The 253,073-nt window shown below is 44.3% G+C and overlaps 2 protein-coding genes across 2 annotated transcripts in view; one reads left to right on the forward strand and one right to left on the reverse strand.

Annotated features, from left to right (window-relative positions):
* Positions 1–2,189: 2,189 nt before the first annotated feature.
* On the forward strand, positions 2,190–217,710 carry LOC134932422 (store-operated calcium entry regulator STIMATE-like). Its single transcript, XM_063926816.1, has 8 exons — positions 2,190–2,888; positions 90,377–90,425; positions 91,584–91,679; positions 114,564–114,685; positions 185,151–185,263; positions 190,636–190,719; positions 202,320–202,445; positions 216,687–217,710. The coding sequence occupies exons 1-8, from the start codon at positions 2,702–2,704 to the stop codon at positions 216,723–216,725; spliced, it is 816 nt and encodes a 271-aa protein (XP_063782886.1). The 5' UTR covers positions 2,190–2,701; the 3' UTR covers positions 216,726–217,710.
* A 25,853-nt stretch (positions 217,711–243,563) lies between these two features.
* Positions 243,564–253,073, reverse strand: part of ITIH5 (inter-alpha-trypsin inhibitor heavy chain 5) — a 152,521-nt gene continuing 143,011 nt past the window's right edge. Inside the window, exons 10-14 of the mRNA XM_063926817.1 lie at positions 252,816–253,073; positions 252,414–252,467; positions 250,782–250,898; positions 249,018–249,395; positions 243,564–246,001 (exon numbers count right to left, since the gene is read on the reverse strand). The exon at positions 252,816–253,073 is cut by the window's right edge and continues 296 nt beyond it. Of these exons, the coding sequence (XP_063782887.1) occupies positions 245,748–246,001; positions 249,018–249,395; positions 250,782–250,898; positions 252,414–252,467; positions 252,816–253,073 (1,061 nt within the window). The 3' untranslated portion in view covers positions 243,564–245,747. The remainder of the gene's footprint in view (positions 246,002–249,017; positions 249,396–250,781; positions 250,899–252,413; positions 252,468–252,815) is intronic.

Raw genomic sequence — 253,073 nt, forward strand, 5'->3', positions numbered from 1 at the left:
ATGGGGCGCGTAATGTAGTGGGGTGTCTAGCTAGGCGTGTAAATGTAGACGGGCAGCGGGGTGACTAGGGGGGATGGAGGCGGCGTCTAACTTTGGAAGGGTATCGTGGGGAATAGCGGGTGGGGGGAGGGTGTCAGCGTTGCAGATGTGCAACCGGGTGCCCAGGTGTGCTGACAGACATGGGTGGGGTGTTTCTTAAAGGGTGTGACTGTGCTACCAGAGCGGGGAGCAGTGCCAGGGCGTTGTGTTACTTGTAGTGCCACGGTGAAACATGGGGCGCGTAATGTAGTGGGGTGTCTAGCTAGGCGTGTAAATGTAGACGGGCAGCGGGGTGACTAGGGGGGATGGAGGCGGCGTCTAACTTTGGAAGGGTATCGTGGGGAATAGCGGGGGGGGGAGGGTGTTGCAGATGTGCAGCAGGTCAGGGTATTGTGTAGGTGGTGGATGTAAGGGCTAGGCAGGGATAGCGCTGTAGAGTGTTTTTCTATACTTGGCCTATTTATATGTCGATATATTAAATGTAGTGTCGGTCTATGGTTTGTCGATCTTCAGTAAGTCGATGTATTTGTTTGTCGAACAATTACATGTCGATCTATGTGTGGTCGGTCTATGGTTTGTCGATCTTATGTATGTCGATGTATTTGTTTGACGAACAATTTCATGTCGATCGATAAATTGTCGGTCTATGGTATGTCGATCTTCTGTATGTCGATGTATTTGTTTGTCGAACAATTACTTGTCAATCTAAGGTTTGTCGATCTTCAGTAAGTCGATGTATTTGTTTGTCGCACAATTACATGTCGATCTATGTTTTGTCTGTCTATGGTTGGTCGATCTTCAGTAGGTCGATGCATTTGTTTGTAGAACAATTACATGTCGATGATTTGTTGGTCGACCTGACGTTGTTTCGATGTTGTGCGTGATCGATCATTTGTGTGTCGATGTTTTGTTTATCGAGTATACGTATTGTCGATGTTCAGTGTTTGTCGATGTAGTGTGTGCCGATGTTAGTGTGATGTCGATCTTGTGTTTGTAGATGTTCGAACACTGTCGATGTAGATGTTGTCTATGTTGCGTGGTCGATGTTCGCATTGTCGATCAAGCGTCTGCCGATCCATCGACCGGATACCATCGATGATAGAGAGATTGGATCCACCAGCACACTTGAGCATTGCCCAGATATGCAAACTGGATGTTGTGAAGTCCACCACATGGTAGGGCACAAGGGGAATGCTTAAACTGATATATGCATATTTTTGAGAATTTGTGAGGAATTTCAGCAACACATGAACTGTATGCACCTCTGCATCAGGCCCTATGTGACCTCTGCATCAGGCCCTATGTGACCTCTGCATCAGGCCCTATGTGACCTCTGCATCAGGCCCTATGTGACCTCTGCATCAGGCCCTATGTGACCTCTGCATCAGGCCCTATGTGACCTCTGCATCAGGCCCTATGTGACCTCTCCATCAGGCCCTATGTGACCTCTCCATCAGGCCCTATGTGACCTCTGCATCAGGCCCTATGCCAAGTTGTCCCCTGCTCTTACAATAAACTCTTTAACCACTCAACTGGCATGGTCAGATCACATGTGACCACATCGCTCCAGGGTGTCCACCAGTTTTTGACAAGGAGATTCGTTTTGCAGATGTGCATAATTTAATATTTAAATATAAAAAAAATACTTTTTAAACTATATTAAATAAAAAAAATACTAAAACAATGTTATGGATGCTTTTGAAGGTAAAAATCGTTAGTTAAGTGGTTAATGCATACTTATCTATGTATAGCGTGGCGGTAATGACTGTCACATATGTGGCAGTATGATACCGTGTGTGTCATCTTACATGGAACGTTTATTTTAAGACTTCAATTTTACCCATCATTCATGCACTTCTTAGCAAGGGTTTAGGTCATACATGAAACTGGGCAGGTGTATTGGCAGGGACAGATGTACTGTTTGATAAAACTCTGATTGGAATCTCACAAGAAGATAAGGAAAGTGAATAGCATACCTCCCAACATGACCCTCTCCAGGAGAGACAGAATGCTCTGCTTCTGGACTTTTCTATTGATTTAAGATTGCCGACACCTGTTTTGCACATGTTAATGAATAAGAAAGGTGTGTTACCACAGGTGATGGCAATCATAAAGTAAAAGGGAAGTCCAGGGGCAGAGCATTCTGTCCATCCTGGAAAGGGTCATGCTGGGAAGTATGGGAAAGGTTCAGCTTTTGATGCTCTTAGTTTAGGCTACTTTCAAATGTTTCCTTACAGGGTGAATTCTGGGATTATAAGAGGGTCGGTCTAATCTGTTCTGTATGACCATAGGTAATGCGAGGGGGAGGAGCGGAGACTGGAGAGGAAAGGGGAAAGGGTGGAGAAGCTGAACAGTGCTTGCAGCAGTAGGAATCTAGTCACTAGCTGTTTTGCAGACTGCAAAACCAAAGAGAATCATACAGGGACTTTCCTTCTTTTGCCAATAACTTTGGCTTCTAAAATTTGATTGCATTGTTTTACCCAAAAGGAGTTTACAAGGGAAAATACAGGGATTTTGGAGATCTGACCAGGAAAAACAGGTCATACCAGAGGATTCTGAGGTTTAAACGTGGAAACTGCTGAGAAGTGAAGGAGAACGTTACATCCTCTCCCAGCCTTAGTTTGCATGGAGCTGTAATGTCGGGATAACTCTGCCCCTCTTCATGGGAGTTGTATTCACGATGGGTCCCTCAAAAAGCAACAGTCGGAGGATCCTCCAGCAAGTGGTCACTAATGCGACTGAGCTGGTGAAAGCCATCCCGCAGGGCTGTGATAATGGGGCACTCACTGATCGCTTTGGGGTTCTCATCCAAATGGTGCTAGCTGCAGCAGCGTTCAGCTGTCTCATGTGTAAGTACAAAATATTTCTCACTGTAAGTGTACACAAACCATGCTGTATTCTCTGCACTCTATCATATATATATTACATGTACCTTATGTACTAATTCATTTATCATGTGCAACTTTCCCTGGGCTCTGCTAACAGCTGGCTGTGCAGCAATTTATGTGATCACTGTTTACCTGTATCTTCCTGATTACAAGGATTTCCCATGCCCTTTGGCAACCCATAGGAGGTCATTCCGAGTTGATCGCTAGGTGCATTCGTTCGCTGTGCAGCGATGATGCAAAAAAAGGTCACTTCTGCATATGCAGTGCAATGTGCACGCGCAACGTACTATTACAACGAACAATGTAGTTTCACACAGGGTCTAGCGAAACATTTCAGTCGTACTGGTTGCCGCAGAGTGATTGACATGAAGTGGGTGTTTCTTGGTGTCAACTGACCGATATCAGGGAGTGTTCTGAAAAACGCAGGCGTGCCAGGAAAAACGCAGGCGTGGCTGGGCGAACGCAGGGAGTTTTTGTGACGTCAAAACAGGAACTGAACAGTCTGAAGTGATCGCAAGCGCTGAGCAGGTTTAGAGCTACTGTGAAACTGCACAGAAAAACTTTGTAGCCGCTCTGCAATCCTTTCGTTCACACTTCTGCTAAGCTAAAATACACTCCCAGTGGGCAGCGGCATAGCGTTTGCACGGCTGCTAAAAACTGATAGCGAGCGAACAACTCGGAATGACCACCATTGTCTGCTACCTAGGCTTAGCATAATATTCCTTTAAACCGGGACACTCCTGAATTACATTTTTGTGGTGTGGCTGATTATAACCAGGTGAAATGCAGGCTTGAAGTCAGCCAGCCACAGAACTTATGTAATTCATGAGTGACCCCGTTTAAAGGACTAATATGGTAAGCCTACCGCTAACCAAGCACAGTCGCAACATGTCAGTCTCTTCACTGTGGAGCACATGCACAATACTACAGAATACATACTATATCCCGGTGGTTGGATGTCGGCAGCCAGGGCCTAACCCTAACACCTGCTTGTGCCTAGCCCTATCCCGTATCCCAGTACTCGCTTTCGTGATGTCGGCTGTCATTGATCCGGGGGCCGGTCTCCTGAGTGGTGTCGGGATTTAGGCGTCAGTTACTTGACCGCCAGAATCTCAACAGCCCAGTACTACTCATAGGATATGTACATGATTCTTCAACCTGAGGTTGTATAGCTGCTGCTGAACAACAACTGCCAGTGGAGTGCACCCTGCCAGCTTCCACCTCACCCACTCCTCTCCCATTTAAATCTCTGACCTTATCTCCCTTTACACTCCCACTTGTCCTCTTCGCTCTGCTAATGCACGCCGCCTCTCCTGCCGACTGATTACTTTCTCCCACTCCTACCTTCAAGATTTCTCACATGCTGCTCCCTTTCTCTGAAATTCCCTACCTCTCCCGCTCTCTACAAAACTTCCAACGGGCTCTCACGACCCACTTCTTCATCAAACCCAGCCAAATCTCATCCTAACCCTCTGTTCCATGCTCTCTGACTACCCCATCTGTGTCACCCTGTCTGTCTGACCATCCTATTTAGAATGTAAGCTCTCACAAGCAGGGACCTCAATCCTCGTGCTTATCCTTCTTCTCTTACTAAAACATCCTTCACGGCACCTGCAGTTTTCTGCCACCCTGATACTTTTGTCAGTGTTTATTTACGCTGTACTTGTCCTATATTGTCTTTAACTGTAAGTCACTATTGTCCTGCTTTGATTTTTCATTAATGTACTCTGTAATTGGGTGCTGCAGATCCTTTGTTGTGCATTATTATTATTATTATTATTATTATTATTATTATTATTATTAACACTAGTGTGGGGTATTTCCCAGTTCATCAAATGAGTAAATACATTATTTTCAGAATGTAATTGCAAGAAAAGGACACAGGCCCTCATTCCGAGTTGTTCACTCGTTGCCGAGTTTCGCTATATTGCGATTAGTCGCTTACTGCGCATGCGCAATGTTCGCAGTGCGTCTGCGCCAAGTAAATTTGCTAAAAAGTTATGTATTTTACTCACGGCATAACGAGGATTTTTCATCGTTCTGGTGATCGGAGTGTGATTGACAGGAAGTGGGTGTTTCTGGGCGGAAACTGCCTGTTTTATGAGTGTGTGCGGAAAAACGCTGCAGTTTCTGGGAAAAATGCGGGAGTAGCTGGAGAAACGGGGGAGTGCCTGGGCGAACGCTGGGTGTCTTTGTGACGTCAAACCAGGAACGAAACTGACTGAACTGATCGCAGTGGCAGAGTAAGTGTCGAGCTACTCAGAAACTGCAAAGAAATTTCTATTTGCAATTATGCGAATCTTTCGTTCGCAATTCTGCAAAGCTAAGATACACTCCCAGATGGCAGCGGCTTAGCGTGTGCAATGCTGCTAAAAGCAACTAGCGAGCGAACAACTCGAAATGAGGGCCACAGTGTTCAGATGGAATCCATTCTTGCTGCCCTGCTTCTTAATTTGGAAAGGAGTCCCAGGTTGCTGTTCGGCTTCCTCTCTCGGAGATTAGTATCTTTGTGTGCATGTGTATATCCCAGTTCGTGCATGCGTACTGACACCGCTGAGTCAGAATCTATAGTATTAAGGGAGTAATTCAGAGTTGATCACAGCAGCAAACTTTTTAGCAGTTGGGCAAAACCATGTGCACTGCAGGGGAGGCAGATATAACATGTGCAGAGTTAGATTTGGGTGGGTCATTTTGTTTCTGTGCAGGGTAAATACTGGCTGCTTTATTTTTAAACTGCAATTTAGATTTCAGTTTGAACACACCCCACCCAAATCTAACTCTCTCTGCACATTTTATATCTGCCCCCCCGCCCCCCCCCCTCGCACTACACATAGGCCCTCATTCCGAGCTGATCGCTAGCTGCTGTTGTTCGCTGCGTATCGATCATTTAAAAAAATGGCTAGACTAAGCATGCATATGGGCCGCGATGCGCAAGCTCGGCGTACGGGTACATTGTTTTGCACTGGTTCTAGCAACGATTCCATTTGCTCAGCCGATCGCAAGGAGATTGACAGGAAGTGGAAGTTTATGGGTGTCAACTGACCGTTTTCTGGGAGTGTTTGGAAAAACGCAGGCGTGTCCAGGCGTTTGCAGGGCAGGTATCTGACATCAATTCTGGGACCTTCGTCGCAGCAATCATTGCACAGAATAAGTAACTACAGGGCTGGTCTTGTTTTACACAATGTTTTTGTGCCGCTCGGCTACACAGGCGTTCGCACTCTTGCAAAGCGAAAATACACTCCCCCCATGGGCGGCGACTATGTGTTTGCACGGCTGCTAAAAGTAGCTAGCGAGTGATCAACTTGGAATGAGGGCCATGGTTTTGCCCATCTGCTAACAAATTTACTGCTGTGATCAATTCTGAATTAGGCCCAAAGTGTTACTGATGTGGTAGAAGGGGTGATAGGGATTGTTGAATCCGCTGTCCTGTATACTGGAGCAATGTTGAATGCTATGGTTTTTAGTATCCAATACTGCTACTGGGAGCGAGTTGGATAATAATACCCCTTTCAGACCACATAACCGGGTCGCACCTGGGATTTGTTCCCGAGTTGTTCCCAGGTGTGACCCTGCGGAGACCCTTCCAGAATGAAAGCCTGTCCCAGCTTATTGCCGGGTAGATAACATCACCACTGACGTGTACCCGTTCACACTGCACCATGAGCTGGGTTGAATACGTGTTCTACCCTGCTTGCTACCAGAGTTTAAATACTGGACCCCAGTTATTTCAACTGGGTCCTTTCTGGCTGCACTGCAACCCGGGTTGCTGCGTGTTCACATGCAATAACCTGGGTCATTGCTCTCTGTCTGTAAGGGGTAAAAATTAGCACTAGGGATACATGTTATCACATATGTGTAACCTTGTAATAATAGAAATTAGTTTCTGATGTGCATTATGAGTCTGCTGGATTTTCTTTCCTTCAGTTAATTTGTTTGATAAGGACTTTGGCTAAAATTGACCGATTTTGTCATACATGCAGGTCTGGTAACAGCAGGGTACAAGGGGGATACTTGTACCGGGCCCTATGTTCTGTTCTGAAGGACCTCAACCACTTATGGGGCCACCAGCCCATCAATATAGAGAGACTGGGTCTAAGAATATTTTATTAAATACCCTTGCTGCCTGATGCAGCAATTCAAACAAACTCCACTAACCCACCTGCTTACCCCATAGTGTAGTATCTTGGGAGAACCACCAATGTGCAGCGCAGGTGTGTGAGTGTACTGTACATGGGCAGACTAGATGGGCCAAGTGGTTCCTGTCTGCCATCAAATTTTGTGTGTGAGTAAGCTGCTTACAGCATCAGATCTGTGGACACAGTGATTCAGAAGCACTAGACACCCACGCAGGGAGACTGACATACAGTAGCATGCCTCAATGTGCTGTGACCCCTTTACACTCTTGTGCGCATGCATGCTTTCCTTTTCCTGAAAATCACAAACTTTCTGCAATCCGTGGCATTATTAGCACTCCTGTTTCCATGTGATTTATTGTGCTTGGAGTAAAATGGCTCATTTACACACCTTTTTAAAATATTGGTTATTTCCAAAACAAAACGAATGTTTTAATTATCTCTGATAACTTCTTTAAATAAATAAATATTATCATTGCTTGTTGTTACTCTATTGTTTCAAGGCTAAACTGAATAGTAGGAGTAATGTATGACCTCTATGCATACAGAAATGTTCTTTATCAGTAAGACTACTTTGTACGCACAAGCAACTTTATGGTATTCCTATTTATGGTGACTACAAGTTGGGATATATTATTAATAGTTTGTATTATAATCAGTTACATTGTGAATGTAGTCACAAGATGAACATTAGTAGGCTGCAGTGTATATGGAAGTTATCCAGCAGCCAGGTGGCTAATGCAATGAACAGTTGAATGTTTTTGCAGTGTGCAGTAATGTTGCTGTTTAGTTGTCTGGTCAGTGACAGGATTGACAGATATTTGCCATTATAAGCTCTCATCATATTTGGATCTGTCCTTCTTATGAACAACTGGCCCTAGTGACTGAGTACCTGAGGGGGCGATAGGCAGATAAGAGGCATTCCTAATTAAATATGGGAAAGACCGACTGCTCCGCTTCATATGGTGATTGCAGTAGGTCGGATGGTGTATAAAAATGAAAGTGGCAAAGAAGGCACATTTACAGGAGTAGGCAAATAACTTGAGATTACTTGGCTACTCTCCTGGAAAGTCTGGGAAACTCCCGGGAGAGTAGGTCAGTAACTGCATCATGCCCCCTTGCTATACAATGCCAGAGGGCAGTTCTGAAAGGGCTTGGCCAAAAACCTTCTACTATACAGTATATGGTGTTTATTAGTGATGAGCGGGTTCGGTTCCTCGGAATCCGAACCCGCCCGAACTTCACCTTTTTTTTTTACACGGGTCCGAGCGACTCGGATCCTCCCGCCTTGCTCGGTTAACCCGAGCGCGCCCGAACGTCATCATCCCGCTGTCGGATTCTCGCGAGACTCGGATTCTATATAAGGAGCTGCGCGTCGCCGCCATTTTCACACGTGCATTGAGATTGATGGGGAGAGGACGTGGCTGGCGTCCTCTCCGTAATAGAAAAGACTAAGTCTAAGAGTGACATTGTTATAATTGTGGGGAGGATTGGGGACGGGGAGCAGCTGTTAGGGAGTACAGTGCAGGGTTTTGATTATACCACCAGTGATTTTAATCCTTTGTTTCTCTGCCTGAAAAAAACGCTCCACCATATCTGTGGCTGTGCTCACTCAGTGTGCTGCACTGCTGCATGATATATCTGTGCTGAGTGCACTGCTCTGCTCACACTGCCTAATTGTGGGGACTGGGGAGCAGTTATAGCAGGAGTACAGTGCACAGTTTTGCTGACAGTGACCACCAGTCCAGTATACGTTTGTCTGCCTGAAAAACACTGTGGTGTTTTTTTTTTTTTTTCCCTTTCTTCATGCTAGTTTGTTTAGCAGTCTGCTGACAGTGTCCACCAGGTCCGTTATACAGTATAATATATATATATATATATATATATATATATATATATATATATATATATATACAGCAGTACGGTAGGCCACGGCTGTACCCAGAGCCGGATTAAGGCTATGGGGGGCCCGGGGCACTTCAAATGGCGGGGCCCCTAACAAGGAGGCAGGAAAATTTATATATATATATATATATATATATATATATATATATATATATATATATATATATATATATATATATATATACTGTATACACACACATGCATATACAGTATATGTGTGTGTATATATAATATATATACGGGATGTAGTTAGGTGACCGGCGGTCAGGAGACCACTGGTCACAATACCGACGCCAGGATCCTGACCCCTAACAATCCCGATAGTCGGCATGCCGACTAACAGGGACTATTCCTGTGTCCATGACAACCATAGAGTGGGAATAGAACCTGTGGTGAGCGCAGCACACCACCGAGCCCGCAGTGTGGCCTCCCCGGCCAACTCCAAGCCAGGATCCCACGTCAGTATGGTGACCAGCGGTCTCCTGACCACATCCCGTATGTATGTGTGTGTGTGTGTGTGTGTGTGTGTGTGTGTGTATGTATGTATGTATATATATATATATATATATATATATATATATATACACACACACACACACAATGCCAACACGCTAATAGTTCCAATTTAACAACATGACAGCATGGTAAATAAAACAACAACAAAAAACCCCAATACAGCCAGCTTACATGTTTTCTCTGCAGCTGGCAGACACAGCTCATGACACAGGAGAGTGACAGCTCGCTCCGCCACACACCCTCCGCTGGTTCCACACTCTGCAGCCTGCCGGCCAGCCAATGACTGGGCCACAGGCTGCACATTAACACACGATTGGACAGCTGAGCCGTCGCTCAGCTGTCCTGTACTTCTAAGCAGCGGCAGCGCTGTTAGGTTGCCAGGGCAACCTATAGGGAGCCGCTGAGAGCGCAGCGCCTTTACACATGATTGGACAGCTGAGCCGTCGCTCAGCTGTCCTGTACTTCTATCCGGCGCCGGCGCCGCTGCTGTTAGGTTGCCAAGGCAACCTACAGTATAGGGAGCCGCTGGGAGCGCAGCGTGGAGGTCCAAACTGTGTGCGGGTGCTGGGGGGCCCTTTTAAAATGGGGGCCCGGGGTACTTAACCCCTGGGGCCCCCCCTTAATCCGGCTCTGGCTGTACCTACCTCTGTGTCGTCAGTGCACTCGTCGTCCATAAGTATAAGTAATACTATACTATCCATCCATCTACATTGTATACCTGTGGTGTTTTTTTCTTTCTTTCTTCATACTCGTTTAGCAGTCTGCTGACAGTGTCCACCAGGTCCGTTATACAGTATAAAATATATATATATATAATATATGCAGCAGTACGGTAGGCCACGGCTGTACCTACCTCTGTGTCGTCCATAAGTATAAGTAATAATAGTATACTATCCATCCATCTACATTGTATACCTGTGGTGGATTTTAGTTGTGCGCAAAATATGGGGAACAAAAATGTGGAGGTTAAAAAAATAGGGAAAGATCAAGATCCACTTCCACCTCGTGCTGAAGCTGCTGCCACTAGTCATGGCCGAGACGATGAAATGCCATCAACGTCGTCTGCCAAGGCCGATGCCCAATGTCATAGTACAGAGCATGTAAAATCCAAAACACAAAAGATCAGTAAAAAAATTACCCAAAAATCAAAATTAAAAGCGTCTGAGGAGAAGCGTAAACTTGCCAATATGCCATTTACGACACGGAGTGGCAAGGAACGGCTGAGGCCCTGGCCTATGTTCATGGCTAGTGGTTCAGCTTCACATGAGGATGGAAGCACTCATCCTCTCGCTAGAAAAAAGAAAAGACTTGCGGCAAAAGCACAGCAAAGAACTGTGCGTTCTTCGAAATCACAAATCCCAAAGGAGAGTCCAATTGTGTCGGTTGCGATGACCTTCCCAACACTGGACGGGAAGAGCTTGCGCCTTTCACCATTTGCACCATTGCAAGTGTTGAAAGGAGCACCCGCAGTCCAGTTCCTGATAGTGAAATTGAAGATGTCAGTGTTGAAGTACACCAGGATGAGGATATGGGTGTTGCTGGCGCTGGGGAGGAAATTGACAAGGAGGATTCTGATGGTGAGGTGGTTTGTTTAAGTCAGGCACCCGGGGAGACACCTGTTGTCCGTGGGAGGAATATGGCCATTGACATGCCTGGTGAAAATACCAAAAAAATCAGCTCTTCAGTGTGGAAGTATTTCAACAGAAATGCGGACAACAGGTGTCAAGCCGTGTGTTGCCTTTGTCAAGCTGTAATAAGTAGGGGTAAGGACGTTTACCACCTCGGAACATCCTCCCTTATACGTCACCTGCAGCGCATTCATAATAAGTCAGTGACAAGTTCAAAAACTTTGGGCGACAGCGGAAGCAGTCCACTGACCAGTAAATACCTTCCTCTTGTAACCAAGCTCGCGCAAACCACACCACCAACTCCCTCAGTGTCAATTTCCTCCTTACCCAGGAAAGCCAATAGTCCTGCAGGCCATGTCACTGGCAAGTCTGACGAGTCCTCTCCTGCCTGGGATTCCTCCGATGCATCCTTGAGTGTAATGCCTACTGCTGCTGGTGCTGCTGTTGTTGCTGCTGGGTGTCGATTGTCATCCCAGAGGGGAAGTCGGAAGACCACTTGTACTACTTCCAGTAAGCAATTGACTGTCCAACAGTCCTTTGCGAGGAAGATGAAATATCACAGCAGTCATCCTGTTGCAAAGCGGATAACTGAGGCCTTGACAACTATGTTGGTGTTAGACGTGCGTCCGGTATCCGCCGTTAGTTCACAGGGAACTAGACAATTTCTTGAGGTAGTGTGCCCCCGTTACCAAATACCATCTAGGTTCCACTTCTCTAGGCAGGCGATACCGAGAATGTACACGGACGTCAGAAAAAGACTCACCAGTGTCCTAAAAAATGCAGTTGTACCCAATGTCCACTTAACCACGGACAAGTGGAGCAGGGCAGACTCAGGACTACATGACTGTGACAGCCCACTGGGTAGATGTATTGCCTCCCGCTGCAAGAACAGCAGCGGCGGCACCAGTAGCAGCATCTCGCAAACTCATTCCTAGGCAGGCTACGCTTTGTATCACCGCTTTCCAGAATACGCACACAGCTGAAAACCTCTTACGGCAACTGAGGAAGATCATCGCAGAATGGCTTACCCCAATTGGACTCTCCTGGGGATTTGTGGCATCGGACAACGCCAGCAATATTGTGCGTGCATTACATCTGGGCAAATTCCAGCACGTCCCATGTTTTGCACATACCTTGAATTTGGTGGTGCAGAATTATTTAAAAAACGACAGGGGCGTGCAAGAGATGCTGTCGGTGGCCAGACGAATTGCAGGCCACTTTCGGCGTACAGGCACCGCGTACAGAAGACTGGAGCACCACCAAAAAAACCTGAACCTGCCCTGCCATCATCTGAAGCAAGAGGTGGTAACGAGGTGGAATTCAACCCTCCTATATGCTTCAGAGGATGGAGGAGCAGCAAAAGGCCATTCAAGCCTATACATCTGGCCACGATATAGGCAAAGGAGGTGGAATGCACCTGTCTCAAGCGCAGTGGAGAATGATTTCAACGTTGTGCAAGGTTCTGCAGCCCTTTGAACTTGCCACACGTGAAGTCAGTTCAGACACTGCCAGCCTGAGTCAGGTCATTCCCCTCATCAGTCTTTTGCAGAAGAAGCTGGAGGCATTGAAGGAGGAGCTAAAACAGAGCGATTCCGCTAGGCATGTGGGACTTGTGGATGGAGCCCTTCATTCGCTTAACCAGGATTCACGGGTGGTCAATCTGTTGAAATCAGAGCACTACATTTTGGCCACCGTGCTCGATCCTAGATTTAAAACCTACGTTGGATCTCTCTTTCCAGCAGACACAAGTCTGCAGGGGTTCAAAGAACTGCTGGTAAGAAAATTGTCAAGTCAAGCGGAACGCGACCTGTCAACATCTCCTCCTTCACATTCTCCCGCAACTGGGGGTGCGAGGAAAAGGCTACGAATTCCGAGCCCACCCGCTGGCGGTGATGCAGGGCAGTCTGGAGCGACTGCTGATGCTGACATCTGGTCCGGACTGAAGGACCTGCCAACGATTACTGACATGTCGTCTACTGTCGCTGCATATGATTCTCTCACCATTGAAAGAATGGTGCAGGATTATTTGAGTGACCGCATCCAAGTAGGCACGTCAGACAGTCCGTACGTATACTGGCAGGAAAAAGAGGCAATTTGGAGGCCCTTGCAGAAACTGGCTTTATTTTACCTAAGTTGCCCACCCTCCAGTGTGTACTCCAAAAGAGTGTTTAGTGCAGCCGCTCACCTTGTCAGCAATCGGCGTACGAGGTTACTTCCAGAAAATGTGGAGAAGATGATGTTCATCAAAATGAATTATAATCAATTCCTCCGTGGAGACATTCACCAGCAATTGCCTCCAGAAAGTACACGGGGACCTGAGATGGTGGATTCCAGTGGGGACGAATTAATAATCTGTGAGGAGGGGGATGTACACAGTGAAAGGGGTGAGGAATCGGAGGATGATGATGAGGTGGACATCTTGCCTCCTGTAGAGCCAGTTTGTGCAAGGAGAGATTGATTGCTTCTTTTTTGGTGGGGGCCCAAACCAACCAGTCATTTCAGTCACAGTCGTGTGGCAGACCCTGTCGCTGAAATGATGGGTTGGTTAAAGTGTGCATGTCCTGTTTATACAACATAAGGGTGGGTGGGAGGGCCCAAGGACAATTCCATCTTGCACCTCTTTTTTCTTTAATTTATCTTTGCATCATGTGATGTTTGGGGAGTATTTTTTGGAAGGGCCATCCTGCGTGACACTGCAGTGCCACTCCTAGATGGGCCAGGTGTTTGTGTCGGCCACTAGGGTCGCTTAGCTTACTCACACAGCTACCTCATTGCTCCTCTTTTTTTTCTTCTTTGCGTCATGTGCTGTTTGGGGAGTATTTTTTGGAAGGGCCATCCAGCGTGACACTGCAGTGCCACTCCTAGATGGGCCAGGTGTTTGTGTCGGCCACTAGGGTCGCTTAGCTTACTCACACAGCTACCTCATTGCGCCTCTTTTTTTTCTTCTTTGCGTCATGTGCTGTTTGGGGAGTATTTTTTGGAAGGGCCATCCTGCCTGACACTGCAGTGCCACTCCTAGATGGGCCAGGTGTTTGTGTCGGCCACTAGGGTCGCTTAGCTTACTCACACAGCTGCCTCATTGCGCCTCTTTTTTTTTTCTTCTTTGCGTCATGTGCTGTTTGGGGAGTATTTTTTGGAAGGGCCATCCTGCGTGACACTGCAGTGCCACTCCTAGATGGGCCAGGTGTTTGTGTCGGCCACTAGGGTCGCTTAGCTTAGCCATCCAGCGACCTCTGTGCAAATTTTAGGACTAAAAATAATATTGTGAGGTGTTCAGAATAGACTGAAAATGAGTGTAAATTATGGTTATTGAGGTTAATAATACTATGGGATCAAAATGACCCCCAAATTCAATGATTTAAGCTGTTTTTTTTAGGGTTTTTTGAAAAAAACACCCGAATCCAAAACACACCCGAATCCGACAAAAAAAATTCGGTGAGGTTTTGGCAAAACGCGTTCGAACCCAAAACACGGCGGCGGAACCGAACCCAAAACCAAAACACAAAACCCGAAAAATGTCCGGTGCACATCACTAGTGTTTATACAGGGTGTCTGAAAAGTTACTGTGCACTGAATTTAGTAATGTAATAATGCAGCAATAATTTGAATGGGATTTACAATGATGCTCTACGTGGAAGCAGTGGCATCACTACAGGGGTACCGGCTGCACTCGGGTGTCACCCGCTGACTCGTCTTCTGTGACAGGAGCTGGGTGCTGCACTGTAACATTACATGCAGCGCTCTTGTCACAGTGTAGGAGCCGGCACTGCATACATTCTCCGGAGGCAGCACAGCAACTCTGGGACCTCCCGCCGTGACGAAAATAGGGGTTCAACTGTAAAACCATGCCCCTTCCCTTTGGGGGTAATGCTGCTTTTTCAACGGTGCATACTGTATCTGATGCCATCTGACTTATGTCTGTGGGGAGAATTGAAGGGAAAGGTGTATGCAGGTAATCCGCATTCACTTCAGGAGCTACAGGCTGCAATTACTACCAACATCCAACAAATCGCACCACCTACCCTGGAGAAAGTATTCGCCTACATGCAGAAGTGTGTGCAGACACGCATGGACATTGATGGAGCCCATTTTCAACATCTCCTGTAGAAACCAGTTTGACATGGTAAGTATTGCTTTCAGTGCACAGTAACTTTTCAGACACCATTGGGGTCTATTCATGAAGCAATGAAAACCGTGAAGAAACAGACCAGTGGAGAAGTTGCCCATGGCAACCAATCAGCATCTCCCTTACATTTTATACAATGTACTTGATAAAGGCTTCCCTCAAAGCTGATTGGTTGCCATGGGCAGTTTCTCCACTGGTCCTTTTCTCCACTCTTTTCACTGCTTCATGAATAGACCCCATTGTACTTTTCTGTTTCCTTTTAATATAATATAGCAACATACACTTTTAACTATGTTTAACTGAAACAGTTTAAATGATAGCCTTGATTTTTAATCCTGTTCATATATAGGTATTTTCTTTAACTGTGCTTCCTTTTCATATAAAACTTACCCTGTCTTTTAATGGCATCTTTGCTTTTTTTTCTGTTGGAATTTTCATTTAACCCTTTCGCTGCTAAGGTGTGTGTTTTTTAGCCTTTTGCTGATGCCACTTTTCGAAGTTCATGCTTGTCAAATTCCAACCTCAATACCATTACATTAATTATAGCTTGGTGATTTCTGAAAATGGCACTAATATTTTTCTACAAATCAAATCAAATTTAGCACCGTAAAGTTAACCAAAAGCGTTGTTGTTGTTATTACAAAGAAATACTTTGGGGTACATTTACTAAGATTCGTATTTTCCAAATTCATGTCAAAGTTCAATCACGAATGACATCGACAGTGTAAAATTGCAACTTTTTGAATTGATTACGATGGATTTACTAAGCTGTCGTATTCGGGTTTTTCTTTTGTTCCGATGTCGATGTCATTCGTGGTTTTTTACCTATTTTTACGGCAGTGATTAGCAAAACACTGCCGACTTTTTTTACAATCAATCTCGGCCGGATCTGTGTGATCCGTGCTGGGGTTTTTTTTTTTTTTTTATTAAACACTGTAAAATCATTAAAAAAATTGCGTGGGGTCCCCCCTCCTAAGCATAACCAGCCTCGGGCTCTTTGAGCCGATCCTGGTTGCAAAAATATGGGGGAAAAAATGACAGGGGTTCCCCCATATTTAAGCAACCAGCATCGGGCTCTGCGCCTGGTCCTGGTCCCAAAAATACGGGGGACAAAAAGAGTAGGGGTCCCCTGTATTTTTAAAACCAGCACCGGGCTCCACTAGCTGGACAGATAATGCCACAGCCGGGGGTCACTTTTATATAGTGCCCTGCGGCCGTGGCATCAAAAATCCAACTAGTCACCCCTGGCCGGGGTACCCTGGGGGAGTGGGGACCCCTTCAATCAAGGGGTCCCCCCCCCCCCCAGCCACCCAAGGGCCAGGGGTGAAGCCCGAGGCTGTCCCCCCCCATCCAATGGGCTGCGGATGGGGGGGCTGATAGCCTTTGTTGTAAAAGAAAAGATATTGTTTTTAGTAGCAGTACTACAAGTCCCAGCAAGCCTCCCCCGCATGCTGGTACTTGGAGAACCACAAGTACCAGCATGCGGCGGAAAAACTGGCCCGCTGGTACCTGTAGTACTACTACTAAAAAAATACCCAAAAAAAGACAAGACACACACACCGTGAAAGTATAATTTTATTACATACATACACACATACACACATACATACATACTTACCTTAAGTTCCCACGCAGGTCGGTCCTCTTCTCCAGTAGAATCCAAGGGGTACCTGTTGAAGAAATTATACTCACGAGATCCAGGGGTCCAGGCTCCTCGGCAAATCCAGGGTTAATCCACGTACTTGAAAAAATTAAAAAAACGGTGTCCCGACCACGAACTGAAAGGGGCCCATGTTTGCACATGGGTCACCTTTCCACGAATGCCAGAAACCCACTTTGACTTCTGTCTAAGTGGGTTTCTTCAGCCAATCAGGGAGCGCCACGTTGTAGCACTCTCCTGATCAGCTGTGTGCTCTTGTCCTCACTGACAGGCAGCACACGGCAGTGTTACAATGTAGCGCCTATGCGCTACATTGTAACCAATGCTGGGAACTTTCTGCTCAGCGGTGACGTCACTTTAGGTCAACCGCAGGGCAGAAAGTTCCCATCATTGGTTACAATGGAGCGCATAGGCGCTACATTGTAACACTGCCGTGTGCTGCCTGTCACTCCGTACAGGAGCACACAGCCGATCAGGAGAGTGCTACAACGTGGCACTCCCTGATTGGCTGAAGAAACCCACTTAGACATCAGTCAGAGTGGGTTTCTGGCATTCGTGGAAAGGAGTCCCATGTGAAAACATGGGGCCCCTTTCAGTTCGTGGCTCGGCTTTCCGTTTTCTTATTTTATGCAAGTACGTGGATTACCCCTGGATTTCCCGAGGAGCCTGGACCCCTGGATCTCGTGAGTATAATTTCTTCAACAGGTACCCCTTGGATTCTACTGGAGAAGAGGACCGACCTGCGTGGGAACTTAAGGTAAGTATGTATGTATGTGTGTATGTATGTAATAAAATTATACTTTCACGGTGTGTGTGTCTTGTCTTTTTTTGGGTATTTTTTTAGTAGTAGTACTACAGGTACCAGCGGGCCCGTTTTTCCGCCGCATGCTGGTACTTGTGGTTCTCCAAGTACCAGCATGCGGGGGAGGCTTGCTGGGACTTGTAGTACTGCTACTAAAAACAATATCTTTTCTTTTACAACAAAGGCTATCAGCCCCCCCATCCGCAGCCCATTGGATGGGGGGGGACAGCCTCGGGCTTCACCCCTGGCCCTTGGGTGGCTGGGGGGGGACCCCTTGATTGAAGGGGTCCCCACTCCCCCAGGGTACCCCGGACAGGGGTGACTAGTTGGATTTTTGATGCCACGGCCGCAGGGCACTATATAAAAGTGACCCCCGGCTGTGGCATTATCTGTCCAGCTAGTGGAGCCCGGTGCTGGTTTTAAAAATATGGGGGACCCCTACTCCTTTTTGTCCCCCGTATTTTTGGGACCAGGACCAGGCGCAGAGCCCGATGCTGGTTGCTTAAATATGGGGGAACCCCTGTCATTTTTCCCCCCATATTTTTGCAACCAGGATCGGCTCAAAGAGCCCGAGGCTGGTTATGCTTAGGAGGGGGGACCCCACGCAATTTTTTTTGACAAAATAAGCACTTTCCCACCCCTTCCCATTGATATACATGCACGGATCTCATGGATCCGTGCATGCCTATCCAATCACGAATAAAAAAAAAAGTCTGTTTTTTTTTTTAGCACTTTTTTACGAGTTGTAATTTTTCACGGCAGTGTTTGTTCTTTTTTTGCTTTGCACTTCTTAGTAAATGACCGAGATTCATACTTAAACAGCCGCGTTTTGACCGATGGTGTATTCATTCGTAATTTTTTACCTGAACTTGCAAAAAATTACGAATGCCCTCATCACTGCCGTGATTAGTGCTTAGTAAATTACCGAGATGACACTTTGATGAAAAAACGGCATCTCGGTCAAAATCGGGAGCTTAGTAAATTTCCCCCTTTGTATGCTTTGTTTCTACTTTAATCCACCATTCCAAAATGGCAAACAGCAGGTGTGTACACACTAGCCAATATTTTAAACGATTTCGCTCAAACTATGGGGGTCATTCTGAGCTGTTCGCTCGTTGCCGGTTTTCTCTATGCTGCGATTTGTTGCAAAATGCGCATGTGCAAGGCACGCAGGGCGCATGCGCTTAGTTATTTAACTAAAAACTTAGTAGATTTGCTGTGGATTCTGTGGCGCTTTTCAGTCGCACTGCTGATCGGTGAGTGATTGACAGGAAAGGGGCGTTTCTGGGTGGTAACTGAGCGTTTTCCGGGAGTGTGCTAAAAAACGCAGGCATGTCAGGGAAAAACGTGGGAGTCTCTGGAGAAACGGGGGAGTGTCTGGCCGAACGCAGGGCGTGTTTGTGACGTCAAAACAGGAACTAAACGGACTGAGATGATCGCAATCTGTGAGTAGGTCTGGAGCTACTCAGAAAATGCAAAGAATTATTTATTAGCAGTTCTTCTAATCTTTCGTTCGCTATTCTGCTAAGCTAAGATACACTCCCAGAGGACAGTGGCCTAGCGTGTGCAATGCTGCTAAAAGCAGCTAGCGAACGAACAACTCGGAATGAGGGCCAATATCATTCATCAACCCTTCTGAGCGATATAGTTTGTAATATCATCTAGCAAACAAACGATGAACGATTGGTCATTATCGACCCCCTCTGTCGTCTGTACATTCAGCTCAATTTGGACTTATCGTACAAAACTGCATTTACGGTCCAGCGGTAGCATGATGTCACTGAACGATATCGTTAGCGATATTGTACAGTGTGTATGCATTATATCAGCCACCCAGGAGCGTAAGAAAAACACTAGGCAGTACGGATGGAGTAATGGTTAGCATTACTGCCTCACAGCACTGAGGTCATGGGTTTGATTCCCACCATGGCTGTGTGGCGTTTGCATATTGTCCCTGTACTTACGTGGGTTTCCTCTAGAGATGTGCGGCGGGCACTTTTTTGTGTTTTGGTTTTGGATCTGGATCCTCGCTCGTGTTTTGGATCTGGATTGGTTTTACCAAAACCACCCTTTCGGGTTTTGGATCTGGATGATTTTTTATAAAAACAGCTAAAATCACAGAATGTGGGGGTAATTTTGATCCTACGTTATTATTAATCTCAATAACATTCATTTCCAGTCTATTCTGAACGGGATCGGTATGAAATCCCGCCAATCATAATCCCGACGGTCTATATACCGACACCCATTGACCGATGGTCGAAATCCCGACAAGGTCTAAATACCGACACGGACTAAATACCGACATGTAAAATACCGACAAGGTCTAAATACCGACATGTAAAATGCCGACAGGTCGAAATACCGACATGCATTTTTTGATGTTTTTTTGTGTGTATGTCGACATAAATCAACATGGACACCATATAAAGTGTACCGCGTCCCCTCGCATGGCTCGCTGCGCTCGCCATGCTTCGGGCACGGTGCCTCGCTGCGCTCGGCACACTATTATATTCCCCCTCCAGGTCCACTGGGACGGTAAAGTATGAACAAGTCGGTTTTAATGAAAAAAATCATGAAAAACTTGTGTCGGTATTTCAACCTGTCGGTATTTAGACCTTGTCGGTATTTTACATGTCGGTATTTAGTCCGTGTCGGTATTTAGACCTTGTCGGGATTTAGACCATCGGTCAATGGGTGTCGGTATATAGTCCCTCGGGATTATGATTGGAGGTAAAGTGACTGCATCCCTTCTGAACACCTCACAATATTGTTTTTAGGCCAAAAGGTTGCACCGAGGTCGCTGGATGACTAAGCTAAGTGACAAAAGTGGGTGGCACAAACACCTGGCCCATCTAGGAGTGGCACTGCAGTGGCAGACAGGATGGTAGTTTTAAAAACTATGCCCCAAAGAGCACATCATGCAAAGAAAAAAATAAGAGGTGCAAGATGGAATTGTCCTTGGGCCCTCCCACACACCCACCCTTATGTTGTATAAAAAGGACATGCACACTTTAACAAACCCATCATTTCAGTGACGGGGTCTGCCACGCTGAAATGATTGGTTTGTTTGGGCCCCCACCAAAAAAGAAGCAATTCATCTCTCTTTGTACAGACTGGCTCTACAGAGGCAATATGTCATCCTCATCCTCCGATTCCTCACCCCTTTCAGTGTGTACCTCCTCCTCTCCTCTTCCTCTTCCCACTGGAATCCACCATCACAGGTCCCTGTGTACTTTCTGAAGGCAATTGCTGGTAAATGTCTTCCTGGAGGAATTTATCATTCATTTTGATGAACATAATGTTCTCCACATTTTCTGGAAGTAACCTCCAAGCCGATCGCTGACAAGGTTACCGGCTGCACTAAACACTCTTTCGGAGTACACACTGGAGGGGAGGCAACTTAGGTAAAATAAAGCCAGTTTGTGCAAGGGCCTCCAAATTGCCTCTCTTTCCTGCCAGTATACCTACGGACTGTCTGACATGCCTACTTGGATGCTGTCACCCATATAATCCTCCACCATTCTTTCAATTGTGACAGCATCATATGCAGTGACAATAGACATGTCAGTAATCATTGGCAGGTCCTTTAGTCCGGACCAGATATCAGCACTCACTCCTGACTGCCCTGCATCACCGCCAGCGGGTGGGCTCGGAAATTTTATCCTTTTCCTCGCAGCCCCAGTTGTGGGAGAAAAGGAAGGAGAGGCTGTGGATGGGTCACGTTCCGCTTGAGTTGACAGTTTTCTCACCAGCAGGTATTTGAACCTCTGCAGACTTGTGTCTGCCGGAAAGAGAGATACAACGTAGGCTTTAAACCTAGGATCGAGCACGTGGCCAAAATGTTTTGCTCTGATTTCAACATATTGACCACCCTTGAATGAAGGGCTCCATCCACAAGTTCCACATACTTAGCGGAATCGCTCCATCTTAGCTCCTTCAATTTCTCCTGCTGCTTCTGCAAAAGCCTGATGAGGGGAATGACCTGTCTCAAGCTGGCAGTGTCTGAACTGACTTCACGTGTGGCAAGTTGGAAGGGTTGGAGAGCCTTGCACAAGACTGAAATCATTCTCCACTGCGCTTGAGTCAGGTGCATTCCCCCTCCTTTGCCTATATCGTAGGTGGATGTAAAGGCTTGAATGGCCTTTTGCTGCTCCTCCATCCTCTGAAGCATATAGAGTGTTGAATTCCACCTCGTTACCACCTCTTGCTTCAGGTGATGGCAGGGCAGGTTCAGGAGTGTTTGATGGTGCTCCAGTCTTTGGCACGCATTGGCTGAATGCCGAAAGTAGGCTGCAATTTTTCGGGCCACTGACAGCATCTCCTGCACACCTCTGTCAAATTTTCAAAAAATTCTGCACCACCAAATGAATTGTATATGCAAAACAAGAGACGTGCTGGAATTTGCCCAGATGTAATGCACGCACAATGGGGGTCATTCAGAGTTGATCGCTCACTGCCGATTTCGCAGCACAGCGATCAGGTAAAAAAACGTCAAAACTGCGTATGCACTGCAATGTGCAGGCGTGTCATATGGGTACAAAGAGGATCAGTGCTGGGTGATGGGTTTAGCGAAGATTCCATTCGCACAGCCGAACGCAAGGTGATTGTCCGAAAGAGGGCGTTTATGGGTGTCAACTGACCATTTTCTGGGAGCGTTTGGGAAAATGCAGGCGTGTCCAGGCATTTGCTGGGCGGGTGTCTGACGTCAATTCCGACACCAAATAGACTGTAGTGATCGCAAAGGCTGAGTAAGTCCAGAGCTACTCTGAAACTGCACAAAATGTTTTTGCTGTGCTCGGCTGCAAAGGTGTTCGCACACTTGCAAAGTGAAAATACACTCCCCCCGTGGGCGGCGGCTATGCGTTTGCACGGCTGCTAAAAGTAGCTAGCGAACAACTCGAAATGATTCCCCCCATATTGGTGGTGTTGTCCGATATCGCAAATCCCCAGGAGAGTCTAAGTGGGGTAAGCCATTGTGTGTTGATGTACCTCAGTTTCTGTAAGAGGTTGTCAGCGGTATGGCTCTTATGGAAACTGGTGATACACAGCGTAGCCTGCCTAGGAACGAGCTGGCGTTTGTGAGATGCTGCTACTGGTGCCGCTACTGTTGTTGCTGCGGGAGGCAATACATCTACCCAGTGGGCTGTCGCAGTTATGTAGTCCTTAGTTTGCCCTGACCACTTGTTGACATGTCGATGGTTAAGTGGACACTGGGTACAACCGCATTTTTGAGGACACTTTTCTTAATGTCCCTGTACAGTCCGTTAATCGCTTTCCCAGTGAAGTGGAATCTAGATGGGATTTGGTACCGGGGAGACACTACCTCCATCAATTGTCTAAATCCCATTGCACCAATGGCGGATACCAGATGCACGTCTAACACCAACATAGCTGTCAAGGCCTCAGTTATCCGGTTTGCAACAGGATGACTGCTGTCATATTTCATCTTCCTTGCAAAGGACTGTTGGACAGTCACTTGCTTAGTTGAAGTAGTACAAGTGGTCTTCCGACTTCCCCTCTGGGATGACGATCAACTCCCAGCAGCAACAGCAGTGGCAGCAGCAACAGTAAGTGTACCACTCAAGGATCCTCCGTAGGAATCCTGGTTAGGAGAGGACTCGTCAGTCATGCCAGTGACATGGCCTGCAGGACTACTGACGTTCCTGACTGCGGAGGAAATTAACGTTGAGGGAGTTTGTGGTGTGGCTTGCAGGAGCTGGGTACAAGAGGAAGAAGGGATTTAGATGTCGGTGGACTGCTTATGCTCTTACCCAAAGTTTCTGAACTTAACAATGACTTCTGATGAATGTGCAGCAGGTGACGTATAAGGGGAGATGTTCCTAGGTGGTTAACGTCCTTACCCCTACTTATTATGGATTGACAAAGGCAACACACGGCTTGACACCTGTTGTCCGGATTGGTGGAGAAATAATTCCACACTGAAGAGGTGTCTTTTTTTGGTATTTTGCCCAGGCATGACATTAGGCTTTCTCAACCCATGGACAACAACTGTCTCCCCTGGTGCCTGATTTAAACAAACCACATCACCATCAGAATCCTCCTTGTCAACTTCCTCCTCAGCTCCAGTAACACCCATATCCTCATCCTGGTGTACTACAACAGTGACATCTTCAATTGGAATATCCGAAACTGGACTGTGGGTGCTCCTTTCAGCACTTGCAGAGGGCGTGCAAATGGTGGAAGGAGCCACCTCTTCCCTTCCAGTGTTGGGAAGGTCAGGCATCGCAACCGTCGACACACTTGGACTCTCCTTGGGGATTTGTGATACCATCTTAGGAACGCACAGTGGTTTTCTGTCCTTTTGCCAGCTTAACTCTAATAATTTTTCTAGCGGGAGGATGAGGGCTTCCATTGTCGGGTGAAGCTGAACCACTAGTCGTGAACATAGTCCAGGGCCTTGGCCGTTCCTTACGTTTCTCCTCAGACCATTTAAATTTAATTTTTGGGGTCATTTTACTGAACTTTGGCTTTTTGGATTTTACATTCCTTCTACTATGACATTGGGCATCAGCCTTGGCTGATGACGTTGATGGCATTTCATTGTCTATGTCATGACGAGTGGCAGCAGCTTCAGCACTAGGAGGAAGTGGTTCTTGATCTTTCCCTAGTTTATCCTCCAAATTTTTGTTCTCCATTATTTTTCTGGAGTTATATAACAATATGCGGTACAGGAGAGCACACCTCTACACCACACAGGGCAAACCCTGTAAAAATTATTTAGATTAAATATTAATAACCCCTTTTATTTGGAGTAAATAATAAACAGCACAGGACAGCACCACTGGACTGGATTTATATGGCAGTGCCACTGGACTAATATGGCAGTACCACTGGACTGGACTTATATGGCAGTGCCACTGGATTTATACGGCAGTACCACTGGACTGGACTTATGCGGCAGTACCACACCACTGACAACCTCTTACAAAAACTGAGGTACATCGCACAATGGCTTACACCACTTAGACTCTCCTGGGGATGTGTGATATCGGACAACGCCACCAATATGGGGGGGGTCATTCCGAGTTGTTCGCTAGCTACTTTTGGCAGCCGTGCAAACGCATAGCCGCCGCCCACAGGGGGAGTGTATTTTTGCTTTGCAAGTGCAGTGGTCCCTATCAGAGCCTGTTAATTGCTCTACCCAGCCAGATATTTCGGATTTTCCTGAGGGTATACTCCAAAAGGTAGGACTCTACCCTTTTGGTATAGACTGGCAGCTTGTCTCTACTATGCCCAGAAACCAGAGATACCCACCCTTTAGCAGCTGGTCCCTGCTCCAGGTCCACATGCCTGGTATGCAGTTTTATATTTTTGTCTGTGGATTGCTTTGGGTCCTGAACTTTAATCCCCAAGTACCTCCTGAAAGGTGGGACTCTCTAGTCTTTTATCCCATTGAAAGCTAAGGAATCTATTTCCAGGAACTGAAGATATCTGCAGTCAAGCAAGCTGCCCTCCCAATGAGAAATTATGAATATTAAGCCCACTCCACTACTCGCCCCTCCCCTGCATATTAAACACCCCCTTCCACCCTGGAAGTCATGTACCAGGGCACCTTCAATCAGCCCAATGCCCCATTCTACAGTTTAGTTTTCTCCCTCCTGACCCATCTCCCACCATCTGTGCAGTAAAGGAGTAATTAGCCGGTATTTCTGCTCCAAGTCCTACATGCTAAGCGGAAGATAGAACACCCCCTACCGACCAATGGGATACCAAAGCTGCCGCTGATGGCAACCTCCACCCCTACTGCTGGAGGATGGGTAGGGGCCCCAGTGCATTGCTTTGCCCAGGGGCCTACATGGCTGTTAAGATGGCCTTGATAGGGGTAGAGTTGCCCATAGTAAACAATTGGCTTCTACCTATTACTTTATAGAATGTACTTGATAAATTGCAACTAGAAGCTGATTTGTTGATAATGGGCAACTTCTCCACTTTTCCACTGTTTAAAAAGCTTGATACATCTCTCCCATCATCTGTCTAGATCCCCTCCAGCCCCCTGTGCTCCTCCTCAGACTGGTGTTTCAACTCCACCACTACACTTGCTCTCGCACCACAAATACAGAGGGAAAGGTCTGGAGGAGTAACCTGTCCAATACAGGTAATACTTCATAAACTAGCATGGAGAATGATAAAATAAGTTTGTAAGAGAGCATACATGAACATGTAAAAGAGAAACTACAACTACCACCTTCTGTTCCTGCTACGGCTCCCCAAGTTATTCTCAGCTTGCAGATGTTGCTATACTCCATGATGACGTGTTACTGAGTTTTGAGTAACTCTACTTATAGAGATAAAGCTATTTGGTGTCCTTCTGGACACCTGATTATGTCCACATAAACAGACTGTGCTTAATTAAATTATTTTGTCATGTTCCCTCTGAGGCTCTGTGCTGTCTAATAAATTAGTTATGATGGTGATCTCATAAAGTGTTTTTCCTGCAGGAGGGATTTTATTTTTTGTAAGAATCAGAGCAGCTTAACCCACATTGCCCTTAGAGTCAACATAATTTTACATTGTTTAGATGGCCCTGACATCCTAGTTGTGTTATTTTTTTTAAACATGTTAGACATGCTATTATATGTCAATATTGGTACTAAAATCAACACAAAATTGTATATACTTCCTTTTCAATGACCCAGACATAGATCTAGCATCTAATAAGTTACACATTTGGTATACCAGGATCTGGTCAGGATCCAGACGGTTGTGATCCCGCCTGTCGAAATAGCGGCGGCATCCCAACAAAGAGTACCATTTCTGCACCAGAATCCCGACTGTCAGTATCCCGAACGAGTGTGGACCGAACCGCCAGCCAAGTAAGCCGCCGGAAAGTCGGGGGAGGTTAGGATTAGGCTGCAGGGAAGGGAGGGTTAGGGTTAGCCTGTGGAGAGGTGGATTAGGTTTAAGCTGTGAGAAGGGCTCCTTTAGGCAGGGACGTAACTACGTGTGTGCCAGGTGTGCCTGGCACACAGCTCAGTCGCCCTGAGGGCGCAACAGCCAGCGGCATGTAATGAGTCAAATTGACTCATTACATGCCGCCTCTGCTGTGGGCCGTGCACTGCGCTGGAGAGGAGAGAGCAGCGCCGGCAGCGGAGAAAGAAAAGAGGTGGAGGGAGGGGGACTGGAGTCGCAGCAACGCTATGTAATTGGTAGTAGCGCCGCTGCAGCAGCTCCCGGTGCTGCTGTGAATGCTGGGATGCGGTTCCTCCATCCCAGAATTCACAGCGGCGCCGGGCACAGCACGAGGAGCCTGACTGCCAGCGGGGAGATGGTAAGTATCTTTTTCTCTCTTTCTCTATCCTTTCTGCCGCAAAGCGTAAAAAGGGGGACACCATCTGCCGTAATGTGTAAAAAGGGGGACACCGTCTGCCGTAATGTGTAAAAAGGGGGACTGGCTGCCACAATGTGTAAAAAGGAGGATGCTGGCTGCCGCAATGTGTAAAAAGGAGGACGCTGTCTGCCGCAATGTGTAAAAAGGAGTACTCTGTCTGCCGTAATGTGTAAAAAGGGGGACGCTGTCTGCCGTAATGTGTAATAAGGGGGACGCTGTCTGCCGTAATGTGTAAAAAGGGGGACGCTGTCTGCCGTAATGTGTAAAAAGGGAACACGGTCTGCTGTAATGTGTAAAAAAGGGGACGCTGTCTGCCGTATTGTGTAAAAAGGGCACGCTATCTGCCGTAATGTGTAAAAAAGGGGATGCTGTCTGCCGTAATGTGTAAAAAGAAGAATCTGTCTGCTGTAATGTGAAAAAGGGGCACTACCTGGTGTAGTGGCGCTACTGTGCAGTGTAATTTGAATAATGGAGACTACTGTGCACCATTGTATGAATTGGTATTATGTTGTGGCCACACCCCTTTCCCATGAAGACACGCCCCTATATTTTTGCGCACGTCTACGGTTTCCGTTAAGGGGGGGCGCTGATGCCATTTCTTGCACACAGCGCTAAAATGTCTAGTTACGGCACTGCCTTTAGGGTTAGTCTGCGGTGAGAGGGAGGCTTAAGGTTAGGGGGACATTGGGGTAAGGTAAGTATACTTACCTTTTCCATTTCAGCATCCGGACAGCCGGTATTTCCTCCCGAACGCAGTATACCTATACTAGTGTTCAGGCTAGCACCCTGCATCTTTCACAACCCACGCAGTTCCTCTTTCCTGCCTGTGGGTCACTCTCTGCTCTGGTGGTTCTAGCATTCTCTGGTCTGTATCTCCATGCTGCCCTACAGATTAGAGTGTGTTAGAAGCACCAAAGCAGAGAATGACACCCCAGGCAGGAAAGAGGAACTGCACAGTTCAAGTAGAACACTACTATACGCCCATTTTTTTTTTTTTTTTTTTTGTGACCCCAGGTCATACACAACAATAAGTAGCCACTTAGGTGGGAGGCAGGTAGGGTGAGTAACTAATATCTGTCTTCCAGCAGTGAAGATGCACAGTGGCTGCTGTGGTGCGCTTTTCAACCAAACTACTCTGCAAAACTCTCTCTAAAAAATGTACTGATGATCATGGGGCATTATCCATTCTCCCTTTAATAGACTCTGATTTGTGAAATGTGGCATCACTCAACAGATGTTTAATCGCTTCCACACCAACTACTGCACTGCGCACTACTTTTTAGTGTTTCGTTAATATCAAAATTATAGGATTTATGTATATAATTGTTAGTGGTTTAGCTTTTATCTATTATCTAGGAAAGGGTCTCTTAAAAAAGAGTAAAATTAGTGTGTTAAGTTACAGCTGAAGTACAATTGTATAGGATAGAGCCTTGGGTTGATGGTTCAGGACCAAATCTAATTATTTATGGTCAAAGTGATGGGCAAAACCAGTGCTAGTGGCTAACAATCATAAAACGTGGGCCATCAGAAGCACAACTGTACACCACCACATAACTGAACCAAAGGGTAATAGGTAGGCACAATTTACCTAATTACTAAATTACCTAATTTTCCCCAATTTTTTTTTATCCTAAAACATATTTTATCCTAGGGGTGCCATAAAAAAATGCTGACACTTTAGGGTGCCTTGATTCAAGATAGTTTGGGAACCACTGGGATAGAGGGTTGCAGCCAGGAAAAAACGGTATTTTAAATTGAGCTCAAATACAGGATGGTGGAATTCTGGAATATTTAGATCCTCAGCATGAATTGTTTCAAATGTGAATGGAGTTATCAGTGTTTTTCAACACAGACCCCAAAAAGTATAGTTGTAATACACAATAGTGTGTTCTGTGTGCAGTATATAATTTTCTTACACGTGCAGTAATTGCACTCACCTTTCATAGGTGACAAGTATGCCTTGAACAGTATTGCATCAATGTCTGCCGATGGTTGTTTTAACCCCTTAAGTGGCATGCCTGGAAAATCTTGGGGGCCAGCTGCACTGGGGAGACTGGCTATCCTGGAAGATTTCAGAGGCATGCCTCAGCTCCTCCCTCGTACTCCACTCAGGGGTGGAGTTTCACGGAATGATGCACTTGTCATTCCACAAAACTCCCCCCACCTCGAGCGGAGTAGGGGAAGAGGGATTTCAGTGCTGGTGGGCTAGCGCCCGCTAGTGACTACACACCCCCTTGGCATAGAGCATTCTCCTTGACAACGAGCATGAATCCCAGAGCGTGAAACCCCTGGAAACAAGCATGACACCCAGCATATGAAACCCCTGGCAACAGGCATGACACCCAGCCAGGGTTGGCTGGTTTAAACCAAATGTTTTTTTGTTTTAAGAAAAGCCACTCTTTTTTATCATGCTGTTAGTACAGACATGGTGCCGTGGCTTAGTAAGAAAAAAAAAAAAGCCTATCGTACTAAAAAAAAAAAAAGTGTTTTTATTCAAAATGTTTAATACTGGTGACATGCCCGATGCTTATGCTTAACTCCTTCTTGTGTGTGTGTGTGTGTGTGTGTGTGTGTGTGTGTGTGTGTGTGTTCTCTGAAAAGTGCTTTCGCATTTTCCATTTTGTATAACTATTCAGATTGATTTAATTAGAATAAGTAAGACTAATGCTTAACATGAAGTTATTTGTTTTACTTTTAAGTTCATCTATGAGTGTACTATGTACGTATTAATATGTTTAGTCCATCTACATATATTCAGATGTAATAGAAATAATAAGCTGTAAAAAAATTGGTTTTATTGATATATGTAAAATAAATCAAATCAAAGCCTTAACACATTATTAATGTTAGAAAACATTAAAATATGATTGATCGAGTTTTCTAATACAAGATTCAATTTTTTTTCCATTAAAACATACAAATAAAAAATACTATAAAAAAAAAAAAAGTTTTTTCCAACCCTGCACCCAGCGCATGAAACCCCTGGCAACGAACAGGTAATTCATTTTCAAACCAACCCTGGGAGGTGTGACATCATAGAAAAAAAAAGTCACTACTTAAGGGGTTAATAGTTTAGCATTTTTCTGTTGATAATTTTAAAATATCAGTAAAAGCCTACAATGACCAGCAGCTTTGACAGACAATCCTCTCCTTAGTAAATCTACCCCATCCATACATAATAAGGTAACACAAACATTTCTACATGCTTTTATAAATCCGTCATATAAATGTCATTTGACTTAAAGTGATCTACCAGCGTTCTAGAAATACTGTGCTTATATATTTAGTTTTGATTTAAGTGTGCTAGAAATACAAAGTAGCGTTTATTTTTTATGTTCCCCAGGCAGTTACGCTGTTAACATGATTATTGTTCTGCTGATGTAGGAGATCTGGCTTTAGTTTGTTTTTGAAACTTCAAAAGAGATGTGTGTGAATGTGGTCATTATTTCAGTCTCCCGAAGTATCACATGGTTCCATACAAAATTGAATCGTTCAGGAAACCGTCCAGTTAAAATTAAGCCTCTAAAGCTGGTTTCATTGTTTTGTTGTATAATTTGATCATCTAGATCTAAATTTTGGTATATAACTTCCAATCTGTGAAATGAATTTACAGACCTGGTGACTTTGGGGTGATAACTACTCGCTTAATAAAGCGTCCTCAACATTTTTTACAAAGAAATATAGAAGAGCCCTACGGAAGCTAAATATATAATACAGTATTCAGTTATCTCTCACTACTAATGATTATTTTCCAGTATAGCTCCTACAAGTTCACTGCTTTAGTTGCTAAACTTGTTAGGGCACATGTAAATACAGTTCATACCATATGCCAGGTGGCATTTATTCCTACAAATTTAGGCACTTTGGCCCTCATTCAGTAGATATCTCAGAAGTCCAGTGCACCTGTGCGATCATTCAGAGTGCAATTGCATCCCAGAAGGATGCGATCACGCTATGATTGACAGTGGTGGCCATCGACGCAGTGTTGCGGGGGCGTGGTCCAGACAGTTTTCGGGGGTGGCTGCGTGACATCACATGCATCCTTTGTGACACGAAAAATGGTGGCGGTCTTCCTGCATACACAGCCTAGCTGCGTATGCAGGGGATCATCCCTAATTCCTGCCTCAGTGATGTGATCGCAATTGTTCTGCGATCACATCGCTGGCCGCCGATTAGCATGCTGGGTGACCCCCAACATGTGATAGAAGTAGTAGCAGATTCCACTATTTAGCAGAATCTGCTACTGAATAGGATCCTTTGTTCTATTTAAGAAATCTAATAAGGTGTTGTCTATACTACTCACAGTGGTAAGCAAATCCGAGTTTACATCATATTAACTCAACACCTTCGGTGTGCTTCTGCTTTTTGTGATTTGTTCTCCTATTCACACTCACAGTCCCCATTTGCCATAAGTTCCATTTGTTTTGAGAAATATTCCAGTTCTTATTTTCTGGGGCAAAAGATGTAGCAGCCTCCAGTGCTACTGTGAAGAAAACTCCTTTTTTTTTCCATAAGTTGTAATGCAGATTTAAATGACTCTAATGGCTTATTTATCATTAATCACATATTCATTGTTATCTGGATGTGATATAAGCACGTGCCTGTGATGTGCTCAGTGTGATGCCAGGGCTCCTTCCTGTGCATGCATGATGCCGCTGACCACGCAAACGCAAAGGTTCCGGGGTAACATTCTCCCAGCTAATTATGCTATGTGTAGCTCATAGGCTACTGCGGGCTAACATCATTTTCAGATGGAGTTAGCTGCAGGGGGCCGATCTCCAGAGCTTGGTAAATCGGTCAGCAGCGCATCCACCATGGAAACCTATGGGGTCTGCAGCTGCCGGCAGCAATAAAGGGATTGCAGCAGAGCACACCTTCTATGTGAATGTAACTGGCTGCCTTCGTCTGCGATCCGCCCTGGATGTACAGTATAGTGGACTCTACAGACACTATTGTGTGGTGTAATGGGAGTAACGGACACAATTGTGTGGTGTAGTGGGAATAACGGACACAATTGTGTGGGGTAGTGGGAATAACGGACACTATTGCATGGTGTAGTGGGAATAACGGACACTATTGTGTGGTGTAGTGGGAATAACGGACACTATTGTGTGGTGTAATGGGAATAATGGACACTATTGTGTGGTGTAGTGGGAATAACGGACACTATTGTGTGGTGTAGTGGGAATAACGGACACTATTGTGTGGTGTAGTGGGAATAATGGACACCATTGCATGGTGTAGTGGGAATAACGGACACTATTGTGTGATGTAATGGGAGTAACGGACACTATTGTGTAATGGGAGTAACGGACACTATTGTGTGGTGTAGTGGGAATAACGGACACAATTGTGTGGTGTAGTGGGAATAACGGACACAATTGTGTGGTGTAGTGGGAATAACGGACACTATCGTGTGGTGTAGTGGGAATAATGGACACTATTGCATGGTGTAATGGGAATAACGGACACTACTGTGTGGTGGGAATAACGGACACTACTGCGTGGGAATTGATACTCCACACCCCTTCCCTATGAAGCCATGGTCCCTTTTTGAATATAGAAAAGAGGGCGCCAATGTTCACACGTGTGCGGTAAGGCGCCCTTTAATTCTTTGTTTGTGTCTTCACCCTCAAAAGTAGTGATTTAGCACAAATCTGGTGTTACAGATATTTACGTACAACTCCACTTTCAGATAGCCATGGGAGTTATGTTCCCGCAGTTGGTGTAAATGGAAGAACCAATTATAAACCATAATCCTCATTATTGGTCATTGCACTCATTGATGAAAGGCATCCTAGTTTAGATGATTTTTCCATCCTACCTAGGAGTACTAATTTAAAAATCTGCATCATACGGTTTGTACTAAATTGCTGCACTTTGGGGTTTATCGTCACTGACAAACTTGAAGTACTTTCATTCATTAATGATTAAACAAGTAACATCCAGCGTCTGATTGCACGGGGGTTAAGGGCAAAGCTGCTGCAGCAGAAAGTGGCATTTGCCCACCCCACAAGAAATACTAAGAAAAGGAGAAATGCTGCACTGCTGTGTCCTGTTAAGAAACAAACGTAAGGGGTGTGTGTCTAACCCTTAAAATATTTTTATAGTCCTAATAATCACAATGATCCATGCAACAGCACTAATGGTAAAAACTTCATGTGGCCACATATAATAGTATAATAAAATACAAATTATCAGTCACAAGATACAGTAAAGACTTTTTTCATTTAGTAATATGCGTTTGCAGAGTTCCAAGTGCATAAAGCACATCTGTCCAGGAGATAAAAACAAGTCTAGTATGGTACCATGTATACACGTTGTTATGACCACCAGCAGAGTAACAGCTGTGTGCAGCATGGACAGTAGCTAGACTGGCTGAACTGTCATATTAGACACACGTCTGGTAGACACCATGTTCATTTAGACTGTCAGCTGCTCCACTGTAGCACGTTGGTCAGCCCTCGTGCACCTTCGTAGCAGACGTTCACATCTCACATTAATGGCACATGGTGCAACACCGTTTTCACGTTGGTTATTTGCAGTGGTGCCATTTGTCCAGTCACGATACACTTCACCATAGCAGCACGCGAACAGTTCACAAACTGCGCTGTTTCAGAAATACTGCCACACTTGCCCCAAAAGCCGATAATCATCCCTTTGTGCAACGCTGATAAATCACCCCTTTTACCCATGACAGCAAAGAGTGATATGTATGCAGATGGCCTATCGCACACCTCCTATACCCACCAAGCCAGCGCATGACACGTGATGTACCTCATGGGCTACGCTCTGCCAATGTTAAATGTAGGAGTTGGTCATAATAATGTGCCTCGACCGTGTATAAATCCAGTATCTGTGATAGATGGGACCAACGAGTGTAACATAACTAAGTTTATCCAGCCGCACTGAATATGGATCATCGTTGTCACCCTACCCTGGCACCCCTACCTCAGTTTGTCTCTGTTACTTTTCCACTGTCTCTCTTCATTATGTGCTCATGCCCCCTGTCTCTTTCATCTCTGCCCCACTCCTTCCTGCCTCTTTTATCCGTCCCCTTCTCCCTTGCCTCCATTTCACCTGTCCCCCTACTCTTGCCCCTCTCACATCTTTCAAGACCTAATACCTTCCCCCTCCTCCCACAGGGAGGGGCATGTGAGTTGGGAAGTGGGTACAAATGTAAGGGGGCCTGCAAGTGTTTGGGATTAATCCCAGGGGGGCCGTAAGTGGATGGAGGGTGTTGGCCTCAGGCACTGGCTGGGGATAGGCAAAGCTGTGGTTGCGTAGAGTCGGGTAGCCAGTGAGAGCTCTGAGGAGAGGGAGCAGGCAGGGCCTTCCTGTAGCTCTATACCGAGTCTTTGCTAGACCAACAGATACAACAATATATAATAGATACACACATACGCTACCAGACAAAAGTTTTAGAACAGCTCAAATTTTTCAGTACTATTGAATTTAAACAATTCAAGTCCAGTGAAGAACCTGAAATGATACAAAGGTAATCTGCTAGGGATTAAAAAAAAGTTTAGTTTTAGAGTTCTAAAAAAATGACCTTTTTTCAGGGAATAATTAATGTGTTAAGAATTTACAACTGTTCTGAAGAAAAGGAAAATAGGCTTGTCTGGACTATGAAGCGCCACAAGTAGGCTGCTAAGTCTGGAATGAAGTCTTATGGACTGAAGCATAAAATTTGAAATCTTTGGTTCATTACTCAGGATTTTTGTATGCCGTCCAGTAAGCATAATGATGGTTCACCAATCTGTGGGGATTATTTACGAAACAGCATCTTGAAAAAGACCAAACTTTTACAAGGGCAATGCTTTTAATAGCAAATATCACGTCTTGCTATTAAAAGCATTGCCCTTCAAAGTTTTGGGCTTAAATATGCTGTGAAATTACACCTTTTACAAATTTAACCACTTGCCTGGCATGGTCGCATCAGAAGGGACCACACCAGCAAGTACTTTATCTGACCTGGTTGCACAGGATGCGACCAGGCAGATAAACAAACAGTGTTTGTAGCTGCAGGAAAGAGAGACTTCCCTCTGCTGCTACTTCCAGTCCCTCTGCATTCCTGCACCTTCCCCCAGTGTTTGGCGATCAATGCTGAATTGTAAAACTGTGGGAAATATAAAACACTCCCCACCCCCCACCCCCACGTGTACCTGGCAGCTTTATCCATTGTTAAAATGAAAGCCGCAATGTTTCCGAAGTTCCAATGGTGCCGACAGATGCTCCGATGTTTGGGGGGGCGACTACTTTTTTTTTTTTTTACAAATAATATTATTATTATTTATTTATTATTATTATTATTATTATTATTATTATTATTATTATTATTATTATTATATATTTTTCTTTATAACTTAAATCATTTTGGATAAGGTTAAATTCATGTTCTTCTCCTAATCTCCTAAACCCCCCCTCCCCCCCCCCCCCCCAACAGTTTTTTGGGGAAAAACATCAGTTAAGTGGTTAATAAATTCCTGTGACCCAAACTGTCAAACATGGAGAAAAAAAAAGTGTGATGGCCTGGGGCACTGTTGCTGGGTCAGCACCATACTATACTCTCTTCTCTGCTTAGTTGTTCATCAATATAATGAGCCAATATATTTCATTAGGCTAAGTTAGAACTACCATAGAAGAAAATAACAAGTTGGTAAACTTAATCATGAAATGGCCAGCACAAACTCCAGAAATAAACCCCATCGAGCTGGTTTGGGATGAACCTACAAGTACGACACAGTTGAGGAAATTTCTGCAACATTGAGGTTGAAAATTTCCTGAAAACTATTTTAAGGTTCATAATAGAAACAATGACTCAAGTATGAACAGTGGTTATACCTGCAAAAGGGGCTACTTTAATGAGTCAAAACTGAGAGAAAATTTTGTAGAACAAAATGATTCTGATTCCTTTCTTCTTTTCATTTTTTAAGCTTCATTTTCAGAGTACCTGGAGACATTAAGCAGCGTAAATTTCAATAAAATCTGTAAAAATAGGGAAGTTCTCATACTTTTATTTTTTTATTTTTTTTATTGGTGGAATATATATATATATATATATATATATATATATATATATATATATATATATATATATATATATATATATATATTTGTGACAAGATCACTAGTGTAAGGCAAGTATATTTGCCCCAGGTTTCTTACCTGTGTGTTTTAAAGCCCCAGGAATATAATGTTGGTTGTGCGGAATGTAAGCTTGCGAGCAGGGCCCTCCTACCTCTGTCTGCTTTTACCCAGTTTTGTTATATTAATATTGTTCTAATTGTAAAGCGCAATGGAATATGCTGCGCTATGTAAGAAACTGTTAAATAAATAATACATAGTGCTTTTGTTAAGAACTGGATAAGGTTCCTGGGATTGGATGTGAGAAGAGAGAGCGGGTTCTCCATCCATTTAGACCCACTTTGGGTCTTTCGGCTTTTAGCCTCACAGAAGGCTAATTGGGGCTTTCATCTGTATGGGTGTGTTAAAAGGGCTGTCAGCCTGTTCATTGCTGTCCCGTACTGCCTGTGGAAAGAGGAAAGACTAGAGTTTCTCCGAGAGAGAAACCTGCTGTGGAAAACTTGTGAGCTGTGCCTGGTAAATGTCTCCCTGGGTTTTTTTTTTTTGCGAATTGGGATTATCGTGTGTTTAGCTACTGCCAGCTAATTTTTATTTCAGTTTTACTACACAATAAAACTGGTTGAGGCCAGTTGCACTAAACCAACAGACTTGTGTGAGCTCTTAGCTGCTGCACACTGTCATCTACCCCAGGAGATGGTACCAGTTCCAAAAAGTTTCAATAATGATGACACTTGCCACAATTGCAGAATTAGCCAATCACATTTTAATAACTCACAGATGACATGGGTCGATGTATCGGTCCAATTAGGACCTTTGCCAAGATTTCTCCATTTCTGGGGCTGTTGCAGAGCCATGTAAATTGGCTGAAAGAGACCAACACATAATATAGAGTTAGCACAATACATTACAGTGTTAAACAAAAAACAGGAAAAATAAAAATAATAAGAAAAAAATCTATATAAGAATAGGCTGCTCCTCACCTCTATGGTAGAAATTCAAGAGTTTTGCGTGCAGGTGGCCACTAGATGATGCCCAATGGAACAATTCAACTGCTGCTCCATTTGGGCAGCATAGTAGCAGTGGCCGACATTACTGTTATGATGTCCAGTCATTTTGATGGGCTGGTAATTAGCAGTACGTAATGATCACCAATAGTGAGTACACTATGTAATGCTCATACTACTGCAAAAATAACAAAAACATAAAATCAGTGCTCGAATTGGTGTCACCTAGTGCCTGGTCATTTTTAAAAGAAATATTGTAAGGATTATTCTCATTTAATATTTAAGGGATTAGGGTAACCAACATGCAGATCCATTTCTCTTTGTGTTTACGTAGAAGAACTTCTCTATTGCCACCTCTGCTAGGTTTAGGAGTATTATTTGTATATTGTATACTGTATATTAGTCCAATCTGTAATCAATACTCCAGCAAGTAGGTATTGGAAAAACCAACACACCAAACTTTGAGTTTCAACTCAACAAAAGTATGTATTGTAAAGCAAGCATCATTCCCACAGCGGCATGAAAAAAGTGTACTTGGCAACCTAGAATAGAGCAGAGGTAATGCCCGACAGCTGTTTCGATGATGGCTTGCACCTTCCTCATGGGCTTTATATCAAAACTGGCGAATAAAAAACTGCTTTTACCAACAGTCAGCAGATTTTCAGCCAATAGAGCAGCCAAACAAGACAAAGGTCCCATATGAGAATGTGAGGTCAAAATAAAAGGGAAGATACCATACAAAAGGATGACCTCAAACTTTCCTCTCATCTAGATATTTAAAACCTGCAATTTTTTGGAGTGAATCTTCTAGGATGTCCACTCAACCAGAATGGGGTCCTATAAAAAGGTAACCTACCTTCAAATCACAATTGCATAACGTTTATACTTGATATTTCTGGAGAATGATTGATCAGGAGGTCATGGAAGGTGCAAATAGTAATTACATGTACAACCAATTTTCAAACTTCTCTAAAAGTGAACATCGAGCTTTAATTGCACTTAGCAAGGACATGTCTATTTTCTGAATGACTATACAGGTTGAGTATCCCTTATCCAAAATTCAAAATCCCACATTTTTGGTTACCCTACTGAGAAAATGACACGTATACATACATATTATATATCTATATAATATATCTATACACATACACACACACACACACACTAAATAATATATATGTAATTTTCTCAGTAGGGGACCCAAAAATGTGGTATTTTGGATAAGGGATACTCAACCTGTACTACTTTATTGATTAAATTCTAACAATTGCAAGATTTACCATCATCCATTCTGCTGTGTACTATTGACGTTGGCAGTTTATAAACAAGCATTCCACATGATGAAGGACTTCAGACTATGGCTCAGTACATAGCCATCAACATCAATCATAAAAGACCAGAAGTTGCTTATTTTCTTTTTAGTATCTTCTAAATCTTACCCTCACCAGAAATTGCTTTTTCCAACAGTTACAAGGATGTGCCATAGGATCAAACATGGCTCCATCCCTGGCAAACATATTCATGTTTGACATTGAAATTTTTTTTGATAATAAAACATCTTCTTAACCCTAAATTGTTTTAGACCTTTTACTTTATACCAATTATGATATGTTGATCTTCTGGTGTGGCACAGCAGAAAAAAATTCCTCTACCATGTTTTCAATCAATTTGATGCATTATTCCACAGGTTCTCAAACTCTGTCCTCAGGACCCCACATGGTGCATGTTTTGCAGGTCTCCTCACAGAATCGCAAGTGACACAATTAACTCCACCTGTGGACCTTTTAAAATGTGTCGCTGATTAATTAATACACCTGTGCACCTGCTGGGTTACCTGCAAAACATGCACTGTGTGGGGTTCTGAGGACCAAGTTTGAGAACCACTGCATTATTCTATCAAATGTTATGTTTTGAATGCAGTTCTTCTACCATAGATTACTTGGATGTACAGTCCAATTGCAGTGGTAATACCTTACAAACAAACTCATACAATAAACATTTAGCTAAAAATATCTTTCTGCATACAACTAGCCATCATCAGATGGCATTAAAGAAAGGTTTACCTGTTGTCACAATTCCTCCATATTAGAAGAATTGTAACTGACAAATAGGCAAATGAACGTGATGCTCAACAAATTGGGTGTATTAATATGAAAAAGCGCTTGGAATGCACAAGATCTGTATAAAAGCATACAAATTATATGGGAGAAAGGGTGTGCTTCAGTGTATTCACCAGCAGCTGCTTTGGGAGTGAGAGCAAGGCCAAATTTTTTTATATTGAGAGATGACAACAAATTTCAAGCTAGGGGTTATCAACTAAATGATCTCTCAGAAGCAAGATGTAACGCTATGTAAATTCAAGAGAGCCTCTATTTTTAAAATAAAAAAAACACCCTTGAACAACAGAAGAAATGGTATTTATTAACACAATCACCACTATGAGCCAGATCATTATTAATACTAATAATTATAATTTAGAAAGTGCTCTTTCTCCCATAGGACTCGAGGTGTTTTACAGACCTCAAAAACATAGCAAACGATAGAGTATTTAGAATTTCAACAATTCAAAAAACCACGCAGAAATTAAAAAGGGAAATTCTAGAGATTGGCAATTCTAGAGCCTGGCATAAGTGGTCCCAGTGGTAATCCTCGCTGTTCCAGAAGCCTGGTTCCTACAAGCAGTACTGGTCCCAGTGTGGTTCCCTGAAGCATAACTGGTTCCTGGCGTTAAATTTATTTCCAGCCTGGGTCCAGTAACCTACTCATTTAGCTTATGAGCATACGTCCTCTCCGCTTCCTGTACTCCAGCCCCCCTAGCAAACTTTACCACACTAGCCCAAGCTGTGAGAAAACACTGCATACATTCACAGGAGATCTGTGGTTAGTTCTCCCATATGTCTGAAACAACCTCCCTACCGAGTTACTTCAAAAACTATGTGCAAGTGTATATAGAAAAATGAATGCTGTTTTGAAGGCACCAGATGGTCACATCAAATATTGATTTGATTTAGATTTCTGTTCATTCACTTTACATTCTGTTAATTGATAAAAAAATAAACTATCAACACTTCTACTTTTTGAAAGCATTCTTACTTTTGCAGCATTTTTTCCACACCTGCTTAAAACGTTTGCACAGTACAGTATATAATGTTGACAAAATATAAAATAAAATTGTTGCAATACTTCAGTGCACCACTAGATGTCCATGGTGTGCTGCTTTCCGTTATGTACAGGTCCTTTTGGTATAGGACAGCAGTTTTTTTTTCTGGAGTTTGCTCATACGTAGTATAATAATGCAGTGCAAATAAATGCAATATGTGGCAAAGACAGAATACTTTTCCCATATCTACTTAGAATAAATTGGTGCAATGACAGAAAATTGAAAACAAAACTGAATTGGCGACTTGGTGATGCGTGCTGCCCTACACTGCCACAACATCTTCTCAAGGTTTCCCTGGTAAACCTGCACAAAATCCTGTGGTTTTCTGCCACTTGACACTTATTTCAGTGTCATCTGCTGATGTAGCTGTGTTTATTTACCCTGTACTTGTCCTATATTGTCTTCAACTGTAAGTCGCTGTTTTCCTGTTTTGATTATTTATGTACTCTGTAATTGGTTGCTGCAGAACCTTTGTGGCGCCATATAAATAAAGGATGACACCTAAAGTTTCCTGCCATACTCCTTTCGTACCCTTAGTCCCTGCTGCCATAGATTACGGCTGCTATTAGGCCATGGTCAATATATCACCTGGGCACAGCTCCGAACTCTACATCCCTGTCTCTGGTAACATCATTAACAGATATGTTACCAGGACAAATCCTTTTTTTTTTTTTTTAAAGGCCACATCATACCTCCTAACATGTTGTGTCCAACACTTCTGACATGCTTGACCACCACCCGTCCTATTCTCTCTTTTCTGGAGAGCACTGTGTTAATTTTTGCAGATGATACCAAACTGTATAAGGTTATTCAGAGGGAGATGCTGAGTCTCTTCAGAACGACTTATTTAAACTGGAAACATGGGCAGCAAAATGGAGAATGAGGTTCAGTATAGACAAATGTAAGGTGGTAATACACTTTGATAGCAAGAACAAAAATACTACCTACATACTAAATGGGGAAAAAACACTGTACTGGAAAAAAGATTTAGGTGTTCACATAGATAACAAAGTGAGCAGTAGTACCCAAAGTAGGAATGCAGCAAAAAAGCCAACAAGGTATTAACATGCATAAAGCTGGGAATTGACACGAGATGAGCGTGTTATACTCCCATTATATAAATCACTAGTGAGGCCACATCTTGAATACTGTGCACAATTATGGGCACTGTATTACAAAAGGATATCCTGGAACTGGAAAAAGTTCAGTGATGGGCAACAATTAAGGGGATGGAGACGCTAGAATATGAGGTAAAGGCTTGCTAGGCATGTTTACACTGGAAAAAAAGATTAAGAGGGGACATGATTAACATTTACAAATATATAAGGGGTCAAAATCTGAGCTAGCAGGAGACTTGTTTTTGGTAATATCAAAAAGGACACATGGACAACCGCATAGGATGGAGGAGAGGAGATTTCGCACACTGAGACGGAAAGGTTTCTTCACTGTAAGGACAATACGTATTTGTTATTCCCTGCCCGAGAGAGTAGTAATGGCAGACTCATTCATTACTTTTAAGAATGGCCTAGATAAATTCCTAATGGATATGGATATACAGGGTTATGGTGGGTAAATCCATGCATTATAGTATTAAAATAAAATAAACAAAAAGGCTAAACATTCACAACAGTTAAATTAGTCTTAAAAATATTATAGTGTAGGAGATCACTAACAGGTTGAACCCGATGGACGAATTGTCTTTTTTCAACCTTAGAAACTATGTCCCTCATTCCGAGTTGATCGCTCACTAGCTACTTTTTGCAGCCGTGCAAATGCATAGTCACCACCCACAGAGGAGTATATTTTAGCTTTGCAAGTGTGCAAAGGCATGTGGAGCCGAGCGGGACGAAAAAGTTTTTTGCAGTTTCTGAGTAGCTCTGGACTTACTCAGCCCTTGCGATCACTTCAGTCTTTTTGGTCCCGGAATTGACGTCAGACACCCGCCCTGCAAATGCCTGGACACGTCTGCATTTTTCCAAACACACTCAGAAAATGGTCAGTTGCCACCCACAAACGCCCTCTTCCTGTCAATCTCCTTGCGATCAGCTGTGCGAATGGATTCTTCGTTAAATCCATCACCCAGCTACGATCCCCATTTATACCTGTACAAAGCGCGTGTGCATTGCAGTGCATGCGCAGTAGTAACCTGATCGCTGTGCTGCAAAAAATGGCAGCGAGCGAACAACTCAGAGTGACCTCCCCCCATGTTACTATGTTATCAATAACGCACATCTATTCAACTTGTATAATACTTACTTTTCTAGTTTTTCACATGATTATCCCTGTTATTTAGTAAATGTAACTCACAGGGGAAATGATAATTGATTTCTCTACGAGTTACATTGCTGGAGATATTGGAGGAGTCATTAAACACGCATACCAGAGCTGTTTCAGTGCTATGTCTTTTCTTGAATCCTGATTGGAATGGATCATAAATATCATGGGTTGTCAGACTGGTTTCTAGTTGAGTTGCAGCCACTTTCTCAATAACTTTTCCTAGAAAAGCCTGTGGTTGGTCATGCAGTCTGGATCTAAATGCGGTTTTTCAAGAAGAGTCCTAACAATTGGTTCCTTTAGTGTTTCAGGAAAAATGCCTGTCTGCAAAGAGCATTGAACTATTTTTGACAATACAGGGCCAATTATGTCCATATACTAGAGGTTCTCAAATGCGGTCCTCAAGAAACCCCAATGGTCCAGGTTTTAAGTATATCCATGGCTCAGCAAAGATAGTTAAATCAAATTGAGGTATTAAATAAATCACCTGTGATCAAGCATGGATATACTTAAAACCTGGACCATTATGGTGGCTTGAGGACCACGTTTGAGAATGTCTGCTATATACCCTACTAAAAGCTTGGTTGAAGCAGGATCCAGATCACAATTTCAGCAATCTCTTTACATCCATTGGGTCAAAAGTGGTCCATGAAGACAGGTGAATTAGATAAGCAGGCTTGGTAGTTTGTCATTCCTTTGGCACTGTAGAGATTCCAGTCCGGATGGTGGATACTTTCTCTGCAAAGACGTTTGCAAACTTGATGCATTTTGCCTGAAAGAGGGTTTTATCAGGCTTCTGGCATGCTGGCTTGCAAAGCTTCTCCAGTATACGGAAAAGCTGATTTGTGGATTGATATTCTTCATTATGCTTTTATTAGTTTTACCTTTATCCTCTACCAGGTAAGTCTTCCGCCATAATTTTTTAAGTCTATGCCCACTTTTCTTGAGCTCATTAACACTGTTCATTATACAGGGATGCTATAAAAGAAACATACTTTCAACCATTTATATAAACCAAAGTATTATTAATGTACTCAAAATACTTACATGGATATGTAGTTAATGTCTGTAAATTTCTATGACTAAAGGTGGGTACACACTGGAAAGATATATCTGCAGATCAATTGATCTGCAGATATATCTATGGACGGATCGGGCAGTGTGCAGTGCATACACACTACCCGATCCGTTGGGGACTGACGTCATGAACTGGGCGGGCGTGTACTCACGCCCGCCCAGTTCAGCTGTCAATCACCGCCGTCCGCCGCAGCATGTGTACGGGCGGTCGGCCGACTGCCGTACACACAGGGACGTGCCAATATATCGGTAGATATATTGGCCTTCGGCTGTGCTGCGGGACTGACGCAATACGTCTGTGAATGACTGAGTTCACAAACGTATCGGCCGTACACACTGGCCGATGGACCCGCGATATATCGGCTGTTCAAGAGAACGGCCGATATAACGGCCAGTGTGTACGGGCCTTAAGTTACTTATTCTATGTGTGAGCCTTTTGTCACACAACATATATAAATACAAATAATCCAATTTATTCCAAATACACTTGTCCCTCTGACACAGGTGGCATTGCAAAACTTTTTTCTTTGCATAAACAACCAGTGTTTGTAAATGTCTTGTCCATCTGCGATTGGAACTGCTAACTAGGTGGGGGGGTTCCAATATTGTGTTCATAATGCCACTGTACAACAGTAACAGTTTGTTTTAGCTAATTCTAGCACACAGCCTTCTTTACTATCGTAGCAGCCATTTTGCTTATATGACGCAAAAGGTCACTCATGCAATGCTGACGTCACCTACAGCTGCAGTTGTAAAAACTTTCATCCATGCTGTGATTTTTTTTTTCTCGTTCCTCCACTTCCTGTAAGTGTAAACGATCTGAAGCAACGTATGGGCTTCATTCAGACCTGATCGCTGCAGCAAATTTGTTAGCAAATGGGCAAAACCATGTGCACAGCAGGGGGGGCAGATATGTACAGAGAGAGTTATATTTGGGTGGGGTGTGTTCATACTGAAATCTAAATTGTATTGTAAAAATAAAGCAGGCCGTATTTACCCTGCACAGAAACAATATAACCCACCCAAATCTAATGGGTCCTACACACTGGGCAATAATACTGAAAGATATGAACGATCTCATTCATTAATGAACAAGATACCGTTCATATCTTTCAGTGTGGAGGCACCAGCAATGAACGATGTGCGGCCCCGTGCTTGTTCATTGCTGGTGCCCCGTCGCTTGTGCATGCAGGCCAATATGGACAGGATCGTCCATATTTGCCTGAACTGCTATGGAGCCGGGTGACGGGGGGAGTGAAGAAACTTCACTACCCCCGTCACTGCCCCCCCCACCCCCCGTATCTGCCGTCAGGCAGCTCGGCGGTGGGTCAGGTTATGTGTAGGGCCCATAACTCTCTCTGCACATGTTATATCTGCCTCTTCCCCCCCCAAAATAAATAAATAAATAAATAAATGTTCACATGGTTTTGCTGCGGGAGGCTCACATTTTTTGTGGTAGCCCCCCGCACCCCCGGAAGAGTAGGCAGGTCTCCCGCATCCTGCTCGCATCCTAGTGATGCAGGCAGGATGGAAAGCTACTCTCCCATGTTCGTGAGTCCGTGGAGTGGGGAGGGGGTTAAAATGACACGAATCACGTAATTTTAGCCTCGCCCTCTTCCCGTGGACCCGCGAATTGTGGTGTTTTCCGGATGAGGGGCGGGGCTTGCTGATGTCACAGCCCGGCTCCACCCCCTGAAGTCTCCTGGAGAGGAGAAATTCAAAGTAGGCAAGTATGGGCTAACCTCTGCACACCACTGATTTCCAGCAGCCACCTATGGTATTAGGGAGTCGATTAATTTATCATTTTAAGGACTCGGATGTATGTACTTCTATATATCTAGTACCTAGGTTTAGTAACCCACATTAAAACAAATAAATATATAGTAACATAGTATCTAAGGTTTAAAAAAGACAATTGTCCATTGAGTTCAACCTATTGGTGGTCTCCTATGCAGTTTTCTTTTAGGACTAATTTTGCCTCATGCTGATGTCAGCCGTTTTGTTTTAATGACAGCCGCTGTGTTTTAATAACTAGGGTGCACGACTAAGCACCATAACCCTGAATATCCTTATCCATTAGGAATTTATCTAACCCATTCTTAAAGGTGTTGACGGAGTCCGCCGTTACTACTTCCTCAGGCAGGGAATTCTAAACATGTATTGTCCTTACTTTGAAAAAACCTTTTCGCCGCAGCCGCGTTGTGCGGAATCTCGTCTCCTCTCCACGTGTCCTCTGAGCTGATCTTATCAAAACAGGTCCCGTGCAAGCTATGTGTAGTGTCCCCTTATATATTTGTAGATGTTGATCATGTTCCCTCTTCGTCTCCTCTTTTCCAGTGTAAACATGCCTAGCCTTGCAAGCCTTTCCTCGTATTCCTGCGTCTCCATTCCCTTAATTAGTTTGGTCGCCTGCCTCTGAACCTTTTCAAGCTCCAGGATATCCTTTATGTAGTTTGGTGCCCAAAATTGTACACAGTATTCTAGATGTGGCCTCTCTAGTGATTTATATAATGGGAGTATAATACTCTCGTCCCTTGCATAAATTCCCCGTTTTAGTCATGCTAGTATCTTATTAGCCTTATTTGCTGCAATCCTACTTTGGGTACTGCTGCTTAGTTTGCTATCTATGTGAACACCCAAGTCTTTTTCCAGTACAGAATCCCCTAATATTACCCCATTTAGTATGTAGGTGTTTTGTTCTTGCTACCACAATGCATTACCTTACACTTGTTGGTATTGAATCTCATTCTCCATTTAGCTGCTCATGCGTCTAGTTTACAAAGTCGTTCTGAAGAGACTTGGCATCCCCCTCCGTATTTATAACCTTACACAATTTTGTATCATCTGCAAAGATTTACACCATGCTCTCTAGACCTACTGTTAGGTCGTTAATAAAATGTTAAACAATAGTGGTCCTAGTACAGACCCTTGTAGCACACCACTTAGCACTTCAGTCCGATTTGAAAATGATCCATTAATCACAACCCGCTGCTCCCTATTATCTAACCAATTTCTGACCCAAGTGCATATTGTGATCCCTAGCCCTATTTCTTGTAGCTTACAGGTAAGTCGCATGTGTGGTACTGTGTCGAAAGCTTTGGCAAAGTCTAAAAAGATTATATCCACCTCCTTACCCTAATCAAGGTTCGCACTTACTGTTCCATAAAAGCCAAGTAAGTTAGTTTGACATGATCTATCTTTGACAAATCCATGTTGGTTCTTTTTAATGACCTTATTGGCTTCAAGGAACTTTTGAATACTATCCCTTAGAATACCTTCCAATACTTTCCCCACTATAGATGTAAGACTAACTGGTCTATAATTACCCGGTTCGGCTTTGCTACCCTTTTTGAATATTGGCACTACCTCCGCTATATGCCAGTCCTTGGGAATCATACCTGATATAACTGATTCTTTGAAAATCAAAAATAGTGGTCTTCCTAGTTCAGAATGAAGCTCCATAAGAACCCTTGGGTGAATTCCATCAGGACCAGGTGACTAATCTTTAAATTTTTTGATCAGTCACAGACTACCTCCTCACTTAAATAAGCATTTAGCAGTGAAACATTATCTTTGTTGAGATTGTGTGTTAGACCCTGCATTTGGTCTTCTCTGGTAAATACAGTTTAAAAAAACTCATTTAGTTTGTTTGCTATATCAGCATAATTTTTGATTAAGACTCCCAACTTGTCTTTTAAAGGGCCTATACTCCCCTTCTTTAATCTCTTGCTGTTGATGTATTTAATAAAAAAAATTGGGATTTGCTTTGCTTTCCTTTGCTACTAGTTTTTCAGTTTCTACCTTAGCCGCTCTAATTTATTTTTTGCATATTTTGTTACAATCCTTATAATGCTGAAATGACTCCGCATTCCCTTCAGATTTGTATTTTTTTTGAATGCTCAACTTTTTTTGCCCATTAGTTCCTTTATCTTTTTGTTAAGCTACATTGGTTTGGGATTTTTATTCTTTATTTTGCTGCTTGTGGGAATACATTTGCGAGTATTTTTAACTAGTAGTGATTTTAATACATCCCATTTCTCTGTAGTATTTTTTTCTTGAAACAGAATCTCCCATTCAATGTCCCTTTAAAGCTTCCCTCATCATGGCAAAATTGGCTTTGCTAAAGTGTAGAGTCCTAGTTAAGCCAGTATAGGACTGCTTATGAAAACTGATATTGAATGTGACCATATTGTGGTCTCTGTTTCCTATGGGCTCCCCTACTACAATATTTGAAACAATTCCCCATTGTTTGTTAATACCAGGTCTAGAATTGCATTACCTAGTTGGTTCCTCGATTAATTGAACTAAGTGTGTTTAAAAACATGTTACCCCTAGCACTATCACATGAATAATTTTTCCAGTTTATCTCTGGATAGTTAAAATCTCCCATCACTACTATGTCTCCTACTCCTGATGCTCTTTTTTTCAGTAACAATTCCTCATCAGACGCATTAATACCAGGCGGCCTGTAGCATAACCCCAATACTAACTTTTTTTCCCTTTACCCCCGCATGCTATTTCTACCCATAACGTCTCAACAGTATTTACAGTCCCCTCTTGAATATCTTCCCGTATATCGGGTTTTAAAAATGGCTTTACGTAAAGACATACCCCTCCACCCCATTTATTTAGTCTGTCTCTTCTGAACAGCGTATAAGCCTCTAGATTGACTGTCCAGTCAAGAGATTCATCCCACTAGGTTTCAGTAATGCCTATAATATCTTACTGTTTGCTTGCTGCAAGGATTTCTAGTTCCCCCTTTTTACCTGTGAGGCTTCTGGCGTTTACATACATACAATTTAGATAAGTATTTCCCCTTGTGCTAGGGACATCATTCTCTTCATGCCGCAACGATGACCCATAATCGTCGTTAGTTAGTGTTATGCTAAAACCTTTTTTAATACCCATGTTAGTACCCTTGCCGGCTGCTCTTTCCCTCCCCCATACTCCACCCCCATTTCATTCACTAACGCCATCCCTGGTATTCTTACTGGATGACCCGTAGTTTCTTGCTAAACCCTCCCCCGAGGAACCAAGTTTAAAATCTCCTCCAACCTTCTAACCATCCTTCACCCCAGCACCGCTGCCCCCTCCTCATTCAGGTGCAATCCATCATGACAAAAAAGATGGCGCCTGACTGAGAAGTCCGCCCAGTGTTCCAGGAACACAAACCCCTCTTTCCTGCACCAATCCCTAAGGCACACATTTACCTCCCTAATCTCCCTCTGCCTCCCTGGACTAGCGCATGACACGGGTAATTTTTCAGAGAATATTATCTTAGGCAAGAAACTTAAGGCAAGGACATCTAAGTCCCTATAGTCTTTCTTAAGGACATCCCACCTACCACTAACTTTGTCATTGGTGCCAATGTGCACCAAGACCTCCAGGTCATTCCCAGCCCCTCCCATCAATCTATCTACCTGGTCTGCGATGTGCCGCACCCGAGCACCCAGGAGACAAGACTGTATGGTGATCATGGTCCCAGTAGCAGATTGCCCTATCTGTCTTCCTGATAATGGAATCCCCTACCACCACAGTCTGACTAGGTACCTCGCTATCTTTTTTTTTTTTTTTTTTTTTTTTTTTCCCCTCAACTGTGCCAGAGGGCCCGCTCCTCTGGTTGCTAGAGGGAACAATCTCCTCCGGCACCATCATTTCCTCACTACCATCCACCGAATCCCCGTCCAATCTGGCGAATATATCGATCTATCATCTCAAAAGATAAAATACACCATGCGCTTAATCATTTAGCAGCCAACATCTATTGTATGCTGGCAGCAAGAAACTGTTCTTTTTGAACTCCACAGACAATCCTTTGTCATAAAATATATATTTACAACATGAAGGATCTTTAATGGCAATCCGCTGCTCCTCTTTTCTCCCTGAACCCACCAGGATTTATGGATATGTATAAAGAGATGAACAAGAGGGCGCACTATTGTGCATGGAAACATCTTTTTATTTAAATACACAGAGCCAAATAAAGTACAATGCTAGTACCTATAACAATAGCTCTGTGGGCTTAAAACCACATGGTATAGACATGAAACATCATCTCGGTTTGGCATCTAATTTACCACCTGCTCCCGCTGGAGGTCCTTGACCATATTCGGCTTATCAGTACCCGACAGCACATGGGAGCCGGGGGCCGCAGGAGATGGAGAGGAAGAGACACTGATTGAGGACCGCGTCAGCACACCACGCCCCAACCGGGTTAGTCAGAGACTTCGTCAAAAGGCTGGTGCTGCTGATGCTATGAGAGCTTTTTATACACTGAATAATCAATTACCAATATAATACATACATATGAAATAATAAATATAGATACAAGTGTAAGAAACGGAGATCATTATAAACATACATATGGAATACAGCTGGCTAGAGAACAATAGTACATTCAAATTATACCAGAAACAAGCCCATTTATTCCTTAAATAGTGAATGAATGACAGATGACATTATTTAAACCCCATTTGGTTATACCATAGACCTGCCACACAGCAGACCGAAGAGATACATTAGTATCTACAAAGGATTAATGAATAGAAACATTTTAGCAAGTTTTTCAAAAGCATATACTGACTCACTCACAGAGAAAAGTTATTCTATGAAGGGAGTTATTTCATAACCTTCATTTAGTCCCTTTGGATGTAATGTACCGAGTGTAATTATCCAAAAGGTTTCTCTCTTAATTAATTGTTTGTCTCTATTACCACCCATTGTTAATGATGGAACAGATTCAATTCCCATGCATTTTAACCCCACGCATCGCTATCGCGGGTCGTTCACTTCACCCGCTGGGTGAAGTGAGCAGGCCCCCCGTCTCCCCCTGCACGCTCAGCTGAGTGGCGGGAGAGATGTGTGCTGAGCGGTTCACTCAGCACACATCTCTCCCGCATCGGCCCGTCTATATGGGCCTTTAGCCTTCCTAAAGATAACGTCAGTTTGCTCAGATAGATGACTACCAAGAACTGGGTCCATTTTAAGTATATGCCAGTTCTTTTTGAGTATGGTCTTCACCAATTTTACTGAACTAGTATATTGGGTCACAAAAGGACAAAAGAACTTCTTTAATTCTTTTGTGGGAGCTTCATTCTTATTCTTATATACCAACAATTCCGATCTATCTCTATTTCTTGCCCTTAGTCTGGAATCCTTAACAATATCAATTGGATAACCTCTATCATGAAATCCATTAGTATATATTTCTGACTGTTTATCAAACATTTCAATGCTCGTACAATTCCTCCTAAGTCTTGCGAACTATGAATAAGGAATATTACGTTTCCACTGTGCAAGATGACAACTACTGAACTCCAAATAACTATTACTATCAGTGGGTTTGAAATATGTATAGGTTTGGATATTTTTATCATCTTTGAAATGTTCAGTATCAAACATCAAGTCTAAAAACTCAATTTTGTTACCCCCAAGTTTAAATGTAAATTTAAGATTTATATATATAGTGACATTTATAGTGTCCATAAACCCATTAAATTGCTGGTCATCACCATCCCACACTATCGATATGTTATCTATGAAACGTTTATACACAATCACATATTTGCTTAAATCCTCTGTGAGGCTATTATTTCCCCACTCCCCCATATAAATATTGTCGAGACTTGGTGCACAAACTGTGCCCATCGCTGTGCCATATACCTGAATGTACCATTCATCAAGGAACTGAAAATAATTATGTTCAAGAACAAATATCAAACAATCACAAATAAAATCAATTTTCATGATAGATACAGTATTGTCAGATTAAAGTACCTTTCTCACCACTAATATACCCATATCATGCGGGATGACAGTATACAAAGCTTATACATCGATAGTACACCAATTATAGGTGTATTTCCATTCTAATTCATTCATAATTTGTAAAATATGGGTGGATTCCCTAATGTATGAATTAAGATTTGATATATATTTCTTAATATTTATATACACAAACTCCGAAATTCGACAGGTTTGTGACCCATTTCCAGCCACAATTGGACGTCCTGGGGCATGGGGACTATTCTTGCAACTTTTTATCATTTGCCAAAGTTGCAGAAGTATAGTTATAGTTATAAGTATAGTATAGAATATTAAATCTATTGTATCCAAGAGTAAACTTAGTATGCCTGTTAGAGATAGGAAAGATAAGAACTTTCTTCAACCTTTAAAAGGTTTTTTCCCATGTGGATCGTATAAAATGTGTCAATATAGAGAGAAAACAAAGACCTTTGTTAGTGATGATAAAATTAATGATTGATAGTTTTATTAACTGCACCTCTGTCTATGTTGTATATCTCCTAATCTGTCCTTGCGGGCAAAAATATGTAGGGAAAACGAAGAGATTGCTGAAAATCAGATTACTTGAACATTATAGAAATAATAAGCATGGTTTTCTAAATTACAGTGTGTCCCGTCATTTCAAACAATGTCATAACAGTAACCCTGAAGGGTTAAAATGCATGGGAATTGAATCTGTTCCACCACTAACAAAGGGTGGTAATAGAGACAAATGATTAATTAAAAGAGAAACCTTTTGGATAATTACACTCGGTACATTACATCCACAGGGACTAAATGAAGGTTATGAAATAACTCCCTTCATAGAATAACTTTTCTCTGTGAGTGAGTCAGTATATGCTTTTGAAAAACTTGCTAAAATGTTTCTATTCATTAATCCTTTGTAGATACTAATGTATCTCTTCGGTCTGCTGTGAGGCAGGTCTATGGTATAACCAAATGGGGTTTAAATAATGTTATCTGTCATTCATTCACTATTTAAGGAATAAATGGGCTTGTTTCTGGTATAATTTGAATGTACTATTGTTCTCTAGCCAGCTGTATTCCATATGTATGTTTTATAATGATCTCCGTTTCTTGTACTTGTATGTATATTTATTATTTCATATGTATGTATTATATTGGTAATTGATTATTCAGTGTATAAAAAGGTCTCCTAGCGTCAGCAGCACCAGCCTCCTGACGAAGTCTCTGACTAAACCGGTTGGGGCATGGTGTGCTGACGCGGTCCTCAATCAGTGTCTCTTCCTCTCCGTCTCCTGTGGCCCCCGGCTCCCGGCTCTGGTGTGCTGTCAGCTAGTGATAAGCTGCATGTGGTCAAGGACCTCCAGCGGGCGCAGGCGGTAAATTAGATGCCAAACCAAGATTATTTTTTTTATGTCTATATCATGTGGTTTTAAGCCCACAGAGCTATTGTTATACAGTAGGTACTAGCATTGTACTTTATTTGGCTCTGTGTTTTTAAATAAAAAAGACGTTTTCATGCATGATAGAGCGCCCTCTTGTTCATCTTTTTATACAGATTAAAAAAATAAATAAATATATATATATATATATATATATATATATATATATATATATGTGTGTGTGTGTGTATATATATATATATATATATATATATATATATGTATGTATGATACACAGTAGATATACAGTATGTGCACATGTTAGTTATACATAGATATTACAAAGTGCACTTCTTAGATATATATCTGTGTGCAAATATTAGATGAATGCTAAACAAAATGAATAAAGATTTGATTAAAAACTTTGCTAAAAATGATACATTAATCCATTATGTACATTAGACAAATACGAATGAAAAGTAAAATATTGGGCTACTGTGAAAACATAAAGCAAAAGCTTTTTAAGTTCACAAGGCACACAATCCTGGATGACTAAGGTTATATGTACATTGACATGGAAAACATTTGTTACACAATGCTGTAGGCCAAACTAAATGCTTACAGTGCAGTTTTACAAAAGTATCAAAAAGTAATCTGAAAATACTACTGTTACAGAAAAGTGATTGTCCGTTTCATGAAATGTCCAGTTTTTGCCAGAAAAAGTAAAGGTCTGGTGGCAGAGAGAACATATGTAAGCAGTATGTCATTGTCTATAATGGTGGGTACACATGACCCCCACTGCCCCCAGTACATACAGCCAAATCTGACTATATCGTCAGATGCGGCATAACATCACTGTGCGATATTGCGTGTGATATCGCATAGTGTGTGTGCACTGTCGTTGGCCCAGCCTGGGAGGGGAAAAACTATGCAATGTTGCTCATAGAGCGTATCACATAGTGTGTATCCACCATAACTGTCATGACGCAAGTAGTAGAGCTATGTTACAAAATACATGTTGTGTGTATTACATACATATATATACAATCAACAAGATATCAGTGCATTTCTAATAAAATACAATGAACGATCACTAATAAGATCTGTGAGAATAGCAGCTCCTCCTGTGTGATTCTTGCCAGCAGCGGTTCTATGAAATGAACATAAAGCATACTTGCCTACTCTCCCGGAAGCTGCGGGAGGCTCACATTTTTTTGGGTAGCCCCCCGCATCCCCGGAAGAGTAGGCAGGTCTCCCGCATCCCGCTCGCACCCTAATGATGCGGGCAGGATGAAGAGATGAACTCCAATATACGCGAGTCCGTTGGGTGGGGAAGGGGTTAAAATGACGCAAATCACGTCTTTAGGCCTGACCCCTTAGCGCAAACCCGAGAATTGCTGCGGTTCCCGATGTGGGGGCGGGTCTTAATGATGTTATAGCCCGCCCCCTGAAGTCTCCTGCAGTGTCTCCTCTCCAGGCTTCTCCCGGAGAGGAGGTGATTAAAGTCGGCAAGTATGACATAAAGCAATGAGACCGGAAAGCACTCATAGTGTAGTACATTAAACACCAATTGTTGAATGTAAATAATAAGTATTGTGTGTACTTCTAAAAGCATATAGATGAGTTTATCTGAGTATGATTCCACTCAAACTTACTAGAAATCTGGATACTGGGGCAGATGTATTAAGCCTGGAGAAGTGATAAAACAGTGATAAGCGTAAGGTGCTAACGAACCAGCCGATCATTATGGGTTTGAAAAATGATAGTTAGGAGCTGACTGGCTGGTGCATTATCACCTTCCACTTATCACTTCTCCGGGCTTAATACATCTGCCCCATAATCCACTCCTAGGACACCGTTTCCATCACTTTGAATGATCTACAAATCCAGAATAAGGCCAGCACCAAACAAACAAAAGAGACTTATGGTGTAGTAATCTTAAATTTTATGTATGAAAAAGTGTAATTAAAAATACGTACTGTATAAATACTTGATATAAAGCATATCAACAAGTGTAAGAAACCCAAATCCTATGGAAGAGATGGTCCAACCTCTACAGACAGCATTCAGGTGAGTGGGAGCACTCGATGGCAGTTTTTCTTCTTAGGTGACGGTGTCCAAAGAAATGAACATGAACATCCAACGCATTTAGTCGAAAACCAGTTTCTTCAGGGATATAATTTTATTTATATTTTTATACTTAACATAAAAACCCAGCATAACATGTTCTTTCTCTATTTACTAAATCTACTTTTACAACACCTATTTAAGAACTTGATGCTTTAAACTGTTTTTCCATGTATCTTCTATTTCAGTTGTAGTTGGCGCTGTCTCTGTAGTGGCTGGGTGAAGTCTCTCTTGCTCTCTAGTATCTCCTTACCTGCAGAGGTAATCCATATTTCAGCAAATATGCAAAGCTAGTACTAGTCAAGTCTTTAGTGTTTTCAGTGCAGGGAGATCAATGAGTGATGAAATGCGATTGTGTAGCTTCCACTGCAATTATTTGTTATTATAAAATGGTGGTATTTACTGCAAGTTTTTAATATTATAAAATTAATACTTTTTAATGAATTTGTGCCTATTTATTAACTTCAATTAGTACTACAGATCAATTATTATAACTGTTACTGTTGTGTATGTGGGTGATTCAGAGATGGACGATAATAGCATTGCTGCTGCAACTTTGGATACAGCAGTGATGCTAAAATATGCTAATGCCACAGGTGGCTTCTGAGGAGAAATCTAATGCCTAGTGCTAGCATTGCAGCATCAGATCACAATTACGTCCATCGGCAATCTGAGTAAGCCTAAGGCTACTCAGATTGGTTGCCTCATCAGCACTGCTGGGGACAATCGGAAGACTCGGACACTGGCCTCGGCACTACATGAGAACAGAGGAAATACATCCCTGTTTTGGGGAATTCTACTTGGCACCACCCCGCAGCCTGTTTACCACGCTCCGATATAGTGTGAGATGTGTGTGATATCGCATGGCCCATTCTACACATGCACAGAATGTGCAGGCTTCCACCATCAAAGTTGTATAGATCAAATTTGTGTACAACTTTAAATCAGGCCCTATACAGTATTTGTCTCTGGTTTTCTGTTAAGATGGGACTGTCTTGCTCAGGACCTCTCCAGAACTCCAAACATTCAAAGTTTATTCTATGGTTAGGTTTTTTTTTTTTAAAGAAATGGTTACTCCACATTCTATTGTGATGTAGCTGCTAAACATGTGACCCCCTTCAGTTACCCCATTATAAGAACTTAAAACACTTAATCAGTCCTACTCCTAGATATTTACTCTCTACCATAATGATATGATTAATTTTTGGGTGTTTTTATATATGTATTTTTCTTTTAGCACAACTATTTCTGTGTATAGTTACTTTGATGGCCTCACTACCTTCCGCTTCAACAAAGGAGCCAACATTTAGAATAAGAAAAAAAAATGTAATGTACTGTACTGTCTACTGCTAGGCATTTGCATGTGAACATATTACAGATGGTAGAATGTAAGTCATCCTTGGTACACTACACTGAAGTGCCTAAAATCATGGGAGCCTAGTAATGTGTCGTAACCCCTCTAGGCCAGCCAAGTGCAGCATCTTGATGTGCCATTTGTCTGGACTCTCCAGAATGCCTTGAACCAAACCTGGACAATTTGGCACAATGCTGCTGGAATATTGCATCATTGTGGTGGACATGAAGTCTATAAAGGGCAACAAATGGTAATCAAACAATGCAACATCATGGTTACCTATTAAGGACATTTTCTGGCAGACCAGCGGACCCAACCCATGCCACATGAACACACCCCACACCTTTGTGGAATGGCCACCAACCTGCATGATTCCTTGATCATTAAGTACTCATGGTCAACCTCTGCGCTGTCTATGGTGGATGGTAATGCTTTCCATGAGGTATTCCTGGTACAGATGTGACACCACAGATTGAGGAATGTTGAATGTCTGCAGAAGTTTGGAAATGGAATGTCCCTATCATCAAGCACCCACTGTCATGCCATGTTCAAACGCTGATCATTTATGTTATCTTGCTATGAGCAGCCTAGCCAGTGTTCAGACTGACTCACAAAATGTCAAATTACAACAGATGCGTTTGCAAGATGCCACAGTACTGTGGAGCCACCAATACCCTTATATACTGCTATCCCATGACTTTATGCACCTCAGAGTCCTCCATGAGGGGTTCACTAAACTTATCTATAATTTGATATATTTGCAATTTCAACAATCTTTAACAAATTTTAACGTACAAAACAAGGTAAGTTCATCGCAGTTGCCCTAAGGTGCTCTCAGCTGGTCATCAGGCACTGGAGCCAGCAGTGAATTGACAGGGATCCAACTACACTGTGTGATAATGGCCAGTGGGTCATGGTCAGACTCATGAGATTCAGCCATCTGCAGCATGCAGAATCATCATTGACCAGCGAGTCCCATCCTACAGTCCAGCAGTAGGTGTACCATTGTTTACTACTGTGCAGGCTAATCGATACCAGGCAGAGGCCATCCTGTCCCCTATTGCAGATGTTAGCATGGCCCTTGGACAGAGCCAATTAACTCTGCAGCAGCAGCGGGTGCACTGCAGAGCTCCATTGCAAGAACAGCAGTCACACTTGGATCCTGCTTAGACCCACACAGGTGCTGCTGTACATGCAGGTGCCTCTTCATGGCTTAGAGCCCAGAGGCAGGTGTCTCCATTGCCTATGAAAGTTCTGCCCCTGCTATAAAACCTACTTAGCAGGGGGGCGTGGCTTGGACGCCATAGTGAGAGGCTGCATGAAGTGAGAGCTCCGTACTCTCAATAAACTAAATAGGGTCTATAACTATCAAGCTCCTTCATTAACGCCTCCTACACTACCCCTCTCCCTTGGGGAACGATCACTGCAGGGTTTGAGCGGGTCCGCGGAATCAGGGAGCCCGTTTTCGGGCTCTTGCGGGTTGCGGCCTGCCCTCACCTTTCAGGCCGGGGACTGCGGTGGCCGGGGCCCCCGAGGCTGGATCTGACATCTCTGCGGATCGCTGTGGAGCTCCGGAGGGGGTGAGGACTGGAGAGCACGGCGACTTCTGACTAGTTGCGGCGGCTCGCGCTGGACCTCGTAGCGCATGAGGACCGGACGGTGGTGCCATCTGTAAGGCCACGCGGCACCTCGACTCTACCCTGCCTGGAGCGGCGCCATGTCCTGCTGCCTGTCTCCCTCCCTACCGCACCATGCGTTGACGGGCGGGCTGCGGCGGACACCCACGCGGTTGGAGTTTCTGCACTCCGTAGCCGCCTGCCGCTAGCAGATCCCCCTGCCGCCGGATCCTCTGGTCTCCTGTCTCCTCTGCCGGGCGGGTGGGCGCGGCTCTCCGGGTCTGCTTACGGATACTGGGGGAGAGTGGACCCGCTGCCACCACTGACTTACTGGGCTGCTGCCGATCTCCCTCAGCCCTGCTGTTCACTCTCATGCCCTGGGGCAGCTGCTGGGTGGGAGTGCTGACGGCACTTACTGTCTATGCGGCTGCTGATCGAAATCCCCTCTTGCCTGCAGCTCCACCAGCGTTCCTAATTGCGGCATTAGTCTGATGAGCCACATAGCTTGTGCATGACCTCACTCAACACAATACTAAAAAATTAAATAAAGGCTGGGGTGTGTGGCTTAATGGCTGACTGGACAAATAGCAGCCTGAGAGAGTACCTAAAAAACCTGCTTTTGGAGGATTCCAGGGGGTGGATTTGAGCCTCCACCTGCCCCCTTGGCCCCCTCAAGTGCTGAATTTGGTGTCTGAGGAGGTCCACAGAGCCAGGGGACACGCTACCCGTGTCCCTGCAGGTTGCGGCCTAACCTCCGGACGGAGACCGCGTCCTCAAGTTGCTCCCTGGGCCTGCTGAAGATCTGTGGCTGGCGCGGAGACCCATAGCCCTGCTCAACACCCACCTGGAGGCAGGAATCATCCAGGGCCATACGTCTGAGGCCGGCTGCTGGGGATACCGGCCTCACGATCCTCCGGCGGCTGGTCACTGAGCCCCTGGATCGGCCGGAGCGGACACTGCTGAGACGCGCACAGTGTCAAGTGCCCCCTCCGGTGGTCACTGTTACCCAATGCTGCAGTATACTCTCTTCGTTATAGCTACCTACTCACTCTGGCCCTGATACTCCTTGTGGGCGCAATGGTCTCTGGATGAATAATATATCATGGCTGGCCTGACCGCCTCATAACTCACCTGTGTCAATTACCTCCCCCTACCTCGCCACTCCCTTCCCCTCTCTATTGCAACTTTACTGAAGAAGGTAGACCTCTCCCCTACTGGCCCTCATTATGTCCCCAAGGAACAAGAAGGCCCCTCAGGCTCCCACAAACTTCTTCGGCAGCAAGGCTAAGGGTTCCCAGAACTTGGCGCACTCCCCGGAGTCTCCTTCATCCCCACGTTCTTCAGAATTTAGGTATTGACCCTCAGATACAGGCAGTAATGTCTGGCCTCCTGGAGGGCGTGCAAACAGCCTTCAAACAGGAATTGTCCAGTGCTGTTTTGAAATTTAAAAGGGAGATTGCCTCGCTTGGACACCGTACAGATACTTTGGAGACGAAGACCGATGATTTATGTCGCTCACAACTGCGTCTAGACCAGAGGTTCTCAAACTCTGTCCTCGGGAGCCCACACAGTGCATGTTTTGCAGGTAACCCAGCAGGTGCACAGGTGTATTAATAACTCACTGACACATTTTAAAAGGTCCACAGGTGGAGCTAATTATTTCACTTGCGATTCTGTGAGGAGACCTGCAAAACATGCACTGTGTGGGCGCCCGAGGACCGAGTTTGAGAACCTCTGGTCTAGACCATGAGCTCTCGAGGCTCCACACTGAAGTTGAGACGCTGAAGGAGCACCAGGAAGACCAAGAGAACCAGTCCCGTCGCAATAACTTGCGAATACGTAACGTGGCGGAGTCAGTCCAGAGCTCTACGTTGCCCTCCTTCTTGAAAGATCTTTTCCAGCACTTGGCCCTGGACTTATCTGATGAAGACTGCCTTTTTGACAGAGCGCATAGAGCCTTGCGGTCCAAACCTTCCACAACACAACCTCCTCGGGACATTATAGCCTGTCTTCATTATTTCCACTCGAAGGAAAAAATAAATGCTTCTGTCCGGGACTCCTCCGACATAACCTTCGGGGTATGCAATTGCAAATTTACCAGGACTTGGCGCCCTCGACTATTAGAAACGATGGGACCTTCAACCGATTACTAGGCTTCTACACCAACACCAAATCCGATACCGCTGGGGATTCCCCTTCCAGTTGCAGCTTACTTTAAATGGCATCAACTACGCTATTAAGACCCTGGCACAAGGGCAAGAATTGCTTCACAAGCTTGATCTTCTCCCGGAATCTACGTCCTCTTCTGTCGACCCAGCTGCTTTGCCAAAACCTCAATGATCCTGCCCGCCACAGCCGGACTGGTCAAGTATGTCTCGCCATAGGGATGGTGATGATGCCCCCCCCTGATCTCCCGCCCTCCTTCCTTCTTTTGATTTCACTGTGCCTTTGCATTTATTTGCTGGAAATCCCCCCTGGACTGGATTGGCCATCCTTTGCTCTCCAGATCTCCTTCGTTCCTTACTAGAGGTTGATTTGATATTTTGTGCATAATGTTCTATATACCTTGACAATAGTGGTTTTTGTTTTTGTTTTGTTTTTGTTTTTTTTTATTTTTTTTTATTTTATTTTTTTACTACTAGGGGACCTCCGCGGAGTTGGTTGATTCGGTCCCAGTTCCGTGGACCCCCTTGGTATACCTCAGGTACTCTGTACAATAGTTCTTCAGAGGCTCCAACTGTTACATCTGTCATTATACACTGTGCCTATATGTTCTTTGTTACACAATGTTGTTTAGCAGTTTGGTCCTACGCAACTTATTCTGATATATGGACCATATGTGATTACGTTATTCCCTTTTGATGTCCCCCTCCCATCACCCTCCCATCACCCTCTGCCCGAGTGGGCTTTTTCTCCTCTCTTCTTGCTTTTCTCTGCTTTCCTTCTGTGGCCGTCTTTTCCCCCCCCATTCTCTCTACTCTCTTGGTCCCTGTGGTGGGTTCCGGGTAGCCCTTTCACTTGCTCTTTTATTCTTTTATGGCCAGTTTGGCCCTGGAGGGCCTTTGTTTTTGCATCCCCTTTTTCATGATCTTAAATGAGATACTGCTCTTTAGGCCACCATGCCCCTAAAGATATTATCCATTAATGTAAACGGCCTCAACTCCCCAAAAAAACGGACGGTGCTCCTGGGCGCTTGTAGACGTGAGAAAGCGGATGTAGTTTTTCTCCAAGAAACTCACCTTACGGGCTCCCACACCCAACTCCGTGGCAGGCAATTTGCGCAGACTTTTTTTGCTTCAGCGGATTGTAAAAAACGTGGGGTTGCAATCTTAATTAATCGCCATATTCCATTTATACATACCAAAACTATAGCGGATTCAGATGGTCGGTATTTGATGGTTATTGGTACCCTCCGCTCTGAAGTCTTAACACTTATCTCTGTCTATGCTCCTAACCAAGATCAACCCCAATTTTTTCACTCCCTCTTTCATCACATTGGCAGGGTTGCACAGGGTCCCATTGTATTGGGTGGGGATTTTAACACTATTCTTGACCCACTATTAGATAGGACTGGTCCCCCACTAGCCTCTAGAGCTTCACGCACGCTTGCAACCTCCCTTAAATTTCATGACCTACGGGACTCGTGGCGTCTGTCACTCTGTTGCCAGAGATTATACTCGCTACTCAGCCCCACACCAACACTACACCCGGATCGATTATATTACACATCTCGTCCTCCATTGCTTCTAGAATCGCTGACGCAGGAATAACCCCCTTCACTTGGACTGATCATTCCGGTGTTTATGTTCTTATCGATCTATATCATTCTGCACACGCTGCTCGCAAATGGAGATTTGACGAATCACTGTTGCTTAACCCGTCAGTTTCCGCGGAAATACAACTGGCGATAGAACAATATTTTACGGAGAATAACACACCTGATGTCTCTTCTGGTATAATATGGGAGGCTCATAAGGCCACCTTCAGGGGTCTTCTTATGGCACGGACCTCCTCGCTTCGCAAAAAAGCAACACAAGAGATACACTTATTAAAATCTCAAATAGCTACCTTGGCCACCCAGCATAAGCGAACTCCCTGCCCTGCTTTACTTACGCAAATTACTAATTTACAAGGCCAACTGAATGCGCTTTTGTCTCGTTGTGCGGCCCTCACTCTTCGAAAGTTAAATCATAAATTTTACGACAAAGCGGACAAACTAGATTCCCTACTGGCGAACAAATTGTGACGTAAACAAGCGAATAGCGCAATTGACAAACTGTATTCCCGAACTTTGAATGATTTTACTTATGACCCTAAACATATGGTCGAAGAGTTTAGGGACTATTATAGCTCTCTTTATAACTTGACGACTCCGGTGCACTCCCCCTCCCTCGACCCAGAGAAGTTACGTTCCTACCTGTCCTCGACCCCACTGCCAAACATTTCCACAGCTCAATTAGACACCCTGAATCAGGATATCTCAGTAGATGAGATGTTAACAGCCATGAAATCCATGCGGTCCTCCGCTGCTCCCGGCCCTGACTGTTTCACGGCGCAATATTATAAACACTTTGCTAAAATATTAGCCCCTCACCTTACTGTCCTTTTTAACCAGATCTTAGGGGGCGCATCCTTTGCTCCAGCAACTACCCAAGCCGATATTGTGGTGATCCCTAAACCTGACAGAGACCCCACCCAGTGCGGCAATTATAGGCCTATCTCATTGCTAAATGTTGATCTTAAAATCTATGCTAAAATTCTGGCTCTGAGACTGGCCCCCTCCTTACTGAACTGGTACATCCCGATCAGGTTGGATTTATCCCTGTCCGACAGGCCTCTGATAACACCAGGAGGGCCATTGATATTATCCACTCTATCCATCAGCGAAAATCCCCTTCCCTGTTATGAGCCTTGGATGCGGAGAAGGCACTTTGATCGCATTTCGTGGCCTTTCGCCTTCTCTGTTCTCCAACGCATGGGCTTTTCCGGTAAGTTTTATGATGGTGTCTCTGCTTTATATCGCAACCCCTCGGCGCGGGTCTCTGTCAATGGGATCACCTCCCCAAGTTTTGAGATATCTAATGGTACCAGGCAAGGATGTCCACTCTCGCCCTTGATTTTTGCCCTTGTTATGGAACCTTTAGCGGCTAGGGTTCGTCTCAACCCGAATATTAAAGGGATTCAAATTGGCCAAACAGAACACAAAATTGCACTTTACGCTGACGATGTATTAATTTCCCTTACTAAACCAGCATCGTCACTTCCTCCTCTCCAATCTGAGATAGACCTTTACTCGCAATACTCAGGTTACAAGATTAATACTACTAAGACAGAAGTACTCGATTTTTATATTACCCTCGCGTCTAGGACACAACTTGAATCGACATTCCCATTCTCCTTGCAAAACTGAAAACTTAAATATCTAGGTATTTACTTAACCCACAGACACCATCAACTCTTTCAAGCGAATTTACCACGACTTTTGGACCAATTTCGCTCGGATCTTCAAACTTGGTCTTCTTCTTTTTTTTTTTCAATATTAATTTTTATTATTTGCGGGTAAACAAAGCAATTGGGAAAGGGATACAGAAACAGAAAAATGAGGGGGGAGGGGTAGGGGGGGGTACACACTACAGCCTGTATTGTACAATATAACACAAAGGATATTATACACAACACTTGTACAAAGTAGTTTGGGTAATGCGAGTAAATAACATGATATCAAAGCCTGCCTACAAATCCCATACTAAATATATATCTAAATATCAGGAGGGGGTTTGGGGTTCGATGTTCGACAATGCCAAAAGGCTGACCATGAATACCATCTGAGCAGTGGGGACGTCGGGGAGGAGGCATAGACCACTCCCGCGGTCTCGAATTTGTAGTGCGACTGTACGGCCATTTCTATTGCAGAGATATGAGGGACCTCGGTGGAGAGCCAAAGTCGAGCTATTAGAAGTTTTGTTGAAAGGAGGATATGGCCCAATATGTAACAATCCGCTGATGACAGGTCCCCATAGTATAAATGTAAGTGGGCCACTTGTGGGTGAGGGGATATATGGCGGTCGAGCACTGATTCTATGAGATGGAAGACTGCTGTCCACAGCGGGACGAGTACCGGGCAACCCCAGAAAACATGCATTAAAGTACCGACCATACCGCAGTTCCGCCAGCACATTTTGGACGTGGTGGATTGCATCGCATGGAGGCGGGATGGGGTGAAATACAGGCGGTGGAGGAGTTTATATGATAGTTCCATGTGTGATATGCATTTAGAGACTGTGTAGCAGGATTTATATATCTCATCCCATTCCTCCTCCGAGATTGAACAGCGTAGATCTGCCTCCCATTTCATCTGGAAGGGGGCTTTCTGTAGTGGTTGGGGAGTATTGATGTAATTATACCATCTGGTGATACCACCACTGCCTCCTCCGGTTTCCAGGAACTTTTGAACAAGTTTAGGCAAGGAGGGAGGGGGGACAGCGAGCTTCGAGACTCCCTGAAGCCAGTGTCTTAGCTGTAAATATTTATAAAATTCCCCATGTGGTAACAGGAAATTGTCTTGGATCTGGGTAAAAGAGATTAGGGCGTCATGCGCCATTATATCCTGTAAAGACCGAATTCCCCGTGATATCCAGTAGTCTAGTTTCAGGTCAGGAATCAAGGAGGCTACTCCCGTCAAAGACATGGCCGTGGTTGGGAGAGTTATGTTGTTCCCACTTCGTACTATCTCTGACCAAGCTTTCCTAGTAGATTGGACAGAAAGGGATCTATTGGTTAGTATCATGCCCTCCGTTTTAGGGAGTAGCAGTACGTCAGTCAGGGGTAGTGGGGCTATAAGATCTTGTTCTAGGTGTACCCACGCTTTGTCCGTGGGTTGAGTATACCATGCTCCTATCTGAGCTAGTCGGCAAGCCAGTTGATATGAATGCAGATCTGGATATGCCAAGCCCCCGTCGCGCCTGGGTCGAGTCATGGTTTTCCTTGCTAACCGTGGTTTCCTGCCTTTCCAGACATAAGAGTTAAATAACGCGTTAAATTTGGATAGTATGGAATTGGGTACGATAAGGGGAATGGTCCGGAACAGGTACATAAGTCTTGGCAGAATCGTCATTTTCAGTGCCGCTATTCTCCCCAGCCATGATACATGCTGCATCATCCAATCTGAGATTAGAGTTATGGATTTGCGCAAGAGTGGGGGGAAGTTAACGGATATCAGGTCGTCTACTTTCTTGGTGATGTGGATTCCCAGATATTTGAGGCTTCTATCCTGCCAGGAATATGTGTAGGTGGCCTTCAGATCGATCAAGAGAGGGGGTGGAAAGTTAATGGGAAGTGCCTCTGTCTTCGTGTTAAGTTTATAGTAGGAAACTGCTGAATAATCGGACAAAAGTGTGTGCAGCGCTCTCAGGGAAGAGGAGGGGCTAGTGAGTGTCAATAGGACATCGTCTGCGAAAAGACAAATCTTATGGGAGCGTCCCAAGAGTTCCGCGCCCTTAATCAACGGTGAGTTACGAATTTTCTCGGCCAATGGTTCCATTGCCATTGCAAAAACCAGTGGGGATAGGGGACACCCTTGTCGAGTGCCGTTTGTAATAGGAAAAGGAGATGAGAGTAGACCGTTCACACACACACTTGCCGAAGGGATAGAGTATTAGGCCATAATGGATGATAAAACTCTACCCGTAAGGCCAAACTTTCTAAGGGTCGCTTGCAGGTATCCCCAGTGAAGGCGGTCAAACGCCTTCTCCGCGTCTAGTGAAAGCAATAACAAAGGAGATTCTGATGTGGAGAGGGCGTCTAAAATATTTACCACCCGCCCAGTGTTGTCAGGGGATTGTCTGCCGGGGACGAAGCCCACCTGGTCCCTGTGGATGATAGAAGGAAGTAAAGGGTTGAGCCTGTTAGCCACCATCTTCGCATAAATTTTCAAATCGGTATTTAATAAAGCTATGGGGCGGTAGTTAGGCATCATGGCCGAGTTCTTTCCCGGTTTAGGGAAAGCTACTACGCGGGCTTCTAGCATCTCCCCAGGGAAGTTCCCTAGGGAGGAGGTGTGATTAAATACTCCATCTAGCACAGGGACCAGAGTGTCCTTGAAACATTTGTAAAAATTGTTTATAAACCCGTCAGGGCCTGGAGCCTTGTCTTTTGGGAGTGAGTCTATGGCTTGAGTGATTTCCTTCTGGGACCATTGTTGGTTTAGGGTCTGCAAAGTATCTGGGTTAATGGAGGGGAGATTGACATCGTTCAAAAAGGCTGCAATAGTGGCTGGTGTAGGTTGTGGGGTAGAAGTATCGTCTTTTAAGTTGTATAGGGAGGAGTAATATGTAGCAAAGGAGTTAGCTATGTCTGATGGGTCGGTTAACTTGATGTTATTTGAGTTGATAATGTATTTCACCCTCTCTTTAGCTGTTTTCCCCCGCAGTTTGCGAGCTAGCATTCTACCCGCCCTATCTCCTTGCATATAAAACTTCTGCCGTAGGCGGAAAAGATTTTTACGGACCTCCGTTAGTTCAGATTTATTCAGCTCATCTCTGACCCGGGTCAGTTCTCGATAAATTGTCTTATTAAAAGGATTCAGCTTAAGTGAGGCATCTAGGTCTTTAAGACGAGCTTCTAATTCTGCTTGTTTTTGTCGGGAGGTCCTGCGTATGTAAGCAGCCACTTGAATGGCCGCTCCTCTGACCACCGCCTTGAGGGCGCACCAATGTGTAAATATTGATGTTTCTGCTGGGGTATTAGTCTCAACATATAAGGAGAGGGCCTGTGCGATGGACCGCTGAGCGTCTGGGTTCAAAAGAAGGTAGTCCCTAAGGCGCCATAGGGTAGGAGAGGGCCTGATTTTGCGGGGGTTCCAACGGACAGAGAGAGCAGAGTGATCGGACCACGACACTGGCAGGATAGAAGCTTTTGAAACCTGTTGAAGTGTCCACTTATCTGATATCACTAGATCTATCCTAGAAAACGAGCCGTGGACCGGGGAGAAGAACGTAAAATCTCTACAAGTCGGATTCTTAGCCCTCCAAACGTCCTAGAGATCATATTCATGTAGTATATTTCTAAAGGCATGGGCGCTGTTACGCTGCGAATCACCCTTGGGAGGTGAGCGGGCTTGGGATCTATCGATCGTTGGGTCATGTTGAAGTCCCCCAGGAGTAGTAAGGCACCCGTTAGGTGTTTCTGAAGGACTGTAAAAAATTTCCTAAGGAAAGGAAGTTGTTTGGTATTGGGAGCGTAAAGCGTAGCTATGGTGACCGGTCTGTCTTCCAATTTGGCCGTCAGTATGAGATACCTGCCTTCTTGGTCTGAGATCTGACATTCTAGGGAGAATTCACATGAATTTGAGAATAATATTGCCACTCCGGCTTTTTTTTTCGGGCCATTGGACATATAGCCAATGGGATATTTATTATCCCTAAGGGAGGGGGGTGACGTAAGCATGAAATTGGTTTCCTGTAAGGCCACTATATGCGCCCTACATTTAGCAAAGTGACGCAGGGCTAATTGTCGTTTGTTAGGTGAATTCAACCCTTTTACATTTAAGGATAGCACATTAACCATTAGGTTTGTGTGAGAGTTGTGCCAGAATCAGGTTGTATATATAGATTAAGTAACAGAATCTGCCAGATTGTGTGTGTGTGTTAAAACTTGGAGAGATGGGGAAAACAGGGCGGAAGAAACAGTATGGAGAGGACATAGAGCGGGCACCACAAGGGTACCAAATAAGGTTGCCTAGTAAGGCAACACATGGGGTCGTGGCGAGGTGTGGGGAGTATTCTCCCCCTTGTTCCTAGAACTTTCAACTTATAACATAGGTAATTGCGTTGGGTCATAGGGTTCATGTCTCCTCTCGGAGGACTCAACTAATAACAAAAATAACGTCGTAACATCGAGGGGAGCAGTATTGTACCGTTTTAGGGGCTTAAGGCTATGCGAGGTCGGCCAGATCCCAACGGATACAGTGTATAATAAGCCACCCAAGTTAACCTGGTGTCACCCATATAGGTAGGTACAGTTGACTATTTCATATGCTCCCGGGGTATTGGCCGGGGTAAGCACAGTATCTGCACCAGTGACATAGTTAAATAACAAAAAATCAGGATAATTAAGAACATTCTCGACAATGACATACTACCTGGCCGATAAAATCAGTCTTTAACGATCACTGTCTGCCATTGTCCACTCCTGGGTCAGCTTGAGAGTTGCCGGTGCCTTTTCAATTGTATCATCTCCCCTCCAGGAGTCCAGTAATTTTAGACCCGCTTCCGGAGAGATTATCGCGTGTGTAACGCCGTTACGTCTAACAGCAATTTCGTCGGGAACCCCCATCGGTACAGGATATCGGCCTTCCGAAGCGCTGAGGTCACCAGGTGGAACGAGCGTCTCAAGGCCAGTGTGGCCGCTGAAAGATCTCCGTAGACTTGTACTTCACCCAGCGTCTTGGCTGATTTCTCCGGGCGCATAGCCACCCGCAGAATTTGTTCCTTGATATGGAAGTAATGCATCCTCATTAGAGTGTCTCTCGGAGCATCCTTTGGAGCATTTCTAGCCTTCGGTAAGCGATGTATGCGGTCGATGAGGAAATCCTCAATAGAGTTGGATGGGAGAAGCTCCATGAAGAGATCCGTCGCAAATTGGGTAAGGTCGGAGTTGGCGACAGTTTCAGGGATGCCTCGGAGCTTGATATTATTACGGCGTGACCTGTCCTCGAAGTCACAGGTCTTCCGCCGTAGATCCGTTACTTCGGCCTGTAGATCTTCAAGCTGGGTAATCACCTCATTATGTGACTTCACTATCTCCTCACATTTATTCTCAAGATGGTCCGTGCATTGGCCTATAGCGTCGACCGACTGTTGGCAGCTTTGCAGCGCTGTCTTAACTTCCATCGTGATATCATCTCTAAAGGAAGTCAGAAGTTGCCGCATAGTGCCCAGAGTGAGGGGTGCATCATCACCGAGTTGTGAAATTTTCGTCTGGATCACCCGAGGGGTCACGGATATGTCATCACCACTCCGGGGTTGTTTAGGCGAGGAATCCTGTATGGTAGAGTGTTTCTGGCTTTGAGAAGACGGGGACTGTTTGAAAAAGGCGACCTTGCGAGTTGGAGTCGGGTCTTTTTGGCGTTTTGGTGGCATAGTCCCAATACACAAATTCCCTCACGGTTGTCGTAGATATAGAGATCGGACCCAGGAGGAAGTGAGATTAGCCTATATCGGCTCTGTATACATGCCCACGCAGTTTTACTTCTTCAGGAGCAGAGGGGGAGACTTCGCTTCCCTTTAAAGATCACATCAGAACAGCCTGGTGTAAAGTAAAGCTTCTCACGGTTTCCAGTTACCTGGAATCTGCTGGGGTGGGTTGTCCGTATGGATATGTCTGGTTTTCCCCAATATTCTCAGATCTAGGTATCAGAGGAAGTGCAGGGGCCGGGCCCTCTTCCCATACAGAGGTACAGGGATATATTTATGAGATGCAAAATAAAATGCACAATGAAAGAAGGAGAGGGAGGGATGTAGTACTGGATGTTTGCCAGTAGACAAGATGGCTCCTCCAGCTTCAGACACAGGCCTCTGTGGAGTAGATGCTACACGTACCCCAAGATCTGTGCAGGTATCTGTAGGTGTGGGCGCAGAGTTCCTTTGTCCCCAACCCCCCCCCTCGGTTCAGGCTCCCGGCTGGGCCTCCGGTGATCTCCCGGGAGGTCCCGAGCAGTGCAGCCCGAGATTCCAAGATGGCCGCCGGCGTGTACATAGGCCTGGGAGATGTCGGACAATTGCCGCTCCTGGGACTCGTGGGCAAGTCCTCTTCAAACAGGTGCCTGGGGGTCTGATGCAGGTTGGGGAGTAATGTGGGGGGAGACCAGAGGGGTCGGGCGCCGCCACGGGTCCCGCTCCAGCTTCCGTCCGGGAGGGCGTGAAACCCGAGGTCCCGGCTTCTGGTGCTAATGGAGGCCCCGATCCCGCCCGCAGAGTAGCGCTCCCCCGGCCGGATCCCCGTGCCCGGGGAAGGGTCCACAGCCGTGAATCGCGCCAGGCAGGGAGGTACTAGGACCGAGCTTCCAGCGGGGATGGGACAGGCGGCAACCTACTTGCGGGTGATAATGGCCGCCGGGCGCCCGTCCGCTCCGTCTCGAGCTGTGATTCTCCGGACCCGCAGGTAGCCGGAGCACTCAGCCGGCAGTAGGGGGCTTCCCTCTTAGTCGCAGACTGCAGCGGCGGGTCGTGTTGAGCTCCGGAGGTGACCCGCGATCCGGTCCGGGGGGTCCTGGAGCCGCTGTCAGTGCGGTGGTGAAATTGAGGCCCCGGCTCTATGAGTCCCTTAGGCCGCAACCCGCAGGAGCAGTTAAAACTGCTCCCCGATTCCGCGGCTCTGTCAGGGGCTCGGTAGATGGGTCAGGAGAGATAGGGGGGATATCTAGGAACCCAGGTGGGCTCGGAAAGGGGGTATATATAGGTATTATATCCCTGGGCCTTAGGAGCTCCACCAAAACGCAGCTGTCTCCATTCACAGCCAGGCCACGCCCCCCAAACTTGGTCTTCTTATTTAATTTCATGGATCGGACGTGCCAACTCCGTAAAGATGAACGTTCTCCCCAGGATTTTATATCTTTTCCAAACGCTCCCGATCTATATTCCCCCCTACGTGTTTAAATTCCTACAGCATCAAACCTCCCGTTTCGTTTGGGCCAATAAACACCCCAGAATTAAATTCTCATTGTTACAACGACCTTCCTGGTGTGGAGGTTTAGGCATACCCAATTTTAAGTACTATTACTATGCAGCTCAGATGGCTTCCTGTGTTCAGTGGCGTGGCTCGGGGACGGACAGGGTTTGGATAACTATGGAAGCCGGTGAGTTGGGACTCTCTACGCTTTCTTCCCTCTTATGGCTTCCGAGATCCGTCCGCCCTTGGGCTGCCTCATCTCACCCTGTGATGGCACGCTCTTTGTATATTTGGGATCTTGTAGTGAGAAAACATCAGCTGGCCCCTAATCCGTCCCCCCTCATACCGCTGTTCCATAACCCTGCCTTTCCTCCGGGAATGGTTAGATCTGCTTTCTCACTCTGGAAACGGGGGAGCGTACATTTTCTCAATGATATCACCTCTAGTACATCTTTTCCTTTGTTTACCCAGATTCAGACACAATACACTCTCTCCCTCATAGTGAATTCTTCCGATACCTCCAACTCAGGCACTTTCACTCCGGGGTCCATACTACTCTCTCTTCTAGGCCTCTCACCACTCTTGAAAATATATGTATGAGACGCTCTCCCATGAAAGGTCTTATTTCTGACCTCTATGCTCTGCTATTGCAAGGCTCTGCCCCTCCCAAGGATCACAGAGAATTGGCCTGGGAGAGAGACCTAAGTGCAACTCTAGATGAGGAGGAATGGGGAGAAATATGGAGTAATGCGAACTCCAGCTCTATCTGTTTTAGGATAAAGGAAAATGTGTATAAACTGTTGTACCGTTGGTACTATGTACCCTCTCGCTTAAAGGCGATGTACCCTGATGTTACAGACCATTGCTGAAGGGGTTGTGCTGCTGAAGGGATGTACATGCATATTTGGTGGACTTGCCCGAAATTAATACCTTTATGGAAGGACGTTGTTCAACTTCTCTCGCTTCTATTCACTATTCCAATCCCCCTAGATCCTAAATTCTTCTTATTACCTTTAGATCTCCCAACTTTAACTAAACACCAGAACAAGCTATTACGTAATGTAGCTACTGCTACGACATGCCAGATTGCAAAGGCCTGGAGGCTGCCATCCCCACCATCTTTGCAATCCGTCATCGCCTACATTTGGTATGTCTATAAAATGGAATATATGACCAGTCTCATTAGGCAATCTGCCAGGGCATTCGATAAAGTATGGACACCCTGGCTCGCCTCTCAAAATGCACACTCCCCATTCTGTAGCTAATTAAGTTATATACCCTCCTTTTTGTATCGGCGGCCCGGGTCCCACCGCATGGACCCCTCCTTCTCTTCTTTTTGTTCCCCTTTCTGTCCGCACTCTTGTTCCTTTTTCTTTCTGTATCTTTTTTTCCTGCTCTCCCATTCCCCTGGGCTGGTTGGCCACACCATTGGTCTAGGGGACTCTCTCTTTTCTCTCACTCTACTTCTGTCACCTCGCTTAAAAAACAAAAATAGATTTACTCATTTGATTGCTGTAATGTTTCTCTTTTGTATATATTCATATACTATAATCTCTTGCTTATGTTCCTGTGAAACATACTGATTTTGTGTATTGCTGTATATCGCCCAATAAAACTTTTCAAAAAAAAAAAACCTACTTAGTAAAACCGTGTAATGAGTAGAGATGAGCGGGTTCGGTTCTCTGAGATCCGAAGTCCCCCCCCCCTGAACTTCACCTATTTTACACGGGTCCCAGGCAGCCTTGGATCTTCCCACCTTACTCGGTTAACCTGAACGCGCCCCAACAGCATCATCCCGCTGTCAGATTCTCGCAAGATTCGTATTCTATATAAAGAGCCGCGCGTCGCCCCCATTTTCACTCGTGCATTGGAGATTGAACAGAGAGGACGTGGCTGCGTTCTCTCCCTGAAAAGCTCCGTAATCTGTGCTCCGTGTGCTGCAAATATCTGTGCTCCGTGTGCTGAAAATATCTACGTTCTCTGCCTAAAAACTCTCCATATCTGTGCTCAGTGTGCTGCAAATATCTGTGCTCAGTGTGCTGCATTTTGGTGACCAGCAGTATACATATAGTACAGTACAGTAGGCAATTGCTGTCTCTTGCAGCTCTGTGTCAAGTATACTATCTCTGTGCTGCATTATTGTGAGCAGTATATAGTAGGACAGTGCAGCATTTTGGTGACCAGCAGTATACATATAGGGGGTAATTCTGAGTTGATCGCAGCAGGAATTTTGTTAGCAGATGGGCAAAACCATGTGCACTGCAGGGGAGGAATATATAACATGTGCAGAGAGAGTTAGATTTGAGTGTGGTGTGTTCAATCTGCAATCTAAATTGCAGTGTAAAAATAAAGCAGCCAGTATTTACCCTGCACAGAAAAAAAATAACCCACCCAAATCTAACTCTCTGCACATGTTATATCTGCCTCCCCTGCAGTGCACATGGTTGTGCCCAACTGCTAACAAAATTCCTGCTGCAATCAACTCAGAATTACCCCCCTAGTACAGTACAGTAGGCCACTGCTGTATCTTGCAGCTCTGTGTCAAGTATACTATCTCCTGTGCTGCATTATTGTGAGTAGTATATAGTAGGACAGTGCAGCATTTTGGTGACCAGCAGTATACAAATAGTACAGTTCAGTAGGCCATTGCTGTATCTTGTAGCTCTGTGTCAAGTATGCTATCTCTGTGCTGCATTATTGTGAGCAGTATATAGTAGGACAGTGCAGCAATTTGGTGACCAGCAGTATACATATAGTACAGTACAGTAGGCCATTGCTGTATCTTGCAGCTCTGTCTCACTTCTAGTATCCTGATCAGTGCTCAATATCTGCTGCATTGTTGTGACCAGTATATTTACTGTACTGTGCAACGTGTGTTATACACTTGGTGATTTCATACATCCTGTAATCTGTACTGAGCGATGTGTGAGATACACCTGGGGATTATACACCCTATATTATTATTATTATTATTATTATTATTATTATCCTTTATTAATATGGCACCACAAGGGTTCCGCAGTGCCCAATTACAGAGTACATAAATAATCAAGCAGGAAAACAGCAACTTACAGTTGATGACAGTATAGGACAAGAACAGGGTAAATAAACATAGTTACATCAGCAGATGACACTGGAATAAGTATCAGGTGGCAGAAGACTGCTGGATGTGGTACAGTTGAAGATTATTAAAGTAAGACAAAGGATAAGCACATGAGGGAAGAGGGACCTGCTCGTGAGAGCTTACAATATAAAGGGGAGGGGTAGACATACATGGGTGACACAGATGGGGTACATAGAGAACGTGGAACAGAGGGTTAGGATTAGATTTGGCTGGGTTTGGTGAAGAAGTGGACCCCCAAAGGGCACAAGTCAATACTTAACATTGCAACATTTCACTGGGCTATGCAGGAGAAAATTAAAAATAGGGAGAAAAAAAAAGAATTGATAACTTCTACCGCTTTCAAAAAGGTCAATGGAAGCTGAAATAATGGACAACTACCTCATGGAAGCCAGATACAGTATACCAAACAGTACTTAGCAGAGTTAGGAATGAGTGCATATGAAATACAATAACATTTTGTCATAATATTTCAGAAACTGCATGGCTGGTCTCTTGCACTCTTTTGCTCTAATACACCACCTGCTTTAGGATTTATATTCAAAAACATTGTCTCCATAATCCCAAAAACGTCAGTCTTCTTGGAAAGTGGTTTGTTCCTTTGTAAGAGAAAGAGAACAAACGTTCTCAAACAACGGTTTCTCAATTTCTTTTTCCCCTGGGAAGGGATTGTGGATTCGCAGGAATATCTGAGCATTTCTGTAATCAGAAAGCAGTGACTTTCTAGAAATGTTTACAAATAATTCCAGAGATTTGGTAATTTTCTTCCAGTGATTTGGACCAATAATACCATTGATTAGAACGAATAATTCCTGTAATATTGAGGTGTTTGTGTCGCTTAGCTTAGCCGTCCAGCGACCACAGTGCACCTCTTTTTCTCTTTTCTTTGCATCATGTGCTGTTTGGGGCCAATTTTTTGGTGCCACTCCTAGATGGGCCAGGTGTTTGTGCCACACTCTTGGGTCGCTTTGCTTAGTCATCCAGCGACCTTGGTGCAAATTTTAGGACTAAAAATAGTAGTGTGAGGTGTTCAGAATAGACTGGAAATGAGTGGAAATTGTGGTTATTGAGGTTAATAATACTATAGGATCAAAATTACCCCAAAATTCTATGATTTAAGCTGTTTTTGAGGGTTTTTTGAAAAAAAACACCCGAATCCAAAACACACCCGACTCCCACAAAAAATTTCAGGGAGGTTTTGCCAAAACGCGTCCGAATCCAGAACACGGCCGCGGAACCAAATCCAAAACCAAAACACAAAACCCGAAAAATTTCCGGTGCACATCTCTAGTAATGAGATTTGAATTTCCAAAATAAAAGGAATTGTTAGTTTTGCAAATTTTGAAAAATTCTCAGGAATAACTAAAAAAACAAAAAACAATTCTTTAAATATTGTTACATTTTGTGGAAGTTAGGAACATTTGGCCATGCCTCAATATTTGTCCATGTATTTGTACAGTGAAGTGGAGATAAGTCAGTAGGGTATGTTGTATGATGCTCATTCTAGGTGGCCACAGGTTCAATAGTAAATGTCAATCTTGTATACTACTCCCTATGTTGATATTCAGAATGTTGACATGAAAAGTTTGACATGGTCTGAATGCCAATGCTACTACCTAAACCTAACTGCAGCATGTTTTTTAGTACTTTCCTGATTATTACTGGCTGTTCTGTTCAAAGTAGAAAAGTCTGAATGTGTAAGATCAACTGTGGACCTACAATATTTACATGATACCATATAGCCTCTTTTTGTAGTACATGGTAATATATAGCCTCTACAGTATTTGTAGTACATGGTATAATACAGCTTCTATTTGCAGTACTTGGTACAATACAGAGTCTGTTTCCAGTAGAGATGTGCGCTGGACCATTTGTTCTAGATTTGGATTTGGCTGTGATTCATTGTCTGGATTTGGATTTGCCAAACCACCGTGACTGGTTTTGGATTTTATTTTGTCATAAATTGCCAAAAAAAGCTAAAGTCACATAATTTATGCATTTTTTTTGTTCCTAGAGTATTCTTAATCTCAATAACATTAATTTCCAGTCAATTTTGACCACCTCACAATATAATTTTCACTAATATTGGCCAAAGGCTGCAGCGATCTGGCTGGTTACTAAGCAACAGAGCAGTGCCCACCACATGGCAGCTTATAGCACATTAATGAAACATTGCCACAGCATACTGGTGTACAGTGCACAGAACAGTACAAACAGTAGTTCTATGTTTTTATTTTATTTTTTCAAAAAAGCAAAAAAGCTCTATTCAAACTGCATAGAGTCACAGGGCTTTGAACAAACAGACAATATAAATAATATAAATATATATATATATATATATATATATATATATATATATATATATATATATATATATATATATATATATATATATATATATAAAAGAAGAGAACACAAGCGCCAAAAAGTGTTTTAAATTATATAAAAAGGTGAAAGCAGGTATATGGGGTGGTAAGTTTAGCTTGATCACTTATCTGGTTTAGATATGCAATGATCTTTCAGCCTTCATTTGGATTCAGTACATGGAAATAAAAAACAGCAAAACATAGTGTGTACCATTCATAAACATATCGCATAACACTGTCTGAATCAGAGCGGCATCATTAGGGAATTAGCAAGTTCCCGCTAGTAAATACTTCTTAGCCACATCAGTGTTAAATTTAAAAACATAAATTTAATACAATAACATAAGAATGGCTGAATAACACACGTACAAGAATTAAAAACATATAGAGCTTATCTGTCCATAAATTGGATATCTGCAAAGCGTCCCAATGCGTTTCGTCCGTCAGTGTCTGGACTTCATCAAGGGGATGAAGTCCAGGCACTGACGGACGAAACGCGTTGGAACGCTTTGCAGATATCCAATTTATGGACAGATAAGCTCTTTATGTTTTTAATTATTGTACGTGTGTTATTCAGCCATTCTTATGTTATTGTATTAAATTTATGTTTTTAAATTTTACACTGATGTGGCTAAGAAGTATTTACTAGCGGGAACTTGCTAATTCCCTAATGATGCCCCTCTGATTCAGACAGTGTTATGCGATATGTTTATGAATGGTACACACTATGGCCCTCATTCCGAGTTGTTCGCTCGGTAAAAATCTTCGCATCACAGCGATTTTCCGCTTAATGCGCATGCGCAATGTCCGCACTGCGACTGCGCCAAGTAAATTTGCTATGCAGTTAGGATTTTTACTCACGGCTTTTTCATCGTTCTGGCGATCGTAATGTGATTGACAGGAAATGGGTGTTACTGGGCGGAAACAGGCCGTTTTATGGGCGTGTGGGAAAAAACGCTACCGTTTCCGGAAAAAACGCAGGAGTGGCTGGAGAAACGGGGGAGTGTCTGGGCGAACGCTGGGTGTGTTTGTGACGTCAAACCAGGAACGACAAGCACTGAACTGATCGCAGATGCCGAGTAAGTCTGAAGCTACTCAGAAACTGCTACGAGGTGTGTAATCGCAATATTGCGAATACATCGTTCGCAATTTTAAGATGCTAAGATTCACTCCCAGTAGGCGGCGGCTTAGCATGAGCAAATCTGCTAAAATTCACTTGCGAGCGAACAACTCGGAATGAGGGCCTATGTTTTGCTGTTTTTTATTTCCATGTACTGAATCCAAATGAAGGCTGAAAGATCATTGCATATCTAAACCAGATAAGTGATCAAGCTAAACTTACCACCCCATATACCTGCTTTCACCTTTTTATATAATTTAAAACCCTTTTTGGCGCTTGTGTTCTCTTCTTCCTATATTCACTGTATGTGTCTAACAAACACATTTTTCTGTTTCACAAGCTGCCACTCAAAGAAAAATTGAGGAGTGTTATGTGTCAACTCTAGGTGTTTATACGTCATTATATAAAATTAGTACTGCAAACAGTACCTAAGCGCCGGCTCCTTCGCTTCTCTGTGTGTGTGTGTGTGTATGTGTATATATATATATATATATATATATATATATATATATATATATATATATATATATATATATATATATATATATATATATATATATATATATATATATATAATTTCTGTTCTGTTTTTTAACTTGGTTCAAACTGCGTGGATCACAGGACTTATAGGTGGACGTAAACAAAATGCACCAAACAGTACAAACAATAGAAATATATATTTATTTATCTATTATTTAACTTCCAGCTTGGTTCAAACTGTATGGATCCCAAATAGATGCATGTAAACAAAGCGCAATAGGTTACACTGCACTAAACAGTACAAACAAAACAAATTTTATATATATATATATATATATATATATATATATATATATATATATATAATATATTATATATATATATATATATATATATATATATATTATAATGTATGTATGTATGTATGTATATATGTAATCCCCTGCTGTATTGTTCTCTCTGTATTGTATTGCAGCTGTTTATGTAAATAAACCATGGTGTGCCTAGGTGCAGCAAAGAGGCCAAGATAACAATGGATCTATCTGTGTGTATGTATGTATGTATGTATGTATGTATGTATGTATATGTGTGTGTATGTATGTATGTGTGTATATATATATATATATATATATATATATATATATATATATATATATATAATATGTTAATATATATTGTATGTGTGTGTATATATGTGTGTGTGTGTGTGTATATATATATATATATATATATATATATATATATATATATATATATATATATATATATATATATATATATATATATATATATATATGTATGTGATAATATATAATTCTTCAGTTTTATTTAACTTGCAGCTCAGTTCAAACTGTGGTTTATGGATGCATGTGCATGTGGGCTGAACATAATCCTGGGTCTGACCCAGTATTTGGAACACTGTTCCAAGCCGGGTCAGACCCTAGATTTACCCTGTTTCCACTGAACCTGGTATTTGCCAGCGCTTGGAGATGACGTCCTCTCCAAGCACCACAAACAGTGGATGGAGACTGGCAGTGGTCGGATAAATGGAAAACAGCAGTGGGAGGAGTGCCAGGAGGCCAGAGGCGGTGGGCAGGTGGTCTCCAAGCACCACAAACAGTGGACCTGAGACCGACGTGGGTGTTGCCCATTTGAGAGTGTTTTGAGCAATCACCAGGCTGTAAACGGGTTATCTGGGTTGGATGATCCGGGTAACCTATTCCACTGCAGCTCACCTGGGAAAGACCTGGTGAAAACCCTGCAAGTGTCCCAGGCAGGATTCCCTGGTGACTAGACATGGGTAGAGCCATTTCCACTGACAAAAATCATGGGTTGGTGTGCATTCATGTGCAAAAATCCGGGACTTTCATGTCAGTGGAGAGGGGTAAAAGTGTACTAAGGTAAAGAACACCAAACAGTACAATTTACTGCAGAGTACAGTGCAGCATACAGCAGCATGCACAGTCACTATACAGAGCACAGCCACTATGGAGTCTGGAGTCTCTGGACACAGCACAACCAAAACAGCAGAGTACAGTGCAACGTGCAGCATGCTCCTATATACACTGCCACTATACTGCACAGCTACTTAGTGAAGTCTGGAGTCTCGGGATGGACACAGCACAGCCAAAACAGCAGAGTATAACACCGTAGCTTGCCTTGAGAGAAATGACACGGAGTCTCACCTGTGGCATCTTATATGGAATCCAAGTCCCGTGAGAATCCGATGCCAGGCAGATGATGTTCGGCCTCGACATGGGATCCAAGTTTGGTGGGACCACCCGAGCCACAGCTCTGGTAGTCTCTGATCTCCAGTGTTCAGAGCAGCTCCGAATACAAGGAATCCGAAACGCTCATCTCTAACTTGCAGTACACTACAGCTTCTGTGGTCAGTAAATGGTAATATAAAGCCTCTATTTATAGTACACGGTACAAAACAGCCTCTATTTTTAGTGCATGGTACAATATAGCCTCTGTTGGCAGTTTATTGTACAATTTAGCTTGTATTTGTAGTACACGATACAATTTATCATTCAGGTACAAATGATAAGTGACTGGTAGTGTGTAGACTGGAGATCGAAAGTTCTTTGGATCATTTCATCTCTCAGGAAAAAAAGTGGTTTGTTTATCTGTCTGGTATGTACCGGGATTTCCATACTGAGATCAGGATATATGAAATATGTCTGCAAGTATAGGGGTTGATCCAATTAGCTGTGAGCAAGTGTGGCTATAAGCTGCACTTAAGTTATCTCCGGATTTGCAGATTTTTGTTTGCAGCCCCATATAGAGCTGCATATAAAAATTTGGGAGTCCGATGTGAGATTGAGCCACAGGGGGTTGAGTTGCGGTGCCATTGCCACGTTTCTACGCTGTTGCAATAGCAACTTGCCCCCCCTCACACCTAATAGGATTGGCCCCTTAGTTTCCGCCTATCTGCCACAATTTGAAGTGATTTTGATGCAAATACTTACTTAGGAGTTTTCAACTTTGAGGTGGCTTTAATTTATTAGTTTGCAAATTATCTACTGCAACTACCCTACTTGTTTCAATTATAGTCATAGCTATAGAACTACTCTGTACAGAGATATTTAAAATTATTTATTTGTAACTGGAATAGTTTTGTCTGCTCCTGGATTTAGTACTGACTTTGCAGAGAGGTCCTGATTCTGAGTCTGATGGTCTCGCATGTGCGTCTTTATGATCAGGGGCGTAACTAGCACAGGGTGAGCAGGGCACATGCCCTGGGCACCACTGCAGGCCCAACAGAGGGGGGCGCCGCCGGCACATGCATGGCCTGCTCGCCCCACTGTGCAGCATTGTGCTCACCACCGCCGCGGCCTGCCGGAGCTCCGCCAGTCCTGCGCCGCCCTCCACCTGGCTGCGGTACTCTTTGCTGCATGGAGCGTGACCGCGATGTGTCACGCTCCCTGGGGCAGATGTATTAACCTGGAGAAGGCATAAGGAAGTGATAAACCAGTGATATGTGCAAGGTGATAAAGGCACCAGCCAATCCGCTCCAATATGTAAATTAACAGTTAGGATCTGATTGGCTGGTGCCTTTATCACCTTGCACATATCACTGGTTTATCACTTCCTTATGCTTTCTCCAGGTTAATACATCTGCCCCTCTGTTTGATCAGGCCGCTGCCCTCCGCCAGCTCCCTGCTCCACGCCAGCTCCTGCTGAGCGCACGGTGGCAGCTGTGTCCAACGTGACAGAGCTGCTGCCGGCTGAATGTAGGAAGGGAGCTCTGTGGCGCACAGCTCCTCTCATGCTGGCCGGGTAAGCAGAGAGTGGTGTATGTGTGTGGTCTCCTGCTGAAGTTTGAGTGGATCTTTTATTTGTCGATGTGTTACTAATGCTCAGCTGCTGCTGTGATGGGGTGGATTATAAGTGTCCTGCTGCAATTGTCCAAAGCTCTTGTGAAGAAGATCTAAGCTCTGGGGCTGTTTGTATTGTTTTAGTGTTCTCCTAATGAATCCCCACACAGCTGGACCGCTCACTCCGGGGCAGTAAGAGCTTTCACCCCAAAGTGACCTCAGCCTTACTCCCAGAACTAATATTTTGCCATCTGTTAAAGCCACTTGCAGGCAGGGCAGGCATAATAAATATGTCCATCCCTGGTTTGCATTATACATGTGTAATTAAATGTGTGTGTGTGTCTCATCGCTGCCCGGGTCATCCCCTTCTGCTGCGCTCCGGACTCAGTCCATTGTGGTTGGCTGGCCGCACAGCCCAGCCCACCCGCTGTCATTTCCTCGTGGTGTGACATCAGCACGTCACACCGCGTGTCCTCCTTCCCTTCCTTCCCGCCGGCCCTGCGCTGCCACTGACTGTACAGGACTGGAGCCACAAAGACCACTGGAGGAGGACATAGTGGTGGTGACACTTGGTGATGTGCACCGGACATTTTTCGGGTTTTGGATTCGGACGCGTTTTGGCAAAATCTCCCTGAAATTTTTTTGTCGGAATCGGGTGTGTTTTGGATCCAGGTGTTTTTTACAAAAAACCCTCAAAAACAGCTAAAATCATAGAATTTGAGGGTCATTTTGATCCCATAGTATTATTAACCTCAATAACCATAATTTCCACTCATTTCCAGTCTATTCTGAACACCTCACACCTCACAATATTATTTTTAGTCCTAAAATTTGCACCGAGGTCATTGGATGACTAAGCTAAGCGACCCAATTGGCCGACACAAACACCTGGCCCATCTAGGAGTGGCACTGCAGTGTCAGACAGGATGGTCGATTTTAAAAAATAGTCCCCAAACAGCACATGATGCAAAGAAAAAAAGAGGTGCACTGTGGTCGCTGGATGGCTAAGCTAAGCGACACAAGTGGCCGACACAAACACCTGGCCCATCTAGGAGTGGCACTGCAGTGTCAGGCAGGATGGCACTTCAAAAAAATAGTCCCCAAACAGCACATGATGCAAAGAAAAATGAAAGAAAAAAGAGGTGCAAGATGGAATTGTCCTTGGGCCCTCCCACCCACCCTTATGTTGTATAAACAGGACATGCACACTTTAACAAACCCATCATTTCAGCGACAGGGTCTGCCACACAACTGTGACTGAAATGACTGGTTGATTTGGGCCCCGACCAAAAAAGAAGCAATCAATCTCTCCTTGCACAAACTGGCTCTACAGAGGCAAGATGTCCACCTCCTCCTCATCGTCCGATTCCTCACCCCTTTCACTGTGTACATCCCCCTCCTCACAGATTATTAATTCGTCCCCACTGGAATCCACAATCTCAGGTCCCTGTGTACTTTCTGGAAGCAATTGCTGGTGAATGTCTCCACGGAGGAATTGATTATAATTCATTTTGATGAACATCATCTTCTCCACATTTTCTGGAAGTAACCTCATACGTCGATTGCTGACAAGGTGAGCGGCTGCACTAAACACTCTTTCGGAGTTCACACTGGAGAGGGGGGGGCAACTTAGGTAAAATAAAGCCAGTTTCTGCAAGGGCCTCCAAATTGCCTCTTTTTCCTGCCAGTATACGTACGGACTGTCTGACGTGCCTACTTGGATGCGGTCACTCATATAATCCTCCACCATTCTTTCAATGGTGACAGAATCATATGCAATGACAGTAGACGACATGTCAGTAATCGTTGGCAGGTCCTTCAGTCCGGACCAGATGTCAGCACTCGCTTCAGACTGCCCTGCGTCACCGCCAGCGGGTGGGCTCGGAATTCTTAGCCTTTTCCTCGCACCCCCAGTTGCGGGAGAATGTGAAGGAGCAGCTGTTGACGGGTCACGTTCCGCTTGACTTGAAAATTTTATCACCAGCAGGTCTTTGAACCTCTGCAGACTTGTGTCTGCCGGAAAGAGAGATCCAACGTAGGTTTTAAATCTAGGATCGAGCACGGTGGCCAAAATGTAGTGCTCTGATTTCAACAGATTGACCACCCGTGAATCCTGGTTAAGCGAATTAAGGACTCCATCCACAAGTCCCACATGCCTAGCGGAATCGCTCTGTTTTAGCTCCTCCTTCAATCTCTCCAGCTTCTTCTGCAAAAGCCTGATGAGGGGAATGACCTGACTCAGGCTGGCAGTGTCTGAACTGACTTCACGTGTGGCAAGTTCAAAAGGTTGCAGAACCTTGCACAACGTTGAAATCATTCTCCACTGCGCTTGAGTCAGGTGCATTCCCCCTCCTTTGCCTATATCGTAGGCAGATGTATAGGCTTGAATGGCCTTTTGCTGCTCCTCCATCCTCTGAAGCATGTAGAGGGTTGAATTCCACCTCGTTACCACCTCTTGCTTCAGATGATGACAGGGCAGGTTCAGGACTGTTTGCTGGTGCTCCAGTCTTCGGCACGCGGTGGCTGAATGCCAAAAGTGGCCCGCAATTCTTCGGGCCACCGACAGCATCTCTTGCACGCCCCTGTCGTTTTTTAAATAATTCTGCACAACCAAATTCAATGTATGTGCAAAACATGGGACGTGCTGGAATTTGCCCAGATGTAATGCACGCACAATATTGCTGGCGTTGTCCGATGTCACAAATCCCCGGGAGAGTCCATTTGGGGTAAGCCATTCTGGGATGATGTTCCTCAGTTTCCGTAAGAGGTTGTCAGCTGTGTGCCTCTTCTGGAAAGCGGTGATACAAAGGGTAGCCTGCCTAGGAACGAGTTGGCGTTTGCAAGATGCTGCTACTGGTGCCGCCGCTGCTGTTCTTGCTGCGGGAGGCAATACATCTACCCAGTGGGCTGTCACAGTCCTATAGTCCTGAGTCTGCCCTGCTCCACTTGTCCACATGTCCGTGGTTAAGTGGACATTGGGTACAACTGCATTTTTTAGGACACTGGTGACTCTTTTTCTTAGGTCTGTGTACATTTTCGGTATCGCCTGCCTAGAGAAATGGAACCTAGATGGTATTTGGTACCGGGGACACAGTACCTCAATCAAGTCTGTAGTTGCCTGTGAATTAACGGTGGATAACGGAAACACGTTTCTCACCGCCCAGGCTGCCAAGGCCTGAGTTATCCGCTTTGCAGCAGGATGACTGCTGTGATATTTAATCTTCCTCGCAAAGGACTGTTGGACAGTCAATTGCTTACTGGAAGTAGTACAAGTGGTCTTCTGACTTCCCCTCTGGGATGACGATCGACTCCCAGTAGCAACAACAGCAGCGCCAGCAGCAGTAGGCGTTACACTCAAGGATGCATCGGAGGAATCCCAGGCAGGAGAGGACTCGTCAGACTTGCCAGTGACATGGCCTGCAGGACTATTGGCTTTCCTGTGTAAGGAGGAAATTGACACTGAGGGAGTTGGCGGTGTGGCTTGCAGGACCTTGGTTACAAGAGGAAGGGATTTAGTGGTCAGTGGACTACTTCCGCTGTCATCCAAAGTTTTTGAACTTGTCACTGACTTATGATGAATGCGCTGCAGGTGACGTATAAGGGAGGATGTTCCGAGGTGGTTAACGTCCTTACCCCTACTTATTACAGCTTGACAAAGGCAACACACGGCTTGACACCTGTTGTCCGCATTTGTGTTAAAATAATTCCACACCGAAGAGGTGATTTTTTTTTTTGTAATTTGACCAGGCATGTCAATGGCCATATTCGTCCCACGGACAACAGGTGTCTCCCGGGTGCAAACCACCTCGCCATCAGAATCCTCCTTGTCAATTTCCTCCTCAGCGCCAGCAACACCCATATCCTCATCCTGGTGTACTTCAACAGTGACATCTTCAATTTGACTATCAGGAACTGGATTGCGGGTGCTCCTTCCAGCACTTGCAGGGGGCGTGCAAATGGTGGAAGGCGCCACCTCTTCCCATCCAGTGTTGGGAAGGTCAGGCATCGCAGCCGACATAATTGGACTCTCCTTGGGGATTTGTGATTTAGAAGAACGCACAGTTCTTTGCTGTGCTTTTGCCAGCTTAAGTCTTTTAATTTTTCTAGCGAGAGGATGAGTGCTTCCATCCTCATGTGAAGCTGAACCACTAGCCATGAACATAGGCCAGGGCTTCAGCCGTTCCTTGCCACTCCGTGTTGTAAATGGCATATTGTCAAGTTTACGCTTCTCCTCAGACGCTTTTAATTTGGATTTTTGGGTCATTTTACTCAACTTTTGTTTTTTGGATTTTACATGCTCTCTACTATGACATTGGGCATCGGCCTTGGCAGACGACGTTGATGGCATTTCATCGTCTCGGCCATGACTAGTGGCAGCAGCTTCAGCACGAGGTGGAAGTGGATCTTGATCTTTCCCTATTTTACCCTCCACATTTTTGTTCTCCATTTTTTAACATGTGGAATTATATGCCAGTATCAATAGCAATGGCCTACTACTATATATACTGCGCACAACTGAAATGCACCACAGGTATGGATGGATAGTATACTTGACGACACAGAGATAGGTAGAGCAGTGGCCTACTGTACCGTACTGCTTTATATTATATACTGGTGGTCAGCAAACTGTGCAAAACTGAAATGCACCACAGGTATGGATGGATAGTATACTTGACGACACAGAGGTAGGTAGAGCAGTGGCCTACTGTACCGTACTGCTATATATTATATACTGGTGGTCAGCAAACTGTGCAAAACTGAAATGCACTACAGGTATGGATGAATAGTATACTTGACGACACAGAGGTAGGTAGAGCAGTGGCCTACTGTACCGTACTGCTATATATTATATACTGGTGATCGGCAAACTGCGCAAAACTGAAATGCACCACAGGCATGGATGGATAGTATACTTGACGACACAGAGGTAGGTAGAGCAGTGGCCTACTGTACCGTACTGCTATATATTATATACTGGTGGTCAGCAAACTGTGCAAAACTGAAATGCACCACAGGTATGGATGGATAGTATACTTGACGACACAGAGGTAGGTAGAGCAGTGGCCTACTGTACCGTACTGCTATATATTATATACTGGTGGTCAGCAAACTGTGCAAAACTGAAATGCACCACAGGTATGGATGGATAGTATACTTGACGACACAGAAGTAGGTAGAGCAGTGGCCTACTGTACCGTACTCCAATATATTATATACTGGTGGTCAGCAAAATTATGCACTGTACTCCTACTATACACTACAATGCAGCACAGATATGGAGCGTTTTTCAGGCAGAGAACGTATAATACTGGTGGTCACTGGTCAGCAAAACTCTGCACTGTACTCCTCCTATATAATACTGCTGGTCCCCAGTCCCCACAGTAAAGCAGTGTGAGCACAGATATATGCAGCACACTGAGCACAGATATGGAGCGTTTTTCAGGCAGAGAACGTATAATACTGGTGGTCACTGGTCAGCAAATCTCTGCACTTGTACTCCTCCTATATAATACTGCTGGTCCCCAGTCCCCACAATAAAGCAGTGGGAGCACAGATATATGCAGCACACTGAGCACAGATATGGAGCGTTTTTCATGCAGAGAACGTATAATACTGGTGGTCACTGGTCAGCAAAACTCTGCATTGTACTCCTCCTATATAATACTGCTGGTCCCCAGTCCCCACAATAAAGCAGTGGGAGCACAGATATATGCAGCACACTGAGCACAGATATGGAGCATTTTTCAGGCAGAGAACGTATAATACTGGTGGTCACTGGTCAGCAAAACTCTGCACTGTACTCCTCCTATATAATACTGCTGGTCCCCAGTGCCCACAATAAAGCAGTGTGAGCACAGATATATGCAGCACACTGAGCACAGATATGGAGCGTTTTTCAGGCAGAGAACGTATAATACTGGTGGTCACTGGTCAGCAAATCTCTGCACTGTACTCCTCCTTATAATACTGCTGGTCCCCAGAATAAAGATATTTGCAGCCCCCTGAAACAAAGTGAGAGGACGCCAGCCACGTCCTCTCACTATCATTCCCAATGCACGAGTGAAAAATGGTGGCGACGCGCGGCTCCTTATATAGAATCCGAATCTCGCGAGAATCCGACAGCGGGATGATGACGTTCGGGCGCGCTTGGGTTAACCGAGCCATACGGGAGAATCCGAGTCTGCCTCGGACCCGTGTAAAATGGGTGAAGTTCGGGGGGGTTCGGATTCCGAGGAACCGAACCCGCTCATCACTAGTGACACTGACAGTGTAAGTATATTTTCTATCTGTGTGTATATTTATGTGTGTATGTGTTCAGTGTGTTTGTGTATTTCCTGTGTGTGTTCTATGTGTGTGTGTATAACTAAGTGTATAAGTAAGCGTATGTGTTCTATGGCTCTGTGTGTGTGTGTGTGTGTGTGTGTGTGTGTGTGTGTGTGTGTGTGTGTGGAGAAGTGCCACCACTTCGACCAATATATATATATATTGGTCGAAGTGGCGGCACTTCTCCACAGACCCGGAAATATATATATTTTTTTTTAATTAGCAGACAGCAGCAGCATGTAGGAAGGTGGCCGGAGGCCCTGGAGGACTCAAGCCTGCGCCTGTCAGTGGAGCGACCAGAGCCGTCTACGCTGAGTGGAGAAGACGTCGCAGAAGAGGAGTCCAGCCAGCCGTAGGACCGGGGAAGGACATCCAACTTTCGGTGGACTGGGACCCTGCAGCAATGGAGTAGAATGACCAGTGAGGAAGCACTGGCAGAAGACCCCGGCTGGCTTTAAGAAGACTGCGCGGAACCTCGGGGTGGACAGCGCAGATCGGGATCCTGCAGCTGGAGAGAAGATTCCCCTTTGGAGCGCAGCAGACCACACTGCAAAGGGTGCATCCCCGGTGCGGTGCTCTGCATCCCGGGTGGCGCCGAAGACATGGCGTGTCGGAGGTGGCAGAAGCGCCGCAGCTTGGGGTTAGAAATCGCTGCAACCCTGCCGCTGCTAAACTCTACAATTAGTCAATTAAGGGGGTAGTCTCCCCTTTCCACAGTGCCCCACAGGCCTTGTTAACTAAGGCGGTAGGATCCCCTCACTCTATAATGTGAATTTCAGCTCATATCGTGTGCAATAATGTGAATTTCGTCTCATACCGTGTGCTATAATGTGAATTTCGGCTCATACTGTATGCAATAATGTGAATTTCGGTTCATACTGTATGCAATAATGTGAATTTCAGCTCATACTGTGTGCTATAAAGTGAATTTCGGCTCATACCGTGTGCTATAATGTGAATTTCGGCTCATACCCTGTGCTATAATGTGAATTTCGGCTCCTACCGTGTGCTATAATGTGAATTTCGGCTCCTACCGTGTGCTATAATGTGAATTTCGGCATATGCCGTGTGCTATAATGTGAAAAGGGCACCAGTAATAGATAGTATAAGGGGTCCTACTACACTGAAGGACATGCCCCCTTCTGAGTAGCCACGCCCCCTTCCCGGAGCGCATGCAGACCTTCGGCGCGCGCATAATTGCGACCATCACTTTTTCATACCCCTCTTCAAAAATTACACTTCGACCACTGCACCTACATCTATACATACACACCCTGACATCTTTATATACAGTGACACCTATTTGTGCAGGAGATGATGATGGTAAGGTGCATGTGGAATTGAAAAGAATGTTCCCAGTATGACCTGAAACAGCTGGCGTATCATGTTGGCACACCCCATTTTCAGTGTCCATGCCCCTTTCTGGCCATTTTTTTCAGTGCGCGCCGTTGGCGTACACACAGTTTCCTTTTGTAGGTTTTCTTTTTTTTTGGGGGGGGGGGCTAAGGCGCCATTATTGATCTTGCCCTGGGCTCCAAAAACCCTAGTTATGCCTCTGTTTATGATAATACGTCGACAAGCCCATACCTGGTGTACAGCAGTGTGCCTGCATGCACAAGGACTGATACACCCACTTTGAGCTTCAAATACCGCTTGGTGAGTCTTTAGGCCCAATCGATGATCACACCATGGAAACTTGCACCTGCCCACCTGCAGATTATCCATAACAGCATCGCCTCCAATGTGAGCGATGAAGCATCTGAGTTCACAAACACATCCGTGACACTCCCATAACATGAACATAAGACAAACTCTCTGTGTATCTGCATAACCACCTCACATCACTGCCCAGAAACGGGCAATATATTTTCAAAACATTTCTGAGAGGGATGCGGTCAACATCCCACTGGACGGGATCCCGGCGGTCGAAATACCGACTACGGAATCCCGACCGCCACAATCCCGACATATTCTCCCTCCGTGGGTGTCCACGACACCCATAGAGGGAGAATATAATAGTGTGCCGAGCGTAGCGAGGCACCGTGCCCGCAGCGTGGCGAGCAAAGCGAGCCCGCAAGGGGCTGCGTTCCGCTCGCCACCCCTGTCAGGATTGTGTGGTCGGGATTCCGGCGTCGGTATTTCGACCGCCGGGATCCCGTCCAGCGGGATTACGTACTGATCCCTTCTGAGACTATACATCTCAATCGCAGCTGAATGGACTCTAGATGTATGTGCAGTAGAAAATCTGCGTCTGAAATAAACATTGCATCCGTCTCTCTATTGGGCCCATAGACTCTCTCTTGGGGAAGTGAAGTCCTTTATTGTTAATTTCAAAATACACTCTGCTGTGCTCTCTGTCTTGAGTACAACTACTGTACATTTGTATCCACAGAGCAGCTATGGCTTGTCCCATTGCAATGAAAATAAACCTATCTGCATTCTATTTTTTATATCCTCAGCTTATTCTGGAGTACACTGGTTCTATGTAAAGCAAGATATCAACCAACTTTTAATTTATCCTTTCTGGGGGAGAGGAGATGTAGGTGATTACTCCAGAGGTGGGGATAGGCTATTCACTTCATTAGGCTCCTCCTCAAGTCACACCAAAATGTCACAAATCACGGGTCTTTGGGGAGAGGTGGAGCTACAATGATCTACTGACCTCTGTTTCTCTTTATTATCTCCCCATTCAGCCCTCGTCACCCACTCTTCCAGAGGTCCAGGGGACTACTCAAAAAATCAGGAGTCTCCTGGAGCTTCTGGGAGAGTACTATGTATGGTATTAATAAACAGATAAAGGGATAAGACGGCCCTCCTTACAAAGTATAGCCTGATGATAGAAAAGCATAGGTGAACGGTGCATACTGAAGTTCTAAAGAAAATGCATTAAGTAACATTTACAAAAAGGCTTTTGCAGGCCAGTAAATGAGTTATCTGAACGTAAAAGCCCCCTTTAATTGTTCTTACTTGCTCATACAAAACCCTTATTGAATTGGCCAGTCTGATAAACTGACCACGCCAAGCAATATGGCACATATTTCCAAGGCACAGAATTGTAATTAATAATATATTTTGTTTTTAGTGAAACGCTGGAGGGAACCAAAAGAAGAAAGACGACCCTGGAGAATATGGTTAGTTTTTAAATATTCTTAGAACCTAGACAACCCCCAGAGAGACAATGTAAATGTAGGGTCTGTGTTTCTAAAATGTGCCAGTTTATCGCTAAACTCGCACATTTTTACAACTTGCACAATGTAATAGGATACAGGAACATACAAACTCGTATGTTTCCTGCAATCCCAAATTCACGCAGACCATATTCGCATCTACATGATTTCCTATGGAAAACCTACAACACAGCCAATGTAATAGCGTGCTAGTTTTAAACTGTCACCCAAAACCTTACCAAAAACTCGCCTATAAATAGACCAGGTTTTTTTTTTAGGGGAGTTTTACAGAAGCATGCACATATCCGTGAGATCTATGTCACCAGAAAAAGTTTAGAAACAGTTAAAAAAATTAAAAAAAAACCAGCAAGGGGGTGAAACCCCCCCGCCCCCCCCAGATCACAACCACGCCTGGGCTCTTGGACTGGTCTCAGTTTTAAAAATCTTGGGGGGTGGGGGAGACGTAAGGGTCCCCCTTATTTTTAGAGTCCGCACCGGGCTCCACTGGCAGGGATGTAATGCCACAGCCAGGAGAAACACTTGACTGGTCCAGTGGCCGATCATTACCCCACCTTACTAGCCAGTCCAGGCCGAGGTTCCCTGGGAGGATGAGGACCTTCCAATAAAGGTGTCCCCCCTCTAGGCATCTAAGGCCTGGGCTGAAGCCTGGGGCTATCCCTGGCAACCCTGGGGTGTGGGTGCCGGGTTGATGGCATTTAAGGTTTAGTTTTTAAAAAATAAGCCTGCAGCGTGACGAGCGCAGCGAGCCCGCAAGGGGACTCCTACAGCTCGCCCCGCTGCTGGCAATTTGTCGGCCGGGATGCCGCTGTCAGGATTTTGACAGCCAGCATCCCGCCCGCCTGCACAAAACGTCCAAAACGTGCACTTCAGCACCACTGTTTCCCGGACAGATGCTGATAAAGTCTATTCAAAAGTGCAGTGACGCCTGTGATCTCATAAATAACAATGACTTTTCCTGAAGGCACCCCCCAAAGTAGTGCTACACACTCCCCTCAGCGCATGCCAATGCTTTTGTTTGTCAAAGCTGCCCGGTATAGATTTGTGTGTTATCTTTGCAGAATGCATTTCTAATTCATTTTATTTGTATGTTTTAAATACTAGGTTTTTTGACACTTCTAAACAAGCTGTTGGTGCTCTCTTCATTCATTTTACAAATGTCTTCCTCTCACAGCTGACTGAAGAGGATCCTTGCTCATTGTGAGTATGTGATAGTCATTGTTATTATATACCTTTATGAATGAAAAGGTGCTTTAGCTTTCACTGATAGTCACACTCTATCCACAATGGTTACATGAGATCTGATTTTAGAAGAAAGGAGGTCAAAAAACAAAATTGGCCAGCAGCATGTAGCCAACAGTCGAGCTGTCACAATAGAATCATCCATTTTGTCAGCGGAGTTACTATGTATCCTGTTAATTTGCTTGGAACCAATGAATATTCATCCTGCAAAATGGCTGTCTCCATTATATGCAGGTGGCATGACAACTTAAATGCATTTACATATAGGTGAGTGCACACCTTGCAAACTAAAGAGGATAGCTAAAATGTATTCTACCGATTTCATACGTGGTCCGTTTTTTGGGGTATGGCTTGTGACTCGGTAGCTATCAGGATGAAAGCTAAACAGTATATTAATAAGATGTGGGCATAGGTATAAAAGTGTACATTGTTTACAACCGTAAGTGATGAGGTTACACCTCCTAGCTGGTGTGCAGAGCTAAGGATGTTCCTACCACAGGGCAAAATCTGAGCCTGTGCGCCTCATAGACGTGGAAGCACCAACATGGCCTGTTTAATAGATGTTTCAAAGTGTCTATTTTGACATCAACTGCTGAACATTCTGGTGCTTGCATATTCAAAAAATGACAAAAACAGGACATTCTGGACCCTGGCCTCCCTGATCCCCCACTTCTGAGGGCTGACTGATTGCTGGGGCTGCCCAGCATTCTGACTGGGGAAGACTTCTGCCTGCTGTCTTAAGATCCCCTGCACCACACACTTTTCAGGTTCATCTTTCACTCCACCCCTGCCAGTTCCACTGCCACCTAGCACAGCGCACTATGCTGATACCAATATTTCCACAATACTTACAATTATTTCTTTAAAAAAGCTTCCAACACCTTAGAAAAGACTGAAAAGGCCTCATCGTCGGATTACAACGTTTATATAATTACTGGTGTTGTCGTGGTGATCCTTTTCTGCTTTCTGCTGGCAATGGTTCTATACAGATCTTAGCCGAGGTGGGTGGTGCCATAGACTCCCCTTTACTCACCTTTTGCTGCCGGATGCCATCGGAACTGGTGCTGTCAGGTACCAGATAATGTGGGGAGCCACCATCTTGGGGACGGCGCCGCACTGCACAACAGCGGCAGTCCCGCTAGGAAGCCCGCCTACTGCCGCCCGGTGGTTCCGCTGCCCTCCCTGTTTTCCCAGCTCCTGCTCCTGTGACACGCATGCCCCATCTGTTCCCGAATACCTGGACACACAAATGGTGATATCCTCCTCCTCAGCCACACTCGTGAATTTTTAGTTGATCCAACAGCAAATACTCATACCCGTTGTGGTGAGTTTAACTGATAACCCCAGTAACTGTGGCCTCTCCCTGAACTTTGCCCATGGTTCCGAACTGGGTTGACTGTGCCACCCATGTCTCACTGACAAAACCTGTGTCCTGCCCTCCAGGGGTGTATCTTTTTTAGGCCTTCTGATTTTTTTTTTTTTTTAATCCACCCACCTCTTGCATCTGTCTGATTCTTTGTGTACCTGACCTTCACAAGGAGTCTCACCATGAGTAAATCCAACACCGCTGCTAAAACTCGAGCACGAGGCAACATTTCCCAACGTTTTTCCAAAAATGATAAAAGTGACAAATTGTCTTCGTCACAAGATCCTCCCTCGCCTGACTTTCACAGCTGGACAAGGACAACCCGCCTCATTCACCTGTCCCTGCTACCAAGGATGACTTTATGGCCCTGCGGTCCCTTATAATGGATTTCAAGGATTCTATGGAGCCCAAGTTGGACAAGGTGGTCACCTCTATTAGATTGGACTTCTCCTCACTGTCTTCCAGAACCTTGAAACTAGAAGCCCATCCGCTTTTTCTCCAAAAAGTGCAGAACGAGACCTCACAGACATTGACCAAATTATTATTCAGGACCTGTCTGATTTACGTACTAAGGGGCCAATTCAGTAAGGATTGTAAAAATAACAAATTTGCAAAAATTGCGACCATTCGCAAAATTGCGAAAGCACGCCCAAGCGGAAAAACTGCAACACTAATTTAATGTTACAAAAACAAGATGGGCTTGAGAAATGTGCAAATATTGCGAAGACCTAAAAAAATATGCATTATTTGCATATAAATTTTACAATTTTACATATTTTTTGCTTACATGTTTCTGATGTTGCTATTTTTGCAAACAAATGTGTTTTAACCTCAAATATTGCACTACCTACTTTCCTGCCCCCCCCCAAAAAAAAATGGTGTTGCTGTTCTTGAACATATGTTTGTATGTAGCAATATAAAAAAAATGTAAACAAATGTATGTGGGATTGTTTTGTTAACAAAAAACGTGTGGTTGCTTAAAAAGCATTAAAAAAACTGTTAGGAAGCTAAAAGACATTAAGCAGATCCTACAAAACAAAATGCTTGGAAATGTTAATTAGCATTTGCTTTTAAAAAATAGTGTGGTTGTCAAACCTCGATAGTTTGTTAGTAAGTGTAAAACAATTAGGTTACTAACATATATTTTATAAAGAAATGTGTTACAGAGTTTAAAGTTCCCTTACATGTTTAGAAGTTTTCATACAGCTGAATGAAGTGTGTTGTGGTCTAAGGAGTGAGCTTCTTCAGCTGTGTGTAATGAAGCAATAATTGCAGTATACATCGAACAGTCTACAACTGAGGTCGGCTTGTGCAGGTTTTAAGGTAGACCTGTAGTCACTCAGAAACTGCACACCATAAATGTGCGATCAGTTGTAAAAATTGCGTATGCACCGCCTACCGAACATCAGCATACGCCCCACAACACGCCCCTGCTCGTAGTTTTTGCGAGTCCAGCCCTTTAGTACGCCCCTTACACGCCTACTTTTCGTAGTGCATACGCAGTTTTTGCTTCGTCTCAGAGGTTGCATTTTTTTCTCAGTTTTTGTGGTATATGGTGCAGATTTAGCGATTTTCCACCTTTTCTGCAATTTTTGCTGCTTTGCGATCCTTCCTGAATTAGGCCCTAAAAACGAGAACTTGGAGAATCGAGAAAGGAGAAATAACCTACGAATACGGAATGTTCCGGAGTCTGTCTCTCCCCAAGACCTGTATGACTATCTGCATAAACTGTTCTCTTTTCTGTTGCCGGACCTTGGTCTCGGAAATTGCCTTTAGAAAGAGCGCATAGGGCTCTACGACCCAAACCACATGATGGTGAGCCCCCTTGGGATGTAATTTTGCGTTTTCTGAGTTTTAAAGATAAAGAACTGGTTCTCAACCTGACTAGGGGCAAACCCCATGTTCTCTTTGGAACTGCCAAGCTGCAATTCTATCAAGACCTGGCCCCCATCACGATAGTCAAAAGGAGGGAACTTAGAGACTTGACTGGTGCTCTTCACACACGGGATCAGCTATCGCTGAGGTTTTCCTTTAAGACTACTGGTCGATCTTCATGGCAATACGATTGTTATTAGAGATCCAAAAGATGGCAGAGACCTCCTGATGCAGTTGGAAGATTTGGGCCCCGCATCTAAGCCAACCTCTGCCTCTTCAAAGGACTAACTCTGAATTAGTTTTGCACATGGCTAGAACATTCCTATCAAGTCTTTGTTCCAGATGCTGCAAGTATATGCCACACTGTTCTGACTCAAAAGTTTGGGTAAATTGTGTTTAGCGGCCGTTGTGTATCGTTTCACGTCTTTCACCAGGTGCCCTAGCTATGTAAACGATTTTTTTCTCCCCATTTTTTGTAGTGTAGGGATGGTTTTTCTTTTTTACACTCTCCCTTAGGCCGATGGTTACAGATTACCCCACACCTTGACTGGCAGTGTGCTTTACAAGTATATAGGCCTAGTTTTGCCCTCTCCCCGCTAGGTTTACCCTTTTGATAATATAGTACTTGTCTAGAGTTTGCTACTTACCCGTACCACTGCCTATACAGACTATGGGGGTCATTCTGAGTTGATCGCACGGTAGCAGTTTTTTGCAGCCGTGCAATCAGATAGTCGCCGCCTATGGGGAAGTGTACTTTAGCTTAGCAAGGGTGCGAACGCTTTTTCAGGGGAGCTGTGCACAAACTGTTTGTGCAGTTTCTGAGTAGCTCTGAACTTACTCAGTCACTGCGATCACTTCTGCCTGTCTGGTCCCGGAATTGACGTCAGATACCCGCCCTGCAAACGCCACGACATGCTTGCGTTTGCCTCACCACTCCCAGAAAACGGTCAGTTGCCTCCCAGTTCCACCTTTCTGCTGTCAATCTTCTAGCGTTCACCGCTGCGAACGCTTCCATCGTAGCTGGGCAATGATGCGCCTGCACCTTGGCGGCCATGCACAAGCGCAGTTCGGACCCATTCGCACGGCTGAGAAAAAAGTAGTGTGCAAACGGGTTGGAATGACCCCCGATATTATTTTCCTCCCTGTAGGTACACCTCCTCGTGGGTTCCCTGGACATGTTGGGGACTTTCCACCTCTCCGATCCTAGTATATTGGATTGTTAGATTGTATTTACTGGGGATTGATCGTCTGGCCTACTCCAGGGCATCCCGACACATTTCTAGTGCCTCCTTACCCTTATTCATACCGATGTGGCATATATATTACTAGTAATTATGTCTTTCTATGTTAAAGTTAAACATTTCTCATTCCTTTTTTCCCCTCTCTATTGTTTGTTATATAGTGTTTTACTGTACTCTTGCTAAAATTTTCAGATTTCTATGGCCTCCATCTTTTGGCCTCTGTCCATACCTTTCTGGTTACCGAACCGCTGGAGGGTTACTTTTCTCCTTACGTTTGCTACTTTTGCATTGTTAATATCAGGCTTGACCCCCTCATTAGTCTCTTTCGCCTTTCCCTGAGGAAGTACGGAATTTCTCTGGTACTTCCTCACCTAGGACATTAAGGACCTGAACTTTGTGTATAATTTCCTCCGCAGGAATTTCCACACAGAATCTCCCCCTTCCCCCTCCATTTTCTTTTCTTTCCCTAGCTCCTAACGGATCGGGAACCTTCTTCTATCCTTTCTCCCCCTTTTTTTTCCCTTCTCTCCCTCATCTCCCCCCACAATGCCCCTAGTCTTGGTTTCTATGAATGTCATTGATTTAAATACCCCGCAGAAGCATTCCTCTCTGTTTAGCTCTCTGCGAACTCTTATGCTATTTACACATTTATGCGATCCCATACGAAACAATATCATATGATATTGTATAAGATATCATATCGGATCGGATCGTGTGTACACACTACAAACTATGTCAAATGATGTCTAGAAACAGTCATCACTGGAGTTCAAAACCACACAATATCACCTCATCAAGACTGCATGCAGTCCAACATACAACATTGCATGCAACCCACGGGAGCATGCATCGTACTTCCAGTGGCGCACCCAGGGGGGGTTTCCGAGCATCCTGAAACCCCCCTCCACCAAAAAAAGATATATATATTTTTTTGGGCTGCATGAGAATTATTAATGTCTGTCTAGCGTCCTCTGCAGCCTGCTGTCTTCCTGGTGGCACTTGTAAGTGCTTAATAAAAGTTTACTTTATTTTAATTATAGTACATACAGTATATATCCATGTGCATGCATATATATATATATATATATATACACATGTATATACATACATATAAACACACACACACACAAATTATATATATACATGTGTATATATACGTGTACTGTGTGTGTGTGTGTGTGTGTGTGTATATATATATATATATGTGTGTGTATATATATATATATATATATATATGTGTGTGTATATATATATATATATAATATGCATGTATATATATATATGTATATATGTATATATATATATATATATATATGTGTGTGTATATATATGTGTATATATATATATATATATATATATATATATATATATATATATATATATATATATATATATATATATATATATATATATATATATATATATATATATATATATATATATATATATATATACAGGTTGAGTATCCCTTATCCAAAATGCTTGGGACCAGAGGAATTTTGGATATCGGATTTTTCTGTATTTTGGAATAATTGCATACCATAACGAGATATTATGGTGATGGGACCTAAATCTAAGCACAGAATGCATTTATGTTTCATATACACCTTATACACACAGCCTGAAGGTCATTTTAGCCAATATTTTTTGTAACTTTGTGCATTAAACAAAGTGTGGGTACATTCACAGAATTCATTTATGTTTCATATACACCTTATACACACAGCCTGAAGTTCATTTAATACAATATTTTAATAACTTTGAGTATTAAACAAAGTTTGTGTACACTGAGCCATCAAAAAACAAAGGTTTCACTATCTCAGTCTCACTCAAAAAAGTCCATATTTCGGAATATTCCGTATTTCGGAATATTTGGATATGGGATACTCAACCTGTATATCCAATGAATCCACACTCACTGCTGCAAATTACATCATGGGCGGTGCTCCATAAAGGGCTCTCAAATAGTCCAAAATATATCCAAGAAGAGTACAGGCACTCACCACTTCCTTGATGATAATGAATTTATTATACCTCACAGGTGTATCTCACATAGAGATGAACGACAGCATGTCAGCAAAAATGTCGACATTTCGGCTCCATCCGAGCCTTTGTCAAGACAGACAAAATTACATCATATATTAACACCCAGCAGCCTGATGTGATTTTGTCTGTGATTTTATCTTTGACTGAATATGAACGTCACATCTTCCCGAGATATGGAACACGGATATTGTTCTATAAGAGGTTCATTGACGATATTTTCCTGCTGTGGAAAGGGTCATCGGATTCATTTAACCAAATGGTTAGCTCGTTGAATGGACTTGATAGTCCGGTGAGATTTACTCATCAGATTGATGCCTGTAACATTAACTTTCTGGACATCTCGATCACATTGGAAGGAGGTCGCATTAACACAAGTCTCTACAGAAAACCCACTGACCGAAATACCTTGTTGTTTGCAACTAGCCAACACCCGCCTGCCCTTAAGGACAATCTCCCCATTTCTCAATTTTTGAGGGTCATGCGTAACAATACAAATAAGGACATCATGGAAACACAATTATCTGAAATGACCTCGCGATTCCTTGAGCGAGGATATGATAAGAAGACTGTATCGAAATGTCTAATGAAGGCCAGGAGAAAATTTGAACCTTCTACAGTTGCAACACAGGCGCCATCCACACCAGACCGGATGGTTTTCACGACCACATATGACCATTTGTCCAATGGGGTCCGAGGAGCCATTCGGAAGAATTGGCCTATCTTAACCACGGACGACCATCTTAAATTGAAAAAGAGTCCTCCCCCAATTATGGCCTACCGTAGGGCAGCCAATCTAAAACAACTACTTCTAAGACCTATGGCTGTGCAGGAATTACCTACTACAATGACATGGCTGCATGAAAGAAGGCCTGGTTGTTTTAAGTGCACTGGGTGCACCACGTGTAGGGGTATGTTAACAGGTCCATCATTTCCGCACCCCCACTCAGGGCGACCTATAGCCATCAAATATAGACTGCATTGCCCTTTGGACCATCTGATATATATTCGAACGTGTCCGTGCGGAGTGTATTATGTTGGAATGACAACCAGATGGTTTCGCGATAGGATGGCTAATCATAGAACATCGATACATCAAGCGATTACTACGGGGACTGCCACTTTGCCGGTAGCCAGACACTTTATGACTCTACGACATCAAGTATCTGACCTTCGGTCCAAACTGATAGATTGGATACCCCCATTACCGCGAGGCGGTGACCGTGCTCTCTTGCTTAAAAAAAGAGAAAGCCTTTGGATACATAAACTGGTGTCCAGTTTATGTATCCAAAGGCTTTCTCTTTTTTTAAGCAAGAGAGCACCAAAGGGAATGAATGAAAATAACCCTTTATCAATTTTTTTTAAATAAATTAACAAATTACTTAGAGCTAACTTTGATCGCACCTGTTGATATCATGTATAAGGTGCATGTGTGATAAACCCCACTGGTTGTGGGAGTGACTGTTCATATTGCTTTTTCTTTCCTCACCTTGTCTGTCGTTTATTGATTTGATTTTGTGAAAGTGTTAAGATATAGCCCCAATTTTGTGACCACACTGGCCTCTGTTATACCCAGCTATAGTCAATAGATATGTCTTTAAAGTTGTGATGTACAAAGCTAACTCTTATATATCTTATATGATTAATGCCCTGTGTTGAACCACATTCATGGTGGGTGACGCTGATTATGAACCGGGCCGCGGTGGGCACATTTCCACCGCCGCCGAATTGACATCTGCCTAAAACCTGTGAGGCTCACTTTCCGCTATCCAATTCTCCCTTTAGTATATAAATACCACAAAGACTCGTAACACTTCAGGGATACCCAGAAGTTATGATTGCGGCTGAAGATGAGCTTTGTTTCACATTAGTTACTCGGACGCAGCTCACTTCCGGCAACAACGGAAGTGACGCTTGCGTTCCATTACACTGCTCTCCCCACTTCCGGATTGCGTTCCACGGCGCGCTCGATAAACCCTTGACGCTATTATTAAGATGATGGACGCAGCTCACTCCGGTAATGACGGAAGTGATGTTTGCGTTCCAGCCATGCGTTCCACCCCACTTCCTGTATATGTGGGGGCGGGATTGGCGCCTATAACGCTGGTTATTTAACAGAGGCCGGTGAGGCAATATCTCTATACTCCAGTTACCTGCACTATTGACTCCGGCTGTGATGTTGACTGTTTTGACCACGTTGTAACTCCTTGACAAAGGTCCTTGTGTGGACCAAACATTGGCTGGATATGGATATTACCCTTGAACTGTGAGATTGACCTTTACATTAAATATTATCTTTGCTGATTTATGAATTGAAATCTGGAGAGTGCTATCTGTTCCACTTTGTGGATAATCCTGTATATATGTATACATGCTTGGGACAGGCATATGAATATCCTTACAAAGAATCAAGATTAAAAAAGGGTTGAGATTGCCTAAAGGATAAAATAAAAAAGGGGCAGACTAGATGGGCCAAGTGGTTCTTATCTGCCGTCAAATTCTATGTTTCTATGTTTCTATATATATATATATATATATATATATATATATATATATATATATGTATATGTGTGTGTATATACGGTATATATATACTGCTCAAAAAAATAAAGGGAACACTAAAATAACACATCCTAGATCTGAATGAATTAAATATTCTTATTAAATACTTTGTTCTTTACATAGTTGAATGTGCTGACAACAAAATCACACACAAATGATCAATGGAAATCAAATTTATTAACCCATGGAGGTCTGGATTTGGAGTCACCCTCAAAATTAAAGTGGAAAAACACACTACAGGCTGATCCAACTTTGATGTAATGTCCTTAAAACAAGTCAAAATGAGGCTCAGTAGTGTGTGTGGCCTCCATGTGCCTGTATGACCTCCCTACAACCCACATAAGTGGCTCAGGTAGTGCTGCTCATCCAGGATGGCACATCAATGCGAGCTGTGGCAAGAAGGTTTGCTGTGTCTGTCAGCGTAGTGTCCAGAGCATGGAGGCGCTACCAGGAGACAGGCCAGTACATCAGGAGATGTGGAGGAGGCCGTAGAAGGGCAACAACCCAGCAGCAGGACCGCTACCTCTGCCTTTGTGCAAGGAGGAACAGGAGGAGCACTGCCAGAGCCCTGCAAAATGACCTCTAGCAAGCCACAAATGTGCATGTGTCTACTCAAATGATCAGAAACAGACTCCATGAGGGTGGTATGAGGGCCCGACGTCCACAGGTGGGGGTTGTGCTTACAGCCCAACACTGTGCAGGACGTTTGGCATTTGCCAGAGAGCACCAAGATTGGCAAATTCGCTACTGGTGCCCTGTGCTCTTCACAGATGAAAACAGGTTCTCACTGAGCACATGTGAGACGTGACAGAGTCTGGAGACGCCAAGGAGAATGTTCTGCTGCCTGCAACATCCACCAGCATGACTGGTTTGGCAGTGGGTCAGTAATGGTGCGGGGTGGCATTTCTTTGGGGGGCCGCACAGCCCTCCATGTGCTCGCCAGAGGTAGCCTGACTGCCATTAGGTACCGAGATGAGATCCTCAGACCCCTTGTGAGACCATATGCTGGTGCGGTTGGCCCTGGGTTCCTCCTAATGCAAGACGAAGGCATTGATGCTATGGACTGGCCCGCCCGTTCCCCAGACCTGAATACAATTGAGCACATCTGGGACATCATGTCTCGCTTCATCCACCAACACTACGTTGCACCACAGACTGTCCAGGAGTTGGCGGATGCTTTAGTCCAGGTCTGGGAGGAGATCCCTCAGGAGACCATCCGCCACCTCATCAGGAGCATGCCCAGGCATTGTAGGGAGGTCATACAGGCACATGGAGGCCACACACACTACTGAGCCTCATTTTGACTTGTTTTAAGGACATTACATCAAAGTTGGATCAGCCTGTAGTGTGTTTTTCTACTATAATTTTGAGGGTGACTCCAAATCCAGACCTCCATGGGTTAATAAATTTGATTTCCATTGATAATTTTTGTGTGATTTTGTTGTCAGTACATTCAACTATGTAAAGAACAAAGTATTTAATAAGAATATTTAATTCAGATCTAAGATGTGTTATTTTAGTGTTCCCTTTATTTTTTTGTGCAGTGTGTGTGTGTGTGTGTGTGTGTGTGTGTGTGTGTGTGTATATATATATATATATATATATATATATATATATATATACACACACACAGACACACTAGTTTTATGGACCCAGCATATACTGGGTCACCTCAGTCCCCACCCCCGTGATTGGCTCCACCCAGTTCTGGAAAACACCCCCCCCCCCCCCATGCAAATCCTGCGTTTGCCACTGCGTACTTCGGATCATGCATACACATTATGCAATATAATTTAGGACTGAAAAATATTGTTCTGATTGTGAACGATATTGCATAGTGTGTTTGGGCCATAAAGGCAGGGATTGCATTCATCCAGGAGACCCACTTTAAAGCTCCCTCACATCCCACATTAATTTCTAGGCGATATCCCATAGTCCATTACTCTTCTAGCCAAAAATATATATATATAGTGGCAGATGCTCAATTGGCTTAGTGATATCATTCAGGTGCTTGAAAGGGAGTGGGATTTCTAAGCAAGGAAAAAAAGGCATTTTGTTTCCCTCAGCACCCTGAATTGTAACAGTAACCAGATTTAAATCCCACACAATATTGGAATACAGGGATCTCCGTTACATATATTTGCGCAAATGTATGAATAAGCCCCAAAGCCGCGTCAAGGCCTCTCTGTATATTTGGGGTCCCTAGCACTATATCTAGGTACAGGGTGTGGCACCCAAAAAAATCAGCATGAGCGAGAAAGCCCAGTGCAGCATACCAGTGAAAAAAATATAGTTTTAATAAATTAGTGTTTGGAAGCCGAAGCTATAAAGGAAGTGATACAAAAATTAGATGTAATTAAAATGGAGAATTAGTGTTAAAGAAATTAGTAAGTGATAAGTGTTAATAGAATGTAAGGGTATGCCACACTAAAGCCATCCAGCTCAGCCAGTCCAGAGGCACCACAGCCCACACCTCCATTACCCCAATCTGGGTCTATGATTAACCAGCAAGGAGCCACATGACAATGGCTCCTTACTTAAATATATCTAAGCTAAGAGCTACCTACCTTGGAGCAACCCCATAATGCTCCATATGGCATGTCTGGGCCTGCACCTCCTCCTAATGCAGGAACCTCTCTGCCTCTCACAACAGACATATATAGTGGAAGATGCTCAATTAGCTTAGTGATATTCAGATGCTTGAAAAGGAGGGGTATTTCTAAGCAAGAAAAAAAAGGCATTTTGTTTCATTCAGGGTGCTGGGGGAAACAAAATGCCTTTTTTTCTTCTAGCCAAATCCAAACACAATGGGGATTATTAGTAAAGTTCCATTTACTCGGGGCGTGGCCACGGCGGCAAGGGACTAGGCAGCAGGATCGAGGAGCTCCCTGGATATTGATCCTGAAACAATCCTGGGGCTCTTTTTGTGGTCTCCCTTGGACTCCCCTCCTGTCTGGCGGCACTGGGGAAGCGGCAGGCACCGTTACTGACTTGTGCGAGCGCTCCCGGCTCGCGCCAGCGGCCGCCCGGACTCCGGGCCTAGGCCGCAATCCAGTCCCCGGCCTCAGTTTTGGAGCTCTGCCGGGCGAGTGTGCGCGATCGCGCACCCGAGGCGGTCACAGCGGCCAGCGGCACCCCACTCCTGCACCCCCAGGGCTCCACACAGGCATAATCCTGCTCCCCTGAAGGCTGGTGCAGGGAGCGAAGAAGGGGAAATCAGCGTGCTGGGCGCCCATTTTACTTGCAGCTTCCTGTGTCTCTCCTCCACTACAGGGTGCAGTGTGTGTGAAGATTGTGTTGGGCTGGAGGATTTGAACTGGTCCCAGCTGCCCTGCCTTTTGCTTTTGCTTTTGGAATACCATACACTGGATATATATATATACCACTGGACTCCCCTGGTCCCCCCTTCTCCCTTCAATATAACAGCTGGCTATCCCAGTGCCTGGCGTGCTGTTGATACTGCATTCACCACCCACTGCTATACTTCTTGACACTGAATATCGGGACTCTGAGTATTGCTGGGCCTTGATACGATGGTGAGGGGCGGCCAGAGTGCGGCCGCGGCTAAATTGGAGAAGTTTGCTAAACAGCCTGCAACCCAGTCGACGCAGTCATCCCCTAAGCTCTCCCCCCCCACCAGAATGGATCCCTCGGCCGGGGCCGACTCAAGGGTGAATACACAGCCATCTGCTCCTTCCATCCAGCAGGTCCTGGAGGCCATAGCGGCCAGTGAACAACGTCTGTCAGCCAAAATGGAGAAGGTGCAGTGTGATTTATCGTTGCTGCGACAGGACGTCCAGCGAGTACGGGAGAGGGTGGGAGAAACCGAGACAAGGGTCTCCAACTTGGAGGACCTCAGCGGCCCTTTACAACGATCGGTGTCTGCAGTTACACAACAAGTCACGACGTTGCAAACCAAACTCCTGGACATGGAGGGCAGACTCCGCAGAAATAATGTGAGATTCGTGGGCCTCCCCGAAAAGGAAGAGGGGGCACACCCCGAAGATTTCCTGGAGTCCTGGCTAAAAGAGGCATGTGGCGCTGAATCCTTTACCTCCCAGTTTGCAGTGGAGCGGGCTCACCGTGTGCCCTTGCGGCCTTTACCCCCAGGCGCCCCGCCACGAACTTTTATAGCAAAATTCCTGCACTACAAGGATCCTGGGTCACCTGGGACGCGTGAAGGGCCCCCTGCTCCGGAATGGAATCCGGGTGTCGGCATTTCCGGACTTTGCAGCGGACGTTCAAAAAGACCGGGCCCAGTTTCTTCCCATTAAGCGACGTCTTCGTGACCTGAATCTACCCTACTCGATGCTGTTCCCCTCCAGGCTGCGTGTGGTGGCAGACGGGGAGACCAAGTTCTTCAGCTCGCCAAGGGAAGCGGCATCCTGGTTGGACAGATATGCTCCTGGGGTCCGCCAGCTGGCTCCAGACTGACATCGGGTCGCCCTCCTCTATGGGCCTACATTCCGCAAGTATAAGTCCAGGGAGCTTCCTCTCGTTTAGTGGTTCTGGACTTTGCTGAGAAGTGATATAAACGTATAAAGGGTTTTTGTATTGGGGTTGTTTTGATCTGTACGCCTAGTACAGTGTTGCCGTAGGCTTTGGGATCTCCAGGGCTAGAGTTTGGTTAGGGATATGGGTATGCCACAGTTCGGGGAGGTATACGGGGTGGGGGGATGTTTTGGGGGCCGCTGTTGGCCTCTCAGCAGTTTTTCTGTTATATGTTTTGAATTTACGAAGCCTATATACTTGTTATTCAGAGGGTGTGGTGGGGTTGCACTGTTTTCTGGGGTTCGGCTCGGGGTCCGGGGCCTGCGGACGATATGATTACGTGAGCGGAGCGCCGGGTGGACGGATGGTTGCTAGGAGTGTTGTGCCCCTGTTGATACCTTGGCCGACATACCTCCCTTAAAAATCTTGGCGTGGAATGTCCGGGGCATCAACAACAAAGTTAAGCGATCCTTAGTATTTAAAATGATCAAGAAATATGGCCCGGATATCATCTGTTTGAGTGAAACCCATTTGGAGGGGAATAGGCTGTTGTCGCTCCGCAGGCCTTGGGTGGGGTGGGCGTATCATTCCTCGCACTCCTCTTATTCCCGAGGGGTGTCGGTAATGATAAAGAGGACTGTACAGTTTGAGATGATCAGGGTAAATACAGATCCATATGGTAGATACGTGTTCCTAGAATGCAAACTGTTTTCACATAATTTTTTCCTATTGTCTGTGTATGTTCCCCCCCCCCGTTTTCATATGATGTCCTGCAAAAGGCCGCCTCATTTGTTGCCTCCTCCCCCCACATCCCTGTCATCTGCCTGGGGGACTTCAACACTGTGTTGGATGCCTCTTTGGACAGATGGAGGGCTCCTCGGGATCAAGGGGCGGGGGGCGACTTGATTTCATCCAGATCTAAATTTGCAGATTTTCTAGATAGTATGCAGTGGGTAGATGCCTGGAGGGTTCGGAATCCTACCCTTCGGCAATACTCCTGTTATTCGGGTACACATGGCTCCTTTTCCAGAATCGACCTGGCCCTGGTCTCGCCTGAGCTTCTGCCTGGCGTGACGGATGCCCATTACGAGGCACGGGGGTGTCCTACCATTCACCCCTGGTGCTGTCATTGGATGGGGACTGTCAGAGGGGACAGTCATATTGGAGGTTGCATCCATCTTGGCTGGCCCAGCTGGGCGATTGCCCGGATTTAGCGCCCACATGGGAGGGGTTTTTCGCGGATAATGCGGGCACGGCCCCGGCCCCGGTTGTTTGGGATGCATTCAAGGCGTATTTGCGCGGTACCTTGATTGGCAAAATTGCTGCCTGCAAGGTGGCTCGCAGGGCGACGGAAAGACAGCTTGAGACTGAGTGTAGGGACATGGAGACACGATACCTGACTGAGGGTACCCCTGCCCTGAAGGCCCGCTGGCTGATGGCTCAGAAGGCCTGGCTGGCTCACCTTTCAGACAAAAATGCACGCTCCCTCTTGTTTAGGGCTACTAATATATACATGCAGGCGGACAGACCAGGTAGTTTGCTGGCCCACTTAGTGCATTATGACCGACCTGGGACCACGATAGCGCAGCTGCTTGGCCCCGACTGCTCCACGGTAGATAACACCCCTGACATCGCACAGATGTTCCTCCGTTACTTTAGGGAGGTATATGATAGACGGCTGACATGCTCCATGGAGGACTTAGACCTGTACCTGACAAATATACCCCTTTCTAAACTCTCCCCTGAGGCTAGGGACGCCTTGGACGCGCCTCTGACCCTGGAGGAGGTGACGTCGGTGGTGGAGGTGTCTCCTAGTGGTAAATCCCCGGGTAGTGACGGTATTCCCACGGAACTATATAAACAGTACATTAAGTTCTTTGGTCCTCAGCTGCTTGACACGTATGTTGATATGTTTGCCGCTAACTGCCTTCCTCCCTCAATGTCCGAGGCTATTCTCATAATGCTTCCAAAACCTGGTAAGGACCCTAAACTTTTGGAGTCCTACAGGCCGATCTCCCTTATTCCCACTGATGCCAAGATCCTGGCGAAAATTCTCGCGGTCCAGCTCAACCTGGTAATTGAATCTATAATTCATCCGGATCAAACCGGCTTCATGCCTGGGAAATCCACATCCATTAATTTGCGCAGGCTGTACACTATTTTGCAGGCTCCTCGTGACTTCCCCTCGGACGCGGCTGTGGTCTCATTGGATGCGGCCAAGGCATTTGACAGCGTTGAGTGGCCCTACCTGTGGGGAGTCATGAGGAACATGGGCTTTGGCCCAATCTTTATACAATGGATCAAACTGTTATACCAGAATCCACGCGCCAGGGTCCTGGTGAATGGCTACATTTCCTCCTCCTTCCCTTTGACACGGGGCACCAGACAGGGATGCCCCCTCTCTCCTGCCCTGTTTGCCATAGCCATAGAGCCCCTGGCTTGTTTGATTAGGTCGCACCCGGACATTGGGGGAATCGATACGGGTTCCTGCACTGACAAAATAGCCCTTTATGCGGATGACTTGCTGTTATTCCTCCGAGACTACGCGGTGGATATGCCCACTGTGTTGCGTGTCATTGAGTCCTTTGGTGGGTATTCGGGTCTCCGCATAAACTGGTCCAAATCGTTTATTATGCCCATTATAGGCTCCCCCCCCCCCAGGTTCCGAAAATATCCCTACCGCTGTGTTGGTCAGTCCAGTTTAAGTACCTGGGGATTCTAGTTACTAACGACCCATCAGACTTTGTGCCCTTAAACCTTGACCCTCTTGTACAGACGGTTGTGTGCAAATCGAGAGCTTGGTGTAAGCTTCCACTGACAATGACGGGTAGGGTCGGCCTCATTAAAATGGTAGTTTTGCCTAAACTATTATATGTTCTCTTGCAGTCCCCTGCATACATCTTTCCAGCCTTCTTCAGGAAATTAAATAGTGTCATGACGTCCTTGATATGGGCCAATAAAAGATCTAGAATAAAATTATCCACCCTTACCAGACAAAAAAGGGACGGCGGCTTGGCCTTGCCCCACTTCCAATTGTATTACTATGCTGCTCAGCTATCACATATCGGTATGTGGCTTCGAGGAGGGGAGGGGGCTGGACTAGGCTGGGCGTTCCTTAGGTGCTATTACCCGGGTCTTTCCCCGGCACAGGTCCTGGTGGGGGGAAACCCTTCTAGATTCTCACCTCCTATTGTCTTTCAGGCTATGAAGATATGGCTAGCATTGAAGGGCCTGCTTGGGTACGAGGGTATGGACCCGGAAACTCCCCTATGGCACTCCACATTGCTCAGTGAACTGGGGTCTCTGGAGGGCGAGGAGGTGTGGGCTCCGTATTCGATAGTTTCAATGTCCCAGCTATATAGCGATGGTTCATTGAAATCATTTCAGCAATTAAAGGAGGAGTTTGGACTCCCGAACTCTCACTTTTACAGATTCTTACATCTCAGGCACGCCTTGCAGGCGCAGTTCGGAGATTCTCCCCCGGCGCTCTTCCCCTTCCCCATAAAAACAATTCTACACTCACTGGGTCGAGTTAAGGTGATCTCCTTCACCTACTCGTACCTTATTCAAATAACACATGCAGACCCGCTCTCGAATCTTCGGGAGAGCTGGGAGTGTGACTTGGGTCCCATTGATGGGGAAGATTGGGAGGGCGCTCTGGGTAACCCGAGCCAGGTCACCAAATCGCTGTGGTTTCAGCAGATACAACTTTTCATTCTGCATAGATCATACATGACGCTGAGCAGGCTGGCCAGATTTAGGACTGATAGCGCTGATGTTTGTCCCAAGTGCGGGGCTACCGGAGGCACATTCTGGCACCTCACATGGGAATGCCCGTTGCTGCAGATGTTCTGGGCTGGGGTCGGGTCGATTCTGGAACATACGGGGATACCGAGAGGTTTGCTGACTCCGAGATTTTGTATTTTGGGGGTGGGCGATCCTGACTCTGGGTCCCGTTGGGAAAGCATGTATGCCCGCAGTATGTGCGCTCTTGCAAAGGTGTGTATTGCGCGGACATGGATGGCCCCGCGTCCTCCCACGATACCTGCTTTCAAAGGTATGGTAAACGATACCCTATTAAAAGAACGCTATGTATATATGAAATATAATGCCCTTAGCAAATACGAGAAGATATGGTCTCCCTGGATCAATTCCACATACTCATCCCTTGCCCTTCAGATTTAGAGGGCACCGGCTTCTGCTGCGGTGCGCTATTTGGGCCCTGAGGCGCTGGGCCGAACCTTCATCTCTTCTTTAACATAGTTGTTTAACTATCTAGCTGCCACACCACACCATACACACCTTAGGTTGACTAGGCTTGAGTTTGTTTCAGGGGGTTTTGTTCGGGGGTAGAGGGGTTGTGGGCTATACAAGGCCTACTAGACGGGGTAATTACAATAAAGGTTTGGGGAGAAAATATCTAAAATGTTAAGTATGTGAATCATGATCTGTTTACAGACTTCAGAAAATATGTATATTGTGGGAAGAATGCACGGGAATAGCAATACGGGGAATGTCATTCGTATATGTATATCCTTGGAGACAAATATGATTCAGAATAACGTGTAATACCAAATGTGCTTCCCAGTGTACACTGAAATGTCTGTATCTTTATTACGCTGTTGAATAAAAATTACTCTATTCAAAAAAAAGTTCCATTTACTCTCCACTCTGCCCACAATGACTCTAGCAGCCGATCTATCATTCTTACGGGTAAACTGGGACATCTAGATTGTACGATAGCTAATGTTTATGCCCCCAATTCCGGCCAAACCTCCTTTTTCAATTATTTTTCTCCACTCTGAATAAAATTTGGAAGGGCTATTTGATATTAGGGGGAGATTTCAATGCCGTACTAAATAACCACTTGGACAGGTCCTCCTCTCCTTCCCACATGCAGCACAACGCTTCAACACACTCCTTAAACAGACATCTTAGGGAATCTGGCCTCTTCGATGTTTGGCAAGCCCTAAACCCCTCATCCAGAGACTACACCTTCTATTCAACTCTGCATCAATCTTACTCCCGCATAGACATTTTTCTCTGCTGTACTGTGGCTTCTAAGCATATCTCAGGTTTTTCTATTGTCACTAAAATTTGGTCAGACCACTCCATTTTAACTGCCACTTTTGACTTCTTGGATACGCAAACATCCTGCCCTTCTTGGCGTTTAAATGAAACTCTGCTGAAAATCCCACAATTCCAAGAAAAAATTACATCGGCTATCACTTTGAATATTTCCGGTTCCTCGTGTACGCCGTTAGTGTGGGAAGCACATAAAGCAGTTTACAGGGGCCGCATCATCAGCTATGCCTCCTATAGAAATAGGGAGCATAAGCTCAAATTGGCTTCGCTCGTGGAAGAGGTCCACGCTCTGGAAACTCGCTATAAACCCTGTACTCCCCTCCCTGATCCACCCGGATCAAGTGGGTTTTGTCCCATCCAGAGAAGCACTAGACAACACCAGATGCACTATTGACATTATTCATTATATTAATGTTCATAGGACTCCTTCTCTGGTGCTTGACCTGGATGCGGAGAATAGCCTTTGATAGGGTCTCTTGGCCTTTTATGCTCCATGCTCTCCAACACTTTGGTTTTTGGGGAAAGTTCCTTCAAGCCATACAATCCCTGTACCACAATCCCTCTGCTATTGTACTTACTAATGGCCTTTTATCCGAACCTTTCCCAATTGCTAATGGGACTAGGGGTGCCCGATTTCCCCCCTAATTTTGCGCTCATAATTGAATTGCGAGAGGCAAGCTGCATTCGGGCCAACCTGGACATTACTGGCATCTCTGTTCACCGCTCCCAATATATCTTGTCTCTGTTTGCCGACGATATACTTCTTATATTCGCTAATCCGCTCATTTCTCTCCATAACCTATTCTGTGAATTTTCAACGTATGGTAATCTTTCGGGGTACAAAATTAATCAGGCAAAATTGGAAGCCTTACCTCTTCACATTCCTGGGTCCATTAAAACTCTATTGCATTCAAATTTTGACTTCTCTTGGCGTAAACACTCGCTTATATATTTGGGAGTTCATCTGACCAAATCTTATGATTCTCTTTACCGTACTAATTATCCCCCTCTTTTTAAATCAATTCTCCAGGATCTTCAGCGCTGGGAATAATATTTTTTGTCGTGGATTGGTTGTATCAAAGCCTTAAAAATTAACCTCGCTTCCTAAGCTTTTGCATCTGTTCCAAACCCTCACAATTCAGGTTCCCTCACACACTCTCCACACCCTTCAAACTGCATTTTGTAAATTTATTTGGAAACACAAAAAGCCACAAATTAGGTGTGAGATTTTAGCTAAACACTCACAGAATGGGGGTCTCGGACATCCCATCCTTCAATGTTATTTTCATGCTACTCGGTTAAGTCAACTACTAGCCTGGCATGTCCCGTGATACACCGAGATGGATTGATCTGGAGAGTGATTTAATAGGTGTCCATTCGATTTCCTTTCTGCCATGGTTATCTCGTAAGCTTTATCCGCAATTTCACTCTCCTTCCCCTACAGTAGAATTAATGCTTCGCAGTTGGGAATCTCTCAACAAGAAACTAAAGTTGTCTTCCAATCCGTCTCTCCTAACTCCCCTTTGGAAAAATCTCGCTTTCACTCTGGTGCTCTCCCCTGCAATGGCTCTCCCCTGGATTTCAGCAGGTATTACTAGAGTTTGTCACATCACAAGAACTCATGCTATCATATCATTTGCCAAATTGAAAGATAATAATGGTATCCCTAATTCCCTACACTTTCAGTACTTGCAAATCCGTCATTTTATTCACTCCCTCGATCTCTCATACCCACTGCCTGATCCCTCCCCCAATGAAAGATTATGCTTATATAGGCCCTCATTCCGAGTTCGCTCGCTAGCTGCTTTTAGCAGCAGTGCAAACGCTAAGCCGCCGGCCTCAGGGAGTGTATCTTAGCTTAGCAGAAGTGCGAACGAAAGGATCGCAGCACTGCTACAAAAAAAAATTGTGCAGTTTCAGAGTAGCTCAAGATTTACTTCTAGCTAGCGGTCACTTCAGAATGTTTAGTTCCTGTTTTGACGTCACGAACACGCCCTGCGTTCGGCCAGCCACGCCTCCATTTTCCCAGCCACTCCTGCGTTTTTATCTGGCACGCCTGCGTTTTTTCACACACTCACCAAAAACGGTCTGTTACCACCCAGAAATACCCACTTCCTGTCAATCACTCTGCGGTCAGCAGTGCAACTGAAAAGCGTCGCTAGACCTTGTGTGAAACTACATTGGCTTTTGTGAAAGTACGACGCGCGTGCGCAGTGTGCACCATGCGCAGAAATGCCGATTTTTAGCCTAATCGCTGTGCTACGAACAACGGCAGCTAGCGATCAACTTGGAATGACCCCCATAACCCTACTGACAGGTGCGATCTCTGTCCTCTACAAATCTGTTCTGGCATTGGAATCTGCCCCCTGGAGCCTCATGAATGGGCTTGGATGACGATTAGAGGAGGAGGTTTGGGACACGATTCACTTGGCAGTTTCTAAATGCTCTATTAGTATATCCATACGTGAAAACTTATACAAAGTTTACATGCGATGGTATCTGGTACCGGAGCGGCTACGCCGCATCTGCCCTAATAACTCTGACTTGTGTTGGATAAATTGCGGACAGATAGGTTCTTTTTATCATGTGTGGTGGACTTGCCCCATGATTATATGCTATTGGAACATGGTCCGTCGCCTTCTAGCTCACTTGATTGACTTCTCTGAGCGCCTTTCCCCTGTTAACCTACTCCTTTGTGCCCCTATAGACCATGCCTCTAAGGATTCCAACAAGCTGGTTCTTCATGTATCTTGTGCAGCTAGATATCAAATTGCCTGTAAATGGAAACTCTTTAATGCACCCAGTCGTTAGGAACTCATAAGTAGAATATAGTTCATTAACAAAATGGAATACATTACGAGTCTACAAAACAATACAATAAAACAATTCCACTCCATCTGACTCCCCTGGTTTAGATTCCATAATGCTCCTCTCCCAGGTCTTGGTTAATCGTAGACCTGTATCTGTAAGCATTTACATTTTTACTTTTCTGTTCTTTTTTTTTGTGTGATCCCCACCTGTTCCCCGATCTGTTAGGGGGTCCTAACCATTCTCCACTCTCTTTACCCCCCCCCCCCCCACACACATCCCAATCTTTTTCCCATTTGTCCTCTCTTTACCATGCTGTCTTTTCTTTCACCACTGACAATACTCAGATTTATATTTGTTTCTTACACTTGTGTGTTTTTTTTCTTGGATGTTTAAGGTGTTTTGCTGAATTCGTGTAACTGATGCAGATTCTCGACACAGTTTTACATCTGTTTACTGTTATTTGTTTTATACATCTGTTACGACTGTGTTTAGGTTTCACGGTAATTATTGTGTACTGATACTTCCTATCATCTTTTCTCTATATTGATTTGGTACATGTCTTTTCTTGTACTGTTTTTTTCTTTCTCTTGATGTGCATGTATATCTCCTCACAATAAAATCTATATGACTTAAAAAAAAAAAAAAAAAAACCCAGGACATTCTAGTGCTTCCATCATGGGATAGAGCCTAATAGCATTGAGCGTGTGTAGCGTATTGGGGTAAGAGTTGGACCCCTAGAGCTAACAACCTGACACAGAGGTGGATCCAATGCACGTCGCTGCTGTGTCTTTGTACACAGCAGATCTGAGAACATATGCTACTTCCATAGCTGCTGGGATTTGTATTGAGATGTCCACCACTAGCGTATATATCAGATCCACCTCTTGCGTTTAAAGATACACCATCAGACACACATTGTTCATAACTAAGATGCCAGTCCCAGAACAATTGCGCACAAGGACATATTCACTGACTGCCATGCCCCCGATATGGTTGAGACAGGCAGTTTTAGTAGCCACCCAGTTAGCTCCCACAAGTTTTTTACCTGTCAATCACTGTGCGTGCTTATCCACACTTCAGCCACCATCACAAGACCATTGCAGCACGTGCGCAGTGCGACTCTGATGCATGTGCAGTAGAAAAAACATCAACCAACTGCGTAAACATCGGAATTGTGTCCACCTCTGAATAAGAATAATTGTGCTCATGTTACTACTACCACAGGTCCTAAATCCTGCTGTGCCAAAAACCAAAGCCAAATTATACCGTAATTCTTCCCATTAGACAGCATGACACAATGCAGTATTACAGGCAATGTGATGAAACTCTGTGATTGAGCACCATGGTAATCACTTTTCCCCTGTACAGGTACCTTATGCATTTTTTACTGGATGCTACTCTTGGAATGCTGGTCATCTGGCTTTGTGTGAAATGTGTATCGATAATCGTGGAACCTCGACAATGCACAACACTTGTATTTGGGGAATACGGTAAGGATATTGGTATAATCTGTTGAGAAAGGTGCAAAACACACAAATTTAGAGGGATTTGTCTTTTTTTAGGCCTAATAATATTTACAAATGACACTACTTGTCCTGTTAATGCACACCTGACAATAGTATTGAAACCTCCTTTGCCAAGGTAAAACAATTATAAAACACATAATACCTTCTTCATAAACCTTTGTATAACTTTTAGGGCCAGTTCAGGAGTCCTGGCCAGGTCCTGAGCTGCAATGCCTCTTCTTTGATATCTATGCTTGGCAGGTGTCTTCAATTAACCAACCTCCACTACAATCATATGTGATATCCTGCTGTGTACAGTGAGAGGTGTGGAGGTAATTCACTGACCTGATCTGGTTCTCTAAGTTCTTTGGCCAAGTCATCAGGTTACGGTTTCCACTACAGATTCACTGGTGGTTTCAGAAATATAGATGAGAAGCACATGCCCAGTCTGGAATAGAGCCATAACTACGTGTGTGCCAGGTGTGCCTGGCACACAGCGCAGTCATCCTGAGGGCGCTACGGCCAGCGGCTTGTAATGAGTCAAATTGACTCATTACAAGCCGCCAGTGCTGTGCTGTGTGCGCCGTGCTGGAGGAGAAGAGGAGAGCAGCAGCGCCAGAGGCAGGGGAGGAAGAGGAGGGAGGGGGACTGGAGCCGCAGCAGCGCTATGTAATTGGTAGTGGCGCCGCGCCCGCAGCAGCTGTCCCTCTCTCCTTCCGCATTGGCTGCCCGGCACTGCTGTGAATGCTGGGATGCGCTTCCCTCATCCCAGCATTCACAGCGGCGTCAGCCAGCCAATGCGGAAGGAGAGGGACTGCTTCAGCGGAACCACCACCAATTACAGAGATTCTATCTATCTATTCTGTCTACCGTAATGTGTAAAAAGGGGGGACGCTGTCTGCCGTAATGTGTAAAAAGGGGGGACGCTGTCTGCTGTAATGTGTAAAAAGGGGACGCTGTCTGCCTTAATGTGTAAAAAGGGGACGCTGTCTGCCTTAATGTGTAATAAGGAGGTGCTGTCTGCCGTAATGTGTAAAAAAGGGGAAGCTGTCTGCCGTAATGTGTAAAAAGGGGGACGCTGTCTGCCGTAATGTGTAAAAGGGGGGACGCTGTCTGACGTAATGTGTGAAAAGGAGGCGCTGTCTGCCGTAATGTGTGAAAAGGAGGCGCTGTCTGCCGTAATGTGTAAAAAGGGCGCTGTCTGCCGTAATGTGTAAGAAGGGGGACTGGCTGCCATAATGTGTAAAAGGGGGCTCTACCTGGTGTAGTGGCGCTACTGTGCGGCATAATTTGAATAATGGAGACTACTTTGCACATTAGTATGAATTGGTATTATTGTGTGGCCACACCCCTTCCCCATGAAGCCACGCCCCTATACATTTTCCGCGCGCCTTAGGCGCGCACTGCCCCTATCTTGCAAAGGGGGGAGGAGGGGCGCCAATTACGTTTCTTGCACACAGAGCTAAAATGCCTAGTTACAGCACTGGTCTGGAATATGGCGTTTAAGGCCTCAATGAGGCGTTTTATTTAAATAACCTAAATGGTAAGAAAAAGGGATACTATCTGTAGAGCGGTGTGGCCGGAGAGACCCCCAGCCACATGGATAATGGCAGTAGCAGCGCTGAAGAGGTTAACCCTCAGCTGTCATGCCCCATTTTAAATGGACAATGGGCACTAGGCGCCATCTTAAAAAGGAACACTTGGCTCTAGGCACCATGTACTATACATGACTAAATGTATGTTTAATAATGTGTCTTAATATGTTATATCGCTGCGCAGTTGGAGAATGATGGACTGCACGGTTATAGAACTGCAAGGACAGGGCACTTATGAGAAAAGTACAAGGTATTTTGTTTCTAAAAGACCTTGACAATTGTTCTTGAGACATGTTTGCATAGGAAGTTGTATGTTAATTGTCCTAGCTAAAGCAGGGTGTCGATTAGCAGGCCTTTTGGTGGGCAAACATTCTCTTTCAGGTACAAACAAAGGTTTGGAAAGAAGACTGTGCTTTCAGCATCTCCTGTGGTGTGATAACTCAAAACTGGTTTTGCATGGAGACACAAGTGGTTGCTAAATCAGATTGTGTTTTACGAATGCAAACTAGTGGGTTTCGTTTAACAACAGTTTGATCTAACATTTCCTAGGCTGCATTATGGCCCTCATTCCGAGTTGTTCGCTCACTAGCTACTTTTAGCAGAAATGCAAACACAAAGCCGCCACCCTCTGGGAGTGTATCTTAGCATAGCAGAATTGCTAACGAAAGATTAGCAATTCTGCTATTAAGTATTTCCTTGCAGTTTCTGAGTAGCTCCAGACCTACTCCTAGATTGCGATCACCTCAGTCCGTTTAGTTCCTGGTTTGACGTCACAAACACGCCCAGAGTCCGGCCAGCCACTCCCCCGTTTCTCCAGCCACTCCTGCGTTTTCTGCTGGCACGCCTGCGTTTTTTAGCATGCTACCAGAAAACGCTCAGTTACCACCCAGAAACACCCACTTCCTGTCAATCATTCTCCGATCAGCAGAGCGACTAAAAAGCTGTCAAAGTCAAAAATATTACATAAAGAGAACATACAAACTACACACATTTAAGTCGCTATACTTGCAAATACGCGCAGCGAGCACAGCCATATATGGTAACACACGCATTTACACGGACATGCCACAGAGATGGATTCGACACTTATTTCATACAGTACATAATTATAATAATATCAAGCGCCAGACATCATGATGACTTAAAATTATCTAATGAATTCATGTCATGAATGTGTATTATTTGAACTAAACCAAATAGACCGGTCATGTTTACTATTAAAACAACCAGCTTAATGTGTAGATTAATTTGATACTTGTTATTGAGTTGTGGGACATTGTGACGGATGGTTTTGATTAGATGTATAAAAGCTAAAATCACTTTGTTAGAACAATGAATGTTACAGTGGACAGGGAACTCAGGCCAGCCCTTTGGCAGTCTTCAAGGCTGAACCTGATCAGCATATACAAAGAGAATAGTGACTCATCATGAACCCCTCCCCCAGAAACTAGTTAACACATTTTGCTGGTCACACAGGAAAGTAGTTCCTGTTTTTTTGGTCTCAGGGTTACTTGCTTTTTGGTCTCAGAGGAAGATGGAGGTCTTGCATGATTTTACAGAGAGAGAGAGAGAGTCATATGGAGGGACAAATTTATATGAGAAAGATATGGTAATTGTATCGCTGGCATGTAACTGAAATTGTATGTAATTGTATGTAATTGTATGTTTTAACTGCTTACTGTGTGAGTGTAACCATGTAACTATAGTTATACTGTACTTTGTAATATATATTGAATCCATATCTCTTTTTAATAGCAAATATATACTTCAATGAGCTTTGGAACTCAGATAATGTGTGGGTGTATTGTTTTCTCTTACGGGATACAGTGTTTTGCGATGTACAGCGCACTTTTATCGTATATGGTAATAAGAGGTGCAGGCATTTACAATATATATTAGAGCGGGCATTTTAAATATTTGTGAGAAATCAATTTGGCATTCTTAGATGAGGGCTCTTACGGGATATCAGGGTCTTAATGATGCACTGTACATTACAAATGTGGCTGTAATTGACCGGCTCCAATGGACGCATTGAGAAGCTGATGAAAATAACATTTACATTAATGTATTTTTGGGTTATCAGTAAGCCAATGATATGAAATTCAAGGGACAATGCGTTTCTCATAATATTTAAGATGCTAAAATGTATTTTTATTGTTGCAAAACAAGGTTCAAATAAGTCATATTGTGTTTGATTCAGATTGGATTGTTTATCTGTTTAAGTAGTTTTAAAAGTATATTTAAAAGTTGCTGTATAGCCTTGATATAGTGTTTTTCTTTAACTCAGGCCTAAAATAACTTCAGGTGCTTGTATGATGTGTGATTTCTTTGTGACAAAGGAAGCCGCATGGTCTGTCCTCCATTTTGGACTAACCACATGGCCTGTCCACCATTTTGTGTAACCCTCATGGATGTGGAAGGGGGAGGAGCAGCGGCCCTTTTGGGAAGGTCATTTTTCTAAATGGCTGATTTTCACTAATCGGAATAATCAGCTTTCCTTGGTCACATAAAACACAATTTATGAGTTACCAATGCATTTATTTAACCCATGCCATAGTCAATTACAAATGGTTTCAGCTGGGCCTAGTGAAAGTTAATAGTGAAATGAATACTTAGTGTAAGAATTACACATCAGATATAAATAAAAGTTTTTTTTTTCTTTTACCTCTAGGATTCAGTTAACTCTGCTTGCTAGTTTAGGATAGCCATTGAAATGTTAATTAACCTGTCCCACTACCCTCTTGAACAGGCATATGAACCTCTGTTGATATGCAAATTAGAGACTTTAAAGGAAATGCATTCATTCAGTAGGTGTGTACTGTGTGGGGGTTCTATGAGAGTCAAGTGATATATATTATGTAAATATATATTATATATAACATTATTATAATTATGTGTATATTTATATCAGTGTATGTTCTGCAAGATAGCTATCCAATCTGAATCATATCATTTAAATTATTGATTATTGCTAGAGTCATTATAGATCTGTGTGAAACCGGAGACATTTGTTGCTATATAGTTAAAAAAAAATAAACTAAGTATTTAAGGAAATAAGAGTAAAATCACACAACGCAGTTCTGGCCCAGTAGTAAAGAGGGTTAAAACGGAACAAGTGTGGATTGTGTTTAGTGGGCAATAGTAGTTTTATTGCTCACATTTATAGAATTGTATGATTTGTGCTATTGCGGACGTATGGTTTTGTACACGTGTCCCGGACACAGTACGGAACTGCAAACGCGGCGTAAGAGGCACGCACGATCACGTGTTTACGCAAATTGCGTAAGAATGCGGGCGCTGAGTACAAATTATACAATAGTGTCGTTTAGTTCAATGGTGGGATAGTAGACATTTAATACAATAGCACATAACTATCAGATTTCAAAAGCAGGTTACTCTAAATTTAGTTTAAAAACTGTATTGCCTCTGGGGTAAAGCTGCCTATCTGAATGAATTTAAATTTTCTGTACAGAAAAACAAAGTGTATTTGAGTGAGTGAACGCAGGAGTGAGTGGATACTGAACCCAAGAACTGAAGTGGTCTGTAGTGGTCTGAAGTGGTTCGCTACCTTGCGTTATTAGGAACTGAAGTGGTCTGAAGTGGTATCCCATACAACTAAAGTGGTCTGGAGTGGTCTAGGCTGAAGTGGTCTATAGCAATTGTAGGGCATATAGATAACTAGTATCTATAGGCTGTGCTATTGCATCGCATGTCCGTGTGTTCTGCACAGCACAACGTGATACCATTGTGTCATATGCGCTGTGGAAGAGCATACGCAGACGTGATTGAATAGACAAAAAGGGGTTTTACTTTGATAACGTCGGGAAATCTCCCTGGTGGGCTTCACTGGAAAGGGTGAAGGATAGTTATCTAATTTCTCTGTTTTTCACCCTGCAAACAATTCCAGTTGAAAGATACCGAAAAGGAATTTTTCGCTGCCTCTCTCAGGAAAATATTCCAAACAGAACTTCCACCGAAAGAAATGACGGTGTTGTAAGGTCTGATAGGAGCCCAAAGTTGGGTACATTGCGATCCGCTACCAACAGTGTATCATTGTACTGGCCAACGTGGGCGGTGAGCGGGTGGAAGCGCTCGGAGAACTTTCACCGTCGCCTTATATTGAGTATTTTGGTGTTTGTGGGAAAAGGCCCACAATTATGGGAGCCAGTTGCTCAAGTAAGGGACGTTTAACCAGGGTTCAGGTTGAAGAGCCACGGCCCATGGGGTCAGCGAAGTTTAAAGGAAAAAGTATTATGTGTGGGAAATATGGTCCACACGCTGAAGACTTTTTGTCTGAATGGGAATGTATGACTGACAAAGATAGGGAACCATTCCCTAAGGTGAGCAGCTTTGAACCAGAGGTATTGCAGAACTTAAGGATAAGAATATGTCTGATAAAATCCCAAAAACAAAGAGTCAGACATACAAATTGTTTAAACCTGTGACAGCAAGAGGGGTTGGCGAGTTTGATCCTAAGGTATTGCAGGTGGTATGTTTAACCAAAGTCATATAAGACAAGAATGGAAATATAAGAACTGTTTGAACTTGTAGCAACAATAAATTAGTAGGAAGAAAAGAAAAAAAAGAGAGAATGCAAGTACACCGCCTTATGTAGATGTGGAAGCAGTTACGGCCAGCATACAAACTATAGAAAATAATAAAAATATGAAAAATATGACTGTGGCCTATATATGTACTAATGAATGTTAAAGTTTTATTTGGGAGGAGAAGGTGACCTGATTGTTTTCAGCCATTTCTCATGCACCCAGAGGTGTATCCAACCGGTAAAAGAAGAGCAGTAGCCTGTGGGGGAAGTGGCTGAGACCAGTGGAACAGGTAAGTATGGTATCATTCGTGTACATAAATAGTAAAACCCAAAAATAAAAAAAAATAAAGAAAATAACGTCAGAAATGGAGAAAAACCTGTCCGCACATTAGTATTTGCCAGTAGGAAAGCGGACAGAGACAAGGTAACCCCAGGGTATTTCTTTCAGTTACCATATAAGAAGTATTCATTCCTAGTAATGCCCCTAGTAAAGATGAGCTCGGAAATGTTTGTTGGACAACTTACAGACCCTTAATACGGGATGAGAAGGATTGAATGAAATACTTTGCATGACCTAGAAGCTTGTTAAACTTTTTTTTTTGTTTTTGTCTTTTGCAGAAATAGAAAACTCTCCATCTGGATGAGATCACTGGTAAACACTAATTCGGCAAATGGGAGATGGCTGTCTCTGTGCAAATGGACGGGCTCAATAAGGCATTGAGTGTTAGGGTGCAGACTACTTTGCAAAATTGGAGAGGTCTTAGTAGCTAATTTTAGATAGTGTGCTATTAAACATCACAAGAATAGTGTTAGGCGCAGAGAACAACAGGTGGAGAGGTTGAGGACGGTAAGTATACTGGCACATACAGGAAAGACCCATCAGTCCAAACCCCAGATCCCTAATGGTCAATAATATGTTACACTTGTAGGAAGGAAGGGCATTTTGCCAGAGATTGTAGGAGTAGTAGGACACATAGTCAATATAGATCCCCTAGACAGAAAACACAAGCCACATTATTAAACACATAGACGGGACCAAGGGACATATAGTAAGGAATCATAAGCCATATAGAAAACACAGATTCGGTTAATGGGAAGAACAGAATAAATGCAACTTACTAATGTTACATTTCGCTGTTCTAGATGCATGTCCATCACAGGTAGAGGAAATTAACTCACAGATACCGGGTTCCTTATGAACTTAGGATGGACAGGACACTGGATTGATGGCTGGGATAGTCCCAGTAGAGATAAGACACACAGAATTTTTTTTAAGGAGTAGACCAAGTAGAGAATCACTTCCCCGTAGTGCCCAATCCAGTTGTCAAAATTTTTATAAAATCTTCTTCACCTCTACAAACTCATCTGTCACCAACCACTATTCTATTTCTCTACAGTTTCCTCTTCATCTTTTGCGTTCACACAGGGTGGTACAATACATGGACCCAAGTACAGTTCAAACTCCACATGCCTAGGTCCTTCAGAGCTCTGCCCAAACCCAGTATATCTCAACAGCACGATGACACCAGTATTACTGCAGTGTGCCTTGTCATGCACAAAGGGTGGAGAATGAGAATACTGGTGAAGAGAAATTTTGTATAGACACTGATATGCCTGTTGGTGAATGGCAAACCTGACATTTTCTTTTTCATTTTCTTCTTCTTTCTCTCCTCTAGAGATATTTTATTTTTATTTTTTTTGAGTTATGCTGATGGTACTCTACATTGCAAACACACAATAGAAAATTAAGATACAAAAATTTGTGTTCCCTGCAGGAAGAGGCAGTCTGGAGGACAAAGGGGTATGGCCAGGAGTCCTCAGGACTGTGGGCAGGTGGACACGGTAAGCCAGTAGCCCCCAGAGCATACCTTCCAAGTCCAGCTGAGGTGGCACACGGTCTGACTCATCTAGGCAAAGAGGATAGGTGCAGGCTGATGAGAGCCTACTGGTGTGTGCCAGGATTCTATTCTCATGCAGGTAAGAGAGCAATGACCTGTCTTACTTGCTTAAGGAAGAATATTGGTAAATCAATACCAACAGAACCATCCCATATCCCTCCTGCAGACGGATCTTTTCAGGAAATACAAATCGACTTCGTACAATCAACACCATTTAGGAATTATTGTTATGTATTGGTGTGCACTGATGTTTTCTCAAACTGGGTATAGGCATTTCCTGCTGCCACGGATGCTGCTATGTTTACCGCAAAGAAAAATTGCGCAGAAATTTGTGTGTAGATAATGGTACCCCTAAAGGTTTAGCAAAGCTTGAAATTGTACTATTGTGATCATAGATACTGCCACTAGTATTATGTGAACTTATTTGCACATGTTTATTTGGTAACTGCGCCTGGGAAGTTTTCAGCTGTGTTAAGTTCACTAAGTACACACAAAATTTTAATGAAAAAATGTATGTAACTAATGAATGTTAAATCTGAACATGAGTCACTCACGGCTTTATATGCCAGAAGAAATTGCGTGCATCACAGATCCATTGCAGTGGATAACTGGTTAAAAAGTGAATGAAAGAGTTACCTCCGCTGGGCAGGAGCCTGTTCTATCCTTACTCCCTGGTGTCGTCTCACCGATCCGTCAGGGACACACACCAGAGCCTCAGCGGGTATGATTGATGCTGCGCCGTGCAGGGAGCCCCAACAAGCCGTTCCAAGTGGTCCACGCTACCTCCGGTACCTCCGCACTTTGCAGACAGGAGGCTGTGTAGCTGGTGATCCGGAGTTTAACGGTCTGCGCCGGGCTGAGAAGGAGCGGCACCCGCTGCTTGCGCTTCCCCAGGTTACGTAGTCGGTTGTGGCCACGGGAACTGGAGCTGTCATGCAAGTGCTCCCGATGGTGATGATGAATTAACGGGCTCCTATGCACGGTTTAAAAGTTGAACAGCAGCTGATTACAATGTGGATCCTTGCAAAGAGAAAGCCTGTGTCCTTAACGCGTTTCAACGCCAGCAGGGCGTCTTTTTCGAAAGGCAGGTATACCTGGGAATAGGAGTGGTCTATGTATACGCATACACATGGACATACATGTATCCATTTGCCTACCTTCTATTAAAAAACTCCTCTTAGCGTTTTTATGATATATATTTAAACAAAATTTTTTATTTTTCAATTTTTTAATATTTTATTTTATATTTTGCAAATCAATCCCACTGTCTCTCTTTCCATATTCCTCTCTTTCCCTCTCTTTGCTTTCTGTGGCCCTATATAATACAACAGGTAGGGCCATTGGGGTGTTTCTACGTTTAAAATATTCCCATCTGTGCTGTTGCTAGCACAGATTTTAGGTATAAATATAAGTAAAGAATATACGAAAGATAATCAATTTTTCCCATTAAAGTCATGCAAATTAATACCATGACTATTTTAGAAAACATATGCATCTTAATGCATATATGGAAAAATATGCAATTAGCATGATGTTCATCTGTAGATAGCACTAGCAAAAAATATTTTTAAAATAAGGATCAGTATTCCCAGTCTCATATATTATAATCTATCTGGATTAATTATTATTATTATTTTTTTATGTACTAAATGTGATTTATGCTGTGAAATTATGTATCAGATCAAGCAATTTAAATGATACCACTATGGTGATGTCTTTCTTGAATATATTCGTCTGTCTCATAATGTCAGGAGTTCACCATATTATATACTAATTAATGACACAAGAGACGGCTGAATCTAATTGCTGAAAAATAGCTGCACCTGGGGAACAGGTATAAGAATAGACCACTCCTATTCCCAGGTATACCTGCCTTTCGAAAAAGACGCCCTGCTGGCGTTGAAACGCGTTAAGGACACAGGCTTTCTCTTTGCAAGGATCCACATTGTAATCAGCTGCTGTTCAACTTTTAAACCGTGCATAGGAGCCCGTTAATTCATCATCACCATTGGGAGCACTTGCATGACAGCTCCAGTTCCCGTGGCCACAACCGACTACGTAACCTGGGGAAGCGCAAGCAGCGGGTGCCGCTCCTTCTCAGCCCGGCGCAGACCGTTAAACTCCGGATCACCAGCTACACAGCCTCCTGTCTGCAAAGTGCGGAGGTACCGGAGGTAGCGTGGACCACTTGGAACGGCTTGTTGGGGCTCCCTGCACGGCGCAGCATCAATCATACCCGCTGAGGCTCTGGTGTGTGTCCCTGACGGATCGGTGAGACGACACCAGGGAGTAAGGATAGAACAGGCTCCTGCCCAGCGGAGGTAACTCTTTCATTCACTTTTTAACCAGTTATCCACTGCAATGGATCTGTGATGCACGCAATTTCTTCTGGCATATAAAGCCGTGAGTGACTCATGTTCAGATTTAACATTCATTAGTTACATACATTTTTTCATTAAAATTTTGTGTGTACTTAGTGAACTTAACACAGCTGAAAACTTCCCAGGCGCAGTTACCAAATAAACATGTGCAAATAAGTTCACCTATTACTAATGGTTTTCTGAGTAATTGATAATGAAGCTATAAAATAGTGCACATTTTTATTGCTGTGAAATTTATATTATTATTTTATTCTCCCGGGAGTTTGTTGTAATTTTTACACATTGTATACAAATAAATGTTTTTTAATTTCATCTGATTGTCAAGCGCCACTTGTTATTTGTTGGTTGGTTTTTGGTTTCAAGGGACTGGCAATTCCCTTTATCAGGAGGCTGCTGACAATCAAAGTGCAGTGCTTCTCACCCAAGCGCTTAGTTTTTTTCCTTTTCTGTACTAGTATTATGTAGCTTCGGAACCACTCCCAGATCTTCACTTAACGAATCACCCTCTTCGAAATTTGTTGTTGTTTTGGTCTTGGTATTTGTTTTTTTTTGGGTTGTTTTTGGAAGACAACCTCATGTCATGATTGATCCGCACAATGATCAGAAAAGCACCAATGAGGTGACAGTACAGTACCTTGTTGAGATGAGCCAGCATTTGAGAACTTGACAAAAGAACTTGAAACTGTTGATTGCTGGTATGCCAAATGCTAACTGTATTGATTATGAACCAAGAGACTGTGTGATTGCCCTTACGCTCAGTTTGCCCAATAGACAGGTGGGAAGGACCATACCAAGATTTGTTGACAGCACTAAAGGTCGCCGAAAGAAAGACTTGGGTCCACTTGTCCTACTGCAAGAAGGTCGCTGACCCAGAGAGAACTCATGACAAAGTAGTTCATTGCTCACATTCATCGAGTTTGTGAACTGTGTGTTCCAAGTGAACTGTGTGTTCCAAGTGAACTGTGTGTTCCAAGTGAACTGTGTGTTCCAAGAGCAAGGTGGAGAGCAAAGTGAACTGTGTGTTCCAAGTGAACTGTGTTTTCAAAGAGCAAGGCAAAGAGATCGCAAAAGTATCACCAGAGACTCAGTTCCGTGAAGACTGAGAGGCGGCACTGTTGAACACTACCTGAGCATACTAAAGGACTGCAGAAAGACCAGTCATTGTAATTGATTTGTTATGAACAAGAGTTGTTTTGTTCTATTTCTCTTTTCTCTCTTTCCCGCTGACAAACATTTTCTTTCAGGATATTATATTTTTGCGATGTTTTTTTTATGAGGAGTCGAGTGTGGGACTGGAACTGGTTCTGTAGGAAGGAGTGATTTCCTTATAGGATCCCAGGATTAGCCGATCAGTTTGTTAAAATCAGAGAAAGGTCAAAGTTCTAGTAGTTATGGAGTTCAGAGGTAATCAGGAACAGTCAGACAATGGCTATTCACACATTGCAGATAAAGAGCTCATTAATATATGTGGAAGAAAGGTTTATGAGTGGCTCTCCCCGAACTCCGAAGGTTTATGTTATTTAGGGAGGACACTACTTATAACCCTTGTTCAATAATTAAACAGACCTAGCATACGTTCCAGAAATGGAAACAATGTTCAGAAAATGATAGGAATATGTAGATCATGAAAATTTTATATGTCACTGTCACGATTTGTTTGTGTCTTCTTCACCTACCCAGCAGAACCTCAATTGAATCCAAACATCAGTGTACAAAGACGTAGGTACATGTATGTGTGAAATGTTCATCGCAAATCAGACATTATAGGCCAAAGCACTGTCCCTGCATACTCTATAGGTTGAATGTTGTCCCACACCCAACCAGTGGTCCCGTGACCGCCGAGTGCATATAGAGGATGTCTCGTCCTCCTCCCTGTCTTCCCCAAATATAGTCAAGTGTCTGATTTGCAAAATGCATACATACTTCTGTCTAGGTCACCGATTATTGTATGAAATATTTTTTTCTTATGTTAATAATTGATGGCAGTTATTGTTTACTGCCAAAGGGTGGACTGTCAAAGTCAAAAATATTACATAAAGAGAACATACAAACTACACACATTTAAGTCGCTATACTTGCAAATACGCGCAGCGAGCACAGCCATATATGGTAACACACGCATTTACACGGACATGCCACAGAGATGGATTTGACACTTATTTCATACAGTACATAATTATAATAATATCAAGCGTCAGACATCATGATGATTTAAAATTATCTAATGAATTCATGTCATGAATGTGTATTATTTGAACTAAACCAAATAGACCGGTCATGTTTACTAATAAAACAACCAACTTAATGTGTAGATTAATTTGATACTTGTTATTGAGTTGTGGGACATTGTGACAGATGGTTTTGATTTGATGTATAAAAGCTAAAATCACTTTGTTAGAACAATGAATGTTACAGTGGACAGGGAACTCAGGCCAGCCCTTTGGCAGTCTTCAAGGCTGAACCTGATCAGCATATACAAAGAGAATAGTGACTCATCATGAACCCCTCCCCCAGAAACTAGTTAACACATTTTGCTGGTCACACAGGAAAGTAGTTCCTGTTTTTTTGGTCTCAGGGTTACTTGCTTTTTGGTCTCAGAGGAAGTTGGAGGTCTTGCATGATTTTACAGAGAGAGAGAGAGAGTCATATGGCGGGACAAATTTATATGAGAAAGATATGGTAATTGTATCGCTGGCATGTAACTGAAATTGTATGTAATTGTATGTAATTGTATGTTTTAACTGCTTACTGTGTGAGTGTAACCATGTAACTATAGGTATACTGTACTTTGTAATATATATTGAATCCATATCCCTTTTTAATAGCAAATATATACTTCAATGAGCTTTGGAACTCAGATAATGTGTGGGTGTATTGTTTTCTCTTACGGGATACAGTGTTTTGCGATGTACAGTGCACTTTTATCGTATATGGTAATAAGAGGTGCAGGTATTTACAATATATATTAGAGCGGGCATTTTAAATATTTGTTAGAAATCAATTTGGCATTCTTAATGCTTTGTTCGCCCGTGAGTAAAATAGCATAGTTTTGTGTAAAATTGTTTAGCGCGTGCGCCCTGCGGTGCATATGCATGCGCAGAACTGCCGCATTTTAGCCTATTAGCAATTCTGCTAAAAATAGCAGCGAGCGAACAACTCTGAATGACCACCTATGTGTGATGCAGATTATGTTTAATTTATAAGAACGTTGTCTATGTGTGAGAGGATGAATGCAATTGAAATTCAAGTTATATTTACATTTGTGAAAGAGAAAGGAACATGTTAATCAGACTGTGTTTGGCAAAGCTTACTGGTTTGGTTATATATGAAGAGAAGCAGAACATTGCTTTATCTAATTCAAATGTAACTTGTATTTATTTCTATTTTGTGCGATAACCTGACTGGTTGGAGTAGACAGGGAGGGCTTACCCCCCTGTGGTACTGTGTGTAGAATTGAGATAAAAAGAGGAGGCCTGTGAGCCTCCAGGTGTATTATACCATTTTCCTCTGCTGTAAACATCTGCTGTATTGCTGAAGTTCTTTTCAGAACTATTTGGGCAAATAAAGATCTTAAGCCTAAAGACGACGCTTCATCTTGTGACCTGCAGGGCTTGGCGAAACCTAACTCCGTTCACCGGCTGTCCAGGGTGTAACCAGCGTCTCCAAGTTCCGCCTTCGGCCTGCTACCGTGCTGTGCTTGGGCAAGCAACGTTTGGGGATTCGGCAACACCACACAGGTGTGGTAAGGCAGCATGTCAACGCATGCAGAGCAGAACTGTGGTTCCAGACGCCATGGCAGGTTAGGAGTTTGGTGGCAGCGTAAACCCACCCACTGCGCAGTGGGTGGAGTCAGTAACAGGTAGTTACTGACAGTAAGTAGGAATCCCCTATGAGGCCAGGTCCCGTGTGACCTAAACATCCATTCTGTGTACTGGGGACGGGACGCAAAAGTGGTGAGGGCTTTCGTACTGGGATAATCCCAGGCGGCTTTTCGGACACCCGATTGGAGAAGCCGAGTTACTCAGGAGAGGAGTAACTGCAGCGCAGGAGAACGCACAAGATGGCGGACTTCAGCGGAATGTCCAAGGATGATTTGGAGATTGTGTGTTGGCAGAAGGGTGTGCAGATCCCTTCCACCACATCTAAGAGCGTCATGAGGGTGGCGCTCATGAGCTTAGAGGAGTCCCACCGGGCGGAGGTAGAAAGCACTGACGGTGTTGACATCCAAGAGGACGACCCAATGGGAAACCTTCTTATGGAACTGGTGAGACCAACAAGCCCCACCCTCTCTAGTGGCAGCCATGTTTCCCAGCAATCCCTAGCAGGGCCAGGATCCCAACGTCCCAGCGGGGGCCGCACGGATACCCTAGCACATCGGCTAGTGGAATTGGGGGAAAGAGCAACAGAGCAGGAGCGCTTGATCATCATCAAGATGTGGCATGATGAGCAGGCACCACAGGCCATGGTACCCCGAGAGCTGCTGCACACCGATCGGGATGTATTCGGTTTGCAGACTGATGGGGATATTGATGGACATTTACAAGTTTTTGAAAGGACATGTAAATTACATGATTTACCCAAGTCGGAGTGGGTGAGACACCTTGTGGCCACTCCTCATGGAGAGGCCTTGGAGGCCTATCGAGGAGTGGCCACGGAGGACTGTGGGGATTATGACGAAGTCGCAAAGGCCCTCCTCAAGCGATTCTTCATCACTCCCGAGTCGTACAGGAAGAAATTCAGAGACTTGCCCAAGAACCCTAACAGCACCCATGAGCAGTTCGCCACCCAGCAGCGGCAGTACGTGGTGAAGTGGGTGAAGGATTCTGAAGCCACTACATGGGACGTACTGATCGACCTGATCTGCAGGGAGCAGTTTTATTGCAGGTGCGCCCCAGAAGTGAAGGAGTGGGTACTAAGCGGTGGTAGACTAAGTCATGACATCTGACTATTTCACCCAGTGGTAACATGTATACTGCAAAAAACATGGGCGATAGTTTAGAACCCTGTGGAACATCACATGGCAGTGGTACTGGTGATGATGAATATTCTCCAGAAGAACAGTCTTTTTGACCTGCTGCAGAAATTTGTCAATCAGAATTCCATGGTCTGCAGCAGGGGTGGGGAACCTTTGGCCCTCCAGCTGCTGTTAAACTACACATACCAGCATGCCCTGCTACAGTTTTGCTATTATGATGGTCATGCTAAAACTGTTGCAGGGCATGCTAGGATGTGTAGTTCAGCAACAGCTGGAGGGCTGCAGGTTCCCCACCCCTGGTCTAGAAGGATTAAAACTGAGCAGTCGCCTCTGTCTCTTGCCATCCGAAGATCATTTAGCACACATTTCCTGAATCCCGACTGGAATGGATCATAAATATCATAAGTTGATAAAGTTGATAGGTGGGTTTCTAGTTGAGTTAATACTACTTTCTCAATAACTTTTACTAGAAGGTTTGATACTTGTTTGTAGTTGGTCATGCAGATGGGATCTAATTACGTTTTTAAGAAGAGGTCTAACAATTGCTTCCTTTAGTGGTTCAGGAAAAACGCCTCTCTGCAAAGAGCAGAACTAATTTTTCAAATACAGTACAGGGCCAATTATGTCCATATACCCTATTAGAATCTTCATTGAGGCAGGGTCCAGGTGGTGGGTCACAACATTTAGCAATGTCTTTTACATCGATTGAGTCAAAGTTGGTCTATGGAGGCACGTGGCTTACATTGGCAGGCTTGGAAATTTGGCACCCCTCTGATGGCATTGTGGAGATTCCAGCCTGGAAAGCAGACACTTTATCTGCAAATAATTTAGAAACTTCATTGCATCTTGATTGAGGGAGGGTTTGCAAGATATCTCCACGGTATGAAAAAGATGAGTTGGACTACTGTATTGTTTTCTTCTGTGATCTCATTTGACAGGAAGTCTGTTTGTTTTTTTATGTGTAATTGTGATATTCTTCTATATGCTTGATTAACTTCTCCTCCTACCAGGTTAGCCTTCCTCCATCGTCTTTCGAGTCTACAACCCTTTTTCTTGAACTCCCTAACACTGTTGTCAAACCAAGGAGCTTGATGGTGTGGTATGTGGGGTTGTATACCCACATCTATGATAATTTTATCTGCCATATCCCTATTCTAGTAACGGAATAGGGAACAAGGATCTTCACAGGCACCCAATACCGCAGAGAGATCCAGATTTGCTGCAAGAGCCTGGTCAACTCCATGGGTAGAGTTCTATTTCCTGAAAATCAGGTGGTATTTCCGGCCACAAGGAAGTGTGGGCAAGTCTCCCAGGGCTGGTCGCTACCTGCCACCCACTTACCCAGTTAAGTAGGCGGTTTGAGCACCTGATGATGTGATTTGTGCTTAATCTGGTTATTGTATCCATGACCTCCACTGTTCAATGCTGGTAATCTCTTGGTAGGCATGACCATGACGAAGCCTCCTCTGCCATGGCACACCACCCTGTATGCCACACTACAACTTGAACTGCATAGACATCCTGTCAGCACTTATATGGGCTTGTAGTCACAGGAGTGGGCTATTAGAGTAGCTGTATTTTTTTTTTTTAAGCCACTCTTTCCCCACACCAGCTCTGCATTGATTAGCCTGGGTCTCCGCTTGTAAACCCCTTGTTCGCTTGATTGTGTGGAAGGGTGATATCCCCCTTTTTATAAAAAAAGAATAATAATAATAATTATTATTATTATTATTATTATTATTATTATTATTATTAGATTCTGTTTGTGGCAAACACAATTACAATGACTGAGAAAAGCACTGTGATTAGTAACAACAGTGCATGTGAAATTACGCTGTTTAAATCAATAGAAATTGCTATAAATAAATGTATAAAATAATTGTTTTAATATACTTTTGAAGAAAATTTGCTGTTTAACAGATTACAGCATTGAGATAATGAGTCAATCAATTTTAAGAGAGGAGGGTAAATTAACCTTTAGTGCAGTGGTTCTCAAACTGTGGGCCTCGGGAGCCTGAGGAGGACATATGCAGGGGTGGTCTGTATTTTGTGGTCCAGGGCCAATTCAAAATATTTATGGTCAATGTAATAGGCAAAATCAGTGCTGGTGGCTGCCAATAAAATATATGGACAAACAGAAGTTAATTTTGTTCCTCACCACACAGTTGTACCTAAGGATAACCTATAAACACAATTTACTTAATTTAATATTTCTTTCTAAATTTCTCACTAAGAGACTTTGGCCTAGGGGTGCTATAAAAAAAATTCTGATACTCTAGGGCGCCGTGATTCAAGAAAGGTTTGGGAATCTCGAATTTAGGGGCTTTTCTCCTGACCTTATTATCTTGTAGTCGTCTAGTTCAGCTTGCTTTCCTACACAAGGGGGCACTGTTGATCCTTTTCACCTTGCAGATAACCTCTGTACAGTAACCAAATTCATCCTGACAATTGTTACGTTGTTTAAGTGCAGTTTTGTCCTATAGTTTATTATTTTATTATTCTACTAAGTCACAGAGCTAAGGCTAAAAATTACTGAAGTATTACATACTACCTGGATTATTATATGGGCATTTATTTTTTTAAGTACAGTATTAATATACTTATACACCGCATATGTATTATGCAGCACTTCACAGTCAATATTTAATCATTCACATCAATCCCTGCCCTAGCTGAGCTTACAATCCATAGTCCCTACCACATGGATTGTGTGTGTGTGTGTGTGTGTGTGTGTGTATATATATATATATATATATATATATATATATATTAGAGATGAGCGGGTTCGGTTCCTCGGGATCCGAACCCCCCCCCCCCCCCCCCCCTGAACGTCACCTATTTTACACGGTTCCGAGGCAGCCTCGGATCTTCCCGCCTTGCTCGGTTAACCAGAATGTGCCCGAACGTCATCATCCCGCTGTCGGATTCTCGCGAGATTCGTATTCTATATAAGGAGCCGCGCGTCGCCGCCATTTTCACTCGTGCTTTGGAGATTGAACGGAGAGGACGTGGCTGCGTTCTCTCCCTGAAAAGCTCCGTAATCTGTGCTCAGTGTTCTGAAAATATCTGTGCTCAGTGTGCTGCAAATAATCTGTGCTCAGTGTGCTGAAAATATCTACGTTCTCTGCCTGAAAACGCTCCATATCTGTGCTCAGTGTGCTGCAAATATCTGATCAGTGTGCTGCATTGTGGGGACTGGGGACCACCAGTATATAATATATACTTTTCTATAGCTTCTATACTGCTTGTCAGGACACACATGGGTCACAGTTACACCGCTCTGTACTGATATATACAATAATATATATACTTTTCTATAGCTTCTATACTGCTTGTCAGGACACCTGTGTCACAGTTACACTGCTCTGTACTGATATACAGTAATATATATACTTTTCTATAGCTTCTATACTGCTTGTCAGGACACACGTGTCACAGTTACACCGCTCTGTACTGATATACAGTAATATATATACTTTTCTATAGCTTCTATACTGCTTGTCAGGACACCTGTGTCACAGTTACACTGCTCTGTACTGATATACAGTAATATATATAATTTTCTATAGCTTCTATACTGCTTGTCAGGACACATGAGTCACAGTTACACCGCTCTGTACTGATATATACAATATATATATATATACTTTTCTATAGCTTCTATACTGCTTGTCAGGACACGTTTCACAGTTACACCGCTCTGTACTGATATACAGTAATATTATATATACTTTTCTATAGCTTCTATACTGCTTGTCAGGACACGTGTCACAGTTACACCGCTCTGTACTGATATATACAGTAATATATATACTTTTCTATAGCTTCTATACTGCTTGTCAGGACACACATGGGTAACAGTTACACCGCTCTGTACTGATATACAGTAATATTATATATACTTTTCTATAGCTTCTATACTGCTTGTCAGGATACGTGTCAGTTACACCGCTCTGTACTGATATACAGTAATATTATTTATATATATATATATATATACTTTTCTATAGCTTCTATACTGCTTGTCAGGACACATGGGTCACAGTTACACCGCTATGTCTGTACTGATATATACAATAATATATATACTTTTCTTATTTTCTATATCTTCTATACTGCTTGTTAGGACACATGTGTCACAGTTACACCGCTCTGTACTGATATACAGTAATATATATACTTTTCTATAGCTTCTATACTGCTTGTCAGGACACACATGGGTCACAGTTACACCGCTCTGTACTGATATACAGTAATATTATTTATATATATATATATATATATATATATATATATATATATATATATATATATATACTTTTCTATAGCTTCTATACTGCTTGTCAGGACACACATGGGTCACAGTTACACCGCTCTGTACTGATATATATATACAGTAATATATATACTATTCTATAGCTTCTATACTGCTTGTCAGGACACACATGGGTCACAGTTACACCGCTCTGTACTGATATATATATACAGTAATATATATACTATTCTATAGCTTCTATACTGCTTGTCAGGACACACATGGGTCACAGTTACACCGCTCTGTACTGATATACAGTAATATTATATATACTTTTCTATAGCTTCTATACTGCTTGTCAGGATACGTGTCAGTTACACCGCTCTGTACTGATATACAGTAATATTATTTATATATATATATATATATATATATACTTTTCTATAGCTTCTATACTGCTTGTCAGGACACATGGGTCACAGTTACACCGCTATGTCTGTACTGATATATACAATAATATATATACTTTTCTTATTTTCTATATCTTCTATACTGCTTGTTAGGACACATGGGTCACAGTTACACCGCTCTGTACTGATATACAGTAATATTATTTATATATATATATATATATATATATATATATATATATATATATATATATACTTTTCTATAGCTTCTATACTGCTTGTCAGGACACACATGGGTCACAGTTACACCGCTCTGTACTGATATATATATACAGTAATATATATACTATTCTATAGCTTCTATACTGCTTGTCAGGACACACATGGGTCACAGTTACACCGCTCTGTACTGATATATATATACAGTAATATATATACTATTCTATAGCTTCTATACTGCTTGTCAGGACACACATGGGTCACAGTTACACCGCTCTGTACTGATATACAGTAATATTATATATACTTTTCTATAGCTTCTATACTGCTTGTCAGGACACACATGGGTCACAGTTACACCGCTCTGTACTGATATACAGTAATATTATTTATATATATATATATATATATATACTTTTCTATAGCTTCTATACTGCTTGTCAGGACACATGGGTCACAGTTACACCGCTATGTCTGTACTGATATATACAATAATATATATACTTTTCTTATTTTCTATATCTTCTATACTGCTTGTCAGGACACACATGGGTCACAGTTACACCGCTCTGTACTGATATACAGTAATATTATATATACTTTTCTATAGCTTCTATACTGCTTGTCAGGACACATGGGTCACAGTTACACCGCTCTGTCTGTACTGATATATACAATAATATATATACTTTTCTTATTTTCTATAGCTTCTATGCTGCTTGTCAGGACACACATGTGTCACAGTTACACCGCTCTGTACTGATATATACAATAATATATATACTTTTCTATAGCTTCTAGTATTACAGTGCAGTATTTTGGTGACTAACAGTATATAGTTGTACAGTAGGCCATTGATGTATCTTGCAACTCTGTGTCACTGCAAGTATCCATCCATTCCATTTTCTTCCAGTGATTTGGACCAATAATACCATTGATTAGAACGAATAATTCCAGTGATTTTGTCATTTTCTTCCAGTGATTTGGACCAATAATACCATTGATTAGAACGAATAATTCCTGGTATATTGAGGTGTTTGTGTCACTTAGCTTAGCCGTCCAGCGACCACAGTGCACCTCTTTTTCTTTTTTCTTTGCATCATGTGCTGTTTGGGGCCAATTTTCTGAAGTGCCATCCTGTCTGACACTGCAGTGCCACTCCTAGATGGGCCAGGTGTTTGTGCCGCCCTCTTTGGGTCGCTTTGCTTAGTCATCCAGCGACCACGGTACAAATTTTAGGACTAAAAATAATATTGTGAGGTGTTCAGAATAGACTGGAAATGAGTGGAAATTGTGGTTATTGAGGTTAATAATACTATAGGATCAAAATTGCCCCCAAATTCTATGATTTAAGCTGTTTTTGAGGGGTTTTTGAAAAAAAAACCCATCCAAATCCAAAACACACCCGAATCCGACAAAAAATTTTCAGGGAGGTTTTGCCAAAACGCGTCCGAATCCAAAACACGGCCGCGGAACCGAATCCAAAACCAAAACACAAAACCCGAAAAATTTCCGGTGCACATCTCTATTAATATATAAATATATATATATAATAAAAATTTTATTTTTTATATTTTAAATCTGTATCTCTATCTCACATTGCAACCCTATACTTAACTGGATTTAACTGTTCCTACTGAATATATTTAAGTGTCTATTTGTGATTAGAGGCCAATGGGAGCAGTTAATGATTGTTATGTAATTCTGGGGATCACAGTGGTATATAATGAAGTACTGCAGCTATTTACTATTCTAGGGCTATTTTGTCACCCATGGGAAAAATCCCTCCTCTGTGATGACTATATACTTCACGGTTTGCATGTTGTTCAAGCGCTGCTAACGTCTGCACCTGCGTATAGTAACCCAACATGGTGAGACATCCAACAAGCCTCTCTGGCATGATCCCATGTGTGGTGTGGAGAATAGGGGGCATGTACCTTGGTGGGGAAAGGAACACAGCGGCCTCAACTATGTCTATGCAGGGTCTATGCTGTCAGTCGGACTCTGCCAGCACCAGTTACACCAGTTACACCAGTTGTGAGCTGCTTTTAATTCACAGCCAGCAGTGATTCAGAAAAAAATGTATAGCTGTCTGTTAATTAGAGGCAGCATGTGGCTGTGATCATCGGTGCTGATAGATGGCAGGATTCCTCTATCAGTCCAGCACACACAAGGTCAGCCCTTAGGTAAGGTGCAGGTCCCTCAGGTAATGGGGCCCACCCTGCTCTTTGCACTGGGCCATTCATCTAACATTGTTTAACATGGTCTGCGGGGGAGGGGGGGGGGTGTAGGGCAGGGGATAATTCATTGCTGGTCTGGGCACAGTGGGTCCCTTAGTCCTCCGGGGTTCTGGTGCAATGCACCTGCTGCACCAGCGGTAGAACCATTTCTGGCTTTAAGCATCTCCGAAATGTTATTAAAATCATGTGCACATTGGTTTTAAACTACACTAACCCATTATAGGCTAACTGGACAGCACCCAACTCGGCATTACGTATTATTAGTAACCAAATTAGAAATAGGAAAAAGCTGGGTTTTTTTTTACTTTTTTCTGTCTATAGATAGATATATGCCTAGATTTATATATTAAACAAGCTCTGAATTGTAAACATACAGACAATCCAAACCGAATTGGTGAATCTGGAATCTCAATATGGGGCCATGGTTGCAGCACGGCCGTTTAAGCTTGGTTTTAAATTGCATCTTATTTGCTGTAAGTAGTTATAGATGTCTTTTCACCATCTTAATTTTATAACCTGCTAATAGCTTCACAAGTTTACATTATGCTGTCTCGGGAAACCCTTATGAGTTGCAGATTGTTCCATAGTAATGTTCTATGGTCTCCATGTCAGTGATTCTGTATTTATAGCAGATGTGTGAAGGTGGGAGAGGACCCCCACTGAATTGCTGCAGAGGGGTTTCTAAATTATGAGGGATTTCCCTAGTGCTCAAGTCTTGTTTTCTTAGCTCTCATTTTCCAGTCACACCTACATTAGTAATGATCGTAGAAATAAATGACTCTAGTTATTGCTGCTGATACCTACATGTGGTGAAGGCTGTGTTTATGGTTTGCGCAGGTGACAGACAATGTCCTGTTTTTCATTTTGAAAAAGTGTCTGCTTAAGCTTTTATTTATTGGATTTTATGCCTTAATAAGTAATTTAGGCCAACAAATGAATGATATTGATGTAATGTCCCGGGCTCTTGTTCAGTGAGTGGACATCCAGTGTATTCTAGCAGCTGTGTAGACACAGGCGGATTGTCTCCAGCGGGAGGATGTGTGGGATGCTGTTAGCACTGTTGTCATGGAAGTGTCTGATATTTCCATAACAGATTTTTCCCACGTTCTGACCTAGCCAAGTTACTTTTCTGTGTCAGTATATGTGGCTAAAGGAGACAACTGTAAAGTATATTTAAAAAAATAAACAAAATAAAAGTAAATAAACATTTCTATTTAGGGGATAAATCCACTATGTCCTCTGCATTAGAATTTGGCATTCTGTTGGAAACATATTGCTGATCAGGTTTGACAATAAAACACATAATGACTAACATAATCTATTGTTTCTAATGTCGCAACGGAGCACCAGCAGAGTGCTGCTGCTGATCAGGGATAGGTGTGGCTGTTTGTTTGTAACCTGTGAATCTGCCAGTGGCTGCTCCTCCATGTCTATGATGTACCTGGAGTGTGGCACTTGGTCATGATGTCCCAGTCTAACAGTCTAACACCACCTATGATGAAAAGCAGCAGAGGGGGGGATGCGTAATCTCATAGGTTGCTTACAGAGCTTCCAATAGACCTGAGCTTATGGATTCTGCTAACTTACTGCTTTTAAATGAAACCTGAATAAATGATGGTGTATATACCATTGTGACTCATCCTAAACACTGCAGGGGTTCAAATGGGAGGTGGTGAGAGACGAGACTTCACCAAAGTCCCTCCTTATAGTTGTTGTCGTTTTTGTATTTTTAAAGGCACTCACAGCCAATAAATCTAGCAGAATGATATTACATTTTTATTGCTAATGGAGGGGAGTGATAAACAAAAGAGCATAAGTACTGTCACAACTGAGGGCTGGTGTTGGTAGCGGGAAGCCTCAGTTGTAGGGGCTGACGGGTACCTGAACTTAGGGGGTGAGATGGGACTCCTAGACAGGCGCAGGAGCTGCAGTACCAATGCCCGAAGGCGTGACAACGACAACTGGAGGTGACTTTAAGGTTTTCATTAAATAATAAAAGTCATAGAAGGTGCAACAAAACAATAACCATCAAAGAAAGTCTCTGAGTTCCTACTGGTTTGAGACCAGTAACTAGGGGTTGGCTTAAAGTGCTTTATGATGCTAGAGATCGTAGATAAAGCATTTAAGTGATGCTAGGGATCGCAGAGATAGCACTAACTGTAATAGTGGATTCTTGAAGACAGTGAGAGCAAAGTACCGCTGGAGAAGAGTTGCTGGAAGCCGAGGCATACACTCTGCCAACGCAGGGTGCAATAGCAAGAGAGTCAGGCTGCACCACAAAGTGTAATCACAGGAGAGTCAGGCTGCACCGCAGAGTGTAACCACAGGAGAGTCAGGCTGCACCACAGAGTATAATCACAGGAGAGTCAGGCTGCACCGCAGAGTGTAATCACAGGAGAGTCAGGCTGCACCGCAGAGTGTAATCATGGGAGAATCAGGCTGCACCGCAGAGTGTAATCACAGGAGAGTCAGGCTGCACCGCAGAGTGTAATCACAGGAGAGTCAGGCTGCACCGCAGAGTGTAATCACAGGAGAGTCAGGCTGCACCGCAGAGTGTAATCACAGGAGAGTCAGGCTACACCGCAGAGTGTAAACACAGGAGAGTCTCTAGTGAAGCTGAAGATTGGAATCACTGGAAGACAATTCAAGCACTGACAATCTCCTGGGTGCTGGGACAGGATATTTATAACTGCTGGGGAACAGGAATTGGCTGACAATTACACACAGGCACCAGCAGTGCTGCAGATTGGTGAGAAGAGTGACATGTGATTTCATCCAGCATGGTTGCGCCCATGACAGAGTTTGAAGGGGAAAGATGAGCTGAAGAACCATGTGCCAAACAGCAATGGCGGCGGAGGCCGCAGCAGTAGAAGACTCCACGCTCTCCCACACACGCACTGCGGCGACAGGGATGGGGGCCGCAGCACACAGAGGGTGCCACACTCAGCTTCCATGTGGCAAGATCACGGGCGCGGCGGTGACGGCCGCGGCGGGACTGGGAGCGCCATACTAAAGTTAAGTGAAAACACTAAGAAGGCCGCTGAGCCAGCGCTGCGGGTAACACCAGATGAAATGTGAAACAAAACATAGTTATGACCCGGCCCTGGCATGCTGAGCCAATCTCAGGAGACACCTAACTGGTAGAAAATGGCGTCCAGTTACCCGGATCGTGATAAGTACAGTATAAAAGGGATATCCCTGAGAAGTTATTCTTTGGTAATCACGTGTGATCACCAAAGAACACCCTTGCACTAGAGATAGCGGAATATAAGAAGAGAGTCTCCTCTTTAAAATGATGGAGCCCCTTCACCAGATTATGGGACAGGTGTATTAAGCCAGGAGAAGTGATAAAGCAGTGATAAGTGGAAGGTGATAACGCACCAGCCAATCAGCTCCTAATGTCATTTTTCAAACCTGAAATGGTTGGCTGGTGCATTATCACCTTCCACTTATCACTTCTTTATCACTGCTTTACCATTTCTCCAGACTAAATACATCTGCCCCAATATCACTGCAAAAATACTAGCCCCTCCAGCGTGGTCCAGCGATGTCTCTCTTGTCTGCGACATCCTCCACCCAGATGCTGGCAGTCTATCACTTTCACCCAGTAGGGACTCAGAAATTCCTGAACCTGGAGAGCCTGTAGCTAGGACTGCCGTCAATGGGGACAGTATTGCTATTGCCATCTAGAAGTGGTATTGGAAATGTGTGTACAGTGGTGGTTTGGCAAAGTAATGTACTCACCAATGGAATTTGTAGTTTACCCAATCACAGGTCCAGTGACTTAACCAGGTAGTGCGGTTTATTGGTAAATGAAGGTACAGCCGAACTCACTGATACTGGTTAATGGCATAAAGCGAAACTTGTAGCAGAGTGTGGTTCTGACACCTTATCAGCTGGTGACTGTCTCCTGGATGTAGGTAGTGGTGCAGGGTTCTGGAATACAGGTATCGCGGAGTAATAGTGACAGGAATCTTGGAGCTATGAGAAAGACTTATGTCTCCTACTATGTCACTCATACACAGTAACAAGATGGCACTGTACATGTGCAGAAGTAACACCGGCAGCCATCTTGGTAAGGGAATGAAGCATTATTCTCAGAGAAGCCATACAGGAGACTACGCAGGAGCGCTCTCCCATTCTTATACTACACCCCCCCCCCCCCCTGCACAAGCTTCTCCAGACTCCATATTACACTAATTCACAATTGAGGAAAGAGTTTATTTCTGCGCACTGCATCTCTCTTGATGTGGATGAGCTGCTGTGCCTTTATAGGTGACCAACCTATTGGGACAGTTAAAAAGAAAAAAGGGAATGTACTGCGCTCAATCCTAAACTCTGTGTGTTGATTTTGCTCTGTAGTTGTATTTATAATGAATGATAACTGTTGTTAAGATTAATACTGACGATAAATGGTGTGTACCAACTGCAGTGAACATATGATCAAAGATATACACTTATGTGAGTAAAATCTATGTCTTTATTAATAAAGAAAACAATGGCTCGGAAATAATGCTTCCTATGGTGTTATCCTTTGCGTCGTGCACTGACTGCAATTTTAATGGATAAAGTCCATTCACTTGATTGAGACCAGATTACAAAAAAATATATAAAAGTCAGAAAAAAAGAAAAATGAGAGGTTTTTGCTTTTATGAAAAAAAGAAAAGAAAAAATGTGCACAAGGTCCTTCAGTAATTGTACATATAAACCTCCTCTCCAAAGTAGAGTCTTTCTGTATGCGGCGTCCCGCACACAGTGTGTTAGCGCTTTAGATAAATGATGGTGATGGGGTACGTCTGTGGGTGGTGGAGAGCGCATAGTGCTGGGCAGTGTGATAGGGTTAGAGGGAGTAAAAAGTAAGCAACTCCGGACTTGTTCCTCACCCCTGACTCGGTCTCTGGAGTTGCTTACTCCAGAGACTGCAGGCATTAACAGCCACTGGGGAAATGTTTAAAAGCAGCCCATTACATTTCCTCTGTACCCCCGGAGATTAGAGAGAGTAGCAATGGTGAAGTCGCAATGGTCGTGATGTTCTGACAATTGATGGTCTTGTTTTCCTAACATTAATGTCTGTACCAATGATTTTAAAAAAACAAACGCCAATTTCTGAGCGTTTTTTTTTTTTTTTTTTAAATATTAGCCAGTTAAGACGATGGGGGGGTCGGCACAGGGGCCCCCTGACAAAGAGAGGCCTGGGACACCAAGCTCCCTCACCCTCTTAATACATTCATGCCTGCCCTGTCTACCCCTCCTCCATCCCAGAGCCGGCCCTAACCAATATGATGCCCGAGGCAATATTTTGGCTGGTGCCCCCTAGCACCACCGCTAGTTCCGCCTCTGACCTTGCACCTCTTTCCCAGCACCATCACCCCTCATCCATAGCAGTCCTTATTTTGGTATTTATACCCCCTATATTTTAAATAGGAACAGTTCGCACATTTGGTGCACAGCCCAAAAAGTGGTGTGTTTTTGCTGGCAAGGGGCATGGCCACACAATAGTAACCCCAATTCCAATTACGCCACACACTTCTGCAACTTTATTCACATTTGATCATGTGATAGTGTCCATAATTCATATTACATCCCACAGTAGTATCACTTTACCTTATAAACGTTACTCTTAACAGTAGAGCCCCTTATTCACATTACATCACACTGAATTGCTCCTTATTCACATTACACCACACCCTATTGCTCTTTATTCACATTAGATGACACAGTAGTGCCCTTTCTATATGCAACACCACATATTAGAGCACCTTATACACATAATGCCGCACAGTAATGCCACTTACACATATGAGACACATTATTAATGTCCTTATAAACATAATGCGCCTTACACATTATGACAACCTTTATTAATGCCCTTTTACACATAATGTCCCTTACACATATGCTTCACAAGATTAATGCCCTTATACACATAATGACACACATAGTGCCCCTACACATTTACTGCACATTATTACTGCCCCTATACACATAATGACACACATACAGTAGTACCCTGTTACACATATGCCGCACATTATTAATGCCCTTATACACATAATGACACTAGAGATGAGCGGGTTCGGTTCCTCGGAATCCGAACCCGCCCGAACTTCAGGTTTTTTTACACGGGTCCGAGCGACTCGGATCTTCCCGCCTTGCTCGGTTAAACCGAGCGCGCCCGAACGTCATCATCCCGCTGTCGGATTCTCGCGAGGCTCGGATTCTATCGCGAAACTCGGATTCTATATAAGGAGCCGCGCGTCGCCGCCATTTTCACACGTGCATTGAGATTGATAGGGAGAGGACGTGGCTGGCGTCCTCTCCGTTTAGAGTGACTAGAGTACTAGAGGGAGACACAAATTTTGGGGAGCATATAGGAGGAGTACTACTTGCTGCTGATAGTGTGACCAGTGACCAGTGCCACCAGTTTAATTAATCCGTTCTCTGCCTGAAAAAAAACGATACACAGTGTGACACAGTCACACATACCATATCTGTGCTCAGCCCAGTGTGCTGCATCATATACTGTATATCATTATCTGACTGCTGAGTGCTCACTGCTCACACAGCTTAATTGTGGGGGAGACTGGGGAGCAGTTATAGCAGGAGTACATTTAAGTACAGTGCACACTTTTGCTGCCAGAGTGCCACTGCCAGTGTGACTGACCAGTGACCACTGACCACCAGTATTGTGATTGTCTGCTGACCACCAGTATATTGTGATTGTCTGCCTGAAAAAGTTAAACACTCGTCGTGTGGTGTTTTTATAAACGCATTCTGCAGACAGTGTCCAGCAGGTCCGTCATTACATAATATATACCTGTCCGGCTGCAGTACTAGTGTGATATATATATATATTTTAATTTTATCTCATTATCATCCAGTCTATATAAGCAGCAGACACAGTACGGTAGTCCACGGCTGTAGCTACCTCTGTGTCGGCAGTCGCTCGTCATCCATAAGTATACTAGTATCCATCCATCTCCATTGTTTACCTGAGGTGCCTTTTAGTTGTGCCTATTAAAATATGGAGAACAAAAATGTTGAGGTTCCAAAAATAGGGAAAGATCAAGATCGACTTCCACCTCGTGCTGAAGCTGCTGCCACTAGTCATGGCCGAGACGATGAAATGCCAGCAACGTCGTCTGCCAAGGCCGATGCCCAATGTCATAGTAGAGAGCATGTAAAATCCAAAACACCAAATATCGGTAAAAAAAGGACTCAAAAATCTAAAATAAAATCGTCTGAGGAGAAGCGTAAACTTGCCAATATGCCATTTACCACACGGAGTGGCAAGGAACGGCTGAGGCCCTGGCCTATGTTCATGGCTAGTGGTTCAGCTTCACATGAGGATGGAAGCACTCAGCCTCTCGCTAGAAAAATGAAAAGACTCAAGCTGGCAAAAGCACAGCAAAGAACTGTGCGTTCTTCGAAATCCCAAATCCACAAGGAGAGTCCAATTGTGTCGGTTGCGATGCCTGACCTTCCCAACACTGGACGTGAAGAGCATGCGCCTTCCACCATTTGCACGCCCCCTGCAAGTGCTGGAAGGAGCACCCGCAGTCCAGTTCCTGATAGTCAGATTGAAGATGTCAGTGTTGAAGTACACCAGGATGAGGAGGATATGGGTGTTGCTGGCGCTGGGGAGGAAATTGACAAGGAGGATTCTGATGGTGAGGTGGTTTGTTTAAGTCAGGCACCCGGGGAGACACCTGTTGTCCGTGGGAGGAATATGGCCATTGACATGCCTGGTCAAAATACCAAAAAAATCCAGCTCTTCGGTGTGGAAGTATTTCAACAGAAATGCGGACAACATTTGTCAAGCCGTGTGTTGCCTTTGTCAAGCTGTAATAAGTAGGGGTAAGGACGTTAACCACCTCGGAACATCCTCCCTTATACGTCACCTGCAGCGCATTCATAATAAGTCAGTGACAAGTTCAAAAACTTTGGGCGACAGCGGAAGCAGTTCACTGACCAGTAAATCCCTTCCTCTTGTAACCAAGCTCACGCAAACCACCCCACCAACTCCCTCAGTGTCAATTTCCTCCTTCCCCAGGAATGCCAATAGTCCTGCAGGCCATGTCACTGGCAATTCTGACGAGTCCTCTCCTGCCTGGGATTCCTCCGATGCATCCTTGCGTGTAACGCCTACTGCTGCTGGCGCTGCTGTTGTTGCTGCTGGGAGTCGATGGTCATCCCAGAGGGGAAGTCGGAAGACCACTTGTACTACTTCCAGTAAGCAATTGACTGTCCAACAGTCCTTTGCGAGGAAGATGAAATATCACAGCAGTCATCCTGTTGCAAAGCGGATAACTGAGGCCTTGACAACTATGTTGGTGTTAGACGTGCGTCCGGTATCCGCCGTTAGTTCACAGGGAACTAGACAATTTCTTGAGGTAGTGTGCCCCCCGTTACCAAATACCATCTAGGTTCCACTTATCTAGGCAGGCGATACCGAGAATGTACACGGACGTCAGAAAAAGACTCACCAGTGTCCTAAAAAATGCAGTTGTACCCAATGTCCACTTAACCACGGACATGTGGACAAGTGGAGCAGGGCAGGGTCAGGACTATATGACTGTGACAGCCCACTGGGTAGATGTATGGACTCCCGCCGCAAGAACAGCAGCGGCGGCACCAGTAGCAGCATCTCGCAAACGCTAACTCTTTCCTAGGCAGGCTACGCTTTGTATCACCGGTTTCCAGAATACGCACACAGCTGAAAACCTCTTACGGCAACTGAGGAAGATCATCGCGGAATGGCTTACCCCAATTGGACTCTCCTGTGGATTTGTGGCATCGGACAACGCCAGCAATATTGTGTGTGCATTAAATATGGGCAAATTTCAGCACGTCCCATGTTTTGCACATACCTTGAATTTGGTGGTGCAGAATTTTTTAAAAAACGAGAGGGGCGTGCAAGAGATGCTGTCGGTGGCCAGAAGAATTGCGGGACACTTTCGGCGTACAGGCACCACGTACAGAAGACTGGAGCACCACCAAAAACGCCTGAACCTGCCCTGCCATCATCTGAAGCAAGAAGTGGTAACGAGGTGGAATTCAACCCTCTATATGCTTCAGAGGTTGGAGGAGCAGCAAAAGGCCATTCAAGCCTATACAATTGAGCACGATATAGGAGGTGGAATGCACCTGTCTCAAGCGCAGTGGAGAATGATTTCAACGTTGTGCAAGGTTCTGCTGCCCTTTGAACTTGCCACACGTGAAGTCAGTTCAGACACTGCCAGCCTGAGTCAGGTCATTCCCCTCATCAGGCTTTTGCAGAAGAAGCTGGAGACATTGAAGGAGGAGCTAACACGGAGCGATTCCGCTAGGCATGTGGGACTTGTGGATGGAGCCCTTAATTCGCTTAACAAGGATTCACGGGTGGTCAATCTGTTGAAATCAGATCACTACATTTTGGCCACCGTGCTCGATCCTAGATTTAAAACCTACCTTGGATCTCTCTTTCCGGCAGACACAAGTCTGCTGGGGTTCAAAGACCTGCTGGTGAGAAAATTGTCAAGTCAAGCGGAACGCAACCTGTCAACATCTCCTCCTTCACATTCTCCCGCAACTGGGGGTGCGAGGAAAAGGCTCAGAATTCCGAGCCCACCCGCTGGCGGTGATGCAGGGCAGTCTGGAGCGACTGCTGATGCTGACATCTGGTCCGGACTGAAGGACCTGCCAACGATTACGGACATGTCGTCTACTGTCACTGCATATGATTCTCTCCCCATTGAAAGAATGGTGGAGGATTATATGAGTGACCGCATCCAAGTAGGCACGTCAGACAGTCCGTACTTATACTGGCAGGAAAAAGAGGCAATTTGGAGGCCCTTGCACAAACTGGCTTTATTCTACCTAAGTTGCCCTCCCACAAGTGTGTACTCCGAAAGAGTGTTTAGTGCCGCCGCTCACCTTGTCAGCAATCGGCGTACGAGGTTACTTCCAGAAAATGTGGAGAAGATGATGTTCATTAAAATGAATTATAATCAATTCCTCCGTGGAGACATTGACCAGCAGCAATTGCCTCCACAAAGTACACAGGGAGCTGAGATGGTGGATTCCAGTGGGGACGAATTGATAATCCGTGAGGAGGGGGATGTACACGGTGATATATCGGAGGATGATGATGAGGTGGACATCTTGCCTCTGTAGAGCCAGTTTGTGCAAGGAGAGATTAATTGCTTCTTTTTTGGTGGGGGTCCAAACCAACCCGTCATTTCAGTCAGTCGTGTGGCAGACCCTGTCACTGAAATGATGGGTTGGTTAAAGTGTGCATGTCCTGTTTATACAACATAAGGGTGGGTGGGAGGGCCCAAGGACAATTCCATCTTGCACCTCTTTTTTTCTTTAATTTTTCTTTGCGTCATATGCTGTTTGGGGAGTATTTTTTTGAAGGGCCATCCTGCGTGACACTGCAGTGCCACTCCTAGATGGGCCAGGTGTTTGTGTCGGCCACTAGGGTCGCTTACCTTACTCACACAGCTACCTCATCGCGCCTCTTTTTTTCTTTGCGTCATGTGCTGTTTGGGGAGTGTTTTTTGGAAGGGCCATCCTGCGTGACACTGCAGTGCCACTCCTAGATGGGCCAGGTGTTTGTGTCGGCCACTAGGGTCGCTTACCTTACTCACACAGCTACCTCATTGCGCCTCTTTTTTTCTTTGCGTCATGTGCTGTTTGGGGAGTGTTTTCTGGAAGGGCCATCCTGCGTGACACTGCAGTGCCACTCCTAGATGGGCCAGGTGTTTGTGTCGGCCACTAGGGTCGCTTACCTTACTCACACAGCTACCTCATTGCGCCTCTTTTTTTCTTTGCGTCATGTGCTGTTTGGGGAGTGTTTTGTGGAAGGGCCATCCTGCGTGACACTGCAGTGACACTCCTAGATGGGCCAGGTGTTTGTGTCGGCCACTAGGGTCGCTTATCTTACTCGCACAGCTACCTCATAGCGCCTCTTTTTTTCTTTGCGTCATGTGCTGTTTGGGGAGTGTTTTTAGGAAGGGCCATCCTGCGTGACACTGCAGTGCCACTCCTAGATGGGCCAGGTGTTTGTGTCGGCCACTAGGGTCGCTTACCTTACTCACACAGCTACCTCATTGCGCCTCTTTTTTTCTTTGCGTCATGTGCTGTTTGGGGAGTGTTTTTTGGAAGGGCCATCCTGCGTGACACTGCAGTGCCACTCCTAGATGGGCCAGGTGTTTGTGTCGGCCACTAGGGTCGCTTATCTTACTCACACAGCTACCTCATTGCGCCTCTTTTTTTCTTTGCGTCATGTGCTGTTTGGGGAGTGTTTTTTTTGGAAGGGCCATCCTGCGTGACACTGCAGTGCCACTCCTAGATGGGCCCGGTGTTTGTGTCGGCCACTAGGGTCGCTTATCTTACTCACACAGCTACCTCATTGCGCCTCTTTTTTTCTTTGCGTCATGTGCTGTTTGGGGAGTGTTTTTTTTGGAAGGGCCATCCTGCGTGACACTGCAGTGCCACTCCTAGATGGGCCAGGTGTTTGTGTCGGCCACTAGGGTCGCTTAGCTTAGTCATCCAGCGACCTCGGTGCAAATTTTAGGACTAAAAATAATATTGTGAGGTGTGAGGTGTTCAGAATAGACTGAAAATGAGTGGAAATTGTGGTTTTTGAGGTTAATAATACTTTGGGATCAAAATGACCCCCATATTCTATGATTTAAGCAGTTTTTTAGTGTTTTTTGAAAAAAAACACCCGAATCCAAAACACACCCGAATCCGACAAAAAAAATTCGGTGAGGTTTTGCCAAAACGCGGTCGAACCCAAAACACGGCCGCGGAACCGAACCCAAAACCAAAACACAAAACCCGAAAAATTTCAAGTGCACATCTCTAAATGACACACATAGTGCCCCTTACATATGTGTTGCACATTATTAATGCATTTTTACATGACACACATAATGCTCCTTACAAATATTCCAAACACTACTGCGCAACCAACCCACTCACATGCACACAGCACTCACACTGCCACTAACACAGCACTCACACTGCCACTAACACCTCTGCCTCTGCTTGGATACAGATATGTCCTCATAAATCTGCCCTCACTGCTAACGTCGGGAACTTTTTATGAAAATGCATCTTATTTGCATTGCTATGTGGCTAGGATGCACAAGCAGTTTCTGCTGATTAAAATGATATGCAGCATGCCTATGTACTGTGTGAGACTGTGGCTGTATCTGCATATGAAATGCTACACACAGAATATAGGCATGCCGCATATCATTTTAATCAGTAGAAGCTGATGATGCCCCTAGACATAACAAATGCCCTAGGCAATTGCCTAGTTTGCCTATGCCTATGGCCGGCTCTGCTCCATCCCATCCCAAGTTCACAACATGCCACACACAGTAGGTGACAGGGAGAGGCAGAGAGTGACAGCATGAGGCAAGGGGAGGTGGAGGGTGACAGTGGAAGACAGAGGGAGGCAGAGGGTGACTGGGGTGGCAGTGGGTGACAGGGAAAGACAGTGGGTAACTTGGGTACAAGCATAATGTCCTAAGCAGTGCGGATAACAGGGGACATGTACCTTATTGGGGGCAGGAACACAGTGGCCTCTGCTCTATCTATGACCGGTCCCTCACCTCTTGTGCTTTCCTCAGTCTGGCACTTAGCCAGGCAGACTATGACAGTGCCAGTTGCGCCAGGTGTGAGTTTCCTTTAATTTACAGACAGCAGTAAATCATAAAAATGTATCAGCTGTCTAATTAGAGTCGGTATGTGGCTGTGATCATCAGTGCTGATAGGTGGCAGGACTCCTCTATCAGCCTGGCACACACAAGGTCAGCCCAAAGGTCCATAAGGCAGTGGAGCCCACCCTGCTGTCAGCACTGGGCCATTCATCCGACATTGCTCAAAATGGTGTGCAGGGGGAGAAGGGGATAACTTAACTGATTGCTGGTCTAGGCAGCAGTGGGCCCCTTAGTCCTCAGGGGCCCCGGTGCACTGCACCTGCTGCACCAATGGTAGTTCCATCTTCACACAATGACACACATATGGCCCCTTAGACACTTACTGCACATTATTAATGCATTTATACACATGACACACATATTGCCCCTTACATACTGTATATGCCAAACACTACTGCACAACCAACCCACCCGCACACAGCACTCACACGGGACTAACACTGTGAATTCTGCCTCTGCTTGGATACAGATGTGTCCTCATACATCCTACCTCAATACGTCATGCAGCAGGAGATGCCTGTCGTGAGTCAGCTGGCAACTCTGCTAACGTGTGGCACCTTTTTTTTATGAAAATGACATTACTATGTGGCTAAGATGCATAAGCATCTTCTGCTGATTAAAATTATATGCAGCATTGCTATATTATGTGTGCGACTGTGACTATATCTGCATATGAAATGGTACGTTACAGTGATTTCCAGGAATGCACTGTAACGTAGCATTTCGTATGCAGATACAGTCACACACAGAATATAGGCATGCCACATATCATTTTAGTCAGCAGAAGCTGCTTGTGCCCCCAGGCATACCAAATGACCTAGACATTTGCCTAGTTTACCTATGCCTAGGGCTGGCTCTGCCTACACCCTACATCAAGAAATTGTGTACAGTAGACGAGAGACGTGCGCTGAGGTGAGGCAGGGCCTTTCATGTCATACGTATAAATTAGAGTTCTGACTATAAAAAGTATCTGAAAAATATAAAGAATATATTAGAAATATCTTCTTTGTATTATTCTAATCATTTTTATAGTCAAAACTCTGGAGTAAAAAGTCTGACAGGTGAGGCACTGCAAGAGATGCTGTCGGTGGCCAGAAGAATTGCGGGACACTTTCGGCGTACAGGCACCACGTACAGAAGACTGGAGCACCACCAAAAACGCCTGAACCTGCCCTGCCATCATCTGAAGCAAGAAGTGGTAACGAGGTGGAATTCAACCCTCTATATGCTTCAGAGGTTGGAGGAGCAGCAAAAGGCCATTCAAGCCTATACAATTGAGCACGATATAGGAGGTGGAATGCACCTGTCTCAAGCGCAGTGGAGAATGATTTCAACGTTGTGCAAGGTTCTGCTGCCCTTTGAACTTGCCACACGTGAAGTCAGTTCAGACACTGCCAGCCTGAGTCAGGTCATTCCCCTCATCAGGCTTTTGCAGAAGAAGCTGGAGACATTGAAGGAGGAGCTAACACGGAGCGATTCCGCTAGGCATGTGGGACTTGTGGATGGAGCCCTTAATTCGCTTAACAAGGATTCACGGGTGGTCAATCTGTTGAAATCAGATCACTACATTTTGGCCACCGTGCTCGATCCTAGATTTAAAACCTACCTTGGATCTCTCTTTCCGGCAGACACAAGTCTGCTGGGGTTCAAAGACCTGCTGGTGAGAAAATTGTCAAGTCAAGCGGAACGCAACCTGTCAACATCTCCTCCTTCACATTCTCCCGCAACTGGGGGTGCGAGGAAAAGGCTCAGAATTCCGAGCCCACCCGCTGGCGGTGATGCAGGGCAGTCTGGAGCGACTGCTGATGCTGACATCTGGTCCGGACTGAAGGACCTGCCAACGATTACGGACATGTCGTCTACTGTCACTGCATATGATTCTCTCCCCATTGAAAGAATGGTGGAGGATTATATGAGTGACCGCATCCAAGTAGGCACGTCAGACAGTCCGTACTTATACTGGCAGGAAAAAGAGGCAATTTGGAGGCCCTTGCACAAACTGGCTTTATTCTACCTAAGTTGCCCTCCCACAAGTGTGTACTCCGAAAGAGTGTTTAGTGCCGCCGCTCACCTTGTCAGCAATCGGCGTACGAGGTTACTTCCAGAAAATGTGGAGAAGATGATGTTCATTAAAATGAATTATAATCAATTCCTCCGTGGAGACATTGACCAGCAGCAATTGCCTCCACAAAGTACACAGGGAGCTGAGATGGTGGATTCCAGTGGGGACGAATTGATAATCCGTGAGGAGGGGGATGTACACGGTGATATATCGGAGGATGATGATGAGGTGGACATCTTGCCTCTGTAGAGCCAGTTTGTGCAAGGAGAGATTAATTGCTTCTTTTTTGGTGGGGGTCCAAACCAACCCGTCATTTCAGTCACAGTCGTGTGGCAGACCCTGTCACTGAAATGATGGGTTGGTTAAAGTGTGCATGTCCTGTTTATACAACATAAGGGTGGGTGGGAGGGCCCAAGGACAATTCCATCTTGCACCTCTTTTTTCTTTAATTTTTCTTTGCGTCATGTGCTGTTTGGGGAGTATTTTTTTGAAGGGCCATCCTGCGTGACACTGCAGTGCCACTCCTAGATGGGCCAGGTGTTTGTGTCGGCCACTAGGGTCGCTTACCTTACTCACACAGCTACCTCATTGCGCCTCTTTTTTTCTTTGCGTCATGTGCTGTTTGGGGAGTGTTTTTTGGAAGGGCCATCCTGCGTGACACTGCAGTGCCACTCCTAGATGGGCCAGGTGTTTGTGTCGGCCACTAGGGTCGCTTACTTTACTCACACAGCTACCTCATTGCGCCTCTTTTTTTTCTTTGCGTCATGTGCTGTTTGGGGAGTGTTTTTTGGAAGGGCCATCCTGCGTGACACTGCAGTGCCACTCCTAGATGGGCCAGGTGTTTGTGTCGGCCACTAGGGTCGCTTACCTTACTCACACAGCTACCTCATTGCGCCTCTTTTTTTCTTTGCGTCATGTGCTTTTTGGGGAGTGTTTTTTGGAAGGGCCATCCTGCGTGACACTGCAGTGCCACTCCTAGATGGGCCAGGTGTTTGTGTCGGCCACTAGGGTCGCTTACCTTACTCACACAGCTACCTCATTGCGCCTCTTTTTTTCTTTGCGTCATGTGCTGTTTGGGGAGTGTTTTTTGGAAGGGCCATCCTGCGTGACACTGCAGTGCCACTCCTAGATGGGCCAGGTGTTTGTGTCGGCCACTAGGGTCGCTTATCTTACTCACACAGCTACCTCATTGCGCCTCTTTTTTTCTTTGCGTCATGTGCTGTTTGGGGAGTGTTTTTTGGAAGGGCCATCCTGCGTGACACTGCAGTGACACTCCTAGATGGGCCAGGTGTTTGTGTCGGCCACTAGGGTCGCTTACCTTACTCACACAGCTACCTCATAGCGCCTCTTTTTTTCTTTGCGTCATGTGCTGTTTGGGGAGTGTTTTTAGGAAGGGCCATCCTGCGTGACACTGCAGTGCCACTCCTAGATGGGCCAGGTGTTTGTGTCGGCCACTAGGGTCGCTTACCTTACTCACACAGCTACCTCATTGCGCCTCTTTTTTTCTTTGCGTCATGTGCTGTTTGGGGAGTGTTTTTTGGAAGGGCCATCCTGCGTGACACTGCAGTGCCACTCCTAGATGGGCCAGGTGTTTGTGTCGGCCACTAGGGTCGCTTATCTTACTCACACAGCTACCTCATTGCGCCTCTTTTTTTTCTTTGCGTCATGTGCTGTTTGGGGAGTGTTTTTTTTGGAAGGGCCATCCTGCGTGACACTGCAGTGCCACTCCTAGATGGGCCAGGTGTTTGTGTCGGCCACTAGGGTCGCTTACCTTACTCACACAGCTACCTCATTGCGCCTCTTTTTTTCTTTGCGTCATGTGCTGTTTGGGGAGTGTTTTTTTTGGAAGGGCCATCCTGCGTGACACTGCAGTGCCACTCCTAGATGGGCCAGGTGTTTGTGTCGGCCACTAGGGTCGCTTAGCTTAGTCATCCAGCGACCTCGGTGCAAATTTTAGGACTAAAAATAATATTGTGAGGTGTGAGGTGTTCAGAATAGACTGAAAATGAGTGGAAATTATGGTTTTTGAGGTTAATAATACTTTGGGATCAAAATGACCCCCATATTCTGATTTAAGCTGTTTTTTAGTGTTTTTTGAAAAAAAACACCCGAATCCAAAACACACCCGAATCCGACAAAAAAAATTCGGTGAGGTTTTGCCAAAACGCGGTCGAACCCAAAACACGGCCGCGGAACCGAACCCAAAACACAAAACCCGAAAAATTTCAAGTGCACATCTCTAAATGACACACATAGTGCCCCTTACATATGTGTTGCACATTATTAATGCATTTTTACATGACACACATAATGCTCCTTACAAATATTCCAAACACTACTGCGCAACCAACCCACTCACATGCACACAGCACTCACACTGCCACTAACACAGCACTCACACTGCCACTAACACCTCTGCCTCTGCTTGGATACAGATATGTCCTCATAAATCTGCCCTCACTGCTAACGTCGGGAACTTTTTATGAAAATGCATCTTATTTGCATTGCTATGTGGCTAGGATGCACAAGCAGTTTCTGCTGATTAAAATGATATGCAGCATGCCTATGTACTGTGTGAGACTGTGGCTGTATCTGCATATGAAATGCTACACACAGAATATAGGCATGCCGCATATCATTTTAATCAGTAGAAGCTGATGATGCCCCTAGACATAACAAATGCCCTAGGCAATTGCCTAGTTTGCCTATGCCTATGGCCGGCTCTGCTCCATCCCATCCCAAGTTCACAACATGCCACACACAGTAGGTGACAGGGAGAGGCAGAGAGTGACAGCATGAGGCAAGGGGAGGTGGAGGGTGACAGTGGAAGACAGAGGGAGGCAGAGGGTGACTGGGGTGGCAGTGGGTGACAGGGAAAGACAGTGGGTAACTTGGGTACAAGCATAATGTCCTAAGCAGTGCGGATAACAGGGGACATGTACCTTATTGGGGGCAGGAACACAGTGGCCTCTGCTCTATCTATGACCGGTCCCTCACCTCTTGTGCTTTCCTCAGTCTGGCACTTAGCCAGGCAGACTATGACAGTGCCAGTTGCGCCAGGTGTGAGTTTCCTTTAATTTACAGACAGCAGTAAATCATAAAAATGTATCAGCTGTCTAATTAGAGTCGGTATGTGGCTGTGATCATCAGTGCTGATAGGTGGCAGGACTCCTCTATCAGCCTGGCACACACAAGGTCAGCCCAAAGGTCCATAAGGCAGTGGAGCCCACCCTGCTGTCAGCACTGGGCCATTCATCCGACATTGCTCAAAATGGTGTGCAGGGGGAGAAGGGGATAACTTAACTGATTGCTGGTCTAGGCAGCAGTGGGCCCCTTAGTCCTCAGGGGCCCTGGTGCACTGCACCTGCTGCACCAATGGTAGTTCCATCTTCACACAATGACACACATATGGCCCCTTAGACACTTACTGCACATTATTAATGCATTTATACACATGACACACATATTGCCCCTTACATACTGTATATGCCGAACACTACTGCACAACCAACCCACCCGCACACAGCACTCACACGGGACTAACACTGTGAATTCTGCCTCTGCTTGGATACAGATGTGTCCTCATACATCCTACCTCAATACGTCATGCAGCAGGAGATGCCTGTCGTGAGTCAGCTGGCAACTCTGCTAACGTGTGGCACCTTTTTTTTATGAAAATGACATTACTATGTGGCTAAGATGCATAAGCATCTTCTGCTGATTAAAATTATATGCAGCATTGCTATATTATGTGTGCGACTGTGACTATATCTGCATATGAAATGGTACGTTACAGTGATTTCCAGGAATGCACTGTAACGTAGCATTTCGTATGCAGATACAGTCACACACAGAATATAGGCATGCCACATATCATTTTAGTCAGCAGAAGCTGCTTGTGCCCCCAGGCATACCAAATGACCTAGACATTTGCCTAGTTTACCTATGCCTAGGGCTGGCTCTGCCTACACCCTACATCAAGAAATTGTGTACAGTAGACGAGAGACGTGCGCTGAGGTGAGGCAGGGCCTTTCATGTCATACGTATAAATTAGAGTTCTGACTATAAAAAGTATCTGAAAAATATAAAGAATATATTAGAAATATCTTCTTTGTATTATTCTAATCATTTTTATAGTCAAAACTCTGGAGTAAAAAGTCTGACAGGTGAGGCACTGCAAGAGATGCTGTCGGTGGCCAGAAGAATTGCGGGACACTTTCGGCGTACAGGCACCACGTACAGAAGACTGGAGCACCACCAAAAACGCCTGAACCTGCCCTGCCATCATCTGAAGCAAGAAGTGGTAACGAGGTGGAATTCAACCCTCTATATGCTTCAGAGGTTGGAGGAGCAGCAAAAGGCCATTCAAGCCTATACAATTGAGCACGATATAGGAGGTGGAATGCACCTGTCTCAAGCGCAGTGGAGAATGATTTCAACGTTGTGCAAGGTTCTGCTGCCCTTTGAACTTGCCACACGTGAAGTCAGTTCAGACACTGCCAGCCTGAGTCAGGTCATTCCCCTCATCAGGCTTTTGCAGAAGAAGCTGGAGACATTGAAGGAGGAGCTAACACGGAGCGATTCCGCTAGGCATGTGGGACTTGTGGATGGAGCCCTTAATTCGCTTAACAAGGATTCACGGGTGGTCAATCTGTTGAAATCAGATCACTACATTTTGGCCACCGTGCTCGATCCTAGATTTAAAACCTACCTTGGATCTCTCTTTCCGGCAGACACAAGTCTGCTGGGGTTCAAAGACCTGCTGGTGAGAAAATTGTCAAGTCAAGCGGAACGCAACCTGTCAACATCTCCTCCTTCACATTCTCCCGCAACTGGGGGTGCGAGGAAAAGGCTCAGAATTCCGAGCCCACCCGCTGGCGGTGATGCAGGGCAGTCTGGAGCGACTGCTGATGCTGACATCTGGTCCGGACTGAAGGACCTGCCAACGATTACGGACATGTCGTCTACTGTCACTGCATATGATTCTCTCCCCATTGAAAGAATGGTGGAGGATTATATGAGTGACCGCATCCAAGTAGGCACGTCAGACAGTCCGTACTTATACTGGCAGGAAAAAGAGGCAATTTGGAGGCCCTTGCACAAACTGGCTTTATTCTACCTAAGTTGCCCTCCCACAAGTGTGTACTCCGAAAGAGTGTTTAGTGCCGCCGCTCACCTTGTCAGCAATCGGCGTACGAGGTTACTTCCAGAAAATGTGGAGAAGATGATGTTCATTAAAATGAATTATAATCAATTCCTCCGTGGAGACATTGACCAGCAGCAATTGCCTCCACAAAGTACACAGGGAGCTGAGATGGTGGATTCCAGTGGGGACGAATTGATAATCCGTGAGGAGGGGGATGTACACGGTGATATATCGGAGGATGATGATGAGGTGGACATCTTGCCTCTGTAGAGCCAGTTTGTGCAAGGAGATATTAATTGCTTCTTTTTTGGTGGGGGTCCAAACCAACCCGTCATTTCAGTCACAGTCGTGTGGCAGACCCTGTCACTGAAATGATGGGTTGGTTAAAGTGTGCATGTCCTGTTTATACAACATAAGGGTGGGTGGGAGGGCCCAAGGACAATTCCATCTTGCACCTCTTTTTTCTTTAATTTTTCTTTGCGTCATGTGCTGTTTGGGGAGTATTTTTTTGAAGGGCCATCCTGCGTGACACTGCGGTGCCACTCCTAGATGGGCCAGGTGTTTGTGTCGGCCACTAGGGTCGCTTACCTTACTCACACAGCTACCTCATTGCGCCTCTTTTTTTCTTTGCGTCATGTGCTGTTTGGGGAGTGTTTTTTGGAAGGGCCATCCTGCGTGACACTGCAGTGCCACTCCTAGATGGGCCAGGTGTTTGTGTCGGCCACTAGGGTCGCTTACTTTACTCACACAGCTACCTCATTGCGCCTCTTTTTTTTCTTTGCGTCATGTGCTGTTTGGGGAGTGTTTTTTGGAAGGGCCATCCTGCGTGACACTGCAGTGCCACTCCTAGATGGGCCAGGTGTTTGTGTCGGCCACTAGGGTCGCTTACCTTACTCACACAGCTACCTCATTGCGCCTCTTTTTTTCTTTGCGTCATGTGCTTTTTGGGGAGTGTTTTTTGGAAGGGCCATCCTGCGTGACACTGCAGTGCCACTCCTAGATGGGCCAGGTGTTTGTGTCGGCCACTAGGGTCGCTTACCTTACTCACACAGCTACCTCATTGCGCCTCTTTTTTTCTTTGCATCATGTGCTGTTTGGGGAGTGTTTTTTGGAAGGGCCATCCTGCGTGACACTGCAGTGCCACTCCTAGATGGGCCAGGTGTTTGTGTCGGCCACTAGGGTCGCTTATCTTACTCACACAGCTACCTCATTGCGCCTCTTTTTTTCTTTGCGTCATGTGCTGTTTGGGGAGTGTTTTTTTGAAGGGCCATCCTGCGTGACACTGCAGTGCCACTCCTAGATGGGCCAGGTGTTTGTGTCGGCCACTAGGGTCGCTTATCTTACTCACACAGCTACCTCATTGCGCCTCTTTTTTTCTTTGCGTCATGTGCTGTTTGGGGAGTGTTTTTTGGAAGGGCCATCCTGCGTGACACTGCAGTGACACTCCTAGATGGGCCAGGTGTTTGTGTCGGCCACTAGGGTCGCTTATCTTACTCACACAGCTACCTCATTGCGCCTCTTTTTTTTCTTTGCGTCATGTGCTGTTTGGGGAGTGTTTTTTTTGGAAGGGCCATCCTGCGTGACACTGCAGTGCCACTCCTAGATGGGCCAGGTGTTTGTGTCGGCCACTAGGGTCGCTTACCTTACTCACACAGCTACCTCATTGCGCCTCTTTTTTTCTTTGCGTCATGTGCTGTTTGGGGAGTGTTTTTTTTGGAAGGGCCATCCTGCGTGACACTGCAGTGCCACTCCTAGATGGGCCAGGTGTTTGTGTCGGCCACTAGGGTCGCTTAGCTTAGTCATCCAGCGACCTCGGTGCAAATTTTAGGACTAAAAATAATATTGTGAGGTGTGAGGTGTTCAGAATAGACTGAAAATGAGTGGAAATTATGGTTTTTGAGGTTAATAATACTTTGGGATCAAAATGACCCCCATATTCTATGATTTAAGCTGTTTTTTAGTGTTTTTTGGAAAAAAACACCCGAATCCAAAACACACCCGAATCCGACAAAAAAAATTCGGTGAGGTTTTGCCAAAACGCGGTCGAACCCAAAACACGGCCGCGGAACCGAACCCAAAACCAAAACACAAAACCCGAAAAATTTCAAGTGCACATCTCTAAATGACACACATAGTGCCCCTTACATATGTGTTGCACATTATTAATGCATTTTTACATGACACACATAATGCTCCTTACAAATATTCCAAACACTACTGCGCAACCAACCCACTCACATGCACACAGCACTCACACTGCCACTAACACAGCACTCACACTGCCACTAACACCTCTGCCTCTGCTTGGATACAGATATGTCCTCATAAATCTGCCCTCACTGCTAACGTCGGGAACTTTTTATGAAAATGCATCTTATTTGCATTGCTATGTGGCTAGGATGCACAAGCAGTTTCTGCTGATTAAAATGATATGCAGCATGCCTATGTACTGTGTGAGACTGTGGCTGTATCTGCATATGAAATGCTACACACAGAATATAGGCATGCCGCATATCATTTTAATCAGTAGAAGCTGATGATGCCCCTAGACATAACAAATGCCCTAGGCAATTGCCTAGTTTGCCTATGCCTATGGCCGGCTCTGCTCCATCCCATCCCAAGTTCACAACATGCCACACACAGTAGGTGACAGGGAGAGGCAGAGAGTGACAGCATGAGGCAAGGGGAGGTGGAGGGTGACAGTGGAAGACAGAGGGAGGCAGAGGGTGACTGGGGTGGCAGTGGGCGACAGGGAAAGACAGTGGGTAACTTGGGTACAAGCATAATGTCCTAAGCAGTGCGGATAACAGGGGACATGTACCTTATTGGGGACAGGAACACAGTGGCCTCTGCTCTATCTATGACCGGTCCCTCACCTCTTGTGCTTTCCTCAGTCTGGCACTTAGCCAGGCAGACTATGACAGTGCCAGTTGCGCCAGGTGTGAGTTTCCTTTAATTTACAGACAGCAGTAAATCATAAAAATGTATCAGCTGTCTAATTAGAGTCGGTATGTGGCTGTGATCATCAGTGCTGATAGGTGGCAGGACTCCTCTATCAGCCTGGCACACACAAGGTCAGCCCAAAGGTCCATAAGGCAGTGGAGCCCACCCTGCTGTCAGCACTGGGCCATTCATCCGACATTGCTCAAAATGGTGTGCAGGGGGAGAAGGGGATAACTTAACTGATTGCTGGTCTAGGCAGCAGTGGGCCCCTTAGTCCTCAGGGGCCCCGGTGCACTGCACCTGCTGCACCAATGGTAGTTCAATCTTCACACAATGACACACATATGGCCCCTTAGACACTTACTGCACATTATTAATGCATTTATACACATGACACACATATTTCCCCTTACATACTGTATATGCCGAACACTACTGCACAACCAACCCACCCGCACACAGCACTCACACGGGACTAACACTGTGAATTCTGCCTCTGCTTGGATACAGATGTGTCCTCATACATCCTACCTCAATACGTCATGCAGCAGGAGATGCCTGTCGTGAGTCAGCTGGCAACTCTGCTAACGTGTGGCACCTTTTTTTTATGAAAATGACATTACTATGTGGCTAAGATGCATAAGCATCTTCTGCTGATTAAAATTATATGCAGCATTGCTATATTATGTGTGCGACTGTGACTATATCTGCATATGAAATGGTACGTTACAGTGATTTCCAGGAATGCACTGTAACGTAGCATTTCGTATGCAGATACAGTCACACACAGAATATAGGCATGCCACATATCATTTTAGTCAGCAGAAGCTGCTTGTGCCCCCAGGCATACCAAATGACCTAGACATTTGCCTAGTTTACCTATGCCTAGGGCTGGCTCTGCCTACACCCTACATCAAGAAATTGTGTACAGTAGACGAGAGACGTGCGCTGAGGTGAGGCAGGGCCTTTCATGTCATACGTATAAATTAGAGTTCTGACTATAAAAAGTATCTGAAAAATATAAAGAATATATTAGAAATATCTTCTTTGTATTATTCTAATCATTTTTATAGTCAAAACTCTGGAGTAAAAAGTCTGACAGGTGAGGCACTGCCTCACCTGCCTGCCCTTTCCGCTCATCTCTGATCAAAACTCACCAAATAAACAGCAGTATATACTGCTGCACCTTTGTATAATGCCCACATCAGTAGTTCCCAAACTTTTTTGAATCACAGCACCCTAGGGTATCAGAATTTTTTTTTTTACGGCACCCCTAGCTTTACATTTCTTATTGAGAAATTTTAGAAAGAAATATTCAATTACATAAATTGTGTTTATATGTCATCCTTAGGTTTAATTGTAAGGTGAGGGATATGCTGCTGGTGCCCAAAATGGCTGCCTCACCTTTTGCATGCTCCTGATCATCTCCATAAAACAGCTTAAATTCTCTACAACTGACCTATGAATCATCATAAATATCCAAGGACTTACCTTTAACTTGTACTACTCTACACGGACATCTGAGATACACACTAGATTGAATGCACTGCAACTCTCCACTGAAGTCCTTCAGTTTGGAATCTACTGTACTCTGCATTGGACATCCCAGGTACTGTGGACCAGGGGTGTTGGAACGTATTTTGGTTGGGGGGGGGAGCACTATGGAGGAGGCCAGGAGTCATCAGCCGCAGGAGATGGAAAGAGGCGGTACGGTGGGAGGAGAAGAGGTGGCCGGCAATGGTACAGCCAGGGTCAGCGTGAGCCTAATTTTTTTGGTATGCAAGTATATATTTTGGCGCCCCTTAGTGGTTAGTGGAATATATATAGAGCCGCTTATACACATCACACCACAGAAGAGCCGCTTATACGTCTCACCCCAGTAGAGCAGCTTATACGCGTTACACCACAGAGGAGACGCTTATACGCGTTACACCACAGAGGAGACGCTTATACGCGTTACACCACAGAGGAGACGCTTATACGCGTTACACAACAGAGGAGCCGCTTATACGCGTTACACCACAGAGGAGACGCTTATACACGTTACACCACAGTAGAGCAGCTTATACGCATTACACCACAGAAGAGCCGCTTATACGCGTTACACCACAGAAGAGCCGCTTATATGCGTTACACCGCAGAGGAGTCGCTTATACACGTTACGCCACAGAGGAGATGCTTATACACGTTACACCGCAGAGGAGACGCTTATACACGTTACACCGCAGAGGAGTCGCTTATACACGTTACACCGCAGAGAGACGCTTATACACATTACACCGAAGAGGAGTCGCTTATACACGTTACACCGCAGAGGAGTCGCTTATACACGTTACACCGCAGAGGAGACGCTTATACGCGTTACACCGCAGAGGAGTCGCTTGTACACATTACACCGAAGAGGAGTCGCTTATACACGTTACACCGCAGAGGAGTCGCTTATACACGTTACACCGCAGAGGAGTCGCTTATACACGTTACACCGCAGAGGAGACGCTTATACGCGTTACACCGCAGAGGAGACGCTTATACGCGTTACACCGCAGAGGAGACGCTTATACGCGTTACACTGCAGAGGAGTCGCTTACACGCGTTACACCGCAGAGGAGATGCTTACACGCGTTACACCGCAGAGGAGACGCTTACACGCGTTACACCGCAGAGGACACGCTTACACGCGTTACACCGCAGAGGAGTCGCTTATACACGTTACACCGCATTGGAGACGCTTATACACGTTACATAGACTGCATATAGAGCACACTGACACACACACACACACACATACATATAGCAGCAACCAGAGGCACACTGACACATTGTACAGGGGAGCTGCACATACCTTTGATCTGTAGGTCATAGCTCCAGCTCCCCCCATTAGTAGATGCTGTACTGTCTCCCTCCCCCTGTTCCCTGGAGGGCTGTGGAGACAGAGCAGTCACTCGGGAGGCGGATCATTGCAGGTCTCCTCTGCGCGCTTGTCAGAGGATCCTGCTTGTTACTGTCCATGGTGTAATGCGGGTGGTGAGCGCCGCGGCGGGTGGAGAGAGGTGAGCGGCTGTAGTGAGAGATGAATGGTGGGCGGCAGGTGGTAAGAGGTAAGCGGCAGGTGGGGAGCAGCAGGATGCGGGCGGTGTACGGCGGAGAATGAGTGACTTCATCAGCGCCGGAGTGCCCTCATAGGTCCAGCGCTCTACGCAGCCGAGTAGTCGGTATATGCGTAGGGCCGGGCCTGGGTAACAGCACTATGGGATAGCTGTGGTGAGTCCTATGTCCGGCCGCAGGGACCATGGGGAAGCAGCTGCAGGAGACACTGCACTACGGAGGAGGAGGTGGCATAAGGTGCAGCAGCGGCATTTCACCTGACCGCTCCCCTGCTCCTCCAGTATCAGCGCCTCTCTCATATTTGGGGGGAGCGAGCTGCCCCCCCCCCCCCATTCCAACGCCCTTGCTGTGGACTACAATCTATATTTGGCTCCATCCAGTCCTTCACTTAGACATCATCCACCTCTGTTCTCCGAGCAAAAAATAACTCTGACTTCTTGCATTTTTCAACTAATATCAGTATATCCAGGCTCTGAATGGCTGAAGGCTCACTGTTCACTTCAAATTGCAGGATCCCAGCCATTCCCCTGGTCAAATGATATCACTACCCCCACAAGAAATCTATTTCAAAGGCGTCTTACACTGAGACTTTTCACACCTACACAATAGGAATTGGATTCTAGCATCTTCCACAAGCCTGCTCAGTCCTGGAATAATTGACTAAATCAGCAACAGAAAAGGAAAGTTATTTTATTTATCACTTGTTTCAAATATACACATTGGATTATTGGAGCAGCAATAGGTTATAGCAATAGCTCTGTTAATGAACCCATTATAATTTTTGGATCAGATATCGAATGGGGGGGGGGGAATAAATAAATAATAATTAAATTATATATATATATAAAATCTTTCTCTTCCTCTCTCATCATCCTATGCAGCTCATGCTTATAGTAATCTGTCATTGATGACCCAATGTATACGTATTCCTCCAGCTTCATTCTTTCACTCCACCTACAACATTCCGCAGTTCCTATTACACCATCACAAGCTTATATCCTCCAATCCCTTGGCATTTTAAAAAGAAATCACTGGCGCATTCGTGGGAAGCGAGCAGGCTGGAAACTTCTTTTCCCCGGTAACCACCTAAGTCTTTTGCCCACCTGCTCACCCCCAGCTTCAAAGAACAATCAAATAGAAGTAATACCCAAAAGATGGCCCTGTCCTTGGAAGAACAGAATTGTCAACTCTCGCTTTGTGACCCCCATACCCAGAGCTCCTGCACTTAAAATAAAGAGAGCTGAAGGCCCTCTGGTATGCCCAATCAGGTCAGTCCTTTGTAATGCCAGATCTGTAAGAAACAAGACTGCAACAATAGCTGACCTTATTGAATCTGCAGATCTAGCCTTTATTACAGAGACCTGGCTATATGAAAATGCAGCACTTATATTAGAGGCTGCAATCCTAACAAACTACTCTGTCATCCACAACCCAAGACTGGACCACAGGGGTGGTGGGGTGGCTATCTGCTTAAAAAAATACCTTCAACTTAGGGTCCACCCTATTGAAATATGAAATCACTCGCTCATTCGAGGGCATTGCTGCCTGGAGTTTATCAGGATTAGGTTTCAGAGTACTTCTCATTTACTGGCCCCCTGGAGATGGAAAGATATTTCTACAAGAAATTGCAGACACTGTTGCTGGTCTGGTTCTGGAACATCAAAGATGGCTCATCGTCTGGGATTTCAATGCATGGGTGGATGATGAGCTCTCACGTTTTGGCCAAGACCTCCTGTGCACAATGAATGGTCTGGGCTTCACGCAGATCATTCCTTCTGCCACACATAAAAGTGGTCACACTCTTGATCTTGTCTTTCAGATTGGATTAGAAGTCACTGACCTAAAAATAAACCCAGTCATCTGGTCAGACCACCACTCCCTTTGGTTCTCAGTTGCAACCCCTCAAATAATATCTCTGCCCGTGGAGTTGACCAGGTATCGTCCAAGGAGGGGTATAACTCCCCAGGCTCTAGCAGCAAATCTGGATCTCTCTGCTATACTGGGTGCCTGTTCCCTAGTCCATTATTATGATAGGGATGTTATGGCTGCAATTGATATTATCGCCCCTGTGCATATAAGACCTCGTAAACCACAACGTCGAGCTCCCTGGTTCGACAACAGTGTTAGTGAGCTCAAGAAAAGGGGGCGTAGACTGCAAAGACGATGGAGGAAGACTAACCTAGTGGATGACAAAATAAAACGAATAAAGCACAACGAAGAAAATCAATCGACAATCACCCATATGAAATCACAGTTCCTATAAAATGAGATCACGGCAGCAAACAATAGGCCAGCTCAGCTTTTCTGCACAGTGGAGATGCTTTGCAAGCCAGCATGCCTGCAGACTGATGAAGCCCTCTCCCAGGCAAGATTCAACGAGTTTGCAAACTTCTTTGCAGATAAAATATCCACCATCCGGGCTAGAATCTCCACAGTGCCATCAAAGGAGTGCCAAACTACAAAGCCTGCCAATATAAGCCACCTGCCTTCATGGACCAGCTTTAACCCAATGGATGTAAAGGACGTTGCTGAAATTACTCTGATTTTGCGTCCCACCACCTGTGATCTGGACCCTGTCTCAACCAAGCTTCTGTTAGGGTCTCCTGCCCTGTGCTGTCACGTCGTCATGGCAACCGGGAGACAAGTGCTAGTGGAGTAACCTGAGCGCAGCTGATACTCCGGTTCGGGTCTTTTGCTGTGCAGTGGTTATAGGCTCTGTGCACGGCAGGGGATCCGGTGCTGGTTTTTGTGCTCACAGTCTGTGAGGTCTGAGTGGGGCGTGGACAGCACCTGCTTTATAAGGCCTCTTTTCAGGGTAAGCAGATGCTGCTGAATCTCTGTTGGTTAGTCAGTTCATGAAAGTTAGCCAGTACTGTGTAGCTTTGTATTTGTTTGTTGCTTACTGCAAATAGGCCTGGGGATTTGGTATTACACTCTGCCAATCCAGACCTAGCAGTAAGACTGGAGTCAGTCGTTTAGCTTGCTGGGGTTCTGTTATTACTCTGTGAACTTAGCAAGTTTGCGGCTGTATTCTAACACTTGCCTGTCTAATCCTGTCTCACTGTGCTAGGTGTCAGGGGTCAGTTTAGTGGCAGTAAGCTTAAACCTGTGCACTGCAAGTGAGAATCAGGATTGTGGAGGCTCTCCTTGTGTCTATCATTCCATCTCTGACCAAGGAGTTTACTGCCACACCCGTTGGTAACCCTTTAGGGTTTTGCTGTTGCCCTTAGCAACAGCATTTCGGGTTCTCTACGTATTAAAACACAACGTCTTGCTTTTTACATCTGAGCAGTTCTAATACAAGGGAGATACCCAGTTCCTTAGCCTCTGGGCTTCTCTGTTCACTGTGTGTGTATTTTGTTACCCTATCACCTTCTGTGTACGTTATGTCATATTCCCCAGTTTGTCTGTGAGTCCATTTGTTTTGCATAACAGTTCAAACACCAGTACATTCCTGCAGACACTGGAGTGCATAACAGTTCTGACACTAGTACTTTCCTGCAGGCACTGGTGTGCATAACAGCTTCTAATAGGTTGTATGGATATAATTGGTCCTGTCTTTGCAAAAATCGTTCAATGGTCTATGCAGACAGGCATTTTTCCTGGACCCCTAAAGTAAGCAATTGTTAGATATCTTAAAAACCTAATTTAGGGGGTAATTCAGAGTTGATCGCAGCAGCAAATTTGTTAGCAGTTGGGCAAAACCATGTGCACTGCAGGTGGGGCAGATATAACATTTGCAGAGAGTTAGATTTGGGTGGGTTATTTTGTTTCTGTGCAGGGTTAATACTGGCTGCTTTATTTTTACACTGCAATTTAGATTTCAATTTGAACACACCCCACCCAAATCTAACTCTCTCTGCACATGTTATATCTGCCTCCCCTGCAGTGCACATGGTTTTGCCCAACTGCTAACAAATTTGCTACGATCAACTCTGAATTAGACCCTTAGATCCCGACTGCATGACCAACTACGGACCGGTATCAAACCTTCCTTTTCTAGGAAAGGTTATTGAGAAAGTGGCTGCAAATCAACTGAAAAACCGCCTGACAACCCATGATATCTATGATCCATCCCAATCAAGATTCAAGAGAAGACATAGCACTGAAACAGCCCTGGTGAGTGTGTTAAATGATCTTATGATGGCAAGAGACAGAGGTGACTGTTCAATATTAATCCTTCTGGATCTCTCTGCAGCATTTGATACCATGGACCATGGGCTACTGATTGAGCAACTGATACATTTTTGTGGACTGGATGGCACAGTCCTAAGCTGGTTCAAATCATTTCTCACAGGCAGGTGACAGAGAGTATCGTCTGGAGTATACTCATCACCATCAGTGCCATTGCCATGTGGTGTCCCACAAGGTTCTATACTATCCCCCATGCTTTTTGCAGTATACATGCTCCCGCTGGGTGAAATAATCAGGCGCCATGGTCTGGTCTGCCACTGCTATGCAGATGATACACCACTATACTTGTCCTTTGCTCCATGCACTGATAACCCAATAGCAACCCTAAATGGCTGTCTAGCTGAGCTCCAGGAGTGGATGAGTGTCAGTTGGCTGCGATTGAACCCTGATAAAACAGAGGTCCTTATGATAGGACCACAACATCAAAGGACAAGACTTCAGCATAGCCAACTAACTGGACTTACACTCTGGGATTTAGAATTACAAACCACTGATTGTGTGCGGAATGTTGGCGTTGTCCTGGATGGTGGCTTGACACTTAAACATCAGATATCAGCCACAATCAAATCCTCATTCTTTCACCTGAGGAACATAGCCAGAATCAAGCACTTAATTCCCTCAGATGATCTGGCAAAAGTCATCCATGCATTTGTATCATCTCAATTAGACTACTGTAATGCCCTCTACCTTGGTCTCCCAGCAAAAGAATTGCACCGCTTATCGGGACTTTCTGCGGGAGAAACGTCGCTGGACGTAGTCCGAGCTTTAAGAATCTGCATAGATCGTACTAGTGCCATCAGGAAAACAGATTCTCTCTTCATCCTCTACGGATTTCATAGAAGAGGATGGCCTGCTAGTAAACAGACGCTGGCAAGATGGCTCCGAATGGTAATATCAGAAGCTTATTCTCATGCAGATCTCCCTACTCCGGCTAATGTCTCTGCACACTCTACACGTAAGGTAGGTCCTTCATGGGCAGAACAACAGGGTGCTTCAGCAGAACAGATTTGTAAGGCAGCCACATGGTCTTCCATAAACACATTCATTAGACATTATGCCTTGGATACTTTTGCCTCTCATGACGCAGACTTCGGGCGAAAGGTCCTCCTCTGTAATCAGGAGCGTCCCCACCACTAAAATTGGTTATGTTATCCTGTGGATAATCCTGTGGACCCAGCCAGAGAAACAGACGTTATGGTAAGAACTTACCATTGATAATGTGATTTCTCTTATGTCCACAGGTATCCACAGGGATCCCACCCTGACGCACCTGATTTGAGGATCTTGACAATCACTAAACCTCTTCCCTCTTGCATGGAAGGGTGTGCATGTGTGTTCTTATCGCCTAAATAGGTTTCTGCCTGATGCTCCTGCCTAAATCGCTGTGGAAAGAACTCATTTGACTGAGTCAGTGGGCGGGATTATATAGTGAAGCCCCGATGCATCCTGGGAGGCCAGAAAGCTCGTGACCATGTTGGTGTCATTTCCGCTGTCGCTCAACCATATCCCAATGTTATCCTGTGGATACCTGCGGACATAAGAGAAATCACGTTATCAACGGTAAGTTCTTACCATAACGTCTATTTTCAGAAATGAAAATTATTTGATACCTCATTCCAGGCGCTGTTATTCAATAAATTTATGTGCTTTTCTCATCAGGCAAGAAATGGGATCTATGCATAATATTTATAGTATTTATAGTATTTTTATAGAATCCCACGGTTTATCAATATTTTGAGTATGATAACACCCTGCACTGGAGACGATGGAAAAATAGTCACTGACTAAATAATGTAAATGCACTGACTAAATAATGTAAATGATAGAAAACAAATTCATCAAACAAAACCACACTTTAATTAGTAAACGTGTTTAATGACCCTACTGTCTACTATGAAATGAGTGCTAAAACATATTTGTGGTCAGAGTATAGAACAACCTCATCAGAGTGGGTTAGTTGGCATTAAAAAGCAATTTTTATTCAAAAGACTGCACTGGAAGGATTTTAGCACAATCTACGAGAACAAACAGCAGTTCTAGACAGACAAGTTAAAGCACCCAATATGAGCACCTAATGTATGTGTGTGCCACAGATTCCTGCAGAGAGAAGTACTTTACTATTATCAGCCATTTGTTTCTAGTGGAAAGTAAATCCTGCACACACAAATCATTTCTCTGACTTCCTAGTGGATGCTGGGAACTCCGAAAGGACCATGGGGAATAGCGGCTCCGCAGGAGACTGGGCACAACTAAAGAAAGCTTTTAGGTCACCTGGTGTGCACTGGCTCCTCCCACTATGACCCTCCTCCAGACCTCAGTTAGAATCTTGTGCCCGGCCGAGGTTGGATGCACACTAGGGGCTCTCCTGAGCTTCTAAAAAGAAAGTATATAATTAGGTTTTTTATTTTACAGTGAGACCTGCTGGCAACAGGCTCACTGCAGCGAGGGACTAAGGGGAGAAGAAGCGAACCTACCTGCTTGCAGCTAGCTTGGGCTTCTTAGGCTACTGGACACCATTAGCTCCAGAGGGATCGACCGCATGGAACTGGCCTTGGTGTTCGGTCCCGGAGCCGCGCCGCCGTCCCCCTTACAGAGCCAGAAGCAAAAAGAGGTCCGGAAAATCGGCGGCAGAAGACATCAGTTTTCACCAAGGTAGCGCACAGCACTGCAGCTGTGCGCCATTGCTCCTCATACACACTTCACACTCCGGTCACTGAGGGTGCAGGGCGCTAGGGGGGGGCGCCCTGAGCAGCAATAAAAACACCTTGGCTGGCAAAAATACCACAATATATAGCCCCAGAGGCTATATATGTGATAATTACCCCTGCCAGAATCCATAAAAAAGCGGGAGAATAGTCCGCGAAAAAGGGGCGGCGCTATCTCCTTCAGCACACTGGCGCCATTTCTCCCTCACAGCTCCGCTGGAAGGAAGCTCCCTGGCTCTCCCCTGCAGTCTACACTACAGAAAAGGGTAAAAAAGAGAGGGGGGGCACTAAATTTAGACGCAGTATATATAACAGCAGCTATAGGGGACATAATTCAGTTAGTCCCTGCATTATATAGCGCTCTTGTGTGTGCTGGCATACTCTCACTCTGTCTCCCCAAAGGGCTTTTGTGGGTCCTGTCCTCTGTTAGAGCATTCCCTGTGTGTGTGCGGTGTGTCGGTACGGCTGTGTCGACATGTTTGAGGATAATGATGTGGAGGCGGAGCAGATGCCTATAGAAGGGATGTCACCCCCTGCGGGGCAGACACCTGAGTGGATGGACTTATGGAAGGAATTGCGTGCACGTGTCGACTCCTTACACAAAAAATTTTACGACATGCCAAATGCGGGACAGCCGGCTTCTCAGCTCGTGCCTGTCCAGGCGTCTCAAAGGCCATCGGGGGCTCTAAAACGCCCGCTACCTCAGATGGCAGACGCGGATGTCGACACGGATACTGACACCAGTGTCGACGACGATGAGTCTAGTCTAATGTCCACTAAGGCCATTCGTTGCATGATTGAAGCAATGAAAGAGGTGTTACAAATTTCTGATATAAACCCAGGTACCACTAAAAAGGGTATTATGTTTGGGGAGAAAAAACTACCCGTAGTTTTTCCCCCATCAGAAGAATTAAATGAAGTGTGTGAAGAAGCGTGGGCTTTCCCTGATAAAAGATTGGTAATCTCTAAGAAGTTACTAATGGCGTTCCCTTTCCCGCCAGAGGATAGGTCACGTTGGGAGACACCCCCTAGGGTGGATAAAGCGCTCACACGTTTGTCTAAAAAGGTGGCACTACCGTCTCCGGATACGGCCGCCCTCAAGGAACCTGCTGATAGAAAGCAGGAGGCGATCCTGAAGTCTGTATATACACACTCAGGCATTATACTTAGACCAGCTATTGTGTCAGCATGGATGTGCAGTGCTGCCGCTGCGTGGTCAGATTCCCTGTCAGAAACTATTGACACCCTAGACAGGGACACTATTCTGCTAACCATAGAGCATATAAAAGACTCAGTCTTCTACATGAGAGATGCACAGAGGGAGATCTGCCGGCTGGCATCTAAAATAAGTGCATTGTCCATTTCTGCTAGGAGAGGCTTATGGACTCGCCAGTGGACAGGGGATGCAGATTCAAAAAGGCACATGGAAGTTTTGCCTTATAAGGGTGAGGAGTTATTTGGGGAGGGTCTCTCGGACCTAGTTTCCACAGCAACTGCTGGGAAGTCAGCATTTTTACCCCATGTTCCCTCACAGCCTAAAAAGGCGCCGTTTTATCAGGTACAGTCCTTTCGGACTCAGAAAAACAGGCGTGGAAAAGGCGGGTCCTTTCTGTCCAGAGGCAGAGGTAGGGGAAAAAGGCTGCAACAAACAGCAGGTTCCCAGGAGCAAAAGTCCTCCCCCGCTTCTTCCAAGTCCGCCGCATGACGGGGGGGCTCCACAGGCGGAGCCAGGTACGGTGGGGGGCCGCCTCAAAAATTTCAGCGATCAGTGGGCTCGCTCACAGGTGGATCCCTGGATCCTGCAAATAGTATCTCAAGGGTACAAACTGGAATTCGAGGCATCTCCACCCCACCGGTTCCTAAAATCTGCCTTGCCGATTACTCCTTCAGACAGTGAGGCAGTGCTAGCGGCAATTCACAAGCTGTATTCCCAGCAGGTGATAATCAAGGTGCCCCTACTTCAACAAGGACTGGGTTACTATTCCACACTATTTGTGGTACCGAAACCGGACGGTTCGGTGAGACCCATTTTAAATTTGAAATCCTTGAACACATACATAAAAAAATTCAAGTTCAAGATGGAATCGCTCAGGGCGGTTATTGAAAGCCTGGACGAGGGGGATTACATGGTATCCCTGGACATCAAGGATGCTTACCTGCATGTCCCCATTTACTATCCTCACCAGGAGTACCTCAGATTTGTGGTACAGGATTGCCATTACCAATTCCAGACGCTGCCGTTTGGACTCTCCACGGCACCGAGGGTGTTTACCAAGGTAATGGCGGAAATGATGATACTCCTTCGAAGAAAGAGAGTTTTAATTATCCCGTACTTGGACGATCTCCCAATAAAGGCAAGGTCCAAGGAGCAGTTATTGGTGGGAGCAGCACTATCTCAGGAGGTGCTACACCAGCACGGTTGGATTCTGAATATTCCAAAATCACAGCTGGTTCCGACGACACGTCTACTGTTTCTGGGTATGATTCTGGATACAGTCCAGAAAAAAGTGTTTCTCCCGGAGGAGAAAGCCAAGGAGCTGTCATCTCTAGTCAGAGACCTCCTGAAACCAAAACGGGTATCGGTGCATCACTGCACACGGGTCCTGGGAAAGATGGTTGCTTCTTACGAAGCAATTCCTTTCGGCAGGTTCCATGCCAGAATCTTTCAGTGGGACCTGTTGGACCAATAGTCCGGATCGCATCTTCAGATGCATCGCCTAATAACCCTGTCTCCAAGAACCAGGGTGTCTCTGCTGTGGTGGCTGCAGAGTGCTCATCTTCTAGAGGGCCGCAGATTCGGCATACAGGACTGGGTCCTGGTGACCACGGATGCCAGCCTTCGAGGCTGGGGGGCAGTCACACAGGGAAGAAACTTCCAAGGACTATGGTCGAGTCAGGAGACTTCCCTACACATAAATATTCTGGAACTAAGGGCCATTTACAATGCCCTAAATCAGGCAAAATCCCTGCTTCTACACCAGCCGGTACTGATCCAGTCAGACAACATCACGGCAGTCGCCCATGTAAATCGACAGGGCGGCACAAGAAGCAGGATGGCAATGGCAGAAGCCACAAGGATTCTCAGATGGGCGGAAAATCACGTACTAGCACTGTCAGCAGTGTTCATTCCGGGAGTGGACAACTGGGAAGCAGACTTTCTCAGCAGGCACGACCTCCACCCGGGAGAGTGGGGACTTCATCCAGAAGTCTTCACGCTGATTGTAAATCGATGGGAACGGCCACAGGTGGACATGATGGCGTCCCGCCTAAACAAAAAACTATTGCGCCAGGTCAAGGGACCCTCAGGCGATAGCTGTTGATGCTCTAGTGACACCGTGGGTGTACCAGTCAGTTTGTGTTCCCTCCTCTGCCTCTCATACCAAGGGTACTGGGAATAATAAGAAAACGAGGAGTAAGAAATACTCGTGGTTCCGGATTGGCCAAGACGAGCGTGGTACCCGGACCTTCAAGAGATGATCTCAGAGGACCCATGGCCTCTGCGGCTCAGACAGGACCTGCTGCAGCAGGGGCCCTGTCTGTTCCAAGACTTACCGCAGCTGCGTTTGACGGCATGGCGGTTGAACGCCGGATCCTGAAGGAAAAGGGCATTCCGGAGGAAGTCATTCATACGCTGATTAAAGCCAGGAAAGATGTAACTGCAAAGCATTATCACCGCATATGGCGGAAATATGTTGCTTGGTGTGAGGCCAAAAAGGCCCCAACAGAGGAATTTCAACTAGGTCGATTTCTGCATTTCCTACAAGCAGGAGTGACTATGGGCCTGAAATTAGGCTCCATTAAGGTACAGATCTCGGCTCTGTCGATTTTCTTCCAGAAAGAACTAGCTTCACTACCTGAAGTTCAGACGTTTGTGAAAGGAGTGCTGCATATTCAGCCCCCGTTTGTGCCTCCAGTGGCACCTTGGGATCTCAACGTGGTGTTGAGTTTCTTAAAATCACATTGGTTTGAGCCACTTAAAACCGTGGATCTAAAATATCTCACGTGGAAAGTGGTCATGTTATTGGCCTTGGCTTCAGCCAGGCGTGTGTCAGAATTGGCAGCTTTGTCATGTAAAAGCCCTTATCTGATTTTCCATATGGATAGGGCGGAATTGCGGACTCGTCCTCAGTTTCTCCCTAAGGTGGTATCAGCTTTTCACTTGAACCAACCTATTGTGGTGCCTGCGGCTACTAGGGACTTGGAGGCTTCCAAGTTACTGGACGTAGTCAGGGCCTTAAAAATGTATGTTTCCAGGACGGCTAGAGTCAGGAAAACTGACTCGCTATTTATCCTGTATGCACCCAACAAACTGGGTGCTCCTGCTTCTAAGCAGACTATTGCTCGCTGGATTTGTAGCACAATTCAGCTGGCGCATTCTGCGGCTGGACTGCCGCATCCTAAATCAGTAAAAGCCCATTCCACAAGGAAGGTGGGCTCATCTTGGGCGGCTGCCCGAGGGGTCTCGGCTTTACAACTTTGCCGAGCTGCTACTTGGTCAGGGGCAAACACGTTTGCAAAATTCTACAAATTTGATACCCTGGCTGAGGAGGACCTTGAGTTCTCTCATTCGGTGCTGCAGAGTCATCCGCACTCTCCCGCCCGTTTGGGAGCTTTGGTATAATCCCCATGGTCCTTTCGGAGTTCCCAGCATCCACTAGGACGTCAGAGAAAATAAGATTTTACTCACCGGTAAATCTATTTCTCGTAGTCCGTAGTGGATGCTGGGCGCCCATCCCAAGTGCGGATTGTCTGCAATACTTGTACATAGTTATTGTTAACTAAAGGGTTATTGTTGGGCCATCTGTTGAGAGGCTCAGTTGTTTTCATACTGATAAACTGGGTATAGTATCACGAGTTATACGGTGTGATTGGTGTGGCTGGTAGGAGTCTTACCCGGGATTCAAAATCCTTCCTTATTATGTCGGCTCGTCCGGGCACAGTGTCCTAACTGAGGCTTGGAGGAGGCTCATAGTGGGAGGAGCCAGTGCACACCAGGTGACCTAAAAGCTTTCTTTAGTTGTGCCCAGTCTCCTGCGGAGCCGCTATTCCCCATGGCCCTTTCGGAGTTCCCAGCATCCACTACGGACTACGAGAAATAGATTTACCGGTGAGTAAAATCTTATTTTTAAGATTATTTGTTTATTTAAACTAAGCATGCCCCACTATCTCTTCCCATACAATGGGCTAGTTGTATTGTAAAGCATTTTGAACCTACTTACGACACCGGAGGCTATTTGTGGTCTACACTGCAATGTTCATACAGTATATTACACAGACACATTTATGTGTGTGTGTGTGTGTGTGTGTGTGTGTTTATTTATCATTATTTTGTAATTCAGGATTGAGACTTCCTGCTCGGCCAAAAACTCCCTATACTTAGTTAGGCGGGATGTGACATCCATAAGGAAATGCCCTCCTAGTTAGCTATTGTTCCTAAACTATTTTTAAAGAAATTTTGCATAAAAGTGTAAGAGGCTTCAAGTGTCACTTCCTAACTCTATAACCAAGGACGCACTGCTTCCTACAGCAGAACACTGACTAGTAGAGAGCAGAGAAAACAGTAACACTGAATCAGGCTGGGGCAGGACCGGACTAGCCACATGGGCCTGGGCTGAAATAGGGATGACCATCAATGGTTCAAAATCATTTATGGTTTATGGCCGATGTTGAATATTTTAGCCATCGATGGTGGAGAACCACATGGTTTCCTGGCATCGATGGTAAAGGCCAACCAAATAGTTTTTTCTTTTTCCTTTACAATGTGTTTGGAGATGGAACATAGCTCTGCCCCCTGACAACCGCAAAGCCCTGCCCTCAGTCATTGACTGGCCCACAGTCCACTTTAAAGTAAAGCAGGGATGACCATCCATGGGTGAAACCATCAATGGAACCTTAGCAAATAGTTTTATACCATTGATGGTACCATCAATGGTAACTATCAATGGATAACCCACCGATGGCCTTCCCTAAGCTGAAAATGTTCAAGAAGCTATAATGAGAAGGGGAGGAACTGTGACCAGTGCTGGTGGGTGTGGCCCAATGCACGTGTGTGCACACCCCAAGTTTGTGTACATGGGGGCAGTCCTCAAAAGTAAATATTCTTGTTCCTTCCAATGTTTAACAATTTAAGTGAGGATTTTTCCCTTCAAAACCGTTAATATTGTTTTAAAAAAAAAAGTATAATGTAGTTTAAAAAGTATTTTTTTAAAAATATTATATGATGAACAGCTACAGAATGATCTTCTCGTCAAAAACTGGGGTACACAGTGAGGCTTAGCGGTCGCATTAAATCTGAACATGCCAGTAAAGTGGTTAATTGTTCCAAAAATGTAAGTCACGTACTACTACTGTACTTTTCTCCCTTTATCCTTTTACTGATTAGTATGGTATGCCGACCGCCAGCATACCGACAGCTGGGCGAGCGCAAATGAGCCCCTTGCAGGCTCGCAGCACTCGACACGCTGCGGGCAAGTTGTGTACAAAGTTTGTGTACATTGAGCCATCAGAAAACAAAGGTGTCACTATCTCAGTCTCGCTCAAAAAATTCCGTATTTCGGAATATTTGGATATGGGATACTCAACCTGCGTGTGTGTGTGTGTGTGTGTGTGTGTGTGTGTGTGTGTGTGTGTGTGTGTGTGTATATATATATATATATATATATATATATATATATATATATATATATATATTCACATACAAAATAAATAAAGTCCATAGATAGTTTAAAAGATGAATATCCAAAATGTTAACAGCGTATTCCTATGCGACTTGATTGAAATCCCAGCTTGGGACGAGATGTTGAAGTTTTAGTTGAGTTCTGCCAGATCTTTTTTTCCTGTAAAAATATCCTCACACCAAAAACATAGACACCCAAAATATGGCACAAGGCTTGCTATTAATAAAACATCTGATGTTTATTTGTAACATCCAGTAACAATACAATATAAAAAAATGTTTTTGCATTATATACAAAGGTGTTTTTTTAGGAACCAATATTACACCAGGACAGATGTATGACAAGTGCAACCAACCACCCCAGGATGTGAGCTCAGTGGTGGGGACTCCCAAATGTAAACAGAATGTCCTAATTGCCTTTTAACCCTACGCGTTTCGTCCCTTAGCAGGACTTCCTCAGGGGTAGAATCTAAATGTATGACAAGGCACGTACTTATGATTTCCGCCAGCCAAAAAGACTGCTATTAGGCAGAATAAGTGTCGCCAAGATATACGGGATAAATTGGATGACCTCACTGGCCAAAAAGATTTTTTATAAAGTGTGCGATCCCAATGTTGTAGTTGTAAAAAAAAAAAAGGAATGGTAATTCCTATTAGTAATCACTGTTCAAACACGTCAGAGGTGATCAGGAGGCACAGAGATAGAGCTTCTCTCTGTTTAAGAAGCCCACCTGGCTAGTGATGGCTATCATTCAGAGCCGAATTAAGGGAGGAGCTACAGGGACCCCCACACACTGCTTCGGAGGAGTCTCCCTCCCGCGGCTCAGCTGTTCATTAACAGCAGCCGCTGAGGAGCTCCTCCATGCAGATTGTGAAGGGAAATCCCACGAGACAGTGACTGTGTGCCCTGGCAGCACTGTCCCCATCTGTTGTGTGACGGGGCTGGGGGGGGTAGTGCCCACACTTGCCTGGCTCCAGAGACACACAGTGTCCGGTGTCATGTGGCACTGCACTACAGTTGAGAGGCTCTAAATAAAACTACAGCTCCCAGCAATCCTTGCTGTGGTATAACGGTCTCAGCAAACCTTTATTGGTAAATCGCGATGATTGAAGATTTTTTTATGATAAAAAATCTATACTATTGCTCTATATTGACAAATAGAGGCCTCAATTAAACTTAAAAGGCACACACAAATGAACACAATGTGGAATAAGAATAGCATTGGCCAGATGGACTAAAAAGCCTGAGAAAATGTTTAATTGTTCATCAGTGTTACATAAATAGAGACTCCATCAACTAAAAAATATTAATTTACATGTGCTGTATTTTCTCCAGTCCATAGTCCGTATAAATGAGAAATCATTAATATTTAAAATGTTCACCATCCTCTACTCGTCTACATATATATGAGATGTATGGAGGTAGCTATACACAGGGTTATCAAACATTTTTTATCTAAACAAGAAATGTAAGTGCTGGGCAATAGCATCTATTTAGAATTCTTTTCATTTTAAAATGGGACTAGAATACCCAGACAGCATATGATTGGATGGCTGAAGTGCCTATCAAATCAGGACCAACCTGAATTTTTTTTATGTTACTTTGCCCTATCTAGAACGGGATCAGTATGAAATACCTACAATCAAAATCCTGACAACAATTGACCGACGGTCAAAACCCTGACAAGCTCAAAATCCAGACATTTAAAATATCGACAAGGTCAAAATATGACATTTTAAAATGTCGACAGGCCAAAACAGTCGACAATAGTTTCCATTGTGTTTTTGTGTGTATGTCGACATAGGTCAACAAGGACACCGTATAAGTGTACCGCGTCCCCTCGCATGGCTCGCTGTGCTCGCTATGCTTTGGGCACGGTGCCTTGCTGTGCTCGGCACACTATATTGTATTCCCCCTCCAGGTCCACTGGGATGATAAAGTATGAACAAGTTGGTTTCAATGAAAAAATCATGAAGAACTCATGTTGACTTTTTGACCTGTCGACATTTTAAACGTCAGTATTGTAACCTTGTCAGTATTTTAAATGTCAGTATTTTGACCATGTGGGGATTTTGAACTTGTCTGGATTTTGACCGTCGGTCAATGGTTGTCTGTATTTTGACCGTCGGGATTTTGATTGTAGGTAAATTGACCGCATCCCATCTAGAACATACTTGCCTACTCTTCCGGAACCTGTGGGACAGATCGATTATTTTTGGGGGTTAGTCACCCGCAGTCACCTAGTGAAGTGGGCATAATGGGGAAATTAATATAATTTAATATCGCGAATCCCGGTGTCCTTGGGGGATGGGACGGGGCTTAGTGACACATCTCTCTGGAAATGTATCATTTTGACCCCGCCTCTATGCCAATTTGTGTCAATCGCTGCAATTTTTCCGTCCCTGCCCCCATCGCCACCCACCAGCATCTCCTCTCCAGACGTCTCCCAGAGAGGAAAATGATAAGATAGGCAAGTATGATCTAGCAGTCCTTTGCACCTAGCGTACACCATTCACCGTGGGCTATGTAGTGACAGTATCAAAGAAATAATGTTTGTATCCTGGGCGGGAGAATTTGCTTTTTAATACTCAAGGGTATGGTATGATTAGACAGTGGGTATTCTATTTATAGTGGGTTTAAAAAAAATCTGTTTATGTTGTGCAACAGATAAAAACAAATAAAAAAGCAATATACAGAGAGTGATCCCAATTACCTAAATGACAGGCATACAACAATTTTTAAATAATTGTGGTCACAGAAAAAAAACAGAAAAAAAACACCATACGTAAGAGCAATGTACAAAATGCAGATTGTTCTTGGCTTTTACATTTGTATACGTGAACAGCATCAGAAAAGTAACAAATACTCTAGTAGAAATGAGAATATTAATATTAAAAAGTTTGGAGTAGTAGAGCCTTAGAGGGAACAAAATAATTCCACTAAAATTGTTGAGAAAGAGGAGGAGTGGGAGGGTTGCAAGAGCTGTAAAAGGGGAAAAGGAAGAAAGAAGAAGAGTCAGAGCGATGAATGGTAGTATTTTTTTTATTCAATAGGTGGTATCCTATTACAGGAGATAAAAAATTGGGTGTGAAAGTCTATTTTTGTTTTTATTACATGCTATCCAATTAGGATTGCCTGTAAAAAAAATAAAAAACACTTCCTCCCAAAAACACAATGGTTCAGTGAAACCTGTGTGTTTTCATGAGAAATGGCCCCGTTTTCGCTAGAAGAATGGGGCTGTTTCTGGGGATTTGGCAGGCAGTACAAAATCCCTGATAACTGCAGCAACCTGCAGTGTCCCATGTCCGCTGCAGCAGGCTGGGACTGCATGGAAGGTGCTGCGGCCTGGGAGCCGTCACTCAGCACTGGGACCCCCAGCGGGGAAGCTGAGACAGTGCCGTGTCCCGCATCCCCCCTCTTCCCCAGGCAGCGGTCATGTGACTAGGGAGCCGGAAGTGCAGTGCTGTACCAAGAGCTATCAGGAGCCAGCACCCGGTGCAGTACAGAAAAACTCAGATAAGCCACAGCTCGTGTCGGCTTATCAGGGCTAATAGGATAGCCCTGGCCGATATCATTACTCGCGGTAATGTACAGTACAGTGGGTAATTGGATTTCCCTCAAAGCGTGCTTAGATTCTGATTCTGAGTTGAGAATAAAGTAAGAAAGAGCAAGTGACTATGCACCTGGGCAAAACCATGTGGGGCAGATGTAACACGTGCAGAGAGATTTAGATTTGTGAGTGTTGTACACAGGGACAAGGTAAGTAGACAGGTGTATGTGTAGGGTTCACTCACCAGTTGTTGGATGGAACTTTCACACAGCACCGTCCTGATTTGCTACGTGGCTACACAATGTTCACTCTCTTCTGGCAAGTTGGAGGAATAAAGGTAAGTCTACACAGAGTGTGGGTTGAAAGAGCAATTCTCAGCTAGATGACTCTTTATTTATGACCCATCAGTTCAAATAAAGCACAAAATATCTTAATCAATGCAAGCGTTATAGTCTCGGTCAGGGTTGGGCAATTATTTCAGCTGGGTGGCTGCTTAACACTTCCAGTGAATATTCGAGTGCCACACACAAAATATCCCTCCCCCCCACAAACCTATATAGCAGTCCCTCCCCCCCTCTCCTGAACCCATATAGCAGTCCCTACCCCCCTTTCCCCCCTCCCTAAACCCATATAGCAGTTTTTAACTCCCCCACCCCCCCTCCCCTGAACCTATATAGCAGCTTAAGTACAGATCCATTTCAGGGACTAGCTGGGCAGGGGGTTTACCTTTTTTTTTCACAGTGGCAGATGATCCGCTGCCCGATCCCCGCTGCCAGATGATCCACGCTGCTGCTTCACGGAGTTGCTGCTGCTGGCTGGAGTCACTGCTGCTGCCCGCTTCCCGCTCCTGCTCACTGCCCGCTCCTGCTGTGGCTCCCCCCCCCCGTGCCACCCAGCGCATGACATCACAGAGGAAATCGCGGTCAGCAGACCCTGTGACGTGACCAGGATTTCCTCAGCGGCGCCGCATCTGGGAGCAGTGTAGCGCAATGACAAGCGGCTCAGCCAGTCGGACCGCTTGTCATTGCACACTGATGGGGGACAGCGGGCCAGGCAAGATCGTTTCGCGGGCCGCATCCGGCCCACGGCCCGCATGTTGCCCACCCCTGGTCTAGGTAATGGTGGGTACCAGGGGCGGATTGGCCATAGGACTCACCAGGAAGATTCCTGGTAAACTGACGTGTCTGTTAGGCCTGTTTTGTGAGTTGTCATGTGACCCTATCCCCCACATGACAGGCAGCCCACCACACTCAGTACACTGAATTGTCCCCATTCATTCTGTTATTCCATCTCTGCAATACAGCAACTCTGCAATCCAGTGATGCTGCCATGACTACACTGTATGAAATACCTACTGTTCTGCCTATGTCGGGCCACTTCTACAAAATTTCACAGGGCCACTTTTAGTTCCCAATCCGCCCCTGGTCTCAGACACAACTGCAGCAAAAGACTCACAGAAGGCCCAATTGCATACTTTCAGGCCTTATGAGAAGGAATCCCACCCCCTCATCAGACCGCACCCCCATTAGGGCTGCTTTTATGAATTTTCCGAGCTGGTTTTCCATCCCAATCCGCCCCTGGTTCGTACACACTGATAGATATATTTGCAGATCAATTGATCTGCAGATATATCTATGGACGGATCGGGCAGTGTGTTGAACATACACACTGCCCAATCCATTGGGGACTGACGTCATGAACTGGGTGGGCGTGTACGCACGCCCGCCCAGTTCAGCTGTTAATCACCGCCGGCTGCCGAAGCTTGTGTATGGACGGTCGGCTGGTCACCCGTACACACAGCGATGCGCCAATATATCGGCAGATATATTGGCCATCGGCTGTGCTGCAGGGCCGATGCGATATGTCTGTGAACGACGGAGTTCACAGACATATCGCCCGTACACACTGGCCGACGGACCCGCGATATATCGGCCAGTGTGTATGGGCCTTAAGACATACATCTAATCATCTATACGTAATTACTGGTACTAGTTGGACACACTAGATACGTCACTGTTATGGATAACTGAATAACCAGTGATTAACTTCACATTTAAATTGCAATAGACAATAAACATCTGACACCTTGGGCAGGATTCAAATACCACACAAGTATCCCAGTTCATCTATATCAGTGTCTCTGCACGCTGGAACCTTCCCTGCCACCACTGGTAGATTTCCCACACTCCTGTGTCGGATGTGGGGTCTGGGACTGTCTCCACCGTGTCTCCCCTGATAGCGCTATCTGCGTTGGGCTGTGGGGAGGTAGACGTTGCCGTCTTTCTGGAGCCGATCTGTGCTCCTCACACGCAGCTCCGTCACACACCGCTTCCCGCCGGCTGCTTCTCCATTTATCACCTCTGTTGCTCGCGTCCCTGGCTTTTTCCCGCTCTGCAGGTGGCCCAATCAGGTTATTGCAGCCGGTGACATCACATTTCATGCAACAAGCAGAAAAAGAGGGTTTCATCGTGGCGCTGTGGGTAGAATGTTTATACAGGTGAATCTCAGAAAATTAGAATATCGTGCAAAAGTTCATTTATCTATCAGTAATTCAACGTAAAATGTGAAACTAATATATTATATAGACTCATTACATGCAAAGTGAGATATTTCAAGCCTTTGTTATAATTTTGATGATTGCGGCTTACAGTTTAAGAAAACCCCAATTCCAAAATCTCAGAAAATGTGTGGTCCACATTCAAAAGCAGCCAGTGTTAACCCTGCATGCCAATTTTTTTTAATGTATTTGTACCCCTTGCATTACAACATGGGGCCTAATTCAGATCTGATCGCAGCAGAAAATTTGTTAGCTAATGGGCAAAACCATGTGCACTGCAGGTGGGGCAGATGTAACATGTGCAGAGAGAGTTAGAAGTGGTGGGTTATATTGTTTCTGTGCAGGGTAAATACTGGCTGCTTTATTTTTACACTGCAATTTAGATTTCAGTATGAAAACCTCTCACCCAAATCTAACTCTCTCTACACATGTTATATCTGCCCCCCCCCCCTCCCTGCAGTGCACATGGGGGGTCATTCCGACCCATTCGCACGCAGCGGTTCTTCGCTGCAGTGTGAACAAGTCAGAAATGTGCATGCACCGCGTATGCATTGTGCACACGCGTTGTTGCCTGCTGATGATAGTCACTGGGCAACGACGCAGTCAGCGAGAAATGTGATCGCAGCGGCGATCGCAAGAAGATCGACAGGCGGGAGGCGTTCCGGGGCAGATACTCACCGTTTTCCAGGCGTGGTGAGTCCAACGCAGGTGTGTCGAGGCGTTTGGATGGCGGAAGTCTGACGTCAGGACCGGGACCTTCATCGCTGGATCCATAGCCCAGGGTGTGTAACTGTAGCCCTTGTCTTGTTTTACTTGAAACTTTTTTAGCATAGCAGGGCTGCACAAGCGTTTGCAGCCCTGCCATTCTAAAATACACTCCTCCATAGGTGGCGTCAGGTTGATCGCACAAGCAGCAAAAAGTTGCACCGTGCGATCAACTCGGAATGACCCCGATAGTTTTGCCCATTAGCTAACAATTTTGATGCTGCGATCAGATCTGAATTAGGCCCATGGTTTGTCCAGGTGCACTTTCCTTCCTTATTCCCAACTGAGAATCAGGGGCCTAATTCAGAGTTGATCGCAGCAGCAAATTTGTTAGCAGTTGGGCAAAACCATGTTGTACTGCAGGGGGAAGGGGGGGGGGCAGATATAACATGTGCAGAGAAAGTTAGATTTGGGTGGGGTGTATTCAAACTGAAATCTAAATTGCAGTGTAAAAATAAAGCAGCCAGTATTTACCCTGCACAGAAACAATATATCTCACCCAAATCTAATGGGCCCTACAGACTCGGCGATGTGCCGCCGAGCTGCCCGACCGCCGATATGGCGACCCGGCGGCGGGGGGGCAGTGAAGGGGGGAGTGAAGTTTCTTCACTCCCCCCGTCACCTGGCTGCATTGAAGTGCAGGCAAATATGGACGATCTCGTCCATATTGGCCTGCATGCACAGCCGACAGGGCACCAGCGATGAACGAGCGCGGGGCCGCGCATCGTTCATCGCTGGTGCCTCCACACTGCACGATATGAACGCTATGTTGTTCATTAATGAACAAGATCGTTCATATCGTGCAGTGATGTCGGCCAGTGTGTAGGGCTCATAACTCTCTCTGCAAATGTTATTTCTGCCACACCTGCAGTGCACATGGGGGGTCATTCCGAGTTGTTCGCTCGTTATTTTTTTTCGCAACGGAGCGATTAGTCGACTGCGCCAAGTAAATTTGCTATGCAGTTAGGTATTTTACTCACGGCATTACGAGGTTTTTTCTTCGTTCTGGTGATCGTAATGTGATTGACAGGAAGTGGGTGTTTCTGGGCGGAAACTGGCCGTTTTATGGGTGTGTGCGAAAAAACGCTACCGTTTCTGGGAAAAACGCGGGAGTGGCTGGAGAAACGGAGGAGTGTCTGGGCGAACGCTGGGTGTGTTCGTGACGTCAAACCAGGAACGACAAGCACTGAACTGATCGCAGATGCCGAGTAAGTCTGGAGCTACTCAGAAACTGCTAAGAAGTGTCTATTCGCAATTCTGCTAATCTTTCGGTCGCAATTTTAATATGCTAAGATTCACTCCCAGTAGGCGGTGGCTTAGCGTGTGCAAAGCTGCTAAAAGCAGCGTACGAGCGAACAACTCGGAATGACCCCCATGGTTTTGCCCAACTGCTAACAAATTTGCTGCTGCAATCAACTCTGAATTACCCCCCAGGTCATTAATGCATGAATTTCCGTGCTTTCTTGTGCAGTGTTTGAACATTTCAATTTGAATTACATTTTTATTTCCAGGGGACCCTCCGCAGGCAGCTGCATGGCTTGGCCAGTGTGCGCTTTATCTCTTAATAATGGTAATTGAGAAGACCATAATAAGCCTTGTTCTACTCATCAAAGTATGGATAAAGGTAAATATTTATACCCGTATACACATATTGGGATAAAAGTGTTAACAGTATTTCAGTTTTATAATGTTAAAAATGTAATAAAAAAATAAAATTATGTTGGATATTATTTTTCTAGTGCATAATAATCATTGATGCATATTACATGTTTAATAGAAAAATTCTTCAAAGCAGTGGGTAAGACTGCGTGGTAGGTACATTGGGCAGTTTGGCTTCCTCATTGCAATGCTAGCATGACACATACTCTATATACGTACTGCAAAACAGCTGGACTATGGTGGTCATTCTGAGTTGTTCGCTGCATTGCGAAAAATGGCAATGAGCGATTAGGTGGAAAATGCGCATGCGCATGGTACGCAGCACGCATGCACTAAGTTATTTAACACAAAACTTAGTAGATTTGCTGGTGTTCGTGCGGCGCTTTTCAGTCGCACTGCTGATCGGTGAGTGATTGACAGGAAAGAGGCTTTTCTGGGAGGTAACTTAGCGTTTTCAGGGAGTGTGCTAAAAAACGCAGGCGTGCCAGCTAAAAATGCAGGAGTGGCTGGAGAAATGGGGGAGTGGCTGGGTGAACGCAGGGCGTGTTTGTGACGTCAAACCAGGAACTAAACGGACTGAGGTGATCGCAGTCAAGGAGTAGGTCTGCAGCTAGTCAGAAACTGCATGAATTTTTTTACTAGCAGTTCTGCTCATCTTTTGTTCGCTATTCTGCTAAACTAAGATACACTCCCAGAGGGCGGCGGCCTAGCGTTTGCAGTGCTGCTAAAAGCAGCTAGCGAGCGATCAACTCGGAATGAGGGCCAATGTCCGTTCCTAATCTGTGTGTTAAATTATTTTACATTTTATTTATAGAACTTATTTCACAGTTGAAATGGTCATTCCAGTTTAGGTTTATTAAGCTATCATGTCTATGGAGGTCATTCCGAGTTGTTTGCTCGTTGCCGATTTTCGCAACGGAGCGATTAAGGCAAAAATGCGCATGGTACGCAGTGCGCATGCGCTAAGGATTTTAGCACAAAACTTAGTAGATTTACTCACGTCCGAACAAAGAATTTTCATCGTTGAAGTGATCTGAGTGTGATTGACAGGAAGTGGGTGTTTCTGGGCGGAAACTGACCGTTTTCTGGGAGTGTGCGGAAAAATGCAGGCGTGCCAGGATAAAACACGGGAGTGTCTGGAGAAACGGGGGAGTGGCTGGCCGAACGCAGGGCGTGTTTGTGACGTCAAACCAGGAACGAAACGGGCTGAACTGATCGCAGTGTAGGAGTAAGTCTCGAGCTACTCAGAAACTGCTAAGAATTATTTAATCGCAATTCTGCTACTCTTTTGTTCGCTATTCTGCTAAGCTAAGATACACTCCCAGAGGGCGGCGGCCTAGCGTGTGCAATGCTGCTAAAAGCAGCTAGCGAGCGAACAACTCGGAATGACCCCCTATGTACTATGACTGCTGTACAGGTAAAGGTAAACACAAGGGTGCCAGCCAGGGTAATATAAAGTGGATATAAAAAGTGTCATGGTAATCTAAACAGCAGCATACACGAGGTGAGCACAGCTTGATCCTGGCTCTCCCTCACAACTGGACCAGGTAATCAGCATGGTGGGATGCCACACGTACCTGCTCTGTTAACAGCTCTCTCATAGTCACCTTTATATGAACATTTGTGACCTGCTAATATATTTAAAAAGTGCACTTGTTACAACCTGAACTATAAAAGGGACTTTTGAAGGCTCACTATATACCTATTGAAATTCCAGAGACTGGTTAGCTATTTAGCTACTCAGTATATTCACCATGCAACAGTGAATTTAAATGGACACATTTATTTAATTGATACCAACCGTTATACCGCATATGTTACAGTGTTATGTTTACAACTGGATACATTTTAATATGCTCTATTTCCTCTTTTTATAAAACTGTATACTGTGCACAGTCAATCCTTTTTTAATTGTATTTTTTATTGATACTTATACATAAATAATTCATGTGCACTATTAATCAGTGTATTGTATTTTTGACACTCAGTGGCTTATATTTCATTTAATTATTTATATATTCCGTCCTTTGTTAATCCCTGGCACAGTTGCAATTTTGTCTTTCGTTTTGTAATTACAATACAAACCTGCAGAGGTTTGTTTCCAACAGCGAACGGGAGCAAAGGAGATGTGAATAGTTTGTATGTATGTATGTATGTATGTATGTATGTATGTATGTATGTATGTATATATATAGATGTAGATATAGATATATAGATATAGATATAGATACTTTTTTTAAAATAAATTCAGCGCAAAGGTCTTTTCTCCGTAATCTAAACAGGATACAGAACGTTTACACACCTACATTATATTGAAATTGCATTTTTGTTTTTTTGTGGTGTAAAGCCTGAAATCAGGATAAATCACACTTGACCTTTTCCCACCTTTCATGTGAAGTTGTCCCCAACAAAATGCAATGAGAAACAAATAGGTCGTTTTTATGAAATAGACATTAATAAAACAAAACAAAAAAGCCTGGTTCCATAAATGAGCACATCCCTATACTAATACTTTGTGGAAGCCCCTTTTGCCTTCATTTTGACATTGAGGTGTTTGAATAACCTTTGCACACTGGGACCTTAGCAATTGTAATGCACTATTCCCTGCAAAAAAAGCTGAAGGGCTGTCATATTTCAAGTCTATCTTCTGTGCACTGCTCTCTTTTGTTATTGAAGCAGGTTATGCATTGGATTGAGGTCTGGCCTCTGCATGGGACATTTCAGGACTGTCTGAAGCCATTCCTTACTTATCTAGTATGTGTGCTTTTAATTGGATCATGTAGGAAGTTAAAATTCACTTGACATCAGTTTTCTGACCAGCCCGTTTCAAGAAAAATAGCATTATATTTGGAGCTTTTATTATGCCAACTATCCTGACCAGTGTCGGACTGGGGCATGTAGGGCCCACCGGGGAAATACAGTGGTAGGGGCCCATGTTTAGGGGTGTGGCCAGTCTCTAGAGGGGGTGTGCCCAGCCGCCACATTGGTTTGTCTAACCATTTTGCAAGTGTTGGTCCCCTAGATAAATATATACAGTAAATACTGTAGCGCATGCATGATAATGTAGTAGATTAGTAACAGTACATTCTGAAACCTGATCCCTAGAGGAGCGGGTGGGCACACCAGGCAGTAGGGCCCACCGGTGGTTTCCCCTGTACCCCTGTGGGCCAGTCCAACCCTGATCCTGACTAAACTACTGTTCCAACTAAAAAGCAGCAGCCCCAAACCATGATGCTGTCACTACCATATATCACAATAGGTATGGTGCACATTGTGTGATGAATTGTGCTGTCTTTGCAATAAAACCTCTTTTATAATTCAGGTTCAAAATGTTCAGCTATGAACTAAACCAACATTTTCCCACATGGTTTGGGATGACTGCATTTATTTGTCTTCTGTCTTGATATCCTTTGCTATCACCCAGACATGCAGAATATGGGAAATTGTCATCACGTGTATTGAGTGACCTGACAGAAATTCCTGCAACTTCTTAATGATGCTGTAGGCTTCTTGGTAGTTTTTGTGATGTCATCAACTTTGGAGGGATGTCTTGTTCTTGCAACAATTTCTCCACTTATTGATACTCCTCAGTGTTTCATGGTACATGTAATGTCTTTGAAATTCTTCTATACGTTTCTGAACAATGAGATCATGTAGGATCTCTTTACAGACCACTGTTATCCCAGTTAGCTACAACCAGGAAAACTGAAAGGAAATCCTATATGAGCAGTTGAACTTTATTTGGGTTTATCACGGTCGCTTTCTTTGCTGACAGGTGTGTGCTAATTACTGTTGAAAGGGCTTTCCAGTTTGATTGGTTAACTCTAAGCACAACTACAGGCCCATTGTTAAAGGGTGTGCACATACAGTATATGTAACCAGCATATTATAGGATTTGTATAACAAAAACCCACAATTTCAATAACTAAGTGGTTGTTGGTCCACCATGTATGTCACTTCCTACAGGAATTTCTCACATCACTTGAGTGTGATTTAAAGGAAGTTTGCAAGAGCAGTTGTGCTAATGGTGATAAGACACTTATCAATGTTTTCTCAGCTTGCACATGGCTGTATACTTGAAAGTAAATCAATGGGTGTGTGTGTGTTCACAAACACACACACCCACACACACACACACACACACACACACACACACACATATATATATATATATATATATATATATATATATATACAGGTTGAGTGTCCCTTATCCAAAATTCAAAATCCCACATTTTTGGTTCCCCTACTTAGAGAATGACACACATTCATATATATTATATTATATATCAATATATCGTATCTATCTATACACATAATATATAATACATATGTCATTATCTCAGTAGGCGACCCAAAAAGTGGGATTTTGGATAATATATATATATATATATATATATACACACACACACACACACACACACACACACACACACACACACAGTAGTAGGATTTGAACATAGAGCATTTTTGTATTTAATTTGACTTGTTAAAATGTTGGTCAGTGCTGTCCAAATAGTTTGAGGCTTTTTTGTTTTGTATGTCTTTCTTCACCACCTATGGCAAGCTGCACTGCACAGCTTCTCCCAACACTGTACTAAACACTATATTCATTATCTAACTAGAGGTGAGTTTTGAAATGGTAATAAAAATAAAATAACCCTATTTGCTGGTGGTAAGTAATCCGTGTGATATGTTGTAAATGATTTAATACTGTATGTCCCATTGATCACTTCTAAATTATAAATTAAACTTCATTTCCCTCTGGCAGCAATGTATAGCATATTTTTTGGTGCTGTGTTATGTTATTCCACCTGTTGGCTGAACAACAGTCAGCATCTACAGTACCTAAGAGGAAATAAGTGTATACTGAATGCTAACTGTAGCGTAGAACTGCCTGGCATCAATACAACAGATTTTAGCATTACTAAGCATTGGCAAGTAATTTTATTTGCAGTGTCCTTTCCCAGGTCACTTCTTGTTGAGTAACGGTTCACAGAAGAGAAAAGTCTTGTATGTACTGAATTTTTGTAGGGTTTTCCCTCCATAAACAAAATAATTTGATGAACTCTTTTAGTATGTGATGTATTTTACATGCGAGACACTGGGGTCTGCTCAAAACATAACGTTTAAAAGATGACTTTGAAACTTTCTGTGTATGTAAACCTGATTGTCTGCAGTTAATGTCCCAATTCTCCATTCTTCTGTGTAATATGTTATTGTATCTCCGCTTTAATGTTCCAATAATTATGTTAGACTCCGGCTGGGAAACCTCTGAAGTGACAAGTCTGTTTGTACAACTTATATCCCCTCTCTTTTTGTGTTTTCTCTGTGCAGCTTCAGGAAATTCTGTTGGACTACATTCCAAATCCTAAGCTGGAGCTTGTTCTGGTAATGCTGGTGGTGCCCTTTATAGTCAATGTGAGTGCAGCTCTTGTGATGCCAGGCTAATGCCCTTATTTAGCGCATTGTCTTTGTTTGTAGGTATAATGGACTTACACCATGGGAAAGAACGTCAACCATGTCTTTCAATTTGCAACTCCTGATTTACCACAGGAAAACAATTTGGTTACAGTTCCAGTTTTAATGCATGATGTTAAAAAGTAATCCACTGTAATCCTAGTGTATGCAAGGCCTAGATGTAGCTTGTAACATTTTGATACTACCTCATAATCTATGGTAGGAACGATGACTAATGTGGCTGAACACTCTCGCACCCATCAATATTTGGTACATGTTACAGGTAGATGTCTACTAGGGGAGCACTGACACTCAGGAATTATTGCTTTTTATTTGTAAAGAGACTGTACACAATTACGTATTAAGAGCTGACTCCCTGGCCTATAGCATAAACCAGTGTTCAAATTGCACTTGCAATCCAGGGTTTTAGTACACAGTAAATTGTAATGACACATAAATGTAATAATTGTCTATATAATTAGAATTGAAAGTGGAATCAGAATAAGTGACAAATACAGTACCTTTTTCCCTCTCTTAAAAAGAGCTCTTTGCCCTTCTGCTCCACTGTAGATTTATGTCCTCCTGAAATCAGATTCAGACCAAAAATTGATTAAGATTGTTAAATCAGGTTGTCCAACATGTTGGATTTCACAGCTCAATTGGGGCTGTAGACAGGGCCGGTTCCAGCACTTTTTGTGCCCCGGGCGGGAAATAGGGGGTGTGGATTCATGCAGGGGGCGTGGTCAGTTACGCCCCCTGTTCAAAGTAGCGCAGCTGAAACGCTGTGCGGTGCGCGATGACGTCATCGCGCACCGCACAGCAAAGGTCTTCTCCACGAAGGAAAACTAGACGCGTAGCGTCTAGTTCCCTTCATGGAGAGGACCTTTGCTGTGCGGTGCGCGATGACGTCATCGCGCACCGCACAGTAAAGGACCTTTCCATGAAGGGAAACTAGACGCTATTCGTCTAGTTCCCTGGGCAGCGGGACACAGCGGGCAGCAGGGGGCAGTAGCGGAGGGCAGCTGGGGCAGTAGCGGATCTTGCCATGGTGCGGCGCCCTCCGGATGGCGCTGGCACCCTCCGGGGAAAAGTCCTGCTTGCCCGTGGCAAGATCCGCTACTGGCTGTAGATTGCTAGTGTATGCAGAGCCGGATTAAGGGGGGGTCACAGGGGGTACATCACCCTGGGCCCCCCTGCTGCTAGGGGCCCCACAGTTCAGTGTGCAGCTGCAGTGCAAAGTGCACCGCAAGCTGCATAAATTCCAAAGAGAGTAGAGGGAGAGGGCAGAGGGGTGGAATCCAAGCCGGGGGGCGGGGCTACATGGCACTGCTTTCAGTTTCACTGCAGGCAGCATGTGAGGGGAGGGAGGAGAGAAGGCAGTAGGAGCAGCTACAGACGTGCCCACGGCCCACCCAGTCAGTGTGTGTGATAGTGAGGTAAGACTAGGGAGGAGAGGAGCACACTACAGTATTTGTATAATATGTGTATAAATGTGTGATTGTTTGTGGTAAGGTGTTTATGTTTCTGACTGAGTGTGACAAATGTATATATATGTATAACTGTGTGACTATGTTTGTGAATATGTGTCTGTGTGACTGTGTGAATGTATGTGTGTAACTGTCAGTGTGTAACAGTATACATGCATGTGTATACGTGTGAGACGGTATGTATGCTTTTGTGTGTGTGTGTATATATATATTATATATATATATATATATATATATATATATATATATACGTGTGTGTGTGATAGATATATATATATATATATATATAGTGTGTGTGTATATGAGTATGAATGCATGCATTTCCTGCCAACCATCACGTTTTGGTGGGACCGTCTTGTTTTTCGGGTACTGTCCCACCTGTGGGATGGAGAAAAGGTACGGAGGGAACGCTCCCACCTGCTGTGTACATGATGCTGGGGGCATGTGAAGTGAATTTTTTGCGTGATGTGTGTCCATGCTCCCTGTTTATGTACACACAGAAGGCTTGCGCACTATGGTTCTTATTGAGATGTGGATGAGTAGCAGTTCATGCAGCAAAGTACCGATGTTCAGTACTTTGTGCATGGACCAGACCCGTACTACATGTGCACAGTACGGGTCTGTGGCGCCAGACATAAGACGGCATCAGACTGTCAGTGATTGACAGTCTGATGCCGTTTGGGGGCAGCGGCGGCCTCCATTTCTTTTTCATTCACTAGGGGTCACTGGAGTACTCTAGGGATATGGACGGTTCCACAGGAACTAGGCACTGAATAGTTAAACTTTGACTATACCTCCCCTCCATATCCCAGAGTACCTCAGTGTTTTTTCAGTGCTCACCGAGACTAGGCTTGTGGAACTTGATCCACAATTACTGAATTTTTTGATTATTTTTTTTTTGGAATCCCTTTCCCCCTTCCAAGAAGGCGAGGGTCTGGGATAGTGAAAGCTGCTGAAGCAGCTGTGGGTGTTGGACCTCTCTAGAAGAGCTCCCTCACTACCACGTGCAGGACTCCTGCAGTAAAAGGCTGACAGTGCTTACAGAGAAGCCCCGTCATTGCCCTCACCACAGGGTCCAGGTATGTTGAACAGGGCGGTCAGCTCACGCTGCCTCCCCGCTGTGTGGGATACTGTGTGTGTGTGTGGCCGCCGGCTGCTGTCTTCAGCCGCCTGCCGCCGCTTCCAGCGCCGCTGTTTATGTTGTTTCCACTGCCGCTCTGAGACGCGCCGGCCACGTTGATTTATGCATAGGCCGCTCCACAGCTCTATGCAGCGCGCTCCCCGGCCCTCGATTCGGCTTCCGGCTCTCTCTCCACCACAGCCCGGCTCCGAGTATAGAGACGGTGCACGGGGGGGAGGGGGAGGGGGGGGGGGGGCACACAAATGAGAGTTTTTAAAAGGCAGGCTCCATAGCCTAGTGAGTAACTTTGCTGCCACAGTGATGTTCCCTGCACACAGAAATGTCAGGGTCACTGGATAAAATCTCATGTTCCACTCTTGTTGATAAAAGAAGTATGTTTCTAGAATACAGCAGCGCTGCATATGTGTTACAATAGGCTATTAAGTCTTTGTTAAACAGGATACATGTTATATGTGCAGGTTTGAATGCAACATAGTATGTTTATTAAATCTGCTTACATAATTATAAGTCTGCACTTTTAACCATGCTTCCTGTTGTTTTTCCTGTTGTATTTCCAGAATTTCCTGTATTACATCTCTCCTCCATTGAAGGCGCAGGGGTGTTAAGGGGAATTTGGGATCAGGTATTACTGGCGTGCACTGCACTTGGCCAGATATATATTTATAGAGACACCTTAGTGCTATTTACTGAGTCACGCAAGTTGTATTTTGTATTGTCTGTCTGCATAATGAGTAAGACACCAGCAAAGGTCTACACTCACTTACTATTATTTTTATCATAACTGTTTATAATGATATTATCCCAAAGACTGCAAATTTTAATCATGGCTGTGGTCAGCCAAATACTGGCTTTGTTCACTGTTGTAAAGTAAGATGTGTTATACAATTGGTCAGCACATGGTGCTTATAAAACAGTATCTGTGGAGCACTGCAAGCATTGTGAGTTCAGGCTCACCTGCAGCAGCTTTGCTTAATTCACTTAGCCACACCACAATTGGATACGCCCGATCTCATCTGATTTTAGAAGCTAAGCAGTGTTGGGCCTGGTTAGCCACCTGGGAATACAAGGTGCTGTAGTTATTTTTAAATCTACAGCCACACCACACTGGATTCGGGACCCATTAACTAAGCTGCGGTTAAGCAGCAGATTTCTCAGGTTTTTAAGCCTGTGAGTGGTCACATGTAGTTTCAGACTTCTAAGAATTATTATACCTCTGAATCAGGATATATCTGGATATATGTATATGGGTATATAATATATGTGTATGTGTGTATGTATGCATATATGAAATATATATATATTTTTAAGGTCTGAGTATGTGTGAATATACTTTGTTGTATATGTGTGTATATTTATTTATATATATATATATATATATATATATATATATATATATGTATAATATGCTGACATTAAAAATCTATTTTGCAATAAGCAAGACTACAGTGGCGCAGTTGGTCGGCACACAGTGCTTATTAAACAGTATCTGTTGAGCACTGCAAACATTGTGAGTTCAGGCCTCACCTTCCCAGATCCCCAGTGGCCTAATGGATAGGACACTGCCCTACTAAACCAGGGATTGTGGGTTCAGGTACCATCTGGATTGCAAGTCACTACTACAACCATTTCATCACCAGAGTTGATGTTTAAACAGCAGCTTTTGCTTATTATTTTTACAGGTGGCTCTGTAGCCAAGTGGTTAGGTTTCCCGCCCACAGTGAACATTGTGATTGCATGGACACTGGTTCAGATCCTGGTTTAACAGGTGTAATATATAGATATAATAATAAAAAAATTAAAAAAACATGGTAGGACACCATTTTTAACGTTACTTCCTGGGTCTTTGCTGGAGGTTGCTGCCCTACAGCACTCAGCTTCTGGGGGAGTGGGGGGTTGTTAGGAATTTAATTTATTAATTGTTTTTGACAGCATGTCTCTACAGGAAGATTCACTATTGCTGGAAACCACATGCACTATAATGCAGGTTTATACACAGATTACTTCCATGGTGTACTTACTGGTCGGGGTAAATGATCACTAAGTCTAATGCATAATCAAACAAGCAGCTTCGCTGCAGAGTTGGTCACACAGTGTGTCGGACAAATTCGACTGCGCAGACAGACCCTTACCGGTCCTCTTTGGGGGGAATGCGGGCGCATGTACTGCCTGAGAGGAAAAAAATTTACTGTTTCAGCTAGATTGTTGCGGTCGATTCTCCGCCAGCCCTCATAGCACCAGGCCAGTACGTCAGGTTCTCAGTGAAGGCTGAACAATTTCCAATGAGAGACAATTGCAAATTTTGGGCGTTTAACTACCTATCGGAGTGTACCCTAAACAGCAGTAGGGCTGTTGCTTCGCCCTGCTTTGGTAAGGGTTTGAGGTAACAAGGCTGTAGTGGCAGGGCGCTCCAGTTCAGGTTTGCCCTAAATAAAGACCACCTTACACTTCTTGCTGCCTACAGCTTCTGTGAAGTTGGCAGTTGGTTCTTGCGTCTCAGCTTCGCTAGTGGTGCACAACGTCCACTTTGGCTTCGTTCCAAACGAGAATAGATCGCAGACCGAGTGGGGGGGGAAATCTGATTTCCTACCATTGTCTACGCGAATTCCTGAATGATTCCGTCTCAACGCTTTCAATTCCTAGGTATGATTCTCGATACGGTAAATCAAAGAATTTACGTACCCGAACAGAAGTACAGGTCATTCGTCCTCTGGTACAATTAGTGCTCAAGCCTCGCACAGTCTCGGTTCATTTGTACATTTGCCTATTAGACACAATGGTGGCGGCTTTTGAAGCGCTTCAGTTCGGAAGACTTCACTCACGTCCTTTTTAACTGGATGTGCTCGCAATGGTTGGCTGTGGCCTAACGAGTACAGTGTCTGCCTGCAATGCATGCCAAAAACAATGGTCGGGCTCGCTTCTGCAGATTCACCGCAGGGTGAGGTGGTCTCCAAGGGCCAGGGTGTCTCTACTCTGGTGGCTCAAAGTACAGAATCTAACCGCAGGGAAACGGTTCGGCACCTGGAATTGGATAATTCTCACAGCGGACGCGAGTCTCAGAGGTTGGGGAGCTGTAGTTCAAAATTTTCAGCTCCAGGGTCTCTGGGCGGATCACGAAAGATTGCTGTCTATAAATGTCCTGGAACTCCGGGCAATTTACAATGCGCTACGACAAGCAGTGCACATGCTGCAGGCTCAGGCTGTTCAGGTGCAGTCAGACAATGCGACGGTGGTCGCATACATCAACAAACAAGGAGGAACGAAAAGCCACATGGCAATGCGGGAAGTAGCTCGAGTCCTCAATTGGGCCGAGGTGATTTTGTCGGCAGTATTCATTCCGGAAGTGGACAACTGGGAGGCGGATTATCTCAGCTGCCGGGATTTTTATCCAGGATGTCCATTAAATCCAGAAGTGTTTCACATGCTGGTCCAGAAGTAGGGTTACCCGCAAGTGGACCTGATGGCATCTCGCCACAATTATCAAACGCCCCAGTACGTGTCCAGAACGAGAGATCCAAAGGCAGTGGCGGTGGATGCTCTCACAATCAAGTGGCCATACAGTCTCGTGTATCTGTTTCCACCGTTTTCCGCTGCTCCCTCTGTTGCTAAAACGGATCAAAAGAGAGTCCATCACAGTCATACTAGTGGCGCCTCATTGGCCTCGGAGAGCTTGGTTTTCGGATCTCCGCGGTCTACGCGCGGTCGTTCCTTGGCCGCTCCCACTGCGTCCGGACCTGTTACAACAGGGTCCGTTCTTTTTCTCCGATTTAGCGCGGCTGCGTTTGACGGAGTGGCTGTTGAGACAGCCCTCTTAAAAAGAGAGGGCATTCCAGAATAGGTTATACCAACCATGTTACGAGCTAGGAAGCCGGTTACGGCAGCTCATTATTACAGAATTTGGTGTGCCTATATAGGTTGGTGTGAAGTTCAGAAGTTTCCGACATCATCTTTCAAGTTATCCCGTCTTTTGTTATGTCTACAGATGGGGTTAGATGGAGGTCGGCGTTTATCCACACTAAAGGTGCAGATATCTGCGTTGTCAATTTATTTTCAAAGAAGATTGACGCTATTGCCGTCGGTACACACCTTTATGCAGGCTGTCCTCAAAGTACAGCCTCCATTTCACTCCACTTACTGCGCCATGGGACTTGAATCTGGGTTTAGATTTCTTATAGTCTTTTTGTTTCGAACCCTTACAACAAGTGGATATTAAGTTTCTCACTTGGGAAACAATTTCTCTCCTAGCCTTAGCTTCGGCAGGGCGGGTTTCAGTTTTGGGTGCCTTGTCATGCAAGCCACCGTATTTAGTGTTTCATAATGACAGAACGGAATTTTAGATGAATACCGCTTTCCTGCCAAAAGTAGGGTCCTCTTTTCACATCAATCATCCAATAGTAGTTCCTGTGTTAACAGGAGATTCTGGAATTTTGGTTGTGGTACGCGCATTACGAGTTTATGTATTCCGAACGTCTACAGTTCCTAAGACGGATACGTTGTTATTCTCTATGATGCGGCCAAGATGGGTTGGCCACCTTCTAAGCAGACCTTATCCAGATGGATAAAACTGACTATACGTCAGGCTTACCTTGATGTTACATTACAGCCGCCTACATCAGTAACAGCTCATTCCACACGTTCTCCGGGAATGTCATGGGCAGCTGGTCGTGGAGTTCTATGACACAGCTTTGCAGTGCGGCTACATGGTCTTCAGTGCACGTTTGTGCGCTTTTACAGGTTTGATATTTTTGCGGCATCAGCATCTAGCTTTGGCCGTCTAGTGTTACAGGTGCCAAACAGCTCTCCCGCCCAGGGGGGAAACTTTGGTATGTCCCTAGAGTATTTCAGTGACCCCTAGTGGATGAAAAAGAAAATAGGATTTTGGTACTTACCAGGTAAATCCTTTTCTTTGAATCCATAGGGGGCACTGGACGCCCACCCAGAGCAGTTGTTTACCTGGTTGTGGTAAGGAAAGGGTGAAGAAAAAGGGATCAGTTTCTTTGGGTGCACTCACTCCCACCAACAAAAATAACAAGAATTCTTGATATTGGATCTGTGTCCTTATACACTTATATATATATATATATATATATATATATATATATATATATATATATATATAATGTATTAACACTTAATTCTTAGTACTTCCCAATACCCATATGGAATGTATCAACTTTATTAGTATCCCATATGAAGTATTAAGACCCTTAAATTGGGCCGTAAACAGTGAAATATAAAATTGATAAAAGATAGTATAGACGTGAATCAGAAAAAAGGACAAAACAAGAGAAAGAAAGAAAATTTGTTTTGTCCTAGTGCCAAATAATAAAGAAAATTAAAAACTGAGCCGTGTGCCGCTACTTATTAATTTATATTTATTATACAGATTGTATTCCACTACTGTGTTCCTCAAACGAATATAATTGGAATATATACGTGTATATAGTGTATAACAGCCCCTTGCCAATAATAATATTAATAAATCTGCCACAATTAGTCTAATTATTTGGTAAGGGAAAAGTTTCCAGTTTGGGCATTACTTCTGTGTTTCTATCCTGCCAAAGTAATAGTTGCTTCTACATACATGTAACAACTTTAGTGCACAGCAGGATGTTATAACCGATACAATTGTTGCTTTATTGAACAGGATGTCTTTCTGTGTTAGAATTTTACCACCATATCAAATAGAGGTCTGCAGTACCTCATTCCAGATTAGATACACTGGTAACGGATTTTTCATCCTTATCATAGGCAAGAAGGAACAATAAAAGTGTTTCTTATATGGCGTCCTTATTATATACACATATACGTATGTAACGTTATTAATTATACCATATCGCCTTCCAGGCTGATAATACGATTACACATTAATCATGCATAAGCCATTCAATGAGGGATTAAATTACATTCCCTTATTTGATTTATTAAATGTTTATTGTTATATGTCCCTCTAAAAGAGGTAATGCATTCGTATATAGCTTATGTCAATTCATGTGTGTAAAAGGCTCATGCCAATAGCAGCTATTATCCAGATACATATACTTTAACACACAGTGAATATGATTCTAGTCTCAGCTGTCAGGTGCCACAAATTTAGTGCACGACTGACATGTTCCTAATCTCTATTGCTAGACGCCACAAATGTGTATAGAGAGACTAGTGCTGTTTGTATTGCGGGCTGCCGTTTATCTCAGCACCGCACTGCACTAACCAATATCTGGATGTACATAGGAATAATGCTGACATGCGTTCTATCTAACAGGTAACACAATGGAATACATTTTCTGACTAATAGTATTTCATTTTCCCTAGCGGCGCACGGCTATTCCCCTATGCGCATTTCACTCTGTATTAGAGCTTCGTCGGGGCTCTAGTGACCGGCCCCAGCCTCATTATCAGTTTATATAAGGGAAGGGGGCCAGTAAGGATCTGTAAAGATCTCCATAGCCAATCAATAATGCGGGCTGGAGATTTTCAAATCCCCAGTCCGTTGCCGCATATCTCCGGTTGTGGTAAGTGCAGGGAATTTTATGGTAACACACTCTTACCGACTGTTTCAAATTAGAAATTCTATCGTGTTGGTGTCAACTGTTAGTTGTCAGTTTCGTTTTGTGTCAACTTTATTGTTGTCCGTTTTTGGTTATATGTATTTCTCCATTGTCAACCTCTATAGCTCCAGTTCAGCTCAGTAAAAAACATTGAGGTACTCTGGGATATGGAGGGGAGGTATAGTCAAAGTTTAACTATTCAGTGCCTAGTTCCTGTGGAACCGTCCATATCCCTAGAGTACTCCAGTGCCCCCTATGGATTCAAAGAAAAGGATTTACCTGGTAAGTACCAAAATCCTATTTTCTCCAAACAGAGGCATGTCTCCGGGTACACAGTAGGCCAGTATCTCTGTCAGAGGACGGATATTTCCTGGCCTCTTGGTAGGTATTGTGGCAGGCAGCTTGCGCAACCCCTTGGGTCACGCAGCCAGCCAATGCTTGTCGGGATTTAAGGGGTTTGGGATGTAGCCGTCGGTATTGTGACCAACTAAATCCCCATCCTTGGACATAGTTCATATCAGTAATGCAGCTGGAGGCTTGATGCCTACTGCTGCATTACCACATTAGTGCTATCGCTGCTGCTTTTATGTAAGTAGCAGCGATAGCTACTCCATCCACATCTGAATGAGGGCCCCCCCAGTCTTAAATGCCCCGGGCTCCTCAAAGCCTTAATCCAGCTCTGAGTGTATGGTAACAATCAGCAGATTTGCAGACTGTTTCTACTAAACTGAGGAGCCTTTCAAGATTGGCAGATCTGTACTTGCTGAAGATCATCTGTAAATCACTGAAAAATATCTAATGTATGGGTGCAGATTAGTGGATTTGGGAATCTTTAAATTACTTTCTTCACATGTCTGGACATGCAGGCACTTGTTGTTCCCCAAGTGCCAGCATGCTGGGGCAGGCTTGCTGGGACCTGTAGGTTGCCTGTAAAGAACAATATTAGTATACCATGAACCTCGCACCTACCGCCACCAGGGGTATGAGGCATAACCCAGTGCTGGTTTTTGGGAGGTCTCCACTTTCTGACTAATTCGAGCCCTGTGCCGACCAGTTTGGGGGTCTTTAATGTGATTTCATGGGGACCCCACACTGAGTGTTACACCTGCTATGGCCTTACCCACCCACCCCCCCTCCCCCCCCGGCTGGTTCAGCCTCCTGCAGGTTTTGTTTAAATAAGGGGAACGCTTATCACAAAACTTACCCGGAAAGGCTGAAAGATCTTAACATGTATAGTTTGGAGGAGAGAAGGGAAAGGGGGGACATGATAGAAACTTTCAAATATATCAAGGGTCTTAACAAAGTTCAGGAGGGAAACATTCTTCAAAGGAAGAGAAGTATTAGAACTCGAGGACATACACTGAGACTGGAGGGGGGGAGGTTCAGGGGAAATTTAAGGAAAAATTACTTCACAGAAAGGGTAGTGGATAAGTGGAATAGCCTCCCATCAGAGGTGGTAGAGGCTAAGACTGTAGAGCAATTTAAACATGCTTGGGATAGGCATATGAATATCCTTACAAAGAGTTAAGGTTCAAAAAGGGTTGAGATTGCCTAAAGGATAAAAAAAAAAGGGGGCAGACTAGATGGGCCAAGTGGTTCTTATCTGCCGTCAAATTCTATGTTTCTATGTAACCCTACATTTTGTTTTCTTTCTGGGTTTATTTTTATTTTTTTGCTAATGAGATTTACACATCAGAGGGATTCCTGCATGTGTACAACTATACATTTAATTTCTTATTGCCTGCAATAAGAAACTTTAATTATGGGGAAAAACCTGATAATAAATGGACTCCCAAAGATATTTAAAAGAAATAGAGCATTGGTGTCATTGGCGTTTCTATAATGGGTGCAGTGTGTGTGGTGCACACGGGCCCCTGAGTCGTGGGGGGGGGGGGGCGCACACTGCACCCATTTCTCCGATACTTACCTTTCCAGAGTCCATTGCTGACTGTGTGTGGGCCTCCTCCTCTCCCATAGCCATTGCACCGCTGCTAGCGCACTGACCACTAGAGACTCTGGCACAGTGCCAGAGTCTACAGCGCTCAGAGTGCTAGCAGCGGCGTGATGGCTACGGGAGAGGAGGAGGCCCACACACGGAGTCTGCACACGGGTCCCCTCCTCTCTAGAGACGCCCCTGTTTGGTGTGTATCCTTTTTTGTTGGCATGCTATTTGTGATGGTGGTAGTGTTCTGCAGGAGTGTTGCCAGAGCCTTGTATCCATGACAAAAGAAATATAAAGAAAGAAATGAACTTTTACTGGGATATACTTGTTTAAGCTCAGTGTAACCACCTGTCCACTGAAACTTGTACTGCACCTGTTCATTTCATAGTAAGCTGCAATAACCTATTTAGAAAATGTTGTTTTTATTTTTTTCCTTTTCCTTCCAGGTGATAATGTATTGGGTGGTGGACAGTCTTATAATGAGGAAATACAAAAGAGGAAAAGTCAATGATATTTTTGAAAATAAACTGAATTCGGACAATCTACCACCAGCAGCGGATGATGAAACACAAGTAGGTGCTGGAAGTTTACAGCGACTTAATGGTGAACGTAGATTCTGCGATTATAGACATTGCAGTACATCATCATCATCATAAATTTGTTGTTGTTTTTTGCAAATTTAATTATTATTGAAAGATTTTCATTAATACAAACATTATGAAATGCAACTTGAAGACCATTTTTACATAATAAGGCGTTATAATCTTAATTAGAAATAAAGCAATAGAACAAATATCCATGCCTTTATATCATAAACAATATTTATTATAATCTGAACATATCAAATAGTAAAATTCTGAGGTACTTTGAACAATCAAATAAAGAGAAAAACATATGGAATAGAAGAACAGGAGAAAGAGGAATAGCTAGAACGGAAAAAGAAAAGAGGAAGAAGAAAAAGGAAGTTTTCTCCTCCCATCCGGCCAAGGGCCAGAATGAATAGTTCGTCCAAGAGGGTCTCTGAGATTCCCATTACCTACTAACAGACAAATATATAATGATCTGATTCCATATACACCAACCCAGGGATACCAGGCAGCCGTAAATGCTTGATTATTCATTGCCAGTGTAGAAATGAATTAATCCATAGCCATATAGTGATCTAGACGAGCACACCACTCGATCATGCTGAGAATAACATCTGACTTCCAGTATACAGGGATAACCACCTTTGAGGCACTAAGAATGTGGCAAAGCAAAGTTTTCTTAGACTGGGAGCGAGGTCTACATAGGAGACTCAGAAGCCAAAAACTAGGACACAGGGGAAGATCCTTATTAAGATGATATTAGCTGTTTCTACAACTTTGCACCAAAAAGGTTGAAGAAGTGAACACTCCCACCAAATATGTAAAGGAGAACCCACCATCATCTTGCATCTCCAACAAGTATTAGGGACTCCTCGCTATATCTTAGCTAGCAGTCTAAGGCAACGATACCAGTGAGTAAGTACCTTTTATAGTGAGTTTTCAATACTAGTGCATTAACAGAAGATGAGAATGTATTGCTGAATATCTCTTCCCAGTCATCTTCTCCCACCAAACCCCCAAGGTCTAGTTCCCAGTCTTTAATGAATTTGGGGTGGGAAGAAAAACTCTGATCAATTTAATAGGTTTGTAAATTGCAGAGAGGGAATGATGCGGATAGGTTTGAGAGAGGCACAAGTTTTCAAACTGCGTAGTCGCCAGCCTACAATCTACTGGAGAACGTAAACTCATGAGGAAATGTTTGATCTGGAGATATCGCCACATTTCTCTATTAGGCAAGTCCCAGTTAGCTTGGACTGTGGGGAAGCTCAATATGCCAGATGAGTCGAGCAATTGGTCCACTCTCCGTATACCTCTTATATAATCTTGCCATACTCGAAATGATAAGGACATATTACCTTGCGGGAATACAGGATATCCAAATAATGGTGTAAGTGGGGATGGTGACAGTGAAAGCAAGTGTTGAAAGCGTAAGCGACGCCAACATGCGATGGTAGGCCCAGCAAGTGGGTGTGCAACAAGGGGAATTCTAGTTAGCCATGGTGAGTCTGAATGTAAAGAAGGGAACAAGGCTAATTCAATATTCACCCATTGTTTACTGTCTAGCTTACGATGCCATTCCATAATTCTTGTAATAAACACTGCATGATAATAGGAAAGAAAATGTGGAAGTTGAAGTCCCCCCTGATGTTTTCTTCTATAGAGAATTTTGTGCTTAAATCTGGGCTTAAGCCCTACCCAAATGAAATCCCTAATCTTCTGCTGCAATGTGATAAACCAAGAGCGGGGAATAACAATAGGTAAGGTTTGAAGAAGATACAGAATTCTGGGTAAAATATTCATTTTAATAACTCCCAATCTGCCTATCCATGAGATTCTTTTCGCACCCCAATTGGTGAGATCTAACTGAAGCTTGGCAAGAAGAGGTACATCATTATAATAATTTAAGAAGCTTGGCAAGAAGAGGTACATCATTATAATAATTTAAGTAGCTTGGCAAGAAGAGGTACATCATTATAATAATTGAAGTAAACAATGATTTGTGATTCATCTGTTTCCAGCTGGGAGGTTGGGAGCCTGTCATGGAATGGGTTTGTGTAGAGGTGGCAAATATAGGGCAGAACTTACGGTATACAGTACCTGTCACTATAAACTCTACTGTTTTACATGGCCAGCTATACTCTGCTTTTAGTTAAAGCTCTCCAGCTCCGAATATGTTAAAGTTAGGAAATAATCTATGTTTTATTTTAATAACAGTTTAGACATCTAAGGCATATTTTGTTTTTTGTTTTGTATATAAAAAAAATCCTGTAAATCTTAAATCTTAAAATGTAGGTTATGCATCTGTTATCATGTATGCGCGTTATTATCTGGAGTGCCTGGACATTTATAGTTTTCTCAGATAAGGTCTTCTCTGTAAAACAGGCAAAAATTGCTAAAATGTACTGATTTACTTTTAGAATGAACTTTTACTAGCACTGCTCCTCACAGTGACTACAACCAGAGGTGTAGTGTGTAGCCACGGCGCCCGGAGCACATGTGTGCTGTGGCGCCCCCTCCCCCCAAGTGTGCATATGGGGTTAAATTAAAGGGGTGTCTTCCCATGGCTCCCTTCCCCCCTGTATCTCCCCAAGGATGCCTCCCCCCGTGGCTCCCCCTGGCTGCCTCCCCCCCTGTATCACCTTATGGCTATGTCCCCCCCCTGTGTCTCCCCATGGCTGCCTCCCCCCCCCCCCCCACCCCCCTCCTGTGTCTCCCCATGGCTGCCTTCTCCCTGTGTCTCACTAATGCTGGCTTCCCCATGTGTCTGTCCATGACTGCCTCCCCCCCCCCCTCCGTATTTCCCCGTGGCTGCTTTTCCCCCGTGTCTTTCTATTTTGTGCACTTGCTTAGCCATTGGTTTCTGATCAAGAGATCCCATAATTGTGCTACTACAGTATGTACTTTGATAAAAGCCTTTGGAAATGAGAAAGACAGTTGTCCACTGACACATTTTATTTTGCATGTTGTGACTGGGGAAACTTTAAAACGGGACTCTGACTAAATACGAAACATGATTTAAAAGAGGTTCTAGTGCCCATTGAAGTATGCTGCATTTTGTCACAGGTAATAGAGCCCCCATTAATAATTATGCAAGGAAATCAGGACAACCTTTGTTAGTTTCATTTACATGTAATTTAAAATAAAATAAATGTTTTCCATTCTATGTAGTATTTATTATATGGCCTTTATGGTTAAACCAAGACATCTAAGGAAGTTGTATACAATTTGAGAAGATAAGTTAACCAATGGGTGGTGTATTCCCATTACATTATACAGATGATGGTCCATATAGCAGCACCCATTCATCTTAAGAAATGCAAACATCCCTAGAATTATGACCTAAATAAATGTTTGCTGTACTACCAAGAATATCAAACCCCTTCCTAACCAGGGGCACCAGACACTCACCAGCTCTTTCACCACACTCCAGCCTCCAGAAGCTTTACAATCAGCACTTCAGTGACCATGCACGCTCTTAGCTATATTTCAGTTGTGAGTTGGTTATTTACTTTTTCCTTTTGCTTTTGTCTTGTTCCCTGTCAGTTACTTAAGACATCTATTACTGTGCCCAAGGCCGAAATATAAGCAGGTGTTCTAATCCCTATAGCAGACTACAATAAGGAAATGGGCATCATTAGAAAAATAAACATGACTTTAATAGTTCATAGTTATGCTGCAAATCTGTAAGACTACAGATCAGGCTTATTATTATTATTGATTATTATGATTATTCCCAGATAAATCTTGTATCAAGCATTGATGAAGTCATGTTTCAGATTTTTGTAATTAGTGATGCTTGCTGTCTTTTACTTCTCTGTATAGTGTCCATTGTGTTTTGTAGAATCTTAATGGAAACTTTCACTTCATTCTACAGAAGATATAGTTAGCAGTAGCACTAGCTGAGCAGTCAGTAAAGATTGAATCTAACAGAGTTGATGTTTTTTTGCGTTTTCCTGTCATTTTTGCAAATCGGAGATTTACTGAAGGCAAAATCAACACAGATTGCAGGTGAAACATGACTTAACACTCCAATAGAAGGCTATACACTATCGGACCAAACATGATATTCTTTACAGATACAAATCCGTTTTACTACAAATCGTGTTTGTTAAATCGATAAAATTTGGAGAAAAATTGCAGCCAATAAATAAACTAAATAGACCTAAGGTGCTAGGTTCAAAGCTTGAAAAGAGCCTTGAAAAAGAGCTCCAAGATACTGTAGCTTAAAAGGTGTCAGCTTCTGGATCCTGTGGCAACCACATTTGATTCCAGACACTGGTGACCACCTTGTGAGCCTTGGGTGTCTGATTGATAGGGTATTCCGGAGGTACCTTACTTATCATACCACCAAACCTGCAAATGGTACAATATGGCTTGGATTTACTATTTATGCTTAATCTTAGTCGCTTATGGACTGGAAATGTTATATACTCACCTGTGCCATTGATATGAGCTAATTATCATACCAGCCATTGTCCATTAATGTATTTTACTACATAGTTTTTATGTAGTGTTTGATTATTGTATAATAGATCATTCTAGTCATGGTCTATCACGTATTTACAGTATACCTAGTGCCTTAGGTCATCACCTCTCTTGTTGGGAATACCTTGTTTAGTGTTTAACCTGGGCCAGTTCTGGTGTTTTAGGTGTGCTTACTGAGTCCCACTACCTTACAACACAAAAATAAATAGACCTACATGTGAGCGTCGGGTTTGTCTGTCTTCCCCAGGGATGCCGGATATAGCCCCGAACATTCATCCCAGGCCTTGAGTTCCTCAGGAGTTTCAGGCCTGTGCTGACCAGTTTCGGGGTGGTTCATGTGATGGCAAGGGGACCCGATAATGTGTGTCTCCCTGCTATGGCATAGGTTTCCCGGCTGGTTAAGCCCAGTACAGTTTACTGGAAAAACGTCGGGGAGGGACACCCCATGCCATGTTTCCATATGATTTCCATTACCAGATCGGGCTCAGAGTTCTGAGGCTGGTTATGTTTTTGGGGGAGAGACCCCCCCCCCTTTCTTTACTGTATAATACACAAAAGATTGCAGAGATTGTATTACATAATCTGGGTGCAAGTGTGCACTGATGTTGGTAGCAAGTGTGCACTGATGTTGGTAGCAAACCAAGCGTCCACACAGGTGATGACACTGAATATATGCACATTTATTTTTCAGTGCACAATTCTATGGGTCAACATACACCCAATTTACTTTCAAATCTTCATCTTTAGTTTCTAACCCTATATGGATATTTGACGCTGTTTGCAGTAACTCTACAATGCATTTATGGGAACAGCTTGAAATACACAAGCATTTAATAGTAAAATTATAGAACCCCCCCCCCCCCCAAAAAAAAAAATAAAATAAAATAAAAACACTGTTAAAGCCCTCAAATAAGCTTTTGTCAAAGTACTAATGCAAGTCTAGGTAGTGTCAGACTAATTACTAACCATTTGGTGGTTAATTTGTTATTTCTTCTTTACAAAAAAAAAAAAATTTTTAAAACCTCTGGGACCTTCCATATATTTTTTTTCTGACAGCAAATCAATCCACAACTCCATCTTGTTTGTATGTTCTCTTGACTTCCCTCCAACCATCTCCATTATCATGGATACACTACAGGCAATCGGATCCCTCCCAACACCGGCCCCCGAGTGACTCCCAGGTCTGAAAAAAAGTGGTTCGGTGATCGCAAAGGACAGCTCTTATTGAGAGAGTCATAACTGCATTCCTATGTGCATACCCAAATAGTATGTGCGCAATAAGAGACAGGATGTACCGCATTGGGAAAGCAATTCTTAGTACATCCCACCCATAGTGAGAGAGACTGCAGGGGAAAGGGATATAGTGAGATAAACTGCAGGGGACAGGGAGTACCCAGTGGCATTAGAAAGGGGGGTGCGTCCCGCACCCAGGTGTCACCCTCGAAAGGGGTGACACCAAAATGTCAGCTTCTCCACATTTACAGGAGCAGAGTGCTGCAGAGTGTGACATTCTCTTGCAACACTCGGCTCCTGTCATACAGGAGGCGCCGACACTGCAGGCACTGGTTTCCGGAGTCAGCCCAGCAATCTTCAGGGATGCTGGACTGCCCCCGGAGTGATGTTAGCGGGATCCCACGTGAGACCATGCCCGTCCATCTTAGGCCACGCACCCTGTTTGGCCGCGAGTGAGCGAGATGTACAGAGTACGCACCGGGTGTCACCAGACCTGGTCACCCCTTTGGGAGTACATCTGTGTTGTGCTCTGCAGCTGGCATATACATTGCCAGTTCCAGCCTTCTTCTCTGCGTGCGCGTGGAAGCAGGGTCCAGGGAGAAAGGAGGATAATTTAGCGAGAAAAAGAGCTGGAGGTGGGTCTACTGCAGAGCATGAAGGAAAGGAAAGCTAATCTGGTGGTTGGGGAACCTGAGAGGGGAACCTGTCTGTGAGAGGAGTTTCCTGGGGTATGTAGGTTTCTCATAATCTGGCCATGCAGCAGAGTTCTGTACACTTCAGTCCACTTATGTTGGCCACATCTGGATCTACTGGCCCCTTCTCATACTGCTTGGTGGACACATGACACAGCAGTGTGCAGCAGCCCCACCCTGACACTGACAGCCAGGCAGAAGATCCACCCCGGCTGTCAGGTGTATATATACACAGTGCACAATACGCCCTATTGCTGCAGAATTGTATTGGCCTTGGGGACAGATGGCACCCTGCCCTCCAGCTTAGCCTGCCACTGTGGCTACTTGAATGTGTATCTGCTTCTTGGTGCAGGCCTGCTTCTGTTTTCAGTTACACAAATAGACCATTACTGTATGATCAGTTTTATTGTCATGCGGTAACTGACCACAACTCCTGTGGCTTGCCTGGCTTCCTTTCATCCACCTTTTTACAAGTCTTTCACATTATTGATGTGAGAAAGCATTCTCACCCCCAGGAAAATTTCAGAGTAACAAAAGGTGCTGTAGCAGAGTCAGTACTATCCAGAAAGGCAGTACAGGGGAGAGAAGGGACATGGTCATGTAGACTGTAAAGAGCATGTTACCACAAATGCAGTCAGATGCAGATCTGCACACAGCCTAGGTTACTTTCTAGCAGTAACATTGGAGGTACAAACCATGTGTAGTCCCCCAAGTAAGCTGCTACCAGCTCTAGTCTGATTGGGGACACTATAGTAGTTTCATGTCAGCATGGTGTCCCTCTGCCATAGTGTTCACCAGCCCTAGCCTGTGCATCAAGACGCTGATTTCATTAGGTGACTTAAGCCAGCCACGGCATCCAGAGTTTCCTGGGATCTGTAGTTCACCTGTAAAAAAAAAAAAAAACCTACATGCAAACACCAATCATTATCCTCATCCAAACATTGTGGATAATTCAGATCTGATCGCTGGGCTGTGTTTTTTGGTGTCCTGCGATCATATAGTCGATGCCTACAGGGTGAGGGGTAAAGCCTGTGCAAGTATGTGTTCGCTTCTGCACAAAAATCAGTTTGTGCAGTCTCTGCACAGCCCAGTACTTACTCAGCCGATGCGATGTAATCCTGCTGATCGGGGCCGGAGCTGACATCGGACACCCTCTCGGAAAACGCCTGAGCCAGCCTGCGTTTTTTCAGACACTCCTGTAAAATGGTCAGTTTCCACCCACAAATGGCCTCTTCCTGTCAATTTTGTGCGCTGTTGTGCAACGTGCCGGCGCATAGCGATGCATGTGCAGTTTTGATCTGATTGCCTGCTGTGCGAAAACGCACAGTAGCGATCAGATCTGAATTATCCCCATTGTGACATGCTTATTAGCAAATCATTGTGCTTTTCCTATTAGGACACATTCTGAAGGAGCTGTGCAGTTCTGCCTATACGAGCGTACACTCTAGTTTTCCATGAAAACTGTATTAAACCAGTTGCAAGAAACAGCGTACAATATATTGGATTATTTCTAGCCAACAATGGAGACTGCGCTTGGGGTTCAAACCAGTGTTATTGAGGCTCCTTACTATTTGCAAAAACTATATTACATAAAAACGTAGACCAGCACCAGAGGTGGATTTAGAGGCCTAAGAAAGACACCTATTTGGGGCACCCTTCCTAAACAATCCTCAGTGTGTGTCCCCCACCACCCCAATTGTAACAGCAGACAGGCCCCTGCCCAGTCAGTGTATGCATATATGCTGGCCCCCAGTCAGTGTATGCACCCCCCCCCCCCCCCCCACACCCTTCCTCCCTGATTGTAGCAGGTCAAATGGTAGTGGTACTAATGTTCTTAAAATCACACTGCAGGCACTGGGCACAGGCAACCACTGCGCCAGAGCACGTACCTCACACCTCTTCAGTCTACACTCTTCTCTGGGTGCATCCCAAGCTGGCTCCTTTCTCTGTGCGGGTGACGTCACACGCACAATGCACTGAATAGGACAAAGCCAAGCGCTGTGGCCAGCAGCTGTCTTATGACTGACAGCCTGCTGGGAGAATTCAGACAGCCCAGTAGAGCTCGTGGCCTGCCGGAAGTAAGAAATGCCCTCCCAGCTAAATGATTCAGCCCTGTCAGTGGGCCCCTGGACCCATTGGGCCATAAGTGGCTGCTTTGGTTGCCTAATGGCAAATCTGCTCCTGCCCTGCGCAAATAAAAAATAAATACTAACCACCAATGGGGCAAGATTTTTAAAAGTCAAGACACAAAGGGCAGGATATACTAAAGGGAAAATGCGATAAAAACCCTGTTTTCGGGGGGTTTATCGCATTTTCGGATGTACTAACACCCAATCGCCGCATTTTCGCCACACAGGGTATCGCCATCTTTGGATGGCGATACCCGATTAGAAGCCTATGGGCTTCTTATCGCCACCCGCCGCAGACGCAGACCCCCATCTCCCCCGGCATACCTTCCTACAGGAAGCCTGGACCCGGAAGGTAATCTCCTCATCCCCCTAGCAACGCAGCCAGAGGTCCATCCGGATGCAGGGGGGAGGAGGAGCCGCCGGGTAAAGCCTGCTGTCTGCTTCCCTGCAGGGGAGCAGGTGAAGAGCCCAGGGAGGTGACGGAGACCCCCCCCCCCCCCCACTCACCACCTCACAGGTATCGCGGGAGGCCTCAGTCACCGCATTGCGATATTGATCGCATATGTTAGTACATATGCGATCAACATTGTTGCGATGGGCGTCGATGTATGTTACTACATCCCGCCCACTAAGAGATAAAAAATAGTATAGATTTAATATCTAAAATACAGCATATAATATATAGAAAAATATATTTTTCCTTTGCAAATCAATAAAAAAAAAAATCATGTGCATTATAATAGCCCTTTTTAAAGTTTTTCACACTTTAAGTAAAATAGAATGACAATTATAGTACAATATAGCAGTTAATAAGAGTGCTGCACAACTAAGGCGGTAATTCAGACCTGATCATAGCAGAAAAGTTGTTAGCAGTTGGGCAAAACCAAGTGCACTGCAGGTGGGGCAGGTAGGGAATATAGATTGTAAGCTCCACTGGGGCAGGGACTGATGTGAATGGCCAAATACGCCCTGTAAAACGCTGCGGAATATGTGTGCGCTACATAAATAACTGGTAATAAATAATATAACATTTGCAGAGAGAGTTAGATTTGGGTGGGTTATTTTGTTTCTGTGCAGGGTAAATACGGGCTGCTTTATTTTTATACTGCAATTTAGATTTCAGTTTGAACACACCCCACCCAAATCTAACTCTCTCTGCACATGTTATATCTGCCCCCCCCCCCTCCCCCTGCAGTGCACATGGCTTTGCCCAACTGCTAACAAATTTGCTGCTGCGATCAGGTCTGAATTACTCCCTAAGAGTATGAAAAAGTCCCTTGTTGAGCAGGCAAAACGCATCTGGGTCTTTTGTTGTACTGGTGTGTGCCTTAATCTTATTTGCCTGGTGCCTGCATGTGAATGAATTGTCTTTCATCATTTCCTACTCATCCATAATGCTACGGTTGCAGCGGTTACAGGGGAGTGATGCTGTGAAGAGAGCGCCTAAGGAGAAGTGGAGGCTGGAGTTCTTTTGTAATCAACAGCAGCGGCAATATATTCACCTATTATTATTATTATTATTATTATTATTATTTGGATGATTTGGTAGAATTAAATTTTTTCTATTTTAGTTAAACCATTGTTTGTGCCCTCTTTGAAAAACTGCAATGAAAAAGTGATCTGAATCACAGAATAATATCTCGGTAGAACGCATTACACTTTACAGCTTATATAACCAAACAGTGATTGTCTTCAGATCCATGTTTCCCTTTTAGTTCCCATGGTAATGCACTCCTAGAATTCTTTCACTGCATACTAGTACTGTCCGTCACGTTCCTTTGTGTCATCTGTATTTCAGAATGATCTCATCTATGTATTCCATGCAGCTGCTGTTCTGGTGGTCAAACACCAATTTATACTTTTTGACAATGTACTGTAGAAATGAAATAGAACAAGCATGTTGTTACTCTTGCATATTATTTCATTTATGAGAACGTGTTACAGTTTTCTTCAAGCATCAACAGTCAAATCATTTTTAATTAATCTGCGTTTTTTCCATTATTGACACTGAATAGGGGCGGCCAAACCTTTTTACTTGGTGTGCCATATTAAGAAAATTATTTTTTCTATTTTTATTTTTACAGTTTGCCTCCTAGTGATTAGGTAAGGATACTATGCTGTGTAAATCTTAAGAAACACAAAAACTAATTGAAAAATATTTTGAAGTAAACCTACTTTAATGATTTTAGATTATAGTTTTAGGGGTACATTCAATTGAAATCGGATCCATTCCGATATGCATTTGTCGGAATGGATCCGACCAGGGCTATTCAAATGGCCATCTCAATTCGACTTTTAAAAAAGTGAAATTGAGAGGTGGGAGCAGAGAGGAGGAGAGCCGCGGGGAGACGGGGGAGAGCAGCGCTCCAGCAGCGTTGTAGGAGGATGTGGCACCGCTGCCAGATCTCACGGCAGCGTCCACCCGGCTCCAGCAAACGAGATCTTGCTTGCTGGAGCCGGGTGGACACTGCCGTGAGTGGCGACTATGCCACATTCTCCTGCATGTGCTGTGCTGTAGCCACTGCTCTCCCCCATCTCCCCACGGCTCCCCCCCCCCCCCGTCTTCTCCTCTTCTCCTTTCAGCTCCCTCATGTCCCTCATCTCAATCCAACTTTTTTTAAAGTCGAATTGAGATGGTCGGAAAGGGGGACAAAACCTGTCGGATTTGGCCCTGTTCCCGACAGAAGCACGCGGATCGGTAGCTGTTCTGCCGATCCACGTGCTTTCCGACAAGACGAATTCCCCAACTTGTCGGCCTAAAAAAAGTCAAACTGCCGTCTTTCCGACAGATGGCAGATTTCAACTTCAATTGAATATACCCCTTACTCTCTACGATGAGAAGCTGCATTAATATGAACAGTGGAGTTATGAGTTTGCAGGCAAAACTCGCTGGTTTTTATTCCCTCACAATGGCTGTGATCTCTGTCCTTCTCATATTATGGTCCCATTCCCTGTTTTCTTCCAATAATGACTGTGGTTTGTAATATACTGGGTAATGGTCCTGTATCTCTCCACATACTGTCTCTGCTCCTTTTTCTTCTCTGAAAACCGCCCTGGTCTCACTCTTCCTTGTTAAGACTATGTTCTGACTCCCATCCTTCGAGATTCCCTCTCATATACAGTCCAGAGAGCCTTATACAATATTCTGATGAAACGTTATACCCTGTCCCTATGCTTCTTAGATATTTCCAGCTTCTCATTTCCCTTTAGGCGAGATGCTGGCCCTGTTCTTTGGTTTGCTCATCCTGCATTTTCAGCTGCATGGGAGGTCCAGAGCTTGTACTGCCTATGGGTGGAATACCTGGGTGGGCTGCTGCATACACTCGGGGAGTACTTCCCGTCATCTCAGTCTCTCTCTCAAACATGACGGGTGGAACTTGCATCACACTGTGAGGTACAGGGGAGTAGCTGCAAGACACAAAACTGCAGTCAGTTGGTGGGCCTGATTGGAGCAGATGGTGGGCACATGGGCAGTAGTTTGGGTACCCCTGCCATAGAGAGTAGGCTTGACAATGAATACATTTATTGAACTGAAGTCCTTCAAATGCCTAAGTCTGGGAAGCAGTTACCTAACAGACGCCCAGGATATCGGGGGCCGCTATACTGATGACGCCATCCCATCAGACAAGCACAACAAGAAGATAAAGGCATTTGGGGGAAGAGAAGTGAAACAACGTCATGCCCTCTGACATTTTGGCTATCTGAAAGGTGGTTCTATATAAGAATCCATGCCTTAACTCCATAGTTGATCCTGACTGAAACATGAATTGGAATTGTTTTATGTGATATTATAGTGGAAACTCATATGCACTTTTCAAGGTTTATTGGCAGCTAACCTCTATCCAGGGGAGAAGTTAGGGTTTTCTGTTATCTGGGGCAAAGACTCATGACTCCTCTGTAATGACAGGTACCAGGTGTTGTCACATTATCCTGCAGCACACTGAGAAGGAGCTGGCAATGCTGGAATAGTCTCTGGGGGCAGCGCAGGGGGATCTCTTGGCCTCACTGGTTGTCACTGACCCGGTGCAGCCACCGATGACTACCATATACTACAGACAGCATTAGTGACCTACATATACTACAGACTGCATTAGTGATCCCTATATACTACAGGCCACATTAAACCCCTAATTTCATCCCTCACTCTCCTAAACAAGCAAAACAGTAGTCCTAATTTTCCCTATTAAGTCATTAAACTCTCCCCCCTTATTCTTAGTATTGCCTCCCAAAAACTATACCCAACCACCTCCATACCCTGACTTGCCTGCTAGAGATCTCATCTGCTGAATCTGTCCTCTGCTGTTGCAGTCACACAGCAGTGCTCAGGAAGCCTCAAGCAGATGACTATCAGGCAGGTCCCATCAAGGCTGCTGCTTTATGTGAGTACGAGACAAGGCCATGCACAGACAGACAGTTGAGATGGAGAATGCAATCTATAGCTGCAGAGCATGGCCCCTGGGTGGGGATAACTACTGTATGTGCTGGTCCCACCTCTTCCCTGTTCTCCAACATCACAGCTGAGGCAGATGGAACTCATGATTCCCTGCTTGTGCCCCCCTGACTCTGGAGCATAGTCTATGCCCATTTACAAAACAGTATTAAAACACTGAAAAATCGTTTTACATACATATTTCTGTACCCCAAAATGCTAGAAAGACTTTGATGATAAATAATTTCTTGCTACTATTTAACACCATTATTAACAAGCACAAAACACCTTTTAAAAACCTCCAAAACATCTTATGATATTAGCGGCCTTCCATATGGCCTGCTATCTCAGTTGCCAATTTTTTGGGGTCCTGGATGGTTTTTCCACTTTGTTCATACATTTTTCCCAGGTCGCCTTTGCTGAAACGTTGCGCAACTTTGCTGGTACTGTAAATTGACATTTCTAATTGGATCTTGCCTTACAGGGGTGCGCGTATTGTCACTATGTATGCAAGTTTCATGATACAAACTTACTTTTGCACACTTGCACATAATTGTATGGACACTTTTTAGTTTGAGATTTGGTAATACATTGCACAATTTACATACTTACTCATCCCCTTCTGTAACTAAGCTGTTTGTATTACGTTTTAGTTTTCTATTAGATTGCTCTTCAGATAGCTCACTAAGTTAATATTTATTGTGTTTATTTCTTTATGCCAGCATTTAAATTATTTATGTGATTAGAAATTAAGCATCTCACTGATAGGGAAGAATTTAATTGTATGTTTTTTGTATGGTTTTTATTTTACTTCACTTTTCATTTATGTTTTATGAAAGTTCAGTAAAATATTCAAATCCACTTTATGGACATCTGCATTTACAAAATGTGGACTGCCATGCAGCTTGCTTGGTCGGCGACTCGGCATAGAATTAAAATATCATCTATACAGTATATAGCAATTCCACTATTCATTCAGTTCTTAGAATGCTTGATAAAGCTACATTTGCCTTTTAGTAAAATTTAACTTTTCAGCAAAACAGCTGAGAAATGTTAGTACTCTAATTTTATTGCGCAAAAATAGCTTGATAATACATATATTCCTTTGAGGGCTTTTAAAGTAAAGTTTCAGTTAATGTTTAATATTTTATTTCTTTCTGTTAAATTAATTGTTGGCTACTGTTTACCTAAAGTGTAAATTATATTTATTTATCTCTCTCTCTCTCTCTCTCTCTCTCTCTCTCTCTCGCTGCTCTAGGTGTTGCTTGGGCCATCCCCTGTACTTATGTATTGTTAACATGTTCTAAAGACTCTGACATCTGCTCCTGCTCAGCTTGATCGAACATCATCTTGTGGTTTATATTTAAGACCACATCCACATAATTTCAATTCTTAAAGGACATCCAGAGAAAACTGCTTGAAACATACCATCCCCTTCATCGAAATGTATGGTGGTGAGGTGGATCATGATGACGTGAATTGTGTAGTCATACACCTTGAACTTGCCCCTTGAACCTATATCCAGAAGATAAGAGTGCCATACATCTACCCAGCAATTCCCTGATTTCCCAATGGCGGTCTGTTGGTGATGCGATCCACTGGTCAGTGAACTCAGATGATCGTTAATTTGTCAGGGGATTGGCAAAATTATACATGTTAAACAAATACTGATTCGCTGAGTCCAATCATTTTTGGTAGTAATTGGTCTATAGAGGATTCCCAACATGTTGGGTTTTGCCAGATGACCCGAACAAGTCATCGCAAATCAGGAATTGCTGCATTTGATTGTAGATGTATGGGCTCCTTTAGGCAAGTATGATTAGCCTATACATTATCGTGGTGGTAAAGCACAATGTTGCCTTAAAAGCTTTGAAATTGTTATAATATTGTAATCATATTTTTTGCACAAAATTTAAACCTAATTTTTGTCTATTAAAATATACAGAACTAGGGTCAAAAACCTATTTTTGCCTAAATGCTAATAGTGCTTGTTATTTTTAGTCTAGGTTTTTCATTTTACTGGGTATTTTAGCTATTCATTGGGCAATACAGAGGTCTGTCCTTGACATGCAGTTAGTTTAACTGCCAAGTAATGGAAGGTCATTTGAAAAACTGTTTTATACATTTGTACAATGAAATATGTTGCTGTACATGCCCTGCTGCATTCTATGACACTTTGGAATTCAATCAACATCTCATAATCTCCGATAAATCATGTCTCATGTTGGCTTATCGAGGATAATTAAATAGCCCCGAGTGCGACAATTAGTCGCAGTCACTGACCACGCGTTATTGAATTCCCTCTATAGTTGCAACACACAGCTTATAGTGATATAGGATATTAATATATTCGTTTGATCCTATGCTACAAGCAGTGGGCACTTTATACAGTTTGTGGGTCTGTGTGCAAAATTAGTTCTTGGTCTTCCCTGGAAAAAATTTCTAAGTCATCAGGAATATAAACTTTATAGTACATTTTTTTTTTATCTTCAAAAAAAAAAAAATGTAATTGAAGAAGCAACAGTAAAAACGAAAACGAAGTAGTCACTTACACCAGACGTATTAAAGATAAACCTAATAAAGATAACAGAATATGAAAATCTAAAAAACATTTTGAACAGACAGATGACAGATATCATACACAAATGGTACAGATGCAAAATGTCATAAATAACGTGATAAGTGGCTAAAAGAAAGCATGGGTGCGATGTACAGGGGGCAGTGGGCATGGCACATGGACCAATGACCATCCGGGAACATAAGAGACTAAAAAACAGGTACATTTTCTTGTATTTATATTTGCTCTTATGTTATTATTAATGCAGTGTATTTTTCAGTGAAGAGTTAGGGTTAAAGATTTACTAACCAGCAATCCTGTATATATTTTGCAAACCACCGCACATTGGATAATTGCTATTGCACACATTTACAAACCACATATCCAATCACCAAAAACCGTACTTTAAGAACTTCCCCCTTGGGATTTCAGACTCTGGGGGTAATTCAGACCTGATTGTAGATGTGCGAAAAAATGCAAATCTACAAAATTTTCTCTGACATGCGGGGACACACCCAGCACACGGCAAGTCCGCCCTTCATGCAGGTTCCTCCCACCTCACAGACATGTGAAAGCATTTCATGGCACGATGCTTTCGCGTGGTTTGAGTAGCCCTTTGCCTATGCAGCATATATGCGAAGGCAGACGGCTACCATCCATGTTTTGGGTTGCAGTGACCGCGTTTAATGTCACGCAGCCGCCACGACCCTCCGCAGCAAAGATCCGGACACGCTTGCGATGTCTGGACCACGCCCCTTAAACGGAGCATCCACGCCCTATTCCCGCCCCGCTCCAGGTTTTAAACTACGTACTGAAGAGAACACAGTTTAAAACCTTGCACATGTGCGTACTGGCGCATGTGCACAAGTGCAAAAATCACTTCATAACGATTTTTGTACACTTGCGATAGGGCCTGAATTAGGCCTTCTAACCACTAAAGCAGGCCCGGCACTACCCGCTCAGCAAAGGGATGCAAAACAGGTAGGCGCCAGGCTGGAGAGGCGCTCTCCCTGCTCTGCATCCCTATGCTGCGCCGCCCTGTCCCCCCTGCTGCTACAGGCTGCTGTGCATGTCACACTCCATTACAGGCAGTGGCGCCAGCAGCACAAAGCCTCCTCTCCCCTCCCCTGTGACAGCCAGTGTGCGGACCTAAAAGGGGCAGAGCTACATGGGGATAAGGGGTGGAGCTACATGGGACCAGGCTGCAGCGTGTAACACAGGACAGAAATGAGCTGCCAAACTTCCTTAGGTACAATGGGCCTAATTCTGAGTTGATCGCAGCAGCAAATTTGTTAGCAGTTGGGCAAAACCATGTGCACTGCAGGGGGACAGATATACCATGTGCAGAGAGAGTTAGATTTGGGTGGGGTGTGTTCAAACTGAAATCTAAATTGTAGTGTAAAAATAAAGCAGCCAGTATTTACCCTACACAGAAACAATATAACCCACCCAAATCTAACTCTCTCTGCAAATGTTATATCTGCCCCCCCCTGCAGTGCACATGGTTTTGCCCAATTGCTAACAAACTTGCTGCTGTGATCAACTCAGATTTATCCCCAATAAGTGGCTGGAAAGAGAGTAAGTGAGTGAAAGTGTGTGTATGTGTACAGTATTTGTGTATATGTATTTGTATGTGTGACTGTGTATGTGGGTATAGTATGTACAGTATGTATGTGTAGTTGTGTACGTGGTGTGTGTATGTGTAACTGTGCGGCATAATGTGTGTAAGCGTCACTGGTACAGGGGGCGTTACGTGTCTAAGTGCTACAAGGGTTGTTGCGTGTATAAGCATCACTGGTACAGAGGGCGTTACATGTGTAAGCGTCACAGTACAGGGGGCGTTACGTGTGTAAGTGCCACTGCTACAGGGGGCATTACGTGTGTAAGCGCTACAGGGGCGTTACGAATGTAAGCATCACTGGTACAGGGGTACGTTACGTGTGTAAGCATCACTACTACAGGAGATGTTACGTGTGTAGGCGTCTCTGGTATAGGGGGCATTACATGTGTAAGCGTCGCTACTACAGGAGACGTTACGTGTGTAGGCAACTCTGGTATAGGGGGCGTTACATGTGTAAGCGTCACTGGTACAGGGGGTGTTGTGTATAAGCGGAACTACTACAGGGTTCATTGTGTGTAGTAAGCAGCACTACCACAGGAGGCATTGTGTGTAAGCGTCACTGCTACAGGGGGCATTATGTGCACTGTCCCTTTGTAAAGTGTGGGAGGGCGCAAATTTATAGTTTGCAGGGGGGCACCGAACACCCTAGCACCGGCCCTGCACTAAAGGATATTCTAAAACCCATTTATTCAGCTAATATTGCTCATTATACTGGACATTTGTTTCATTACATGACTATAATGTAAAGACAGACACCAGCTCAACAACGAAATCACTGCAACAGGTTTTACATTGTGATGATGTTCTGAACCTGTCCTGATCAGTTCCCGGGTATGCTTTTCCCCTGCTATGCTTACAAAGTAAATGATAATGGTGGTCATTCCAAGTTGATCGCTCGCTAGCAGTTTTTAGCAGCTGTGCAAATGCTATGCCGCCGCCCTCTGGGAGTGTATTTTAGCTTAGCAGAAGTGCAAACGAAAGGATCGCAGAGTGGCTACAAAAAAAAATGTGCAGTTTCAGAGCAGCTCCAAACCTACTCAGCGCTTACGATCACTTCAGACTGTTCCTGTTTTGATGTCATAAACACGCCCTGCATTCGCCCAGCCACGCCTGCATTTTTCCTGGCACGCCTGCGTTTTTTCGAACACTCCCTGAAAACGGTCAGTTGACACCCAGAAACGCCAACTTCATGTCAATCACTCTGCGGTCAGCAGTGCGACCGAAAAGCTTTGCTAGACCTTTGTGCAAAACTACATCGGCTGTTGTGAAAGTACGTCGCGCGTGCACATTGCGCCGCATGTGCAGAAGTGCCTTTTGTTGCATCATCGCTGCGCAGCGAACATTTTCAGCTAGCGATAAACTCTGAATGACCACCCATGTGCAAGAGAAAGCTACAGCAAGAGTAGCCTCATAAAGCTAATCTGAACTATGGAGTAAAACTGTGGTTTGGTGGTGCTTTCTGAGGAAGAAGCTGGTACGGTGTATGTTGTACCATGTTACTTTGTAGTATTTATTTGAAACACTAGGTAATGGTGGCAGACCAGAGGCAAAAACAGAATTGCTGGTGGGCCTGGGTATCTGGGTTTAAGCAGCCAGTTTGACTCAGGGGGTGGGGCATCAGCATAGGTGGGTGGTGCAGGGGGCATAGAGGCACAATCGCGTCACTATACAATGCCCAGATTAGTGGCAATGTAAAACATGGGGCGGGGCTACATTGAAACAATTCAGAGTGACTCACGTCATCACCCTGCCCACTTTTGCTCAGGGAGGAGGGGGGGGGGGGGCGGTAGGGGTGCAGGTTCCTGGCCAGCTCTAGGATAATTGCCTTCCTATTCCGGCAGCCAGGAGTGCAACATGATTTTTGTGATCCTCTTGGCTGTCCTGGGAGAGTAAACAAGTATGTATTACTGCTGCACGGAACAGAGAGATCAGTGGAGTTCTTTAGATGACCGTTCCTTTATAGCAGTTTGCTTTAGTTTTATGCAGACAGTCACTGATGATGGTTTTAAAATAAGTATTGTTATGAAGCTCTGAAAAATACTATTTACAAATACATCTGAATAGAAATTGTTGCCTTGGCATACAGGATTTATCATGGGCATATCCGTAATGAGTGAAGGTTGCGTGGTTCACACAGGCCGATGGGCCAGGGGTCACAAGCTACACACCTGCACCCACAGGCTATGCTTAGTTACGTCATACAAATTGCCATGCTACCAGAGTTCTGAGCATTAGAGTAATCACCCTGAAAGTTGTGCATGCTCAGTAGACTCTGACAAAGAGAGGCTGGTATTAGACATACGCAGCAGAGAGCTATTCACCTCAATAATGCTGGAGAAATTCTTAAAATTATTTAAAATAAAATGTTGATCAGTTTTCCAGTTAAAAGAAAATAATAAAAACAGCACATTCTCAGTAGCTTAAACATCGCCGCTTTTGCTAAAAAGAGCCTAGCTACCTCTGTATTACGATCTTGGAGTTGAGATTTGACATCTGTAACAGCTACTATGTTGCTGGCAATCTAAAGGGCCCTACACACTCGGCGAGCTGCCCTACGGCCGATATAGCCGACGGGCAACCCAGCAGTGGGGGGGAGTGACGTTTCTTCACTCTCCCCGTCACCCGGCTCCATAGCACTGCATGCTAATATGGACGAGATTGTCCATATTGGCCTGCATGGATAAGCAACGGGGCACCAACGATTAACGAGCGCGGGGCCGTGCATCGTTAATCGTTGGTGCCTACACACTGCACGATATGAACGAGTCCTCGTTCATTAATGAACGAGAATGTTCATATCGTGCAGTGAGATCTGCCAGTGTGTAGGGCCCATAAGAGTCTGACATTGCATTCAGAGAAAGCACTGTTAGAGAGCAATGACAGCCTTCTAAATGCAAAGTCCTATATTATAACAAAATTATTTAAACTATGCAAACAATCTTCTTAAATAATAATTTCAATTTTATGGTGGTTGTCCTCTTGAAAGACGAGGTACTTTTTGGTCAGCTAAGCGTATGTGGTACCTATAGTAGAAATGAGGCTTATTCTTTTGTCTCCAATGTGTGTAATCTATAAAGTTTAGCATTAAAATGCTCCTTTTGTTAAATCAGTTATACAGGGTTTCATTGCATAGCAGATTATTATAATAGTGAGTGATAGATTACAGTTATAGCTCTTCAAAAACCTTTGTGTACTGTACATCTTGGATAAAACCATAACTGCAGATATTTCATTAGTATTATAAATAGCTTGTCCAATATCTACCATGGACATTCCCATTATATATTCCCAATTGTGTGATTAATGAAACCAAGAAAATATTAAGCGGATTGCTAAAAATGTGTTAAATACATTTTACTCGGAAGAGGCTGAACTGTACAGAAACCTGCAGCTGCACATTTGCAATAGGGAAGAATGTTGATCTGCTTTCAAAACATATTTGATGAAGGGGTTCAGCGCTGTGTGTATTTCTGTGCATAATAAAGTATTCACATAGTATGTGTTAAATGACTCATTTATCATTGCATTTCAATAGAGTGGTGTGGATGTTTACCAGGCAGTTCATCACCTGTCACACAGTGTCTTTTATCATGTTAAGATTTATTATGATGAAAGTTAATATTTTACTATTGTGATTGTATGTTAAGTTGAAATGTAAATATGTTGATATATAGCCAGTGACTTAACTAGAAATTTTTCTTCCCTAGCCAAAAACTTCTTTGGCGCCCCCCCCCCATAATTGCCACTAGAAAAGCGTTAAATATGCGCGTGCCAAAAAAGGGGTGTGGCTTCACTGAAGGGTCATCACATTGCAGGAAAAGACTACCTTATACCCCAGTTTTGCAACCTGCACGCCGAGACGTTGGACACCACAGAAAAAAAAGAATCCTGATTCATGCCCCTAACATTATTTGTCATTTTAACTCCTTATAGTAATGCCCCTTACACGTTATGCCACACACTGCAATGGCGCTTAAACATTATGCCAGACACCATTATGCCCCTGAAACATTATGTCACACACCGTAATGCCAGTTTTAAATTAGGCCACACACTGCAATGCCCTTCAGACATTATACCACACACCATAATGCCTGTGATACATTATGACACACACTGTAATGCCTGTGACACATTATGCCACGCATCGCAATACCCATTGTACATTATGCTACACACTGCAATGCCCTTGAGACATTATACCACATACAATGCCCGTGATACAGTATACCACACGCCGTCATGCCTGTGACACATTATAACACACACTGAAATGCCCGTTATACATTATGTCTCACACTGCAATGCCCCTGAGACTTTATACCACATACCACAATGTCCGTGATACATTATGCCACACATCTCAATACCCGTTATATATTATGCCACACATCGCAATACTTATTATACATTATGCCACACACCGCAATGCCGTTACACATTAAGCCCTACAGTAAGGCTTCTAATTACTTTTAAATTACCTGATCATTGCCAAGGGTTTCATGATCTTGGTTCAATGCACAGTGCCAGGGGTTTTCATGCTCAGGGTGTCATGCTCGTTGCCAGGGGTTTCATGCACTGGGTATCAAGCTCGTTGCCAGGGGGTAATGCTTGTTGCCAAGGGTTTCATGCACTGGGTGTCATGCTTGTTGCTAGGGAGTAATGCCTGTTGCCAGGGATTTCATGAGCTGGATGTCATGTGTGTTTCCAGGGGGGTAATGCTCGTTGCCGAGGGGTTTTCATGCTCGCTATCAGGGATGCCAGGGTGGCAGGTGTGGATTGGGTTGGAAATCAAGCCCAGGAAATTTCTAGAAGCAGCCCTAATGGAGGTGGCGTCTGTAGACGGGGTGGGCTCTGGTGATGGACCGGGCATACATTTTAGGGGATTAAATTATTAGGGGATTAAACTATTACTGTAGCAGGAGGTGTCCAATAAACATAATGACTTCTTGTTTACCATCATCTTTTCTCTGACGTCCTAGTGGATGCTGGGGACTCCGTCAGGACCATGGGGATTAGCGGCTCCGCAGGAGACAGGGCACAAAAATAAAGCTTTAGGATCAGGTGGTGTGCACTGGCTCCTCCCCCTATGACCCTCCTCCAAGCCTCAGTTAGGTTTTTGTGCCCGTCCGAGCAGGGTGCAATCTAGGTGGCTCTCCTAAAGAGCTGCTTAGAAAAAGTTTTTAGGTTTTTTATTTTACAGTGAGTCCTGCTGGCAACAGGCTCACTGCAACGAGGGACTTAGGGGAGAAGAAGTGAACTCACCTGCGTGCAGGATGGATTGGCTTCTTAGGCTACTGGACACCATTAGCTCCAGAGGGATCGAACACAGGCCCAGCCATGGAGTCCGGTCCCGGAGCCGCGCCGCCGACCCCCTTGCAGATGCCGAAAAGTGAAGAGGTCCAGAAACCGGCGGCAGAAGACTTTTCAGTCTTCATGAGGTAGCGCACAGCACTGCAGCTGTGCGCCATTGTTGTCACACACTTCACACCAGCGGTCACGGAGGGTGCAGGGCGCTGCGGGGGGCGCCCTGGGCAGCAATGAAATACCTATACTGGCTAAAAGATACATCACATATAGCCCCTGGGGCTATATGGATGTATTTAACCCCTGCTAGGTCTCAGAAAAACGGGAGAAGAAGCCCGCCGAAAAGGGGGCGGGGCCTATTCTCCTCAGCACACAGCGCCATTTTCCCTCACAGAAATGCTGGTGGGAAGGCTCCCAGGCTCTCCCCTGCACTGCACTACAGAAACAGGGTTAAAACAGAGAGGGGGGGGCACTTATTTGGCGATATGATTATATATATTAAGATGCTATAAGGGAAAAACACTTATATAAAGGTTGTCCCTGTATAATTATAGCGTTTTGGTGTGTGCTGGCAAACTCTCCCTCTGTCTCTCCAAAGGGCTAGTGGGGTCCTGTCCTCTATCAGAGCATTCCCTGTGTGTGTGCTGTGTGTTGGTACGTGTGTGTCGACATGTATGAGGACGATGTTGGTGAGGAGGCGGAGCAATTGCCTGTAATGGTGATGTCACTCTCTAGGGAGTCGACACCGGAATGGATGGCTTATTTAAGGAATTACGTGATAATGTCAACACGCTGCAAGGTCGGTTGACGACATGAGACGGCCGGCAAACCAATTAGTACCTGTCCAGGCATCTCAAACACCGTCAGGGGCGTAAAACGTCCTTTTACCTCAGTCGGTCGACACAGACACAGACACGGACACTGACTCCAGTGTCGACGGTGAAGAAACAAACGTATTTTCCTTTAGGGCCACACGTTACTTGTTAAGGGCAATGAAGGAGGTGTTACATATTTCTGATACTACAAGTACCACAAAAAAGGGTATTATGTGGAGTGTGAAAAAACTACCTGTAGTTTTTCCTGAATCAGATAAATTAAATGAAGTGTGTGATGATGCGTGGGTTTCCCCCGATAGAAAATTATTGGCGGTATACCCTTTCCCGCCAGAAGTTAGGGCGCGTTGGGAAACACCCCTCAGGGTGGATAAGGCGCTCACACGCTTATCAAAACAAGTGGCGGTACCGTCTCCAGATAGGGCCGCCCTCAAGGAGCCAGCTGATAGGAGGCTGGAAAATATCCTAAAAAGTATATACACACATACTGGTGTTATACTGCGACCAGCGATCGCCTCAGCCTGGATGTGCAGCGCTGGGGTGGCTTGGTCGGATTCCCTGACTGAAAATATTGATACCCTTGACAGGGACAGTATTTTATTGACTATAGAGCATTTAAAGGATGCATTTCTATATATGCGAGATGCACAGAGGGATATTTGCACTCTGGCATCAAGAGTAAGTGCGATGTCCATATCTGCCAGAAGTTGTTTATGGACACGACAGTGGTCAGGTGATGCAGATTCCAAACGGCACATGGAAGTATTGCCCTATAAAGGAGAAAAAGACAACGTCTTTTCAGCCTCAGTCCTTTCGTCCCCATAAGGGCAAGCGGGCAAAAGCCAGTCATATCTGCCATGGGATAGAGGAAAGGGAAGAAGACTGCAGCAGGCAGCCCATTCCCAGGAACAGAAGCCCTCCACCGCTTCTGCCAAGTCCTCAGCATGACGCTGGGGCCGTACAAGCGGACTCAGGTGCGGTGGGGGGTCGTCTCAAGAGTTTCAGCACGCAGTGGGCTCACTCGCAAGTGGACCCCTGGATCCTACAAGTAGTATCCCAGGGGTACAGATTGGAGATTCGAGACATCTCCCCCTCGCAGGTTCCTGAAGTCTGCTTTACCAACATCTCCCTCCGACAGGGAGGCAGTAGTGGAAACAATTCACAAGCTGTATTCCCAGCAGGTGATAATCAAAGTACCCCTCCTACAACAAGGAAAGGGGTATTATTCCACACTATATTGTGGTACTGAAGCCAGACGGCTCGGTGAGACCTATTCTAAATCTGAAATATTTGAACACTTACATACAAAGGTTCAAATCAAGATGGAGTCACTCAGAGCAGTGATAGCGAACCAGGAAGAGGGGGACTATATGGTGTCCCGGGACATCAGGGATGCTTACCTCCATGTCCAAATTTGCCCTTCTCACCAAGGGTACCTCAGGTTCGTGGTACAGAACTGTCACTATCAGTTTCAGACGCTGCCGGTTGGATTGTCCACGGCACCCCGGGTCCTTACCAAGGTAATTGCCGAAATGATGATTCTTCTTCAAAGAAAATGGACGATCTCCTGATAAGGGCAAGGTCCAGAGAACAGTTGGAGGTCGGAGTAGCACTATCTCAAGTAGTTCTACGACAGCACAGGTGGATTCTAAATATTCCAAAACCGCAGCTGTTTCCGACGACACGTCTGCTGTTCCTAGGGATGATTCTGGACACAGTCCAGAAAAAGGTGTTTCTCCCGGAGAAGAAAGCCAGGGAGTTATCCGAGCTAGTCAGGAACCTCCTAAAACCAGGAAAAGTGTCAGTGCATCATTGCACAAGGGTCCTGGGAAAAATGGTGGCTTCTTACGAAGCGATTCCATTCGGCAGATTTCACGCAAGAACTTTTCAGTGGGATCTGCTGGAAAAATGGTCCGGATCGCATCTTCAGATGCATCAGCGGATAACCCTGTCTCCAAGGACAAGGGTGTTTCTTCTGCGGTGGCTGCAGAGTGCTCATCTACTAAAGGGCCGCAGATTCGGCATTCAGGACTGGGTCCTGGTGACCACGGATGCCAGCCTGAGAGGCTGGGGAGCAGTCACACAGGGAAAAAATTTCCAGGGAGTGTGATCAAGTCTGGAGACTTCTCTCCACATAAATATACTGGAGCTAAGGGCAATTTACAATGTTCTAAGCTTAGCAAGACCTCTGCTTCAAGGTCAGCCGGTATTGATCCAGTGGGACAACATCACGGCAGTCGCCCACGTAAACAGACAGGGCGGCACAAGAAGCAGGAGGGCAATGGCAGAAACTGCAAGGATTCTTCGCTGGGCGAAAAATCATGTGATAGCACTGTCAGCAGTGTTCATTCCGGGAGTGGACAACTGGGAAGCAGACTTCCTCAGCAGGCACGACCTCCACCCGGGAGAGTGGGGACTTCATCCAGAAGTCTTCCACATGATTGTGAACCGTTGGGAAAAACCAAAGGTGGATATGATGGCGTCTCGCCTCAACAAAAAACTGGACAGGTATTGCGCCAGGTCAAGAGACCCTCAGGCAATAGCTGTGGACGCTCTGGTAACACCGTGGGTGTTCCAGTCAGTGTATGTGTTTCCTCCTCTGCCTCTCATACCAAAAGTACTGAGAATTATACGGCAAAGGGGAGTAAGAACGATACTCGTGGCTCCGGATTGGCCAAGAAGAACTTGGTACCCGGAACTTCAGGAGATGCTCACGGAAGATCTAAGACGGGACCTGCTTCAGCAGGGACCGTGTCTATTCCAAGACTTACCGTGGCTGCGTTTGACGGCATGGCGGTTGAACGCCGAATTCTAAGGGAAAAAGGCATTCCGGAAGAGGTCTTTCCTACACTGGTAAAAGCCAGGAAGGAGGTGACTGCACAACATTATCACCGCATTTGGAGAAAATATGTTGCGTGGTGTGAGGCCAGGAAGGCCCCCACGGAGGAATTTCAATTGGGTCGATTCCTACATTTCCTGCAAACAGGATTGTCTATGGGCCTCAAATTGGGGTCCATTAAGGTTCAAATTTCGGCCCTGTCGATTTTCTTCCAGAAAGAATTGGCTTCAGTTCCTGAAGTCCAGACTTTTGTAAAAGGAGTACTACATATACAGCCCCCGGTTGTGCCCCCAGTGGCTCCGTGGGACCTTAATGTAGTTTTGGATTTTCTCAAATCCCATTGGTTTGAGCCACTCAAATCGGTGGATTTGAAATATCTTACATGGAAAGTAACCATGCTACTGGCCCTGGCTTCAGCCAGGAGAGTGTCAGAATTGGCGGCTTTATCGTATAAAAGCCCATATCTGATTTTCCATTCGGACAGGGCAGAACTGCGGATGTGTCCTCAGTTTCTGCCTAAGGTGGTGTCAGCGTTTCACCTGAACCAGCCTATTGTGGTGCCTGCGGCTACTAGCGATTTTGGAGGATTCCAAGTTGCTGGACGTTGTCAGGGCATTGAAAATATATATTTCAAGGACGGCTGGAGTCAGAAAATCTGACTCGCTGTTTATACTGTATGCACCCAACAAGCTGGGTGCTCCTGCTTCTAAGCAGACGATTGCTCGTTGGATTTGTAGCACAATTCAACTTGCACATTCTGTGGCAGGCCTGCCACAGCCTAAATCTGTCAAGGCCCATTCCACAAGGAAGGTGGGCTCATCCTGGGCGGCTGCCCGAGGGGTCTCGGCATTACAACTCTGCAGCACAAATTTGATACCCTGGCTAAAGAGGACCTGGAGTTCTCTCATTCGGTGCTGCAGAGTCATCCGCACTCTCCCGCCCGTTTGGGAGCTTTGGTATAATCCCCATGGTCCTGACGGAGTCCCCAGCATCCACTAGGACGTCAGAGAAAATAAGATTTTACTTACCGATAAATCTATTTCTCGTAGTCCGTAGTGGATGCTGGGCACCCATCCCAAGTGCGGATTGTCTGCAATACTTGTACATAGTTATTGTTACAAAAAAATCGGGTTGTTATTGTTGTGAGCCGTCTGTTCAGAGGCTCCTACGTTTGTCATACTGTTAACTGGGTTCAGTTCACAAGTTGTACGGTGTGATTGGTGTGGCTGGTATGAGTCTTACCCGGGATTCAAAATCCTTCCTTATTGTGTACGCTCGTCCGGGCACAGTATCCTAACTGAGGCTTGGAGGAGGGTCATAGGGGGAGGAGCCAGTGCACACCACCTGATCCTAAAGCTTTATTTTTGTGCCCTGTCTCCTGCGGAGCCGCTAATCCCCATGGTCCTGACGGAGTCCCCAGCATCCACTACGGACTACGAGAAATAGATTTATCGGTAAGTAAAATCTTATTATTTAAATAAAGACATAGGGTAAATAATTTTACTAACACAATATATTACAATAATTTATTCATCCTGTGTCTTCATTTAAATAAGATGATGGCAAACAAAAATACTTTGTTTATTGGTAACCTCCTGATACATTAATAATACCCCTTGGTATTATAAGGATAATTTAACTTTTTTTGCCCCCACGCCCCCCAAGCACTCACCATGCAGTTTCTTACAACCCACCCCTGCACACACTCACACTGCCATTGACCCATATTCCAAATGCTCACCCAGAAGCTGCTGCCCTCCCCTGGTTGCCTCCCCCTGCGCATTAAACTCACCAGCCGGGCTCCTTATTCGAAGCCCGGCACTCGGCAGCAGCACTGACAAGGCGAGGAGGACTGGGGTGAGCTAAGAGGACTGAACTGGAGGACTGCAATGAACTCTTTGTGCAGGCAGTGCACACAGGACATTACCACGGCTCCTGCTCCCAATCCGCCACTGCTGGGCGGCCAGCGCTTCGGCAGGTCCCGGCACATCCTAGATGCTAGAGGTCAAGTATGACCTCTAGCATGTCTCCTTCATGGCGGCGGGCATTTTGGGAGGGACATTTAGCTGAATCAGTGGCCGGCTGACGCCCCCGCAGCCCTGCGCCTCCAAGCTCCGAAGTGGCTGCGGTGGTGGTAGTTACGCCACTGTTTTATAGTCATAATAATGCCACAGTAGTTATTCCTTATGGCAGAAATGCCACAATTTCTCAAAACAGAAGGTTTTAGTTTATAATGAAATTGTAAAGACAAAAGCGATTTCTTTTCTTTTTTTTCTTGCTTGCTTAGTTTCCCTTCTAGAAAGTTATAACGTTTTGCCTCTACGAGTTGGATTCATATATAAGGTTTCTGTGTACGGAATGCAGTCAATATACCGGCTGTCGGGATCCCGGCGTTTAGGAGACCGATACCGGAATCCAGACTGCCGGCATTTTCCCAGTAGCCGGAATCCTGAAACCTGCCCGGTATTCCCACTCGGTTGATGAGTTCACGCCACCAACCGAGTGGGAATAGAACATTTGGCGAGCAAAGTGAGTCACCGGGCCCAATGCGTAGCGAGCCGGCGAGTGGACTCGCTGCCAGGATTCCGGCAGACAGGATGCTGCTGTCGGTATAGTGATAGCCGGCATCCCGTCTGCCGGGATATCCTATATATTCCCTGTGCACTGAGGTAAGTAATCTAAAGAAGTGGAGCATTAGTCCGTAATTACCACAATGCTATATAGAGCGCAGTCCTCCTGTTTGCATACTTGAATGTAAATGCTCATTTTATCCAAAATCATTTAGTCTTAAGAGGAATTATGTTGGATCAAAGGAAATAAAATCTTACTCTCCGTCTACTCTCTACTGGGGGGCATGATGGCGCCTATTCATTAATAATTCTGTACTAGATCTAGTTCTAGCTTCTATTTCTTGTAACTGTGTGTTTTATATTTAATTCACCAGCAGGTCCCAGAGTGTATTTTCAGACGTATGCTTGCAACAGAGTCACTGCCTTGCGGTGTTCCAGAGGGTTCCATCCTATCTCCCATGCTATTTGCAGTGTTTATGCTACCACTGGATGAAATAATAAAATGCCATGGCCTGGTCTACCACTGCTATGTAGATAATACTCAACTGTACTTGTCCTGTACCTATCCCAATACCAATTTTTAAAGGATGGCTGCAACTCAGTCCTGATAAACAGTGATTCTTATGATAGGACCTTATCATCAAAGGGCAAGACTACAGCTTAGACAATCAACTGGACTTACGCTGGGGTGTCCAGAATTACATGTACCGAGTATTGATATTGTCCAAGATTGTGGGTTGACCCTTACATACTGTATCAGGTGTCAGCCATGATCAAATGCTCATTCTTTCATATGGGGAACATAGCCAGAAACAAGTATTTAATTCCCTCAGAAGATCTGCCTACAGTCATACATGCTATTGTACCATCATGCGTAGACTACAGCAATGCCCTGTACCCGAGTCTCCCAGCAAAATAATTGCACTGCTTTTAGTGGGTACACAATGTAACAGCCAGGCTGGTAACTAAATAGCCCCATTCCTACTACATAACAACCATTCTCTACTCCCTTCTGTGGCGGTCTATAAGATTTGCTTACTGACTTTCAAAGCCCTACATATCCAGTGCCCAAGGTACTTTAAGAAGCATCTGTTTCCTTTCACCACTACTCACTGAGATCTGCAGATGAAGGACAATTAGCAGTGCTGTAATTGATTTTGGGGATGAGCTATAAACTTTGCAGCTCTGACTTTGTGGAACTCTCTTAAGCCATCCATTGGTTTTATTCTTACACTCGTCTTTCTCACCCCTACCACCTTTCCCCCAATATCGACTCAGACAACTGAATTGCAATTTATTGTTATGAGCCACGGCTGTGGCTCATTTCCATTTTTGCATTTTGCTTATGTATTTTATGTTATACTTCTGTTCATATTCCCCGTGGGTGTCATGGGGTGCTCGGAGCTCACCCTTAAGGAGGGGATACTGTTATGAACCACAGGTAGTGGTTCATTCCTATTTTATGTTTATAAAGTTGTCTTGCATGCCAGGATTTCCTGTTGCTCTGTTTTAGAATACTCTTGTCTGCTGCCGCTGGTGAGTCTGTGTAATTGCAGCTTGTTCCCATGTGTTCAGCCTCACCTGGCTGCTAATTGCATCTTGTCAGTTTGGAGTTATGCAACAGAGCAGCTGCATGAGATTATTAATTAGGCCTCTCTGTTATATGCTGGCTGACTGCAATTCACAGACGCTGGTGATATTTCTGGGTATCCGGTCTGCTTGAGTTCTGAGCTTGGTTCCTGCTAGTTCCTGAGCTTCCTGTGTCGATTCCTGAGTCAGTCCCTGTGTTGATTCCTATGTCTGATCCCGTGTCCTGCCGTGAGGCGTTCCTGTCCTGAGGTCCAGTGCCTTTGCCTGTGCCTGGTCAAGTTTCTGGCTACTTGGTGTCCACCGGTCTTTTCGTTTGGGATTCTGCCTGTCCTCCAGTTCTAAGAGTCTGTGTCAGCAGCATTGGGAGTTCCTGTCCGTTTGCCAGTATTCGTACCGGTTCCGTGAGTAGCGGCTCTGCCGCGTCCGTCGGCCTAGGCCGCTGTATTCCATTATTATTTCTGTCACTGGTGTTTTGCAGAGGGTTCTGCTTATGCTGTCACCGCCGGTACACAAAAGTATTGTGTGGGCGTGTGGTCAGCATTTCCTTTGTTGTTCTTTTCCTTTGGCGGCAAACTGCACATACATTTAGTTTTAGGCTAGTTAGTAGCCCCTGGCTTTGGTTGTTTCAGTAAGAGGGCCCCTCGTTATCACCCTGTCTCGGTACACTCTTTGTCTCTCATTAAGACCTGAGGGGGCATCGAAGTTGGGCAGACGTAATCCGCCCTTCAAACGCGGCTGCCATGGGCTCAAGCAACCATAGTCTCGCAAGAGTGTACTGACAGCACGGGCGAGACAACGGAGATAGGGCGCCAGGGGCTATTCCCTTTCCATTCCCCTTTCCCAGCATTACGTTCCAGTGCTCCGGTCCTTGCAATAAGATCTCCTCAGACCAGAGTGCTGGAATCATAACAATTTATAAGGTCACAGCCAAAATTTATTGATGGAATTAGAATTGGTACTCCATAAGTGGGTGGCGAGAAAGCAGTGCGTGCCCTCCGCTACGGCCTCGTTATTAAGTCTCTTCTAAATTAACAATGGGGCGGGACCGTAAATCCCGCCCTTGCGCAATTTAGCTGAGCGGTACCACTTCCCACCATCTGGCATAGCACCGGTCCACCCTTAAGATGATGACTGTGTCGGCCCTTCAGGCCACAACAAACTCGCCACTTATCTGGGTAAAGTGCCGGCCAACCGTTGTTACGCTACTACAGACCGCCGAGGAGCACTGCTTGCCGCGTCGGGCTGGACCTCACTTGTCAGGTGATAATTAAATTCAAATTACCTGATGGTGTTATTACACCAATAATTTTCTTAACTTCATGTTATCAACCTTCAGTACAAATTACGTGTGCTCATCGCTATTCCACATGGGCGGTCGGGTGGGTGTTTCCTAGATTCCGGCCACAGAAAAAGAGGAAGCCGGCTGCTTTTCTTGACTTTTTGTATCCTCTCAGGTAATTCTCCTCCCCCTTCTCCTATAGGATGCTGCTTGTTATCTCTCTACCTACACTCCCCTTCCCTCTCCTCCCCCCCCCCCCCCCTCCCAGCCCCCATCCAAGGCTGCCTTCCATTAAAAGCCAGGATGCTTATTTATTCTCGGCCTATTTGGCCCTTGAATTCTTTTCTCACAACTTGAGAGGCCTCCACTCTAGAATCCTTCAAAAACTGAACACAAGACATACCTGCCTACTCAAGCACTTCTGTAATGCCCCTTTAGTGTCAATACAACCCAGATTCTCTTTCTGTTCTGTTAAGTATATTTTGTATCTTGTGGGGGTTTTTTTTAAATGCAAATGTATAGCACTCTGATTCCAGTGTTATAAATAGCTGTTATTATTTCTATTAAGAATGATGATTATTATTATTATTATTATTATTATTATTATTATTATTATTTCATTGAACAACTTGTTTCATTTCCAGCACAATAACTTCTAGAAAATGGCACATTACCTCAGTACAATCTTGTTTCCACCTATATAATTTTGCAGTAACAATGAAAATTCTGTTATGAACATCAGATCAGTGTAGTATGTAGCATGGACTGCTACTGGTGCGTCAGTCACATTTTATTGCTAAGCAAGCTTAAGAACTTTGATATAGGAGTTCATGGTTTCACTTAGATAGGATTTGTGTATATTTAACTTCATCTCTTTAATTGCATACTGTAGGTAAATCTGCTTCAAATAACATGGATTTTGAAAATACTATCTGTTTTGTTTACAGATCGCTCTCTCTGGGTAATGGGAACGATTGGATAACCCTGAACAAACAAAATATTTTTAAAAATGCAGTTTTTGAACACTGATAAAATAGTTATTAGGACCAGAGCCGGCGCAACCCGCTCAGCAAAGGGATGCAAAGCAGGGAGGCGCCGGAGTGGAGATGCGCTTTCTCTGCTTTGCATCTCTGCTGTTCACTGTGTGCTTCTGCCCGCTGCACTTGTCACACTGACGGGCAGCGGTGCTGGCAGTGGGAAGCGCGTCTTCCTCAGACTCTCTCTCCTCGCCCTGCAGCTGTGAAAATCCTACTCACCACCAGCCCATATCTGCCTCCTCCGTGTGGCGCCTCCTCCTTCTCGCCATGCTCTCTCTGCTCCTCCTCACTGTTGTGTGTGCAGACTCCGTCCTCAGACAGTGGGACTGCCCCTATTCAATTCAATGCCCACTAACTTTACATTGTGCCTGGAGGCACATGCATGCCCCCTGAACGACCCTGTTGCTCCTTCATTAAGCAGCACTGTACAGAATCAGTGTCTGTGTCTCTGTAACACAGATGCTGTTTGGATGGGGTCATAACCTCTGTCACTGTCCAGTCTGTTTCACGCTGACATGCCTAGCCCTTCACATTCCATTCTTCTGAAGGAGAAGGATCCAGACCTGACCTGCCAGAAATGATTTACGGCCCAACCCACCAGAGATCCTCAGAGTGCAGTAATCCGCGGCAACTGATTCCAGGTACTAATATATCCTGTACATATAAGACAGTTGGCAGAAGAAGACATAAGAATAGGGGTACACTCTCTTCCTCCTGAGTGGTAATTCATTTAAACTACATAAATGCTCCAAATATCTATTAAATGTGTAAGTCTGGCTAAATAAATGGGGTGTATTGAGCCCATGCAATATGTAATCTGGAATTAAAATGGGTTGGGATTGATTAGCCAGTGTTTGGGATGCCGGCGGTCAGAATACCGACCGCAGCATCCTGATTATCTAAATACCGACAGGGGCCCCTAACTTCCCTCCCTGCAGTCTAAACCTAACCCCCCCCCTCCCGCAGCCTATCCCTCACCCTCATTGGCTGTGCCTAAACTTAACCCCACCCCCCACTACTGCTTACCTGCCCTGCATCCCTATGGAATGTTGTTTGGCATCTTGGCTCCTCCTCTACGCAGTACAAACCATTGCACAGTTGAGAGGTGGCAGAGAAACAACACAAGTGAGCGCCAAATGTGCCTTTCTGTCACCCCCAAAAAAAGGGGGAGGGACCGATACACTTTCTGGCATAGGGCACCAAAATGTTTAATTACGGCTCTGCCACCCTCTCCCCTCCCCTCTATCTCTGAAGGCACTTCAGTCTTCAGCCCCCTCCCCTCCCCTCCCTTCACACCTCTTCCTTGAGACACCACATCCCTTTTTGAGGCACACACCTTCAGCGCACACTCTCTCTTTATAAAGTGTGGGAGGGAGGGTGCAAATTTTTAGTTTGCAGGGGGGCGCCGAACACCCTAGCACCGGCCCTGATTAGGACACAAGATAAACTTTCCCTCACCAGAGCTGAATCCCAAATCGAGTTACATCTCCCATTCACAGCTGCTCTGCATAGCAATTATGAGTGTTAGGAGGAAAGGAAGGGGGACAAGGAGCAGTCTGGAGCTGCAAAGTACTAACCGTTTCCCTGGGAGCGTGTCCACACCCCAATCACAATGCGGCCACACTGCCAGTTCCAAGGTATGTATCCTTTATATGTAGCAGATGGAACAGATTAAGCAGCACATTACAATTAAGGATGTTTATTCATTCATATCAGTCCAGAGCTGTGCTGTTTATTTTAACACACACACACACACACACACACACACACACACACACACACACCTATCTTCCCTGAAAATATACAAAATCCAGTACCCTGATTGGAATCAAAACCAAGGTCTCGCCACTACATGCCAGTAATGCTAAGCCCTGTGCCACTGTCCTTAGCAGAACATAAACTGTTAAACTCAACAGCATCCAGGATTTGCCCTCTCATTTGCTGGTCTATTGAAGAATTTAATAAAAAGAAATAAAGACACACTGACTGAATCGTTCTCCTTGGTTCAATGAACCACAGGCACTTGGCACAGGTGTACGGTAGATGTGTTTTTACCTTCAGGTCATTGTCTGTGCAGGAGCATGCTGTTGGTTTTCCTAAACAAGAACGCTTGTTGCTGGAGGTGTAAATTATACTATTAGCCAGTAAAAACATTGACAATTATTCCTAAGCCTATTAAGCTGATTCTGTATAATAAGTATAACATGTTGCATTCCGTAACATTCATTTAAAACTAAAATCTATTTCTGTAACTGCTTTCGTCTGTTTTTCATCGCTCTACCCTTCTGAAAGTCATCACGTACACTTGTTTTATCACTGACCAAGTACACAGAGCAATACAAAGTGCAAGAGAAGGGGCCAATAGCATTGTAGAAAACATCTGCAGTTTTTCTGTTTTGCACAATTACAACATAATTTTTATAGCTGGGACAAACTCTTGCCTATCTTTGAAATTGTAATTAATACAACCTACAAGAATGCTTTCATTTCTCTTTTACGTTTATTTCCTGTATTTTGATTGCCATCTAATAATCCGGGATCCGGTCTTTAGATCCACATCATTTAGGTTGACATTTATTATGTCGACCACTATTGGTTGACATGCATTAGGTCGACTTGGTCAATAGGTTGACATGTCAAATGTTGACACACGAAAAGGTCGACATGAGTTTCTCAAATGTTTTTTAATTTTTTTGAACTTTTTCACACTTTACGATCCACATGGACTACAATTGGGAATAGTAACCTGTGCCGAGCGCAGCAGTAGCGGAGCGAGTCACCTTGCCTGAAGCATGGCAAGCGAACTGAGCCCTGTGAGGGGACACGGTGCACTAATTGGGGTTACCGGTCACTTTACGGAGAAAACAACACCTAATAAATATAAAAAACTCATGTTGACCTTTTTTCCATGTCGACCTAATGACTGTGTCGACCTAGTTACTATTGACCCTATGATCCACACCCAATAGTACAATGGAAATATTTAAAATAAGTGATTGTAAATGAGCTCATGCACAGGTACAGTACTGGAAACAATGCAGAGGTTCACAGTGGAATGACAACCTTTCATTTACAGTAGAAAGGTTAATGTCTTTTTTAAAAGCCATTTATGCATACATGTAATTACTGTACATATAGATACTTCTCAGATCTTAATTCTATCTAAAATTTGCTGTCAAAGCCATATTATATCATCAAAAGTGATTCCACCTCTTTGGGTATGTTTGGCAAAATTATTGTACAAATGGGCAATTGGAGAAGAATTCACAAATTCTCCACACCTTTAAATTTGCATTTCTTTAATAACCAGAATGCATTTCCCGTACTTGTAATGGAAAATGCATCTGCCCAAATTTGCTATAATTAAATTGTAAAAGAAATAGCACAGGGAGCTTTGGGCTGTTAATGCTATCATCAGATAGTGTTACTAGGGCTTCATCCTGTTTCCCCTACTCCTGCACACCCATCCCTGCCTTCTGGCAGTAAAGGCTGGGCTCTGAGATGTTGTTTGTGATCAGCCATGGGTGTCTGATAGACACACAAGCTGTTCAATGTGTAAACAAAATTAAATAATAACTTACCTACACACAGGGACTGGTAATCGGCGATCTGGTGAGAGTAGCCAATCATCTGATCGCTGTGCTTTTGCACCCTCTGTGCAGTAAAGTGATGCTGTGAAGCTAGCATCTCACTTTACAGCTCTGGGGATCACAGCGAATCACAGGATCAGATGACTGGCTGACCTCCCAGACCACTGTTCTTGGCTGCAGGTAAGTGTAAGAGGAAGAAGGGTCTTGTGGGGGGTTAGCCAGAGGCAGCGCATGCAATGTCACATGCTCAGGGTATTTTCCATTAAAATTACCCTGAGAATTGCGGTAAGAGGATTCTCACAGGCTCTGTCCCTGCATGCGATATTTCAGACATATATCCTATTCAAATATCGCATTGTGGAAGTGGGCGCATTTATCATATCCCATACACATACAAGATACAGATTCTGATAAATATGTCCAAATCGTGTGAATTCTATTTTCCATCATATGGTCTGATTTAAAGACGATGGTGCACATGAGACACATTTACAGTACTGTACTGGTGTGTCACTTCCTTTCTATGATCTCTTCATCCCTCTGTTATTTGCAACACAATCAGTGGTTCACTGAAAGGCTACAGCTTGAATTCATTAAAGGTTATACTGAAGAAAAGAAATAGTTTTATATTGTTTATTTTCTCAAAAATGTTACTTCCTTTACCAGTAAGTCACAAGAAATAACTTTCAATATATAAAAATTAACTGTGTGGCTCAAATAAACATTGATATATTTATTTAGGACACACCCAACCAAACATGAATGGGGGGGATAAGTATAATGTATAATATACATTTCCATTTGAGCTTTCTCCCAAGAGTAATGACACAGCTTACAGGAATGATGATGATGATGATGATGATATAATTGCAGATAGATTACTATACTAGATACGGCCAAACACTGACCCAGCCCATGGCTATTACATTGGCTGTGTAATATACTGTGGATAAAGCACTGAAGCAGCAGACGTGTATAGTGATGTTTGGTTGCTGTTTGCTAGTAATTGGGTACAGGTGCTGCCTATCTCACCATTGTGATATGGTTAGTGCACTGTTCAATATTTTAAATATAATGGAAGCCCCTTTCAATTAATCAGAATCCAATTAATATGCAAATATAAGTATATTATGCTTGATATCGGTTTGCATTTGTTTAGCTGATGTATTCTGTACATACATTTAAATGCAATGCTATGAGCAGTATGACATAAAACAGAAATAAAAGTACAGATGGGTCCACGGTTATCTTAACTAGTTTTCTGCGCCTAAGCACAACATTACTTATTAGCATAAACCCTTCATCTATTGTTCTCAGCTGCAATACAATACAGAGAACAATACAGCAGGGGATTAAGTCATTACAGCAGGGGATTAAGTCCGACTGGCCAGTCTCAGTTAATCCTATTAAAGGTCAAGATAAATGTGGACCCATCTGTATGTCTGTTTACAATAAAATGTAGACTAATGGTGGGTACCCACTGGTAGATATATCTACAGAGCATTGGCTCTGCAGATATATCTATAAGAAGATTAGGCAGTGTTGTGTATGCACACTGCTTGATCCGTCACAGACTGGGCAGGCATTTACATGTGCCCACCCAGTTGAGCCGTCAATCACCGGCGGCCTCTGCAGCATGTGTACGGGCTGACCGCCCATACACACACAACGATGCACCAATATATCTGTAGATATATTGATCATCGTGTGTGCAGCAGGGCCGACGCAATATATCTGTGAACAATGGCGTTCACAGAGAATAGAACGACTGATATATCGGCCAGTGTGTACCCAGCTTACCGTATTCATTTTCCATGAGAAACAGGGCCTGATTCAGAGGTGGTGCAATATCAGTGTTAAACAATTTCTTTTGTACTGCGCACGTGTCAGAGTCACTCTTTGCACGTGTAGGGACTTATTAGTGACAGCGGATGCACTGAGGATTTATATGCATAGTGAGTGACAAGTAGTAAATGTTAGTGGGAAGTAACGGGAGGGTGCCGTGTCAAACACAGGCATGTCGCAACTGTTTCAGGGGCTTGGCTGATACTACAACTGCATGTTTGTATGCGTTTGTAAAGGCTCCGGAATCTTACTTGCAACGCACATTCTGTCAATCATAGGGTCGATTATAGAGGCTCAATGGAGCAACCGAGGTGCGAGTGATGGTGCACCTTTGTTGCAAGCTGTGGATCAGAGACTCCATCAGTGGGTGTCAATCTACAAATAGCCGCGGCTGTGGCATTAGCACATTTTCATAGATCTTCTGCATACAGGATCACATTTGCATCCACCTCTGCCTCAGGCCCACCGTGTGCTTTATCTTCATATGTCCACTGTACTGTATTTAGTTGTTTAATTTCCATATGTAAGATGGCACCAAAGGAAAGCTTACAGATCATTTAATATATTTTTAAACAATCACAATGTCCTTTATATACTTATTTATAATCAGCTATACAATTGTCTTTCCTCAACAGCACTATTACATTGTGGCTATAAAACATATTCGGTTTATATCTGTAGCATAAAACGCTGTGACCATTCTTTAGGCTGTGCATTATATAGCTGGTTAGTGCAAAACTACAAAGTTTGAAATCATTCCTAACATCCTTCCTTTTTAGGTATACATTAGCAGACGGTTCTACAGCTAACAGTGGTATATTTGTTTTGCATTGCCTTCAATTAATGATTTACAGTCGCTGTGTACAATACTTAAAACAAAAATCCTGTTGGTCCAAAAATGATATCATTCTAGGTCTACCAGCATTAATAAGCCATGAATACTGTAAATGTGTCTCTAATAGAGACTGTTGAGTGCTACTTGTAGTCCACATAACGATACACCATATAGTTCAAAACATATATACCTTTTCATATGTCTACATTCTTTGTGCGCTTAGAAACCATGTGTTCTGTGAGACCCAGCTATTGTATATGATCAGTGGATTTGTAATTCTTTAGAATTCTCAGTCACGCTTAGGTGGAAGTGTAATTTAATAAAAGGCTTTGTTAGAATTTTGTTGAACTCCTAGGGGTGTATTCAATAAGTGTCGGAAGCTTCCGTCTTGTCGGAAAGACGGCAGCTTCGGACAGGATTAGGTTGGAAGGGGTTCTGACGTCTTCAATGCCAGGTCATTTTTTCCGACAAGTTGGGAATCCCCGACTTGTCGGAAATCACATTGGCTGGCAGAAGCGCGGCCAAACCCGACAGGTTTTAGCCCTGTTTCCGACAATGTCAACCCGACTTTAAAGAAAGTCGGATTGCCGTTGTCGGGAACGGGCCAAAGCTGTCGGGTTTGGCCCGGCATAGAATACCGACCTGTTGGATCCTTTCCGTTGGAGAGGATCCAACAGGTATTGATTATACTCCATAGAGGTAAATTTGCTGCCATTATAGCAAAAAAAATAATTGTATGTAATCAGCAATTAAAAATACTCCCACATTCTTTACAAAAGACAGTTGATATGAAAATGTGTACTGTTCAAAACATTTGGCAATTCAGTGCTTTCTACAATTTGCTTAGGTACACAGCAATTCTTAAATCAGTGCTTTGCTAACATCTAATAGAAGAGTTTCTAGCAGATGAAGGTTACAGAAGAAAAGAGCTATGAATAGTATGTAGTTTCAGGGTGGGAGTTGTCTACATTACAAATCACACACAGATTGTTGAAATTAAGTGCTTGTATATCCCTGTGAGCACAGCTGGTTCAGTTGTGAGGAAATGGAAGCTGTATCATATCACCCAGACGCCTAATGCAGCTAATCAAACAGGTGAATGTTCTACAATGTCCAAGTCAAAGCCCAAACCTTAACCCAGAGGTTCTCATACACAGTCCTCAAGGCACCCCAACAGTTCAGGTGTTCAGTATATCCATGGCTCAGCACAGATGGTTAAATCAAATTGACTGAGCTGCTATAATTAAGTCGCCTGTGGCCAAGCATAGATAAACTTAAACCCTGGACTGTTGCGTGGCATTGAGGACTGCATTTGAGAACCTCGGCATTAACCCAATTGAGAATCTGTGCCACTATTTGAAAACTGCAGTCCATAAATGTCATCCAAGTTCCAACCAACATGAACAATCTGGCAAATATCTACAAAGAATGGGCAAACCAAAGGTTGTGCAAACCTGGTAGATAGTTACATCAACAGACTTAAAGCTGTTGAATACTTATGTAAGCAGCGTTTTTCAATTCTAGAACAATTTGGGTGTCATTTGTAATACAGACAAATCTGTTGACTTTTTTGGGGGGGTTGAATATTTTAGGAAGCCACTGTATCAGACCGGGTGCAGTTTGCAAAATGCATTTTTTTCAATGTAATCCATTCACACAGCTGTTTTTGAATACCAATATCACTTCTAGATTAAAATAGTATTTGCACTGTGGGGGTGTATTTATCAAAGGGTGATAAGCAACATGGCTGGGGCTTTGATTATTTAACAAGGATCACAGTGGTAAACGTACTGATCCAATCCTTGTTCTATTACCACCATCTCCGGTTGTGAATAGCAGACCAAAATCAAAGATATATCCTTTATTCTTTTAATAAAACATAGCTTACATGTATAAAAAGACTATATCCTGATTATGACCCCAGATAGGTACTAACTCTTACAGCTCTGGGCCTTTATTGCCTGCAATATTTAATTGATTGATTGCAGCGACCGGTGATTTTCTATCACCAAGACGAGCAACTTACTTCCTCATTAATATATTCCCCTAAATCCATGTTGTGCACGTATTTATGGTGTCTGTGGATGCTTTCTATATCTCGAACATAATACATTTCTGTATAGCAGGCCTGGCCAACCTGTGGCTCTCCAGCTGTTGTGAAACTACAAGTCCCAGCATGCCCGTCTACACTTTTGCTATTGAGAAATGGTAAAACTGTGGCAGAGCATGCTGGGATGTGTAGTTTTACAACAGCTGGTGAGCCACAGGTTGGCCAGGCCTGCTGTATAGGTTCTCAGCATGCCTGCTAGTGACTTGAGTAGAAAAGGGAACCCAGTCGTAAATGTCTACATACCTTGTATTTGTACCCAATGTGGCAGTAATACTGAACAACCCTTTACTCCCTTGCCAGTAAACTCTGCCAACACACAGGCTAAATTACACAGTGTGCACCTACACAGGCTGCAGACATCAAAGACCAACCAATCGGGGTCCCAAAAACCACTGACCGTTTATCTACCCTACTGTTATGAATAATCTATGATTATTTAACTTGCAGAAAGTAGTTTGTTACTTTGTATCAGAAGTTGCCCTTGTACATTTGCAAAAATAAACTAATCTGGGCATCAAACCAATAGCCAGATCAAGAAATAAATGAGGCACTTCTTATACCCCTTTCAGACAGAAACTGAAATTACCGGGTGAAGCAGTTCTACCCGGTAACTTCACGAAAAACACGGGTCCTTTTTCTGTGTGAAAGGGTCGACCCGGGATGAAATTCCCGGGACTTCGACCCTGGAATCTACCAGGGTTGGAGACCCGGGTTGACCAATTCACACAGACAAAATACCCGTGTTGATCTGCAAATTACCGATTCAAAATTCTCGACCCGGTAATTTGCTTGTCTGTATGAAAGGGGGGTCAGGCAGGTCTCGGCAAAACTACCTGGCACTGAAATGCCGGGTAATTGCCAGGACTTTCAGACTTTTCTGTCTGAAAGTGTTATTACTGGCAGTTTGGCCCATAACTTAAAATGCAATGGTGGTCAAATTGCTGTCTATCTATTGATCTGTTAAAGCTGTTGTTTGTTGTAGCTGCAAATAGTTTAAAGGCGTACCAAATCAGATTAAGTGTGGCCAGTTTTACATGCCCATATACACACTGATCTAACTCAAGACTCCAAATTTATGTCGCTTTAGTGAAACATGTTTGTGGCCAGATTGCACAGATCTTGTCAAATAGCTGGATCCAACGAAGCAGTTTGTGCAGTTGGACAATGATCAGACGTGGTTGAGATAAAGATAATTGTCCAACCACACTTTACACCAGTCTTGATCAACATTCAGTTGTCTCTGATGAGGTGTAGAATGAAATGGGTAGTAAAGTGGTAAGTTGCAGCTAATCTAAAAAAGTTGCATTGGCTTTTTATAATCGCAGTGTGCCTATGCAGCATTTGTAGTCATAGATATGCAATGCATGAGCTATAATGTTTGTTTACACCACAGGTTCTCAAACTCGGTCCTCAGGACCCCACACAGTGCATGTTTTGCAGGTCTCCTCACAGAATTACAAGTGAAATAATTAGCTCCACCTGTGGACCTTTTAAAATGTGTCTGTGAGTAATTAATACACCTGTGCACTTGCTGGGTTACCTGCAAAACATGCACTGTGTGGGGTCCTGAGGACCGAGTTTGAGAACCCCTGGTTTACACTAATAATACTATATAATAAAAGGCTGACACTGCTCATCACCTCTCAAGGGTTTTACGTGCCGATGGCTGCTACATTGTGCCTGATGGAGCAATTCAAGTGTTGCTCCATTCAGACGCACACAGTCACTGGCACTAACATTACTGTTATGTTGTTCCATCATTTTGGTGGGCTGATAACTAGTGTTTTAATAAATTGGATATCTTAAATGTTAGCATATTGCCTTCATCTATGAAACGCGTAAAATGGACAACTCTGATCCTCCCTAAATACTGTGCAGAAAATTTGTCCTATGTAGAAGGCAGAATTCATTATTTAGGGTTTTTCAAAAAGTCTACTGCTCGTTTAAACCATCTCAAAAGTACATTCTAAAAAATCAAAGCATAAATAAAATAAAGTATTTTAGTAAAAAAAAAATGGAAATTGTATATCATAGAAATATGGATACATATAAAATGAATTCAGTGACTACACTGGAAATGGATGCAGTGGTCCATTTGGAAAAGGGTTTCCAATGAACACTTTGTGCAAAGTAAGTCACAACATTATTCTGTCACTCCGAAATACAGCACTGTGCAATGTAGATCCATATGAAGTATAAAACACAATGTCTGTGCTGCAGTCTTCTGATAATTGACTGTTCTCTTCCATCATTTCTTAGCATAGTTCAAGTGGAATGTAGTTGAAACCATACATGATAATTTCATTTTAAACTTCATTTGTTATTAAATCATTCCCACAGTCAAAAGGATGAGACACCAGATAATCCAGATACAGCCCATCAATCAGTTTGTGAGCATTATTTTTTGCAAACCAACAGTCCACCTGGTGAAGGCCGTTATACAATTTCCGCTGCTTTCTGATTACAGGGACAGAGCGATTCCTCACCTTCAAAATGTTGCCAGCATTTGAGGTTTGGTTTGTTGCCTTAGTGACCTTAACTTCATTATGTAGGAACTGACCTATGGATGGAAATAATAAGGTTTAATTGTTACTAATACATCTGTTGAATAGCTGTTTGGCTTTCTGAGAGTAATCAGACAGGTTTGGAGGAATGGTCACATTTTGTCATTTTAGATTACTAAATATAGAACAATTGTTTTTCACAGTGAGAACTCAATATTCATTGTCTATCTATCACCATCACCATCACATATATTCCCATACAGTTGGAGCCATTTATGAAAACTATTGTATAGGAAATAAGTGGAGTTGTACATAGTAGCCAATGCCTTTTTTGTTTTCATTTTCTAAATGTTGTTAGCAATAGGATAGGTGGTGTCACCCACAGCATCCAGATTATATTTCCCTTGTACTAGTGTTTACAGTTGTCCCACAATGAACTAAAAGATTATAAATGTATAAAAATAGCATATTAGTGAAGAGCATTACTAGTGTATCTTTCAGCTTCAACGTACAGGATTTACTGAGCAGTGGTTAGGAGGTGGATAACACCAGGCATAGAAGATGGAGAATTATGACACCAAGCATAGAAGATGGAGAATTGTGACACCAAGCATAGAAGATGGAAAATTATGACACCAAGCATAGGAGATGGAAAATTATGACACCAAGCATAGGAGATGGAGAATTATAAAACCAAGCATAGGAGATGGAGAATTATGACACCAAGCATAGGAGATGGAGAATTATGACACCAAGCATAGGAGATGGAGAATTATGACACCAAGCATAGGAGATGGAGAATTATGACACCAAGCATAGGAGATGGAGAGTTCTGACACCAAGCATAGAAGATGGGGAGTTCTGACACCAAGCATAGAAGATGGAGAGTTCTGACACCAAGCATAGAAGATGGAGAGTTCTGACACCAAGCATAGAAGATGGAGAATTATGACACCAAGCATAGAAGATGGAGAGTTCTGACACCAAGCATAGAAGATGGAGAATTATGACACAGAGCATAGAGATGGAGAGTGCTGACACCAAGCATAGGAGATGGAGAATTCTGACACCAAGCATAGGAGATGGAGAATTATGACACCAAGCATAGAAGATGGAAAATTATGACACCAAGCATAGGAGATGGAGAATTATGACACCAAGCATAGGAGATGGAGAATTATGACACCAAGCATAGGAGATGGAGAATTATGACACCAAGCATAGAAGATGGAGAGTTCTGACACCAAGCATAGAAGATGGAGAGTTCTGACACCAAGCATAGAAGATGGAGAGTTCTGACACCAAGCATAGAAAATGGAGAATTATGACAGCAAGCATACAAGATGGAGAATTATGACAGCAAGCATACAAGATGGAGAATTATGACAGCAAGCATACAAGATGGAGAATTATGACGCCGAGCATAGAAGATGGAGAGTTCTGACGCCAAGCATAGAAGATGGAGAATTATGAAGCCAAGCATAGGAGATGGAGAGTTCTGACGCCAAGCCTAGGAGATGGAGAGTTCTGACGCCAAGCAAAGGAGATGGATAGCTCTGATACCAAGCAAAGTACTGAGCACTGTAAATAATTTTTAATCAACCCACAGTACTGTATGTTTTGGACTGTAGTAGGACAACTGAGCGCTAAGAGGAAACCCACACAAACATAGCGGGTGGACATATGCAAGCATTACACAGATGTGGCCTCGGTCAGAACTGAACCCATTTCTCCAGCACTGTGAGCCTGGATAATAGGGGTGGGCTTTGCAGAGGGGGCTTTGTAATGACTCTGTCATGTCATATGTGTATTCTGGTATGGTGCACTCTGGGGACACCAGTGGGATCATCCCTATTTCACTGCACAATTAGCCACATGCTGCCTATGACATGTAGCTTGCAGCAACTCTGTACACATAGACAGCACAGCCTTTTCATGTGCACATGCACACACCTACTGGCCTTACCTTTACTCCACCTGTGTGCGCACTTCATATGTAGCTTTCATTCTCCACTGCTTATTTACCTGCTGTCTGCGTTATTCTCCTCCCAGTTTCCCTTCTGTGTAAAGGGCCCCATACACTACAGCAACATATCTGAGGCTAAAGTCGGAAGCGATTTCCCTTGAACTGCCCGGCAGCTTCCCGGATATATCGTATGCGGTCCTTTTGCATACGATGTATCGTATGCGATCCCAGCCATGCCTGCGGGATCCGACATATAACGAGTGCAGCACTAACGACCTAAGGGCTCCTATCCGATGCACATGGGACCGCGCATCAGATCGGATGTAAAACGCATCCGACTTGCCACTTTTCATCCGATTTATCGACCCAAAAGGTCAAAATCAGATGAAATCGGGCATTATCTTTCTTTAGTTGTCTGTCTCTAGCCTCATTCTTTGTTTTTGTCTCCAATTTTGTATGTGTACTTCTCTCTTCCTATGTGTGACTTTACCTTTATTTGAATGTATGTGCACTTGGGATACTTTCCCCCTAATTTTGTATGTACACCTCTGTCTCCCCAACTGTCTCTTTGTCTCTGTCACCTTTGTGTGTCTGTTTATCTGCATAGTGGATGTTGCAGTTCTTGGGTTATACTGTACATGCAGATATGCTCCTGTACCATTTTGATAACACTAGTTTAGTGTAGCATTATCAAAGTGGGTTGCTATAAAACACAAGTAATCAATATTGTATATTGTAATAAATAGCTCTTATGATGGGTTTTTCTTAAAGTATCAGACTTGTGATTATAACGTGAGTGGACTTGCTACAGAAGCAAAGCAAGTAGACCAGAACAGAAGCTACACTGTGGGTGTGCTTTAATATATATTTAATTATTATAGTGTGCCTCTGTCTTATGTGCCTCAATCCCACATAAAAGCCTTAATCATACTCTTGCTGTGAGGGAGCAATGTGAACTAGTGTGCCACATAGATCATTTATAATTATTCTGCTGTAGAACTCTTTCCTCCATACTTTATAATTTAAGTGTGAATCCCGTTTTAGTTTAAATATTAGTACATTGAAGTCAAACCTATTTTTATGACTAATTATACAATCCAAATTACCTAAAAGGCCATGAGAATTAGAAGACAGCCCTTTGCTGTTAGAAATGTAGAATCCCAAGTGATTTCTCTGGAATGGTGCTGGATTCTTGTAGTTATGGACCAGTATGACAAAGCTGATGGACCCTTGGATGGTTATGGTGACGTTAGATTTTGCAGCAACTGCAACCATTAGCTCATCACTCTTCACTGTAGCGCTTTTGTCACATGTCAGAATGAGACGATCCTTGCTGTCCAAGATGACCTTGGCAGGAGTAATTTCTATGTAAGTGCGCTTCGGTTTGTTGATTATTATAGTAATTCTGCTGAAATATGTCCTCTGCTTCTTATGACCATTTGGTGGTGCTGGTGCCCCGATCAGCTGTCCATTTACTGTTACACCTTAAAATAATAGACAATGCATACATTAAGTGATCATCAAATTCCATCCATGCAGAACTGACCTGCCTATACTTACATAATTACTCGGTCTTGGAGTCAGACATATCCTGCATTGGCACCATGAACATACTTATGTACACACCTAGACGGAGGCTGTGTGAGTGACCGGTTAGCTCTCTCCATGAAATGGCTGTTTCAGGCTGTCAACTGAGTGGCCCCCTTGCAAATGCACGCATGACATCCATTACATGGGAGTGCTATTATAAGTCATGTACATGTGTAGGGACTGTTTTTTAGTGCTCACCATGGAGTAAATGCAAGTGCAGATACTAATTATGATGAGGGCGGGCAGAGCAGCTATATGTATGAAGTGGTACAGAGGCTCACATTATAAATTAGTAATCTGGCCTCTCATGTTTGCGCCCAATTCAGAATCAGGCAGAATATATGCATTGTAAAAATATTAGAAGTCAGTAAATAACTTCTTGACCATATAAAACAAAGTACTGACCAAATTCTTTTGCACAGGTCAAGATTCTCCAAGATAATTCTACTATCCATAGTATATTACTCTTTATAATACTTAAGTTTGTGTTTTTGGAAGTACTCAAACAAAAACACAGACACACCCTCACACATCACTAAAAGAAGCAAAAGTGTAGGCCCGCTGCGACAGACATACATACGCTTATTTTTCTTTTACTAAATGTATTTATTTTATTAATTATTTATATTAACTACAGTCTATCTCCTACACCCCCTGTACATTGTCACCATTTACTGATGTTTTGGAGATTCACCACCCATAGTACAGTACATAGATATTTGCTGCAGCCAATCATGTGACCCACTGTTTGTTCCCTTGATTAGTGAGAGGCTGAAAAGACTGATGCAACAAAGGTGACGTCCGCATGCTGCTCAGATCAGTGAGGAAGCAGTGGTCTCTCGCCATCACTACACACTGCTGCTTATATGATCAGCAGAAACAGATACCAAAATAGTTGGAACACACAAGAAGAGAATTATCATCCCAATATAGAAAAATTACTTACAGAAGTGTCCGTGCACACCATATACTATGACCCTTCACCTTGTGACCAGTTATGTTACATAATTTGATACAAAACACCAAAAAATAAAGGTCAATTGTTATTTTTTCTTCCAATTAATTCCAATAAAGTATAACATGAATTAAAGGAAAACAAGATTGCAATAAACAGAACTTGGAAGAACAATTCCATTACTATTCCTTATTAATTAAATAAGAAATCAGAGATGCAATTATTTAAAGAGCATCTGTATCAATGACATTTGATAGATGCTGCATAAATGACATTTGATAGATGCTATGGGTAAGTGGTTTAGGTAATTTAATAAGGAATTTACCAGAGTGTTTGTGGTCTGACACCAGCCTCAGTATGTCACCCGGTTCGCCATCAATGTTAAAGCACACGGTCAGCTTACTCAAAGGGAAGTCAACAACAAAATGTGGGTCTCCGTCCGCTGAAAGGATGTATAAATAAATATACAGGAGAAAAGGTCATCTAACAAAATATGAATGATGAATTGTTATTTCCAGTTGTAAAACAACTGTTTCCATCTAGATATTGTTATATCCAACACTACTGTTTTTACAGATGCAAATATATTTCAAAGTTTCAAGCCAACACTTGGACATGTTTGTACTGATTCCCGGATTTCAGCCAAGAAAACAGCATTGTTCATGGTCGCTGTCCAAAATGAATAGTAGCTCAGGTGACGCTGAGCTGGTCACACATAGGGCCTAATTCAGACTGGGTCGCAGTCTGCATACCCATGTGGAGTGCGCCCATGCACCCGGGGAGCACAGTGAGATGCTAACAGCATCTCTGGGCTGTGATCGCCTCTGCCTGATTGACAGGCAGAGGCTGTCGCGGGGTGGGGGCGTGCCAACGGCCATTGGTGGGGCATGGTCTGGACAATTCAGGTGTGTCCGGGCCATTAGGGGGGCAGGCCACATTGGCTGCGTGACATCACAGGAGCTGCGCTGGAAGGGAGCTACTCACCAGGTACAAAAGCATCGCCGCCGTGCAATACTTTTGTACCTGTGTGGAGGGGGTAGGGCGAACTAGCCCTGTGCTGGGCGTCCCCCTGCGTGTCAGAGAAACTGGTCATATATGGCATGCCCCCTCCCGCCCTACAACCGCCTTTGCCTGTCAATCAGGCAGAGGCGATCGCAGCCCTGAGATGCTAATAGCACCTCACTGGGCTCCCGGGGTGTGCGCGTGCAGTGCAGCCACTGCGCGTGCGCACTCCACAAAAGGATTCAGACTGCGATGGCGTCTGAATTAGCCCCACTGTCTGCAGCAATATCAGTATTACAGCATTTTAGGTCCCAAATGACGGCCATTAAATGATGAAAACCAATCACAATATTGTCAGACATGTTGATAAATGTGGTCGGAAGGTGACTGCTATTGACCTGAGTATGTAACTATCTTCTGACTGCTCACATACTGTAGGCCTTATTGATCACAGAATTAGTCCAGCCATATCTAGGTATCAAACAGCTGAATCTCATTTAATTGGGTCACCAACATGAGTTGTCAAACTTGACATTGATATTGGTGCCTGGCTCTCAGGCCAAATTGCAAGATCACTATGTGTGGCCAGCATCAGTGGGCTTGGTGTTTCAGTAAACTGACCAATCCTACTATTAATCTGTATAGACATGAAAAAGTGCTAGCAATCTGTCCCATTATAGCATTACATTAGCACTACAACTCTGGTTGCTGTACTTCAACTCATAGGTCAGTGGCTTGGAACATGGCAGAGATGAGTTGGGTGATCAAACCTTCTGTTCATGAGGCTTCAGTTACATTCCACTGATTTTGGATGGTGTTACACGGGAGCCTTTGAACATTGTATCTTCGTAGTAGAAAAGGTCAGCATTTATAAGACTTAAATCAGAGTTATACATACAGTGTTTCCTACTTCTCTGCTAATTAGGAAGTACAAACAAAGTTGCCAGTAGATTACCTGAAGTTTTAGAGATGGGTGGTTTATGGCTGCTTATCTGCTCAGATGGGGATCCTATATGCATAGAAAAAAAAACACAAAGTATCACATTGTATTGTCTGCCAAAATAAATGATGTGCTTCCTTCCGATAACAGTGTCATTACTAAACATTTATACATACAGTAGCTAGTAAGGTGCACTCACCATGTGTTAGCAAGGCTGAACTCAACTTTTTTGCTTTAGTTATATTAAACAATAATACATAAAATTGATGGATATTTTTCATACAATCTGATATATAATCTTTGACTGCTGGACATTGTACATGGTGTCTGCTATGTATTTGTAATTACACAATATCTTGTTCATGATATTGTGTAATTAGCTGTAATACTAAATACATTTTTATACTGTTAAGATACCTTGTGGAGCTTTTTTTCCTGGTAGGTTGAGCAGTTTCTGTCCAATCCCCTCTGTGTAAAGGCTTGTAGCCTCTTCTTTGGGAAGATCAGCCTGGAATTCATGCTCCTTAACTTCTAGCAATGTGAATGGGGTGACAAAATTGTACTTCAGTGCCAGTTTGCTGGCTTTTTTCATTATAGCCTCCTTCTCAGTGTCGCTGTTACTTTTATGCCAAGATGTAAGAAGTTCCTTGAATGTCAGGTGACTCCACAATCTTT

The sequence above is a fragment of the Pseudophryne corroboree genome, chromosome 6 (genome assembly GCF_028390025.1).
Source record: "Pseudophryne corroboree isolate aPseCor3 chromosome 6, aPseCor3.hap2, whole genome shotgun sequence".
NCBI lineage: Eukaryota > Metazoa > Chordata > Amphibia > Anura > Myobatrachidae > Pseudophryne > Pseudophryne corroboree.

Coding starts and splice junctions, on each gene's coding strand:
- LOC134932422 (XM_063926816.1), top strand. CDS start 2,702: ATGGGAGTTGTATTCACGATGGGTCCCTCAAAAAGCAACAGTCGGAGG. Junction 2,889..90,376: donor AGCGTTCAGCTGTCTCATGT/GTAAGTACAAAA, acceptor TTTTGTTTTTAG/TGAAACGCTGGAGGGAACCA. Junction 185,264..190,635: donor TCATCAAAGTATGGATAAAG/GTAAATATTTAT, acceptor TTCTCTGTGCAG/CTTCAGGAAATTCTGTTGGA.